Source organism: Spermophilus citellus (assembly GCF_964194105.1).
Source record: "Spermophilus citellus genome assembly, chromosome: 4".
In the NCBI taxonomy this organism is placed as follows: domain Eukaryota; kingdom Metazoa; phylum Chordata; class Mammalia; order Rodentia; family Sciuridae; genus Spermophilus; species Spermophilus citellus.
Genome location: NC_138185.1, coordinates 108490001 through 108778358, shown reverse-complemented (window position 1 = coordinate 108778358; position 288358 = coordinate 108490001). Strand labels below are relative to the sequence as shown.

At 36.4% G+C, this 288358-nt stretch overlaps 1 protein-coding gene across 8 annotated transcripts; it reads left to right on the top strand.

The window, feature by feature from the left end:
* Window positions 1-56487: 56487 nt before the first annotated feature.
* NEO1 (neogenin 1) lies at window positions 56488-285593 on the top strand. Of its 8 annotated transcripts, none has more exons than XM_081292167.1 (28): window positions 56496-57054; window positions 131365-131682; window positions 137108-137383; window positions 140535-140688; window positions 149144-149280; window positions 180363-180517; window positions 182616-182736; window positions 219641-219800; window positions 227502-227656; window positions 230926-231074; window positions 231447-231585; window positions 234480-234529; window positions 235706-235853; window positions 240041-240151; window positions 241316-241510; window positions 247002-247097; window positions 249677-249900; window positions 249981-250119; window positions 252364-252471; window positions 254087-254281; window positions 257822-257890; window positions 262316-262463; window positions 270573-270811; window positions 271244-271336; window positions 274877-275035; window positions 278829-279092; window positions 281685-281821; window positions 282880-285593. In XM_081292167.1, the coding sequence occupies exons 1-28, from the start codon at window positions 56919-56921 to the stop codon at window positions 282961-282963; spliced, it is 4359 nt and encodes a 1452-aa protein (XP_081148293.1). In that variant the 5' UTR covers window positions 56496-56918; the 3' UTR covers window positions 282964-285593. The 8 variants fall into 8 exon arrangements, with proteins under 8 accessions (XP_081148297.1, XP_081148293.1, XP_081148291.1 ...); XM_081292165.1 differs by having other exon boundaries at window positions 219581-219800; XM_081292168.1 differs by having other exon boundaries at window positions 56499-57054; window positions 249725-249900.
* Window positions 285594-288358: the final 2765 nt, after the last annotated feature.

Sequence of the window (288358 nt, the reverse complement as noted above, 5' to 3'; positions counted from 1 at the left end):
TCTTACTCTTCTGCCTTCCTCTTTCACATTTAGGGAATTTGTGATTATATTGTCCCTCCACCCCCAATAATCCAGAAGAATCCCCTTATCTTAAAGTCCATCTGAATTGCACTTGCTAATTTAATTCTGTTTGCTATGTAACCTCGCATCTCCATAAATCCCGGGTACATGGGAATCTTTGCAGAGCTGCTGTTCTGCATATCACAGAGGGAACTTCTTCAACCCCAGAAAGGGCAGCTACAAAACCCCCACAGCTAACATCATATTTAATGGTGAAAGGCCAAAGAATAAGAATGAGACAAGGATGTCCATTCTTAAGGACATTGTGCCAGAGCATGTGGAAAAAAAAAAAAAAAGAAAGAAAAAGCATCTGGATTTAAGAAGAAGAAATGTAACTATCTTCCATTTACAGACAACATAATCTTACTGATAGAAAACTCATAAAGAATCAACTAAAAACTACGAGAACTAATAAGTTTAGAAAAGCTAGAGAATGCCAGGTAAATATTTAAAAATCATTTATATTTCCATTCACTAGTAATGAAAAATCTTAAAATTAAGAAAACAACTTCATTTACAATAGCATTGAGAAGAATAAAATACCTAGGGAGGAATGTAATAAAAGGAGAACAAATTTATAATCTGAAGACGACAAAAGATTTAATGAAATTAAGAAAGATCTAAATAAATGTTTCAGATCACAGCGTGCTTCTAAGATCACAAGAATTAATGGCAATTAATTAGATGGCAATACACCATTGGTCTACAGATTCAATGCATTATTTATCAAAATGCCAGCTTGCTGTTCCTGCCCCCACCCCTGCCCCAAAATTGGCAAGTTGATCCTAAAACGTATGTGGAAATGCAAGAAACCCAGAGCGCCAAAACAATTCTGAGAAAAAATGAAGTTGGAAGACTTATATTTCCCCTTTTCAAACTGCAATTTTCAACACTATGTGCTGACATAGGATGAATTTCTAGATCAATCAAACAGAATGGAACATCCAAGAATACATTGTCACATATATGGCCAGTGATTTTCAGAAAGGGCATCAAGACAGCTAGGGGAAAGAATAGTCTTAAAGCAAACAGCCTTTGAATAGGGAAAAGAACAAATCTTCCTATATAAAACAATGAGGTTGGGCTGGGGATGTGGCTCAAGTGGTAGCGCGCTCGCCTGGTATGCGTGCGGCCCGGGTTCGATTCTCAGCCCCTCTCTCACTCTTAAAAAATAAATAAATAAATAAATAAATAAAACAATGAGGTTGGATTCCGACTTCACACCATATATACAAAATTAAGTCAAAATGAGTAACAGACCTAAATCAGACAGCTGACTGTACAACTCTCAGAAGAAACCACAGGAGCACAGTCTCTTGCCTTGAGTTTGTGTGCAGACAGCATCAGAGTTGCTGAGTGCAGAGTTGCTGAGTGCATCTGGCCTGGGTGATCACTGACGGGCAGCCCGCCATCTTCACTAACACATAGGTGTGTTGCTCTTCTTGTCACTCAGGGTTACCTTCTTGTCCCGTCAGGGTTACCTTACCCCAGGGTTCCAGGACATGGTCCCAGGTAAGATGGAGGGTAGGAGGGGCCCTGGCACTGCCCTTCATCCCTCTATCATCACAGCATGCCAACAATTACACCTGGATTTTTCCAGACAACTTGTATTTCCTCAAATTCTCTCTCGACCCTATGCAACAAGAAGCTGCCATTCAAGAGCTGCTTTCTTTTCTACTCCTTCTCTCCATCTAAAAATACAGATATAAAAAGATGAAAACAAGAGCAAACCTTTGTGATGTTGGGTTAGGCAAACCTTCTTAGTTGTGACACTAAAAGCTCAGATGACAAAAGAAAATCTAGATAAATTGGGCTTCAAAGTTGAAACTTTTATGCTATCAAAGGATACCATTAAGAAAGTGAGAAGACAGCTCCCACAGAATTGGAGAAAATATTTGCAACTCATATATCTGAGAAGGGTCTGGTATCCAGGCTGTATAAAGAACTCTTGACAGCTCAACAATAAAAAGGGGAACAACCCAATTAGAGTATGGGCAAAGGATCTGAATAGACATTTTTCCAAAGAAGATAGGCAAGAGGCCAATAAACACATGAAAAGATCCTGAGCATGACTAGCCATAAATGCAAGTCAAAACCACAGTGAGAGGGGCTGGGGGTGGAGTTCCATGATAGCACACTTGCCTAGCTTGGGAGGCCCTGGGTTCCTCAGCATCACAAGAAATTAAGAACATAGATACATGTATATATGTACAGATGTGTGTGTATACATAGGTAAGTGTGTGGATACAGATATAGATTCCTGGCCCCACCTGATCATTCTGATTCTGCAGGGGTAGGGCCCAGAGACTCTTTTTAATAAAGTGCTCTGGATGATTGGTGACTTTAATTCAGCTAGTCGGGCATTTGGAAACCACTTTTATAATTCACTAATTCCTCGTTCTATAATATCCAGTCTACTATTTACTGCTCTATTGAGCATTTTATTTTAACTCTGTTTTTCATCTTTTAAAAACTCTTCCTTGTCTCAAACTGCTCCTTTTTCATGACCGTTTTTTTTCTGTTTTTATCACTGCAATATCCTCTCATATCTCACCAAGAATACTAATTAGAGAATTTTGTTGTTGTTGTTTCTCTCTCTCTCTTTCTTTTGCCCTGTATTATTTTCTGTGTGTGTCCAGAGTGCTTGTGTTCTAAGAAGCGTTTCCTCTCCCTTGACTTGCAGTGTCAGGGTTAAGAATGCTCAGTGTGGCAGGGCCGCTGTGCCCAAAGAGGCAACCCTCGAGGATAAAGACTTGGGCTACAGTGACGATACCTCCTTGTCAGGGCTGGAAATTTCCCTCAGCAAGCATACAACAAGTGCCTTAACCAGATTCTTCTAAAGCAGTAGTTCTCCACCTTGGCTGCTTATTAGAATCGTCAGGGGACCTTTTAAAACTCCCAGTGCCCAGGCAACACCCAGAGCAATAAAATCAGGACTCTCTAGAGCTGGGTCCTAGGTATCTGTGCAGTCTAAAAGCTTCCCAGGTGATTCCAACTTGTATATAAGGTTGCAAATTGCTGTTATAATCTAAATCAACACATCTCAAAAAGTCATGTGATATAAAGCACTTGGGGATTGTTGTGTAAAGCAGATCCTGATTCATAAAGTGGCATGGAGCTTGATTTCTAACAAGCTTCTATGTGGTGCCCATGCTGCTGGTCTAGGATCCATACTTTGAATATTAAGACTCTAAAGCAATGGGTCTAAAAGTGAAGCAACCAGACCACTACCAGCTGCAGCAATCTGGGAGCTCCTCAGAAATTCAGGTTCTTCAGACAGAACCCAGACCTCCTGAATCAGAAACTCACAGGTGAGACCCGGTGTCTGTTTTCACAGCCTCTCTTTGTTATCTGGAAGCTTGCTTGTTTGAAAACCTACAGCAGAAGTAAGTACCTTCATCAGATTCACTCAGTTCTTCACCCAGCACATTCATGACCCCACCCCTGCCCGCCCCATCAGATGCTCAGAGAGGGAAACTGCAGATTCTACATGTTTAACAAGTTTCCCATGTGATACCAATGCACACTAACATTAAAGAACTACTGTCTTCTCATGCCTTTCCTTTGCTAGGCCTCTGAGAATATTTCAACGTCCCAACACTAAAGCAGTTTTGGTAATTTCGATGCCTTCGGCTATTTCTACCTGGTTAATTATCTGTGTAGAAGCTTAACATGATTAATTCAGGTGGATACCATCTTGGAAGTCCCATAGAACCCTATAATTATGTGTGAAATATACATTTAATTTAAGCACAGGGGTAAAGATACCCTGATGATGCTTAGGGCCCTAAGGGTATGCAGAGCAGATTTTTGAGCAGAACATAGAAGCTGTTCCCTCCTAGGCCTATGCCACAGCCATCTGGTGCTGGGAGAAGTCTCACTATTTAGGCTTTCCTGATTCCCAAGTCAGTCTTGATAGCATCCAATTAGTCTTAATGCTGTTGGTTTGCCTTAACTCAGGAAAAAAGTAGAGTCTCTGTAGATAATGCCTAGTAGAGATATAGGTGTAATGATTTGGATAATTTGACCATAAAATGTGCAAATGAAATGTAATTTTTCTCCTAAATGTTTTGGGGGTCTGATTTATCAAAATCTCATTGGTCTCTTGCTTTGGCTCTTACAGAAACTGGGTCTCTATGTATGTGTTTGCTTTTGCAAGTAGTACATTTTAATGTGCTATGCCATGATGTGTTAAACAAATGGAGAGACTTTGATTCCGAAATTCTTTTTTTCCTCTGTACTAGCCAAGCATTTCAAATGATTTGGCTTTGACTTCAGTGTTTCTTTGGAGAACTGACTTTTTTTTTTTTTTTTGGCCTAAGACATTACCAAAAAAAAAAAAAAAATCAACTCCAAAGCACCAATGGAACAGACAAAGCACCTCTAAAAGTGCCCACCCCACCCCTGGGCAGAGAAAGTAACATCAAAATAACTCAGAACAGCTCAATAGGCCATCCCTGGTGAGCTGAAAATAGTTCTTTAGGGGCACATTTCTTACCCGGGGCTTCCTTTCCACTGCTAGTCCCTGGGCTGGAACTGGAAAGGGGCCAGGCTTCAGCACCTCCTTGCTTTTGATTGCTGTTTATCCCCTGAAACATGATTGTCTATAATTATGTATAATCTCTCCCTTGTTTACTCTTCTCCACCGAAGCTTGAATGTGGTGCAATTGTGTCTCTCTCTGCTGTACCCAGGCATAGCAAGAAAATGTTTCCTGTATGTTCAGCTTTTTTTTTTTTCTTTTTGGTACTGGGGATTGAACCCAGGGGCATTTTAACACTGAGCTTCATTCCCAGTCCTTTTTATTTATTATTTTGAGATAGGGTCTCAATAAGTTGCTCAGAGCCTTGCTAATTTGCTGAGGCTGGCCTTGAACTTGTGGTCCTCCTGCCTCAACCTCCTGAACTTCTGGGATTACTACTAGTTCTACTGCTCCTGGCTGGATTTTCAACTGTTTAAGGAGCTAGGGATAGAGCTCAGTGGTAGAGCACTTGCCTAGCATTTGGGAGGACCTGGGTTGAATTCTCAGGAAGGCAGGAAGGCAAGAAGAAAGGAAGAAAGGAAGGATGGGAAGGAGGAAAGAAGGAAGAAAGAAAGGTATTCTCAGCTTGTCCATTCTCAGAAACCTGACATTCTGGCAATTCCTAAACTGATTCATCAATATCAGTTGGTGCCAATCACTGTGCTAAGTGCCTTGGAAGAGTTAAAAGCTAAATCCAAAAGGACCTGCTCTTGAACATTTCCCAGAATAAGTGTCTTTTTATGTGAAATGTGTGATAACTTATTGGAAAAGAGTGTAATTGAGAACACCATGGGGGGAAATAAAACTACTCATCTTTTCTTGATTAACAACATATCAGTCATCAATATTTTCCCTCTCTTAGTCACATGCTAGTTTTATTTCTGATAGTGCACTAATTATGAAGAGCAGAGTATATTTGAGGCAAGGGTCCAGAAGTATCCTATTTAGCATTTGGCACTAAAGACCATCTATATTTTCTTCTTTCAAAGAAAGTAAAATGGAGCTCCTTACATGCAAAGCAGACCTCTAACACCAGAACAGGCACATGAATACAAGAGTGCAAGGGTATGGACCATTCGTGAGGCTCCATGCACAGTTGCACACAATCCCATACTCTGAGGACCCTGGACTTGGTTTGATGCCCTCCCATCACCACCTTGATGCTCAATAATTTTTGAACAAATGATGCTAAATATTCATTTAGCTCTGGATCCCACAAATTATGTAGTTGTCCCTGCATATTGCATATACCCTAAAATGCATGTTCCCATGTCATTCTTACCACTGTGGAGCCTGAACATTCACCCAGAATCTGACAGCACAGAGGGAGAGAGGGGAGAAGGAAGAATTTGTGTGTGTGTGTGTGTGTGTGTGTGTGTGTGTTTTCATGTGCTAATGACTTTTGTGGCACTCCTCCAACCTGTGTTTAGATTTCTTTAACATGTTATTAATCTTGTCAAGTTTCAGCCTAGCTCCTCCAAACAGAACTGACCCCAGAAACATCCTGGAAGTGGGCTGTTCCCCTTTCTTGGGGCATTTCTGAGAGTGTACTAAGGGGATATGTGTCCCCCTCAGAGGGAAACTGCTAATTCCCAGGGATTGGGTTTAGAGAACTGATATAAATAGCATTTCCAAAAGAGACGTGTTTGATTAACATATCCCAAGGGAGGGGAGGTGAAGCCTGTTTGCCAAATCACCAGAGAAGTATACAAGGGGATCTGGTATCCGCTCCCTCAAACCTTAATTTTTAGGTTCCAAAAGGAGAGAGGAGAAAGTCACTTCCTGGGCTATGAAGAAATTTGGTCCCATTTCTTAAAAGGACCATGAGGGGAAAGAGGCCTTCCGGCCTGTCTACACAGCCCATGGTGACTGAGAAAAATGCATTTTCCTTTGATACACCCCTTTGAGTTGTCTTACAACATTTGCTTTGTATTTGGTGAGGCAAATATTGGCAGGGGAATTAATTTAAAGAAAAAAGGCACAAAATCTTAAAAGCCAGATCCTTAAAAAGCCTGGAAGAAAATACACCAAAATGTTATAGCACTTCAGTTTGGATGGTAGGATAATGACTGGGATTTTTCCCCTCTTCTTGTTACTTCTGGTTCTTCAAAAAAATTTACAGACATGACTTCTACTTTTCACACCATAAAAAATAAGCTTACTTAACATTTATTTGAGATGGAAGGCTTAGAATTTTAAAATATAGAGCTGTGGGCACACATTTAAGCATGTTTGGGTCATTGGCTTAGGCTGAGAGCTCTTCTGTCCGATTCTGGCACTGAGCCTTGGTGAAGAAGGTAGAAAATCATTTGACTTCCACTCCTCATTGCAGCATTTTTTAATCTTAGGAGATATTTGTATGCAAACAGAAATGTGAGTTCATGGCCTGTAGAGTTCATTTGTACCTACTGAACATTCCCACCTGAATCTCCTGTCATTCCTCTGCTGTTCCCAGGGTGGAGGGAATCAAAGCCATAAAAAGCTGGATGTGACATCAGACCCCGGAGAGACACAGATGTCCTCCCCAGAAACAGAGTCCTTGCTCTTACACAGGCAACAGAAACATGAGGACTGACGTTGTAAAATTACCTGGCATGTGTAAGTAACAATGTTTGTGAGAAAGCCTTTCAACCTTTTTTCCAAGAAGGGCTAGTGGCTCTTTCAAGTACCAATTATAAATTTCCAAACCCTAGACATTTGGGTGCCAGGCTAAAACAGGGCCTGTTCGTGCTAAGACTTGTAGTAAATTGCAACAGTGTGGAAAGTGGGTGGTTTGTTTCCCAGAGTTCAAGCAGGGACTGCAACTGCCAGTCACATATCTTCCAGAGGCTTCTTCTCCATGGCCCTCTCAGTGACTCCAAGACACGAAATAGCATTCATAGGCTCCTGGAAGGGGCCGGCCAGGGGAGTGACCAGCAGGAGACAGAACTCAGGCCTGCAGGCTCTCGGCTCATCAATAAAAAAGTAACTGCTTAATGCGGCTTCCAGCTATGAGGAGAATATAAATGAACACTCTGTTCTTCCAAAGGCCTCTAATCTGAGGCACCAGGGGATGATGCATATGTATGCGTTAAATTTATCTATAAAGAGTCAGGACTTGTGGATGTCCCTTTATGGCTTACAAGTCAAAATGTGTATAGCACTGGAAGTTAACTTCACAGATACGGCCTTGTTTCAAACAAAAGATCACTGGGCTGTCACAGAGAGACGTGTGAGGGAAAAAAAAATGGTATGAAACGCCTCGGGATGGCAGCATATGGGGTAATCATCAGCATTCAGTGTGTTTTACACATGCATGTACCTGTGTGTTTATGCCTCCGTCAGATGAATAGCACCACAAACTGATATTTAAGTGATTAGTGTATTCGAGATTTTACTGGCTCTGGCAGAGGTGGCATATGAAAGGAGGGTTGGGAAGGCTGAAAGGAGTCTGTAGGTTGCAAATAAGAGAAGGGTATGCTGTTTCTATAGGTAGCTGGGAGGTATTGGGTATGGAGGGGAATGCCTAAATTAGCCCCCATCATCTGGAGCCAGATCAAATCTGGCTGCAGGCTTATCTGAACCTGGTGACTACAAAGGTTGAGGGGCAGATTTAGCAAACAACCTGGCACTTCAAGGGTTGATATCAGAAAAAAAGAAATGAAGTTAGACAGACCCTTTACATACCCTGCACCTCCCACCCCCCCATCCCCCCACCCCATCAAATAAAGGCTTAAATCAAAGGGAAGGCATGGTCTTTTTCCTAGCACATTACTGCAGGAGTAAGCAAGAGACATGTTGGTGCTAGCACAAGTGGGGGTGCCTAGACTCTACCCAGAATGCTAGGCAGAGAAGGACAACCTGGATTTTTACATATGTTGGTACAATTGGAACTAGAAACTAATCTATCCCAGAACAGGGGAAAAAGCTCTAAAACAAAAGACTCTGAGTCTGATCATCTTTTCAAGAGGCATCCATAAGAATAGTGACACTGACTAGATGTGAGGCCCAGGCCAGGGCAAGGAGAGATCATGGACTATCAGAAAGAGAACTAGTGACACAGCAAGCTTGCAAGTCCAAGGGCTGATTTGGAATGCTTGAAGGTTTTCTCTGTTAGTGGCAGCCACAGTTGATACCAGTTAAAGCAAGGGCTATGTAGAGAAGCTGGGACAAGTTTTTGTTTGTTTGTTTGCATACAGGGGATTGAACCTAGGGCCTCATGCATGCTGGGCAAGCACTATACCACCGAACTACAGCTCCAGTAAAGGGGACAACTTCTGAAGAGCTGTTGCTAAATGAAAATTTGCAAATTACTGTACAAAAAGCAGAGACTGTAGCATCAGAGAAATCAAACTTGCTTACCACCTTTGTGAGCTTGGCTTAGATAACCCACTGGAGCCTCAGTTTCCTTGTCTTTTAAACTGTGTATAATAAAACCTACCTCACTGGGCTAGTAGGAATACTTAACAAAATGTTGACAAAGGGTAGGCATTCAAAAAATGTTAGTTCCCTCTCCTTCATTTTATATACTATTCAATCTTCTTGATTCAGATCATGTACTAATTTTATCCAGTAATGTTATTTCTTAATTTCAACTCCTTTTTGACTTTAAAAGTAATAGAGGGTAAAGGTGTGCACAGACCCCATCTCACCGCTGACCATGCCTCCTGTTCTGAGATCTCCTTCCTGCTGTGGTAAAACGGGTTAGGCATGCAGGGCTCTCCTCAATGCTGCAGAGCTGACAGGAGAGCCCCATATTTTGGTTTTGACATGAATCACTCTTTTAGAATAGTCTTGAGACCTGCATTTCTCTTCGGGAGAGCCAGTTATAACTTTTAGTTGGATTACTGTCATTCTTTGACCTAATAATACTCAGTAATAAGGCTCTTCTAAAATCTTTAAGAAGTTGTCCTGCACTGCCTACACTCTTGGACACACTACAACTGACTTTATTCTAATTTGCACAGCCAATAACTTTGGGATCAGTTCACTGTTTTGAAGATACACTGAAACTAGGTCAGCCTCTTATGCAAGGCTAAAATCAACACATGATATTGAAGAAAGCAGCTGACAAACATAAATATATAGCTAAGTTCTTTGAGTGATTTTATTTTTCTTAGCTAATATATTCTAATGGTTTAAAAAATCAAAACAATATAAAAAGTTTACAGTGAAAGATTTCTTGCCCATTCTTCTCCGTCTTGTTCTGCATTCCTGCCCCCAATACACCCCCCTCCCCAACCGGCCTGGAGACAATCATTTTTACTACTTTGCATTTCCTTCCAGTTTTCTTTACATCCACCACAAATGTATATTTGTGCCTTGTCCTTTTCTTGCCCATATACTTATTCTATATCTTGCTTTTTTCACTTGGTAATACAACCTGTGAATTTTAATACATCAATATTAGAGTCCTTATGTGTTTTTCCTGTTGTTTTACAAATACATAATATTCTATTGTTTGTTTTTACTTTAGTTCAATCAGATCTCAACTGATGGACACTTAGGTTGTTTTCAATCTTTGCAGAGACAAACAATGCTATAATAACTTAGGCATCTGTCATTTTGTACATGTGCAGGTGAATCTGTAGGATGAATTCCCAGAAGTAGTCTTGTTGGGTTAGAAGATCAATGCATTTATGTTTTAACAGATACTATCAACTTACTCTCCCCAGGGTTGGAGAAGTATGAATGTTCCCAACAGTGTATACAGGGAAATGCCTGTTTTCCCAGAGCCTCACTAACAGTATATGTTGTCAGATGTTTGGAATTTTGCCAATCAGATATATAAAAATTTATATTAACATTGTTTAAAATGGTATCTCGTTGCATTTCTCTCATGATGAGTTATAGGATGAGATCTTTTTGTCGGTTTAAGAACTGTTTGCATTTTTTTCTCTGTAATTCATATCCTTTCTTTCTATTGAGTCCTTGGTCTGTCTGTATGTATTTATTTATTTATTCAGTACTGAGGATTGAACCCAAGGAGGCTCAACTATTGAGCTACATTCCCATCCCTTTTTATTTTTTATTTTGAGATAGGGTCTCAATAAGTTGCTCAGGCTGGCCTTCAACTTGCAATCCTCCTGCCTCAGCCTCTGGAGTAGCTGGGATTACAGGTGTGGGCCTGGCTTTCTTGGTCTTTATCTTATCAATTTTTATTCCTCTTTAAATAAATACAAATTATCCTTTTTGATGATATGTGTTAATTTTTTTTCACTTTTGTCATTTTAAAAAACTTTTTATATAATTGAATTTATCATATTTTTTCTTTATGACTTTTGACTTTGAATCATTAGAAAGGCTTTTCCTGCTCTGATGTTATTTAAAAAATTGTCTATTCCATCTAAGATTTGCAAGATTTTATTTACATTAAAATGCCTGTTTGATCCATAGGAGCTTGTCCTAATGTACAGTGTGAGGTAGGGATCCAACTTTACCTTTCTGCAGATGACTACACACTTGTCCTAATACCATTAATTTATAAATCCAGATTTACCTGCATTGATTTAAAATATACCCTTTAAAATATCTGCAACATTTATATGTATTTCAGTCTATTTCTAAACTGTCTATTCTGTTTTCAAAGAACCCTGGAGAGGTATCAAGGGATGATGGGGTTTAGAATCAAACTGCCTAAGCTAAAGTCAGATATATCACAAGCTGTAAGCGTGACCCAAGGCAATGTACCAACTTTTTCAATTTGTAAAATGAAATTAAGTGGACTTGAACTATGCCTGGCACATGGATACATTCAATCAGTGTCAACATGAAGATCATAATGTAGTTCTCCATTACTGGGGACGGGGTGCCTCCTACTTGCCCCCATTGCCAGCACTTCTGTGAGAATGCTGTGTTTGTACCACAAGTCCTCTTTCCTGTGCCTCCAAGGTTGCTAAAGGATGTCACTGTGTGGAGATGCCCAGTGTTCTCCGGATATTCTAAGCCCCTGAGGAAATGCGTCACCTCCACAGGTCTCAGGTCCCAGTCCTTGAGGAGGGCCTGTGGAATAAGTTTCTAGGCTGATATTAGGCTCTAGCTCCAAAAAACTTCTTCCCTTTTCTTTCATAATAAACTTTCATATAAATCAATTCCTCATTGCTGATCTGTCCTTCATCACATTCCTGGATAGGTTTGAATCTCATCTCAGGCCCAGGACAGTGCTCTGTCACATGTGGGTACTCTCTCATAAACACACACTCAAATGCACAAATAAATAAATGCATATTATCAGAGACCTATGGATCTAAGAATGTGAAAGAATGAAAACTAAAGATTTGCAGAAAAACCCAAGCATAATGGTGCACACCTATAATCCCAGCAGCTCGGGAGGCTGAGGCAGGAGGATCAGCCAGTTTTAGTAACTTAGTGAGGCCCTACAACTCAGTGAGACCCTGTCTCTAATAAAATACAAAAAGGAGCTGGGGAGATTAAGTGCCCCTGGGTTCAATTCCAGGTACAAATATATATATATATATATGGCAGAAAGAGGCCATTTGTAACTCCAGAAAAGCAGTGAAATAGTAGAGTTCAGGCACTCAGTCACCTACATTCAAGATCTCTCATTGTGCCAAGCCCAAGTAGGTTTTGTGGAGAAGAGCAAAAGAAAGTGGTACCTTAGTTTTGAGTTCGTTTTTTGTTTGTTTGTTTGTTTTAATCTCAGAGAGTTTCTATTTTAACATATGTACAAAAACTACACAGTCAAACATCGAGTCAAAGAGAAGCCAGCCCAAGATGCCTTCAACACATGCTAAGCCACATTTCCTTCAGCAGTAGCCAATGGATTGGCAATCCATACGTAAATAGGGCTTGTTACTTTCAACTTAGAGAAACATTCAAAAACACTAAAGCAGTTTTTAAAAAATTTAAAAACTAAATCAACTTTATATGTAGTGCATAGCTAAAGTCTCCTGAAAATGACTGATCAGTTTAGGCCAAGTCAATGAAAACAGAGCTGTTTAACAGATCAAGCACATAAAACACTGGTAAACATTTACTTTGTTTCTTAATCCCTCAGACTCTGTCTCACGAATCTCTCCAGTTTTAGCTGCTCTGCAACTTCAAGGACACAACAGAGTCACTGAAAACTTAGAGCCACGTAAAGACTTTGAGGGCCGGGGAGCCAGTTCAGGGATTTTCCTCTTGTCAGGAATCTCTCATGGTACATGAGCTTTATTATGTAATTTGGGTGGAAGTGACAACCATCATGATGGCAGGGTCTAGTGCTAGCTGAGTCTTTGATATGAGCAAAGCACTGTGCAATGGGTTTGCCTTGAGTTTTCATTTAACCCTCCTAGCAGCTGTCTGAAGCAAGTACTATTATTCCTGCTGTTTTATGAGCGAGGAAACTAAAACCTCGTCAGGCTAAGTAGCTTTCCCAAAGTCCCAGAGCTACCAAGTGGCAGAGCTTGAACTCAGGTCTGCCAGTGTCCATGCTTAACTTCTACATTAGTTGGCTAATTACATTTGGCCTGCAATTATGAAGGCTAATTGGATCAAGACCATTCATTGGGCCTGGAGCTACCAATCACATTGCAGGAGCATGGACAAGTGGCTCAACCCTTTTCTGCTCCAGTTCATGGGGCTGAGTTCATTGCTGAGTATTCTCTTTCCCTAAAAATATCAGACAGTTCACACCCTGGAGCCTGGCTGCTGCTCATGGCAGATATCCTAGAACTAGAAAGTGTTTCCTGAAGCTTTCATAAAGGCTTTTTGACTATGGTGATGGTAGTAAGAGAAAAGAGGGGAAATGAAAGCAAGAAAGGCTGAGAAAGTCAACAAAGGAGGCATTATAAACAACTCAGGGAACCATGATGTCTTATCCCCCCTAACCTAGGGGCCTGCTAAGATCCTTCCTACAGGTGTCTATCTAGGCCAGCTATCCAACCACAAGTACCCCTCCTTTACCTTTACGGACCTTCCTGAAACAAATGTGAGTTTCAAGGGGTAGCTAAGGGTGGATAAGTAACTCACACAGTCATTCCATCCATTCTATTGTTCTAGATTCAGGGACTACAGCAATAAACAATCCTACTCCCCATATATTCCCTGGGTGGGACACAGAAAATTACATTCTAAGAGGAAGGAGGAACTTCAGGAATTGAACAAGCAATAATAATATTAATAATTATGAATAGTAAGTCAGATGGTGAGGACTATGTAGAAAAATGACAGGTTAAGGAGATTGGGATGTATAGGGAAAGAGAGTGAGCGAATGAATTGCTACTGGAGTAAGGGTGATCACTAAAGTCCTGCCTTGGTGTGAAGCTTCCTGGCAGAAACCTGAAGGAAGTGAGAGAGTGAGCCACGCTTCTCTCCAGGTAAGAATGTTCCAGCCCAAGGGAACAGCCCCGGCACAGGTCCAAAGCAGAGATATGCCATTCACGCAGAAGCATGGGGATTGGTATGTCTGGTACAAGTGAGATGGGAGAAAGTGAAGAGGGAAGTGAGGGACAGCATGGAAAGCCCCGCAGACCATGGTAAGGACTTCAGCTTTTGTTCTGAACAGATGGGAGGCTCTTGAAGGGCTTTGAGTAGCAAGGTGACACAATCTAAAGAGAACATTCTGGCATTCCTGGGTAGGAGGCTGGAGTATGGAGGGCAAGAAAGACCAACAGTATCCAGATAAAATACTTGACTTAGCCAAGAGATGAGCTGAAGTGACACAAAGTGACCATATTTAGGCTGTAGTTGGAAGGTAGAGTCTGCAGAATTTGATGACAGAGGCACATGAGATATGAAAAATGAAAGGAGTACAAAACACCACAGCTTTTGGTTTGAGCAATCTGGAGAATGGAATTACCAATTATTGAGAGTGCTCTAAAGAACAGTTGGAGGACAAATGAGGAATTTGGTTTTGAAAATCTAAGTGTGAGACATCTATTAGATATCTAATGAAGATGTTCAGTTGGCAGCCTGGCATTCAGTGGCCAGAGAAGTCTGGGTCTCATGACAGTTACCTCCATCTTCCAAACTTGGTTTAGGCAAGAGATTGAGGCTCAGAGTGTGAGCTACAGCAGATATGAGAAACATTGTGTACATAAAATAAAGAATCAGAAGAGGTGAATGAGGAAGAAAAAGATATTTGGGAAGGTGGGGCCTCTTGAGCTTTGCAGAAATTCTATCATAAAGCAGCGTATGAAAGCATTATTTCCAGAGGCTTTGATTTCTGTCGTGAATGTAGCAGGCTGTGCAAAGAAGAGAACCATTTTCAATAGTAAAAATGCAGATCAACAAACCAGCAACTCATTTTGAAATTAATTGATATGAAAATGCAATGTGAAAAAATTAAAAATCATTTTTATGTCTTTTTCAGTCTATAATTGATTCTCTTATTGAGTGTTTTATGTTAAGTGCTTTATGACATGGAGTTTTAAAGATATTGCATAAAAATAAAATGGACTATACACTCAGCTTCATACACATAACCCAACCCAACTCCATTTGCCATTGCCTTAAATTAACTTCAGCTATTACAATTTTTTTCCTCTGTCTTTTGCAGCTCTTCATTGATTTTTCCTTCCATCTCCTCTCAGTGACCTTTATTACAGTCCTTTCTAATGCTAGACCCTCCTACTCCATTTCATCTTTTCAATTTCTCCCTGATGAGATACCTTATCTCACTGGTCCTGTTTCAGACAAGACTGAATTGTATAGATTCCCCAGAGAGACTGCATCGAACCAAGGAAGTGACTGATATTTCTAAGGAAGTGACTGATATTTCTACAGTAATATATCTGAGTTTGTAAAATTATTCTCCTATCCTATTACTGAAAATTGACTATTAATTAATTTTAAAAACAATGATTTGGCACATTCTGTGTTCAAAGCAGCATCATAGGCACAAGGTCAGTGTCATAATTTGCTTATGATTGGCATCTGTAATAGGGTAATAGACATCATATTCCCAGATGTGTAAAGAGAACATTCCTTCTTAGATTGCACACAACAATCTAAGATCTTTATGAGACCCATACCTGCAGGAAAGTCAGGAAAAACTCCTAATTTTTAGCACACTCTTATAACATGATGTGGTGTAATAATTTAAACAGTATTGTTAAGAAAATGCTCAATCCCTTTACATAAAAAATGTTCTGCCTTTCTGGTATCCAGTTATCCTCCCTGCTCTTCTGCAAGATGGCTCCTGAGTACATGGAGAGGGGCAGTGCTAATGACCTTGGCTGCAGGGGGGAAGTTCTTCAATCTATATCTGTGTTTCTGTGTGGCTTTCTGAGTTCTCACTGGTGTCTGTGACAATGGTGTCTTTTGTCTGATGGATCTCCGCTGGCCCTGTAAGCCTTCTCTGCCACCGTGGTCAGGTCGTTCAGCCTCATCAAGCCACCGTGGTACTCCCTGACTGACTAGCCTTCAGCTCTTGGGCATCAAAGACCCCTCTGAAGCTCTGCCTTGATTTCTACCAACCCTGGATAAGTCGAGCTCTGCAGCTCACTACCACTTAACAACTGCAGGTCCATCAGCTCTCAGATATCTCCTGAACTCTCACCTGTTCAGGGGCATATGGGAACTTCTAGGTCCTACCCATGACATTTCAAAATCAGGAGCTCCCCAGGAAAAAACAAACTCCTTTTCTCCCTCTGTAAATCATTCTGCCCCATCAAGCTACTCTGCCGTGGCCCAACAGGCTGGAGAGTACAGCCTTTCTGATGAGCTTCCTCCAGATTCCCAGACATGGAGCAAAACAAAAACCTCCTTCCCTCTTCCTTCAGCTATTCTCTGTGTATTAGGCAGGGTTCTCCAGAGAGAAAGAGACAAAAAAGGATTTATTAAGGGAATCAGCTCACACAGCCATGAAGGCTAACTTCACAGGCAGGAATGTGGCTCAGTCTAAGTAGTAAGACCCAAGAACCAAGGAAGCTGATGATGTAACTCAGTCTGAGGCTAAAGGTCCAAGAGTCCCTGGAATCCACTGGTACAATTGCAGAGTCCAAAGGCCCAAGAATCCAGAGTTCCATTGTCCAAGGGAAGAAGGACATTTTTGCTCTGGAAAACAACAAGAGAATTCGCCTTTTCTCTATGTTTTTGCTCCACAAGGGCTCTTTGGCCAATTGGATGATGCCCACCCACATTGAGAGTGGATCTACCCACTTAGTCCACCAACTCACATGCCAGTCTCCTCTGGAAACCCTGACAGACACACCTAGAAACCACACTTCACTGGCCAGCTGGGCACACCTTACTCCAGTGAAGTTGGCATCTACAATTAACAAACACACTCTCTCCTCTTCTTTTTGGTCTCCTTGTCCAGAAGGTGAGGGAATATTTCTTTTACATTCCTTTCCTGTCTTCCCAGGACTCACTCTGAGTAGCCTGGGCCAGAAGAGGAGGGTGCTGAGCTGCTCTTCCTGGGCACATGTTCTCCTCCTTTACTCAGCTTATGGCCAAGTTTTAATAGCAAGTGAGGAGGGCAGGGTTTAACAATCAGTTAACCTCAGTTGAGAGGTATTTTGAAAACACTGTTATACATTGAAAAAGATCTATGATTATTTTATTAATTGTCAAATGTTTGGGTTGCAAAAATTTAGCTCTGAAACTCTGGAGCAAAGAATAAGCCTTTTTTGAGGAGATTCCCTTAAGATTCAGATCACTCCAAGATACCCATTTCCATAGCAGCAAGGTCTGATTGAACATAAAATGTATTTTACATATTTGAATATTGTAGTGCTTCAGTTACAAATCCCATACTTGAATAGAAAACTAAAACAGGAATCTTAGAAGGACTTAGGGGATCATCTAATTATTTTTTCCCTCCAAATAGAAATCCTGATTTGGGTCTTCCTTGTCCCTGACTTAACACATAAATGAAGTACTAAGGAAATGTGGCTCCGCAGGCATCCTCTCTCATAGCTAAACCTCCTCCATTGTGAGAAAATCCTGCCTTACAATGAGTCAAATTTTACACACCACCACCACCATTACCACTACCACCATCACCACACCATAAGTCAGAGAAGCAAAGATTAAGAAAGAAGCTGGAAATTTTGAAATTAGAACATTTTAAGTGGCACTGTAGAGAAAAGATTTATAATTCTCCTCTGTAGCTCCAGGGGGACAAGACCAGTAATAAAGCCTGGAAATCTCGTGTGTGTGTGTGTGTGTGTGTGTGTGTGTGTGTGTGTGTGTTCTTTCTTGTTAATTTCTGCCACCTGGCTTCTCCTCCCCAGGCACATTTCATTGTCTGAGTGTAGTGTCTCTCAAAATGAGGTGCCTGGATGTGAGCATGATGCCCCAGTTGTGTTCCCCTCTGAGTCTAGCAGGATCTGGATAACAGCTTTCTTATGTCAGAATCTATTAACAGAGATTAATAAATGTTTACTCCCCACTCTCTACCCTCAAGACCGTGTGGTTCACTGAAAATCCCAGTTTGAGTCTTAGCTACACCTGCCAAGGAATTCGCAGAGCTTGATGCTGTCATGCAACCCACTTTCTTTCCCCTATGCATCCCTGCCTCACTTTACAGCTGGTGGAACTCAGATGCAGGACTTGTCCAGGCTCGTACAGTTAGTAGAGACCGAGTTATAAAAACAAGTGCTAAAATAACAAAGCGTGGAACTTCTGCACTTCATAGCAAAGAAACAACAGTTTTTTTAAAAAAAAGTCTAAGAAAAATTAATATTTCATTTTTCTCATTTTTTTCCTCCTCCTTGTTGTCTCAGTAGTTTACCTTCTCTCCTAACCCCCATCCTAGCTTTTAAACATCTTTCAGATTTGCAAGCACTATTCAGGACTTCTTAAAAAAAAAAAAAGTAAAGTAAGTTACTGATGTCCCACCAGAAGAAGAGTGCCTCACTTCTTACTCATAATCAAACTCTTAACTTATTCATAATCAAACACCATTATGATTATCATGAATCATTTTGAAATGGATGGATTGACCCTTCCCCAACCAGTTCTCTATGAAGGTAGTCACCCTTAGTATGCACATGTGTAAATACTTAATTCAATTCTAATGAAATATTGACTTATGACTATTGCATTAATACATGGAAAGTAGGAAATATTTTAGAGTACTTAAGTGAAATACCTTAAGTGAATGCAAAGATGGTGATATAATATTCCCATAAGAACTGCAAATTTTGCATTTCCTGACTTGGGAAGGTTTTAAATTACATCATTTATTTTGGAAAAAAAAAAAGAAAGCTGCCTTCTTGCTTAGCATGGTCACAAAATGCTGTTCCTGATACAGTTTCTCCTGCCTTTCCATTAAAATACCACAAGAATAAACCTAAATACTAAACTGGCAACAGCATTAGAAACTGTAAGTAAAACAGTGTTGTAGGCCTGCAGTGGTAGAAGGGTCAGGAAGCATTTTACTTGATTTGCCTTCTTCATGTTCCACCCTTTGAAAGAACAGGGCAGATGGCCCTAGAGAAGGAAGGAATTGGATTCTTCCTTCAGTATCTATACATAATTCAAGTGAAGACCCAACAATCTATACAAACAAATTTCCATTTCCTAACTGTGAAGAAGTTCTGTTCTAAATGAGCTGGGCTTAGCCCCTATCACCCCAGCCACACATCTCCTCACATTTATTAGGAGAATGTCATACCCAGCATGCAATAGAACAGGAAGTGGCAGGACCAAGCGGGGAAGTGCCACATCCTAGACAGAGAGTCATTTCTACATTGTAAGCCAGGGTGGAAATAGGCAGAGTGGTGTGGGTAGCCTTCATATCTGACATTGAAGAAAAACTGCCAACTGCACCTGATTCTCTTTCTTAGAAAATTTATACGTTGATTGGAATGGAGCTCTGGGTCTTGCAGAAATACACCAAAAAAAAAAAAAAAAAATCTGCTGGGGCTCCTTTATTGGCCCAAGCTTTGGGTTTTTGAGTAGAAGGGAACAGGAAAACTCCACATACCTTATCTGTTGACAGACCCTGAGTCAGGAGCAATTTACTTCATCTATCAATGACAAAAACCAAAAACAACAATACAAGGTTTATGAAAGGGTTATGTTCTCACCGTTGAAAAAGAAATAAAGTTTTAAGGATTATTTTTCTAAGCCTCACAGAATAATTACAAACAGAAGTTCTGAATTCTAAAGTACCACAGAGAATATAAGCAAATAAAACATTCTCATTATTTTAACATGACACAGAATATAGAATAAAATATAGAAACGGAGAACACAAAAGACAGAAAACATAAAATAGGTTGATGAAAATAATTCTTTGCATAAAAAAAACAATTTATAATTTAATTTTTGTAAAGAAAACAACAAAAACTTTTCTTAGTGGGTGTGGGAAAACATTTGCCTAATTGAGAGACATATTAATTTGCTGATGAGAGAAACTAGGAGACATTAAAACAATTTTCAAAGCTACGGAAATTCAAACAGTATGGTTCTGGCATAAAGAAAGATGAATGGAATAGAATTCAAGTTAATGGAATCAGATGACACTCGATGATGTGAAGACAGCTTTCTGGGCATTTTGAAGGGAGAGAAAACTCATTGTACTCATTCATAGCAAAGAAAATTCTTGATTGCAAATTAAGAAGGCAAAAACTTCAACTATAATGATGGCTGAAGAAAACATGGAAGCTGGGCACAGTTGTGCATGCCTGTAATCCCATCAGTTTGGGAGGCTGAGGCAGGAGGATTATAAGTTCAAAGCCAGCCTCAGCAACTTAGTGAGGCCCTAAGTAATTCAGCAAGATCCTGCCTCAAAATTAAAAATAAATACATAAAAAGGACTGGGTATGTGGCCCAATGGTTAAGTGCTCCTGGGTTCAATCCCTGGTACAAAAAAAAACAAAAAAGAAAGAACGAAAGAAAAAAGAAAGAAAGAAAGAAAGAAAGAAAGAAAGAAAGAAAGAAAGAAAGAAAGAAAGAAGAAAGAAAGAAAATGTGGAGAAGTCCTTCCTGCAGATTGTCACCCAAAGCAAAAACCATAAGTAGAAAACTGCTAGAGTCAATATCTTAAAATTAAAATTTTCAAGAGAGGGGAAAACACTTTAAAATCAACATTTAAGGACAAATATGTGTTTGTAACATGTATGACTAGAAACTAACCTCGTAAATACGTAATGAATTCTTATGCGTTTAGTAGAAAAGATGAGCACCCCAATATAAATATTGCCTGGGACACTAACAGACAAGTCACAAAAATTGCAAATACAAAGAGATACTCAACTTTACCGGTAATCAGATATACAAACTAAATAATCAGTGAAGGAGTAATTTATCTATCATATTGGCAAAATCTAGAAAGGCTTCTCAATGTTTTTAAAGACGAGAGGAATGGGCTGGGGATGTGGCTCAAGCTGTAGAGCGCTCGCCTGGCATGCGTGCGGCCCGGGTTCGAGCCTCAGCACCACATACCAACAAAGATGTTGTGTCTGCCGAGAACTAAAAAACAAATATTAAAAATTCTCTCACTCTCTCTCCTCTCTCACTCTCTCTTTAAAAAAAAAAAAAACCTTTTAAAGATGAGAGGAAATTGAATATAGCTCTGCTACCATCTCTGCTGGACAAATCACCACACCACCTGTAACACCATATACCTCTTCTGACTCTAATGTCCCTGACGACTGAACATTGTTTCTGCTGAAAGGCTTATAAAAAAGAAGAGAGCATAAAGGTCACAATATAACTCTAATATAGACTCAATATTGTTGAAGAGTAGGTACAGTGGGAGCCAATTGAATGAACAGATAGGAAGGTATGGTTGGATGGCAGGATACTGAAATTAGTAGCATGGACATGGGTACAGTTTCCGAAAAATGATAGAATCCAGGTTGAGAGAGTAGGAGGAGATAGGCAGGAAAGAAGACTTTTGCAATGAGGGAGTCAAGAGGCTGAGATTTGCATGGCTGTTCTTGTGCACTTTGAAGTCCCCATGGGATGATGGCATGAATGGGGATATTAGGGATCCCATAAGTCAGGGGTAAATGTTGCCGGTGCATGTACAGGGCCTATAGGAGAGCTATAAAAGGTGGCCCTGAGATGAGGAGAGGGTGGTAGGGCTAGAAAGACAACAGAATAAGGTGGTAATGATCTAGCAGTGACATCTTGGAGCAAGGAGGACAAGAAGCCAATCTCAGAGCCTGAAATACGTGACAATGAGCAGCTTTGGTTTAAAATGGCAGCAGAGGAAATGACATCCCTGGGAGAAATCTTGGTACCGGTAAAGATTGAGGATGGAAGAAATGTTCAATGAAAATGTTGGAGATAGAAATGTGTTTGGTAATTAAGGAATAGGAACTTCTGAAGACAAGGAAGGGATTGAGAGAAAGAGGAGAAGTCAAGTTTGAGTAAGGAAGAGGATATACAGAGTCATGGGGATGGATGGTCAGGTAGAGAACTTATCCTAGGAAAGAACTCAAGCCTTCTTGGCCCAAAACCAAAGCTTGTAACGGAAATAAGGAAGAGGATACAGTCTCTCGCGTGGGTTTATCTTCCACCCTAATCTCTTATGGACTCAGGTATGAAGAAAGATGATGGTAAATACTGAAAGAGAGGTGTCACCACATGGTAGGTATACTTTTGTTTGCAAAGGACAGGAATCCAAACTAAATAAGCAAATTTAACTTATAACAGGAGCCAAAGGAAGGGCAGCGGTACAACTGGACCTGAAACCAGATCTCTACTTCTCTCTTCATGTATTTTCTTGTCTCAAAACAGTTCTACATATTTAGCCTTAGCAACTCCCAAATTCCTATCTCCTAGATTTAGAGACTAGAGTTCCCCAAGTTTAAAAATTTTAGGGAAGAGCCCTGATTGGGTCAGTTTAAGTCAATTGCCCACTCCTAGTCGGTAAGGAGGATTAAAACTCAGCAACCAAGGGAGATAGTTATTTCTCCCACTTTCTAACAGAAAGGGGACGGCGGTGCTCCAGCAGCAGCCAGCCAAAGGAAACAGCAACAGTGCCCATGAACATGAATATCCTCAGTGGAATGAGAGCTGACCAAAGGAGAAGAAAAGTCACAGAACTTCATAGAGTGAAGTATGTGACACACACTTCAGATAATCCCAGAAATGCTTTCTAACTGGGGAGTAACTTTGAGGTTGGGTCCTGAGATTGCAATGGGTGTAAATTAGCAAAGTCCAAGTTATCATCATCCAAGTGGCCTCAGAAAAAACAGCAAGCTGAAATAGCATCAGGGAACAAGGCTACAGAGGAAGCCACAAATGAACCCGAGAATGACTGTCACACTCTTTTTATAATGAAAAAGGCAATTGATAGGTAAATAAAGAACATTTTCACTTTTACTAAACTCTTGTTCTTTTCCAATGTTTATCAGGTCCAAGTCTGTCCTTTCATAGATGTAAAAGGGTACTTGAAAGTCAGAGAATTTAATTAACAGCAGGACATAACAGAGATATGAGTTGTATGTTCTGAATCTCTCATAAGATTTGTCCTTTCTCTTAAATAAGAATGCCGCCCCATATTTCATTGAACGCAAAATACCATTGCTTGTAAGAACTGTCATTATTTTATGTTCTGTTAACATATAATAAAGGCTACCAATTAAACTCTGTTAGCATTCTGTTTTATCACTTGAAATTTGTAATGCTAAAAGAACTCTTTAACTTATTTAGACATAGACTTTTCTCATAAATTAGTCTTGTGCATACATAAAAAAGGAAAATCTAAGCAAAATAAATTGGCTTAAGTATTCTCAAAAATTCTTCACATTTGAAGTTTGGATGGCTTATTTTTTATTGTTTTTTTGGTTTTTTGTACTAGGGATTAAACCCAGGGGTGCTAAACCACTGAGCCACATCCCCAGCCCTTTTTATGTTTTATTTTGAGTCAGGATCTCACTAAGTTGCTTAGGACCTTGCTAAGTTGCTGAGACTGGCTTTGAACTTGCAATCCTCCTGCCTCAGCCTCCCAAGACACTAGGATTACAGCCATATGCCACTGTGCCTAGTTCTCTTACATAATTTTTTAAATTAAAATTGTTAAAAACTGCTTTCCGTCTTGCACGCTATCATCCTTGGTGATGTGACATTTTTCAAAAAAGAATCCTTCATTAATATCTCTTGGATTTTTCTTCCCTAAAACTGACCCCTCTTCTACAAGTTTTGTTGCAGCTACATAAGCAATGACAGCCCTGTAACCAGCTGCAATTTAGCCAACAGAGATGTTAAGACACATCCTGACACAAAATGTGTTTTAAGGGCTGGGGCTGGGGCTTAGTGGTAGAGCACTTGCCTGGCATGTGTGAGGCACTGGGTTCAATCCTCAGCACCACGTAAAAATAAAATAAAGGTATTGTGTCTACCTACAACTAAAAAAAAATTAAAAGATAAATTTTTAAAAAGGTGTTTTAAAACCAGTTAAGTACAGTATTTATAACGTTATTGCAGTAGGTCATGAGTTACATGGGAAAGGACATGTTAGTGTCAAGGACAGAATTTCTATTGACATGTAAGATGCAAGACTATGCATTAATAACACTATTTTAGTAGGTCTGAGCTTCTCCAACATACTGTTGCCAAGTCTGACTTCTTTATATGGATTTTTGGGTAAGACCAAACCTAGCGATAATGTTATGTCAGTTACTTTTGAATGAGGCTTATGTGACCTAAATCAGAACGACAAATCATATTCTATATACCTTTCTGTTTTTCTCTTAATGATATATTTTGCAGACCTTGCCATGCAAGCGCTTGTAATGAATTCGTTCTTTGTAATGCCTGTGTAGCATCCCATCGTATGGATGAAACATAATTAATTTTACTAATTCATTACTGATGGACACTTTGCTGGCTTCTAACCCTTTTAACACTGCAAATACGTCTTCAGTGCACATTTTTTACTTTTGGAAACACAATAAATCATTAATGTATCTTTTCAAGAATGAACCCAGAGGTTTAGAATAATATTTCTGTTTCTGTTGGTGAGGATGTGGGGAAAAAAGTTGCCGGTAGCACTGCAAATTGGTGCAACCCTCTGGAAAGCAGTGTGGAAACTCCTTAGAAAACTTGGAATGGAACCATCATTTGACCCAGTTATCCCAGTGCTTGGCATATACGCCAAGGACTTAAAATCAGCATACTATAGTGAAGTGGCCACATCAAGGATTATAGCAGTTCAATTTACAATAGCTAAGCTATGGAACCAACCTAGGTGCCCTTCAAAAGATGAATGGATAAAGAATATGTGGTATATATACACAATGGAATATTTCTCAGCCATAAAGAAGAAGAAACTATGGCACTTGCTGATAAATAGATGGAACTGGAGATTATCACGTTAAATGAAATAAGCCAATCCCTAAAAACCAAAGACTGAATGTCCTCTCTGATATGTGGATACTAACTCACAATAGGTTGGGGGTGGGGGGTGGGGGATGGGGGTTCACCAAATTGGATAGAGGGAGTAGGGGGAACAGAGGGAGGATGGGAATGGGAAAGACAGTAGAATGAATCAGACATAGCTTTCCTATGTTCATATATGAATACACAACCTGTGTAATGTCACATCATGTACAACCACAAAAATGGGAAGTTATACTCCATGTATTTGCAATATGTCAAAATACATTCTACTGTCATTTAAACTAAAAAGAACAAATAAAAAATTTTAAAAATAAATATTAAGATACAAAGACATAAAGATTTCTGTTTCATTGTATATCTTTTCAACGATCTTAATTTTTGCCATATAATTTTATTATTTTAAGACTAAAAATTCATTTGTCTTTCTTTTTTGGTTTTGCTTATTTGTTTGTTGTTGTTGTTCTTGTCTTGGTTTTATAATGAATGTTGGGCTTAGGCTTTTCTTCTAATACTGCTCTGAACTTGGAAGCCTCTGGTTCCCTGTTGCTTGGTTCTTTGCCATGTTGGATTTTTTCCAAAAGACAACTGGCTCTGCAAACCCAGTCAAATTCTTTCTTCCAACCCCAAGCTAGAAAGAGGCACTTCAAGGAATCTTCTAGGCCATTGATCTTATCAAATGCTACCCTTTTTTCTGCTGTTCCAGACAGAATAGCAGGTATCCTTGGCTGCACTACCTTTTAGGTATCTGCCTTCTGTTTTGTGAAGGAATCTGTATCCTTTCCTCTCTTTTCTTTATAATCCTGGAAATTAATATTCACCCTCACAATGGACAATATCATTTTCCCCCTGAAAGTTTCTTTCTGTGGCTTTAATTCAGAAATAATCTTTAGTCCTTAGTAAAACCTGTTGTAAAGGTCATCTTGCAGTTTAAATTCCTTCCTAATCATGAAAATGTGTTACAAACTGATTAAATAATATGTTCTTCTGGAGAGCTAGTATTTCTTAAGGCTTTTTTAAAAAAAAAAATAAGGAACTCCATTATCAATTTTAAAATTCCATGATTCTAGAACATTTTATTTATATCAGCAATCTACTTTTTGGTTTGCTTTTTGATACCTTTGCTTGAGAGCATTTGACTTTCTTTCATCCTAGGAACATTGAACTTCCAGAATATTTACTGTGATTTTTAAAAATTCATATTTTATAAGCAAATGAAGGAGAAGGAATAAATCTCAAATAACATGTAGACATGTTCCCCTTTCCCATCTCACCACAAAGGACGAGCTGGACTAGGGACTCAATTCTAAGGAGTAGGTATGAAGCCAGGCAAGGTGGCGCAGGCATGTAATCCCAGTTGGGAGGCTGAGGCAGGAGGATCATGAATTCAAAGACAACCTCATAAAGATGAGATGCTAAGCAACTCAGTGAGATACTGTCTCTAAATAAAATACAAAATAGGACTGGGGATGTGGCTCAGTGGTCAAGGCCCCTGGGTTCAATCCTTGTACCCCACCACAAAAAGAATAAGTATGAAAAGGGAAACCTAGTAACTCTACAGTGGAGAAACCTGGCAATAACCACCTCAACCAAGTTATTAAGGTTAGCATTGGCATTGATATCTTGTGGCTATTAGGCACCTGGATGTAGTGTGATAAGAAGGGAGCATGACCTCAGTGGCATTCATTCCTGAAAACCTCATATTATTATCTAATCAATAGAAAATACACCAAATAAACCAAAATTGATAGTCTGCTAAATACCTGACCTGAATTTTTCAAAAACACTAAGGGCATGAAAGGCGGAGATAGACTAAAAAAGACACGGGAAATATGGCAACTAAATGCAATGTGGAGCAGAAAAAGGATATTAGAGGAAAAACTGCTGAAATCTGAATAAATTTAGAATGTAGTTAACAGTGAAGTACCCATGTTGGCTTTTTAATTTGACAAATGGACCTTAGTCATATGAGGACATCGAAGACACTAAAACTGGCTGAAGGGTTATATAGAACTCTATGTGCCATATACAATAAATCAAAATGCATTCTGCTATCATGTATAACTAATTAGAACAAGCTAAAAAAAAGAACTCTATGTGCCATCTTTGCAAATTTTCTATAAATCAAAAACTATTCCAAAAAAATTTTTTTAAAGTTTATCTAAAAATTTACATTCACACTTTTTCCTTTCAAGATTGTGAACCACATTGGATTAGACAAAGGGGAATAAAAGGAAAGGGGGAATAGGAATGAATTGGACATAACTTTCCTGTGTTCATATATGAGTACTTGACCAGTGAAACTCCACATCATGTATAACCACAGAATGCAAAATTATACTCCATGTATGTATAATATGTCAGAATACATTTTACAATCATGTATAACTAAAAAGAACAAATACAAATTTAAAAAAAAGATTGTGAACCAACGAAGTTAGAACTTTGGCCAGATTCTCTTTACCCAGGGCCTCATATGATGAAAAACCTGCTAGTGTTGTTGCAAACTAGAATTTTCATTTCTCCCCATGGTCTGACAACCAGAAAAATAAATAACAAAGGACATTCTCCCCAGCTAGAGCAAGAGAGCAGGAGTATGTTTCCAGAAGACTGCTGTAGCTGTCTTTCCTGGCTGCTGGATACCACCATAGCCACAACTGCTTTCCAAAGTGATGGTGAAGGGGGTTACTCAGATCTACACTGCTGCCATCTCTCTCAATGACCATGGACCGCTGGCAACTACACTGTGATAAGCAAGGTGGCAGAAGCATCTTCCCCAATTGCATTTTGAGATTCTTTTTCCCTCCTAGCCATGTCTTTTAGAACAATCATGCCAGTTGTCTGAACACTATTAAGATGATAAAGATGTTGTAAACCACAGAGAATCGATAACTGCTCGCAGAGAGTTTCAATCCACAATGAGGGAGGAAAACACAAACAGATTTTTATCACTGGGACAAATTTTCTGACCCACAGTTCAGCTAAGGCCACCGTCTCCAGCTAATGGAGAGTTTGCAGGTTTCTGAGCAGCAGGCAAGAATGTTTTGCTTCTCTTTCTTCCATCCTGCAGAAGAAAGTTGCTCACTATGGACTGAATTGTGTTCCCTCAAATTCATATGTCTAATGCCCCCATGTGACTGTATTGGATGGAGATGGGGCCTTTGAGGAGGTGATTAAGGTTAAATGAGGTCCTAAGAGTAGAGTCCTGATCCCATAGAACTGGTGCCCATCTAATATGAGGAAGAGACACCGGAGCTTTCTCTCTGCCACATGCAGACACTGCAAGAAGAAAACTCCAGTGCAAGACAGAAAAAAGAGGCCTCACCAGAAACCAATGCTGCCCGACCTTGATCTAGGACACTCAGTTTCCAGAACACTGAGAAATTAATCTCTGTCATTCAAGCTATCTTGTCTACGATATTTGGTTATGGCAGCCTGAACAGACTGAGTCAGAGATTTTTTTTTCCTCCCTAACACTTTTTCTTTTATCATAAAAAGGAAAGAATAATACAGGTAAAACTTCAGAAAAAGACTGTTAAAAACAAACAAAGAGACTCTGTCAATTTTAATCCCAATAGGGACATCGAGGGGGAAAAAATAAGGAAAATGACAGGGCAGAAGGAAGAAAGAGTACATCCCCCCCCCCCCGCCCCGGGTTCCATTCAAACTTCCAGCCACAAAGACAAAGTTTAGCTGGTTAGAACCCTTCAATGATGATGATGATGATGATGATGATGATGATGATGATGATTCACTAATGAAAAGATCGGTGTTTAGAATGTGTCTCCTTTAAAAAAAAAACCTTATTAATTAAATGACCTGGAGTTTCTTCTTGGGTCCTTTAAAAGCATCTGAGAGTGAACTGACAAAAACTCCCCATGCTTTTTTTTCCCACCAAAAAGGTCCCTCAAGGCTCTCATTGGGAATTGCATGAGGTAATGGATGCAAAAGTGTTTTGTAAAATACAAAGCATTTCATGCATGAAAGCTATTATTGGAAGGAAGCAGAAGGATGAATTTTAATTCTAAAATCCCCTGAAAAATGTGCAAAAGGTGCCCCCATTTGGATTGTCATCCTCACCAAGCATTTACAGACCATTTAGCAATTTCTCCAATGCTCACACCCGTTCCCTCGGTGACATCCTTGCCCTGTGCCGGGGAGGGCAAGGAGAGGCTGATTCTCCCAAGCCTGGCCCCGTGGACAGCAGCAGCGCCTGCAGAGGAAGGGGCTTGGTTGCTAGGAGACCAGCAAAAGTGGGCAGCTAGCTCCCAAGCAGGTTAGGATCCAGAGAGGAAGAATCTTAAAAGCCTATTTCCGTCTGCTTCTGCTAGAATTGAAATTCTCTTCAGGGTCCAGCCACCAGTGATACAATCTGCTTACATTACTGGTATTGAGAGGCCCTTGAAAGGATCTATTTGTCCATTTCTTGCATCTCCCTCCCACAGTGCCTAGAAAACGCAGGCACTTAAGGGGGGCGGCATTGATGGAGTCCGTAGTAGAAGCAGAGATGTGACAGTAAGAATTAACCCAAGCACAACTGATCACAACCCTTAGATCCCAAAGAGGAAATAATTGTGCTCAAGCTATGTTAAATGACAGTACACCTTCCGTAGCTTCTAAGTGCATCAGTGCAGAAGGCTGGCTACACAGAACTGAGAGTGTTTTCCAAGTCCATGAGTGGTATGTCAAGCTAGTCTTTTCCTCTGGAGTTTATCTTCACAGAAACAGCCTGACATGTGCTTTTGGGCTAATTGGGATGAGGTTGACACTGCATTTAAGTTTTCCCTTTGAGGATTATGAAAAGAATATGATTTTCAAATAAGAATTGTTTGGTTTTGTTTTTCCCAAAGCATGCAGTACATTCAAGAAATCAAAAGCTTTCAAACCCTGCAAGCGCCTCAGCAAGATATATGGATGCTTACAACTGCCTAGAACAGAGTATTAAACTCAGGAGGAATCGGCTGGAAAAACAGTGGAATAATAGGTGCATTTAGAGTCATTTATGGGCTGAGGCTTGACAGGCTTTGTGCCTTGTTACTGCTGGAGCGTTGCGAGCAAAGCAGGAGTGCTGATTCATCAGGAAGAAAGAAGCTCGCGGGTCGGAGGAAAATAAACCATCTCTGAAGAGGTTCCAATGCTCTCAGCAGACATACTTTATTTGGTTAAAGTATAATGCCTAATGACAAAATGGAAGAGCAATTTCAGTATTTACAGAGCCTCCCTGGCTTCCGGCCTGCTTTTATAGGTAGTTGGGTGGGGGGACTCTGAAGAGAGAACAGTAATTGGTGGAGAAAAGAATAATTCAAGAAAATAGAGGACACACACAGGACAGTGCCAGTTTCCTGGAGGTGAAGATGAGGGCAGACCTGAAATCTGAAAATAGTGTGCATGGAAGAGACAGAAAACTCTTCACTGGCTACGGTAGGATGTGTGAGGAACACAGTGATGAGCTGATGGAGGAGACTGCAGTACGGTGGGGGGATGGAATGCCAGGAGACTGTGTGGATAGATGGGAAATAACTTGACTCTCATCCATGCCTCTGCATCCAGCTCACTGAATGAGGTGGCCAAATGCCCTAGAGTTGTTTCCTCTTCTTTCTGAATTGTACCAAGTACTTTGGACATGGAGACCATTTTGATGAGTGAAATAATCATGGACTTTGAGGTTCCACTGATCTGCCATTCACATCCTGGCTCTTCCATTTACTAGTGGATCAGATATTTTATCCTCTGATTCTCAGTTTTCTCATATGTAATACAAGGGTGGTGACAATGGCCATACTGCCTTCCTCCAGTGCAACAGTTTTTCTGGAGAAAGTCCAGCTCCATCCACCTTCTTACCCTCTGTTCCCACTCCAGACTCTAGTATGTGGGAACAAGAGTGGTTTGAATGCAGGTTGAGTGAAGGGACAGGGTCCTTAGATTCCTAGCTTTCCCTGGAATCAGAGTATGAGGGAGAGATGTCTGGCAGACAAAAACACAATCCAAACAAGAAAGCATGAAAGGCATTTTTGAAAACATGAAATTGAGGGCCAGGTGAAATAACTCCTTCAGAAGTTTGTGATAAAGGGCTGGTAGCTTTGCAGTTCATCTGAGCACCAGGAGAGGAGAAACCTAAGAGGTCCCCCAGGACAGATGGCAGCTGCTGGCCCAGCTACAGGTTACCATGGCAGCAGTACAGGTCGTAAGCTAGACATAACCTAACTACCTGACCAGTGGCTAGAGGTACTTCTGCAAAGTCTATTTGAATCCCTCTCCTGCTCCAGCAAGGATCTCTCTAATCTTTGCCACGTGTATAGGAGCAGATTGCCAAACAAATTATCTAGGCCCACATGTCCACCTTCCCAGGCAAGTGGAAACCCAGGAAGGTCACTCTCCCATCATCCAGTGTGTGAATGTCAGAAGCTCTGCTGCTGCAGTCCCAGAAAGTCCAAACCTCTTCCCTATGTCAACTAAATTCATGGCATCTTTGTGCCCAAGGGTTGTGTGCAGATTTGTGTCTCTGTTTTAGACTGATCAAGCAGGGGGCTGCTCCAGGGAAGCAGATGGGCAGAGAGGTGCTGGGGTCAAGTTAAGTCATGGGGCTCACAGGCTGACAGGAGGAGCTCTGAAAGCAGCAGCGAGGGAGTTGGATTAAAGTCAGGAGCCAAGAGAATTAAATGTTTTACGAAGAAGATGAAGGGAGGGAGAAGGTAACAAAAAAGCTAGAAAGAGCTGTCTTTTTGCCAGGGCAGGAGTCAGTGTCTTTAGAAGGGTCAATCCAGGCGAGACTGGGATGCAAAAATAAGTCCCAGGTCTGGAGAGGGCTTAATGAGGTTGGGCAGAGAGGACACTGTCCTGCCTTCAGATCCCACCGGCTGAGACCTGGAGGGTAGGGAGGAAGGGAGTACCTGGGAGGCTGCCAGCTGCCAGCAGCCACAGGGGTTCTCAGCTTGTGTGGCAGGAAACTGGGAACACCTGCCACACCTGGGGTTACCTTTTAAGGAAAGTGGCCCAAACCGGTTCTTTCCCGTGTCAGTTGCTACTGCTTATGCATTTCTAGTGAAACCAATGCAGTACCCTTACCATAACTGGCCTCTCCAGACATTGATGCCAAGCCCAGACACCCATAAACTAGACAGGACATCTGTCTCTGAGGCTGAGAACTGGCCCTTCATATCAGAAGACAGTTAACCCACGGGTTCTGGGCTAAATTAAGTCCCTCTCCACAAATTCATATGTCAAGCCCTAAACCCTAGCACTTCAGAATGTGACTGTGTTGGGCAAAAGAGCCTTTAAAGTGGTGATTACAATAAAATGAGGTCATGAGGGTGGACCCTCGTTCAATCTAATTGGTGTCCTTATAAAATGAGGAAATTTAGACACACATATACACAGACACCAGGGGCACAGAGGAACTGTCACACGAGGATGGAGCAAGAAGGTGGCCACTTATAAACCAAGGGGAGAGGCTTCAAAAGAAAAGACCAGCAAACACCTCAGTCTTTGACTTTCAGCCTCCAGAACCATAAGAAAATGAATTTCTGTCATTTAAGCCAACCTATCTATGGTATTTTGTTATGACAGCCCCAGAGAACTAATATACACCCAGTTCAGTTTTTTTTTTTTTTTGCAGGGGGGAAGTAGGGAAGGGGTAGGGGAAGTAAGTGCATTGTTAGGATCACTTATCCTCTGGTTGAATTCTATATGAAGTTCAGCTAAGAAAATATTGTCCTGTACAATCCTTCATCCTTAGATTTGAATTTTAGGATTGAGTTTCCAACACAAACTTTTGGGGGCTCACATTCCAACATGGCAGGAGGCAGCCACAAAGGGTCAGGGAAGCTGATTGTCATGGACTGAGAGATTGCTAGTTCCAACAGGGCCCAACCGAGACACAGAACATGGCAACAGCTAAGTTTGTTTTTGTTCCACTCTCCCAGAAAATCAGGATTTTTTAGATATGGCCAATAGTCTTGTGGACAAGAGGCATCAAGTGGAACTCAGCCTGCACCATGGCAGGCGGGCAGGCGGGCACCTGAACACCCTTCAGGGTGAATCAAGTAGGGGAGTGGTATGGGGTTTCTTGACAAGTTTCCCAAGATCATATCCTAGAGCCTTCCCTAATAAGGAAAACAAATATGATCCTTCTTATTTGTGGAAATTTCCAAAAGGTTGTCTTGTGGTGATGAGAAAACAATTTCTGATGTGTAAGTCGGCTTCACCGCAGAAAAGAGATCTTCAATAAGGGAGCATTAACTCTCAATTCTGATTAGTTTAGACATTTCCTCTGCTTACAGATAGCTAGGTAGGTTGACAAGGATCTCCTGAGAATTCTCTCAGATCCATATTTTCTCTGGGTTGGGTAATATTCCAATTGTGCTACTTGAATTTATGATAAAGAAATGAGTGACAAGTATCTTTTTATTATGTGTTCTGCATAAATATGCCCACTATGTATGCAAGCTTGCCTACACATTTATTTTTCAATCCAGGGCCATACTGTGACCATGCATTTTGAATGACCTAAATAAAGATAGTTTTAGAAGACTTGCATGTATCTCTGTAGCGTTGGAAGAATGACCTCTTTAAACACACCAGTTCCTTGGACAATGATTCATCCGAGGGGCTCCCAATGGGCTACAACAGTTCTGTGTGCTACAAGGATATGTGAAAGGCTGGAGCTAGGGCTGTTTAAATCAGTGTGTTAGAGGAGTGTTGGGGAAGCTACAGCACTGTGGGAGCAGTAATCAAAATCCAGAAGGCAGCATGTCACACCCAGCCACCAGAAGCCAGGGAACTCGGATGCCACCACAGCTGCTCTATTCCCTATATGAGAACCAGATTTCACACTTGAAGGACATGGTTGAAAGGACCCTGTCTGTTTGTCTTAAATACCCAACAAGCATATCAAACACGCTGGCAACAGGCAAGAGGCAATGGGGGACAGCAGTGCAAGGAGCAGAAATAGCCAAGCAGAAGGCCTGGAGTAGGCAAAGGGAGTGAAGAGTTTGTGTTGCCAGGAGATCAAGTAAAAGGGTAAGGTGTTCACAAATCCAAAGGGTAGAGAAGAGGGGCAGGGGTTGTGGCTCAGTGGTAGAGCGCTCACCTAGCACTCATGAGGCACTGGGTTGGATCCTCAGCACCATATAAATAAATAAATAGATAGATAGATAGATAGATAGATAAAGGTATTGTGTCCATCTACAAATATATATATATATATATATATATATATATATTTTTTTTTTTAAAGGGTAGAGAAGAAAGAAAGTCATTGCAGGCAGGTTAGTCTAGTACAAAGAGTCCTGGAATTGCAGTAGAAAGGCTTGATTTCCATTAACCAATCACCAGCTGTTTTACCAGGGAGGGTTGCTTTGTCTCTTGTCGGCTTCAGATCCTTAGGTATAAAAATAGAGGGAAAGGATTTGTAATGTTTTGAATAACTAAAAATAAATAAATAAAGAAATAAATAAATAAATAACCCCCCACACACACACACAAAAAAAAAAAATAGAGGGAAAGGTAATAGCAACCAACTTGGAGCACCAGCCCCAAGCAAGCATATTACATAGGTGACCTCTCTTAATCCTTGTTCAACCACATGTGGGAGGTATTATTGTCTCCATTTTATAGATGAGGACTTGAAGGCCTAAAGAAAAGGTAACTTTAAGGAAACTTAAACGTATTAATTAAATGATCTACCAAAGTTCATGAAGCTTTTATATTGTAGAGCAGGAATTTGATTCCAGGCATGGTTTGGGTTCTAGTTTTTTCCACCATAAAAGGCACCCCTCCCTTTGTCACAGAAATGAGAGTTTAAAGGGCATAGTGTCTTTAGATGAAAGCATTTTTTGACAACTGTGAAAAACTAACTAGATGTAAAGAATTCTTAATATTAATGCCAAATCTCTCTAGACAAGCCCACAATGAGATAGTGAAAAAGTGTGGTTCTGAGAAATGCACTCACTTGCCAAGCCAGTGACACTACTTTCCAGATCACCAACAGTAATAAAGTGAGTTAATGACTGAATAAAGCTTTTAATGGTGGGTTGGGCTACATGACCCTTAAGGTCCTGCTAAGTCAGTATTTCTGAGAATCAGGAATTTTATCAAAGCAGTAAGAATGGAGCCCAGTTCTGGGTCTGACCTCAGAGAAAACTGTAAAGTCAGCAAAATATTCCCTTGTTTTGGTCTCTCGTTTCATTTCTCTGTTCTTTCCCCCTCCCTTTCAACCCTCTTGCTGGGCAGCGATCACTCTTGAGGCTATCCTTAGATTTTGTGTGCTATAGAGGAAAGAAATGAACTATTGGCTTCACCTCTGAAGGCTGTGTGATCTGGGGAGTTGGCTTTAACCTCTCTGAACTCCAGATTGCTTATTTATAAGATGAGAAAACCTCCTGTTAGAGCTCATTTCAGGATTTAACCAATACAACATGTAAAGTGCCAAGCATATAGTTTGAATTGTTAATTTCCTTCAATTTTCCAAAATTACACTGACTTTAGCAGAGTATGATAATTCTTCAAGAGTGTCTGCATATTTGAAAAATGATACCTAGAGAAGGCTATTCAGCACAGTACAAAGTAATAAACTGTCTGGCAATGGATCTTTTTATCTGCAATGAGGCATCTAAGTAGAAGAGATAAATTGGGAGTAGGGAGAAAGGAATTTGGATAGATGGGACTTCCCTGGGCTTCTCCCAGTATATTCCATCATCTGTGCTATTCCATAGCATTGTATTTATATGACCAATCCAGGTGCAACAGTGTGAGAATATTTCCTTACTGAACTTGAATAATATGCTAAAGCAGGGGCCAGGGTTGTGGCTCAGTGGTAGAGGGCTTGCCTAGGATGCATGAGGCACTGGGTTCGATCCTCAGCACCACATAAATATAAAATAAAGATATTGTGTCCACCTAAAACTAAAAAATAAATATTAAAAAAACAAATAAAATAAAGCTATTAAAAATACTAAAACAATTTTTCTGATAGCAGAGAAGTTTAAGAATGGTCATTGCATGTGAACAATCAGGTAAACCTGAAAAATGACTGCACATAAATATAAGGAAATTACTCCAGGGACCTAGAGGTTCTTTGTTCAGAATAGGATATCTATGGTTTAAAAAAAAAATCGATGGGTTTACCAAACTCAGTTCTGGGTAGAGGAGGAGTTAGGGGATGGATGCTCTTTGCCTTTGTTTCTAAGAGGGTAACATCTAGATAGATGTTTACAATCTGCCTGAAAGCCTGGATTCTTTTGGAGTCTAGTAATCATTTATATATTGTATATACTTCTAATATGCTGGAACTGCTAAGGAAACTGAGACTTTCTTCTCACAGCTGTAAAGTACAGGGATTTTTGTCTATTTTGTTTATTAATGCTTTTGGGTATCTGTAACAGTGCCAGGCAATAAACATGTGTGAAACAAATGAATTGTGAAGTTGATACTTACACAAACCATTCTTTAGATTCACTATAGAAAAACAGGAGTGCAAATTTGGTTAACAAATTCTTAGACACCAAGTGGATGTAGCATGATTCTTTTTTTCCCCTCCTTCTCCTCCTCCTCCTTCTTCTTTTCTTTTTCTCCCCCCATCCCCAGGCTTAGGGATCCTTAAATGTTACAGCCAAGAATTCATATGTGTGACACAGAGCTTTCTCTTACAGCCTTTGCCTTTTGCTAGTAAACAATAAATAATTCCTTGGAAACATCTGCCCTTTATGGGTAATTGGAGGAATGTTTACTTTGGTGATGGGATGAGAAAGATGTGACCTTTTAACTTTTATTCAATTGGTAAGTGAGTACAAAAAAGAAAAATTATAAACTAGAGAAGACAATACTCTGGCAAGCTTTCAAAAATGAAAAGCCAGTATATTTTAATACAATCTTAAAGCTTTGTAGGTTCCAGCTCTTTCTGGCAAAACTGCTTCCAAGTTCAAAACGGGAAATTGTTAAGAGAATTCATGAGGTTATTTTAGATATCAAGTAGCTCTTTTAAAATATATTATTAAGTGAAAAGGAATGAAGATCATGATTAAATGTCCTTTGAAACCCATCTGTATTTTTAAGATTAGGAAACAAATTCCAAGGAGAGCACATTTTGTATTCTGTTGTAAACTAAATGTTAGAAAATAGTCCTAAAGAGTTGGTTGAATATACAGTTCTGTTATTTTATATATATATATATATATATATATATATATATATCCCTAATCTATAGATTTTGCTTTGAAAAATTATATCAGTAGTTACTGTTCATCTTTAAAGTAAAAAGGGAGGGGGATCAGCATTCAATAATAACTTAGATTTCTAGGGTTTTTTCTACAAAAGTATCAAACTTGCATGGGAGTTGAGGGGTATATTTGAATGCTTTGTATTTATCATTTGTATGTGTGTATATATTACGTATATATTAAATAATTCCTTCACTTATTAATCACTATTCAAAAATATGTGCCTCGTTAAAAAAAGTTTTGTGTAGCTAAACAGGAAGTTAAAATGCCAGATTGTCTGGTTTAATACCAGACGTGTGTCAACCTACGCAAGTGCATATTGCTTTATCCTTTGGGACTTTTAATCTGTTTTGTGCCACCTTAGTGACTGGGTGGTCTAGGAGATGCTCACCAAGCAGTTCCCAGGCAGAGGCCTTCCCACAGCTGTGGTAAGACAAGGCCACCAATGTCAAAAGAGGAGAGTTAAGAGCAGCATCAAACCTGACTGCTAGGTTCAGAGGCTGGGCCCTTGTTTTAAAAGATGGCCTTCCAAGGGCAGAGTCAGGTCCAAAGGGCAGCTGTCAACCCAGCAAGGTGTTTCAAGTGGTAAATATAACAGGGAACAGGTGAGACATAGACAAAGAGGGCTTCTGGAACCAGGCTGTGATCTACCATCTCCTACTATGGCCAGTCTCTGTTCCTAGGGGTTCAAGGTATTGGTGGAGAATGAACACATTTGTAAATTCTTTAAATTCTGTATTCAGATCTCATTTAAGGATAGTGATTTGGTGCCCCCGACCCAACCTCCTCAGTCAGTGGTCCAGACAGGATGGAAACAGCAGGGGCTCACCCTTCGAAGAGGCAGTGGTGCCTGATTCCTTGTTCTTGGGAGATGGCTGAAGAAGGGCATCCAAACCAGGTCACCAAAGCAATGAAGGGCTAATGTCTTAAGAAGTGTTTCCATGATGTGTGGATGCTAACTCTCTTCTCCATTCCTTCCCTCCTCCCCAATGAAATCATTAGCAAAGTTGATCTTAATTCCTGATACTTTTGTGCCAGTCTATGAAAAAGTGGAACATTAAAAGGACCTGCATCAAGGTGGTATGTGGTAGAAACAGAGCACACCCATGGCAACAGCCAACAGATCAGATAGTTCCCTCTTAGGCCTTCAAGCCCCAGCTTTTTGGCGGGGTGTTTTACCAAGGATTGAACTCAGGGGTACTCAACCACTGAGCCACATCCCCAGCCCTATTTTGTGTTTTATTTAGGGACAGGATCTCACTGAGTTGCTTAGCACCTTGCTTTTGCTGAGGTTGGCTTTGAATTTGTAATCCTCCTGCCTCAGCTTCCCGAGCTGCTGGGATTATAGGTGTGAGCCACCATCCTCAACCTTCAAGCCCCTTTCATTGCATGGGATTGGACTGGGTTTACCACTTGCTTACCTGGTAGGAGGTCCCCATGTTTCCTAGCACAAAGTGGAAGGTGACATCCAACAACCCATTTTCTGCACTTCATTCCTCCTAGCAGTCCAGATAGATGCAGCTGGGGCATCATTGGAAAATTTCCAACTTTTCCACGAGAGTATGTAGGCTCTTGTCTTGGTTCTGCCTGGGGACATTTTGGAGCATGGAGTTGGGTGTTGGTGAGCTGAATAAAGAATTGAAAACAAGGTGAACATGCCTGGAGTGGGGCAACTAGTAATTTAAAAAATATGTGTTGGTTGACTTTCATCACTTCAAAGAACCCATAGTAGGCTTCTTCAATTATCAGCCTGGGCAAACAGTCCAAATGTGGGGAGGTTTTTTGTTGGGTGCGTGTGTCGGGGGTTGACGGGGAGGCTTTTTATTTTTATTCTTATTTTGCTATAATGAGAACTCCTTCTGGTTAAAGAGAAAAATATATAATAATAACTTGTAGCCTGAAGTGAAATAAGTGAAGCTCCAATCCTTTCTGAGGAGAAAGTGTGGGGCTGGGGACATAGTTCCGTGGTAGAGTGTGTATTTAACATGCATGAGGCCCTAGGTTCAACACCCCCTCTCCCCAGAAAACAAAACAACAACAAAAGGAAGTAGATGAACCAGTGTTAGTGAAATGACTTTCTTTTATGTGTGCCAATAAGTTGCATTTAGCAGTCAGGAACAGAACACATTATCCCTTCCCCCACAGCCTTTTCCTCAGTCCATGCAAAACAAATTGGAGTGAGACAACACCATCTGCTCATTTCACACTCAGTGAAGAAGCACGTCAACTCCTTCTCAAGGTTAGGAAGCCCAAACTCAAAAAGACACTCCTCTAGTTATGCAGTGAAATATGCCTCCTGAAAGCAGGAACCCAGAAGCTTAAGAGTTCCATATTTCCCAAAACACGACATTGTAAAGGCTCAGTTGACGAGGGCTTCCTTATAGGAGTGTCGTGTGCAGTTTCAATTGGTGGCAGAAAGTCCTATTTCACTAGCCAATTGTGTTTCCATGAATTTGTGTCTTTGATTTCAATGAGGAGAATGGCAGCAGAAAAAGACCATCATAATCACCACAGTTTTTGTATCCCGATGCTGAGGGGGAAAAAATGAGGTAGAAAAAGTCTGGCTCAATTTGAGAGCTCTATTTTGTTCTGATATTTTCCTTCTGGATAGCAACCACTTTTTTTTTTCCTTCTGCTTTTTGGCAATCACTTTAAAAAAGTCTAAATCCCTAAATTAAATACCATTATTCTATCCAGCAATGATGCTTTGAATTAGAGAGGAAACTCAGCCATTTTATTCTTCCTCCATATACTTTACTCATCTAAGTTGACTTCAGAGGTAAAGAAGAGGGAGAGTTCTTATTAAATATGAATATGAATGCCCTCAGAGATTAGAAGGGCAGTCCTTTGGTTTCTCCAACACATCTTCATCTCCACATGGTTATAAAAAGCCACCCATTAAATAATGCGGCTCCTAAGAGGACCCTGGATATAATAGGTGGCTGGACTTGTCTTGGAGACCAGACTCTTGCAACACAAAGTCTGAGAGAATCAAGTTTCATATTGAAAAGTCAAGGCTCGTCGTCGGAGATTAAAATGCACACACACAGATAGCAGTGACAAAGATGAAACACTTTATTGTAAGCTGCTGCCAGCTTATATAGGGAAATGAAAGTCAGTTATCCTAAAACAGGAACCCCCTGAGTAACGGTCAGGTCATCCCCTGCAGTGCATGGGATTCATGGAGGTCACGAGCTGTTCACAAGCCCAGATGGGTGAACCAACTGAGAAATTTTAAAAACAACCTGTTATCCGCCCATTGGCAATTTGCCCACCGCCATGTTACATTCATGGACCCATTATAAACCTAGGGAATCCTCAGGGAAACTCCCAACACATATTATCTGTAACATACCTCACTGGAGTACATTGGTAACTTATGATCCCCCTGGAGAGATGTGAGATTATTATGAAAGGATAAATTGTGGCATGCCTAGTACCAAATGAATGTCCACTATGTAAAATTATACTTATTTTTATTCATATAACTTTTGAGCCAGAGTTTTGAGATTTGGTAAGACCACATTAACACAAATTCATCCATCCATTCAACCATCTGTTGGTGTGCCCATCTGCCCTATAAATATTACCCCGGTTCCTACGGTGCCAGGCCTCAGAATTACTGAAACAAACAAAGCATGTTTTCTGCCCTAGTGGGAAGGCAGATCTGCAAATCATAAAGCAATAAGTGTAATCACAGAAGTGTGCTCAAGGTAGACAAATAATCAAAAAGGAGGAAGCAGTTAGCTATAAGAGGGTGGGGTTGTGGGGCAGGAAGAAACTTCCTGGAAGAGTTTAAATATGAAAGAGGGGTTGGGATTCACTAGGTGTGTGCATTTTAATCAGAAGGCACAGCTTGAGCAAAGGCACAGAGGCATGAAAAAGCATGTAGTCTCTAAGGAGCTAGAAGCTGTGTGATGTTGCTTCAGGGTTTTGTATAGCTGTGATGGCAGATGGGCTTAGAGAAGTAGGTGCAGGCTAGGGTAAGACAAAACTTATAGGCCATATTTAGATATTTCCTATAACCACAGTCATTACTGGTGGGAATTCAGAAGGCTATGTGTTTAGAATCATCTCTATGATGACTATGCAGAAAATGGATAGGAGGATAGTGAGAATAAGACAGGAAGCCCAATATGGGCAAGTTGTCACTGTGTCCACTCCAAGCTTTTTAAAGCTTTGATCCTCAGTCTTAGTATTTCCAGACTGAGAAAAGCCAATGTTGGATAAACCAGTGTTTTTAATATCATGAATTGCATAGAAACTGATAATACTTTTACAGCATACAGGGGCATACTATTGAATCTGTATGTGGCCAAGAGGCCTGGAGGATCTAATTGCCCCAACCTTCTCTCAGCCAGTGCAAGGATTAAGAGAATGAATGGCTTAGCTTCATCTGCAACCCCCTGAGCGACCCATTGTAACTCACCCCTACAAACTTAAATAGGGTAGAACTGGAAGCCAAGCCTTGGTCTCCTGGCTCCAATTACAGTGTCTTTACCCTCTAATCCAACTGTTCGTGCCTGTTGGAGCTATGCTGTAGGAGGATTACTCTCTCAGGGTATTGGAAAATGTGTAAATAGTCTATAATATCTAATCAAGGAAGCAGGGGATATTCAGGGATGACCAAGAAGATAATGTTCTCTCATAAAATACTTCTTGGTATCAAAGTCAGAAGAAAAATGAATTGTTTAGTTCACAGGTTACTTTCTGTGTTTAGCTCCACATTATTGTTCATATTTGATGGAGTATTTCTATAATCTGGCATGTGTAGACACAGGGGTTTTGGATAATCTATGAAAGTAAGCCAGTGAATGAGTGATATAACTAGGAACAAAAAAGTCCAATTTTTCTGAGTTATAGCTAAAGTATTCTACTTTCCATGGTTCATCTTTCTTTTAAGAGTTTCTGTGTTGGCGAAAAAGGATTGTGCAATAATGTTATTTTTAATTTGTCATGTGGTCCATGAATAATTCATTTAAAATAAAATCTCAATATCTTTTGAGCTTATTTTAGGGTCCTAGGCATTGATTAAAATATCTGCCTGTTTAGCATATCAGCATGGTGCTTGGCAGTGCAGTCTTCAGGAAAATGCCTTCCCTCTCTGTTATTAGAAGCTTCTGGTGGATTTGTCTGCACTATATCACATTGCATTACGTTACGAGATTTTCCTCTCACCATTTATTTTAATAATCCAACTATCAAAGGCATCTTCTGATTTTTCTCCTTAATATTTATTTCACTGTCACTGAAAGAGCTAGACTGAAAGTTTAGAAGTTATTCATCAAGTTGGTATAGGTAGTAAAAGTTATTTGTTCTCACCTCATTTCTGTCTTCAAAGTACCACATCTAGGACTAAAAAAGGAATGTATGCTGTTGTAACATTATACTTCTTGGTTGTCCTGCTGAGACTGCCAACATAGTAGCCAAACAACTGTAATAATTTCTGGAAGGCATTTGTGACATTGACACTTGGCCCATTATGAACTGCACCAAACCCCTCAAATCATTTCATACAGGTCTGAAAGCTGCTGTCAAGACAATAAAAGCTCTCAATTGTTATTGACTTGGGCTAGATTTGTGTTCTACTTACAAATTTTCATTTGGTATTTCTGTTTGTGTTTGAATCAGAGCAAAGTTACTTTTGGACTCTTACAATTCATTCCATATTTCTTTTAATCAATATAAATCAAAAGCGGTCTCAGAAATGCCTGGTTGTCAATATGTCTGGCCAAGTCGGAAGTAAATGTCATGTCTTTCAAGGGTTGCATTTTCTCTAGGAAGCACTATTCAGGCATATTTGTTACCTCAATTAGACTGATTTAGTGGCTTAGTCAGTAAGCATGGGTCCTCTAGCACTCGACAGAGTAATTTGATTTCTCAGATGCTAGTAAGAAACTAAAAACATCCCAAATGGTGAAATTCGCATCCTAAAGACAGATGTATAGATCTTGACATTCTTGGTGGCATAGCCATCAGGGAAATGTGCAGATTTTTGAACTGGTCTTTACCTGGGATCAGCGCTCCTCAGTGTCACATGTCTGGAGATTCTGACTCTGACCATCAGTTCCCTGAATGTGTGGGGAGGCAACAGGACAGATGTTCCTTTTGGAAAGTCAGTTCCCTGAAGTGATCCTTTTTCTTCTTTTACTGCCTTTGGCTGGCAAAAGGTACAGCTGACAGCTCTGAAGACAGCACTGGTTTAGAAAGGGAACATGTTTCTCTCAGAGGCTGTCAGTCTGGCTTCATTCAGAAGCCATGAAATTAATCTGCCGTTCAGATATGTACTTCAGAAAAGTGGTCACATTTTGACAAGGACTACTTAGGACCTCAGTCCAGGGGGAGAAGGCTGATTTGCACTATCTAGGTAAGAAATGAGGTGAATGGGACAAAGATAGCCTAAACCCATGTGTTATGTCCTTCTCTCTCATAATTCCCTGCAGACCTGATCTGACCAGTGTAATATAAAAAATTAATATTTATCACCCTATAAATTAGAAAGAAATCTCACTTGCATTCCTGTCTCAAGAGTAAATCTAAGCTCACTCCTCCCAAAAGAATGACTTATTGGACCAGATAGACATTTACAAAGCCCAAAGTATAGTTTAACAACCAGAGGGGCAGAGATGTAGCTGCACCTCAGGAATGCTAGACCCCGGGATGTGTATGACACTCAAATATTGTCTTCTTCATCATTGCTGAGATTCTGTGTCAGCTCCTCTATTAATGGATACTAGTATTCTCCACATGTTCCTCTATGAGGAACTCTATGACTTCATAGAGTCCCTGTTTTTTAAATTATAGACCTTAAACCACTGCTATTCAAGTCAGAGAGTCTCTTTATGGGTTCTACTTAGGTCAGGTGCCCATACACAAACCAACAAACAATAGACAGTGGATTACAGTACTTTGATTGATGGGTCAGGTATCCATACCAAGTCCAATCAACTGTGGCAGGAGAGAGGGGTCACACTGTAATAATATGTTAGCCTTGGAAGTAACCAAGTGCTTGGAAGAGGAGTGAATGACAAGCCTTCCTTACACATAGCTAAGCCCAAAAGAAAAAAGTTTAAAATTAAAGGAAAAAAAGATATATTAGGCATAAATAAAAATTAAAAAGTCAAATTCCAAGTCAAAGCTGTTCATCAAAAGAGAGTAATTTTATTCTGATAAGAAGAATATTTCAAAAAAGAGGCATATTTCAAAATAAAAACATAACAGCAATAAGCCCTAAAATATCAAGTAGCATATTACCAAAAACATAGAAAAACTATTAGAGAGGTAAGGGAAAATGAATTGTATGTCTATAAAACCAAAGAGATTCCATTAAAAACCTATTTGAATTGATAAAAAGGAGTTCAATAAAATGGTAGGATGAGATGAATATATAAAAATCAATAGCTAGCCTTATAACAGCAATAACATATCAAAAATGTGATAAAATGGAAATCTTACTCCTAATAGCATAAAAATATAATAATGGTGAGAAACATACTGGAATGAATATTTGATCAAATTGGTATAAAGCTTATTTTGAATAATAAGCCATAAAGAATAATGCACAGGTGCACAAATGCACACATGCTAAAGAAAACAATACCAAGGTGTAATTAGCCCTGCCAGATATTAGAAGGTCTTACACTGGAATGATTAAAACAGTGTGATATTGATGCAAAACTAGACAAATGAAAATCACCTTGAAACAGATGCTGATACTTCAAATGTTAATGTGTGATACCGGAAACTCCACAAACCATTGAGGAAAAGTTACATAGCAAAGTGTTAGTACAAATGGTGGTCATGTAAAGAGAAAAGTGTATTAACAAAGTTAAAAGTCATTGAAGGATCTAGTAGTTATTGCAACAAATATGATAAAAGCTTATGTCTTTGTTCTTTAAAAGCTCACTCAAATCAATAAGAAATTCAAATAAACAAAGCTTATAAAATAGTACAAATAGCGGGGCAGTGACAGAAGAATCATGAGTTCAAAGCCAGCTTCAGCAACAGTGAGGCACTAAGCAACTCAGTGAGACCATGTCTCTAAATAAAATGCAAAATAGGCCTGGGGATGTGGCTCAGTGGTCAAGTGCCCCTGAGTTCAATCCCTGGTCCTCACCCCCCAAAAATAGCACAAATAATCAATGATTTCACCTCAAAGGTGGTAATATTCTTTGGAATGAATAACTTTTTGGAGTATAATTAGCAATACATATTAAAAATATGAAAAATATTCACATTCCTTGACAATTTTTTTCCCTGGTAAACTATCTTGACAAAATAATATGAAAAACTGAAAAGCATAATGAGCCGATCTACTCCTTGCCACCTTATTGGTGTTAACCATAGTATACAATACAGCAACCCTGTTGTCCTCTAGCCTCTTTTTCCTGTTGTTGTTGATGTTTTTGAGTGGCATTTGTTATCACCAGACATTTGTTTATTATCAGTCCCTCTCATCACTCCTAGAATTGAAGACCCTGGTTAGTTTGCCTACTTTATTCACTACTTTACTTTCAGGTCCCAGAACCCTGCCTAAAACAGTAGGAAGTGGATAACTGTTGAATGAGGGAATAATTCCAAAAATTCAGCAATTAGGAAATTATTTTGACAATTATGATTTATCCACTTAATATAAGAGTGTAAAACTATTGGATACATTTGAAGAATAATAACGTAACACAGAGAAGCATTAATGATGAAATGATAAGTTTAAAACACAGAACTATTCATATGTATACACAGTCATGCAACAAATGACATTGTGATCAATGCCGGATGGCATATATGATGGTGGTCCCATAAGATTACAACAGAGCTGAAAAATGCCTATTACCTAGTGACATCACAATGCATTACTCATATGTCTGTGGTGATGCTGGCATAAACAAACCTACTGTCCTGCCAGTCTTATAAAAGCATAGCACATACAATTATGTTTAGTACATAATACTTGATAATAAGTGACTATTTTACTGGTTTATGTATTTACTATACACTTCATTATTTTAAAATGTATTTCTTCTACTTGTTAAAAAAAGTTTATTGTAAAAATTATGCTGTGTTGTGTTGCCAGCAGCCTCATACATTTCATGCTTACGGTGTCTCCTGATGGCATAATTTTCTCTTGTGCTTGATTTAATCACATGATGTTTTATTCATCATGGCCCTAAGTGGAGAGTAATAGGGCTGTGTGCGGGTGTGCGTGTATGTGGAGTGTAGGTGTGTGGTAGACTATATCATCTAAGTTTGTGTAAGTACACCCCATAATGTTCATGCAATGATGAGATAACTTAAAGAAACACTTCTCAGAATATGTCTCCCATGTTAGCAACATGCCACTGCATATTATGATTACAAGTATAGGAAAAAAAAACTGGGGCTGGGTGGTAGAGCACTTGCCTTGCGTATGTGAGGCACTGGGTTTGATTCTCAGCACCTCATATAAATGAATGAATAAAATAAAAGTCCATCAACAACTAAAAAATAAAAATAAACTTTAGGAAAAGAATTAAAAATTTAAAAAATCAAACATTAGGAATGTGTGGGAAGCCAGGTGGTGCATGTCTGTAATCCCAGTGGCTCAGGAGGCTGAGACAGGAGGATCACCAGTTCAAAGCCAGCCTCAACAAAGAGCGAGGCACTAAGCATCTCAGTGAGACCCTGTCTCTAAATAAAATACAAAATAGGGCTGGGGATGTGGCTCAGTGGTCAACTTCCCCTAACAGGAAAAAAAAAAAAGAATGCATGGGAAAAGGAAATGCAGATGATTTTCTTTTCTTCTTCTATCTACTTTTGGGCATTTCCCAGGTTTCCATAACATGCATTTTCTTTATATGTTGAAAGACCTTTATTTTATTCATTTATTTCTATGTGGTACTGAGAATTGAACCCAGTGCCTCACACATACAAAGCAAGTGCTCTACCACTGAGTCACAACTTAAGCCCCTTCTGTCTTTTTTGAGACAAGGTTTCACTAAGTTGCTGAGGCTGACCTTAAACTTGTGATCATCCTGCCTCAGCCCACTGAGTTGCTGGGATTATAGGCATGCAACACCATGCCAGTTTACCTTTTTTAATATTGGAAATTTTGATAAATGTAACTTCAAAGAAGGAGATTTTTAAAATTACCAATGATAAGTGATTATGATTCAAATTAAAATAATGGCCAAAAGAAGAAACAAAGTAGGAATAAAAAAGTGCTAACTATAGAGAAATATGTTAATTATAAGTTAATTTAATGTTTTATATTATTTTAGAATAAGTAGGTAAATTTGGGACTAAGCACATGAAAATCTTTGAAATTGATTATCCTTTGAGTCACTATACTTAAAAACCAACATATTTTTCTTATTTCTGTACCCAACTATGCAACCACTGTTAAGTTCCTTCTATATAGAAATTCTGCAGCTAATGGGTGACTTTCCCAAAATACAGATTCCTGGGTCTCATCCCTGGGAATTTCTAATTCATGAGGATTACTGTGACACATTGGCTTAGTGTCACCACCAAGTCAGAACCCCTCATCCTAGCGGTTATTGTCCAGTAGGCTTGTTTTATAATGTTCTATACTCAGTTTATGCAAACTCTTGGTGTTCAACCTTCTTCCCAATTATTTTCTGTTCCTCTGGAATTCTACTGGAACTACAACTCTAAGAGTTGTAAACAGATGCCTCCTTTTCTTTCTCCTCTATCTCCTACCTACCTTGAAATCTCATGGTCTCCAGAGGTCACTTCTCCTGCAATCTCATTTGTTCAAATTTCAAATGACCAATAGGTAGTGTTACTATTCACCCATGGACCCTGTCATTTCCCCACCATTTCACTTACATTTTTGGGCAAAAGAAACTAAAATAAACCCCACCAAACTAAGAATTCTGTTTGGTTTTGAGAATCATGGTGTCTTAGTCTGTTGAGGCTGCTACAACAAAATGCCATAAACTGGGTGACTTATAAAGATAGAAATATATTTCTTACAGTTTTGGAGGCTGGGAAGTCCAAGTGCACCTGAAGAATTGGTGTTTTATGAAGGCCTACCTTCTCATACATGGCACCTTCTTCTTGTGTCCTCAACATGGTAGAAGAGGCAAGGCAACCCTCTGGGACCTCTTTAATCCCATGATCTAGTTACCTCTCAAAGTTCTTATTCCTAATACTATTGCTTTTGGTGATTAGCTTTCAGCATATGAATGGGGAGGGGGGGGGACACAAACATTCAGAACCTACTATGGCATCCAGCTCAATGTCCTTTCTCTTTTTCTTTCTTTTCTCCCCCTGCCCCTTTGCTTTCTTTCTTTCTGTCATCTCCAGGCTGACTTCTAAGTCATTCCTCAGGTATCTTAAGTATAAAGTAGTTCACACTACTATTCTACTGCTTCATGTGTGTAACAAAATATCTGAGGCTAGATAATTCATAAAGAAGAAAAGTTTATTTAGCTCACAGTTTTGGAAAGTGAAAGTCCAAACAGTACAATGCTGAAGGTCCACCTGATTGCATCACATCATGGCAGATGGCATCGTGGCAGGAACGTACATAAGCGGGAGATACCACTTGGTGAAACAGGAACCCAAAGAGGCTGAGAGAGGATGTAGGCTTGTTCTTTTATAGTGACCCTCTCTAGCCTTGATCTCACAAGAACTACATCAATTTCTTCTGAGGACAGTGTCTTCAGTGATCTAATTACTTCTCACTAGGCCCCACATCCTAAAGGTTCCATATCACCTTTCAATACTGCCACATCAAGGTCCCAAAACATGAATTCCTGGGGGACACACTCAAACCATATCCAAACCGTTGCACTTGCTATCCTGGGTGATGACATTGGCCTATGAATGAATTACCTTTTAGCCAAATTGCCCCTGCTTTCTTCCCTCTCTGTTCCCACCACCTTCAACACTTGGGAGGAGATTGCATGGCAACACACATGGCAGAAGAAGACTAATATGGAATAGCATTCTTTTTTGGGGGGGAGGAGTGTTCTGGAAGTTGAAACAGTGGCACTCTCCTACTGAGCTACATCCCAAGCTCTATTTATTTATTTATTGATATGGGGTCTAAGTTGCTCAGGCTGGCCTTAAACTTGTTATCTTCCTGCCTCAGACTTCTGAGTAGCTGGGATTACAGGCATGTAGTATCATGCCTGGCTAGGATAGCTTTCTTACTGATTCCTTCTGCAGAAGAAACTAGAGACAACACTCTTATTTTTGTTGCCCAACTTGTGGTAAGGCTGAGGATGCCTTCTGCTTGGGAGTTTTTCAGTGCAGGATGGCCCAGAAGGGCCAAAAGAAAGGAACCAAAACAGAGCCTTTATATAAGACATAAGCTAGAGGAATACGAGATTCTTGAGGTTTTCATGTTGTGTAGTTCAGCTCTCTAGTGTTGGAGAAGCAGACTGTGGGGGGAGTGAGGAAGTCACAGCTTGAAATAATGAGGCTGGTTGTCCTCTGGTAATCTCTCTTTTTGGCAACCTTGAATCCTTCATGGAAGCATCTTGGTGGTGCTGGTGGTAACAGTGATGTGTGTGTGTGTGTGTGTGTGTGTGTGTGTGTGTCATATAAGCTCAGTGACAGGCAAATGAATAGAGACAAGTCAAGTCCAGAGTAGCAAGAAGGAAACCATTTACACTTCCAAAACATACAAGGAATTCAGGAATGCACCAAGGAATGATGCTTTAAACTAAGGCTTCCTTAGGCTGTTACCTAAAGCTTCCTTGACCCTTCTGAAAAAGGAAACTTCAAAATTCTGGTCTAAATACACAATTTTCTGGGTTGGGGATGTAGCTAAAATGCTTGTCTAGTGCACACAGACCCTGGGTTCCATCTCCAGCATTACACACACACACACACACACACACACACACACACACACAATACACAACCTTCTATCTTTATCATCCTATTTATCACAGATTCATCTACTCTTCAGTCTCTTTGAGTGCTCCAATTCCTAGACACTCTCATTTTCTCCTGGGCATGCTGCCTATTGTGGATTTTTTCCTCCTTATCTAATCTAAACCATGTGGATAGTTACTGGAATAATTCACTGTTCAGTCCCTCAATCCTTGTCTTTTGGCTTCTTTACCCAGACTCCTAGCAATCTTCAGCTCAGTGTCAATTCAGCCATTTACCTTCTCACCTCTTCCATGCATTGCCTCATGAGTATCACAAGGAGAAAAATCACAAATGTATCCTTACTAATTTCAGCTGGGCCCTTATATAGTTTCCTCTCTAATCCCCTCTGTGATTCTTCCAGACATTCACCACTCTGCTTAAACACTACCACACCCCTTCTCCTCTTCTTGTGGCAGATGAACTTCCAGCTTCCTTGAGCTTTATATTCTTTAGCTATAAAGCTTTCTGCATATACTCATCTCTCTCTTTCCTTTCTGGCTCTTCCCATGCAAACACATTCCTTGCTCTGACATCTAAATTTGTTTTCCACCATTAAGAAAAAAAAAATCAACACTAAATATTTATTTTTTAAACAAATGTTTCTTAAGTATCAGGAACCAGTTTGAGTGATTGGGATGATAAATAGAAACTTGTTTCAATGGGTGCCTTTGAATTGGTTGGCTGACACCTCGTTTCTATGAATAGCACTTTCCTCCTTTATTTGCTGGTTGGTGGCAGGTGGGAACTGCCATTTTACTAGTTTTCACTTGCTGGACTCCCGGAATGATTTGAGATGGGCCTCTAAGCCAATACTGGCAATCAATCTGTTCACTGAGAAATTTGCAATTGGGACTCAGATTAGACAACAGGAGGATAAGTTGGAAGTGGGTAGTAGACATTTACTGTCATGTGGACTAAGATACACAGAGAGACATTCTGCAGCAAGTGTAGAGCACACTCAGAGGGAGGTGCAGAGACAAGAGACTTCAGAAGAAGACTATCTGGGTTCTTTCTGTTCTTTCCAGAGAATTTTAGTCTCTAATTCCTCCCATTCTTGAGGCTCAGTTGCATCCTTGTCCAAAAATGCCAGGGTGCTTCCAATAACATTCTGCTTAAGATAGTATTTTTGTGTGTGTGTGTGTTTGTGTGTGTGTGTGTGTGTGTGTGTGTGTGTGTGTGTGTGTGTTGGGTTTCTGTTACTTGCAACCAAAAAGTTAAGTTTCTATCTTCCTTACAGAAAAACTAGGTTGCTTTGTTTTGTAATTGCTATTGGCTGGGACTCAACCATGTATCCCTTGAGTGTAGAATTTCAGGGGAGTAATGAACAAGTTTCAGGACATTACCTCTTATTTTCAGTCTTCATTAAGGTGCTACAGAACCTAACATGCTCAAATATGGCTGAAAACTGCCTGGAAACCACAAGGTCAGGGTGGAACACTGTTCTGTGAAGTTCTTTTGCCTATTGCCAGTTGCCTGAGACTATTGAGGTCAGATAATCATGGGTCTTGCTGAATTACAGTTGCCAAATTATCTACTGCACTGTTTCTAAAGCTATCAATTATCTCCTTTCTCTCTTGAATCTTCAACACTTCCCTCTCTTTCCTCCTTACATAGGCATTTAAATCCACTCCCTGCCTAACAAAATCCATCCAAGCATTACCATTTTTTTCTTTCTATTATAGGTAAACTTTTTGAAGAAGTTGTATATGCTCAGTGACAAACTGCAGCAATTAAGTAGCCTTACTCTGCTGCAAAGATTGCCTTTGACCCCTCACTTTATCACTAAGTCCAACAGATGGTTTTCAGGTCTTACCTTACTCCTTTCAGGAGCTTGTGAACTATTAACCACTTCTGCATTTTTGAAACAATTTATTTCCTAGGCTTCTGTGATACCACATGCCCCTGGGTTTCTTTTTACATGTCTGCTTCTTCTTTTTTCTTTTTAGTCTTTCATTGTGTTGATGTTCCTTTGGATGGTTCCTAGTTTTCAGTCCTCAGACCTAGTTTAGTCTTAGTTTTCAGTGCTCATTACGCCTAAACTCTGCTGGGGCAAAATCTCAAACACTTTCTTGTATTACCTTATCTACCCCAATAAAAGACAAACCCCCAATGACCTTAGAGAACAGAGGGAGATACTTCATTTTGATCTTTAAAAAGTCCTTCATATCACTGGATACTCTCAATTATTTTGGAAAAAAATGCTTTTGGGGGGAATATATATTAGCACAAAGTGATTCATTCAGTGCTCAAATACAAGCCATGTGACAGAATTGGTAAGAAAAGAAATAAATTTAACACAGATTTAGAAATTACTGCTAAGGAGATACCTTCTCACTTACAAGTGTTAGATGTCCTTGTCAACAAGCCTTTAAAAAATCACTACAAAAAGCAATATGATTACAGAATGAATAATGTAGTGTGATTAGAGATTTGTGGTTTAAAATAAAGTCCCCAGTGCCAGCATCATCTATAAAGTCAAAAACTTAGTTGGAAGTGAAGTTAATGTGTCCTGGAAAACTATATCAGAGATTCAAAATATGATTGTGGTAATGTCAGAGACACCTTGAGTTTCATTAAAATTGTTTTTGAAATTATATTTTCAGGGGCTGGGATTGTGGCTCAGTGGTAGCGCACTTGCCTAGCATGCGGGAGGCACTGGGTTTGATTCTCAGCACCACATACAAATAAATAAAATAAAGGTCTATCAACAACTAAAAAAATATTTAAAAAGAGAAATTATATTTTCATAATATATAAAATAAGTATAACTAAATTTATACATTAAATATTACAAGTAGTGTTCCAATTGTTTCATCTATATTTTTAAAAGTTTATATATTCAAGTTGGCTGCAAAGTTTTTTGGGGGGTGAGGGGAGAGATAGAGTTTAATTGGAAAAATAGATTTACCTTATATTCTGGTATATATGTTATATACTGATGAGTCATCTGTAGCCAATCTCCCACCTAAACTCCAGCCCTATATAACTAACAGTTCTCTAATAATTCTACAGGATGTCCAACAGGTACTTTAAATTCAACTTGTCCAAAGTTACACCCAACTTCCCATCTACCTACTCAACTCTTGTTGTTCCCCTTAGTGAAGGGCACCACCTTCATTCAGCTGCCTAAACTGAAACTTGAGTCACCCACATTTCCTTTGTTTCCCATAAAGCCCAGTTGTTTCTATCATCTATCTCCTAATCCCTCTTATCTGTTCATTTCCCTTAATACCCTCTGTTTTGCTCCAGGCCACTATCATTTCCTCGCCATTCTACTATAACAAAATCTGAACTGGGTTTCTTGGTTCCCTCTCCTACCAATCTGCCTTCCAAAAAGCAGCCTGAGTGATCCTTTGTAAATGCAAATTTGAGGTCAATCACCACTGCAGGCTTGGCTAACTCTGACAAGTCTTCAGGTGTCAGTTTAGAGACCAATACCTCTTTTCTAATTCCCCATTCTCCCGCTTTACAATTTAGCCAAGTTAGATGCTATTTCTGTTTCACCACATCCCTTGTCTTTCCTTAACACAACAGTCTTCACACTTCTTCATTGTAATTGTTTATCTTTTCTGATAGACTGGGAACTCATGTCAATAAGGGCTCATCATTATGTTCCCTTAACACAGGGCAAGCATTGAGATATTTTGAGTGCTTTATAAATATTAAACGAATGAATCAATAATTTTGTTATTTCAGCATCCAGTACAATACTTGGTAAAAACAGTTCCTCAATCACATTTGTTGAATTAATCGACTGCTGTTGGGCTAAAGATATATGATTAAATAACATGTAACACAATTAATTTTGTGCAGGCTTTGTCCTTAAGGAACATATATTCTTCTTAATTAGGTTTAATCAGAGATGGCTCCCTAGAACAGGTGGCTTTTGGAAGGGAAAGGGAGAGGAAAAAATTCTTACCTAGTGAAATGTAAAGGGCGAATGTAAAAGTATTAATATCTGTGCAAAAGAAACTTGTGTTCTTAAGATATGCGTAACTCCTAGTTGAAATCTGCTGTAACTAGGAAGTGTTCTGTCCTGGGATTTGCTAGTCAGGGGCTAGCTTTCTTCTCTACCTTGGATATTGGGATTCAGCCAGGGAATCAGCTGCAGAACCTCATTACTGGCAGCAATTAAACACTGAACTATATTGCTTCCTCAATGATTTTTTAAAAAAACCCAAAACCAAAAAAAACAAAACATCATTTTACTATAAAGAATAAGATTCCTACCAAGTTTTATATTCTTGGGATTTAATTTTTCATTTAATTTTTATATCAAAATATATTTAGAATATATTTCACAAGAATATTTAGTCTAGTTATTTTTGGCCTGCACTTTCATAACTTACACTAACATACAATGGACACTTTGTTTTCTTTGCTCTAAAGTTTCTTTGTGCACTATTCCTTGAACATGGGCCTCATGTTCCAACTTCACTTAGATGAAAAAAGTGTTAATTTCAGCAATGATATTAAATCTCTTTATAGATTCATAGTTTAGACTTACATAAAAATATGTTGCTTAGTCGGACATTTGTGGACCTAAGTATTTATTGAAATTCTTGTTCTGGAGAATGAGAATGAAGAATGATATACCTTGCTAAACAAAGGAGAGGTTAATGACTCCAAATGATTTTAAAATAGCATGTCAACAAGGACAGTAATATCAAAATGAAGTAAAGGATCTGATTTGAAGTATGTGCCGGAGTTAACTTTACAATCTTACTCTTGAACTGATCTGTAACTTTTTTTTTTTAAATCTGGGGTTCCATCTATTAGTGGTTTATTAGTAGAATGGCATTTGCGAAATTTGCAATTTAATCACAAATCAGTAATTTGATTTAGCCACCCTATTTTACAAAAAGTGCTTTAAACCTTTTAATACAAACAATATACTCAGTGGGCTAATAAATTAATTAGACAGCTCACAGAGGTCATACATGAAATTAGCCACATATATATTTTTCTAAATTTGGAGATAAATGTAAGCCTCATTTTGGAAGTCACAATACACACTGTAGAGTTTTAATATAATGAAAAAAATTTAGCCTTAAAAACTATAGCTGAAAATTAACATTTGCAACACCATTTATAGTTTCCAAAGAGCTTTTCTCATTAATTATCTCAGAAAACTGAATAATGATGTTATTATTAAAGGTTAATTAAGCAAATACTTGTGAAGTAATTGGGAGGTAATCTATTTCTAATTTAACAGGTCAATCAGGGGTATTTAGGAAATATTTTTTTCTGGTTAACTACGCTAACCAAAACAAAAAGATATTTAAATGGTTTCCCTTGTGGGTTATTCCCACAATAAGCATTTGTTTGTTCTTCTAAGCCAATTGTTTCAAAGAACTGAAATGAGGGTCTGTAATTTCACTGTTTTGGTCATTGAAAAGGTTTTATGAGCTCTTCCTCCCCAATGTTAATCCACACCTTATGTTGTTTATTTTGGCACTTCGGAATAAAATATAGAAAGTAACTGGAGAAGACACAGGTGATGCGTTAGAGATTAGCCATTTTCTCGTGGAAAGCAACGCATCTTGATTATGACTCTACCGAAAAGTGAATACAAATCCAACTCATCAACAACCAAATAGGACTGTCCAAGTGTATGACTACACAAAGAAACTGTCTTAAGTTTCCATAGGTGCAGTTTATTACATGAACAGTATTCTCCTCAGTAGAACTAAAAACTGCTTTCTCCTAACTTTGGGTAGCTTGGGTGCTGCCTCACGATTACCAAGTAATTTAAAAATCGTATATCCGGCTAGTTCCTGGTCTACCGGTTACAGACGGGTCCCAGGTAAGAAAAGGCGAAATGCTCCGCCAGGGTACAGGTAGATGAAAGGTTGCAGTTATGACCAGAGAATTAGCCAGGGGTCGCGGAGCTCGCTCTGGAGCTCGCAGGAGTTGGAAGGCTGGAAATCCAGCACCTTTGTCTGGGCCCTGGCTCCCTGGACCCCGGCCCCGTGGTGCGGGCGGGTCCCGGCACTACCCCTGGGTCCCGGCACTACCCCTGGAAATGGGCGGCTAGGGCGGTCCGGCCTGGAAGCGGGAGGTCAGCGCGGCGCGGACGGCCCCCTCCCACAGGAGCTGTGCCAGGTCCCAGCAAGGGCCGGGCGGCTCACTATTGTTTTTGGCGAGCACATAAATCCACGCGCCGACCCTCTGCGAACCCAGGTTTCCTCCCGGAGGCCATTCGGTTTCCTCCGAGGCCCTATATAGAGGCCCCGCGACCAGGCTAAGCAGAGGTGTGCGTCCGCTCCGGCCTCCCAGACCAGCCTGGGCTCCGAGCTCCTCTCGCCTGCAGGTCTCTGTACACCGAGGCGTCCCGGGAGGTGAGGGGGAATTACTCCCCCAAGCTAGGAGCCCGAGGCGGGAGCGCACGGGCGGGAGGAGGAGGAGGAGGATCGGCTTCTCCGGGGTTTCCCTGACGCCAGCAGCAGCGCCCGGCGCGCGCACCCCGTGCCCGTCCACGGCTCCGGGGAGAAGGGGGAGGGGAGCGGGCCCGCCGCCTGCCCTCGCGCCGCCGCCGCCACGGCCCGCGAAGCGGCAGCCGGGATTGGAGCTGGCGGGCCGCGCGCAGCGCCAGGCGGTGCAGGAGAGGGAGGAGCGCGTGCGCGTGTGCGCGCCCCGGGCCCCAGTCCCCCACCCCCGCCGCCCGCGGTCTCCGCCCCCCTCGCGCTGGTGTGTGGAGCCGGAGTCGGCGGCGGGTGGCGGCGCCTGGGACCCGGAGATCTAGCCACCCCCCCGGCCCCGGAATGTACTGACTCCCCTCTCTGCTCTCCTCCCCTCCCCGCCCCCCTGCAGGAGGGAGGCGCCCCCGAGTCTCCCCTCCCGCTAGAGGGGCCGCGCGGGCCGGGCCGGGCCGTGCTGGAGCAGCGGCGGCTGCGGCCGCGGGAGCCGAGCCTGCAGCGAGGGACCGGCTGAGGCGCGCGGGAGGAAAGGAGGCGAGCGCTCCGCGGCGCTGTCGCCGCCGCGGCGGCTGCTCACTCTCGGGGAAGAGATGGCGGCGGAGCGGGGAGCCCGGCGACTCTTCAGTACCTCCTCCCTCTGGCTCTACTGTCTGCTGCTGCTGCTGTTCGGGCGCCCGGCGCCCGGCTCTGCGGCCGCCAGGAGCGGCTCCCCGCCGCAGTCCGCAGGTAAGCGGAGGCGCGGGCCTGGGGCGCGAGGTGGGGGCAGGGGCGCGGCACCGGCTCCTGTGGTGGCGGCGGCTGCGGTGTTTTTTGTTTAGGATCCAGGAGGAAACGTGCAGGAACTTCTTTGCCTCGGCTCCAGTGGCCGAGAAGAAAGGGGATCTTGCGTGGCGAGAGTGGTCTAAGCGGGAGGGGCCGCCTCCGGGGCCAGGTCTGGGGCTCCGGGGGTCTAGTTCTGCGCTTTGTACGGGAGGCAGGTTCACCCCTCTCCTCTCACCCCTCCCCCAGGCTCATCCCACTTGTAAGAGTGGGACATTCTTGTGCTCGCACAGGCACCAGTAGAGGCCACTACACACCTCATTAAATAAACAATCGTACGGCCAATTCATTAATTTTCAGGAAAGGAAGAGGGAGGGGGCTTGAATCCCCCTGAATCCCTGGCCAGGGATTTCCCAGCTTCTGCAGCCCCAGAGAAGCGTGGGGCCAGACTCGGGAGACTCCTCGCGCAGGGATTGGAGACCGAGTCTGCGAAAGAGAGGGGGTGTCAGGGGCACACATGCATCCTCAATGACCAGTGGTGTTGACTTAACCATGAGGACGCCTTGGAGAGTGTCTCCAAGTGACTATCTTTTTCGTGTGTTTCCGTTATAAAATGCCTCTTTCCTGGGGATTACGACTGTATTGTGCAAGCATCGGATTTTAAATACTTGTACATTGTTTTCAAGTGACAATATATAAATATATTGAACCTCAAAAGTCATTTTCAGTTTCATTTTTGCATATCATGGATTACTGGAATCACCTGGATTCCTATTTATTTAAGGGTGGGCAGTTAATAAATGCAGCTTTTGGGTATAGCTGAGGGGTGGGATATACTCAGCAGTTGAAGGATAAAATAGCATGTAATCTGTTAAAATTGTTTGACCAGAGTGGTATATAGTATAAAACTTGACAAAACTTTCACTTACTTTCATGAGATATGAAAATTTTACATTCAGAAGTCATCTGATTAGGCACAATGGCAACTTAAAATTACTAAACCAGTACCTGTTTCTTGTTTCCACCTGATTTATATGAAATATATTTAAAGTCACTTCGCAATGAAACTTGACTGATTAACTTTTCATTTCCTTGCAAAGCGCATGTTGGTCTGTCTCTCTCTCTGACTTTGGCCAGCGTTAAAGAACAGCTTTTAGTCTTAAGTACCAGTAGGTATTATCTAAACAAGTACATAAACAAGTGCTAGTGTCACATTAGTATCATTGATGTCATCATGTGCACTTGTACATTCAGCCTGTACAAGTTTAGGTCACACTTTTAAGTCCTGAAATATAGGTAATTGATCCATACTTTCCTTTCCTGGGGATGGTCAAGAGAAATGCAGCTGCCTTGGAAAACAAGTTTCTCTTATTCTTGTTTAATTTTATATGTAATTTTGCATATAAATCATCGTGTGTGTTTGAGGTAATAGGTGGAGTCTGTTTAAAGTTTTGTTAGTAATTCTGTAAATAAATGAGTGCTGGTAAGTTTATTAGGTTAATAGAAATAATGTAAACAGCCTCTTTGGAAATGATCTTAACATCTGTTTTGACATTAATTCAATCAGTAGGTTTTTATTTTGCACTGATGAGGTGCAAGGCATGTGTTCTCTGTCTTCATGGAGCTTACAGCCTGATGTGTAATAGGAAAGATAGCCAATCAACTACTAATTATATAATTAAGCAATTGTGATAAGCACTACAAAGGAGAATAGGTTTTGAGAAAGTGGATGCTGGAGTGACTTACCTAGTTTGTGTCAGGATGTCTCAGAGGTGAGACTGAGAGGTAATGGGGTAGAGGTGGAGAGGCTCACAACTAATTAAATGTGAGGATGAGTTTACAACACAGGTCTTCTGATTCTCTGTCCAGAGTGTTTTCAGTATACCACTCTGCCTCATTTCAAAAGTCAAAGGAATAACTGCAATGATGGGGGATTGGTCAGCTTTGTCATGAGCTGTGGAAGAGATCAAGGGAATGGAGAACTGAGCAGCTGGAACAAGCTGTCAGTAAGTAGGATGTCGTTTGTCAGTGCTTTTATTTATTTATTATTTTTGTAGGGTGGTAGACTCAGAAGTCTTTTTGTAGGAGTGGTAGGAGAGTGGAAATATTCAGTTGTAAAAGGTGAGAAAAAACAGATTTGGGACCACTGGATAAACAATGTTTTTACATCTTTGGGTAAACATATGAACAGTAAAAAGCATATGAGCCACGAGGAGGTGGAAAAAGAAGTAAAGAATGGAAAAGCTGATGGTAGAAAATGGTCAGCAGTGATAGAGGTTGGAAATTAGAAGGCCTCACAAATGGGCTTTAGGAGGAAGGACCTACTGAAGAGATTTGTATGGATCTTGGGGAAGATGACTTGACAGAGCACTTTGTGAATTCCAGGTCTTCTCATTCTGAATGCACATCCTTCATTCAGGACCCTGTAGCTTCTGCTGAGCCATTTTTTTGATGATAAGATTCATTATCTCACAAGGTAGACCATTCCTATTTTGAAAAACTTCATTAGAAGATTTTGCTTTTTTGGACTGGGGTTGTGGCTCAGCGGTAGAGCACTTACCTAGCAAGTGTGAGGCCCTGGGTTTGATCCTCAGCATCACATAAAAATAAATAAAAATAAAAGTATATATAAAAAAAGATTTTGCTTTTTATTGTTCATTTAATATAGTGTTTTTTTCCCCTTCATTCTGCTTGAATTTTTTTCCTTTCCTCTGCCTTTATCAGAATCAGCCCATTACTTGGTTCATTTTTTCATTAATTCTTCATTTGTTTTTCAAGTTTTTCTTTCATCCACTTATTAACTATTGGTATCTAAAGTTTGTCTCATTCTGTCTATTCTCTCCATGTCTTCAGTTGCTACCTGTAACCTGGTGTCTCTCCTAGTCCACTTTTCACATGCTACTTGGCACTTTCATTGAATAGATAGGTACCTTGCATAATGCAGAAGTCCTGCTGGAATGAGCTTTCTGGAATATTTTTTAAACGTATCACTCTTCTTCTTAAAATCTCTTAGTGTTCCATAGCTTGAGTATTAGTCTAACCCCTTGGCATGGAGATTTTGAAGCCCTTTGTGTTCTCTACTACCACGCTTGCAGCCCTAATTTAAAGCCTCTTCTCTTGTCACCCATAATATGTACCTTGTGTTCCACCACTTCAGATTAATTGCAGAGCTTTATGTCTGCATGCCTTTGTACATGCTGTTCTTTCTTCCTGCTAAAGGCACTTCCCATCTTGTCCACTTCTGAAACCCATTTCATCAGTGACCTTTCTTTACCAACCCCTTCTCCCAGAGTTAATAGTTATCATTCTGAGTTCCCATAGCTTTCTGAGCCCTTTTTGTGTCGTGTTACTTATTTTCTTATCTCCTCTGCTAGCTGTAACCTCCTGAGGGTTGGCAGTTGTCTTATTCACCTTTGTATCCCCACCCCTAGCTGAAGCATTTGGCACAGAGTAGATAACCAATGAATGTTTGTTGAATGAATGTTGAATTGCCGTGTGTATGTCTGTATGTTTTGGGTACTGGGGATTGAACTGTGGGGCACTTGGCCACTGAACCACATCCCCAGCCCTGTTTTGTATTTTATTTAGAGACAGGATGTCACTGAGTTGCTTAGCTTCTTGCTTTTGCTGAGACTAGCTTTGAACTCTTGATCCTCCTGCCTCAGCTTCCCGAACTGCTGGAAATTGCCTTTGTTTTTAATCCCCAGGGCCATACAGCACAAATTTGATTCCTTTATATGATACCTTCAGTCTCTAATGATAGAATTCATATATTCTGTATGCATGTGTACCTATGTATTGTCCTGTCCCCTCCTCCTTTTTAAGTTGATCATCCTTAATTTCTTCAGCCACTCTTCACTGGGACCACTGGATAAACAATGTTTTTACATCTTTGGGTAAACATATGGCCTGTGGAGGTGGAAGAAAAAGTAAAGAGTGGAAAAGCTGATAGCCTTCTGACTCCAAGTGAGCTTGGTCATCCTCCTAGATATGCTGCCATTTTAGTACTATTCATTTTTGTCATCTTTGGAAAGATCATTGATTTTTGTTGCGTCCTCTGTTTGAAAAAAAAAGGACTAATGCCTTGTTCTGCCTGTTAGGATGAGGTAAAACAGGGATCAAAGATTTTTAGGATGCATGCTCAAAAGAGATAAGAAATATGACTGTTCTTAGTAAACTGTCATAAATTAATATGTGATATGGGATAGTGAATAAAGGACTTGTGTATGGAGGCAGAGGATTTGGGGGTATGACTCATAGTTCTTAACTTCACATATATATTTGTAAGTTGGGGGCTATAGGCAGGCTAGAATAATACCTACATAACTGGATTGTCAGAAAAATTAAGTGTAAAACATTATAAATAGTAAATTATGTAGAATGGTTTTAATGTTTTTGAACTTTAAAAATACGCTATAATTCTATTAAATTATTGAAAGTATAGCTTTTTTTTTCTCTGTTGTCTTAATTGATCATTGTTGTTTTCTGCCTTCTGAGTTTTCTCTATACCAGGAAAATTTTGGCAGTAACGTTAATAAATCTCATTATTGGGAACTTTTTCTTTTCTTTAATTATTTTATATATTTTATTTTTTTAGTTGTAGATGGCCGCAATATCTTTCTTTCTTTTCTTTTCTTTTCTTTCTTTTTTTTTTTTTTTTTTTTAATGTGGTACTGAGGATTGAACCCAGTGCCTCATGCATGCTAGGTGAGCTCTCTACCTCTGAGCCACAACCCCAGCCCCTATTGGGAGCTCTTTCTAATAATCTTTTTTCCAAATACTTTACTTGATTATTGACTTTCATGTGATTGGGAGGTATATACCATGACATTGGTAAGTGTTTTGGCTTTTGGGTATATTTTAATTTCTTGATATCCATAACAGGAGAACAGGTAGAGGACATGACTGTAGTAAGATCATATTAACCAGAGAGCTAAGTGAGGTGAAGATGAAAAGTTTTGTTTAAGCTTTAAAAAAATTAACTTTGTCAGGGAATGCAATCAAGAAAAAGATGATTTTAAAATAAGGCCAAATTTTGGATTCATTTACAGTGAAGAATTTTTTGATTTAAAAATTTTGGAACAGGAGACCAAAAAAATTATTCAGACCCATTGGCCCAGTTTTGGTGTCTTTCTTACCAATTGCTGTCTGTATGACTTACCTTTTTACATTGTAATCATGGTATATGCACAATTTTAGGTGTTTTCCCTTAACATTATAACATTTTTCTTTATTGCCATATTATCTTTAAATCATTTCATTTTAAAAACTTACTTTAAAAATACTTGTTTTCAAATGATATAAAGTAAAATTTATCACATCTACCAGCAGATTCCATTTTAACTCACAAATAACCACTCAATACTTTCCCCTTCTGCATTTCCATAGGTGTGTATAGTTTTTTTTTTAATACATAAGTAGAATCATACTCCCTATTGTTTTTTTCTCTCTCTCTCTCTTTTTTTTTTTTTTTTTTTTTGTTAATGAGGATTGAACCCAGGGGCCCTTTACCACTGAACTATATCCCCAGACCTTTTCTTTTTCTTTTTTTTATGTTGAGACAGTATTTTCCTAATTTGCTGAGGGTCTCACCAAGTTGCTGAGGCTGGCCTCAAACTGGTGAACTCTCTGCTTCAACCTCTGCTTCACTGGGATTACAGTCATGTGCCACTATACCCAGCTGACTATTGTTTATCAACTTTGCACTTAACAGTGTTTTGGAGATCTTTCTATACCACTACATATAGGTTTTTCTTAACCATTATTTAAAGTGTCAGTATAATATTCCAGGGACTAAATGTAATATTAATATTGGCTAATAAAAGGGGCACTCTGCCAAACTCTTTTACATTTATTTAATTTTTTATACAACCCTATGTAGAAGATGGTTATGACACCACCCCACCCCCATTCTGTAGATGAGAAAACTGATTTTCAAACTTTAATTGCCTTGCTGAAGGTCTCAAAGCTGTCATTGGAAAAGTTGGCGTTTGAATCCAGGTATTTCTAACTCAAAAACTTGTGTTCCAAATTTTTTCTTTTTTTATTTGTTCTAATTAGTTATACATGACAGCAGAATGCATTTCAATTCATAGTACACAAATAGAGCACAATTTTTTCATTTCTCTGGTTGTACATGAAGTAGAGTCACACCATTTGTGGCATCATACATGTACCTAGGGTAATGATGTCCATCTCATTCCATCATCTTTCCTACCCCCATTCTCCCTCCCTTCCCTTTGCCCTATCCAAAGTTCCTCCATTCATCCCATTGCCACCCCTCCCCCCAACTCGCCATTGTGGATCAACATTCACTTATCAGAGAAAACATTTGGCCTTTAGTTTTTTGGGATACAGAAAGCCTGTGTTCTTAGGTATTCTCTTCTTACAGGTATTGAAGATTTTCTCATGATTTTGCTGTGATAATTCTTTTCTGTATGTGGCCTTTTCCCTGTCTTTGGATTCTCACATACAAGATTATTGATGAAAAGATATTTTTTTTGTGTGTATATGGGTGGTCAAGGTTCCATTTATTGTGGAAGAGGAATGATAACATGAAGAATAAAACCATTAACTAATACTTTTACAATTTTTCCAATGTATTTTCACCTTGAATTATGAACTCTGAATACTTAAGGCCACTATTTTAAAATGCGGTCCCATAGCTTGTCTGTTTCATCTGTTAATGGAAGGATAGAGCTAATTAGTAGGTAATTCAAAGGTCCTTTCTTCACCTAAGTTTCTTTTACACTGAATCCTGCAAAATTAAGTAATATATTTATCTCAACTAAATTACTTCTGTTCAATTCTTGTGTTTGAACACTGGTAATTTCTGGTGTTGGATACAAGAATTAGCTTTTGTCATTCCCTGAAACTCGGGTTACTACACATCTTTCTCCCCCCACAGACCCTACCCCCTCCATAAAAGTAGAATATGATTGGGAAAATGTTTTACATTGCTTGTAAATTATTATATATGTCTTTATTTTATATATGTAAAAATAGCTTCAGAGCTGAATTCATGAAGTATAAGTTTAGCATTAATTGAGAAGTTCTTAAAAATTTTTTTTAGTTGTAGATGGACACAATACCTGTTTTTTAAATTTATTTATTTTTTAGTTGTAGATGGACACAATACCTTTATTTTGTTTATTTATTTTTATGTGGTGCTGAGGATTGAACCCAGTGCCTCATTTGTGTGAGGGAAGCGCTCTGCCACTGAGCCATAATCCCAGATCCCTTTATTTTATTTATATATTTTTATGTGGTACTGAGGATCGAACCTAGTGCCTCACACATGCTAGACAAGTGCTTTACCACTGAGCCACAACCCCAGCCCAATTGAGAAGTTTTAAATTACAGTATTACCAGAAATATTAGATGCTTACTCTCAGGCTTGGAAACAGTATAAAGTAAATTGGTTACAGAGCTTATTGAAATGAGCAGGTTTTGTTTCTCTTTTTGACTCTTATGTAAAAGAGGGCAGAGAGATACAGTGGTTTTATATATTTTATTTTATTGAAATCAGTACTCTAATTCTTCTTGATAAGGACTTTGCAGTTGGGTAGTCTGAAAATCAGATTGAGTTTGCTTTTCTTTTTTAAAAAGACCATTAGAAATGTTTTAAAAATGGTTTTGTAGCAAGAATTTTAAATGTAAAATTTCAGTTGGTTCTTCTATAGCCAAAGCTAAAGATTTAAGTAATTTTGACCAGGTGAAAACATATCTTTGCAAAAAAACATTTTGCACAAAGCTATGCACTGTGAATATAGATACCAAGATAATTGGATGTGTTTTCTGCCCTTAGAAAGCCTTTGCTTTAAAGGCAAGATAAGTTAGGTAATAGGTAACTTGATTTGGAGTGAAATGCCATTACTGTTATGGGCAGAAAGCATACTCTGTATTCATTGTATCACTGTTGATCAAGCATTAATACTGCTTTCTCTCATAATTCTGGTTCTGTATCTTTAGAGTAGTCCTAACTTGGTTTTATGAAACCAGTAGACTAGAGTTCTCAAGAGGGAGGTATTTTTCATTTCCTCTAAGTGATTACTAGAATGTTTGTCTATACAAGGATTCTCATAATGGAGCCACCTGGGTATAGCTACTCCCATATCTTCTAGAAATATGGAGATTGATTTGATTGTACTGATTTTCAGGATTTATTATTGGTCAGTAATAGCCAGTAAAATGTACTAAGAAGTCCTGACCAGAGTGTGACTTTTAAAAATGATACTACATAGAAATTGAATACAGAACTCTTTTTTTCCCCCCTGCTACAGAATAAGCGAGTTAAAAAAAAAAATGAACCAACTTGTACCTTTACATATGAGGTCTGGTTAAGATAATGACATTATAATGTACAAATTTGGGGTAGAATAACATTATAAATTTAATATATCATTTTTAGTTAATAAACATAGCTTTAAATGTAACAACTAAAATCTAAGGATCTTTCTGGTTAATTCTTGAAAGCTTTTGAAGTTTGAGGTGGGGCTATTTTAAATTTATATGGTGTTGCATATTCAAGAAATTGTGTGCAGGAATTCTTAGGGTAATAATTCCCTTTATTAATAGCACCTCACCTAGAACTCACATATTTACGTACTATATTTCCAACTACAGCTGAAGACTGGGGAATAAGAGAAATAATTTTCCATCTATGCATCAAAGCAAATAAATTTCTCAAGAGTCCCAAAGGTCCTGTTCTTAGCATATCTTTAATTCATATGCTGTTCTAACAAACAGGATAATCCAATTTCTAAGCCCATAGGTGATGAGAAGTGAGTAGAAGGACTGTCTTGGGAATGTCCCCCAACAACAGAGATTTTGACATTTGCAAGGAAGGAGACTTAAAATAAACCTAAGAACATAAGGATCGTCCTATAAACAGAAATAATTGTCTCACCTAGACTGAGGAAACTTCCTTTTCCTCTCCATTATTGTTAATGGATATTGCCCACATCTGGCCTTTCCTTTTACTCTCTTGTATTACACATACGCTTGCTGTCTGGTAGATACATCCTTCCTCAGAAATCTCTGGAGTCTTACCTCACTTCAAATTAGTTTAGGTCCAGGTTATTGCTTGAGGTGAGAGGAAAAGAAAAGTGAAAAAGAGGGGAGGGGAGGTGACTAGGCCTAGTTGCTTCTTTACTGGTGTCTAACCCTCTGGCCATGGCATTTATCTTCATTAACAGCATTGCTAAACCTGATTGCTAAAATATGTATGTGAATTTTTAAGTTTTGGGTAAAGTTAATTGTTAATATGACTCTTAAAACTTTAAAAAACATTCTAAATTTTCAAGTAATATATAAAATAAAACATATCATACACTCCAGCCCTGTCCCTAGAAGTAATCACTTTTAAATATTGTGGACTTCTATATGTATAACTAAATAATTAAACAGATACATATATCACACATATAAAAAATAACAGGTTTTATTATGCTGTGCGTATTGTTTTTCAGTTTGTTTTAGGACCTCTTTTCACGTGAGTATGTATAAGTTTATCATAGTTGTTTTGATATCCATAAGATATTTTATTTTATTCATTTATCATAAGCCATTTGACAAGTTCTCTTTGATGCTTCAAAATTTTGCAAACATGATGCAGTGAACTCACTTTTATAAATGTCTTCATATCCGTGTGCAAGTATGCCATCAAATAACTTTGCAAATGTGGAAATTGTAAATAAAGTAGCAGGGCACATATTAAAAAATCAGGTAGTTATTTACACATTATTTGCCAAAAAGCTGACTTATACCCATTATAACAGCAAATGAGGGAGTGCCGCTTTCCCCATACCCTTGCCAGCATATCAGTTATGTTCAGACTTTGAGTCTTTGCCAATTTGGTAGAAGAAAAAAGTACATCTCCTTAAATTTTATATTTTAAAATTATTGATGGAGTTGAGCATCTTTTCAGATTTTTATTGGTTTATATTATTTCTGAGACTTGCCTATGTCTTCTGTTCATATTTCTATATCTTCTCAAATAAATAGTTCATTTATAAACATAACTTGTAAAACTTCCATGGCTGTTTGTGGGTTTTTTCCTTTTTCTTTCTTTGTGTGTGTGTTGCTAGGGATTGGACCCAGAGACTTGCACATGCTAGGCAAGTGCTCTACCACTGAGATACATTCTCAGACGATTTAAAGTATTATTATTATTTTAAATTTTGAGTCAGGATCTAATGAAGTTCCCAACTTGCTATCCTCTTGTAGTTGGGAGTATAGTTGTGTGCCACCATGTCTGGTTGTGGTTTTTAACTTAATGATTAGCAAGCAGAGTAATTGAGTCAGTCTTTTTATCTGACTTTTGGTAACCACTCTTCTTTTCTTTTTTTTTTTAGTTGTAGTTGGATACAGTATCTTTATTTTATTTATTTATTTTTATATGGTGCTGAGGATTGAACCCAGTGCTCACGCATGTGAGGTAAACATTCTACCACTGAGCGATAACCCCAGCCCTAACCACTGTTCTTGTTTAGCTTTAATACTCTTCAAGTTGGAAGAAAAAAATTAAATATTTTATTCAGTAATTTGAATAACAAATAAGAATTGAAACATTACCTCTTTTAAGACTGGATGAACAATTTTGGTTTAGAGTAATGAAGTTCAGTTAATCAAACACCTAAATGCACTGCTTTCAGAAAAGAGTATCATAATTCTTTGGGACCCTAAGTTGGTTCTCCACAGAGTGAATTGTTATTAAAGAGTGAGCCTGACCCGTTCCTAGTCTCTGGCCTCCTGTCTTGTCCTGGGATCTCTTCCTCTCCTGCTTCCACAATGATTCCATCCACCATGATGTGATGCAGTAAGGAGGCCCTTGCCAAATCTGGCATCATGCTGTTTGGATTTTCAACCTCTAAAACTGTGAGCTAAATAAACCTTTTCTTTTTACATTATCCAGGCTGAAGTATTTTGTTATGGTAATAACAATAGACTACAACCAAGGGATAGAATATGATTTTCTGACAAGATATGGTGGCCTGTGATGCCAAAAGAACATTTCTGTAAAGGTAATAGAGAGATAAACATTTCTGTAAAGGCTCAGATGAGAGGTATAGACTAGAAATGTAGGTTCAGGAATTATCAAGTGGAGGTAGTAACAGTTCAAGTCATGAGAATAGATCATACCACTTAAAAAGGAAAAACCTGTGGCAAATCGACATACATCCAGTAGTTGGGTTCCAAAAGGAAGGAAATGTCCTATTTGCAGAAGATATCACTAGTAAAGCTAGGTAATTATCTAGAATAAGAAATTATATAAAATTATATAACAAGTTTATTTTATTTAAATTATATAAAGTGATATAAAATGATAAAGTTTGTTTTGCCTGTGGAGAGCTTATTGAGAAACTGTATGTAGGAATAAGTGGGAGAGTGTTGTTGGTTCTACAGTGCTTGGCATGGCCCTGGGGTAGAGTGCTAAGCAGGGAGAGTAAAGGCCTACAAAGACAATTCTAAATAGTTCTTACTTTAAATGACATTTATAATAGCATACTACCCACCCTATTGGGTTGAGATAAACAGTGAATGAGTTAATATGTGTTTATGCTTACAGCAGAGCCTATATTATCTTATTCATTTAACATAAACTGTTGTCATTCTTGTTGTTTTGTTATATACTAGACATGAAATTAGATAATGCTTATGTAATTTCACTTACGTTTTTATCTGATGGCTATGTATAATTAGGTCGCTAAATGAGTAAGATTATGGTAGAAGAATAGGATTTGTTTGGTTTGGGATATTCAACTAAATTTCTGATAATTCCATCAGGTTTTAGAGCTGTGAATAGATTTTTTTTTTTTAAAGATGGGCAAGTTTTTTTTTTTTTGATGTGTACATACATGTGTATTTGGTTAAAAGGATAAAATGAAAGAAAGATATGAGGCAGAGTAAAGGCAGAAGCAACAAAATGTTCTTGATCATTAAATCATTTCTTAAAAGGTTTGTTTTTATACTGAAGTTTTATCATTATGTAATGGAGAGGTGATTATTAGATGATGAAATCATAGCCAGATAATCTTTAAAAAATAATCTGATTATAGAAGTTGGAGGTAGTACTTGCTCCAATTTTTAATGCTGATAATTGACCTTACCATTATGAACTTGCTTTTTTAGGACTTCATTCATTTCCCATTAGATGTTGTGGTTATCTTTTATGAAACATTGATTTCACTGGAGTTTATTCAAAACCACAGAAGTAAGCTTTAGGAAGGTGTGTATTTGGGAAGTTCTGGGGAGTTAATGTTTACCTCTTTCTGAAGAAATCTTTGTTTAAAAAAATATTTGTGGAAGCTTTATGGAAAAGTGGACTTCTTTCTTCAGTGAAATTTTGGGATAAGAAGTATCATAGATAACATTGTGGTACTAACTTGGCAGTTAGTTCTACTTTGTTCAGGTTTTTAGATTTAAATTCATATGTAACATTTTTTTTCCCTTTTAGAACTTACTAATAGTACTACCCTTGCATTTGATGTTCATAATGTTAATGTCTGCTAGGTACTAGGTACCTGCATTTAAAAACAAAAAGCTGTATAATTGTTGATTGTGTGTGAGATTTGTGTGTACGTGTGTGTGAGATTTGAGATTTAGAAATTCCAGAAGGATATGAGTAGGTGGGAGTTTATTATTGATTTTGTTTTAACCTTTTATAGAGCAGTTGCATTTTAGTTGGGCATTATCTTTAAATTCAAGTAATTTGCAAATTGCATATTGTCATAATTCTCCTTTAATGTACCTTAGGAAAACCCCAACTCTGTGGGGGCAGGGGGGGGGGCTAGTATTTTATTTCTGAATAAGATAGGCAAAGATGGTTTTTCCTTTGGTGTTGGAATAGATAATTTCTTTTGCCGACTACCAAATGAAAACTTGCACATATATTCTATAAATTTTTTCTTTCTTTCTTTTTTCTTCCTTTTTTTTTTTTTTAGCACTAGGATTGCAGTGTGGTAAGATGCTCATACTAAAAGAGGCACATTGGAGCTGAGTTCAACTAGAATAACAAGTTATATCTGCTATTTCATGCTCATACTGAATGGCAGGAAATGGCTTGTTCTCTTTTGATCATTTCATTCTCTTGTATGGTGAATTATTTTCACATCAAATGTGGGTATGATGTGGCTTCTCTGAACTTGATGTACTTTTGATCTGAATACAAAAATCTATTTCAGGGTAGGAAAATTTTCTTTTATTTTCTTATTATATCTACTTTGTTATTTGTTTCTGGAATTGCAAAGGTAAGTATGTAGTCTTCATGGCATTTTATTTTTCCTTTTTTTTGTGTCAATTTTTGCTTTTTTATATTTTGGGACTATGTTACTAGATACATACAAATTTAGAATAGTCATCTTCCTAGTGAATGATTGGTTATTATTATTAGAAATTCTATTTACCTTGAAGTCTAATTTTTCTTATATTAATGCAATTCAACTGTATTTTGGTTAGTGTTTAAATATTAGGTTTTTTTCCCCCAGCCTTTTGATAGTCTTATATTTGAGCCTTTTTTTTTTAGCATGTAGTTAGGATTTTTCTTTTGAGTCTGAAAATTTTATCTTTTTACTAAAGCACATCTATTTAATGTCATAGCTGATATATTGGCTTTAACTATTTCATTTCTGTATTTACTGTTATTTGCCATGCCTATTCCGTGTTAACTTTTCTCACTTTTCTTACTTCTTGTGATTATTTTCAGTTATCCATTTTTTTGCTCTCTTTTAGCTTACCAGTTATAATTTCTTTCACTGTTCATTTAGTGGTTCTTAAATGCATCTTTGACTTACACTTGTATCATTTCTTGGACAATGCTAGACTTTTATAACTATTTGTCCTTTTCTTTCAATTTTTATATTACTATTGCATACTTTAGTTCTCTTTGTATTTAGGATCAGTGAGTCATTATTTTATAAGTTGTTATTTACTTAGATTTACCTGCATACTTTCTCAGCTGCTCTTCATTTCTTTCTCTGAGCTTCCATTTGAAACCATTTCCTTCTGCTTGGAGAATATCACTTAGTAATTAGATCTGCTTTTTGTCTGTCTCAAAACATCTATTTTTCACCTTCAGTTCTTAATTCTTTCCCCAGTGAGGGGTTGGCTATAGAATTCTAGGTAGGCAGGTTCCCCCCCCCCCCCCCCCACACCCCCAGCCCTTTAAGTATGTCGTTTCATTGTTTGCTGAACTTCATGTTTTCTGGGGACAGTCAGGCATAGGTCCTGTTTTTCCTCTTTTTGGGTAATGTGCTTATCCTCTCCCTTTAGCCACTTTTAAGATTTGCTTTCTTTGTTCTGATTGTCAGAAATTTAACTATGATATATCTAGTTGTGGTTTTCCTTGTGTTGATCTGCTTGTTGAGCTAGTTTCCGTACAATGATTACTTCTGTCAAATTTGAAATGTTTTTTGCCTTCTCATTGAATATTTCTCTGTCTCATTGGAATTCAGCTCACTTAGGTTTCTTTTTTAGGGGGGAGGAGAGGTATTGAACTCAGGGGCACATCCTCAGTGCTACTTGCATTTTATTTAGAGACAGGGTCTCACAGAGTTGCTTAGCACCTCACTTTTGCTGAGGCTGGCTTTGAATTCATGATCTTCCTGCCTCATCCTCCTGAGTAGCTGGGATTACAGGCATGTGCCATCCTGCCAGGCAACGGCAGTTTCTAATCAGAGGCAGCAGTCTGTTTATTGAGTTTAAAATTTCATTTGTGGTTTGGGATTATGGCTCAGTGATAGAGTGCTCGCCTTGCACATGCAAGCCCCTGGGTTCGATCCTCAGTACCACATAAAAATAAATAAAATAAAAAGTTATTAAAAATTAAAAAAATTCATTTGTTCAATTTTTAAGTTCCATAATTCCAGTCTTTTTTTTTTTTAATAGTTTCTAGGCTTCTCCTTAAGTTCTCTATCTTGTGTTTTTATTCTTCAGTTCACTCCATCATATGTTATGTCCCCCAATTTCTAGGGTGTTCTGTTTTTACATGTGCTTGTTTATTTGTGATTGAATGCCAGGTATTGTGAATGGAAAATTATAGAGATCATTTAGATAATGCTGTCTTCTCTCAGAAACAGTTTACCTTTGCTTCTGGTAGGTTGTTATGCTTGAGGTACTAATAATCTCAGATTATTCTAATCTATTCAGATTATTTAAAATTGGGACTTCCAACCTTGTGAGTTGATATACTTTAGGTTTACCTTTATTTCTTAGATGTAGTCCTTCCAGGTCCTAATCTTCAGTCTAAGGGGCTTATCTTCCTTTTTGGGAGGTCCTTACCCCAGTTTTTTTCCTCCTCAGGGTGTGGGTCTATCAGAAGCTAGGCTTATCTCAGCCTCTTTGGTAGCAACCTTTTGAGTCCACTGATCTTTTGAACAAAAAGGAGCCCCAACTATCAGATGTGGCTCTTTGGATTTTCTTACTTTCTGGATTTTGGTCTTTAAATTCTTCATTGTCTTTTGATTGCCTTCACATGGATATTTGGTATTTTGTCTAGTTGTTTCAGTTGTTCTCATTGGAAGAGTTGGTTGGAACCATCTGTTCTGTCATTCCTGGAAGCCAAATTCTTTCAGTTCCCCTTTCATCCTTTTTCTTATTTGTGTTATATAAAAAAATTTCTAGCTTGTTTTTATTTTTTGTGTGTTTTTGATGTGCTAAGGGATCAAACTCATTGCCTTGTGCATGCTGGGCAAGCACTTTACCGCTGGACTAGGGAATCTCTTTTTTTGTCATGTCTGTTTGCTCTTTATTGCCCCCATTGCATTTCTTTTTATTTTTTATTTATTTATTTTTTAGTTGTAGCTGGACACAATACCTTTATTTTATTTATTTATTTTTATGTGGTGCTGAGGATCGAACCCAGGTCTCACATGTGTGAGGTGAGTGCCGTACCACTGAGCCACAACCCCAGCCCCCATTGTATTTCTTTGAAAAATTTTTCAGTTGTCAAGTATGGCTGAAAGCAACCTTTACTGATTTGAGATTGTTCTCCTTTCACACACAGAGTATTTTCTTAAATTTCTTTGAAATTTATGCAGTTGAGTATTGTAATGATATTCTGAAATTTTTTTCTCTTTGTAATTTTTTTTTTTAACAGAGTACAAAATTTTGCTCCCAATCCCACACCTATAGCTTCTACATCTTTTCAGTTTTCTATTTGGAGGATGACCATGATGATAGGATGTTATTGGTGTGTGGCAGTATTGCTGGATGAGGTGGACTCTTGAAGCTTGTGTGGATTTCATTCTAATATTGCAGGTTTGGAGACCTGGGAATCTGTATTGTGAGAGTCACCAACTGATATTTTTATTCACAAAGTTTTAAGGAATATTTTCTGAAAATTATCTGGAAGAATAGAATAAAAGATAACCGTCATCCATCCAGCTCTGCAAATTTTCTAAATTTAAATGATTCTGAATTTAAAGTAGTGTTTTAGAATGGTCTCTCCATAAAGAAAAATATAATTTGTGTTTGGTGGGGTAGTTGCTGTTTGTATTGCTATTTTTATTCACTTTATAAAATGTTTTTTTTCATAACTATGAACATTAGGAATATTGAAGAGTTGTTATTTCTCTGGAAAACCTTTTAGTTGTTTAACCATGGGAATGATCAGTTTATATCTGAGTGGTTTTAATCATTTTTTGGAGGGGGTGTTCTGGGGATTGATCTCAGGGGGCTCAACCACCAAGCCACATCCCAGACCTATATTGTATTTTATTTAGAGACAGGGTCTGAACTGAGTTGCTTAGCACCTCACTTTTTGCTGAGGTTGGCTTTGAACTCAAGATCCTCCTGTCTCGGTCTCCCTAGTTGTGGGATTACAGGCGTGCATCACCACACTAGCCTCATTTTTCAACTATGATAAGTCATTACAGTGTGGGCCGTATTCCATTAATATCTGGAAAATTCAAAATTATACATTTTTAAAAGTTTTAGTTTTGCTTCAACTTTTGAAAGCAGGAAAATAGATGAAAAGTTAAGTCTTAAGTGTACTTTTTGTTTTTCCAAAACAAAGTGAATTTCAGATTAATTAATTCAGGAAACTTTTATTTTTATTACATGTTGCGTGCTTAAGCTGTTTTGGGGTCTTGAGAATGATGAAAACTTATATTGTATTCTGGTAAAGTTCATATTCATGAATGAGAAAGGAAAAGAGTATGTGTAAATATATGATTTGTTTTTTGCCCAACTGCAAAGAATTTGAAACTCCAGTTAAAAGACAGTTAACTTGACCATTATAATATCTGCAAGAAAAAAAGTGTATACACTTGTGTGGAGATGAAGTGATGGAGGTGATGAAGGTGATGTCGCACAGGCTATTGTAGTAGCCTAAACAGTCTACAGTGATAATTTGGATTGGGATTATGGAAGTGGAAAGAAGTTCATGGAATAGAAAGCTATTTAGGTGATAAAATAGAATTTGGTGATGAATTGGATATGATACAAGGGAAAGGAACATGTCAAAGATGATTCCTAGGGTTCTTTAGAATTTGCATAGCAGCATGGATGGTGGTGTGTTTTTCAGGGAAAGAACTAAGTTTGTGGGGGGGGGGTCAAGAAGAACAGGAGTTTAATTTTAGACTTAATGAATTTGATATGCCTTTTTATCCAAGAAGCAGTTGGTAGCAGTCTAGTGTAATGGCAGATGTGGGCTATAGGTTTGTGAGTCAGCTGCTTCTAGGATATAGTTGAGTTGAGGAGGATGCATTATTACACGACATAGAAGAAGTGGGCAAAGTAAGGGAAAACTTGGAGAGTGCTGTGTCATAGGAACCAAGAAGGGAGTATCAGATTCTGTTGGCAGATTAATTATGGTGAAAAGTGGAGAATATCTTTTGCATTTAGGCATGCATAAGTCATTACTGTCCTTATTGAAAGCTTTAGTATAATTTGTAAGCAGCTTAAGGAGTAAGTGGGAAAGGAGGAAATGAAGATTGAAAAGTTCCAGAAATTTATCTGTGAATGGCGATGACTGATTGTGGTGTTGAGATCTAATGAGTGGGATCTGTGTGCACATACCCAGGTATGAGTGGGTATATGCTTTTTAAAATTTTTTTTTAAGTTGTAGCTGGACACAATATCTTTATTTTTATTTCTTTATTTTTATGTGGTGCTGAGGATCAAACTCAGGGCCTCACGCATGCGAGGCTAGTGCTCTACCACTGAACCACAACCCCATCTCCCCCCTTCCCATATGCTTATTTGAAGAGACTCTTGAACATGTTTTTAAAATAGAAAACTCTGTTTGAGATAGTTAGCCTGATTATTTAAGGAAAAATGTAATAGTGTTAAGTTTTCTGGAAAGTTTGGGAGAGAACATAGAGTTCTGAACACAAGTAGATTTATAGTCAATTGGAAAAGAGATAACCAACCTTTAAGAAGAGGGAAAGAACATGAAAACAGGTAAAATATGTTTTTTTTTTTTTTTTTTTTTGTGATACTAGAGATTGAACCTAGGAGAACTTGACCTTGATCACTGAACTACATCCCCAACCCTTTTTATTTTATTTTTTATTTTGGGACATGGTCTTGCTAAATTGCTGAGGCTAATCTCGAAATTGAGATCTCCTGCCTCAACCTTCTGAGTTACTGGGATGACAGGCATGTACCACTGTTTCCGGCAAAATAGGTGAAAATTTTTAATAAGGAAATGGGACCTTTTGCTGTTTGCAAGCGAGAAATTGTTTTCAGGAGACTTAAGGAGTTAGATGGCCAAGAGGGTAGGATTACTAGTACCAGTACTAATATGAGAACATACTATCGTAGGAAATTAAACAAGATTGTATATTGTATGAATATAGCATGGTTTTCTATGCCTTTTCCCCTTTACTGGCCAGAGGTCGGTAAGCACATTGGAGATTGAAGGTTTCAAGTAAATATTTACCTAAACTAGAATCTTAAATGAAAAAGATTCTGTTTAGGGCTGGGGTTGTGGCTCAGTGGTAGAGTGTTTGCATAGCATACATAAGGCACTGGGTTCAATCCTCGGCATCATATAAAAATTAACAAATAAAATAAAGGTATTGTGTCCATCTACAACTAAAAAAATGAATATTAATATAAAAATGATTGTGTTTATGCATAAACAGTAACTACTGTTGACTGATATGATTTTTTCTAAAAAATTAATGATAGAAATAATAAACCAAATAAATATTTTCCTGTAACAGTGTTTAATTTACCATTTCAACAAATCTTACCCTGCAGCCTTCTAAGCTTTTTCATTAATTAAGTACCTGATTTACACAGAAGATTTTACTCATTTGAGGACTCAATATTTGTCTGAACAGATAAAGGTAACAACAACTCAGGTATGGTCAAGACACATTGTAATTGCAATCAGAATTTTACCTCAGGGCAATTCACTTTTAGATGTTCTTCTCTAAAAACCTGTGTCTAGGAGTGGGGACTTCAATTCCTTGTTATTCTGAGGCTAATTATCTAGTTTAATGTCAAGATTATGAAGTCCCCTTGTTTCTCACTTTCTTCTGATCGCCCCACTGTTTGACCATTTTGTTACCCTAAACTCCTGGTAAGGTAAGAATAAGAAAAGCAGAAAATAAAGATAAATTCATGGCTAAAGTGAAGTGCTCCTGGTTTCTTTTTCTTGTGCTTTATTTCTGTGGCACATTTGGAGTTGTCAGAGTGACTACTGTCTTATATTCAGTGTAACAACAACATAGGTTCTTGATGTGTGAAGATACCCTTAAGTTATTTAGATTATGGAGAAAATTAACAGCTTAAGGCAGATAGAATTCTATTCTCATGTTTGAAGTAGGGTAGGAATATGGCCCTTTGTGGGTAGGAATATCCCATCTCTCCTGTCCACCTTTACATCTCTTCTTTCTGTCAGTCTTACCTAAAGGTCCAGCATCCCTGGCCTCCTTTCCTCTCCTTGTCACTGCTCACACTGTTTGCTTTGTAATCATATGAAATGCTGATGACCATGCTGCTGTGGTTGTGTTTCTGTAACTTATATCTCTATATACCTTTCCTTAACTTTTATCTGTATCCTCAGGACCTAACACAGTACCTGATACATGTCTTCAGAAACATTTTGTTTTTGAATGAAAGATGATTTCAAAAATTACAGAGCCATAGGAGGAATCATTTATCTTTCTGCTTTGGTAGATGAGAAAAGCAAAACTTAGATTCAGTAGCAGCTGCTTAAAGTCCTGTTACTTGGCTAATTATGATTTAGACCATGCAAAGAGGTAAGTAAATATAATGTACAACCCCAGCCTTCTAGGAATCTTACGTTAAATAGAGAGTCAAGCAGCCATTTATCTAGCAGGGATTTTTGGGGTGGAGTGGGGTCAAGGAGAGAGTGTTATGGTAGTATATGTTTTGTGTTGTTTTTGGTGTCTTTTTGTGCTGAACACGGTGCCATATCAGGTACAGAGTCATATAAGACATAGCTTTTTCCCTTAAGGAACTTTTTTCTTTTCTTTTTTTTTTTTTTTGAGGAATGTGAACGAAAAATTTATTTGCTCATTTCTTGCATTTGAAGTACTCTTCGATGACATCCTTGGCCTGAGATTCTTTGCCATAATCCTTAACAACTACACAACTGCAACCAACCACTTTACGGGGCTTGCCCTCTCGGTCAATTTTACAGAGGCCTACCCATTCTCCTAGTTTCTTGTTGTCATCGACCTTAATTAGATTGATTTGATGTTCAGCACAAAGGGCCTCCACCAATTTGACATACATAGGCTCATTACAGTTGGATGCAAGTACACAGAGATGGGCCTGGCGTACAATTCCTCAAAGTCCAGATGCTTCTGCAACAAACATCAGCTTCATGTTTCATTCATTTAGCATAATGAATTTAGCAAATTCATTCATTTGCTAACTGCTATAAATGAGGCTCAGAATCCTCAAAACGAGAATAGAGCCACAACCTAGGAAGTTCTACTGTACAGCCTAGTGACTTTTCCTGATGTAATATGAGACAACATATAAGAATTAGTATGTCTTAGTAGTAGTATGTGATAAAAAGCCAAATGAATTGTTCAGCTTTATATATGCTATTCTTGTAAAATGAAGGAAAAAAGACTAATGGTTCATCATTGGAAAGGCATGTATTTTTAGTTGGTCTTCTAAAAGTAGGAACAGACTGGAGTTAGGGAAACTCTGGAAGTACACATTGATGATTATAGTTCATTTGATAGAAACGATGGCAGGGTGATAATTTGAGCCTGTTGATAATTTCTTTTGTTATGATATGATGCCATGTCACCAGCTAAGGAATTCCCTCCATCCATTATGTTGAATAGTGCTGGCTTATTATAAAATTATTTTATACACATGTGGACATGTTTGAGGATGTAGAATTCATGAGTCATAGATTTTTTTTTTAAACTGGTTGGGGGCCTCCAAGATCATCTGTTTCAGCCTCTTCTTTGCTGGTCCCTTGAGCTGTGACTGGCACTATGCCAGATTCTCTTGTAAGTTGTAGCTGTTTTTCTTTGTTGCATTTCCTCCCCCTCCCCACAAGTTCTAGCACAAAGTTCACCAGCTATAAAATGAATGTCTCATATTTGCACTAATATGCAAATAGAGTGTGAGATTGTAGAAATGTGGAGAGGGAAATGGTGAAATAGTATTTCCAGTGGGTTTTTGTTTTTTACACTAAAGCAGAAAATTTCTTTATTATAAATATATAAAGGATTGGGGGTATAGCTCAGGAGTAGAACATTTGCCTAGCATGGGTGAGGTCCTGGTTTTACTCCCCAGAACTACAAAAATATATACATGCACACATAAGAATTCTGAAAAAAAATCAAAATTTTAAAAGACATTCAAAATAAAAAAAAATGAGTTATAATATATTTGAGATCACTGGAGATAATTATAGAAAAGACATAAAATTGAACCACTTAAGCACATTTTACATGTATCAAAAAAATTAAGCAAGGCATGATGGTGCACATCTGCAATACCAGTATTTTAGGAGGCTAAGACAGGAGGATTACAATTTTAAGGCCAGCCTCAGCAACATAGTGACTCTCAGCAATCCAGTGGGTTTTTGAGAAGCACAAAGAAACAAGAATTTAGGTGCAGTTCTGGTCTGTCATTTGGCTGCTTTTGGTTTGTAATAGTGTACCATGAATCACAAAGAGTGAGATGAATATTTTTATTTTCATTAATAAAAATATGGGGTTATGAATAAATCCTATAACATATCTAGATACCAGAAGCTCTGAAGATGATGACATTTTGCATATAATTTTTTATCCTTGAGGGGTTTGTAGTCTAGTTAGAGGTATTGCTTTCAAAAGGTTTACAATCTGATTGAGGGTTAAAGGATCTAAAAAAGTTAAGTAAATCCTGTGTATCCTTGTGCTAAGTGAAGATGCCTCCTTATTTTCCAGTTTCTACAACAGTGCCAGGCACACAATTGATTGCCAATAAGTATTGGTTGGGTGGGTAAATAGAAGGTACTGACGTAAGCATGGAGGGCTTCTGAGGGCCATGGTGGTTGGAGAAGTTCTGGGATCTTATAAGCGCAAAGGATAAGTAACTTCATTCTGTCTGATTTTGTGTTTCCAGCTTCCTTATACAATATGTTTCCTACCATCTCTTCAAACCCCAGAGCAGTCCCTTCTTTTTGATAACTGATTTTTTTCCTTATAAGCAAGCCTGATCTCTCTTATACCACTGCTTTGTCTGCTGCCTCTTTATCTCCTTTCTTTCTCCCTTCATATAGCTTTACTGCTCATCTCCTAGGATTTAAAAAGATCATGCTTTGGATTATAAGACAACCATGTTTTCTTTGTTCCTTCTTCAGGGAATATTGTAGGATATGGAGCACTATCTGGGAAAGAATTGAGTTACAAGAAGTAGTCCTATAAAATGTTCTTAAAGCTTCAAAAATGTCTTATATGAGTATTAAAAATAAAACTGTAGGATCAGCACTATCACATTTTATAACAACATATCAATTTTTGAGCCACATTTTCAGACTATCTTAACTACATTTTAATTGGCTGCATTTTTTGAAAAACACAAATTAAACTACCAGTTGTGTTCTCCACCCTCCTCAGTCTACAGTATAAAGGCCTGCTTCACAGAGAAGAACACACAAACAAGTAAGTACAAGGACGCTTATGTGAATGAAGTTCTACTGTACAGCCCAGTGACTTTTCCTGATTTAAGTTGTAGCTCTTGGCAATTTCAAATAGTTTGTGTTCTCTAATCGAGAAGTCCAGTCTATTTAACCATGTTTAGTACAAACTAATCACGATGGGAAATAGACTCTCAGATTCATTTATTCATTTAGCAAGCATTTATTGATTATTTACCATGCATGAGGCACTGTGCTAGGTGATAGGAGATGGGAGAAATAAAAAGAGTTAATCTAAAAAAGGGCATATCATGTATAAAAGTAATTATAATGCTGTCCAGAAAATGATGTGTGCAGTAAAAGGGGTAAGAGTGCATTGGGAATTTTAAAAATAGAGAGGTTACTTTTAGATAGGGCAACTCATGGTGAACTTTCTTGGATGGTAGAATTTGAACTGGTCCTGAAGGCTGAGTACATGGTCTTTGCACAGGCTGTTGTGCAGGCTATTGTCCCTGATGGGTAGAGGTTATGGACTTGTGGAGATGAGAAGGGCGGGAGGAAGTATAATGAGCAACTGGTGAGAAGTAGGAAAACACTGATGATAATAAGGACAACAAAAAGTAATTTTGTTTGAGAATGAAGAAGGTAATATGAAATGGCATAAAAATAGGGATGGAAAAGAAGGGCACTTGATCTGACAAATGGGGTATACTCCGATCTGGATGGGTTAGATTTAGGATATTTACCAAGAAGGTGTTTCATGGACCACTCTTCTTCTAGTCTAGGGATTAATACTTTTATGGTGGGAGGAGAAAAGTGCTCTCTGCTTAAATAAGCTAGAGGAGAGAACCATACCTATCTTTAGAATGGTTTCTGTGAAACATGAATATCTGCTGTGTTGTTATACTTAAGGCAGTTGAGTATACTATAGATTTTTATCAGTTGAGATTTGTTACAGTTTTTCCTGCTGATATTCTCAGGAAGACTGAAAAGCAGCAGTTTAGTTGATTGGGCTAGTCTCACTGCTCACTCCTAAGTCTACAGAGGGCTCTATTTGACTTAGATAATGGCAGTACTTCCTATCTTCCTGCTAAATAAGCTGTCTAGGACACAGTGAAGGGTTTTACAAAGGTTTTAGGGACATTGAGGGGTGGTAGGGTGTGGCATAGGCAGCTATAGATTGCATAGGTATAGTAGATACCTTGTGTTTCTTTTGCATTAAGATATAGTTGGTTATATTTTTCTTGCATTTTTATACAAATCTCCTACTGACTAGCAGTACTGGGTGTTTCCAAGACTTGGGGGACCTTAGGCAAGTTGATGAACCTCTCTATGCCTTATTTTTCTCATGTGTAAGGCACTATGGGCCAGGCACTTTTTAAAAAAGTGTGCTACATGTAGTAAGTAATTTAATCTTTGGTTATAGGCTGGTAACAAGCAGGATTCTGAACCCATGCCAGGGTTATATAGGATACTAAACAGTGGTTTTCCCTCTTGGAATTCTTTCCCTCTCTAAAGTACATTAGCTCTTGTTCTTTTTATGTAGTCAAAGCTACTTCCCTGTTCCAAACAGAGTTGTTTGGACAAAGACAGTGTCCAAACAGATTTTGTTTTGGAATCTCATTGTTACTGATTATTTATTGCTCCAAATCATTTGCTTCAAAGAGCAGAAGTTTTACCATGAAGAGTTGGCATGTATTATATAGGCCATTATGCCATAAAGTAGGCCCAGTATTGTGACCCTAGGAATATAAATTATGTTTGTAATTAAGTCCTGGAGTTAAACATATAAGATAATTTCTATGAATCTTTTTCCCTGAAAAGAATACCAATAATTTTTCTTGTTAATGGGTAAAATTAACCAGCTTTACTCTTGGATTTTTAAACAATATTTTTTTTGGTGAAGTATATTTGAAGTGTAGGTACAGTTGAAATGTAGATTTAAAGTATACTGTTTGTTCATTATACCAGTGGTTTTTATTTATTTATTTTTGCATTTTATCATTATTATGGGAAAATATTCCTATTTTAACTGTCTCCCTTTGCCTTGTTTTCTTTGCATTTGTTTTAAAATACACGTGTATTTTCAACTCATACCTATGTACATAGTCAAACAACTTATTAGAGGAAGTAATCTTTTTTTTAATTTAATATTTTTTAGTTGTTGATGGACCTTTGAATCGAACCCAGTGCCTCACACATGCTAGGCAAGTATTCTTCCACTGAGCTATAACTCAGCCCCTAGTGGAGGTAATCTTTTAAATGAGCTTCTGCTCTGGTTGAATAGTTTCCCTTCAAAAGGGGACTGTTAGTGTTGGAGCTACATAGAGTGAATAAATTTCCTGGGAGGAAACGATAATAATATATTCAGGAAGTTATTAGGAAATGAGAACTTGTGTTCTTTTTCAGTCAGATAAGCTACTGAAACCTTTGTGTATATCAAAACAGTTTGTGTTAGAGGAAGGAATGAAAGATTTGGCAAGTTTCTTCTAATAGTGTTAGGGACTATAGAATGATGGGGTATGGGATATATGACACATAAGTGAAAGAAAAATTTCCCAAACTTGTTTGAAAATTGCCCCTCTCCTTTTTGTTTCTATGGGGCAAGAAAAGTGAGAGCTTTCTGAAGTCAAGTTATATAAATAACCCAATGAGGAAAACTTCTCCTGGAGGGTAACACCTCCTTCTCCTGGAGGTTGATGGCACTGTGCTTCAGGAACTTAAAAGCAGTGGAGAAGTATGCATGTCCCTCGTGGTTTCTACCAATATTTTTTCTTCTTTATGCTTTGTTTTTGGGTCACCATTAGTTTGGTGTAGTCCTTAATTTTAGCCACCCTATTCTAAAGTAACTGTGAGCACTGTAAATCGATACCCACTGTTTTTCATTTATTGATAGAAATCAATGTGCTAGTTGTTTAATTTTTAAAGAATATCTATCTATTTATTTATTTATTTTAGTTGTAGATGGACCTAATACCTTTACTTTATTTATTTATTTTTATGTGGTGCTGAGGGTCGAACCCAGGGTCTCGCACATGCTAGGCAAGCACTGTACTGCTGAACCACAACTCCAGCCCCATTTTGTTTCATTTTAACAAGTGGAGGAGTTTAGAGGCTTGCATTTTTCCTCAGCTTGTGTTCATAGCAGTTTAAGCTCTGATCTCATTTGGACAGGCCCTTTCTAGGACCTGGGAGGAGGCTCTAGCTCTGTGTTCAATAGTTATATATTTCTATAAAATTTGCAAAATTGAGATTTGAAAAACTTTTTCTCTGGACAGGCCCCCAAATTATGTATGCTTCAAACTCCACAAAACTCAGATCAGCCTTGGCTCATGGTGCTGGTTGGTGTAGATTTCTAATTGTGGCTGAGGTAAGTTTGGTGACTGAATTGAAGGCTGTTAGGAAACACTAGTGAGAAAGCTGAGTAATTGACTAGTGTATGTGGGCCCGGGTACTTTTCTTTGTCAGGGTCTACACCTGTTTCTCTTGCAAACATGGGCCAGAAAGAGGCAGAAGTGGGTAGGGCAGAAGGAAGGAGGGCAGAACGAAAGATGGTAGAAGGAAGGTGTATTGTTGTCAAGGTGGTAAACACATTAGTGTGCTCTTCTTGGATTTAAAGGATACTTATACAGATAGTGTTTCCAGTAGCATTTTAAAATAACTGAAGAGTCATCCCAAGATAATGTGTTTCATTTTGACATTTAGTAATACATTTTAAAAATTTGAGAATCATTTTATTAAAAATTCAGAAAGTCAGTGTCTTAACAAAGTGACTTCAGACTAAAGTCTTTTATTGATTGGAATATTTTGTTGAACACAAAAACAGAAATGTCAGTTGTCCTTTGGTTGCTATGAATTGGGTTTTGGCAGCTTCTTGGTTTAGGAGGTGATTGTTCTCTCCAACCCTACCTTCTCATCATGGTCTTGCTTTTGTCTTTGTCCATCCTTTCTTTTCATCTCTTGTTTCTTTATTTTTGGATTCAAAGCTCTTTTACACTTTGAGGATTTTGAATGGCTGGGTTGTGAATAACCACATTTTAAAATTGTATTTAAATGTTCTGTTTTCTTTAAAGATAATTGGGTACTCCACATGGCCTGGAAACAAATTTACAGTTAATAAAAGTGTAATGTTCTGATAGTCAATTGTATCTAGCCTGTGCTTAACTGGCTTAGGTTTAAAAAATGCTTAAAACTATTTAACTTTTCCTAAAACTCCCTTTAATTGGACTAACTTCTGAAGACTGATGAGAGTATTTTTCTAGAAAGTTGTATGGATCTGCCACCTGGTGGTGAAATATTGCAGCAAGTATTAAATGTTAAAGAAATAATAATGGATTCTTGACTTTACGGATATCATATTTAGATTTAGACTGTACTTCAGTTCTTTAGATATACAGCATTTTCCTTCCTTAAGTGTTTTTAGTTGGAAAAATATTACTTAAATGTAATAGAATAGGGAAAGTTTGACTAATGAATTTCTGTTTACTGCATCATAGAGGACTCTTCTTGGCTTTTGAAATTTGGATATTAACGGTTTGAATAAACTCTTGAGTACTTTGAGAACATAGTCCCCTTATGTTTAAAGACATGTGAGCCTTTTGGAAGAGAAGATAATTATTCTATTTTTTGTTTTGTTTGTTTGTTCTGGGATTGAACCCAGGGCTGCTTTACCACTGAGCTACATCCCCAACCCTTTTTATTTTTTATTGTGAGATAGAGTCTCACTAAGCTGCTCGGGGCCTCAGTAAGTTGCTAAGACTGGCCTGGAATTTGTGATCCTCCTGTCTCAGCCTCCTTAGTTGCTAGGATTGCAGGCATGCACCACTGTGCCCAGTTTATTCTAAAACTTCTAATACTGAATAGTCATCATCTCACAGAAAATAAAGTTGAGAGGACAAAGTATTTTTTTTGAAAAAGCATTTTTAAATTCACTTTAAAAAATAGCAACAGGCATATTAAAACTCTACCAAATAGAAAAATTCTCAGTATTTTATCACCCTCAAATAGATTATAATACAAATAAATATGTTAAGAATAGAGAATAAAATATTGAATAACATGGAAACATTTATTGTCTTCCTGGAATTTATAATCTAGCTAGATAAGCAGATAATAAATATTTATGGAAATAATCAATTACAATGTTAAGTACTGTAAAGGATGGATACGTAACAAAGAGAGCTAACCTGCTGTGTCAGGGAGAGATTTGATTTGACAGATACGCACCCTGCCTTGTAGGAGTTTGTATCCTCCAAAGTGGGAAGGAGGTTGGCAAGTATGAGGAATTAAAAGATTAGGGTGGCTGGAGTGAGAGAAGGGGGTTGTGGTATAAATGAAAACGGGAAAGATGGGTTAGGAATAAATAATTCAGTGCCTTGTAGGTGTGTCAAAGACTTTGGACTTCACTGTAAGAGTAATGAGAAGCCGTTGAAGTGTGTAGTCACATCAGAGTCAGATTAATGAAGAATGAATTGGAGCAGTGCCAGACGAGGGCAGTTACTTAGGAAGCCATTAAGGTAGCTGTGGCTTGGGATGGAGAACATATATAAGTGGACATGGTGAAGTTGCCATATTAAGAATATATTTGAGGTAAAATATATAAAACTTGGTGACTGCATATTGGAAGAAGGAGAGAAAGAAGAGAGTAAGGATAATTGTAAATTCTGCCATTCATTCATTTGTTCAATGAATATATAGAATTAGATACTATGTAATGTGATTCTTAAGCATAGAAAGTTGAGTAGCAGCATTCAGTTCATTGGATGTTACAAGGTGTCACTTTCACCTGCCATTTTCATTTCCATTGTCTTCTCTCCTTAGCCTCCTGTCCTAATATGTTATATATGTTCTTGAGTATGCATCAAAATATATAAAATATGAAATATTTTGTGTGTTTTTAACTCATGATACTGAGCTGTATATCTTATTTTGTTTCTTATTCTGTTAATTACTGGCTGTATCACCTTAGGCAAGTTGCATAACAATTTTTGTCTATTTCCTTATCTATTAAGTGGAGGGTACTAAATGGTACTTAGATTATAAGGTTGTTGGGAGGATTAAAAGAGTTAATTTCTGTAATGTGTCCTGTTTTTTTCCCTTGCATTTAACATGGTACTTGAAGAATGTATTCTTATTGTTATATGCATAACTGGTTAGTTGTCTCTGATTGCTGCTTAGTGTTTCATAGTATGTATCTACTATATTGTCTATCTCCCAAGTTGGATATACCTGCATTTGTTCTAGCTCCCACTACCACAGATACATCCATGATGATTCTTTTTTTTTTTTTTTTTTTTTTTTTTTTTGAGGAGAGAGAGAGAGAGAGAGAGAGAGAGAAAATGAATCTTTTTTTTTGGTAGATGGACACAACACAATGCCTTTACTTTTATGTGGTGCTGAGAATCGAATCCGAGAATTTTTTTTTCTTTTTTTGGCCATGAATTCTTACTGCCTTTATATATGTTTTTAAGATTCAAACCTAGGAGAAGGATTGTTAGATCATAGGGCACACATGTCATTTAATTTCAGTAAATGTGGCCTGATTATTTTCTAGAAAGTTTGTTCTAATGCTCCCACCAGTGATTTCATGTGTTATTATCTCCTTCTATCCTTGTTCATAGTTGCTAGGACTTATCTTTTGTAATTTTGCCTTTTTGACACTGTTATTTTTAAAGAGTTATTTCAATGTTGGTTTGAGTTTGCATTTTTCTGATTACTAATGAGTTTTGGAGTGATTGCAGCCATTCATTTGTCTGCTTCTGTGACATCCCATATTCATTTTTGTTTCAGGTTCTAGTCTGTCTTACTGATTTTTTATCGTGAAATATTTTAATTTCATTGTCAAATCTGAAGCTTAATTTTGCTACAGTATTCTTGGTTAGAGTCCATTGTTTTTCAGCGTTTGAAATACGTTGTTCCAGGATCTTCTCACTTTCAACATCTGTGATAAAAAATCAGCCGTTAATCTAATTGGTTTACCCCTGAATGTAATCTGCCTCCTTTCTCTCATAGCTTTTAATATTCTCTCCTTGTTCTGTATGTTGGATATCTTCATAATTATGTGTCTTGGAGTTGGTCTATTATGGTTTTGTATGTTTGGGGTCCTGTAGGCTTCCAGGATTTGGCAATCCATTCCATCTTTCATATCTGGGAAGTTTTCTAAGATTATTTCATTCAATAGATTGTTCATTCCTTTGGTTTGAACCTCTGTACCTTCTTCTATCCCAATGACTCTCAAGTTTGGTTTTTTTTATGACATCCCATATCTCTTGGATGGATTGCTTGTGATTTCTTAGCATCCTTTCTGTGTTGACTATATTCTTTTCAAGTTGATAAACTTTGTCTTCATTATCTGATGTTCTGACTTCTATTTCATCTAGTCTATTTGTAATATTCTCGTTTGAGTTTTTAATTTGGTTTATGGTTTCCTGCATTTCTAGGATTACTGTTTGATTTTTTTTTAAAATCTCTATCTACTAGTAGAGCTCATTCTTTGCCATTTGAATTATGTAATTCGTTTTCAAAGTATACTTTCATTGTTTGCACTTGCTGTCTAATGTCTTCTCTAAGATTCCGTTCCATCTGAGTTAGGTATGCCTTGAGTTCTTTCTCTGTCCATTTTTCTGATGCCTCTAGGTTCTCCTGTGAATTTAAGTTGTCCTGCATTGTTTGTAATCCCTTTTTCCCTTGTGTTTTCATGGTGCTCACGTTACTTTCCAACTCTGTTTGACTGCTGTGTTTCTGTTTTCTCCTTTAAATTTGTTTTGGTTTTTATACTTCCAATATCTCTCCTTTGTGTTGGGAGACAATGTTTAGAGATGTTGGATTTAATTGTGATTTAAGGTAAATTCATTAGTTTCATTAAAGGCCTACAGATTTTGATGGCATATAGAAAATTGAGGTTTGAATTTAGGATTTTATGTTAAGGTCGGGCGATTTGATGGTACGGAGGTTAGTATATGTTAGCTTCTTTGGGGGGTTGCTCAAATACAGGTGGATATTAACAAGAGAATAGACAGGAGTACTTGGGGGTAGTTAAAGGCTTAGGCAGACTATAGACCGACTTGTAGTATTCATCTATTTGCATTTAGTAAATTGTACATAATCTGGGTGGTCATGCTTAAGGGTAAAGATGGGGAAAAGGTAAGGAAGCAAACCAATAAAGAGAGAGGGAGAGAAGAAAGAGAAAAGAATAGAAAAGAAAAAGAAATGATAAAAAATAATAAAATGCAGTAAAATAAAAATTACAATTAAAAAAATTAAAATTAAAAAATTAAATTTTTTTTTTTTTTAAAAAAGGCATTGTTAGGCTTCTATTTTCTTTGCTTCCAGTAGGTGGTGCTGTGCCTTCTGGGCCAAGATTTTGCCCTCCGTCTGTAGGAAACAATCCGTGTGAGGCTGCCCCCCCCCTCAAAACCTGTTAGCTTAGGTTTATTCCTGGACTCTAGTCTCCTCGCTTCTCCTGCCAGACAGGCCTTCCCCAGTGTGATACCTCTCTACAGTTCAAGCTACACTCTGGGCCTGCAGTTTCCTGGATGTGGAGCGAGGCTATTGGGAAAGGCCCCTTATTGTTTTGATTCCCTCCGATAGCCACTCCTCCGAGAGCTGGCGAGACAGGTTTCAGTTTTAGTTGCTGGTGGGAGGGGGGAGTTGGAGGTCAGGTGCCTTTACCTTTCCCGCACGCCTCTATTCACGCTCACTCTGGTATTCACGCCCCGGAAAGCCAGGGAGAGATTTTATGCGATTTACCCACTGTATGTGAGAAGGGCTAAATGTCACACACCTGTTCTATCGCTGAACTTGCTGCGATCTTTCGGAAACTGGCGATGGTGACGTCAGCGCTCCAAGATGGTGGCCGCTGGCTTCCTCGGTGGGTTGTCCAGTGTGGAGGACAGACCTGGACTGTTTCTCTCCCCTTCTCAAACCCAGAACTTAGCCTGGAGCACAGTGAGGGCACAGTTGGCAGGACCTCACAGAATCCGCAGCACCGTTTCTCTGTGTTGCTGGCATGCCGTTTCTCGGTGTGCCACAGTTTCTGGCTGCAGGGGTGGGCCGCCAATCATTCAGCCTGAATCTCCAGGTGCACAGTTCACCCGTGATTGAGCCCCAGTAATTGATCCTCGGGTGATGGAAATCCTTCCTCTAGGTTTCAGTGCACCCCAATTTTGCTGGAAATTCCTAACAAGATAGCTTTTGGCTGTTCTAACTCATTGTTCACCTGTGCAGTGACGCGGTACACGGGGGTGATGCACTCTATTCGCTGCCATCTTCCTTCTCCTGTCTTACTGATTTGCAGTTCTTTGTACATTTCCTGATGTCATTCTTATTGGTTTAAGACTTGGCAAATCATCTTTCTTTGCTATCTGTTTACTTTGCCTATGGCATCCTTTGAAAAGAAAGTCTTAATTTTCTTGTATTTAGGCCCATTGATTTTGACTTTTTTCATTTTATAAAATTGATAAAATCTGTATATTGTGTACAGCACAGTGTTTTGAAGTGTGTATGCATTAGGGAATGGTTACATTGAACTAATACATGTATTACTTTACATACTTCTTTGACGTGAGACCACTATTTTTTTGGAAGTTTCAAAAATACAATACATTGGTATTAGCTATGTTCATCCTGTTGTACAATAGCTCTCTTGAACTTATTTTCCCTAATTGATAATTTATTGCCTTTGACCTTTATCACTTAACTTCCTGAATCCCTGGCAACTACCTCTCTGTTCTCTGCTTCTGTGAATTTTAGTTTTTCAGATTCCACATACAAATGAGATCATATGGTATTTGTCTTTTGTAACTAACTGGCTTATTTTACTTAAGACACTGTCTTCCAGGTCCATCCACCTTGCTACAAAGAACAGTATTTTTTAAATTTGGGGTATTAAGAATTGAACCCAGGGGTGCTTAACCACTGAGACACATCCCCAGCCCTTTTTGTTTTTTTCTTTTGAGATGGGGTCTCACTAAGTTACCTAGAACCTCACTAAATTGCTGAGGCTGGCTTTGAACTTATAATCCTGCTTCCTCAGCCTTCTGAGTTGCTGGATTACAGGTGTGCATCACTGTGCCCAATTTATTTCCTTCTTTTCTAAGAATAGTATTCCATTGTATATCAACACCACATTTTCTTTACCCATTCATCTGTTGTTAGACACTTAGGATGTTCTGTATTGGCTGTTGGGAATATTACTGTATTGAACATGAGAGTGCAGATATTTCTCTGACATACTGATTTCATTTCCTTTGGTCTATATCCAGTGGAATTCATGGATCATATGGTAATTTTACTTTTTATGTTTTGAGGAGTCTCCATGCTGTTTTCCATAAATATACTATTTATTCCTTTTTAAAATCTCACCTATTCTTTGTTATTATGCTTGGTGGCTCTAGGTCTTCTATCTTTTCTTTTAAAATAGTTTCAGATTTCACACTTAGGTAGTAAGTACTGAGAATCTACTGTATTCTAGGTATGGGAGCTAGAACTGTGAACCAGATATGCAGAGTCCTTAGATGATCTGTGGAGCAATAGAGCAACTGGATGAACATGGTACTGATTTAGGAAATAAGGATGATGAGGGAGTTTGGGGTAAAGAACATTAGTTCCATTTTTTAAAAATTTTGATTATGTTATAAAATTTTTATTTTTATAAAATTTTGTAGTATATTTATCATTCTATTAGTTTTAACTTGTATATGATAGATTCCTTTAGCCATCACCATAGCCAAAATACAGAACAGTTTCACTATTCCCCAGATTTTTCCATGATAGCCCTTTGTAGTCAAATGCTTCTTTCCCTCTTAACTCTTGACAACTACTGGTCTCTGCTATCCCTAAGTTTTACATTTTTTAGAATGTCATGTAGGTGGAATCATATAGAATGTAATTTTTGAAACTGCTGTCTTTCACTAAGCATAATGCCTTTGAAATCATTAATGTGTGTATTGGTAATTTATTCCTTTTCATTGCTGAGTAGTATTCCACAGTATAAATATACCACAGTTTATCCATTCACTTGGTAAAGGACAAGTGGGTTGTCATTGTTTGGCAGAAATTATGAATAAAGCTGCTGTGATCATGTGTTGTATAGGTTTTTGTGTCAACATGTTTTCATTTGTCAAGGGCAAATATCCCAAAGTGAGATTACTGGGTTGTATGGTCAGTGTTTAATTTTGTAGGAAACTGCCGGACTATTCTCCAGAGTGGCTGTATCTTTTTGAATTCTCACTAGCAATGCTTGGAAGTTCTAATTGCATGGTGGCCTCCCTAGTACTTGTATTGTCAACTTTGTTTTGTTTTAGCCATTTTAATAGGTATGTTGTAATGCCTTGTAGTTTCGAATTACATTTTTCTAATAACAGTGTTTAATTATTTTTTTCTGTGCTACTTGCCCTTTTTGGTGAAGTATCTATTTAAATCTTGCCCATTTAAAAAAAATGGATAGTTTGTTTTCTTATTGTTGGATTTTGAGTTCTTTGTGTTGTCTTGTTAAAATTTGCAAGTACTTTCACCAGTCTGTTGTTTATCTCTTCACACTCTAAATGTCTTCTGTAGAGCAAAAGTTTTAAATATTGGTGAGGTTCAGTTTATCAGCTCTTTAATGTTTTATGAATTATGCTTTTAGTGTCATGTTTAAGAACTCTGTCTAATCTAGGTTTATAAAGATATTTCTCCTCTGAGAGATTTCTAATAGGAATTTTATAGTTTTATGTTTTACATTTAGATTATGGTAATTTTGAGTTAATTTCTGATATAAAGTTAGGTTTATTTTTATATAGGGGTATCCAGTTTTTCCAACCCTATTTCTTGAAAAGGCTATTATTTCTCCATTGAATTGTATTTGCTCCTGTGTCAAAATCAGGTTATCATAATTGTGTGGGTTTATTTTTGGATTCTCTACTTGGTTCAATTGATCTGTGCTCTGCTATTTTACTAATTCCACATTATATTGGTTACTGAAGCTTTATAGTAAGTTTTAAATATGGGTTAGTTTGAATCCTCTAACTTTGTTCCTCTTTTTCAGTATTGTTCAGCTAATTCTACTTCATGTAACTCCATATAAATTTTAGTCAGCTTGTCTTTAACTGTAACAGTTATGATTATTTTAATTATGACTGGAATTGTTTTTTATTTTATTTTATTTTATTTTTGGAATTGTTTTTTAAATCCATACAAAATTTGGATTGTTTTCCAACAATCTTATATTTATTGAAAGAGTTATATTGACTCTTTCAATCCATGAACATAGTGTCTTTTCATTTATTTAGGTTGCTCTTGATTTTTTTAATGTAGCTTTTTTTTTTTAAAGAGAGAGAGAGAGAGAGAGAGAGAGAGAGAGAGAGAGAGAATTTTTAACATTTATTTTTTAGTTTTCCGCAGACACATCATCTTTGTTTGTATGTGGTGCTGAGGATCGAACCCGGGCTGCACGCATGCCAGGCGAGCGTGCTACCGCTTGAGCCACATCCCCAGCTCCAGCTCTTGATTTTATATATATATATATATATATATATATATATATATATGTTATAAGTATGTATATATATATATATGTTATAAGTATGTATATATATATATGTTATAAGTATGTATATATATATATATGTTATAAGTATGTATATATATATATATATATATGTTATAAGTATGTATATATATATATATATAAACATATAATATATATTCTGATTTGTTATACATGATGGCAGAATGCAGTTCATTTCATATTATATATCTAGAGCACAATTTTTTTTTAAAGAGAGAGAGAGAGAGAGAGAGAGAGAATTTTAATATTTATTTTTTAGTTTTTGGCGGACACAACATCTTTGTTTGTATGTGGTGCTGAGGATCGAACCCGGGCCGCACGCGTGGCAGGCGAGCGCACTACCACTTGAGCCACATCCCCAGCCCCTAGAGCACAATTTTTTAAAACACTGATTATACACAGAATAATTTCACACCATTAGTATCTTACTCATGTACTTAGGGTAATGATGTCTGACTCATTCCACCATTATTCCTACCCCTTTGCCCCTTCCTTTCCCCACCATCCCCTTTGCCCTAGCTAAAGTTCCTCCATTCCATCCATGCTCCCTTTCACATTCACTATTATGTGTCTGCGTCCTTATATCAAAGAAAACATTTGGCTTTTGGTTTTTGGGGATTGGCTGCTTCATTTAGCATTATATTCTCCAACTTCATCCATTTATCTGCAAATGCCGTGATTTTCTTCTTTTTTAAGGCTGAGTAATGTTCCATTGTGTATATATATATAAAAGTTTCCCTATCTGTTCATCTACTGAAGGGCATCTAAGTTGGTTCCATAATTTAGCTATTGTGAATTGTGCTGCTGTAAACATTGATATAGCTGTGTCCCTATAGTATGCTGTTTTTAAGTCCTTTGGGTATAGACCGAAGAGAAGGATAGCTGGGTCAAATGGTGGTTCTATTCCCGGTTTTCCAAGGAATCTCCAATCTGCCTTCCAGATTGGTTGTACCAATTTTCAGTCCCACCAGCAATGTATGAGTGTACTTTTTCCCCACATCTTCGCCAACACTTATTGTTGTTTGTATTCTTAATAGCTGCCATTCTGACTGGAGTGAGAAGAGTAGTTTTGATTTGCATTTCTCTAATTGCTAGAGATGTTGAACACTTTTTATATGTTTGTTGATTGATTGCATATCCTCTTCTGAGAAGTGTCTGTTCAGTTCCTTGGCCCATTTATTGATTAGGTTATTTATTTTTTTGGTGTTAAGTTTTTGAGTGCTTTATATATCCTAGAGATTAGTGTCTGATGTGCTTGTGGTAAAGATTTGCTCCTATTCTTTAGGTTCTCTATTCACCTCACTGATTGTTTCTTTTGCTGAGAAGAAGCTTTTTAGTTTGAATCCATCCCATTTATTGAATCTTGGTTTTAATTCTTATGCTACAGGAGTTTTATTAAGAAAGTTGGGGCCTGAACTGACATGATGGAGATTTGGGCCTACTTTTTCTTCCATTAAGTGCAAGGTCTCTGGTTTAATTCTTAGGTCCAATTTGAGTTGAGTTTTGTGGATGGTGAGAGATAGAGGTTTAATTTCATTTTGTTATGTGTGGATTTCCAGTTTTCCCAGCACCATTTGTTGAAGAGGCTATCTTTTCTCCAATGTACGTTTTTGGCACTTTTGTCTAATATAAGATAACTGAAGTTATGTGGGTTAGACTCTGTGTCCTCTATTCTGTACCATTGGTCTATAGGTCTGTTTTGGTGCCAATACCATTGCTGTTTTTGGTACTATTATTCTGTAGTTTGGTTTTAGGTCTGGAATAGTAATGCCACCAGCTTTCTTCTTTTTACTAAGGATTGCTTTGGCTATTCTGGGTTTCTTGTTTTTCCAGATGAATTTCATGATTGCTTTTTCTATTTCTATAAGGAATGCCATTGGGATTTTGATTGGGATTGCAGTGAATCTGTATAGTCCTTTTGGTAGGATGGTCATTTTGACAATATTAATTCTGCGTATCTAAGAACAAGGCAAATCTTTCCATCTTCTAAGGTCTTCTTTAATTTCTTTCTTTAGTGTGTTGTAGTTTTCATTGTAGAGGTTTTTCACCTTTTTTCATTAAATTTATTCCCAAGTATTTAATTTTTTTTTGAGGCTATTGTAAATGGGTTGGTTTTCCTAGTTTCACTTTCAGTGGATTTGTCACTGATGTACAGAAATGCCTTTGATTTATGGGTGTTGAGTTTTATATTTAACTACTTTGCTAAATTCATTTATTAGTTCTAGGAGATTTCTGGTGGAATGTTTTGGGTCTTCTAGGTATAGAATCATATCATCAGCAAATAGTGATAATTTGAGTTCTTCTTTTCCTTTCTGTGTCCCTTTAATTTTTTTCATCTGTCTAATTGTTCTGGCTAGACTTTCAAGAACTGTGTTAAATAGAAGTGGTGACAGCGGGCATCCCTGTCTTGTTCTAGTTTTTTTTAAAATTTTTTTTCTTTCAGTTGCCAATGGACCTTTATTTATTTATATGCAATGCTGAGGATTGAACCCATGCCTCACACATGCTAGGCAAGCACTCTACCACTGAGCCACAACCCCAGCCCTTGTTCCAGCTTTTAGAGGGAATGCTTTCAATTTTTCTCCGTTTAGAATGATGTTGGCCTAGGGCTTAGCATACATAGCCTTTACAATGTTGAGGTATGTTCCTGTTATCTCTAGTTTTTCAAGCGTTTTGAACATGAAGGAATTTTGTATTTTATCAGTGCTTTCTCAGCATCTATTGAGATGATAATATAATTTTTATCTTTTGAGTCCATTGATGTGACGAGTTACATTTGTTGATTTCTGTATGTTGAACCAACCTTGCATTCTGGGGATGAGCCCTACTTGATCATGATGCACTAATTTTTTGATATGTTTTGTATTCGATTTGCCAGAATTTTATTGAGAATTTTTGCATCCATATTCATTAGAGATATTGGTCTGAAGTTTTCTTTCTTTGAAGTGTCTTTCTCTGGTTTTGGAATCAGGGTGATATTGACCTCCTAGAATGTGTTTGGAAGTGTTCCCTCTTTTTCTATTTCATGAAATAGTTTGAGAAGTATTGGTGTTAGTTCTTTAAAGGTCTTATAGAACTCAGTTGTATATCCATTCAGTCCTGGGCTTTTCTTGGTTGGTAGACTTCTGATGGCGTCCTCTATTTCCTTGCTTGAAATTGATCTCTTTAAATTGTGTATATCATCCTGATTTTGTTTAGGCATATCATATGCCTCTAGAAATTTGTCGATGTCTTCAATATTTTCTATTTTATTGGAGTACAGGTTTTCAAAATAATTTCTAATTATCTTTCTGTAGTATCTGTTGTATAATATTTCCTTTTTCATCACGAATGTTAGTTATTTGAGTTTTCTCTCTCCTCTTTGTTAGCATGGCTAATGGTTTATAAATTTTATTTATTTTTTCAAAGAACCAAAACTTTTTGTTTTGTCAATTTTTTTCAGGTTTTTTTTTGTTTCAATTTCATTGATTTGAGCTCTAATTTTTATTATTTCCTGTCTCCTACTGCTTTGAGGGTTGATGTGTTCTTCTCTTTCTAGAGCTTTGAGATGTAATGTGAGGTCATTTATTTGTTGACTTTTTCTTCTTTGAAGGAATGAACTCCATGCAGTGAACTTTCCTCTTAGCACTGCCTTCATAGTGTCCCAGAGATTTTAATATGTTGTATTGGTGTTCTCATTTACTTCTAAGAATTTTTAAATCTCCTCCTTGACATCTTTTGCAACCCATTGTTCATTCAGTAGTGTATTATTTAGTCTCCAGGTATTGGAGTAGCTTTTATTTTTTATTTTATCATTGATTTCTAATTTCATTCTGTTGTGGTTTGATAGAATGCAGAGTAGTATCTCTACTTCTCTGTATTTACTAAGATTTGCTTTGTGGCATAACATATGGTGTATTTTAAGAAGGATCCATGTGCTGCTGAGAAGAAAGTTTATTTGCTCGTTAATGGATAATATACCCTATATATGTCAGTTAAGTCTAAGTTATTGATTATATTATTGAGATCTTTAGTTTCTTTGTTTATCTTTTGTTTGGTAGATCTATCTAGTGGTAAATGAGATGTGTTAAAGTCACCCAGACTTATTGTGTTGTGATCTATTTGACTCTTGAACTTAAGAATAGTTTAATTGATGAACATAGATGAGCCATTGTTTGGGGCATACATATTTGTAACTGTTTTGTCTTGTTGATGTATGGTTCTGTTAAGAAGTATGAAATGTCCGTATTTATCCCTTTTGATTAACTTTGGCTTGAAGTGTACTTTATTTGATAGGAGGATGGAAACCCCTGCTTGCTTACATAGGCTGTGTGAATGGTATATTTTATCCCAAACTTTCACCTTCAGTCTGTGGGCATCTTTTTGTATGAGATGAGTCTCTTGAAGGCAGCATATTGTTGGGCCTTTTTTTTTTTTTTAATCCAGTCTACCAGGGCCTGTGTCTTTTGATTGGTGAATTTAAGCCATTAACATTTAGGGTTATTATTGAGTTATGATTTGTATTACCGGTCATTTTTGGTATTTAGCTTGACTTGGTTTCTCCTTTGGTTGGCTTTTCTTTTATTGCAGTTCTTCCCTTTGCAGATTTTCATTGTTATTTTTCATTTTCTCTTAGTGGAATATTTTGCCAAGAATGTTCTGCAGTGCAGGATTTCTTGCTGTAAATTTTGGTTTGAATCTCTGAACCTTCCTCTATCCCAGTAAATCTTAATTTTTATTTGTTGACTTTTTCTTTTGATGGTATCCCATAATTCTTGGATGTTCGTGGTTTCTTACCATCTTCATTGTGAGGTCAACTTTATTTTCAAGATTATATATTTTGTCTTCGTTGTCTGAGGTTCTGTCTTCCAAGTGGTCTCTAATTTGTTGGTGATGTTAAGTTTTTTAGTTGAGTTATTGTTTCTTTCATTTCTAGGATTTCTGTTTGGGTTTTTTTTTTTTTCTTCACTATCTCTCTCTTTCTTGAAGTAATCTCTTGCAACCTGTATTTGCTCTCTTATCTCTTTGTTAGTGTGATCTATGGTCACCTGAATTTGTTCTCTTATCTCTTTGTTGGAATGATCAATTTTTGCCTGTATCTGCTCATTTAGGTTATTTTTTAATTCCCAAATCATTTTAGTTATGTATATTCTGATCTCCTCTGTCATTTCACCTACTTTGCTATCTATGGATTCTATTTTTGTAGTATCTTGGTTTGTTTGGGACATTTTCCTCCTTTGTTTTTTCATGATGTCTATGTGTCTTCCTGTCTTGTAGTGTAGATCTGAGGTATTACAGCTTCTGCCCAATTGTCTTATAGTGTGCCTACAGGTTATCGATACCTCACTTTTAAGGGAGAGATCAATATTACAGCACTCAATGTACCCAACGTGCAGGTAAATATCAGTTAGCTTCTATTTTTACATTTACAGTTTTGTCAATATAAACAGAAATGATAAGTTTGGTTATCTTCAACAATATAATCAACATATTTGCATAATAGTTTACAGTTTCTAATGGTGGAAGTGGGACTGGAAGGTTGATTGAGATGTTTATGAGGTAGGATGTGAAAATATGGATCCGTTGGATTATATGACTAGTGAGAGGGTAATCATAAGAAGTTGGCTGTTAGTGAGAGAAACAAGAGATAGGCAACCCCATGCAAGACTCCTTGTTACCTCAGTAACAGGATAACTATTAGCACCACCAGTAGAGAAACCTCTGGTGCAACCAGGCCATAGGGACCTTGGTGGTGTCTTACGAGGTCCTTATTATTGTCTCTTTTTTTAAAATTTTTTATTTTATTTTTAAATTTATTTTTCTTTATTATTAGTTGTTCAAAACATTACAAAGCTCTTGACATATCATATTTCATACATTTGATTCAAGCAGATTATGAACTCCCATTTTTACCCTGTATACATATTGCAGATTTGATAGAATTGGTGATATCTCATTTTGTAGTGGTGGCAGCCTCAAGTCTGTACGTTTCCTGATGTTGTGCTGTGGAGCCACACTTAGGTGAATAAGGAACCCCAGTGTGGGGTTGCTCTCCACATGGGTGCCAGGTGGCTTTGCCCCAGAACTCTGGGCCGCAGGTGCTGGGTGGGTAGGCAGGGTTGCTCTGCCCTTGATTTTATTCATCAGCATTTTGTATTTTTCATATAAGCATTCCATGCTTTGAAATTATTGTAAGTAGTTTTGTTTTTAAATTTTGGTTTCCAGTTGTTTGCCAATTCATAAATATGATTTTTTTTGTATGTTTACCTTGTAACTTACAAGCTTGCTTAACTCATTTATTAGTTGTAGAAGCTATTTTGTAGTTTCCTTATGATTTTCAAAGTAGATAGTCATATTGTCAGCAAAGGGATAGTTTTATTCCTTGCTTTCTGGTATGTAGGCCTTTAATTCATTTTCTTTGCTTTATTATACTGGGTAGAATTTCCAGTACAGTGCTGAATCAGAGTGGTGTGTGTAGACATCCTTGCCTTGTTCCTGCTCTCAGGGAGAAAGCATTCATTCTTAAACCGTCAAACAAGATATTAGATTTAGGTTTTATATAGGTGTCCTTTGTCAAGTTTAAAAAGTTCCTTTTTGGAGTTCCTTTCCTTTGTGGAGAGTTTTATCATGAAGGGAAGTTGAATTTTGTCAAATACTTTTTCACATCTATTAATAAGCACATGCAGATTTTCCTTTTAGTCATTATTATAGTGGATTTCAGTGGTTTCCACATATTAATTAATACTGAATCTCTGGAATAAACTCAAACTTGATTAACTTTGTATTCTTTTTTTTAATATTGCTAGATTTGATTTGCTGTTATGTTGAATGAATGTTGTGTTGAATAGCAGTCCATCTGTGTTCATGAGGAATACTGATCTATAGTTGTACTCTCTCTGGTTTATCAGGGTAATGCTAGCCTCATAAAATGAGTTGTAACATGTTCTTTCTCTTCTGTTTTCTGGAAGAGATCATGTAGAATGTTCTTTCTTTAAATGTATGGTAGAGGTTGAGACTACCTGAGTGGGTTTTTTTTTTTTTTTTTTTTTTTTTTTGATGGGAGAGGGTACTGGGGATTGAACTCAGGGGCACTTTACCTCCAAGCCACATATCCGGTCCTATCTATCTATCTATCTATCTGTCTATCTATCTATCTATCTATCTATTTATTTATTTTTAGTTGTTAATAGATATTTACTTTTATGTGGGCTGAGAATCAAACCCAGTGCCTCACACATGCTAGGCAAGTGCTCTACCACTGAACCACAACCCCAGTCCCGAGTCCTTTTTATTTTTGAGACAGGGTCTTGCTGAGTTTTTGAGGGTGTCACTAAGTTGCTCTGAGGCTGGCCTCAAACTTGCAATCTTCCTGCCTCAACCTTCCGAGTCACTGGGATTACAGGTGTGCACTACTGTGCCCAGCTTACATGAGTCTTTAAAAATATGTTTACTTTTATAATCAGAGTAGTGGTATATTTATTTCAGAAAAAACTTTATTATTTAAAAATGCAGAAACTAGATTGAATAATGAAAATCAGTATAACATCGCACAATTCATCTGATTACTGTTAACATTTTGGGCTGTTTTTCTTGTCTTTTTTTGTTTGAATATTAAGCATGGATGTGTGTGTATTTAAAACAAAATTGAGATCATGTTATGAGCGCCATTTTATTTCTGGACCCAGTATGGCTGCTTAATTTCATTGTATGACTGCTAGAATTTTATATAAGCATTCTTATAATGTTGAACATTTAAGTATGATATATTATCTTTTATGTTTTTTTCTAATAATTTACTTAATATTTATTTCCAGAAATTGAAAGAATTCAGTATTAAGTCTCTTCATATATTCCCAAGTTGCTTTCTAGAAGGCTACATAAGTTTTTTCTCCAAAAGTGAATATTTTTAAAAGTGTGTATGTTTTTATATCTTAAAACATATAAATATATATAATACATATGTATTAGTACATTTGTAATACATAATATATAGAATACATAATACATATAAGTACATATACTAATAGATATCTATGCATATATATTTTATTTTTTTAAATATTAACAGGTAATGAGTATCATTTTTAAAACTTTATTTTACCAAATGAGCATGAATATATTTTATGACATAAGTGTACATAGTAGAGATAATTTTGATATTGAAATTAAAGTTTTAAAATTTTGACTGTGTAAAAATGCCAATAAGAACTTATACTGATTATGATAATGTTGTGACCTGTGGTTTATAATTTCCATAATTTTATTCTCTGTTGATTTTTGTTTATTATGGAGTACAGTTTGCAAACATAACTTTAATGAAACTGTAATAAACATTTTGTCAGATTTGCAAAACAGAAGAGGAATTCAAATAAAAAGAATGATATATTTAAGGACAGTAAGAAATTAAATCCAATTTGCATAATATAAAATTATGAAATATTTAACAAATTTAGTTTATATGTACTATTATTTCAGGTACTGCTTTAGGCTGTAAAGATGAGTATTGAATAAGACAAATAGTTCTTGCTTTCATGGAACATACAGTTTAGTGGGGAAGACAAAATATTTAAACATAACAACTATAGTAAAATGTAGTAGGTTTCAATAGAATGATGGAAAAAGAATACTTCATCAAGTTAGAACCATAAATGCCCAAGCAGTACTCATATACTTTATTAAACTGAGGCAGTAAGTACCCAGAATTTAAAATAAAAGTTAAAATTTTAATACTCTGGTATGAAGTGTTAAATGTTTGCTCTTTCTATGCAGTCTATATGAACCTTCACAGAATAAATGTGCTTAAGTCTTGGAATTTAATCAAGCTTGGTGCATTTTTGCAGTTAGTCTTGATTACACATTTTTATCAGTTCTTATGTAGGCTTAAATTTAAACAAAAGGTCAGCAATATAGTAACAATCTATTTTGTCATGACAGATTTACAAAATAATCAATTATAAGTCCCTTATAATTATAAATCTTTAGTTTGAATCTGCATAAAAGTGAGTTAATCTAGATGCATAAAACAGTGCATTTCTCACTTCCAATGTGTGAATTAAAAAATATATATATATAAACACATTTGAATGTATACGCACAACTTATTTTAGTTTGGAGGTATACTGAAAATTAAATTGAATATTTAAGAATTCTTGAAGCTGTGTTATTTGGTACAGTAGTCACAATCTACTTATAGCTATGTAGCATACCTAGTTCAATTTTTGATTTTCTATGAGTGTAAAATACACACTGGATTTTGAAGACTTAGTATTAAAAATGTAAAATAGGGAATGGAACCACCATTTGACCCAGCTATTCCTCTTCTCAGACTATACCCAAAGGACCTAAAAATAGCATATTATAGGGACACAGCCACATCAATGTTTATAGCAGCACAGTTCACAATGGCTAAACTGTGGAGCCAACCTAGATGTCCTTCAGTGGATGAATGGATAAAAAAATGTGGCATTTATGCACAATGGAATATTACTCAGCCTAAAAAAGAATAAGATCATGGCATTTGCAGGGAAATGGATGGCATTAGATAACATTATGCTAAGTGAAGTTAGCCAACCCCCCAAAAACAAATGTCTTCTCTGGTATAAGGGGGGGTGACTCAAAATGGAGTTGGGAGGGAGAACAAGGGAGGAAGATTACCTCTAGATAGGGAATAGGGGTGGGAGGGAAAAGGGGAATAGCATGGATGGTGAAAGGAGACCCTCATCACTATACAAAATACATGTATGAAGATGTGAATTTGGTGTCAACATACCTTATCAGAGATCATGATAAATTATGATATAATGGTGTATTAAGGATCATAATGCAAAAATAAATAAGTAAATAAGTATTAAAATAATAAAATAATAAAAATGTAAAATATTTTTTATTGATCCTGTTTCAATAGTATTTTAGATACATTAGATTAAATATACTTAGTTTAATTGTACCTGTTTTTTTTTATGTGACTCCTAGAACATTTTAAAAGTACATATGTGATTTTTATTGTATTTCTCTTAAATAGCATTGACTAAAAAGTATCTCTTGGGGATCTCAGAATTCTTTAAACATGATACTTTGAGCACAGTTTATCTTATGAACTCTAAGGTCAGAAAGTTCAGTTGAATTTCACATAAAATTGAAACCAGAAATTTGATATCATAATAATTGTTATGGTTTGGCTATGAGGTGTCCTCCAAAAGCTCATGTGTGAGACGATGTAAGAACATTCAGAGGTGAAATGATTGGGTTGTAAGAGTCTTAACCCACAGTGACTTAATCCCCTGATGGGATTAACTGAGTGGCAACCAAAAGTAGGGAGGGTGTGACTGGAGGAGGAGGGGCATTGGGATGTGCCTTTGGGGTATATATTTTGTATTTGGCAAGTGGAATTTCACTCTGCCTTCTGATCATCATATGAGCTGCTTTCCTTTGTCATACTCTTCTGCCATGATGTTTTGCTTCCCCTCAAGCCTCAAGAAATGGAGCCAGAAGTCTAAATGAGACCTCTGAAACCATGAGTCCCCAAATCAACTTGTCCTCCTCTACAATTGTTCTTGTTGGGTCTTTTTGAAGTGGCAGTTCTTCTTTAAGATGTTTCTTTTTATCTCTGTTAATAACTGCAACCTGCTAGTTTCTGCTTCTGTAATCATGCTTGCTTTGTAGTTGTGGCAGGAACCAGAGCTGCCTGAAGAAAGGGGGAGAAGACAAGGTTACTTTCATGAGAAAGTCTTGAAACCGAGAAGTCTGTACTATATTAAAGATAACTGAGAAAAAAAGGGCAATGTTCAACCTTCGGAGAGGACTCTGCTGTGTACGGGTGCTGAGTAAACCTTCTTCTTCTACATCTCCAAATGCTGCTCTTTCTTTCTAGTGCCATAATTTTCCATAACATTTTAGTCACAGCAGTGAAAAAGCTGACTAAAACAATACCTCTGCAGTTTTGTTAACAATTTTAAAGTCAATTTGCATGTAATTCTATTGTTTGTAATCAGAAGTGCTCCCACAAAATTACATAAATGAGTCTTATTTTCCAAACCAGATTGTAAATTTAGGGAAAAAGATCACATTGTATTTCCTGCAAATAGCTTATTACATTGTGAATGCTGACGATGAGTACTTGTTGGGCTGAGCAAGTGCCAAAACACCACCCTCTACAGCTGTGATATTTCAGTCACTCGAAGAGAAAGAATATTTATGGCTTTGGTGATCTGTAAAAGTGTCAGGGAAAAGATAAAATATGAGCAGTGATCCATAACCAGTTGCTACCTGGCATTGTAACACTTGACTTTGAGAAGGCTAGAGTGGTGCCATCAGACTCCTGCCATTATCATGAAAATGAATAAAAACTGTCTAATTAAAGTCTTTTTTTTTTTTTAAATAAAAGTAATGCAAAAAGGACTGATTAGACCCTGACCTTTATAAAAACATGAAGGTCACTAGACTTGTGGTTTACCAGCGTTTATGGAGATAATTTTGTCTTAGAAAAACAGTTTCATATTGGATCTCCAGAGAAAAAGAATCTACAGCATATATATGCAGTGAGAGCTGGGAGGGAAGAGAAGAGCGTTTTTAGTGAGATTGGGTTATAGAGGCTGAGAAGTTCCATGATAGGTGTTCTGTAAGCTGGAGAACCAGGAAAGCTGGGAACATGACTCAGTCCAAGTTTGAAGGCCTCAGAAGCAGGGAAGCTGATGGTTAACTCTTACTCAAATGTTAAAGGCCCAAGGTAGGGAAGAGTGGGAGCTGTCCTAGAACCTAAAAGCTAAGAGTTACTGGTTTCCAGAAAGAACTTCTTAGCTCCAAATGAAGGAGCAAGGCTTTGCCTCTCTTTTGTTCTTTTGTGGATTCTGTAGTATTTCAGGGGAAATATTGGATGGTAAACCGTGTGATAAAGGAAGTTGTCTTAAATGGAAAGGACATCAGTTGAATCATGGAAGTTCTTTCAGCTTTTACGAAAATAAGGAATGTGAGAAACATTTGGGTGTGTGGTGATTTTAATATTAGACTTTTTTATGCGTGTAGTTTTTGTTTTGGCTAAACTCTCCTCAGATCTCTAAGGAAGACTTCACGGAAGAAAGTTAGGGAGAGAGACTTGGAAATAATTCACAGAAATGATCATGATAGATGACCAGAAAATATGCACAAATTACCAGTGGCAGGGGGATAAAAAGAATAGAGGAAACTAAGTACTGATACTTGTTAAATATTTGGAGAATGTTAGTAGAAGAAGGTATCAGGGAGTTAGAAATGGACGAAAGGAGGAGAGTTTTGAAAATGCAGCATGACAGAAGATACATGGTCAAGGGGGAGCTGGTTATCATGAAGCACCGAAGACTTCAGCAGTAAAGAGGATGAGGATTGAACAAAAAACAAGCCTTTGATTTTGGTAAAATGGAGATTGTTGCTAGCATTGGGGGAAAATCTTGCTAGAACTGAAAGAGTGGATAAGCCAGATTGCAAAATGTTAAGGAATGGAAAGTAAAGAAGATTAAGGCAGAGAGTATGGACTGCCATTTCAAGAAGTTTTACAGTGAAGGGGAAGGGAAGGATTAAAGAAAAAAGGTTTTCATCTGACAAATGAGGCACTTTTGAGGATCAGGACGAAGATTCAGTCGAAAGAAAAGTTTGAACAGCAGCAAGGGGGCAAGAGTGCTGTTTGAAATGATGAAATCATGTCAAGATATAAATGTAGGAAAAAATGTCAAGGAGAAAAAAGGAGAGAGCAAAGAAGCTGTGTTGTTTTTAGGTTAAGCCATATAAAATCACTCATATATGATCAGATTTTACCTAAAAAATGGCATTTTCAAGAAATTTAACCTGGTGCTTATGACAGAAAACAAAGAGGAAAAATGAAAAAGAAAATTTGAAGTGCAAAGAAGAGAGGAGTTTGTAGAAAAGGGATTGCATTTCCTCCATGAAATAGGAGGCAGGTCATCTTAAGAGAATGGAATGGGTCAGTGCAAAAGAGTGTCAAAGTTTGGGATACATCCTGTAGGGAATGTAAGGCTGGAAAATTGAAGATGAATTAAGAGGCAGTGGTCTCAACATTAAATGAAGACCACAGTTAAAGAAAGGTACAAGGAGTGGAGATGATAGGCTCATCCAAAATATTTCTTTACAGTTAATTTTGATAAATTAATGGTCCTGAAAAACAGAGTAGATGAGCTAGAAGATAATGAAGTCTTGAGACTCAAAGGAGGGAATAAACTTCTAAGAAGAAGGGTGATGCTTTCTAAGAAGATTTGGAAAGGGTAAGGAAGGAGGAAGGGGTAAATTTAACTCTGTGAGCTTGAGTTGTGAAGGAAGGGATTCAGATTTGTGAAACTTAATTATGGTTAATAATTGGCAGTCCCAAGAATGAGTGAACTCCTTGAGGGAACAAATCCATACAAAAGGCTATTTTATTTTTGGTAATTCAGCAGTGTCTGATATTTTCAAACCACTTTCCTTTTTTTTAAAAAAAAAAATTCTTTTTTAGTTGTAGTTGAGCACAACACCTTTGTTTTATTTATTTGTTGTTATGTGATGCTGAGGATTGAACCCAGGGCCTTGCACATGCTAGGTGAGCACTCTACCACTGAGCCACAACCCCGGCCCCCCTGTATTTTTTATTATAATGATGGGTAGACACTAGATTTTGTGTTTGATTAAAAGCAGTTTTGTACCCTCATCAGAAATAGGAAGTTTCACCTGCTTTTAAAGACTAGGAATTAATTATGTATAGTAAAAGAATAGGAGGGAGAAGACAGAATGAATTAGCCCCATGATTTATAAATACCTGATAAAGAGTTATAATTATTATTTTCGGTATTTTAGAAAATGTCTGCTAATCAAGACATTTTTTTTTCCTGGATGTAAATGAAAATTGTGAAATATGATCTAGAACTAACTAGCAGGTCATTTCTCTTCCTATACATTTGCCTCATATGTAGAAAATAGATTGAAGACTTTGGTAAGCAGTCCAAAAATATATATAATGTGTGGAAAAATAACAAGTTATGTTAAAAAGATTCAACAGCATTTTGCTGAGTTGTCCATGGTAAGCTAAATTACTATTTAATAATAAATTAAAACAATTTGATACCTTTTTTTTTCCCAAAACTTGGTAAACATTTCAAAGGTTAATGTGAATGAAGGAGAAAGGTCTCTTGCAATACTATTGAAAAGAATGTTACTTGATAAAGTTGTTTTGCAGGTATATTTGCCAAAACTTAAAATATGGATTATTTGTGATTTGACAGTTCTGCTCTTAGAAATCTATTCTACAGATACCTCTTAGGAGTACAAAAAGTCATAGGCTCACTAATGCACTATTTAAAGTAGCAAAAAGGGGCTGGGGCTGGGGCTCAGTGGCAGAACGCTTGCCTAGTGTGGGTGAGGCACTGGGTTTAATCCTTAACACTGAATATAAAAATAAGCAAAGAAAATAAAGGCATACTGTCCATTTACAACTACAAAATAACTAACTAACTAAATAAATAAAATAAAGTAGCAAAAAATTGGAAATGACTTAAATGCTAGCCATAGGTAAGGCCCTCTTATGGAAGGTGACCATATGTCTTAGTTTGCCTGGTGTGGGCCCAATTTACATCTGTACTGCCACCATAATTATTAAGAGCACTTTTATTTTCAGAAATGTCTTAGTTTGGATGATAATTTATATGTTTAATATATGTTTAATAGCATGGAGTGCTATAAAATTGTTAAAAATATGAGATGGACTCACTCCAGACAGAATGGAAATTATCAAGAATACAAGTAACAATAAATGTTGGTGAAGATGTGAGGAAAAAGGTTCACTCAGCATTGCTGGTGGGACTGAATATTAGTACACCCACTATAGAAAACAGTATGGAGCTGGATGTTGTGGCAGATACCTGTAATCCCAGTGGCTCAGCAGGCTGAGGTAGGAGGATGGAGAGTTTAAAGTCAGCCTCTGCAAAAAGTGAGGCGCTAAGCAACTCAGTGAGACCCTGTCTCTAAATAAAATACAAAATAGGACTAGGGATGTGGCTCCGTGGTTAGGTACCCTGAATTCAATCCCTGGCACCCCCCCCCCCCAAAAAAAAAAAGCAGTATGGAGATTCCTTAGAAAACGTGGAATGGAGCCATCCTCTGACCTAATTATCCCTTTCCTTGGTTTATACCCGAAAGACGTAAAATCAGCATACCACAGCAGTGCAGCCACATCAATGTTTATAGGAGCTTAATTCACAATAGCCAAGCTATGGAACCAAGCTCTTTAACAGATGAATGGATTAAAAATATGGAATATATACACTGGAATATTACTCAACCATAAAGAAGAATGAAATTAGGGCATTTGCCGTAAATGTATGAAACTGGAGGATATCATGTGAAGTGAAATAAGATAGTCCTAAAAAAACCAAAGGCGGAAGAATATCATATTTTTTCTGATATGTGGATGCTAACCCACAACAAGGGAGAACAGGGAGGGGAAGAATAGAAGTTCATTGGATAGATAGGAGAATGAAGGGGAGGGGGGAAAGACAGTAGAATGAATCAAGAGATAGCTTTCCTATGCTCATATATGAATACATGACCAGTGTAACTCCACATCATATACAACCACAAGAATGGATCCTAATTAGAATAAGTTATATTCTATGTATGCATATGTCAAAATATATTCAACTATCATGTATATCTAAAAAGAACCAGAAAAATGAGATGGAGCTATATGTATTGACGTGGAAAAAGTGTTACATGGAAAAACAAGTTGCAGAACAATGTTTATTACCCTACTTGGTTTGTTTAGTTGTATTTTTGGTGCTAGGGATAAACCCATGGTGACTCTGCCACTGAATTACATACCCAGACCCCTCTCCCCAGCCCTTTTTCTTTTTTACATTTTGAAACAGGATTTTGCTAAATTGTCCAGCCCGGACTTGAACTTGCAATTCTCCTGCCTCAACCTCTTGGGTTGCTGGGATTATAGGCAGCTGCAACTATGCATGACTACTTCATTCATTAAAAACATTCCTAAATTTTTGTTGGAGTGAAAGAGAATGAGTGTGTTAGTCAGCTTTTCGTTACTGTGACCAAAATACCTGATATGAACATCTTAAAGGAGGCAAGATTTATTTTGGTTCATTGTTTCAGGCCATGATTGGCTAGCTCCATTGCTCTGAGCCTGAGATGAGGCCTAAATCATGCTGGAAGCACGCTGTGGAGGAAGGCTGCTAGAAAGCAGAGAGGAGGAGGAAGGGGCCAGGGACAAGATATGGACCCCAAGAGCGTGCTGCCAAGGACCCACTCTTCAACTAAGTTCCACCTCCCATAAAACTCCAGTAGTCCATTCAGCTATCAGTATATTAACCCACTGATAAGGTCAGTGCCCTTGTGATCCAATCACTTCCCAAAAGCCCCACCTCTGAACATTGCTGCATTGGGAAACAAGCCTTCAACACCTTGGTGTTTGGGGACACTTCATATCTAAATCATAGAGAGGATCTGTTGAGGGAGGGAGTCCTATCAGTATTTTCTTATGATAATTTCTGAGTAAAGATGAAAACTCAGTGAGCATATTTTAAAAAAAAAGTGATGATAGCAGAAAAGAAACTTGATTGCCAGCCAATGGCTATATATGTTTTTAACGAGAAGGCATTAATTAATAAAAACTACTATTAATAAACTTATTTTAGTATAAAAATTATAACTTTAATGTGTTCTGTTTTAGGTAAATAATAACTTTATTAAAAAGAATTTACTAATGAAAATCACTATCATTCCACCATTACAAATGAACATTTTCATATTACTTCCTGTTTTTTGTATTTATATGATTCTTACATACCTACGATCAAAGTTCAGATAAAATGTCGAATACTTTAAATCATACCCCATAGCATTTTTTTCCCTATAGTTTAGGAGATAGCATTTTTTAATGGTTGTTATGTGCTGGGTAAACTGTTAAATGGTTTATTTATATTATATAATTTAATCCTCCTACCTATTTTCTGATGCAGTGACTACCCCCGTTTTACGGGTAAATTAAATGAGAATAGGTAATTTACTCAAGACTGTAACAGCAAATGGAAGAACTGGGATTTGAACTCAGGCAGCCTGATGCATGAACCCATGCTCTTATCCATAGCTGTTATTGCCTCCCTTCACAGTGTTTTAATGACTAGGTACCACAATTTACTTAGACTTTTTGTAGTTATATATCTAATTTATGGCTTTCAAATGTGAGTCTCAAAAGATTTATTAACAAACTGTTGCCTGCTATATGAAAGAATTTATTTTAGATACTGAGAGCATTGGTGCACATACATGAAATTATGATCTAGTTTTATTTGACTATATTGTATGTGTTCCTAAAATGTTGAGATGGAAATTTGTTAACATGATCATCCTTTTTTCCCTTTGGATTTTGCTATTTTAAATATGTATTCCTTGGGAAAACATGTTTTTATTTTAAAAAATCAGAAAATATTTAATAAGAATTAGCATGAATTTCAGCACTGTTTGGTGCTTTCAGGGATTTTGCTACTGTTCATAGTGAACCATGTTCTTTCATGTGAAACCTGCAAGGAAAATATTTAAATGAACATTTAATATGATTTGTGATTACCAAATAAAAGTGCATAAAATCGAACTTTTCAAATGAAGAAATTATGTGGATAATTGCTAAATCTTTCATGTACCTTTGGAGTATGCATAGTGCTTAGGGAAGATAAAATTGCAAATTCAGTGTTCATGTAGAGAAGTCACATTTGTAGTTCAGGAGAGTTTAATTAGCTTTCTACTTCTGTTCCCTGGAACATTGCTCTTTTATCTTTAGGAGATAGCATCAATATAATAGAGGAACTAAAGTGCTAAGATAAGTTTCAATGGTTTAGTTAGACTAAGGGAGTTAATATTAAGAGTATTTTAAAGCTCACTTGCTGGATTTCTGTGTACCTGTTAAAATAAGAGAAGAGCATATGCTTGTCTAACAAGTAACTTAGAGCCCTATTTGCTTAATTATGACATTAGTTTGTGATGATATTTTTGCTTTATCTTTCTTTAAAACTTCATACTGAATATGGCATTTAGTTGATGACAGTTTCATTAGAAATGTTTGTTGTTTCATTGATCTGAAATCCAGTTGGTATTTGATTACTTACTATGACTTCTGTAATGGGTCTTTTTTGGTGTTTGAATTGTCTTGTGTTTATATTTTAAGTCATAAAAATTTTCACACATAAAAAGTGAAAATAATTACTCTATCATAAAATACTCACTTGGTATTTATAGTTTCAATTGTTTTATAAATGCCATAAGTATTATCTTTTAATAACTTTTATGTTTTTAGTTCAGTTTTAGGTTTACAGAAAAGTTGTGTAGAGTTCTGTATATTCCATATCTAGCTTTTATGTATTTTTATTTTTTGCTTTTATGTATTTTTATTTTTTGAATTATAGTTGTACATAATGATGAGATTCATTATTACATATTTATTCATACATCCACACATAGCCATTTGTGTTTCTTCTTGTGAGAAGTGCCTTTTAGTTTATTTGCCCATAATTGAGTTATTTGGTTTTTTAGTACTAGGTTTTTTGAGTTCTTTATATATTCTGCATATCAATCCTTTGTTAAAAGAGTAAAGATTTTTTTCCCATTCTTTAGTTTCTCTCTTTACATTCTTAATTATCTCATTTGCTGGTCAGAAGCTTTTGAATTTTATGCCATTCCATTTATTAACTCTTGGTATTATTTCTTAAGCTTTAGGGGTCCTGTTGAGAATGTTCTTGCCTGTGCCTGTATATTGGAGTATTGACTCTGTTTTCTTCAAGGAGTTTTTATAGTTTTTGGTATAATTCTTTTGGTCTCTGATTCATTTTGTGTTGATTTTTGTGCAGGGTTAGAAATAAGGATCTTGTCTCATTCTTCTGCATGTGGATAACCAGTTTTTCTAGGACCATTTGTTAAAAAGGCTGTCTTTTCTCCAATTATGTTTTGGGTACCTTTGTCAAGTATCAGATGACTGTATCTGTGTGGGTTTGTCTATGTGTCTTCTGTATCATTGGTCTATGTGTCTTTTTTTATGCAGTGTTATGTCATTTTTTGTTACTATAAAGAATGTTATCGGTATGTTGATGAGGCTTATTTGAGTTTGTATATTGCTTTTGAGAGTATGGACAGTTTAACAATTTTAATTTTGCCTTTCCATGAACATAAGATGTCTTCCCATTTTCTTGTGTCATCTTCAGATGTCTTTCTTCAGTATTCTGTAGTTTTCATTGTAGAGGTCTTTCACCTCCTTAGTTAGATTTATTTATTTATTTTTGAAGCTATCAAGAATGGAATTGTTATCCTGATTTCTTTTTCAGCAGATTCATTGTTGGTGTGTAGGAAAGCTATTGATTTTTATGTATTGATATTGGAACCTGCTGCTTTGCTGAATTGTTTATTAGCTCTTGCAGTCTTCTAGTAGAGCTTTTTGGATCTTCCAAGTATAGGATCAGATCATCTGCAGTAATAAATTTGACTTCTTCCTTTTTTATTTTTATCCCTTTTCTTTTTTCTCTTATCTAATTGTTTTAGCTAGAATTTCTACCACAAAATTGAATAGGAGTGGTGAGAGTGGACATCCTTGTCTTGTTCTGGATTTTAAAGGAAATGTTTTCAGTTTTTCCTCATATATTATGATGTTGACTTTGGGTTTGTCATATATAGCCTTTATGATGTTGAGGTAGGTCCCATTCTATCCTTAATTTCTTCAATGTTTTTTTTTTTTTATCGTGAATGAATGCTGAAATTTGTTGAAGGCTTTCTCTGCATCTGTTGAGATGGCTATGTGATTTTAGTCTTCAATTCTATTTATGTGGTGAATTACATTTATTGTATATATATGGTGTATGTTAAATGATCCTTGTATCCTTGGGATAAAACCAACTTGGTCATGATGTACAGTCTTCTTAACATGTTGTTGAATACAATTTGCTAATATTTTATTAAGGATTTTTGCATCTAAGTTTATTAGGGATATTGATCTGTAGTTTTCTGTCCTTGATGTGCCGTTATCTGGTTTCAGTTTGAGTGTGATGCTGGCTTTATGGAAGGAATTTGAAAGTGTTCCATTCCTTTCTTTTTCATGGAATAATTCTATGAGCATTGACATTAGTTCTGGTAGAATTCATCTGAGACTCTGTCTGGTCCGGGGCTTTTCTTTGTTGGAAAATTTTTTGTTTGTTTTTTGGTACTGGGGATAGAACCCAGGGGCACTCAACCACTGAGCCACATCCCTATCCCTTTTTTTGTATATATAACAAAGTCACTGAGTTGCTTAGCATTTTGCTGTTTCTGAGGCTGGCTTTGAACTCAGGACACTCTTGCTTTAGCCTCCCAAATCCCTGGGATTATAGGCATGCACCAACTGCACCTGGCTGTTGGAAAACTTTTTATTACTGTTTTTATCTTATTGATAGTTATTGGCCTGTTTAGGTTTTCTCTGTCTTCTTGATTTGATTTTGACAGGTAATATGTGTCTAGAAATGTATACCTTTCCTCCATGTTTTCCAGTTTATTAAAGTGTAAATGTATAAAATAGTCCCTAATGAACCTCTGCATTTCTGTGATGTCTGTGGTGATTTCTCCTTTTTCATCTCTAATTTTATTAAATTGGGTCTTCTCCCTTTCATGTTAATTTGGCTAAGGGCTTATCAATTGTATTTATCTTTTCATAGAACCCACTTTTCATTTCATTGATCCTTTGTCTTTTTTATTTGCAATTTCATTGATTTCAGCTCTGATCTTAATTACTTCCTTCTGCTAGTTTTGGAATTTGTTCTTCTTTTTCAAGGAACTTGAGACACAATAGATGGTTTATATGCAGTCTTTTTGATTTTCTTATCTAGGAACTCATAGCTATAAACTTTCCTCTTATAATCACATTCATTGTGTCCCATAGGTTTTATTATGTTATATCACTATTCTCAATTTAATCTAAGAATTTTTAAATTTCTTCCTTGATTTTTTTATAACCCATTCATCATTTAAAAGTTTATTGTTCACACTGGATTGGACAGGGGGAATGGGACGTATGGAGGGAAGATGCAAATGGGAAAGACAGTAGAATAAATCAGACATAACTTTCGTATGTTCATATATGAATACATGACCAGTATAACTCAACATCATGTACAATCACAAGAATGGAAAGTTATAATACATATATGTATGTCAAAATACATTCTACTAAAAAGAACAAATAAAAAAAGTTTATTGTTCAATCTCTATGTATTTTTGTAGTTTCTGTAGGGATTTTTGGTATTGATTTCTAATTTCATTCCATTATGATCAGATAAGATGCAGGGAATTACAACAAGTTTTGTGAATCTGCTATGAGTTGTTTTGTGACCTAAAATATGGTCTGTTTTAGAGAAGGTTTCCTGACTGGCTGAGAAGAAAATGTATTTGGCCGTTGAATGACATGTTTTACAGATGTCTGTTAAGTCTTTTTAATTTACAATATTTTTTTGGATCTGAAAAGATTTTACTGAGTTTATATCTGGATGACCTATCTATTGGTGAGAAAGATTTATTGAAATCACCAGTATTATTATTACTGTTTTATATAATTATGTGCACTGATGCATGGGGTATTAATATTTACTCTCATATTTTCTTGTTGGATTTTTTTTTAACTTTACGAGTATGAAGTGACCTTCTTTATCTTTTCTGATTAATTTTGGCTTGTATTCTCCTTTGTCAGATATGAGTAGGTTCTTCTGTTTGTTTTTGGAATCCATTTGCATGGTATATCAACTTGTATCATTTCACTTTTAGCCTGTGACTGTCTTTGCCTTTAAAGTGAGTCTCTTGGGGCTGGGGTTGTGGCTCAGTGGTGGAGCACTTGCCTAGCATGTGTGAGGCACTGGGTTCAAGTCTCAGCACCACATATAAATAAATAAAGTCCATTGACAACTAAAAAAATTAAAAATAAAGGTATTGTGTCCACCTACAACTAAAAAATAGATTTAAAAAAAAATAAAGTGAGTCTCTTGCAAACAACATATACCTTGATCTTGTTTATAAATTCATTTTGCCAGCCTATGTCTTTTAATTAGAGAGTTGAGACCATTTACATTCAATATTATAGCAAGACATTTATTAATTTCTGTCATTTTGATTTCTTTCTAATGCTTAATATGGTCCTGTTTCTCATTTGCTTAGCTACTTACCAAATGATATTTGTTCACTTGTGAGCTTTTGGGTTTGTTTTTGATTTCTTCTGTGTGGAGTATTTCTTTAAGTTCTGGAGTGCTAGCTTAGTAGTCATAAGTTTTATTAGTTTCTGCTTATCTTGAAAGGTTTTCATTTCTCATTCAATTCTGGATTTTAGTTTGTTCTGAGAAATCAGAAGTGCTTCTAATCGGCTTTCCTCTAAACGTGACCTGATATTTTCATCTTGTAGCTTTAAAAATTCTATCCTTATTCTGTATATTAGGCATTTAAATTATAATGTGTAGTGGAAAAATAATTTTTTTATCTTGTTTCTTTGGGGTTTTGAATGTATCCTGTATCTGAATGTCCATTTCATTCTCAAGGCTTAGAAAATTTCTGTTATTATTTTTTGAAGTGGTTATTTATGCTGTTGTCCTGCATCTCACAATCCTCTTCTATTCCAGTGATTGTTAAATTTGATCTCTTAATGTTATTCCAGTGCTCTTGTATATTCTGTTCATGGTTACTTATTTTCTTTAATAATGTCTGAAAGTTCAAGGCTGGCCACTTTGTCTTCCAGCTCAGAGATTTTTGTCTTCAGCATGGTGTACTTTATTAAGAGACATTTCAACTGAATATTCTATTTGATTTATTGTATCTCTCATTTCCAGTATTTCTCTTGGTTCTTTTTGAAATATCTCTACTTTTTTAGTCAATTTCTCATTTTTATCTTCCTCTACTGACTTTCTTAATTCATTTAGTTGTTTTTCAATGTTCTCGTGGAATTCATTGATCATTTTTATAATTAGTCTTTTGAATTCTTATCCAATATTTCATCCATTTCAGTATCTTTGGAGTCAGTTGTTGGTGAATTATCAGCATTAGGAGATATCTTATTACCTTATTTTTTCATACTTATTGTATTCCTTAGTTGGGTTTTATACATCTGTTGGGATGAATTACTCTTTCACTCTTATGTGTGAGTCTTTTTAAGGCATGGCTTTTCTCTTGCCAGAGTATCCTAGAGTGACCTAGATTGAGACCTTTCAAAGGTGTGGTATCCACAGTTTTGTGTTAATTCTGGTTTTGCTGTAGGAGTAGATGTCTATGACTATGATAGGACTTGGGCTACCCTTAACCACCATTTCTACTTTGGGCCTGGTTGTTAATTTGTTTTTTGTTTGTTTTGGTCTCTTCTGTTCTTTGTATCAAAGTATTGTGGAAGTTTGAGTATGGTCAACTTGGGTGTGGAGCAAGGTGCAATCTCTTTTGTTTGGATTTAGTTGAGCAAGAGTCTCTACCCTGTGAACTTATAGTATCCCTGTAGATTTACAGCACCTCTCTGAGAAGCAGTACTCCAGTTGCTTGAGTTCCAAGCCACAGAGCAACAGTTGAATATTCTGATAATAAAGAAAGTAAGTGTATCTGTTGAGGTCTTCCCCCTAGAAGATTTTCAACTGTTTGACCCAGGGCCATGGAGGCCCGTATAGGAACAGAGACTGGACTTGCCTTAATTAAATAAAAACTCCAAATCCAGGGGCCTTGGCATGCACAAAGGCAGGCTGCTCTCTCCCCAGCCCACTGCTAGTGCTCTCAGCAGTGCCCTGCAGCCTGACTGCTCAATGGCGGCTTGAAGTGGCACAAGAGTCACTCCAGTGGCCAGCCAGCATCTTGTATGGCTCAGGGTAGTTCTCCCAAAGGACTTTTAAAAAGTTAAGAAGATAAATAAAGGAGAACATGTGACAGAAACTGTATGTAACCTACAAAACCTAATTTCTATCTGACCTTTTAACAAAAAGTTCTGCCAACTACCTGGGCCATTAATTTTATTGCCTATGAATTTTTTAATTCATTAGGATTGCAAAATGGTGATATCATTCTTTGATATATTTAGTGGAATACTTCTGTGTATGGAAACTTTCATCAACAATTTTACTACCACAAGGAATAGTTTGATTAGGAAAGATGCTTTTAATTCTTTAACTCTTCCTTGCCAATTTCAAACAGTAGTAGCATTTACCTGAAGTGACTAATTGGTTTTTATTTTAGTTTTGGGGAATCATTATAAAGTAGTAGAAATTGACACATTTGACTATTTGAATATATTGTGGCATTATTACCGAAGTTCAAATGTTCTATACTTGGCTAGTAAGAAACTCTTCTGCTACCTTTGGGATCATTCTGGTAATTATTGATAGTTTTTTTTGTTTTGTTTTCTGGTATGACAAGATATTCCAGGTTCATCTCATTTTCAGATCCTAGACCTGGAATTAATCATTTTTTAAGGTTCTTTTAAATGCAAAATGATATTTAGAGACCAAAATCTGGGTAAGGAAAATGCTAACTGCTATTTGGTTAGACATTTGTTAGTAGGCTGTTTGAATGAAGAGAGCTAAGAAATACACATTTTTTAAAAAATAGGAATTCATATTCATACTTAAAATTGAAGACTATATAGAGTTGCTTAATTTCATTGATTTTACAACTATATTGCTTTCCTTTCATGCTGAGAATCCTATCTTCCATATCAGTGAAATTGTTCATTTGCTTTATCCCACAGTGTACACACATCCCAGTCCCAGAATAATAGTACTAATAGTAACTGAAACAAAGTGATTATTAAAGCAGCTTAAAGGTTTTGGGCAGTTCTTTTGGCCCCTGTATAATTTGGTTACTGTGTTCTTCATTTCTTTTGGAATAGTAGTTCCTCCTGGTGTCCTTATAATGACAGCTAGAGAGTTAGATTTATCTGTTGCATTTCTGCTTTCAATTTTTAGAGTCTTTAAAAATTTAATTTTGTTTTTTAATTATGTAAAATATTTATATGGTCCAAAAGTCAAATGTATGAACAAGGTCTACTCAGAGACATCTACTTTCAGTCTCTGGCTCCTTTCATATTTTCTTTTGCTGTGTTAAAAATTAAATGTATATATATCAATATCCTATCTTTCTAGGTAACTACACCCACTTTTCTCCAACTTGCTTTATTCAACTCACTTAAGTTATTCTAGAGATCACTTCTTACAAAATATAAAGCTATTGTGTGGTCCTGATTACAACAGCATAGTATCTCATTGTGTCAGTGTACTGTAACTTATTCAACATGTCCCTATCTGATGGACATCAGGGTGTTTTCCAGGCTGTTACTATAAGTAGTGCTGCAGTAAAAGAGCTTTGCTTGTACTTATTTTTGTATTTTAGCCAGTGTACCATTGTATAAATTCAAAGATTGCCATCAGCAGCTTCACTAACAAATAATATTTATTATTATTTGGGATTGCTAAGTCAAGGGGTAAATGCATATAAGATTGTGCTAGATTTTGCAAATTTTCTTCTCTAATAACTAAGCCATTTTACATTTTCAAAATGCAAAATTTCCAAGCCTATTTTGCTACATTTTGCCTATAGAGTATGTTGTTATTTGGATTTTTGCCAGTATGATAGGTGAGAAATTGTACCTTAATATAGTTTTAATTTGCATTTCTTTTATGAGATTAAACATATTTTTAAATTATTAAGGGCCATTTGCATTTCATTTTAGTAACTAATGATACATCTTTGTGAAGATGACATGCAGCCATGTGGGAAGTCTTATTTTACTCCCAGAGTTGCATTTACAACAGCTTTTGGTTATTAGGTATATGACTTCATGTGAGTATACTGGAATCGGTGTCCTATCTTTTAGATACTGTTAACATCTTTCCAATATTTTAGAGGTTTTTCCTTCTCTTCTTTTTTCTTCCAAGGTCATTTTATATTGGAGATGTGTTAAGTGATTAAGAGCTCAGTGAATGAAAATTGTCTGTGATTTAATATCACTAATGCAAGATTGAGTTAGCCAGATTTTGAATTCAATTTATTTACATCAGTAAATAAATATACAGTTGAATAGAATTCTAGAACTCAAATACAGACTTTGTGAGATTATAACAGGATTGGTCCTGAAATGTCTTGTTTATTTTGCATTGAGAGCTTGTGCATGCACAGCATTGTTTGCTGAAAACAACTTTACTAGCATAAGATTCATTATTAAGGATTCTCAGTGTTGTGTTCTCTTTTGCATATATTTGTTATTAGGCTGTCCTATGGAATTTAATAAATATTATTTGGTAGTGAAGCTGATGATGGCAGAAACTTTCAATAAATTATTCATGTGCTGTTTGTGTTTGAAAATTAATGCATCTTTATTCAGATTTTCTTAGTTGAACTTGGTAACAATTTGTAGACATATGGTAGTGTACTTGAATAAGATCTGTAACACTTGTTTTCCACGAGGAAAATACTCTCAGAGATATTTAGAGCAGTATTAACTCTCTAGAAGATAGCTGATTGTTGAAGAATAATGGAAAAATAGCTTTAAAAAATGTGAACTAGTTACTCTCTTTAAAAATTATTGGTCTTCCAAGGTGCGGGACACTGAATTCTATTATTCTGTACTTCTCTTGTTCACTATTTATACTTACATTTCACTTTTATTCACTAAAAATTTTGGATCTTAATTAACAATCTTCCTTTCCATTCCAAGTCTGCCTTGTTCTGGATAATTTGAGTGTTTACTTGGCTTCCTTTTCCAATATCATTTTTTTTTTTTACTTATCTCCAGTGACTTCTCATTCATGCCAGTTCAAATATCAGCTTCTACAACTATTCCTTCATCATTTGGCATTGCTCAGTGAAGCTGAAATATTAAGTATTATACCGGTCTCACTATAGTCTTTAGTCGTTCCTGGTTTCTGGCATTGTACTTGTGCCATTTTTACCCATTTCAGTTTACTCCTGTTTATTTCTTCTCTTTTCTTTTGTAATTCCCATAGATCACTATTTACTCATGTCTTTAATCCTACTACTTCATTGTTACTTTCATCTCATCTGCCTAGAAATATTCCATTTTAAATGTCTCTTTTATTTCCCTTTCTACTTGATAAAACCACATTCTCATAATTGAACTTTAAATGCAGTGATAACCACCAGTGGGTTTTCAGTGCAGTGCAATGATCCAGTTTCCCCATTTTAGTGCTCTCTCCATTCTCACCCCATTCTACTCAAGCTGTTTTTGTGTAGACCATCAGTGATCTTCTCAGTATGTATCTGTTGAATGGAGGCCCAGTCATATTTACTCTCAGCACTTTATCCTCCTTGAAACATTTCCTTGGCTTTTGGGATGCCATGTTCCCATGTTCTCTGTCCTCTGTGACTTTTGCAGGTGTTTCTTTCTTTGTCTATCTCTTATATGCTGGTATTGTACAAAACTTGGTCTCATTTTTCCGTGCACTTCAGTTTTGACATGTGTCTTCATCCTGAATCTCTTCTGAGTTCCTGTCTATGCATGTCACTTGAAATCCCCATGTTTTAGCAACACAAGATTTCCCTCACTGTGTCCTCTTCCTCGTTGATTGGCATGACTATTTCAGCTACTGTAAAAGCCATAAACTTGTCTGTCATCTTTGACTCCTCCATTGCCCTCTCTCCACATTTATTCTCACCCTCATTTTTACCTTTATCTGGTCTCCAGTGCTTATTGATTCCACCCTAAAACTTTATCAGATCTGCCCATTTCTTAGTCTCTATTGCTACTTTGCCAAACAGGTCTTCATCAGAGTATTGCATGACATCCTAACCAGTTTTACTATTTCTAGTCTTGTCATTGTCAAACTAATTTTGCAGAAAGAATGATCCATTTAATAAATAGTAAATGTGATCTTCACTTTTCATCTTAAAGCCCTTCAAAGTCATAGCCAACCTCCTTAACTTCCAAACTTCTTAATTTCATGTGTAACTTCATGTGTACTTTGCACTTTAGCTTCTGTCAATTGTTTCTAGGCTTCTGTCTTTGCTCTTTTCTCTAAGAGGCTGTGTTCTGTTTCTTCACTGGCTTATTCCTACTTAATCCTCAGGTTTCCCATCAGTTTGTGGGCATGTCATCTTTCACTCTCTAGGCACTCTCTCCTCACCTTGTATATATCCTGTCATGGCTCCTACCACACTATTCTGTGGTTGTTTGCATTGTATCATTGTGTGTTTCTTCTACTTTAGGCATTCTGAGGGCAGGTACTAAGTGTCTTGTCTTAGCCTAAGTGTTTAACATATAGTACTCATATTATAGTATGAATCTGGAATATCTCCAAAAGGATCAGGTGTTAAAGGCTTGGTCCCTAGCTGGTGGTGCTATTGGGAGGTGATGGAAACTTCAGGAGGTGTAGCCTAGTTGGAGGAAGTACAACATTGGAGTCCTGTCTTTGAAGGACATATTTTTGTTTCCAGCCTCTCCCCAACCCCTTTTTCTTTTTCTCCCTCCCCCTTTCTCCCTCCCTCTCATCACCCCTTCCTGTCATGAAGTAAACAGCAATATTCCATCACATTGTCCTTGACCAATGTTCTGCCTTACCACAGACTCAAAAACAACAGTGCTTAACACTGTTAAGTTTCAGTGTACGCTTGACATACCATACACTGAAATTATGAGCCAAACTGCCTTCTTTATGTTGATTTTTTTCAGGTATTTTAAAGATCCCTTCAAGTCTAGAAATCTTAAAAGTCTATTCTCTAAAAATGTAATGTACCTTTTTGGACCTAGTGATCTTTGGTAATTAGATTATTGTTTAGAGCTTTTTTTTTTTGTTTTGTTTTTTCCTTATGGTGCTGGGGGTCAAGTCCAGGGTCTTAGACATGCTTTACCAGTGAGCCATATCCACAGCCCCTATTCAGAGCTTCTTAATCTACTTAATTCTTAGTTTATTTTATCTAGTTTCCCTGAGCTACAGATGTGGTAACTAGAGGTACACTTTTGAAATAGCAATGAGAAGTAATGGTTAATTTTTTTTTGAGTACTGGGGATTAAACTCAGGGCACTTGACTACTGAGCCACATTCACAGCCCCATTTTGTGTTTTATTTAGAGATAGGGTCTCACGGAGTTACTTAACACCTGGCTTTTGCTGAGGTTGGCTTTGAACTTGGGATCCTGAGCCGCTGGGATTACAGGTGTGTGCCACCATGCCCGGCAGTAATGGTTAATTTTGATATAGAAAAATAAAGTAATAGGTCTTATTTATAGCATGGTAGAATAAATTATGTTCTTAATAAAAAATAAAGATGTTACATTTATTGTCATATAAACAAAATATCTCTTCAAATATTTGGTAGTCAATAGATTGTTATTTGGAAATGGAAAATTTGGAATATTTTCCTTAAAATGTATCTTGTTATTAATTTGTAAATCTTTAATTATATGGAAATGTGGTATAAATTTACATAAAAATCAATTATACCCAGAGTATTAAGTTTATGAATTGTAACTTTTCTGGATGGAGGTAGAATTTTCTTGAGTCTTTATTCCTAAGAGAATATGCAGCATGTTGCAGTTTCTGGTATATTGCGATAGCTTAGAAAGTCAATAACCCAACAGTATTTTCTTTTAACATTTTAATATTACAGAAATATGTAGAAATAAGGGCATTTTCCTATAGGACAATACTATTATTAATCACATCTAGGAAATTAAAATTAATAATATTATATAATATACTCAAAATTTAAAATCACTGATATTCCCTCAATTTTTTTTGCACTCTAGAATCCAGTAATGGTTGGCTTATTGATTTGTTATGTTTCTGTGAGTCGATTTTCATGTAGTACAATCCTCTTGCTATTGTTTGTTTTTATGATACTGACTTTATTTTTTAAAGAGTTGAAAGGAGTTGTCTTGTAGAATGCCTCAATTTCAAATTTGTGTAATTATTTCTTCTTGCTTAGATTTAGGCTAGGCACTTAGCAAAAAATACCACATGCTTCTTATTACATCACACCAGTACATATGTGATGCCAGGTTGTTCCACTACTTGGTAATACTGAATTTGATCCCTTAGTTAAGATGATAATTTCCAGATCTGTCCATAGTAAAGGTACAGTTAGTTCCTCCCTTTGTATTAATAAGTAGTTTGTGGGTGACACTCAAATCATGTGACTACTCTTTTTCTTTATTACTAGTCAATTATTATGGCAACTTTTAACTAAAAGTTTCTAAAATGCTTTGTTTCTAAATAGATATTTTTGAGTAGGTATTAAAGATAGCATGCTGATAGTTGTTTAAAAATTACTTAATTTCTGTTTATTGTAGAAGACCAATTATTTACATATAACATCTAAGGAGAGAACTTTGTTTTGATCCCTTATATCTGCCATCAAAATTCTGTTAATTTTTACCATTTGCAGAATAGTGCAACTGTCTTTTTTAACAAATGTAGATGGGGTAGAGAGGGAAGATGGGAGGGGAGGGGAGGGGGGATAGTAGGGGATAGGAAAGGTAGCAGAATACAACAGTCACTAATATGGCATTATGTAAAAAGGTGGATGTGTAACCGATGTGATTCTGCAATTTGTATTTGGGGTAAAAATGGGAGTTCATAACCCACTTGAATCAAATGTATGAAAGATGATATGTCATGAGCCTTGTAATGTTTTGAACAACCAATTAAAAAAAAAGAATGTTAAAGTATGTTAATGGAGGATGACATGGTCTGGTCCTGTGCTGTCTAAACAGAAATATAGTACGAACCAAAAACATTCTAGAAGGGTAAAAAGAAACAGGTGGAGGGGCTGGAGTTGTAGTTCAGCGGTAGAGCACTTGCCTAGCAAGTGTGAGGAGGTACTGGGTTTGATTATCAAGCACCACATATAAATAAGTAAATAAAATAAAGGTCCATGAACAACTAAATATGTGGACTCTAAAACTGATTTCATATGTGGACTCTAAAACTAATTTCAGGGAAGTTGAGAGTAGAATGATGGTTTACCGGAGGCGGGAATGGTATTGAGGGGATGGGAAAATGTTGATCAATGGATACCAAGATAAGAGTAAGAAGTTCTGATGTGTTGTTGTACAGTACAGTAGGATGACTATACCTAGCAATAATGTACTAGAGGAAAGGATTTTGGAAGTTTTCACCACAAAGAAATTACAGATGTCTCGGGAGATAACTGTTTAACCTGATTTATACATTAAGCAATGTACATACATGTAAAACATAACATGGTATCCCAATAATATGTATAATTTTAATGTTTTAGTGTATCAATTGAAAGCAAAATTTTAAAACCACAATTTTATACGTAACAATTGTCACAATGGGGTTGAAAATGTAAAATAAGGTCCATATTATTTTATGCATGATAATTTCCAAAATATGATTGATTAAAACTAAGGTCCTAGATTGTTGGCAGTTTGGGGGAGATATTGTAGGCTTTTGTACTATGAGTAGTTACTGTTTGCTGAACACCTGCCAAACAGTGTCACAGGAGCTTTATACATATCCCCAGTCACCTTTACAGAAAATTTTTTGAAAGGTGGCATAATTATTCCTGTTTGATAGGGAAGAAAATTATAGACACAGAAATAAAATAGCTAGCATAGCAGAGCTAGGATTCAAAACCATGTCTGTCTGACTTCACTTTCTCATTTTTTCCCCATATCACTGTGTCTGTGTTTTTTTCTCTCTTCCTTTCTTCTTATTTTCTTCCTCCCTTTCCTTTTCTTTCCTTCTCATGGGGGTGAAGGAGAAGAGGAGAAAGACTAAATGTTAAAGAAAAGGAAAGCATTGTTATTTATAATGTTTGTTGAATAAATGAATTCAGATTTTTTTTTTAAATTTGGGGGAATGATTAGGAAGGTAGATGCTGTAAATGGAAACATATCAAAGTTTAAAATTGTCATCCTGCAGAAATTGAATTTCTCTAGAGGACATTATGATGCTGAGCAAGTATTTCAGATCCAGCTTTTATTCACTGTTTTTATGGTATACTTTGTAACCACAAAGTTTTTAAAAAACTATGTGTTTTGGGGCTGGGGCTGGGGATGTGGCTCAAGTGGTAGCGCGCTCACCTGGCATGCACAGGGCGCTGGGTTTGATCCTTAGCACCACATACAAATAAAATATAAAAAAAGATGTTATGTCCACCAAAAACTAAAAAATAAATATTAAAAAAATTCTCTCTCTCTCTCTCTCTCTCCCTCCCTCCCTCCCTCCCTCTCCCTCTCTCCCCCCCAAAAACAAGAGTATTATTAAAAAAAAACTATGCGTTTATTCAACACAGTGATCTAACAATATTAATGATTAATTATATATTTTCCCCCCAGGGGAGATGTTTTACAAGATTGGAAAATAGGGAAGATGAGGGTTGGAGGTAGATTCAGTCTTCAAAGGAATTAGTTGTAGAGAGCAGAGAGATGCTGAGCTCTGGAGCAAGGAACACTAATTTTTATATAGCAAAGTGGCAGATAATTTGTCAACTCTTCAGTGTTGTCTGCGAGTAATCGATAACATGAATGCATTTAGTTGAGCTCTATGAATGTTAAATTATTTTAATTTTTCCAGTTTTTCAACTTTAAGTATAAATTGAGAACTTGTGATAGTAGATACTAAAGGATTGGGACACATGAACTATAGCATTTAGAGACTGGATGGGATGGAATGGTCAGAAGAAATATGAAGACCTCTTAGTTATAATAAAGAGGTAATTTTCTTATACTGAAGAACATTAAACAGTGCTTTCATTTGTAGGTGTACAAAAATGCTTTTCTTTCTCTGCATTTTTGTTGTTAAATTTCAAACCTCTTTGGCTAATAGGACAGATATACTTTATTTCTGCTGGTATTCAAAACCATATGTTATATTTTTACTTGGTGTACAATAAATTTTAGAATTATTATTGGCCACATAATTAAGATATATAGTGAGTGATGGTGATTTGTTGATATTTGGAGGAAGGGGTTTACAACTGAAACAAGTTCCCTGTGGTTATTTTACTTTTAGAAGATGGAATTCTATCAAGAGGTGTGAAGTATTCTATCAAAAAGTGAGGACTAATCTATCAAGAAGTGAGCTACTCCATTAAGAAGTGAGAAATTTGCAGAGACTTGGGAATATAGAAGGTAGCAGACAAAGATCATTAAGCTTATTTCAGAATAATTTGTCCAGTGACTCTGGCCATAATAAACTAATATTAAGCAAACCTACATGGATGGGAAATCTGGACCCTGGTGAGAAACAAAGGACAATTTTTATATGAAGTCAGCTTGGGAGCATCTATAACCCTCCTACTATGACAAACAAAAAGTGGTTAAAAAATGGTAATAGATCTTTTAAAAAATAATCCTCTGTTCCCAAGAAAGGATTGTCTAACAAACTGATTTTTATCATGAGATTATTTTATATGCAAAAAAGGAGATTTTTTTTATCCCTTTCTATTCTTCCCCTTCCAATAATCTGTGTTGACAATCTGATATACACTTCCTACTTACCCCAATGCTCACATAATGATATGCATATGACATCATATAATTTATATTCATTGGCATTTTTTTGTTTATCACAAAATTCATTCCAGATCAACAGAAATACAGCTCATTTTTTGTTGCATAATATTCTAAGGCAGGTGGGATCATTGAACTATAGTTGATGGATCATATCCATCCTACCACATATATTTGTAAATAAAGACTTACTGAAATATAGTCTTAGCCATTTTTCTATTGAGTGGTTTAAACTTCTAAACTCCTTTTCTGTTGTAGGTGATACAGTTTTTTTTTTTCTCCAGTTCATTCTTTGACTGCTTTGTTTCTGTATTTTGCCATTAAAAAAGTGTATGCATTGTGTTTTAAATGCAGGAAAGTGAAGCTCATCTATTTTTTCTTTCCTAACTCTGAGCTGTTATGTTTTGATTTAAAAGGTTGTCTAATTTCAGGACTGTGCTTCTGTTTTCCTAAAATATCTTCAAAGATTCTTATTACCTATTTTTTATATGCCTGGAATGCATTTTTATTTTTTTATTCAGTGGCATTAAAGTATAGTGGTTAAGATCACAGACTCTGGTTCTGTTGTTACCCATGTGACCTTCGACAAGTTACTTAGCATTTTTGTGCTTTAATTTTCCTTTCCTGAATGGGAATGACAGTAAGACCTATCTCCTCAGGTCATAACGAAGCTGAAATGAATTTACAAGATTGGAAAATAGGGAAGATGAGTGTTTCGGATAGTATCTGGTACATGGAAACATAAATGTTGACTATTATCTGTTGTATGTATCTCATTTTTTTCCCCATATGACTAGGATAACAGTTGTCCTGATAACATTTATGGAATAGTTCATTCTTTTCTCTGGTTGATTTAAAATGTCATCTCTATTGCACAATGCATTTTAAGATATGTACTTCTCTGTTTTTAGGCTTTATAGCCGATTTCATGACTTTTTTTTTAATCCCCTGTTTAAGAACCATAATGGCTTAGTTACAAAATATTTATATTTTATAAATATTGTTAACTGATGAATGAAGTCCGTTACTTTGTTCTATAAAAGTATTTTGGCTTTTCTTGGCTTTCTTTTACTATGTGTGTGTATATGTGTGTTAACTCAGGAGTGCTGTACTACTGAGATACACTTCCAGCCTTTTTAAAATTTTTATTTTGAGTCAGGGTTTCTCTAAGTTGCCAAGGTTGGCCTTGAACTTGGAATCTTCCTGTCCTCCACTTCTGAGTTGCTGGGATTACAGACATGCACCATGGAGCCTAGCTCTTCCATATAATTTTTTAAAAACTCACCAGAATTTATAAAAACTCTGTTTGTTCTTAAATCTTAGCACAGGAGAGAGTGATACTAATTGGCTAGTGTTAGAATGGAACCTGTGATCTTACTAATACTTTGACTAGTGGAAGTTTTTAGAAATTATCTGGTTATATAATCTAGAGGTTGTTATCATCCACTGTGTTAGGTAGATACTGAAATATGGTTGAATAAAACAGTGCAAAAAGATAGACCTCTAGCCTGTAGTTCACACACTGTACCCTAAGATACCCTGGGGTACCTCAGAGAACTTCCAGGCATAACTCATACTTTCTATGGAAACAGCAACATGTGTTGAACACTGAAAGATGCTTTGAATATTCTGTTTTCCCACTTTCATTTCATTACTGTGATTCTTTGTGAAATTGGGCTTTTAGTTTTTGCTGTGATAAAAAGAAAGTGCCATGTAGAAATCATTGTGGAATAGGAAATGTATGTGGCAGTATCTAAAATAATTCCTAAATTTGAGAAGATGTGTAATGCCCAATAGGTGCATATATCCCATAATAACTGATTGTGGTTATTAAAAAATGAAATTAGAGTTTTTTTCAGTTAATGTGTATTATTTTTTCAGAAGGTTACTACTAACTTGTTAGGACAGAAATACTTATCATTTGTATGCCCTTAACTTTTTTTCATTTTTAAAATTCTTATTAATTATACATGACAACAGAATGTATTTTGTCATATTATACATATATGGAGTATAACTTCTCATTCTTTTGGTTGTACATGTTGTAGAATCACATTGGTCATGTAATCACATAGGAAAGTAGTGCCCAATTCATTCTACTCTCTTTCCTATTCCTATTGCCCCCCCCCATTCCCTTCATTCCCCTTTGTCTAATCCAAAGTACTTCTATTCTTCCCTATCTCTCCTCCCTCACCTCCTTATTGTGAGCTAGGATCCACATATTAGAACATTTGGCCTTTGGTTTTGGGGGATTAGCTTATTTAACTTGGCATGATAGTTTCCAGTTCCATCCATTTACTGGCAAATGCCATAATTTCATTTCTTTTTATGGATGAGTAGTATACCCTTGTGTATGTATATGTATATATATGTACACCATATTTTTTCCCCACTCATCTGTTGAAGCATACTTAGGCTGGTTCTATAGTTTAGTTATTGTGAATTGAGCTGCTATGAACACTGATGTGGCTGGGTCACTATAGTAACACCTAAATATTAAATAAATGGAACTGTTAGAGTTTCCTTTTGGCCTAGGGAATTTGTGAACAAATGTACTGAGAAAATAAGCACCAGGAGCTAAGAAAGTTTCAGAACCTCTCTGCCTTAACAAATATGTTGTTACCATTTAAAGATTAAGAACATTTGAGGTGCTGTGTGGATAAAGGATATGCTATGCTTGTGTGTAATAGGGTAAACCAATCTTTCTGGGCACTAGGGATAGACAGCACTTCAGGGAAAATTATGTTTAAGCTGAGCCCGAAGGAAGCCAAGGTGTTGACTGGAGAGAAAGGTAGTGGCAGGACTAGTTGGTGCAAAGGGGACAAAAGCTTGAGGAAGACCAGTAGGAGAGTGAGTGATGGCAAGGGGGCAGGAGATGGGCAGAGGCCAGGTCACATAGTGGAGGTCCACTTAAGGAGTTTCTTTAGACTTTCACATAAAAGGCAGTGGTAAACCTTTTGATAGGTTTTAAGCGAAGAGAGAGTATCTTAGATCACTGCCATCCTACTAGAGCAATAAAATACAAAAATGATATCCATAAATATTTAAGTAATGCTGTGTATTCTAAATAATATAGAATGAATTTTTTTGGTAAAAATTTGAAATGCCTTTCTTTCTAATATTTTTTTAGTTGTCAACAGGCAACTATTTATTTTTATGTGGAGCTGAGAATCAAACCCGGTGCTTCATACACACTAGGCAAGCGCTCCGCCACTGAGCCACAATCTCAGCCGGTGAAATGCCCTTATTTTCAAAGGCATTTTATAAGCTTCCCTATGAAAACAATTTTACCTTATTTTTTGACTATATGTAGTTTTTTGTTCAAGTTGCTTTTTAATGGATATGGATTTTTAAAATGAAAAAATCAAAGCAAGGCAGAATGTTAAACTATAATATGTTTAAATTGATATATATATATATATTGGTATTTTATATTTGGTATTTTAAGTGGCAAAAAGTTTGAATTTTAAAAAATGTTTGGGGTTTTGTTTATTAGTATCTGTAATAAAATATTTGAAATAGTTAATTTTGCATATTTGACTGCCAACCTAATACATTTATTTCTTTTAAGTTCCTGTATTTAAATTCAGGTGTCATTATAAAGATGTAATAGTTATACAGGAAAGAAAAAGAACCATAATTTAAGCTATGATATTGTACTTCCCTTTTGCTTACATTTTCATTTATTTTACTCTAGTATTGGTATATTAATGCAATATAAAACTTTTAATAGTAATAAGAAAGAAAATAATGCAGGTTACTTTTGAAAAAAATTCTTAAGCTCATTTTTCAAGAGTTTTGGACTTGAGAAATGTATTTCATAGTCATAAAATGGGGATGGAGATGTGAAATTCTTTTCTAACATCCCTTTGTAATGTTTGGAGGTGGAGTGCTAAGTGATTGGATTTGGAATTGATATTTGCTTATTGCTATAAGCAATTGAATATTAAATAATTGAATATCATTCCTTCTGCCACTGTATTTCATACTTTTTAGAACTAATCACTCATTTTATAGTTCAAAATCAGTGCCATTCTGAAATTCATAATGTAAATTATAAGTAAGGGATGTGTTTATGTATTTGAGAAACAGTCTTACTGTCATTTTTTTGGACTAGACTTCTCTGGTGAAGAAACCTGATTATGATTTGAGCTATTTATAGGCAAGGTAATCAGCAAGAGTTTTTTTTTTTTTTTTTTTTTGTGTGTGTGTGTGTGTGTGTTTTAAGGAAAGAGGTAAAGCTCTAAGTTGGAAAGCTTTCCCTGAGATAAAGTTTGTAATAAATGTTTTCTTTAAATTTTGTTCTTCCCATGTTTAAAGAATTGACCAGACACTTAGAAAAATTTCTGATTTCTCCTGTGTTCTTTACATCAAAGTGAATTCTAGATGAAAATTAAATGTAGAAAATGAAACAACAAAATTAAGAGAACAAAAACAAGACTAAAATTTTTTATAATCTTGGGATAAAGACCTTTGTAATTCTACCAGATTTAATTTTATGTAGTTTATAATTTTTTATTTTCTTATAAGAAAAGTTGGAAGGCCAAATAGAAAAAGGATATTCTCAAAACGTGATAGCCATGATCAAAGATTGCTTTTTAAATTTTTTTTTAAAGTTGTTGATGGACCTTTATTTTATTTATTTATATGTGGTGCTGAGAATCAAACCCAGTGCTTCACACATGCTAGTCAACTGCTCAACCACAGAGCTACAACTCCAGCCCCAAATTTTGCTTTTAATTCAATAGAATAAATAATCTATTAGAAAAATGCAGAAGAGCTATAAATAGTGAATTTGTGAACAGAATATAGGCAGTCAGTAAACATAAAAAGCTTAACAAAGAATTGTTTCAATTTTCTGCTTCATGTTCTATAGAAAATTTCACTTTGCATACAGCAATTTTAAATATTTATAAATCCATTGTGGAGTTTGAAATAAAACTTTTAATAGTTACATCATCTAAGAAGACTTATCTCAAATAGAAGGTTTTCTTTTTTGATGTTCTAAATGAGTCAAATTCGACTTTGCTAATAAGAAGTAAATTTTGCTTATTAGATATTCAGAGTAAAGTGATTATATTTATGTATCATACCTAAAGAACATAAGTGCTTAGAAATAATTTGTGAACATATTTTAGTTTCTTACAGAAGTGGTAGGAGGAAGTTTTGCCTAATTTGTTCTTTTTCTTTATTCTTGTAGGTGCCAGCATTCGAACATTCACTCCATTTTATTTTCTGGTGGAACCAGTGGATACACTCTCGGTTAGAGGCTCCTCTGTTATATTAAATTGTTCAGCATACTCTGAGCCTTCTCCAAAAATCGAATGGAAAAAAGATGGAACTTTTTTAAACTTAGTATCAGATGATCGACGCCAGCTTCTTCCAGATGGATCTTTATTTATCAGCAATGTGGTGCATTCCAAACACAATAAACCTGATGAAGGCTATTATCAGTGTGTGGCCACTGTTGATAGTCTTGGAACTATTGTCAGCAGAACAGCCAAGCTGACAGTAGCAGGTAAGTTTTATTAAGTGATTTGCTTGCAAATCATATTTTTATGCAGGATAAATCTAAATAAAAGCATTTTCTTGGAGTTTTCATGTAATTGATAAAAGAACATTTAACAAATATCAACTTTGCATTTATATACCAAGGGTATAGTACTATGTTAGGTTTTGTTCCGTTCTGTATGGAAGAAGCTAGTAGTTTTTGGTACTGGGGATTGAACCCAGGGGTGCTTAACCATTGAGCCACATCCCTAGCCCGTTTTTATTTTTTTATTTTTTTTATTTTTTGAGACAGGGTCTTGCTAAGTTGCTTAGGGCCTTGCTAAGTTGCTGAAGCTATCTTCCTGAGCCACTGGGTTTAGGCATATACCACAATGTCCAACTCAGCTTGTTTTATGGTATAGTTGGTGTCAGAGGTATGACAGTTTTTTTGTTGTTGTTGTTGTTTGTTTCTTTTGTTTTGTTTAATTTATAACTTGGAAATGACAGAAGCTATATAGAAAAACTGTATCACTTTGACAGCTGACTTTTATCCTACCGAGCATAATAATTTGGGATAGTTTTCTGAAACTTATAGTGAAGCCATAATCCTGGTGCCTTTATGCCTTAACTAAGGGATGGGCATATAATTAACTAATTGAAAATTTATAGCACGCGCACGTATATATATTAAGGTGAAGAGCAGAAACTTGTAAAGGGAAGAATATTCACTCCCTTTTGGAACATCCTTATTTGAATAATGATGAAAAGTGTTAAGAGAAATTAAGAATCTAGAGAAATAAGATATGGTTTCTAAATAAGTCATGTCTGCTTTGTAGTGAACACTAGTGTTTCTTAAGATACATATAGTGATCCTTTAGTTGAATTCCAAATGAAGTAGTTTTTCTTAAGGGTCATGTTGTAGAAAATGGAATTTTCTGTAAATCCTGTGTTTATTCTCACTTGATGAAATGCTGGCATGTGAGAATGGAATCTCACTGGATTGAGACAGTAGTCTCCTATCTCTTTCCCGCTTCCGAGTTATAGTTGATGATCTCCTACTCACTCCAGAGCGTATTGCTCATTCATTCAGAGGATGATAACTCTTTTTGTCTTAGGAGTTAAATACTCAAAAGTTGAATTTGGGTATGACAAAAAGACACTGTAATTATTCCATAATCACAGATTGAAGATGCAAAAATCAGAGGAGAAAAATAAACGGCCTCTTTGGCAATTTTCCATTTTTCATTTTCCTCCTTTCTCTCATTCTTCCTTTCTCTCACCCATCTGCCATGCTTTCTCCAATGTGTATGATAAATAAACTAGCATAATGACTTCTACAGTGTCATTATGGCTAGGCTTCTGGTTATCATTTATGTTCTTAAATATTTTTTATCTGAGTTTTACTCATGACTCCTTCCTCTCAACTGTCCCCTACATCTCATCACCAAATCCACTGAATTCTGCCTCCCAATTTTTCTGTATCATTATACTTTCTTCTTCTTGAGACAGCTCCTCAACTTCCCTTACCACAGCCTTGTATCTACTTGTCTGCCATCTCATTCTTTCTTCCTTCAATCTAGTCTCCACACTGGTCAGAGCACTTTCTCACCCTTCAGTGGTTCATTTAGATAATAACACTGTTATTATCTAAACCCTTTAACCCTTTTAAAGGCCTCATGGTTCTTTTTTCAAGCTGGTACCTATTTCTCCAGGCTAATTTCTTATCACTTTATCCCCCTTACCACTGGTACTACACATGACATTCAGCACAGTTTTAGCACTAGCAGTACTGAATATTTTGATCTTTATTTATTTTTTTCACTTATTCTCTGCCTTGGCCTTTGCTCCTGGTGGTTCTATCCTCTCTCCCTCCCTCTCCCCCCCCCCCTCTCTTTTGGTCTGTTTTCCACCAGATTTAGCTCTCATGTTCTTCAGGAAACATTTTTGACACAGTATCTTAGCAGACAGTTTTAATGTAATCCTTAGTACAGGGGAGGGAGGAGGACAGGGAGGGAAGGGCAGACTTCTGTGGTCACTATAGGGTTCTGTAGGAGAGTTACTTAACCCACTCTTGGCCTGGATATATCTAAAGGATGAATGGAAGTGCTTTTTAATAGTTGCATCGGATGTATTGTATTTGTGATTTATTCAGTTATTTTTTAATGAGTTGTATGTGTGTTAAAATTGTTGGATGGTATAGATAATACTGTAGTGAACTGCTTTCTGCTTTTTTTCAAATCTTCATTTCTGTAAACTAGATTACTAAAATTGGGATTGCTGGATCATAGGGCACCTTATTTGTGTGTGGATGTTTGTCATTTCATCAAAATGTTAACTATAGAGTTACCATAAGATCCAGCAGTTTTATTCGTAAGGTATCTGTTCAAGAGAAATAAAAAGTTACATCCACACAACAATTTGCACATGACTATTCATGGCAGCATTATTCATAGTAGCACAAAAGGGGAAATAATCTAAGTGTCCATCAAGTGGTGAATGAGTTATCAGAGTCTGGTTTGTTCATACAATGAAATATTCTTCAGCAGTAAGAAGAAACGAAGTCTTAATTCATATGACATCGTGGATGAACTAAAAATATTATGCTGGGTTAAAGAAGCAGGTCATAGGGCTGGGGATGTGGCTCAAGTGGTAGTGTGCTCGCCTGGCATGCGTGCAGCCCGGCTTCGATCCTCAGCACCACATACAGACAAAGATGTTGTGTCCGCCGAAAACTAAAAAGTAAATATTGAAGGATCTCTCTCTCTCTAAAAAAAAAAAAAGAGAAGCAGGTCATAAAGAATCACATTCATGTGATCTCATATACAGGAGTTGTCAAGAATTGGCAAATCTATACAGATTGAAGGTAGATTAAGTCATTTTCTCAGGCTGACCTAGGGATGGTCTAGTGGTGATGAGGGATAGGGAGGGGAATAATACACGGAATGGGGAGTGAGCAAGGTTTCTTTTGAGAATGATAAAAAGGTTCTGAAATTAGATGTGAATGGTTGCACACCTCTTCATGTATGAAAAATTCATTGAATTGTATACTTTAAATGTGAACTTTCTGGTATGTAAATTGTATATCAATAAGTTAATTTTTAAAAATGATACTGTCAAATTACCATTCTAAAAGACTCTTTTAGAGCTTTTTATATGCAAACACTCAAACTGATTCCAGCTAAGTTTAGCAAGCAGGGAAGTTTTTGAAAGAGCATTAAATAGATAGTTCATAGAATTAAACATAAGGCTGCTTTTTCTCTGTGCTATTTGATTTCTCCACAACAGAAATTTCTGCTTTCCTGCCTAGAGAATACCCTGGCTGTGGGTGATATTTTGTGCCCCATGGTGGGAGAAATGAGAATACAGTCGTTGTTAATCCCTTCTTGCCAATTCTGTGTCTTAACTTTCATTCTCTTTTTTCTTCTGCAATTTCTTCTCTTGAAAGGCAGTAGGACAACTGACTTCCCTCATGTGAGTACAGGAAGCAGCAGCATTCTCTGCCTTGATATGTCAGTTGCTGGTTGCCCCATCTGCTTTTCCTATTCAGAAACATTTTTTAAAATTTCTTGCCTGCCAGTTCCCCATATGTTGTTGTGGGTTTATACTTTTAAAAATTACTCATTTTTATAAGACCTCAAAAGTCCTTTTAACTTTAACAAAATAGAAGCTTTTTTTGGTTTTATTTAAGATTCCTTTTTCCCCTGACTTCATTAGACTTTGGATCTATCTTGGTCAGTCCCTTTTTTCCTGGTTTTCTTCTGGTTGCTTAAAAGTAGATATTAGGATAATTTTGCCTTTATTTCATTTCTTCAAAAATCACCTTGAAATTAAAAGAAAAAAAACAAGGAAAAATTGTGCCAGGGCTAGAAAACCCATACGTTGTTTATATTTGGAATGATTTACCATCATAAAACTAGAAAATCTGTAATTATTTTTCATAATTTGTTTTCTAGTCCTTAAACATTTTGCTGTGTTCAGAGCATAGGTTCATGAGTCACTTTTTAGATATTGTTAAAGCAGTAGTAGCTAGTGAGTATTTATGCAATAAGCAGTATATTATATGTAAGTTATTTACGTTAGATAATTTTAAAAATGTGACCCTCTGAAGCCTATTGTTTTTCTCATTTTACTGATGGCAAAATTGAGGCTGAGAGACAGGCGAAATAGCTTGCCAACTTTGTAACAGCCATGAAAGATGGTGTTGGAATTGTATTCAGGCACGTGACTCCAGAACTGACCCTGTCTGTCTCTGCATTCTGTGGCATCTATAGAGCTCTTATGACCACAGTTTTTGGTTAACATTTTATTTGAAGTAATTTTAAACTTAAGGAATAGTTTCAAGAATAGAACAAAAAGATCTCATGTAACTTCATCCAGATTGCCCAGTTGTTAACATTTTACCACATCTGTTGTGTCATTCCCCAAGTATGTATTTTTTTCTGAACCATTAATAGTTGTAAGTTGCAGACATGTTGCCCCTGTTACCCCTACCTGAATAACATCGGTGTATGTTTGCTAAAAACAGGAACATTTTCCTAAATAATTACAGGCATCCATCAAAATCAGAAAATTAATCTCAATACAATACTACCACTTAATTTAGATTTCACAGATTGTCTCAGTAGTGTTTATTATAGTAAAAAACAAAAGCTGAAACTTTGCCGTCTTCTTTCCTGTTGATCTAGGATTACATGTGTCATTTGTATCTCTTGGACTCTTTTGGTATTACATTATTCTAGATTTAGCCAGAAGAAACTCCCTTCAATCTTGATTTGTATGTGTCTTTTTATACATACCCATTGTTATTCGAGTAGTTCTTTACTGTATGTTATGAGTTTTTACCTTATATCATAAAGGAAGGAACCCAGTTGTTCTTGTACTTTGCCTGATCTGGTCCTAGAATCAGCCATTTCTCCAAGAAGCACTGATTCCTTGTAGTGGAGAATATTATTTGGAAATAAGGATAAAGTCACCATATGTACTTATTGCTACTGGAGTGACACTGATTCTGGATCCTCTGTATGGAATATAATAATATAAATACATATGTATAAGCTGTGTGTAAAATATATGCATATTTCACAAATAGTTTTATATCTGTATATTATATCTACATATAGTTCTGCATCTGTAGTTATATAAAGCTATGAGTTTATCTGATGTCTTTATTGTAGACCAATACCTTGGAATTTATTCTATCCTTGTCCTTTTCCATATTTGCAATATTTGCATCTTTTCCTACTGTGAGGAATCTTGACTACAATTATCCTTGGTACATTTAACTTATTTACTCTTTATTCCTGTATGTAGCCGGTTTCGCGATGCATGGACCTTCTTGATCCTGATGCTACCATATGTTGTGGCCACATGGCCTGACTTGCTCTTGGCTCCCTTGACTAAAGTTTTAAGTAATAGTTAATTACTTTTTCCCCCCCTTTTCCTTTATTGTCCAGGACTTCCAAGATTTACCAGTCAACCAGAACCTTCTTCAGTTTATGCTGGGAACAGTGCAATTCTGAATTGTGAAGTTAATGCAGATTTGGTTCCATTTGTGAGGTGGGAACAGAACAGACAGCCTCTTCTTCTGGATGATAGAGTTATCAAACTTCCAGGTGGAACACTGGTTATCAGTAATGTGACTGAAGGAGATGGGGGACTATATCGCTGCATAATTGAAAGTGGTGGGCCACCAAAGTACAGTGATGAAGCTGAATTGAAAGTTCTTCCAGGTATTAACTCATTATCAGAACTGATGGTTTTGTGTTTGTAAATGGATAAAAATTTTTCTATTTAAAAAAAATAAAAACTGTTAATATGTGGTGTAATGTATTAACTATCAGTAAAAGGAGTCTAAGTTTTTTATAGGAGTAAAAAAAAATAGGCCAGAACAATCCACTCTTTAGTGAATATATTATTAAAATTATCAAGTAATAAAGTATGTGCCGTATCTAATTGAATTCTTCTTGGTCAAAGATATTTAGCCCTATGTCTTTGGTCAAGCTGTTATTTCTCCCCACAACAGAGTATGGTTATAATTAGGTCATTTTTACTTGTAAGAATTTAAGACTAACTCAGGCTAATTCATATAAAGGATGGGTAAGGTGGTAACTTAATGTGGTAGCTTTGGAGACACTAGCAAATGAGAGCTCTTGCTTCTCTATTGTGCTGCTCCCCCTTATCATGTAAACTCAGCTCCTCTTTCAGTGTTGCCTGTTTTTTATGTGTCTTCTCATTCTTTCTGCTCCTACTGGCTTTGCTCATAATTGGTTTTGTATGTATTTTCTCAGCTGTCCAGCTTCTCCCTTACGCTTAACCTCCTCTCACTGTGGCTCATTATAGTCCCTCTACTTCCTTGATATTTCGTGACCTTTCAGTTTCTATTCTCATTGCTGGGTGCCTGATCCTTTCCATAGTTCTCATTTCAGATTAAAGTTTATGAATATAATTGGGCCATCCCTACATTGTTTGGGCAGAGATTTTGGTAATATAGGACTACTTTATAGGCTTATTTTTAACCAATGGACTGCCTTACAAAGTGAAACCTGTTTTATGGGATGTGACTTTTGATGGTGTTCCCAATGGACCTTGAACTAATGCTTTAAAATGCAGCTTGTTTCATTTTTGTTACCATCCCTGCCATTTAATTCCTGTCTCAGTGTTTCTTAATTTTTAATTATTATTTTTTGCCATTTGTGGGATTGAACCCATGGCCTCATGCATGCTAGGCAAGTACACCCTGTCTCTGTCTCAGTGTATTCTCAGCAACCCCAGTTATCTTTGCTCAAAACCAGTGGTTTCCATGTCAGTTAAAGTTCTTGGTCTGTTCAACTTTATGTAATCTTTTCACTTCCCTCCTTTGCCCCTCCCTTCCAATTCCTGATCTTCTCTCCCTCCCTCTGTCATTGTGACCACCTTATGCTTATAGAAAATTCCAAATGTTTTTACTTCAGAGGTTTTCTACTTGCCATTTTCTCTGCCTTGAATCCTTTTTACCTGGCTCACCCTCTTATCTCTGTCAGATATCAGTGAACCTTCCTTAAATATTCTGATTAAATTACAGCCTTCTGTTTCCACCTCCAGTGCTTCTCCTTCCTCCTCAATTTTACTTCAGAACATATCATCATCTGACATATGTGTTGTTTGTTGTCTCTCCCCCCGCCATTAGTATGTAAGGTCAACAAGAGTAGGGGATTTCATGTCATGTGAAGAATGGTTCCTGGCACATAGAAACCAATACATATTTGTTACAAATTTGTTTATTTGAGTCTATCAAAGTTCAGTTAAATATGTGTAAGTAATTAAATGTGGGGGAAAAATTATTGCCAAAAGAATGTCCTTCATTCTACTTCCTTTGAGCCCTGCTTTTTTTTGGTTGGCACTGGCAATTGAATCCAGGGCCTAGCACATGCTAGGCGAGTATTCTACCACTTAGCTATATCTCCAGCTCTTTTTTGTTTTGAGATGGGCTGGCCTCTAAATCCTCCTACCTCAGCCTCCTGACCATTCCGTTCCTGACTTGTTTATTTGACATAGTAGATTTCTTCTTTACACCTAGCATAGCATTCAAGCAAATTCTCAGAATTTGATTCAAGAAAACAAGGTTTTCAGTGTCAAAGGATGAGACCATTACTCAATATCTAAAGCAAAAACAGTGCTGGATATTTTGCTGACTGAAGTCTATGAGAGCTTTGCTTGTCAGACAGTCTTATCAAGAAAAGCTTGTTGCTGATCTTCTATAGTTTGTTTGTTTGTTTTGGTTTTTGGTTGTTGTTGAAGGCATTGTTTTGGTTTGTATATATATAAAGAGGCAGAGGCAGGTTACAGCAGTGAATGACTTTGCCCTTGATTGATTGACTTTTAAAGCTCAGGATTGTCGCTTATTGGTTGGCTTTCAAAGGCACATTCTCTGAAGTGAGGTGTCATTAATCTGTTAGGCAGTGGTTACTTGTTACCATGACTAAAGAACCATAATTAATGGACTGGACAAGTTTAAAACCATTTCTGGTAGTTGTTACCATGACCCATAGAATACCTTTTCCTAAGTGTGGTGACATGACTTATATCCCTCTGCCTCAGAATGGTCTTTTTTTCCACTCAAAATTAACATTAAGTTAATATCACCCTATTAAATAAAGAACTTTATCTTTTACCCACAGGAGTATAGCCTTTTCACATTTCCATAAGAGGTCAGCTCTATAAAATGAACACATTAATTCTTTATCTGAATAAAGGATACACAAATACAGTAGTAACTTTAGTTTGCTGCATTACAAAATCAAGGATTGACGGACTAAGTGAGCAAGTTAATGAGATGAAATACAGAAAGATTTTCAGAAATAATAAATTCAGGGAAGGACAGGAAACCTCTCATATCCCTATGAGTAGGAGAGAATTTCAAGAGTCCTGAACTTGTTCATTTTCTCTACTGTTTGAACCACTTGTGACATTAATGTTGTAAAATAAAGAGGATCCACGTCAAATCTCCCTTGTTTGACCAGTAAGTAAATTTAATCTAAAGGCAGGAACTACAACTTTTTTGCTTTAAGATCCCTAAACAGCCTATCACAATGCTTTGCATATAGAAATTATTTGATAAATGTTTGCTATTTTAAATGGATTTTTTTTCTTTTTTTCAGTTGTAGATAAATGCAATACTTTTTTAAAAATTTTATGTGATGCTGAGGATCGAGCCTAATGCCTCACATATGTGAGGCAAGTGCTACACCACTGAGTCACAACCCCAGCCCTAAATGTAATTTTCTTGTATCACTTTTGCTTAAAATATTTTGTCGTAAAAAGCCCCACAAGACTGAATAGGAGTTAGACATTCCTTATGACTAACTGATAAAGTGCTTTGTCTTTTATTTAAATTCTTTTTAGATCCCGAGGAAACACTCAACTTGGTATTTTTGAAACAACCTTCTTCCTTAGTCAGAGTCATTGGTCAGAGCACAGTGTTGCCATGTGTTGCTTCAGGACTTCCTGCACCGGCCATGAGATGGATGAAAAATGAGGAGACACTTGACACAGAAGGGTAAATGTTGTCTGCCTAAAAGCCTTTTTCTGTCTGAGCTTGAGACCATCTAATCCTTTTTGGAACTATTGTTAATAAAAAATGATTACTTTATTTAAACACATTATAATGCTCATATGTCATCCTTGAAATATGTTCATGTGCTGTATATTATTATGATATTTAAAGAAAAAACATGCATTCAAAATATTAAAGGATAATCATTCCATTTGTTCTTTCTGAAACTTTGATATACTTAACTTACAGCTTTGGGGTTTCCTTCCCTAAATTGTTGCAAGAACTTGTAGTCTCAACTAGCCTGAGTCTTCTCTTTCATTCTTATCATTTTTAAAAATCTTTTTTCCTTGCTCAAATAGTGTAAGCAAATGGATTCTTCATCCTTTGCTTTTGCCTTTTGAAATCATACTAGCTCTGCTCTATTCACAAATTCTGCATCTTCCACAAAAGCCTTCTCTCTTAACACGACCCATCCTATCCTCTGTCTCCTTTCCCGCCTCATTTTTTCCTTATGTAATGAGTACTTTACTCAATTGAATTCTCTCTCATATGAGAACTGGTGTGATAGTGATGATAGCAGTAGTCAGGCATGTTTTCAAAACAGAGCTGTCCTGTACATTATAGGATATATACTCACATCTCTGGTTTCTGCCCAATAGATGCTAAAAGCACTTCTAGTTGTGATGACTAAAAATGTCTCCAGTTTTTAGATGTCCTTTGCTTGAGGGTAGGGGACAAAATCACTCCCAGTTGAGGACCACTCTACTGTAGCAGTGCTGTTCAATGAAAATATAATATAAACCACATATGTAAATTAAAGTTTTCTGGTAGCCACACTAAAAAAGTAAGAAGTATGCGGGCTGGGGCTGTAGGTCAGTGGTAGAGTGTTTGCCTTGCATGTGTGAGGCACTGAGTTCGATCATCAGCACCACATAAAAATAAATAAATATATTGTGTCCATCTATGGCTAAAAAAGTATTTAAAAAAATAAGAATATGTGTGCACTACTAAATATACTAATATTTTATATGGTGTGCTGCTTAGAAAATAATTTATACCACTTTAGTTTGTACATTAAAATGAAATAAGATAAACTAGTTCTTCAATCATACTGCCCACATTTCAAGTCTTACAGGTTTCATGTGGTTAGTGGCCATAAATTTGAGTTTCCTACTTGAGTTATTCATAGTGAACTGACAATCTTAATTTGTGCATCTCAGTAGCCAAGACATGTTGCTGGGAATGAAGTTTCCACTGTTCAACTCCACTAAAATTTGGTAGACCAAGGCTGGTGAAGAAAAGCAGGTTTATTAAAATAGGCTTTGAGGAAGAGAGAGGAGATCTTTTTCTGTTGCAAATCTCTGTCTTCAAGGGCTCTGGGACCCTAAGAGAAGAGAAGGTTCAGTTGGACAAAAGGCAGGAAATTCTCTCTCTCTCTCTCTCTCTCTCTCTCTCTCTCTCTCTCTCTCTCACACACACACACACACACACACACACACACACTTGAGCTGTACTAGTCAGAAATATGTATCAGTTTCAGTTCCTTGATGCCTCCGTGGGCCAGGGGATAGCCTTTTAATTTTCATTCTGAAGTGGAGAAAAGTCCAGATGCAGAAAGTGGTCATCAGGAAGTTGTATTTAATTTTAAAGAGGCTCTGTTTCAAATATGGAAAGGAATATTTATTCAGTCAGCTAGGTAATCGGCCTTCAGTGATTACTGGGGATGATGAATCAGATTGTTCCTCACATATTCATTAGCAGAACTAATGGTATTATCCCCAATATTGCCTGATTTCTTCCTCATCATTCATCCATTCACCCACCACTTTGCCCATGTTTTGCTTTTTCCTTTCTTCCTGTTTTTCTTCCTATCTAAGGTGAAGAACTTATAAGACTTCAAAGAAATTTCTTTTAAACTTTTGCTAACTACAACATAGAGAATCTTGAAATAGAGGAGAAAAATATTTCAAGCTCTTAGAGCATGAGTTTTAATTGAAGGGCTGGGGTTGTAGCTCAGTGGTAGAGTGCTTGCCTAGCATGAGCGAGGTACTAGGTTGATCCTCCACACCATATAAAAAACAAATGCATAAAAAATGAAGGTTAAATTCTTAAAAAAAATTTAATTGACCACATGTTAAAATACCAGGGGTAAGAAACCGGAATAGATTTATTTTAAAACTTGTACATTTTATCATTATAGAAGGACATTCTGAAGATCTAAATGAATTTTTTCATATAAAAAGTGAGAATTTCAGGCTAGGGTTGTGGCTGAGTTGTAGAGTGCTTGCCTAGCATGTGTGAGGCACTGGGTTAGATTCTCGGCACCACATTAAATAAATAAATTAATTAAATAAAAATATTGTGTCCAACTACAACTAAAAAAAATTTTTAAAAAGTGAGAATTTCTATGATTATCATCGGTTCAGCATTATTCACAAATAATTATTAAATGCTGAATATATCAGGTACCATACTAGGTACTAAAAATAGAGTGGTGGACCAAACACATAATTGATAGTCCTGTAACTGTTAAGAAGATTGAATTTGTAATTTCAAAACTCCTGAAAAAGAAATCTCAAGACCCAGATGGTTTCACTCAAGAATCCTATCAATATTTTAAAAAGAATTAACTCCAATTCTATACAGTCTGTCCAGAAAATTGAAAAGAAAGAGTTGAAATTAATATTATCCTGATACCAAAATTAAAGACAATATCAAAAATAAACTTTAGACCTCCTAGGAATATAGACACAAAAATTCTTAACAAAATATTAGCAATAGAATTCATTGATACATAAAAGTAATTATATGCCATGACCAAATGGAGTTTATTCTAGGGATGAAAGGTTAAGTATTCTAAAATCAACCAATGTAATCCACCATACTATCAGGCTAAAGGAAAAACCAACCTTTCATGATAAAGCATTTGACAAAATTGAACATGTGTTCTTGTTTTTCAAGATCCCAGAAAAATAACTTAGTTGAAAAATCCTACATCAGACATTATACTTGATGATAAAAGCCTAGAACCTTCCCTCCTAAGAACAGGAACAAGTTAAAGAAATCCATTGTCATAGTGTTGGAAGTTCTAGCCAATTCAATAAGACAAGAAAAAGGAAAGGAATAGAGATCAGAGAGGGAAAAAAATAAAACAATTCTTGTTTGTAGATAGTGTGTTTGTCTGTATCCCGAGAAACCTACCAAAAACAAAACAAAACAAAAACAAAAACAAAATAAAAACCCCAAAACCCTTTAGAATTAATCGAGTTCACAGGATATAAAATAAATTTAAAAATTAATTGTTTTTCTATATATTAGGAGTGAACACCTGAACACCAAAATTGCAAATATAGTACCATTTGCATTCACCCACAAGAATTGAAATAGATGTAAATTTAACAGAACTTGTGTAGGAATTATTGCTAAAACCCACAAAATGTTATTGAAAGAAATCCAAGACCTAAATAAATGGAGAGACATACTGTGTCAAGGATTAGAAGACTCAACATAGTAAGGATGTCAGTTTTCTTCAAATTGAGCCAGGTGTAATGGCACACACCTGTAATCCCCATGACTTGGGAAATTGAGGTGGGATTACAAGTTTGAGGTCAATCTGGGCAACCTAGACTTTGTCTCAAAATAAAAAATAAAAAGGGCTGGGGATGTAGCTTGGTGCAAATTTTCTTCAAACCAAAATACAACTTAATTCAATTCTCATCAAAATCTTGGTAAGATTTTCTTATAAACAAGATTATTCTAAAATTTATATGGAAAGGGAAAGAACTAGAATAGTAAGAACAATTTTTAAAAAGTGAGGAAAATAAATCTGTTTGATTTCAAGACTGATTACACTGCTACAGTAATCAAGAGGTATGGAACTGTTGGAATATCAACACAAAGGTTAATGCAACAGAATAGAGAACCCAGGCATAAATCCACAGAGATATGCCCAACTGATTTGCAAGGTACAAACGTGATTCACTGAAGGAAAGATAGCCTTTTCAGCAAATATTCCTACATTTATACATAGATAAAAATATGAGTCTTAAGTCTCAGATTTCATATAGGAAGTAATTTAAAATGGATCACAGACCTGAGTATAAAACAAACAAAAATTTAGAAAACCCATACATAATTAGGATCTAGGGCTGGGCAAAAGGGTTTTAGGCCTCATGCCAAAAGCACCATCCATATGAGAAAAATTTGACGAATTGAATGTCATCAAAATTAAAAGTTTTTGCTCCATAAAAGACCCCATTAAGAGGATGAAAAGATAAGCTGCAAGGTAGAAGAAAATATTTAGAAACCACATACCCAACAAAGGACTAGTATCTAGAATATATATATAAAGATCTCTCAAAAACTCAAGAGTAAAAAGCATGTAATCCGGTTTGAACATGGGCAAAAGACATGGAGAGCTGTTTTGCAAACAGAATTACACTTGGCAAATTTAAGAAAAGTGTTTTGACATTATTAGCTATTAGGTAAATGCAAATTAAAACCACCATGAGATATCACTACATTCCTGCCAGAAGAGCTTAAAAAAAAAAAAGTGGCAATACTGAATTCTGGCAAGGATATAGAGAAATGGGATGGGTCATTCTGACATTGCTTGTTTGGAATGTAAAATGGTACAGGCACTGTGGAAAATGTTTGGCCATTTTTTATAAAACTTCCACATAACCTAGCAATTGCATTCTCAAGCTCTTGGGCATTTATCTCATAGAAATGAACTTACATTCACACAAAAACGTGCACAAGTGTTTTAATACCTGTCTTTCATTGAGTGAATAGTTAAACAAACCATAGTAAATCCATAGCATGTACTAAGCAATAAAAGGAACAAAATATTGATCAGTCTCCAGAGAATTATACTGAATAAAAAAAGAGTTTATAAAGATTACATACTATACAATCCTATTTATAAAGTTGGGGTTTTTTTTAGTGTGTGTGTGTGTGTGTGTGTGTGTGTGTGTGTGTTTGGCAGTACAAAGCTTGAACCTAGGGGGACTCTACCTGTGAACTATATCCCCACCCCTTTTTATTTTGAGACAGGGTCTTGGCTGGCCTGGGATTTGAGATCCTCAGGCCTCAGCCTCCTTGAGTAGCTAGCATTAGAAGTGTGTGCCTGTGCACCTGGATATGTACCGTTCTTAAGATGGCAAAACTACAAAACTGGAAATCATGATTAGCAGCTGCCAATGGCTGATCAGGAGATGAGAATGGGAGAGAAGTTATGTATGAGTTTTAAAAGGTATAATGGTTATGGAAATGTTCTGTGTCCTGACGGTATCCTGATAGTGATATTGTGCTCTGGTTTTACAAGATGCTACCATGGGTCTGGGATAAAGATAAAGCATATGTGAAACCTCTTTGTATTACTTATAAGAATTACATGTGAGATTGTATTTACTTCATAAGAAAAGTTTAATGAAAGTAAGCCAATGAGAGAGTAAATTTTGTGCCAGAGGAATATCTGTAAGCCTTAGTTTCTACCGTCCTTTCCTGCTGTAGTGTCTCAGAAGTCTTATTATGCCCTAGACCTTGCTACTTCCTATCTTCTCCAGTGCCTTCAAGAATCCCCCCACCCCTTTTTTTCTTTTGGACACCATACCTTTATTTTATTATTTTGTTTTTATGTGGTGCTGAGGATCGAACCCAATGCCTCACACATGCTAGGTAAGTGCTCTACCACTGAGCTGCAATCCCTTTTTTGACATTTTCCCCTCTCTGTTAGCTCCTTCTCTTTTGCCTATTAAACTTTCACTCAAATAACTATAACAAACAAAAAAACTAAATAAAGCAAGCACTATTTCTCTTTGCTTCTCTTTCACACTTTTGTAACCTTAGGAATCTTCTTTGGCATTTGTTTCTTCCTCAACTTCAATATCCAGTCCATTTGCAAGATTTGTCATTTTACTTCTTCGGTATCTCTGCAACACAACCATGCGGTTACTAGGTATTCTTAGCTATTGTTACTTCAGTCGCTGCAGTAGCCTCCTGTTCTTGCCACATATAATCTTGCCTCATTCCAAATATATCTTCACACTCCTGCCAGAGCAGTCTTTCAAAGTTCATCATATGACCACCAACCCCTAACCCACTTTTAAACATTTTTTAATGGATTTCTATTGTTAAAGATTAAGGACACAGATTCTTAAAACGGCTTTACTTCTGTCAAGCTAGCAATTATTTGTTAAATGAAACAGAATCTCTCTCCTTACCTTTATCATCATTCAAGAGTAAGTCAGTACTTTGGGCCTTCTTGTTACTGCTATAGTTAGTTGTTTGTTTTTCAGTTCTGAGTCATTGCAATAACTTCATGACCAAACTTCAGATTCTAGTCTTTTTCTATTCCCTCTGTTTATTCACAAAATCTGATGATGCCATTCATTTTCTTAAAAGCCTCCCTCCCCAGCTTCCACTTTGGTAGGGGAAAGTCTCCTTAGCATACCAAGCTCTTGCATATTGACCAAAAGCTGCTTAGGGACATACACAGCCCTCATTTTCAGCTACACTGAACATAACTTGGGTCCCTTTGCCACACATACTTTTTCACGTATTCTTCCTTTTGTCTGCATATTAGAATATTGGAGTTCAAAAGACTTGGTTGTTTACTCTGAGTCATCAACATGTTAAATGAATTCTACCACCCAAATGGATATTCTTCCCAGTCTTCTTTTAAAAAGAGTAAAATCGAGCTGGTGATGTGGCTCAAGCGGTAGCATGCTCACCTGGCATGCGTGTGGCCTGGGTTCGATCCTCAGCACCACATACGAACAAAGATGTTGTGTCCGCCGAAAACTAAAAAATAAATATTAAAAAAATTAAAAAAAAAATAAAAAGAGTAAAATCAATACCATTTAGAAAGATTGAATACTACTGTACTTGTACTCACCAATGCCAAGTATCCTGCATAGCAAATATCAGGAATAATTTTTAGTATAATTATTAGATAAACTGTCTTGCTTCTGAAAATGCTATATCAATTTGTGTTTCAAATTATCTGCATTTTAGATAGATATTATGTATATATTGCAGATTTCTCATTTGGGAACATTGAGTGTAAAATGCAGGATCTTAATTTTTGCAAAATTTTCTTATTTAATGAAGCACTAAATCCTGTCGTCTTTTTTTCTTGGACATTCTTGCTCTATTCCATTGTATCTTCTTTATTTCATCACATAAAGTTGGGTTTTATGGGTGTAATTAAGACCTTTCAGATAGGAATATCACTTGATAAAGTTTAATCATTGCCTTCTAGAGTAGTCTTTCTTGGAGAAGTCATCAAACCTGATTCTGGATTTCAGCTTTTCAGGTCCAGACACTCAATATCGTTTATCAGATTCAGAAAGACCAATTACCTATACTTAGAACATTCTGAGATTTAAGCCAGAATAGAACTTTCTTTACTTTAAACGAGAAGAATAAATGTAGTAAGGACTAAATAGTTATTTCCTCTGATTTTCCTCCATAAGAAATTTTGCATGAAAAGTCAAATAATAATAATATTTTTTTTCTTGGAAATACATACAGATAGAAGTATAACAATACTAAGATTTGGAAAGAATCTAGCCTATAAAATCATTTTAGACTGGTTTAAAATTAAAATATATTTATTATGTGTTTGATACTATATTTTGTATTTATGCCATCTATGAAAATAACAAAGTGGCAGCTTTTTTTATCCACTTGTAGAATTAATTACATTCCTTGCTTTATGTCAGGTGCCTTTGTAGGTTTGATTTAGTTTACAAATTTACTTTATAAATTTTTTTAAATTTTTATTCTTTTTAGTTACATACATGGACTTTATAAAAATTGATGGAACAATTGACTTGTAATTTCTTCCTTGATGTTACAGGATTTAGTTTTTCTTGGTCATTACCAACAAATATCCTTGTTGGTAATGGCGTGATGATGGCTGATTTGTAAACAATACCAGACCTACTCTCTGGCAGCTGTAATGTCTTTTTCTTCCCGCCTTCCCTCTCCTTTTCTATCCAAGCCACGGTAGGAAATTTTCAGTGGGTACTGTCATCCCAGTGTTTACTATTTCTGATCTGACATTATGTAGTCTTTTCTTTTCTTTATTCTTCTTATCTGCTAGCATGGCATAACTGGTGGTCAATCTCAGATTGATTCCAAACTTCAGAATTAAATAATTTCTAAAATACTGGCTGGAGTTGGGAGGCAGGATGGTGAAGTGGAATAAAAGTGATATTCCTTTGATACCTAGAAGTGTCAGAAATAATTCAATGTAACATTTGATTTGTATTTATGATGTTTATACATATAAAATTGTGAGCAAGACAAATTGGAATTAAATTCTAATAATTTTATGGTAGTTTAAATTTGTGACCATATTTATAATAATACTGTTTTCTCCTAAGTGTTTTTCCTATTTTATATGCAGAGTTTCCCTCATACTAAAATGTATCCTTGTTTTTTTATGCAGCTCTGAAAGATTGGTCTTGCTGGCAGGTGGTAGTCTGGAAATCAGTGATATCACTGAGGATGATGCTGGGACTTATTTTTGTATAGCTGATAATGGAAATGAAACAATTGAAGCTCAAGCAGAGCTTACAGTACAAGGTATGTAAATATTTACTGCATAAATAAAAATATCCTGTGTCTGCTAATTGTTTTAACATTAAAATAGTTGCGGAAGAAGCAATACAGCATCACAGTTAAAATTCCAACTTTTAGGGTTGGGGTTGTGGCTCAGCTGAAGAGCGCTCACCTAGCATGTGTAAGACCCTAGGTTTGATCCTTAGCACCACATAAAAATAAATAAATAAAGGTATTATGTCTAACTATCAGTCCATACTAATTTTTAAAAAATCCCAACTTTTAGACCTGTATCCTTGGGATCAAATTCTGGGTCTTGTATTTCCTAATAACTATATTAATAGATTTACCTAATCTATCTGAACTTCATTTCCCGCATCTGTAAAGTGGAGATAATAAGAATACCTACCTCATTGACGATTAAGAACTACTCCTTGAAAAATTCCCAAAATGGTGACTAGAATATAGGAGCTCAAAGCTAATTATTGATTTTTTTTTATTGTAATGGTAATAGTATAAGGAAGGACAGTGTGATCTGGGGCATCTGGAAGGTTTTGTTTGCTTTTCTTGTCTCAGTATACTTCTTCACAAGGTATCTGTTCTCTGATCCGGAACATGTCTCTCTTCAGCATTCCCACTCCCTTCCTTTGGGTGAATAGATTATATAGGAAAGAGCGTGTTATAGTTTGTACATGAGGTGTCCCCCAAAGCTCCTGTTAATGCAGGAATATTCAGGGGTAAAGTGATTGAATTATGAAAGCTATGACCTATCAGTCCATACTAATTTAAATGGATTGACTGGGTGGTAACTATAGACAGGTAGAGCATGGCTGGAGGAGATTGGTCACTGGGGGTGTATCTTAGAAGGTGCATCTTCCCTGTAGTCCCTTGTCTCTTCCCTTGACCTCTCTCTGATCTGCTTTCCTCCTTGGGGCCCTTCCCCCATAATGTGCTCCCTCATCTTGGGCCCAGAGCAGTGGAGTTGGCTGTCTTTGGCCTGAGACCTCTAAAACCATGAGCCCCAAATAAACTTTTTCTCCTCTAAATTGCTCTTGTTTGATGTTTTGGTCACAATGACAAAAAAGCTCACTAAAACAGAATGCAAAGTACTTTTCTGTGTAATTTGGTTTGATGATTTGATGTTTTATTTTGGTCTGTTCAGCTAATGCTGATCATTGCTGCAAGAATAGTTAGTAGTTCTTTTCTTTTTCTTATATACTTGTCTTCCCCCTTATATGTTCTTTGATTTAGCAGTCAGGGAAAATAATGGCACGTACTTATAGTTTCTTATTTTCATCTCTCCTGCCATTCCACCATGTGGAAATTACCCTTAAAAGAATATTTGCTCTCTCTCCTATGATTTGTCTGAGCATCATTTCAGAAATTCTTAGGATCTTCTTCATTAATTTTAGAGAAATCCAGCACTAATTGAATATATAAAGATACAGGCTATCTTGTGTTATCTTTTATCAACTTGTCCCAGATTATATTGCATTTGATAGAATACACTGCAATTTGTATTTTGGAGTTGTTAGCCAACCCTTAGTTCTATTTTACTTGAAAGTTTGTTTATCTTGGTACATTTTGTGGGTTTCAGACATGGATGTAGAGTACATACAATCCTCCTCCCAGTAGTCACTAGGAGATTCAAATATGTGGGAAAATAGAATAAAAGATAATGACAAGAGCAAAAGTTAATGAAATTAAAAAAGAATTAAAACAATGTCAGCAAAGCCAAAGTTGAGTCTATGTAAAGAATAGCAACATTGAATAACCTCCGGCAAGACTTACACAATTTGGCAAAGGTCTTTATCTGCGTCAGTGGTTGGCAACTTACAGTTTAATGGATCGTATCTTTCTGACTGCTTTTTTTTTGTGTAGACTATAAGCTAAAAGTAGTTCTTAAACATTTTTAAATGGTTGAAAAATACCAGAAGAATAACATATTGTGATACATGAACATATTGTGATACATGAAAATTTTATGAGACTCAGATTTTATTGTTCATAAATAAAGTTTTATTGAAGCACACTACAATCATTTATGTATTAGATAAGGACACTTTCATGTTGTAACACAGAGAATTGAATAGAGACCCTTTGGCTTACTAAGCCTTAAGTATTTACTCTCTGGTCCTTAACAGAAAGATTTGTAACTCCAGATATAATCTTGAACTTCTGCAGGCTAGTAAGGTAAACAAAGACTAATAAAAAGTGGACAAAAGACTGGGGTAGTTACCTCACAGAACATCTCAGGTAACTACTAAATATTTTAAAAAGTGGTTTTATCATCAGTCTTTAGAGAAATGCAAATAAAAACCACGCAATACCATTATTCTCCACTAAAAAGACCAATAATGTTAGATGTTAGTTAGGATGAGAAACATGGGGATCTCTAATGAATTGCTGAAAGTAGTATACACTGATATAATCACTTTAAATTACTGTTTTGTAGAATCTGTTAAAGTTGCATACAAAAATATCTCATGAAATGGGTATTTCTATATTTATCAGTATATACATTAAAAACACTAAATAAAGTCCTTAATCAGCTGTATTCACAGTAAATCAAAACCGGGACTAATTTAAATGTCCCCTCAAAATTCAAACATCAAATGAGCAAACAATATTCCAGTCATACAGTGGCATATTATTTGCAATGAAAGTTGACAGACAGCTACTACATTTGACAAGAGTAAGTCTCACAAACACCCTTGAAAGAAAGAAGCCAGATACAAGAATACATACTATATAAGTTTGTTTTATAAAGTTCAAAAACTTATGTATATTCTTAGAAGTCAGGACAGTGATTACTCTTGGAGAAGGACAGTTATGACTGAATGTACAGCCAGACTTCTGGTGTACTAATGTTTTCTTTCTATACTGTACTTTCTGAAGTGAAATCTGTACAGCTCAAGCTCTGCTCTTCATATATGCCATGTAAGGCCTTCTCTCCATTTTTTCAAAGAGAGAATTCATTATGTTAAAAACATATTTGGAAAATTTTGTTTTGAGCCCATCCCACAACTGAAAGGTCCCCCCCCCACTACCCCCAATAGGGAAAGTAGTTTATGAGAAATAATTGGAGATATATAAATATAGTCATACTGTCTGACTTCTATTATTTTTTTAAGAAGTTATAGTTCCAGGAAATGCCATAGTGAGTGTTAATGCAGAAAAGGTTATAAGTTCATTCTTCATCTGTTAAATATTTCAAATGTATTATCTTATCATTAACTCCTGGGATTTCTGCACATGCTGTGACGTGAATTAGCCTGTTGTGTATTTCCTGTCATCTCAGATTGTTGATAACAGTTAAAATGGGTGATGAATTGTTTCGTCTTTTTTTTTAAAGCAGGAATTTTTCCTTTTCTATTAATATAGTTGTATTAGTCTGTGATCTACATCTCCCATCCTCCATCCAAAAAGAAAAATTTCCATTCATGTTTTTATGGAAAAAATTGATAAATTCTAAATTGGCTGCCCTCTTGACATTGTCATTACTTCTAACTAATTTATAACATTTTAAACGCCATCGTCTTTTTTCTACTCTACTCATTTCTAGCCACATTAAGACATTGGTTTCCCTTTTTTTCTCCCAGTCTTCTTTATGATAATCAATCATAACATCCACCTGCCTTTCATTGAACTCTCCACACTTTTGGCTTCAGGATAAAAAGAAAATTCCTTATAACATATATACATTCAGAACCTCCATAGTCAATGTTGAAAAAGTTGTTTACTAGGGAGTCACCACAGAGTAGTGGTTAAGAGCAGTATCTACCCAGTGTGCCTGGAGGCCAATTTAAACTCTGGATACTGAGCTATATGAATTTGGCTAGATTATTTAACTTAACCTGTGTTTTAGTTTAGTTTTTTTTAAATCAGTTAAATGGGTTCTTAAAAGGATTAAGCAAATTCCTGACACTTTCCGTATAAATCTGGGATGAATAGCAGTTATCTTCACTAAACTGCATCTAGGTTTTCCAGTGTACTATACTGTTTGATAACAGTGTTCTCTCACCCTCATCTACATTTTCCCAATAGGCCTTCAAGGTCAGTTTACCTAACCGCTTCCCCACCCAAGATTTTGTTAACCAAAACAAAAGTTTCTTCATCCTCAGCCATAATTAGTATCTTAAAATGACTCTTTACCAGTAGTACCTTTTGCTTATTAGTTAGTGTGCATGTTCCTTCAACTAGACTGGGGTCTTTATCAATAGGGGCTGGTCTTAATCATTTTTATCATACACTAGTAACAAATAATTGTTGAATGAATGAGTAAAACTTTGTATTGAAATTGCTAAATATGGAAGCTGGAGTGATTTGTTTATGGTTATTTTTTTATTTATGTTTTACTTTGTACTTTGTTTTTCATTGACTTTCAGTGTATAAGTAACTGAGATTTTAAGAAAAAAAATAAGAAATTGGGATTTAAAAAAATCTTCTGAAAGGTTTTCCCAGAGGCAGTTGGAACATTACCCTTACTTATATAATTGAGGTCATAATCCTCATTTTCATGTCATAAATGTTCATAAACAGTGCTTGATCTATTTTATTCTAATTTTTTACTTTTTAAGGCCTTTCATAAGGCAACATGATTTTTTAATTTTTCCAAAAAATAATGAAGCCAAGGCCTGGGAGGTGTATTTCAGTGGTAGAGCACTTGTGTCACAATGCCAGGAAACCCGGAGTTCAATCCCCAATACTGCAAAAATAGAACCAAACCTGAAACTATTAAAAATGAACTTTCCTCCATCTCTGCTGCTTAAAACCCTCTTACCTTTATTTGCTATCCCAATTCAAGTCTCTGTGCATTGAATCCCTTCATCTTTAATTCCACCTCTATGAGATGCTCCACTGGTTTGAGTGGATAACATTGTTTGATGTTTTTCCTTTTATTTCTCTGTCCAGTTAATTTTTTCTTCATGGGAATCTTTTATTCTGCTTGCTCATTGAAATATTGGTGTTCTACAAAGGTCTGTCTTCATTCTAACAGTCTTCACACTATTAGATCATGATTTTGTGTATGACTCATGTAAAAATAACCCATAGGTTCCCAGACTATATTCTTTGCTGAGCTTCAGACATTCCTATTGACCATAGGTATCTCAAACTTCACATATCCAAAATTGAGTTTAACACTCTTCCTTCAGAATCTTTCTCTTCTGATTTTCTGTCTTTCAGTGGTGTCTTTTCTTATGTATTTACCTGTGCTAGAAACACTAGACTCATTCTCTTTTTCTAAAATTTTAACAATATATTCTATTTCATCCATTATATCTAAAATATTATTTCGGTTTGCAATCAATATAAAATTATTAAGATTTTTATTTCTATTTTATACTAAGTCTTGGAAACACAATGTGTATTTTACACAGAGTATAGCCAAATTTGGACTAGTCACATTTGAAGTCTTTTTTAAAAAATTTAATTGATTTTATTTTTTAAAATACACAACAGTGGAATGCATTACAATTCTTATTACATATAGAGCACAATTTTTCATATCCTTGTATATAAAGTATGTTCACACCAATTCGTGTCTTTATACATATACTTTTTTTTGCATTACAATTCTCATTACACCTATATACCACAATTTTTCATATCTCTGTTTGTATATAAGGTAGGTTGACACCCAATTCGTGTCTGCATTTCAAATCTTAATAGCCACCTATGACTTATAGTTAATGAATTGGCCAGCACAGGGTAGATGATTATCATCAATCAGTATACTGAGTGTTAGCTGTGAGGAAGATAGTAATTGTGAGAATAATAAAAGTTAGAATTAAATTATAGATTCTTTGACAAACTGTCCAATAATTACTGCTTCTTTTTAATGTTTTTAGTTAACATATAATATTGTACATTATTATGGGGGTCAGTGAAGGCTTTCAGTACATGTATGCAATGTGTACTGATCAAATCATGGATATCAGCATTTATATCACCTTAAGATTTATTTGTTTGAAGCCTTTGGACTTTTCTAAGTCTTCATCAAATATATATTACATGGTACTTATAAATTAATTAGAATTTTATGAATTCCTCATTTGAAAAAGGAAAAGAGATTAAATAATTCATGAAAATGATATAAAAATGTCCAAACGACCTGAAAAGAGTCACTTTCATTAACAGTACGAGAAATACCAATTAAAAAATATATTTTTTTTCTTTTTGCTTACTGGTTGTCATGAGTGAGCTACACCATTTACATTTACATGGTCTTGATATGCCTGTGCCTTTCCACAATATCAGAGTAAAAGAATGAATGAATGAATTTATTGTGGTGCTGGAGATTGAACTTACTCTACCACTGAGCTACATCCCCAGCCCTTTTATTTATTTTAAATTTTGAGTCAGGGTCTTGCTAAATTGCCAAGGCTGGCCTTGAACTTGTGATCCTCCTGCCTCAGCCTCCCAAGTTTCTGGGAGAATTCTTTGAATATCAGTAAATTCACAAACTACATCAGTTTCATTGAATTTACTTCACTGAGTATTCCTGAGATTGAATATAAATAAATTCACAAGCTACATCAGTGGCATTGGCTTTATTTCACAGAGTATTCTTGATTTCCCTTGGCAATTGTGATCATGGAAATTGCAAGTTCTTTATTTCATTCTAATCTTACTTACTAATTAATATGTGTAACACTCAAATCACACATGATACTTCCCTATTACATAGGTTACAGAATGGGTGAAGAAAGGGTTAAGAAAGCCACAGGATTTAAAGAGGCAGCAGAAAGAACAAAGGCAAAGAGTTGATACAAAGAGTTACTGTAGGTTCTTAGATAAGGGTTTAATAAAACAGTTCATACAGCTATAAAGCCTGACAGCCTAGGGAAGAAGCTGAAGTCCAGGAACAGTTAGAAGTTCTTCCTGCCTGGTCACAGAGTGGTCCAGAATAACGGGACAGGTTAGTTATGCTGTGTCATAGTTTTAGGTGCCCTTTTGTATGTTTCAGGTGAGGGAATTGCATCATTCTTTCATCTGGTGCTTCTGATAAGTTCCCGTGCTAGCTTTCTCTGTTTTGTTCTGGATAAATCCATGTGTCTGTGTGCCCCTGACATAATTTTTTTTTTTTTTAAAGAGAGAGTGAGAGAGGAGAGAGAGTGAGAGAGAGAGAGAGAGAGAGAGAGAGAGAGAGAGAGAGAATTTTTAATATTTATTTTTTAGTTCTCGGCGGACACAACATCTTTTGTTGGTATGTGGTGCTGAGGATCGAACCCGGGCCGCACACATGCCAGGCGAGCGCGCTACCGCTTGAGCCACATCCCCAGCCCCCCCTTGACATAATTTGATAAGTTCACAGGTGGTAATTTTTTTATTAACATGAATAAGTTTTCAGTCTATGCCTTATAACTGTGCTCTGCAGCTAGTGGTTGTTCTTCATAAAATTTTTGTGCCCAGCATCTGGTGATTATCTACTTGCACAGCCAAGATACCTGTTCATTCTGCCTTAGTCCTTGTACTCCAAATGGAGTAACTCAGGGCAGGGTACAGCCTGCTGTCTATATTGGGGCAGTTTAAAAATAATAAACCACTCTTAGTAAAATGGGGATTCTCATATACTGCTAGTGTTTGTTCAAATTGATTAGCCATTTTGAAGGACAATTTGATGATCTTATCAAAAGCCTTAAAACCTGCACATCCTTTGGCCAGTAATTCCATTTCTAATTATTTGTTTTAATGGAATAATGAGGTATCTGTGCAAAGACTTATGTATGAAAGTATTCATTACAATGATATATATTTAGTGGAGAAAAATGATAGATCACCCAAATAGCCAACAATAGGCAATTGGTTAAATAAATTATGGTCTATCTGTGTGTCAGAATATTATGCATCCCCACCTTTTTGTATATTTATAAAGCACCAGTTTAAAAAAAAAAAACAGTAAATGAATAGAAGGAGGACCAGTAGAGGATGAGGAATAGGGGGAGGGAAAGTGGAAGTATAGCAGATTGAAATGGAGTAAATTATATGCCATGCATGTATGAATGTGTCAAAATGAACCCATTACTGTTTGTAACTATAATGCACTAATTAAAACATTTTAAAATACTATTCATCCAACAAAAATCATGTCTTAGAAGACTATTAAATGGCAAGATAAAAAAACTTTGTGCATATTAAATGAGGAAAAATAGATCCCAAAGCAACATATAAGAAATCGGATTTGTTTCATAAGGTTATGGTGTAAATTGGATCATGTCCTTTGACTTTCTTCTCCAAATTACCTCAATTCAATTAGCAAGAAGTCTATTTTATTTTCCTCATGAGGCTTTCTCCCTGAAATTTTCACAATACTAGGTTTACTTACCTTCGTGGGGTCATTTTTTCTTCTAAGCTCCAAGCACAGAGAGAAGTCTTAAGTCTATAGTCTTTTTTGTTTTTTAAGAGAGAGAGAGAGAGAGAGAGAATTTTAATATTTATTTTTTAGTTTTCGGCAGACACAACATCTTTGTTTGTATGTGGTGCTGAGGATCGAACCCGGGCCGCACGCATGCTAGGCGAGCGCGATACCGCTTGAGCCACTATAATCTTAAGTTGGATGAGTCCATGGTTACCATTTGCTTTCAGGGTGATTTAATTTCAGAGGTAACAGCTAGCTGCTTATGAACACAATGCAGATCTCCCAAATAAATAAAAAGACTATGTCAATAGGAGGGTGAAATTATGCCCCTTCAAGCCTAGAAATAACTGAGAACATTTTGACTATCATCCTTGGAATTATTCTACTTCTTAGGTTATCTGTGTTGACCCCAGAATTACAAGCTTTCCTTCATTATCCCACTCTGGGTCTCTTATGCATTACTATTAACCATCTTTCTTGAATCTGTTGTATATTCCATCCTTATAAGAGAATGACTCCCATATAGTATTTACTATCTTAGTTTTATTGAACTGTATTTCTTTTACTTTGAAGGGTGTTTTCAAATTCACCAGCTTTGATTAAGAGAGCCATGCCAGGAGGAATTTTAGTAACTTTAATCATATTGTTGGTAAATTTCTCATACTAAATATACTGAATCTCTTAAACTTTCGATTCTCTTTAGTTTCTTCCTCTTTCCTTAATAAAGGGATGATAGAATTAGGAACAGCAAGAAAAGTGGAACAGTTTTATAAATTTAAAAATATCTTCTTTCTTACTAAAAATTACATTCAGAAGCTCCAAAATGGGCAATGGCAAGATTTTCTCCTATCGAAAAGATTATCTGGAAAAGGCATCTTACTGATTTTAGATTTCTTCCCCAGTTACCCACTGCCACCCTGTACTGTTGAGTGTTTAGTGATGACACTTTCAAGTAAGCTGAGTTTACACATAGTTATGGGATCAGCTCCATCTGGTCCTAACAGGAATATTTTATCTCAATACAAGCAGTTACCTCAATTTATCTGAAAGCTGAATGCATCAAACAATAATGTAAATTCCAAGAATTAGTGGGGAGAAAAAAAGCTAAATGAAATCTATATCTATTTTGTCTTTTCCCCAATCCCCATTGTAACAATAATCAAGATTTTATGTGTTGGTTTTTTTGTCCAGACAAATTCCTTAGGTTGAGATTTTATCAGTGGGTTTCAAACTTTTTTAGAGGGAGTGCAAGGGGGGAAGACAGGGAACTCAAGCAAAATCGTACTTGGAAGCCAGACATTTAAAATAGATAAACATAGAATTTCTCTGATGAAAGCTGGGCAGTATGAGAATAGAATCCCCATATACTCCCATTCCTTGTTTTGATTTTTTTCTTGTCAGTGATTACAAATATTGACTCTCTTAAAAATAATATCAGCTGGGTGTGGTGGCATACCCCTGCAATCCCTAGTGGCTTGGGAGGCTAAGATAGGAATCGCAGGTTCAAAGCTAGCTTCAGCATCTTAGTAAGGCCCTGAGCAACTTAGTGAGACCCTGTCTCAAAAAATAAAAAGGGCTGGGGATGTGGCTTAGTGACTGAGAGCTCCTGGATTCAATCCCTAGCACCAAATAAATAAAGAAATAAATATAATAATATCAAAGATTTTTTTTAAAGATAGAGAATTTTAATATTTATTTTTTAGTTTTTTTCGGTGGACACAACATCTTTGTTTATATGTAGTGCTGAGGATCGAACTCGGGCCGCACGCATGCCAGACGAGCGCGCTACCACTTGAGCCACATCCCCAGCCCCATATCAAAGATATTTTTCATGCATTTTTCTAGGGAAGTTATATTCAATTCATTCTACTATCTTTCCCATTCCCATTCCCTCTTCTTTCCCTCCACTCCCCTACACCCCACTGTCCAATCCAGTGAATGGATATTTGAATGGTAGTCAAGCAGCAGGTTCAGTAGACAAATGGCCAAAAAGACCTTCTGCAAAGCAGCTTACTAGACTTGGGGCTTTTTGGCTTGAAGCTGAGTTTTTATGGTTAGGCCTGGGCTGGTGCAGCATACAGATGGGTACAGACTGCAGAGGAGGGTGAGCACCAAGCAGCAGCACCACCAGGGCCCCAACTTCATCACCAGCCTCATAGGCACGGGGGGGGGGGGGGGGGGGTTCCACATTAAGAGCTCTGGCTCTCCGCAGGGCCCCATGGTGGTTGTGGTAGCTCCAGTGACTCTTAGACTTTGCAAGGGTCTCACTACGTGTTATCAGACCAAAGGATGGAGCTTGGGAGGCTGAGACAGGAGGATCATGAGTTCAAAGCCAGCCTCAGCAATAGTGAGGTACTAAGCAGCTCAGTGAGACCCTGTCTCTAAATAAAATACAAAATAGGGCTGGGGATGTGGCTCAGTGGCTGAGTGCCCCTGAGTTCAATCCCCAGTACCCACTATTCCCCACAAAAAAAGGACCAAAGGATGTGTATTTTAGCATTACAGGTCTTGCTGTCACTGTTGCAACTGTTCAGCTGTGTCATCGTAACAGAAAAACAGCTTAGACTATACTCAGACTAATTAGTGTGGCTACATTCCAGTAAAATTTTATTTACAAACATGGACTACAGTTTGGTACTCACTGCTATATAGTGTTCATTGATTTGTTTGTCTAGATCCCTAATTAATATTTAGTGGTTTCTGTGTTTCACTACTGTAAATAATACTGTTTTGTACATCCTGTACATATACATTTGTACACCTGTTGCTAAAGTATTATGTTTTAAGTATTGATACATCTTGCTAGATTTTCCTTCAGAAAGATGTTATCATTTTTTTTATCCACCAGTAGTGAAATAGTTTCCCAACACCCTCCCTGTAATGGTGACAACAAGCTTTATATTCTGTACAAATGGAATGGAAAAAAATATATACCTTATTTTGCTTTTTGACAAACACATCTTTTTCATATTTTTATTGACTTTTTTCTTTATTTAGTCTTATTCAACAGTTTTAGAGTTGTTTTTGATTGACTTGTGTAATTTTTATGTATTCTGAATATCAGTTCTTTGACATGAATTGCATGCAATCAAATATTTCACTTTTTAAACAGCTTTATTGAAATATAATGCACATACAATATACTGCATATATTTAAAGTGTACAGCTTGATATTTTATATGTAAGTATCCAAAAAATTATCACTATAATCAAGATAATTAACATTCATCACACCCAAAACTTTTGTAACTTTTGTAAAGCCTCTTATAATCCCCACCTTTCACACCCACTGTCTTCGAGTAACCACCAATCTGCTTTCTGTCATTATAGATAAGTTTGCATAGTCTAGTAGTTTATATGCATGAAATCACACAGTATGACCCCCCACTCCTCTTTTTTTGGTCTGGCTTCTCTTTATTCAACATATTGAGTTTGAGATTCAGCTGTATGGTTGTATATATCAATATTATTTCTCCCCTTTCTTTCTCAGAAGTATTCTGTAGTATGAATATATTACAGTTGTTTATCCATTCACCTATAGATAGATTTTGGGTTATTTCCAAATTTTGACAACCCAAACTAAATCTATCATGACATCCTTTTAGTCTTTTAATTTTAAGACATGTTTTACCATGCAGAATATGTTTATTTCAGTATAGTCAAATATCAGTTTCTTCCTTCTGGAATTGGATCTTAGACTGCATCCCTGGCCCCTCCTATTCTATGCCATGTTAATAAAATTGTCTCTCATTTTTTTCTAAGACTTTTCTAGTGTATTTTTACTTTTTGGTCTTTGAACCATTTGGATTTTACTTTTGTATGTGGTAATAGGTAGAAATCAAAGTTTATTTTTTCTCAAATGGATTGCCTCTTCTCCTGATACCACTTTTGTCTCTAGTTATTTGAAATATCATCTTTCTATATCCAGATTTCTTTGGTTCTGATGTCTAAATGCTGTTTTATTAAAAACTTTATTAACAACTTTGTTCCTACATAAGTGCTGTACTGTTTCAATTACTGATATTTTGTTTTGAGGATTCCTTTCATTCTTCTTTTAAAAGTTTTTTTTTTCACTTTTTTTTCTTCCAGATGACTTGTAGTTTCAGTTTGTCAATTTTTGTTAAAATTTATTTTGAGGTATTAAATAGAATTTTATTGAATTTATAGATTAATTGCAAAAGAATTATGATAGAAATTTTCCCTAGTCAAATGTAGGTATGTCTCCCCACTTTTTAAAAAATTTTTACTTAAATATTTTAAGAGGTAATTGCAGAAGACTTTTTAAAAAGGATATATATTGAAATATTGCTGCTGTGGTCCAAACCCCCTCCATGGAAATAATCATTACCATTAACTTTGTTTATATCCTGTCAGAGGTATTCTGTGTGTATTCCAGCAAACAAGTGTGCAAAACTAGCATGAAAAATATTACAAGCAATCTTGGAGATTATTGCCATCAGCGGCAGATCAACTTTTGTGGGATCTGGAGCAAAACTATTTTGAAGAACCTGTATAAGAAAACGAATATCAAAAGAGGTACCAAAATGAGTAGTTATTTAGAATGAGAAAAAAAAAACCCAACAAATTAGTTTTTTAAAAACTACAAACATTACAAAATCCAGAAAAAAAGGCACATTTAAAAAATGCCTTTAGATAATTATGCAATATTTGTTTTGGCTATATTTAATTTTGATTGTACAGTTATTTTTTGTGAGAATAGAAAGTTAATGTGGGGGCTGGGGATGTGGCTCAAGCGGTAGCGCGCTCGCCTGGCATGCGTGCGGCCCGGGGTTCGATCCTCAGCACCACATACCAACAAAGATGTTGTGTCCGCCGAGAACTAAAAAAAAAATAAATATTAAAAAAAAATTCTCTCTCTCTCTCTCTCTCTCTCTCTCTCTCCTCTCTCACTCTCTCTTTAAAAAAAAAAAAAAGAAAGTTAATGTGGTCTTTTCCTCCAGTGTTTAGAATATGGTCACATATCCTTTTTTGTTTCAGTGTTGGGTCATGTTAGTATAGTAGGCTAAAGAAGCATTCCTAGAACCCATCTGGTACTAGACAGCTTAAGTATACACTAAAGTCTTGTCAGATCACATAAATACATCCTACTAAACCCACTAACAGTGTGTGTAACTCAGTTTCCTCTTGACTTTCCATGATTATAAAAAATGTCTTCAGCCACTCTATGATCCCCTGACATAAGTGAGAAATCCAGGTTGAAGCAGCAGCAGTCTTAATGGGTTGTGTTTAAAATAACTTACTGTTGAGTGGTTCCCAGTCTTTTGCTACTTCAAACATAATACAGGGAGTATCTTCATGTCTTTATGTAAATCCATTTATCTGTTAAATGGATTTCTGGAGGTAACATTGCTGAATCAAAGAGTATATGCAACTTAGATTTTCATAACTATAGTTAAATTATCCTTTAAAATATTATGTCGATTTATGTCATCACTGAGATACATGACAATGTCTATTTCTCCCACATTTGTCAATTAAGTGAATAAAAAGTATCTTAAAGTTTTGGCTTGTACATTTTTTGCAAGTGAGGTTCAACTTATTTTTTATATATATTTAGAAGTTCTGTGTGTTTCCTTTTTGTGCACTGTCCATATGTTTTGCTTATTTTTATTGTTAAATCTTTTATTAACTTTTTAAGAACTTTTATTTATTAAGAAAATTATATATCAATCTGCTGCCCCTCTGTTATTTGTTATTTTATGATGATTTTTAGTTATATATGATTTTTCTTTTTTTGAGGAGAGAAAGGGGTGGTAGAGAGAGAGAATCTTTTTAAATATTTATTTTTTAGGTGTAGATAGACACAACACAATGCCTTTATTTTTATGTGGTGCTGAGAATCGAACCTGGGTCCCGCCCGTGCTAGGCGAGTGCTCTACCGCTGAGCCACAATCCCAGCCCAGATTTTTTATTTTTCTGTGTAGTTTTCTTGGATCTAAGGGAAAAAAATCAACAAGCCCAAATCACATATTTCCTATTCTCTACCCCTCTACTCAACACAGAACACCTCTGTGACCCTAGATGTATAGGGATTGTTTTCGCACACATCAAGGAAGCAATTCTGCAACGGATACCAGCTGGGTATTCTGTAATTTAGTTCAGTTCTGACACTGTACTATCTCACAGGTTGAAGGCTCAGTCCCACAAGACTATCCCCTACTTCAGATGTGAATTACCAATCAGGGCCTCCAGAATTTCTGACCAAGCAGGTATAAATCTGGATTCCCATCACCCGCCTTCCTGAGTTCAGTTAAAAATTTTTGAAGTGGCTCATAGAATTCAGAAAACACTAATTTACATTTATTTGAGAAAATTTCAAGGGTACATATTAATGGCCAGGTAAAAGAGATTCAATAGGGCAAGGTAAGTGTATAGGGTGGTGAAACTTCTGTGCTCTCTTTGTACATACCACCCTCCAGAACCTTCACACATTTAGCTATTCATACTTCTGGGACCCTGTCTTTGGGGTTTTTATGGAGACGTCATTACATAGGCATGATTAATTATATCAGTGATCATTGGTGATTAACTCAACTTTCCACTCCTCTTCCATCTGCAGGTTAGTGGGTGGGGCTGGAGGTTTCCCTCTATAATCACATGGTTGGTTCACTTGGCAACCAACTTCTATCCTGAGGCTACCCAAGAGGCCAAGAGTTGCCTCATTGTAGGTAGGAAAGATGGTGGAATGAGATGAACATCATTACCCCTAGGTACATGTATGACTGCATATGTGATGCAACTCTACATCGTGTACAACCAGAGAAATGAAAAGTTGTGCTCCACTCGTGTACAATGAATCAAAATGCATTCTGCTACCATGTATAGCTAGTTAGAACAAATTACAAAAAAAAAAAAATTAAAAAGAAGGTTTTATCACCCAGGGAATTCTCAGAAGTTTAGGAGTTCTATATCAGCAAAGTGAAATGAAGACCTGATACATATTTCACAGTATCACAGCTTTAACATATTTATATTTTCTTTTGTGGTTTCTCAGTTTGTGTCATATTTAGGTCTCTCTCCACATTTTTTTAAATTAAAAACTCATGTTTTCTTCTATTACTTTTATGGATTTTTTTTTTTTTTTTTTTTTTTTTTTTTGGTACTGGGAATTGAACTCTCAGGGACACTCAACCACTGAGCCACTTCCCCAGCCCTTTTCTGTATTTTTATTTAGAGACAGGGTCTCACTGAGTTGCTTAGCACCTAGCTTTTGCTGAGGCTGGCTTTGAACTTGCAATCCTCCTGTCTCAGCTTCTGCAGCTGGATCTATTTGTTTTTAAACATTCAATCTTTGCAATGCATACAGTTTATACTAATATAAGGAAAAAGGTATGAATCTAACATTTTTTCCAAGTGGTTACATAGTTTTTAGAATTGTTTATTAAGGTTATCCATTTTTTCCCTCTGACTTAAAGTGTTACATTAATCACATGCAATCTATATACTTGGGACTATATTTGTGCCTCCATTTTTTTTCAACATTTTTTATTGGTACATTGTAATTATACATAATAGTGGGATTATTATGCCATATTTTTACTTGCACATAATAACATAATTTTATCACTCTAATTCCCCTTTCTCTCCCCTACCCTACTCCTCCCCTTTCCCCATCCACTTGCTCCGTTTTACTGATCTTCCTTTTATTATCATTGTTATCATTATTATTTCAGTAAGTACATATAAAGGCAGGATTAACTGTGGTATATTGTACATGGACAAAGCATAATTAGATAGATTTTTTTCTACAGTACTTCCTCATTCCCTTCCTTCCCTCTTCATTCCCTTCTTCTACTCTCCCTTCTTTTTTTGTGAGATCCCTTCTTTTATTCCTTTAAAAAATTTTTTTCGCTCTCTCTAGCTTCCACATATGAGAGAAAACATTCAACCTTTGGCTTTCTGAATCTTGCTTTTTAAATTTAGCATTATGTTCTCTATTTCCATCCAGTTTAAACCAGCAGATGACATAATTTTATTCTTCTTTATAGCTGAATAAAATTCCATTGTGTATATATATCACATTTTCTTTATCCATTCATCTGTTGATGGACATTTAAGCTGATTCCATAATTTGACCATTGTGAATTGCACTGCTATAAATCTTGTGATATGCATATATTACTGTAATATGCTGATTTTAGTTCTTTTGGATAAATTCCAAGGTGTGTTATAGCTGGGTCATCTGGCGGTTCCATTCTTTTGAGGAATCTCCATACTGCTTTCTAAAGAGTGTCTGTATGAATTCTCAGTCCCACTCATAGTGTATAATTGTACATTCCCCGCCACATTCTCACTAGCAATTATTATTATTTATATTCTTGAAGATGCTATTCTAACTGAAATGAGATGAAATCTCAGTGTATTGGTTTGCATTTCCCTGATTGTTATGAATGTTGAACATTTTTTCATATATTTGTTGGCTGTTTGTATTTCTTCTTTTGAGAAATGTCTGTTTAAATCATTTGTCCATGTATTGTTTATTGATTTATTGATGTCTATTATTTCCTGCATTTTGGTTAGTTTATTTATTTTGGTTTTAATTCTCGTTAGCTTAAAATATTCTAGTGAGCTTCATTTATTCAGGAGCTCTGGGACTTGTTTTTAAAAACAAGTTTTGTGAGTAGTATTTCTTTATAAATTTTTTTTATTTTTTATTTTCAGATATATATGATAGTATTTTTTGACATATTGTACATACATGGAATATAACTTCCCATTTTGAGGTTGTACATGATGTGGAGTTTCACAGGTCATATATTCATATATGAACATAGAAAATTTATGTCTGATTCATTCTACTGTGTTTACTATTCCTACTCTCCCTCCCTTCCCTTCATTCTTCTTTGTTTAATCCAATGTCTTTCAGTATTTTCTATAGTGCTGGCTTAGTGATCATGAATTCATTTATCCTTATCTTAGGAAGTTTTTATTTCTCCTTTGATTTGAATATAGCAACCTAGGTTGGCAATTCTTTCTTTCAGAGCTTGGATTATCTCATTCTAAGCCCTCTTGGATTTCAGAGTCTAAGCTAAGAAGTCAGAAGTAATCCTTATTCAATAGGTTTGCCTCTAAATGTGACCTGATATTTTTCTCTTGAGATTTTTAATATTCTGTCTTTACTCTGCACATTAGGCATTTTGATTTTGATGTGTCTTGGAGAGCTTCTTCTTTAGTCTTATCTATTTGGAGTTTTGTATGCATCCTATATGTAGATGTCTGTCTCATTCCTAAGATTTGGAAAATTTCTGCTATTATTTTACTGAAAAGGTTCTTAATTCCACTAACATGTATCTCCATGCCCTGTTTAATCCCAATGACTCTTTTTTTAAAAAGAAAAATTATGTGGTGCTGAGGATTGAACCCAGGACCTCGTGTGTGCAAGGCAAGGGCTCTATTATTGAGCTACAACCCGAGCCCTAATCCCAATGACTCTTAAGTTTGACCTCTTAATATTGTCCCAGAGTTCTTGTATATTCTAGTCATGATTTTTGTATTGTTCTTTGCCACTTACTGAGTGTTGAAATTCATATATTCTGTCTTTGAGGCCTGAATTTCTGTTTTCTACATAGTCTAATCTATTGGATACTTCCAACTGAATTTTTTATTTGATTTACTGTATCTTTCATTACCAGGAGTTCTGATTGCTTCCCCCCACCCCCGAATCTCTCTCTCTATTGAAATGGCCTTTCACTTTCTGTATTTGCTCTTAATTCATTCTTTAGATATTCTTTTAGCTGATTAATCGTTTTATTGATAACCTTATAGCTTTGGGAATTTCATTCCTTTCAGTGTCTGTGGATTTTGGGGTGAGTTATAAATTTTGCCTGTTTTCTCATTTTCATAGGTCCTAGATTTGTACATCTACTAACATTAATTCCTTTTCTTCTTTAATGTGGGAATCCTTTATTTAATGAGTGGTTATTACTTTGTAAGAAGTTCTGTGCTGGCAGTATATCTAGGATTCAATATATAAGTTCAGCATGTTAATTTCAGCCTCCAGTCCCTCTTTGAAAGGAGAGAGTACCTCAAGTTAATAGTGGTAGCTTAAAAGTAAATCACATATCAACATATTATGTAAATACATTACCGATAAGCTCTACAGGTCTCTTAACTCAAGAAGAACATGGTGAGAAAGAATATAAAATAAGCTGAAAGGGTTACACGTAAGTAAGAGTACACTAAATTGAATTTGAAGATGGGATAAAAATAAAGAGAAAAGAGAAAAAGGAGAGATGGAAGGAAGAGGTGGGGGATGAAGGGGAGATAGGTTAAAATGGAAAGAATAAAGTAGGTGCAGAAGAGGAAACTGAAGTTGAATAGTTATTAATATCAATCATTTAATGCATTAATTATCATACAAGGGTTCAGATGACTTGTTGCTAAAGTTTATGAAATAGTCTTTTGTACCTGGTGTTTCAAATTTTAGGAACTGTAAGATTTCATACTTTCCTTGATAGGTACATGTATAACTATTGCTTTTATAGTGATTGCAAATTAGATTTTAAAATTTACATTTTCTAAGGTGTTTTTTTTTGGTTGTGTAAATATTAGAGACAGCAGAAAAAAACACAAGATGATCATTTTTTTCTGCTATTTTATCAAAAATTTGTATTTAGTTCTAATAGCATTTCAATTTGTTCTTTTGGCTTTTTCTCTTAAAAATGATAAAATTAATAATATCATTATTAAATACCATATCAACAGAGTAAATCTCCTTTATTGCCCCTTCCCCATTCCCACCCTTTTCCTCAGAGGATACCTGCTGTCATCAATTTAGTGTATATTCTTATCGGTGTCTTAAAAATTATTTGTGTGTATTTACATATAAAATATAGTTTTTCATTCAAAATAGAGTTGTATCATCCAATTTGCTCTGAAAAATTCCTTGTAACTTTTTAACTTTAGAATTTTTCCATGTTTGTACATTTAGGACTACAGTCAGCATTTAAATAACCAGTAGCATTGCTTATCAAAATTTAAAATACATATGGGCCACATTGAAGTCTTGTCATGTGGTTTGAGGCTTGTTTAAATCTTACAGAATGAATATTGCTCAACATTTTAAATTTGAAAATGCTGAAAAGGAAAGTAAAGAGATGGAGAAGAGAAAGAAAGCAAAAGTTACTCTCAGTCAACAAACCTAACCAACAGAAAGAAAATTAGGGAGAAGCAGAGAGTGGACAAACCCAAACCATCCAGTAATGAATAAAATTTTCTTAAATAGGCAATGCACAAATATAGTAAAAAATCAAATGGTACATGGGGCTGAGGTTGTGGCTCAGTGATAAAGTGCTTGCCTAGCATGTGTGAGGCACTGGGTTCAATTCTCAGCACCACATATAAATTAATAAAGGTCCATCAACAACTAAAACTTAAAAAAAATCAAGTAATACAGTAATGAAAAACTTACACCCGTCTGGATGTCCTGTTTCAAAAAACAAAAAAGAGCCAGTGTTGAAAAGAATATGAAGACATTAGAAAATTTTTGTACTTAGGGTTGACCCTAAGCCAGAAGTATAGCTGCTGTTGACAATATTGTGGTGTTTTCTCAGAAAATAAAATATACATATATAATTACCATTTGATCCAACAATTCAAAAGCATTGGAAGCAAGGTCTTAAAGAGATATTTTATACTTCACAGTAATGTTATTCACAATAGCCAAAATGTAGGAGCAACCAGTGATATGTGAATGTATAAACAAAATGTAGTATATATAATTCAACACTGGGACATCAAGCAAAGACTAACTATATGTTATCTTGTTATGGAAGGGAAAACTATATTTAATGAAGGTTTGGGGGAACTTTTAAAATTAAAAATAATGTGTAGTTTTTCAAATGTAAGAGCTATAGACCCTGAGACCTCAAATTTGAAAAATATTGTATTGTAATTCTGTGATCACAAATCCAGCTTGTAAACATGAGCGTAAATATGGGTGCTAAAGTTACATGGCAATTAAAATTTTACAGTATTTTACACATTTAAAACTTATGCAGAAAACTCAGATTCCCAAGAAGTAGATTTATAGAAAACTAATAGTATAAAATATTGAATTCTTGAGAAACTTGAGAATTTTTGAAAAAATTTCTTATCCTTAATGTCTATTTCTTTTTTTTGTTGTTGTTTTAATCTTTATTTTCTTTTTATGTAGTGCTGAGGATCGGACCTCGTGCCTCACATGTGCTAGGCGAGCACTCTATCACTTGAGACACAGCCCCAGCTCCTTAATATTTTAACTCTTGATAGTGCTGATTAATGAAAATGTTGGAATTTGTCCCACTTATATTCAACTAAAGTCTTGAGCAATGATTATGGTTTAAGCCACTGTTGCTTCAGTGATAAACAGGGCATGCTTTCAGGGACTAGAAATAGAGAGAAATGGGGCCTATGGATCCTGCAAACATTCTTTAAGAAAGTGCTTTTTTTTTTTTTTAGTGAAGTTGCATATTTTTTTAAAAAAATATTTTCTTAGTTGTCAATGGACTTTATTTATTTATATAAAATAAACTCAGTGCCTCACACATGCTAGGCAAGTGCTCTACCACTGAGTCCCAGCCCCAGCCCTTGAAGTTGCATATTTTGTTTGTTATTGTGCAGCAGAGCTGTTGCTTAGGTGTATAAAAATAGCACCAGCAAATGCAGTATATTATAATTCACAGTTCCCATGTCACTGTGAGGCCTATGGGATCAAGGAATATTCCTAGAGATTACTGAAGAAACTGTTCATCTCCATTGGGAAGCTTTCTCTCAATGTTAGAGGGTTCTAGTGTATTTTTGTGTGCTATAGGAACCAGTACCTATAGCAAACTTGTGATTAAACTGTTAAAATCCCTGAGGGAATTTTGGCCTGTTAAATATGAAATTTTTATTTGTTTTTGTTTTTTAAAAATTTTCAAGAACTAAGATGTCAGTTTGTGAATTACAGAAAAAAAGCTTAAGAACATCAAATGTGCATTTAAGCCCAAATGGCCAGAATTGCTTTATTTCTCTACTTAAAGTGCGTAATAAGAATTTCAATGCTTATGAACTTAAAATCAAACAATAGAAACTCCAACATTTCAGAGATAATATAAACAAAATTATTATCTTCAAAATCACAACATAGTAAAGTAACCTTGAAACATTGGTGTTGGGCCTATATTATTTTCTGTTTGAGTGGCAATTTCCAGCATTATATAACAATGACGGAAATTAAGTGATGTTTCTAGTAAAAGAATTTTGCAAGTATAATTTGTTTTAGTATCAAATTCTACTTGCATATTTAGCAATTAAAATTACTCTTGTAATAATGATGGCATTAAAAGAGATAGGAAGCTGTCAAAGAGAATTTGAAGCTTAATTATCTCTTCAGTAATGAAATGCATAATCTTCCATTACAACATTTATTTTCTTATGGTAATTGACTCATTTGTTCTCTGGTTATCCATTTAACTTTCCAACCACAAACATCTGCTCTTACATTGTGTTTAATTGGTGTGAATACTATCTTCAGAGTAGTTAAAATCCAGAGAACATTTTAAAGGCATTATTTTACAATTTATGAAAGAGAAAAGTAAATGATAAACATTGTTTATGATTTTCCTAATAGCCTTTGAAAGACTGTTTACTAAAAGAGCATGCTAAAATTATATTAATTTGACTTTAAAAAAGAGGATTTTGTTCTTTTCCAGAATTATTTACTCAGCCTCAGCAGGAGGAGCCCAGTCCCAGGGGCTCAGGAATTTGTCAGTTCTTTAATAAAGGGACCTATCTTAGTTATTGGCATAGGCTTTGGTGGTAGGAAAAAATTAGCATGCTGCTATTTATAATTTAAAGAGAGATGAAGATAAATTGTGTGATTGTGTGTGTGTATGTTGGTTATAATTTTAAAAATGATAAGATAAACTATAAAAATTAAATGGTTCCTTATACGGAAATAGGACAGGAAAAACAGGATTAGAAGTTAGCCTTATTTGAATATATCTTGTTTTTCGTAGATTTAAAAATTTGCCAAGTATTTCCTGAGAATGGGAAATAAAAATGAAACAAAGTACTCTAGGTGTATATCTAGTTTGCAGTTTAGCCACTTGGAAAGTTAAAATTTGAATTGAAAGTTAGTATTCAAAATAAAATAGTAATTGGTTTGCATATACCTAAAGAGAGGTACTCTCAGGATAAAAAGAACTGCAAAAGTCTTCAATTGTTTTCTGTTATGTTCTAGATGGAAATGTTTATTCTGAGACTAAGAAGGTGTAAGATAGGGCTGGGGTTGTGGCTCAGCGGTAGAGCACTCGCCTAGCATGTGTGAGGCCCTGCGTTCGATCCTCAGCACCACATAAAAATAAATAAATAAAATAAAGGTATTGCGTCCAACTATGATAAATAAAGAAAGAAAGAAAGAAAGAAAGAAAGGTGTAAGATAAAACAAATGAGTAAGTGTCATTGAGAGCAGAAATTTCTGTCAGGAAAGAAAGGAGATAAAATTGTAAATTTAAGACTCAGTTAAAAATTGTAGTCTTGAATTTAATTAGTAAGTCATGTTGAAGCTTATATTTTAAAAATACAGAATTGCTGCCTTTGTCCATGAAAAGGGCCTTAAAACAGTGAACAGAAAATACTGAAGATCATTAGAGTCATATAAGACAGCACTGATATGACCTGCTTCCAGCAAGCTCAGCCTTCCCTTCATTGATCAAAGATGGGATGATTTTGTAATTAAAATAATAATAACTTGAGTGAATTGAAACAAACCAAATATATTTTAAACCCGGAACACATAATGATGCTTAAAAAAAAAAAAAGAAAGAAAGAAAGAGGGGCTGGGGTAGGGCTTAGTGACAGAGCACTTGCCTGACATGTGTGAGGCACTGAGTTGGATCCTCTGCACCATATATAAATAAGTAAATAAGAAATAAAGATACATCAACAACTAAAAAAATTGAGGATAACCACCCCATTCACAATATCCTCAAAAAAAAAAAAAAAACTTGGGAATCAACCTAACAAAAGAGGTGAAAGACTTATACAGTGAAAACTACAGAATCCTAAAGAGAGAAATAGAAGAAGACCTTAGAAGATGGAAAGATATATCCGGTTCATGGATAGGCAGAACTAACATCATTAAAATGGTGATATTACCAAAAGTACTCTATAGCTTTAATGCAATACCAATCAAAATCCCAATGGCATTTCTCGAAGAAATAGAAAAAGCAATTTTGAAATTCATATGGAAAAATAAAAGACCCAGAATAGAAAAAGCAATTCTAAGCAGGAAGAGTGAAACAGGCGGTATAGCGAGATCAGACTTTAAACTATACTACAGAGCAATAGTAACAAAAACAGCATGGTACTAGTACCAAACAGGTGGGTAGACCAATGGTACAGAATAGAAGACACAGAGACCAATCCACAAAATTACAACTACCTTAGACAAAGGTGCTAAAAGCATGCAATGGAGAAAGGATAGCATCTTTAACAAATGGTGCTGGGAGAACTGGAAATCCATATGCAACAAAATGAAACTGAATCCCTTTCTCTCGCCATGCACAAAAGTTAACTCAAAATGGATCAAGGAGCTAGGGATCAAACCAGAAACTCTGCGTCTAATAGAAGAAAAAGTTGGGTCTAATCTCCTTCTCGTGGGGTTGGGCTCCAAATTCCTTAATAGGACATCCATAGCACAAGAGTTAAAATCAAGAATCAACAAATGGGACAGTCTCAAACTAAAAAGTTTTTTCTCAGCAAGAGAAACAATAAGAGAGATAAACAGGGAGCCTACATCCTGGGAACAAATTTTTACCCCTCACACTTCAGATAGAGCCCTAATATCCATAGTATACAAAGAACTCAAAAAATTAGACAATAAGAAAACAAATAACCCAATCAACAAATGGGCCAAGGATTTAAACAGACACTTCTCAGACAAGGATATACAATCAATCAACAAATATATGAAAAAATGCTCACCATCTCTAGCAATCAGAGAAATGCAAATTAAAACCACTCTAAGATACCATCTCACTCCAGTAAGAATTGCAGCCATTATGAAGTCAAACAACAAGTGCTGGCGAGGATGTGGGGAAAAGGGTACACTTGTATGTTGCTGGTGGGACTGCAAATTGGTGCGGCCAATTTGGAAAGCAGTATGGAGATTCCCTGGAAAGCTGGGAATGGAACCACCATTCGACCCAGCTATTGCCCTTCTCGGACTATTCCCCAAAGACCTAAAAAGACCTACAGGGATACAGCTACATCAATGTTCATAGCAGCATAATTCACAATAGTTAGACTGTGGAACCAACCCAGATGCCCATTAATAGTTGAATGGATAAAAAAAATGTGGCATTTATACATAATGGAATATTACTCAGCACTAAAAAATAACAAAATCATGGCATTTGCAGGGAAATGGATGGCATTAGAGCAGATTATGCTAAATTAGCCAATCCCTAAAAAACAAATGCTGAATGTCTTCCTTGATGTAAGGAGGGCGACTCAAAACAGAGCAGGGAGGAAGAGCATGAGAAGAAGATTACCATTAAGCAGGGACGAGAGGTGGGAGGAATGGGAGAGAGAAGGGGAATTGCACAGAAGATGGAAGGAGACCCTCATTGTCATACAAAATTACATATAAGAGGATGTGATGGGAAAGGGGGGAAAAAGAAAAATGAGTTACAGTAGATGGGGTAGAGAGAGATGATGGGAGGGGGGGAGAGGGGATAGGAAGGGGATAGGAAAGGCAGTAGAATACAACAGGCACTAGAATGGCAGTATGTATAAATGTGGAAGTATAACCAATGTGATCCTGCAATTTGTATATGTGGTAAAAATAAGAATTCATACCCCATTTGAATCAAATGTATGATATATGATATGTCAAGATCATTGTAATGTTTTGAGCAACCAATTAAAAAAAAAAGAAATCCTTAGTGATCAACTTAGGGTGAGGATATTAGAAAACCAAATCATAGAAAACTATGGAGAAAGAATCAAGCATTTATCCTGCCCTTTTATAATAACTGTACTTTAGGATAACCGGATAATCAGAAGGTTATCCTATTAATTAATTGAGGAAATATAATAAATAATTGAGGGGATGTTTCTCTTTATAGAAAGAATAGTGGAATATTAGTATTTTGTAAAAGAGTAATTATCTAAGGCTGTTAACATTACAAAAAGGAGACACTCAGTTATGAACATCCAGATGGAAGCATGTGGAACTGCCTATGAAGAGGTCTTGGTGGGCACAGGGGAATGAGCTGACTCGCAAGTGTCTACATTTAGTACAGTGAGCATGTTAAATACCACCATGGCTATGAAGTCAGCAGAAGATGGACTCCACCAAACTCCACAGGACAAATGACTTGGTTTCTGAACAAACAAATTACAAAGAAAAGTAAGAGATAAAGAAGGAACCCATGAATTAAAAGAAACTTTAACAAATTAATATGTGAATATACCTTCTTTGCCCAATTCAAATAAAATAAATCAGTTTTTAAAACATAGGCAAATTAGGGGCTGCAGTTGTGGCTCAGCGATAGAGTGCTCGCCTAGCATGTGTGAGGCCCTGAGATTGATCCTCAGCACCACATAAAAAAATAAAAAAGATATTGTGTCCAACTATAACTAAAAAATAAATATTTTTTTAAAAAACATAGGCAAATTAGTAAAATATGAACTTGGACTGAATAATTGGTGATATTAAGAAATTATTTTGGATACTAGCCTGATGATGATATTACAAGTATGTTTAAAAATGGAGTCCTTGTCTTATAGAGGCTCTTGAATATTTATATATGAAATGATATATAGTACCTGAATTTTGCTTTCAAAAGAATCTGGGAGGGATAGCAGCAAGGAATGAGATGGATTTTGGATATAGATAAATCAGTATTGATGCTGTGTTGATAATTGTTGAAGCAACCTAACAAATACATGGGAAATTATTATTTTATACTCTTGTATGAAATAAAACATTGTTTGTTTGTTGTTTTAAAAAACAGATTTTTGGAATTAGCCTTCCTAGGTTCAAAATCCAGATCTGTCAAAAAGCTGTATAACACTACAGTTACTTAGTCTCTCAGTGTATTAGTGCCTTTGTAAAGTGGAAATAATATAATAATACCTAAATAATAGGGTTTTTTAGGGGGAAATGAATGTTAATAAGTAGAAAGCAATCATAGATGTTAGCTGTTATAAATATACAAACTGAAATGATAAAATCACAATGGTTAAAGTTTTAGTGTACTTAGGAATAGCATAGAGAAGCTTATTGTACTTACTTAGTACAAGAGCAAACTGAAACCCATGGTCTTTAAATCTCTGTGTAGTACAATCCCTGTTTAGAGGCAGAATTCAATTCTAGGTTTCCTGACTACTAGTCATTAGAAATGTCTTACAGTAAATTTTTACTGAAAAATAAATATGTAAGAGTCAAAAGACAAAATTTAAATAAATTTAGTTAAATGATCCCATTACCTTTTATTAATGATTTATGAATCAGGCAGCATCTCATTTAAAGAATAGATAAATGCTACACTGGGCATGGTAGAAAAATCGATTTTTATAAAGTAGCTTGAGCAGAAACAAGGAAAAAGCATAATACAAAGAGCATATTGTTTAACACCAAGTTACTACATGTTACTTTTCTTGTAAGGGTTAAAGCAGAGGAGGTTTCCTTATCATGCAAGCTAAAATTGGCACATGTGAGTATTTGGCTATTATCTGTCTCTTCTAATTTCTCAAAAAGTCAGATAGACAAACTAGTGTCAGTTTGATGTTATAGAACCTTAGCATGAGTGAATCCATTTTGGTTTGTGCCGCAGTCTGGCTGGGCACAATTCAGGTGCCACTTGTCAAAAGAAATGAACTTTATTTTTAGAACCACACAAGCCAAACAAAACAGCTCCTCATGAAAACCTTCAGAGCCCAACTGCCACCACCGGCTTCCCACAAGCCTCTCAACCTCCCCCACTCCTCCTGCTCTTGAGGCTGATTGGCTGGGTTGTGTGGGCGGAGCCAAAAAAAGTCCCCCAATGAGCAGCTCCGTAGTCTGAAAGGGTGGGGAAACAGCCCAATGAGCTTCACAGAAGAGGAGCCAATCAGCTAGAAGTTGCTGGGGCCGCTGTGAGCCAATCATCAGCTGGCAGTCTGAAAGTTTGCTGGGGCCCCTTGGGCTATGGCTCTCAACAGGTTTGGTCTGTTGGGTCCTAATGCAGTAGCTCAGGACAAATCAGTGGCCTCTATGAAGTTTCTTTAACACAAGTTTATTTAACATAACTTTAATTATTAAAGAGGAAGACTCAGGATTGCAAATATTTATTTTTCTTACAATTTATTGCCATTTGAATGAAAACTGCAGATTATTCTTTTTTATCTGTTTGCTTTGAGAAGGAACAGTGAAAACCTAAGCTGCGTCTGAATTTATTGGAAGGGGGCTAAATAAGCATGTTAGGGAATTTTTGAGCAAGTAAAGGAATAAAAGTAGAGTACTTGTTCTACCAAATAGTAAAACATTTTGCATAGTTACAATAACTTTATGGTTCTAGTATAAGAATAGACAGATCAGTGAAACCAACTAGTATCCGGAAATAAACCCCTTCAGCACATAGGCTTTTATTATTAACTTTCAAATCATTTGCTCTTAGTGGGGCCTACTAAGCTTTCCATTTAGAAAAACACAGGTGGATTAGATTATTTCATAGAAATACTGAAAGAAAATGTTATATAGAAGCAATGAAATCTTTTTGGAGTTAAAAAAGAATAATGAAATATGGATACCAAAATGAAAAAATATTATAAATTTTACTACATAAAATTTTAAAACTTTGGTAGAGTAATGTATGCCTTAAGTTATAGATAAAAGAGAAAACTGAGAAGAAATATTGATGGCATATAGACAAGGGGTTCTAGTAGTTCACCTTATTAGTCAGGATCCAGTCAAGGGCCAGAAATCACATCAGGCATTTTAAAAGGGAAAATTTAATACAAAAGAATTATTTATTTTTTTGTGTATATTTTTTTAAGTTGTAAATAGACACGCTACCTTTATTTTATTTATTTTATCTTTATGTGGTGCTGAGGATCAAACCCAGGGCTGGACACGTGCTAAACAAGCACTTTGCCACTGCCCTACAACCCCAGCCCTACAAAGAATTATTAATGAGCAAAATGTTTACTAAAATGAATAAAACTCTGAAGAATAAAAACATAGTAAATGTAAACATTAGCTACTGCTATCTCTTGAGCTGAGGGAGAGAATCCAAAAAGAAACAAAATGGATGGGGCTTGGGTTGTAGCTCAGTGGTTGAGCCCTTGCCTAGGGTGCAGGAGGTACCTGCACCTCAGCACCACATTAATAAACAAACAAACAATAAATAAATAAGATAAATTAAAAATATATACATTAAAAATATATTTAAACATTTTATATATAGTGTACATATTAAAAAAAAGGAAAGAAACAAAATGGATGATAGCTCTCCTCCAGGCCTGCCATTCAGACCTTGTTGGGGAGAGAATAACTGCTGCCCAAAGACATATCAGTGGGCCAAAGCTGATCCACAGCTGGAATGCCACAGGTCCAGGTTGGTTTGTAGAAAGCCACTTGCTGGGATGCTAATGGGCTCCTGATGATGAACAGAAAGTTGACTGCTAGAGTGTTATGAGCCAGAGCAGGTGTGATAGACACTAGTTATAGGAATGTTGTGGTTCAGAGATGATACTCAGAAAGGCTCCTGGTAAAGTAAACTGGAGAAACTTTTGAATGGTGATCAACAATGGATCTTCTGCAGAACTTCTAGAAGCCATGCCAGACACAAAAGAAAAAAAAAGTCACACCCCAACCTGAAAGATAAGCCCTTTTTTATGCCATGTCATTCAGTGCCCCTCCAGTAAATTAACAAAGAACCAGCTGGCAAAGTTCCACATCTAGTTTTGCAAAGACTGGTGGATTTGGATTTGGTAGGCTATTAATCTAAAACTGGCATTTTATGAAAAGTTCTTATATATACATATAAGAAAATTGTGAACACTCTAATTAAAAAACGGCAGAGTACTTGTATAGAAAATTCACAGAAAAATAAATGTCTAGCCAATGTTAGAAGCATAGTCAAATTCAATATCAGTATATTTTACATTTTCTGGATTGAAATTATTGTGAATGTATGTTGTTTCTTAAGGTCTACTTGCCTGGGGTTGTGTGTGCTCTCAGTACTCTTATTCTTCATTTACTTAAGTTATATTACTGTTTGGACTTCTTTCTAGGGCCTGCCCTTCTCTAGGGAGTGCAAAAGGGAAAAGCAGATTGGAAATGAAGAAATAAAGCGATCAGCATTCCTAGGCAAAATGATTCTTTATGCAGATAATTCCAATTTGTCTATACAAAAGCTAATAGAAATAATAAGTGAGTTTACTGTGGCCACAGAATAAAAAAGGCCAGTAAACACAAGTCCTTTACACCTCTACATACTAGCAGTGAGCAATTGGAAATTAGGAATGTCTTAGAGCTAGTGTTGTAGCTTAGTGGTAGAGAGCTTGCCTAGCATGTATGAGATCCTGAATTTAATCCCTTGCACACCCCCCTCAGATTAAGGTACCACTTCCAGTAGCATCCCCCACAATTTTTTTAAATACATAGGGACATAACTAGCAAAGTTTTAACAAGGTTTATTGAAATATAAAATATTGAAAGAAATCAAAGTGTTAAATAATTGGAGATAGAAACCATGTACATGGAAAGGAAGACTTAGTATTGTTAAAAAAAAAAAAATGTCAAGTTGCCACAAATTCAACACAGTCTCAATCAAAATCCCAGCAGGTTGGGCACATTTTAGCTCACTGGTAAATACAGCTGCTGCTGTTATCATTGTTATTTACTAGAATTAGCCTATAGTGGAGCTTGCTGCATTTGATACAGTGGGTTGCTTGTCATTTGAAATGTTCAAATAGAGATCAGTAAGACCTTATGCTAAGGGTACTATATAGGAAATTACAGCATTAGATAGGAAATTGGATTAGATGATCTATTTCAACTTTTCTAATGAAAAATCATATGAATGTATTATTTATAGGTCAGTGATTTACATCTTTGGGGAAAGAGAGATACTATCATTCAGGGTTTTACAAGTACATATATGTTTTCTATAATAATCCTAAAACATTTCATGTAATAAAGGATGTTACTAATATGAATGTGTTACATGAGTGATCTAAGGCCTCTAATGACATTTGTTATACTTTTTGTTGTTGTTGTAGTTCATCAAGCTGACTAAAAAGGAAGATTATGTCAATCTTTTAAATTCTGAATTTTAATTATGGCTCTTCCAAAGTAGTATAAATCTCAGAGAAATATACTTTAATATTCATTTTAAGACAGCTTATAATATTCATATTTTCAGTTGCCTAGCATGTATGAGATCCTGAATTTAGTCAACCTAGTAAATATTTCTCAGTATATATCTCAGAAATTATCATTATAAGTTAATTATTTTACCAGAAAGTTAATTTTTAAAGATATTGTATTCTTAACATGTATTTTAAATATATATTGGTTAAATGCTTTTATAACAATATAAGAGAACTTCAAATAATAAGTAAATAACCCGTGGATTCTGGGATTTAAAAAATTGGCTGAAATATGACTAGCTACCTATTTTTACTTTCTTAATTTCAATAATACCTTGATTGAAATATGAATAACTTTTATTTTCATTAATTTCTTAATTTCCTTTCTATTTTAAAGCCCAACCTGAGTTCCTGAAACAGCCTGCTAATATATATGCTCATGAATCCATGGATATTGTATTTGAATGTGAAGTGACTGGGAAACCAACTCCAACTGTGAAGTGGGTCAAGAATGGGGATATGGTTATCCCAAGTGATTACTTTAAAATTGTAGTAAGTATTTTTTCAAAGAAGTACATTTATTTCTGAAAACACTATTTTTAAATTTAATCACAAGAAATGTTATATATACCAGTGTATATATTGCAAACGAAGAAAAAATGGAAAAATCATAGCAAAATTTGCATAGAATGTAATTTCTTCATTGGCTGATGAGAAAGCTTATCCTGATGTATTTTCATAGCTTACATGAGGTCAAATCAGCAAATCAGTGAGTGAACTAAAAACTTTTAAGAGTCTACCAACAGTCTGGTGTTCTTACATAGCTGCCACCATTTTCTGGAGAATAATTTGTGTGTGTGTGTGTGTGTTGTGTTGTGTTCCCAGTTGTCTTGACAACTTTTTATACACAGAGTGGAAATCTGTCCCTTAAAGTGTGGAAAGATGATTCCTTTGAAATAATATCAGTTAATTATATATAGACTACAAAAACTTAACCAAAAGTCATATACTATGCCAAACCCTTCAAAATTAAGATGATCTATTGTCAGATAATTATGTGACAGTAGGAAAGATTCTTTAATAAAGTAAGTATATTATCACATGATACCCCATAAATATGCACATTTTTATGTGTCAGTTAAAAATTTTAAATGCTAAATATATTAAGAATCTTAAGCCATAATTGCTTTTTACTTTATATACGTATATATATGAACTGCTTAGTAGATATTATCTAGTAATAATACATCATCATTAGCTAGCATTCTAATAAAAGAATTATCCAAGTTTAAGTAATAATAAATATTAATGTTATACCTTAAGATTTATACATGACATTCATAAGAAATATCAGAAGTAATTATAGTTGTTAAAGATTTAATAGCTTGTTATAAATTTGTCATAGAAGTAATTCATTCTTTTTGCGGGGGTTACCAGGGATTAAACTCAGAGGCACTCGACCACTGAGCCCTATTCTGTATTTTATTTAGACACAGAGTCTCACTGAGTTCCTAGCACCTTGCTTTTGCTGAGGCTGGCTTTGAACTGATGATCCTCTTGCCTCAGTCTCCTGAGCCACTGGGATTATAGACATGTGCCACTGCGCCAAGCAGTAATTCATTCTTTTTTTTTTTTAATATTTTTTAGCTACACATAGACCCAGTATCTTTATTTATTTTTATATGATGCTGAGGATCGAACCCAGTGCCTCACATGTGCAAGGCAAGCACTCTACCCGTGAGCCACAACCCCAGCCACAGTAATTCATTCTTAAAGAGAAGTATTTTCTACTTTTGAAATTCATGTCATGTTACAAAAAGTAATTCATAAGTATAACATTAAAATACAACGTGAATTAGCATTTTTTATTTTATCAGTATTTGCACATTGTTGTAGACATTTTAATACCATTTTTATAGGGCTGGGGTTGTGGCTCAGTGGTAGAGTACTCGCCTAGCACATGTGAAGCACTGAGTTTGATCCTCAGCACCACATAAAAATAAATAAATAAAATAAATAAATAATAAATTAAAATACAATAAATAATAAATATATAATATAAATAATAAAAAGATAATAAATAATAAATAAATTTAAGGTAGTGTGTGTGTGTGTATATATATATATATATACACACACACACACACACGTACATACACCCATACACATACCACATTTAGTATACAAGTAGCAATACATGCAGTACTTTGTAGTTTAAGGAAAGCTCATATGTTTACGGTTTCATTTAATTTATGGTAGTCTAATCTGTTAAACTATTGAAATTACAGATAATTTTAGAAAAATAATACCTTAAATTCACTAATTGAGACTTTATCCATAGTCACATTGTATTGTTTGCCAGGTATTTTTCCAAAGAAAGATGTAAGTTTGCAAACAATGAGGATAAAACTTTCTGTAGGTGTTAGGTTCTTCACTGTAAATGACAGTATGTACTGCTGTAGTCAGTTAAGTCAGTACCTTGCTAATACTTTAATATAAAATCAAGTTAACACATAATTAGGTAGGTAATATTAAATAATTGAATCATAACATTTTATTTGTCTTTCTTCCTGAAAAGAATATATCCTTCAAATTTTGAACTCATTTTTCAATTAAATTATAAAATTTTACATGTGTTTTTCTTTCTTAGAAGGAACATAATCTTCAAGTTTTGGGTCTGGTGAAATCAGATGAAGGGTTCTATCAATGCATTGCTGAGAATGATGTTGGAAATGCACAAGCTGGAGCTCAACTGATAATCCTTGAACATGGTAAGAGGGGCTGAAATAGACAAAGGAGGCTAACTATGTGATGGAAGAACCACATTTCAGGATACCACATTGTCAGCCTATTTGTAAAGGTCAATATATGGCATAACTAAGAGAAAAACAATGGCAATTTAAATAATTTCTATCATTTAAAATTACATAGAAACACAATTTCAGATAATGTTGAAAAGAAACTGGTATTAAGAAAAACTGAACCAGTTGTAGTTTTATATAAATTAATATTTTTTTAGAATTCTATCATTTTAATCTTGCAAATATATTTCTGCCCTGTAAAGATTAAAAACTTCTTATACTGTTTATTTTGCATTGAAATTTTCTTCACTTTTTGCAAAATAAAATTAGCATGCCTTTTTTATTATTACCAAAAGCACATATGGGTGTTATACAACATTCAGTCAACACTGAAAAGTATAAAGAATCCCCCCTTCCCCCTTCCTAGTCAATGTAAAATCAGAGAGAACACTATAATTAGAGCAGGGAAAGCTTAATGTAAAGAATTATTAGTTAGCTGGGTAGTGCATGCCTGTAATCCCAGGGTTAGGGGGGCTGAGGCAGGAAGATTGTGTGTGAGTTCAAAGCCAGCCTTAGCAATTTAGCAAGGCTCTTAGCAATTTAGCGAGGCTCTAGCGATGCTCTAAGCATCTGTCTCTAAATACAATATAAAAAAGGGTTGGGGATATTGCTCAATGGTTAAGGGCCCCTGAGTTCAATCCCTGGTACCAAAAAAAAATTATTATAATAGATACCAGTTAATAAAAAGTACCAGTTAATTATATATAGACTACAAAAAACTTAACCAAAAGTCATATTCTGTTATATGATTATTTTTTCATATTAAATTACTGAAAGTTAAATTATTGGATTAAAACAGTTCTGCATCAGATTGGTAAAGAAGACCATCAGGTACATTATTTATTTATCTATCTTTAACAACTAAATTATTTTTCCTTTTGAGCATTTCTCAAGAATTAATGAAAAAGATACCACTTTTAAATGTCTTTTATCCAAGTCAAATATGGTCAGGTACTAATGTGGTTCCAGGAAGAATTTCTGTGACAACTGTAGCCTGATGAGGGAAGCTAATTGGCAAAAATGACACCTACTCTGACATCTCTTTAAAATAGCATATAGGATTTTTATGTGCTTACTTTTTTTTTTTTTTAAGAAAGAGTGAGAGAGAGGGAGAGAGAGAGAGAATTTTTAATATTTATTTTTTAGTATTTGGCGGACACAACATCTTTGTTTGTATGTGGTGCTGAGGATCGAACCCGGGCCGCACACATGCCAGGCGAGTGCGCTACCGCTTGAGCCACATCCCCAGCCCCTTATGTGCTTACTTTTGAAAATACAGGTGGAGTACTGTTATAAAGACAAAACATTAGAATTGCTTTTTTCTTTCTATGTTTGTTTGTGATCATACTCTTCCTCATTCATTGGAAATGGTTTAAGAACCATGTCACTTTCCCATCTTAGCAGAATGCCTGAGAACAATTACCAAATAAGATACTAGCAGAATCCGTGAGGTAGATGGGCTTATTTCTTTTTACTAATGGCAGTGACTTTTTTCTTTGTAAACTTTCTGGCTATCTTGATTGATGATGCTAGGAAGTCCCTAAATTAATCCTAATTGGGTTCTTCTCATCTTGGATGGTATAATAATTATAGTTATAGTGTGTGTGCTTTTTTTTCTTTTTGAGAACAATGTTTTATGGACTGCTGAAAATTTTTAGTGACCTTATCAGGAACTCAGGGATGTATTCATGATACATAGATAAGAAAGAAGATAAGGATCATGTTATTAGTTTTGTTTTTTATTTTGCTGTTTTGTGTGTGGGGGGGGTTACTTATTTATTTTTGAGGCAGGGTCTCACTTATAGTTCTGGAACTATAGGCACACATTACTGTGCCTGTCCTTTTTACTGCTTTGTTTTAATTTGCAAGATAAATGTTTATATGGGAAGGCTAAAAGAGGGACTGTAACAACTTATAAGATCTGATCTCTGCCTTTCTGGAATTTATATTATAGTGAAGAATGTAAAGAGATATATTACAACTTTAATACCAGTCCAGATTAGGTTTATTTTAAGTTTTATGGTACAAATAAAGCCACTACAATTCAGAAGAGAAGAATTCTGTGTGATCAGGGAATTTTTTTCATGTTAGATGTCCCCTTTGTAATAGGACTTGAATGTTCAGATTTTCAATTGTTGATTTAAAAGATGATCTGAATCAGCATGGAACTAGAACAGAGTACCTGTTTTTGAAAAAAGGTGGCCTATAAAGGCAGAAGAGGATCACAATGCTGTCGTAAGTTAGGTTTAATTAGAATGCAGGCTGGTTCAAAGAATGTTGTTATGAGACAATAGTGAGATGATAATAAGTACATGTACTAAACAAATGAATAAAGAGGGTTCTAATAAACACACACTAATGGTTTCTCTGAGTCAGATTATCAACTGATAGGATATTAAACACTGTTGTAGAGAAGTCAGAGATACTTCCAAGGTTTTATCTGGATGAGTGGAAGAATGATGATGCCTTTCAAATATAGAAAAGGAAGGTGAACTGAAGTGGAAGGGGCTCTCTACTTCTACTCAGGATGTAGAATATACAGAGAACTTTCCCTTTTCACCACAAGAAAAACTTAATAAGCTACAAAATCATAACTTCTCTCTTTTCAGAGAGGTGAGCTTGCAAAGCAACCTAGTAACAAATTCTAAAAAAAGGAAAAATGAAAAGGAATGTAGTTATTTGAATTATTTTACCTTTGGCATAGCACAAAATAAAGAAATGGCTACCAGGAAAGTTGGCAAGAAGAAAACATAAAAAAATTTAACTAATTTTTCAAGGCCAGTTATGGGCTAGTTCTAAGGATTCCACATTACAAAAGGGGTTCACATTTGCTTGCAGGTAGTTTTCCCTTGGGCTCCACAGAGTACTCCCAATTAAGAGAAGGGGCAAAGCAGGAAACTTCAGAAAATTATCTCTGTGGTCTAGGAATGAAGGAGGTGTTTGCCTGTTGGAAGACAGACACAGAGATCCTCCCATGTAAAACCTCTTTATTTCATAAGTTTCTGGAGAGAGAGTAGAAGTCAAACCTCTCTGCTCTTGTGGGGAGAAACTCTGGATATACAGGATAAAGGCAAAAGCTCATTGCTGCTAGGAAAAGAAGAGAAAACACTTTACCTCTGAAAGAGGTACAGAAAATCACTTTAGGCCTCAGCATCCTGTGCCTATATAAAAAAGAAGAGGTCTTCTACTACTGGGGGAAGAGTCAGAAACTCCCACCTAGGATCAACATAAATGCAAAGCAGACTTGGGCTGGCATAGGAAAAAGAACCCTAAGACCTACCTGAGATGGAGGCTGAACCCAACAGTAAGCATAGCAGTCTACCAGTAGAAGAATTTGAAATCTTTACTATAGGTAACTGTAATAACAGTAAAATCTCACACCAAGATCAGTTCCTGACTAGATTGTCTAAACTCTACCACACTAATAGTTTAACAAAAGAATAAGTCTGCCAGTATCTAAGTAAATAATACTTGCTGCTGTTCTGCACACCATATACTTCATTCAGTCAAAAATTAGTCTCAAAAAAAAAAAAAAAAAAAAAAGCAAAGGCTCATTAGAGATATTGGTCTGAAATTTTCTTTTTTTGATGTGTTTTTGCCTGGTTTTGGAATCAGGGTGGTATTGGCCTCATAGAATGAGTTTGGAAGAGCTGCCTTTTTTTTTTTTCTATTTCCTGAAATAAATTGAGGAGTATTGGTATTAGTTCTTCTTTAAAGGTTTTGTAGAACTCGGCTATATATCCATCCGGTCCTGGGCTTTTCTTGGTTCGTAGGCTTCTGATGGTATCTTCTATTTCATTGCTTGAAATTGATCCGTTTAAATTGTGTATCTCATCCTGATTCGATTTGGGCAAATCATATGACTCTAGAAATTTGTTGATGCTTTCGATATTTTCTATTTTATTGGAGTACAAATTTTCAAAACAATTTCTAATTTCTTCTGTATTTCTGCAGTGTCTGTTGTGATATTTCCTTTTCCATCATGTACGTTAGTAATTTGAGTTTTCTCTCTCTTCGTTAGCATGGCTAAGGGTCTGTCAACTTTATTTTTTCAAAGAACCAACTTTTTGTTCTGTCAGTTTTTTCAATTGTTTTTTGTTTGTTTGTTTCAATTTCATTGATTTCAGCTCTGATTTTAATTACTTCCTGTCTTCTGCTTTTGGTGTATATTTGTTCTTTTTCTAGGGCTTTGAGATGTAATGTTAAGTCATTTATTTATTGACTTTTTCTTGTTTTAATTCATGGCATGGATGCAATGAACTTTCCTCTTAGAACTGCCTTCATAGTGTCCCAGAGATTTCAATATGTTGTACTTGTGTTCTCATTCACCTCTAAAAAATTTTTAATCTCCTCCTTGATGTCTTCTGCAACCCATTGTTCATTCAGTAGCATAGTATTTAGTCTCCAGGTAGCTTTATTTCTTATTTTATCATTGATGTAAAAAAAGGCAAAGGTAAAAAGCTTACTCGTTATTGAGAAATAAAGCAATTAACAGAATCAAACTCAGATTTTGTGTCATCTGTATATAAAGGCAATAGAAAGATATTCATAGAAAATATACTATGCACATGATATTTCTTACATACCTTTCTTTTAAAAATTACTCATAGCGGGCTGGGGTTGTAGCTCAGTGGTAGAGCTCTTGTCTCACATGCATGAGGCACTGGGTTTGATCCTCAGCACCATATAAAAATAAGGGTATTGTGTCCATCTACAACTAAAAAAAATATTTTAAAAAAGTTACTCAGAGATGTGCTTTGACAGATTGTACAATGAATCAAGCCAGGCTCTGGTGGTGCTAGCAGCTCGGGAGGTGAGACAGGAGGATCTCAAGTTCAAAGCCAGCCTCAGCAATTTTGCAAGACTCTGTCTCTAAATAAAAAATGAAAAGGACTGGGATATGGCTCAGTGGTTAAGTACCTCTGGGTTCAATTCCTGGTACCTAAAATGAATCAAAACAAAGTAAAAAATAAAACAATACTGTTAACATCATGTAACAATTGCACTCCTTGTACTTACCTGAATGAGTTGAAAAGTTAGGTCCATATAAAATCTGCACACAAATGTTTTATAGGAGTTCTATTCTTAATTGCCAGAACTTGGAGCAACTAAGGCCTCCAGGCTGAAAATGGATAAACAAATGTAGGTACATTTATGAAATTGAATATTATTCATTGAATAGAGCATCTAAGATGGGACAAGTGTAATGTAACATTAGTAAATTTGAATCTTAAAGGAAAAGAGAATACAAACAGGACAAAGCAAATATTTTAATACATAATAGCTATGAGTTTAAAAACTTGAGATCAAATCACAGATCTAAAAAGAAAATCAGACAACCCTAGATGTACTAAAGACCAAAGTAGTATACTACTAGTAGTAGTGGTGGTGGTAGTGTAATAATAATAACAATGAAACAAAATACTCCTACATATCATAGACAAACTACTGGAAACTGAACATGATAAAGTCTTAAAAGTAGCCAGAAACTGACTACATACAGAGAAACAAAGATAAGCATTATAGCAGACTTTTTGCCAGAAATAAAATCCTTAAAGGAAAAAAAACAAACCTCATATACCCAGCAAAAGCATCTTGCAAAAATTAATGTGAAATAAAGACCTTTTTAGAACAGAAGCTGAGAAAATTCATTGCTAACAGGCTTGTACTAGAGGAAATGTTGAAGTTCTTCAGGCAGGAGTAGTGTGATACCTGATATATCGATTACTTGGAAGATCTTCACAAAGAAATAAAGCAAGTAAGAGTGGTGGTATTTTTTTTAAGTCAATATGATTTTTTTCCCTGACTTTTAGTTGTTTTAAGAAATAATTGACTGTTTACACAGGAGACTTTTTTCTGTAAAGAGCCAGATAATAAATAATTCAGACTTTATGGGCAAAACAGTCTGTGTCACTCCTTTTTAACTCAACTTTTGTAACATGAAGACATTCATATATTTCAAACCAGTTTGACTGTTCTGGTGAATCTTTATTTACAAAAACAAGTGTCAGGGATGAATTTTCAGATCTGAAATATAAGCAAAAATAGTTTATTATATATAAATTGTATGATAAAATTAGTATGTATCATATGACATAAAGAATTGAAAACTTGTGATTTGTAATATTCTTATACAACACATTATATAATATTATTTGAAGTAAACTGTGATAAGTTAAAGATGCATATTATGAACCTTAACAAAACTACTAAAAAATAGAACAAATAATAAAAGTACAGTGGAATCTTAAAAAATAATCGGAAAAAAGTTGGAAAAGATAAAAAGAAAAAAGAATTTATAAAAATGCAGTAGAATGAATTGGACATAACTTTTGTATGTTCATATATGAATACATGACTAGTGTAACTCTATATCATGTACAACCACAAGAATGGGAAGTTATACCCCATGGATGTATAATATGTCAAAATGCATTCTACTGCCGTGTATTACTTTAACACAAAAGAATAAATGAGGCCAAAAAAACCTCCCCAAAACTAACAGAGGATGGTAGATTATTTGAATCCCTCTGTATCACTTATTACATTAAAGGTAAATTTCTTTTTAAGGTAAATGGTTCTGTGCTGTAGAATAAATCTTAATAAATTTTGCCAGGATTTAAATCATAGAAAATGTCTTTAAAAACTAGAAACCAATAACATGTATCTGGGAAATTATACACTCTTCTAAATAATCTGTGTATCCAAGAAGAAATCATACAGGAAATTAGAAAATATTTAAAACTAAATGAAAATGAAAATGCAGCCCATCAAAATTTGTGGGATGCACTTCAAAGTATAGCTTTGAGAGAAGCTTTTGAAACCTAAGTTAAAAAGAAAAAATTAAATCTAAAGCAAACAGAAGAAGGAAATTATAAAGAACAGAAATAAGGAAATGTAAAACAAACACAATGAGAACATAAATTAAAACAAGAGCCTTTTTGTTTGGAAAAGACCAATTTAAATACATTTAACCAGACTGATGAAAAAAATAGAAGAACCCAGTTACCAATATCATTAGTGGAAGGGAAGATGTCACTGTGAATCCTATAGAATTTAAAAGGATATAAAGAGATATTATGAATAACTTTATGCAAGTAAATTCAAAAAGGAAGATAGTGGAACTGATTTGTTTAAGGAAACAAAATATCTATTAAGATGTATTGAGTTTGGGTTTCAGTAGAAAACAAGATGAAAATGTCTAGAACCACATAGCAGTCCATGCAAGAAACTCAAGAGATTGAAGAAGGAAATAAGTTTTGGTTTTGACAGACTTCAAACTTTTAAAGCAAACTTTTCTTTTCCCACAAATTCAGGTAGTTGAATATTATTTTATTTTCTTTTTTGTTTGTTTGTTTCTTTTTTAAAAAAAAATTTAATTTAATTTATTTATTTTAGTCACACATTATTTTCTTATAGCTAGAGAATATGGTGTCCTCATTAGTATTGTGGCATCTTTTATGCTATTAAAAATTGAAATCCCTTAACCTTATTCTTAGTAAATAGAGTCTATGATAGTATCTAGTCCTATTTCTCTGCTTTCAGAGGAATATTGGTTATCCAGAGTTCATATCCAAATACTTTCGTGAAAATCTTCATAGACACCATGTAATCTTGTGATCAGCTATTTGCCCTGTTTGTTTTTTCCCCCTTAAAAGTCAAGAAATTCCTTCTTTTATTATTATTCACAGTAGCTTTTGGCTAAAGATAATTGCTTTATGTTCAATTGAAGCTTTTCTTTTTTCTCTTTAGTACATTTTTAATTTTATTTTTTAGTTGTACTTGGACACAATACCTTTATATTTTATTTATTTTTATGAGGTGCTGAAGATCATACCCAGGGCCTTGCATGTGCTAGGCGAGCGCTCTACCACTGAGCCACAACCCCAGCCCTTTTTAGTACATTTTTTAAAAAAAAATTTAATTGCAGATGGACATTATACCTTTATTTATTTATCTTTATATGGTGCTGAAGATCGAACCCAGTGCCTCACCCATGCTAGGCAAGTGCTCTACCATTGAGCCACACCCTAGCCCCATCTTTAGTACATTTTTTAAAAAATTTTTTTTAATATTTACTTTTTTAGTTTTTGGCGGACACAACATCTTTGTTTGTATGTGGTGCTGAGGATCGAACCCGGGCCGTACGCATGCCAGGCGAGCACGCTACCGCTTGAGCCACATCCCCAGCCCTTTAGTACATTTTTAATGACTGTGAAATGGTCCATTAAGTAAAAGGTTCAAGTTTATTTAATCAGTCTATATTTAAATTGTTTCTAAGTTACATTATGATGATTACTTATTTGTAGAGCTCCCTTACATTTTGCAATTATTTTTCTTTGCTTAGGTTCTGTGAAGTGGGAAACATTGGGTTGAAGAATAGAATTAGACAGGATATCAAACCCAGGGCCTTGTGCCCACTAGGGCAAGCACTCTACTAAAGAGCCACACCCCAGCCTTTTATTTTTTATTTTATTTTGAGGCAGGATTTCTCTAAGTTGCTCTGGCTCGCTTTGAATTTGGCAGTCCTTCTGCCTCAGCTCTGTAGTACTTGAGATTACAGGTGTGTGCCACCATGCCCAGCATAAAAATCCTTACTCTTAACTATCATTCAGCACAGGTGGTTTTCCTTGAACCACTAATATTTTCTGTAGACTTATATCTCAACATCTTATTTTGTCTACGTAAAGATAGTGTGTGTTTTCTATTTTTTTTCTTTCACCACTTCTAGTTATTTCAATCATTTCTAATAGAACCTATTCTGTCATACAGGTTTGTATGTCTTATCTATAGTCACTGTTTTATGCATATTATAAGTAGCACTTCATTGTTTTTGAATGTATGATTGTGAATTGAAATTGCAAATTAATATGGATAGAAATAGGTATACATTACATGCATACATTACATAGCACATTGTATACATACAATACAAAGTACATGGACAATTGGTGATCTGGAAAAAATTATATAAAAATTTATATATTTACCTTATAAAAATAAAATATAATAGAGAGTTAAATGTAAACTTTTAATCAGAAATGATTAAAAGAGGATAGGGCTGGGGCGATAGCTCAGTTGGTAGAGCACTTATCTCACATACACAAGGCCTTGGGTTCTATCCCCAGCACCACAAAAAAAAAAAAAACAGAAAAGTGTGGCCATCTGCTTTTACTAAATATAAAAGGAAATAAGAAAAATTTGTCATTTTAGGATAATAAAGATGAAAATCTATATATCAAAAATAGCTAAATTAAAAAGGAGACAAACTAGGGAAAAATATACCAATAATTATTCTAAATATCACAAGAATTATTGTGAATGAAACAAGAATTTAGATAAATGGATATAAAAAATAGCGTAAGTATGCAACTCACAATAGAGTAAAAATAGACTATTTCTAGATATATAACAAACATTCCCCCTTTCAAAGATATAAAATTCAATGAAAATGTCATTCTTGCCCAATAATAAGGATTTTTTGTTTTTAAATGAACATGACTTTATAGGGGCTGCCTAGGGCGTGATTAGGTTTGTATCTTCACTCTTACTGAAAGTGTAATTTTTTATGTTCTTTATCAAAACCATTTAACAATTAGATCTTAAAAATTAATTTAGACTCAGCCCATTAATTGTTCTTTTTAGGAGTTTTTCCTAAGGAAGGAATCAATGATGTGGATAAAGACTATTAATATCAGTATTAGCAATTTTAAAAGAAAAGAAGAAAAACGATAAAGAGGATAAAAAGGGGAAAGAATACGAAATGACTTTAATGTCCCCAAACACAGGAAGTTATTAAAATAATTATAGTACAACCTTGTGATGGAAAACTTATTAGGCCATTAAAAATCATGTGTTTGAATACTTTTAATGATACCAGAAAAATCTTAGGATATAATTTCAAGTAGAAAAGTAAGATACGGGGCTGGAGATGTGGCTCAAGTGGTAGCGCGCTCGCCTGGCATGCGTGCGGCCCGGGTTCGATCCTCAGCACCACATACCAACAAAGATGTTGTGTCCGCCGAGAACTAAAAAATAAATATTAAAAATTCTCTCTCTCTCTCTCTCCTCTCTCACTCTCTCTTTAAAAAAAAAAAAGAAAAGTAAGATACAAAATTATATATATCAAATAATCTGAATTTAGGGGCCAGGGTTGTGGCTCAGTGGTAGAGCGCTTGTCAAACATGCTTGAGGCACTGGGTTTGATCCCGGTACCACATAAAAATAAACAAAGGTATTGTGTCCATCTACAACTAAAAAAATATTTTAAAAAAATAATCTGAATTTAGTTTTTTAAAATAATATTTATTTTTTAGGTGTAAGTTGCACACAATGCCTTTATTTTATTTACTTATTTTTATGTGGTGCTGAGGATCAAACCCAGGGCCTCGCACATGCTAGTCGAGTGCTCTACCACTGAGCCACAGCCCCAGCCCCTGAATTTAATTTTTTAAAAATTACCTGTGCACATTTGGAGATTCTCATACCAAAATGCCAACATCAGTTAGTTTTCTTTGGGTATTCATATTTTCTCAGTGTTCTAAAATACCATATATTATGTATATATAAACTGGTTTATATATATATTCAGTCTATTCATTCAGTAGAAGTTTTTCTTCTTTTAAATACTAAACTCACCTTTCAATCAATACTGAAATGTAGAAAAGCCACTCAGACACATGTGGATTTCTTTCTTCCAGTAACATCATAGGAAAGAGTTTGTGAACAACTTCTTTCACAGGAGAGTTGTGTTGTATTGCAGAAAGTAAGTAGAGCCATGTGCAATCTGAAAAAGGAATGATGAAAATTGGGCTGCTTTGAGCCTTTTTCCCTCTGTATTTATTGGCATTGTAAATCCCCAAGACAGGAATATAATGTGTACATGTGAATTTCCCAAATCTTTTTGACCATGGAAAGTCCCTGGTTGTTGTTTAGCAGATCTATTAATATTTTAAATATTTCAACATTGTTTAATGTTGAAAGTATCTGAACAACTTTGACGGTTTCACTTCTGTAGGAGTTGTCTGATTCCTACCTGAAGAGTGGCTGTATGTATCAGCCTGCTGGAACATTATTTGAACTTTCATAATAATAGATAAAATATATAAAACATTTGTATCACATTACCAGAAAACTGAATTTCTAACCAAATGGGTAAATAGAATTTGAGAAGTTTTGTTTCAAACATACTTTCTTAAATCAAAACACTGTTGATGTAATTAACAGTAACTGTTGATTTTAGATCTTGTGTCTTTTAAAATATTCATAAATAAACATAAACAGTATTTTTGTTTGCCATTTTAAATTAATATTGCCTGTTTTTAATAATTATCTATTGAGTAATATTTTCAAAACATATACATTTAAGTTGTTGCAGCTATGTTAAGAGTAGTAAAAATTAAGCGGAAATACTGTATTTTTTGTCCATTAATTTTATTTGTCTTTCTTCCTGTCAGGGTAAATTTAAAAATAGACTCATAAATAATTGTTTTAAGACTGGAAAAAAAAACCACAGAAATAGTTTTTTTATGTATGTTCTTTCAAACCAAGTCTAATGATTTTCAGTTTTTTTAGTTCCAATAGTGGAAGAAGAGTTGATTAAAAGGGAGTAATGTGAACTTGTTTTTAGTGAAGGAAATCCACACTTCACCAGTAGATTAAATGACTTCTAGGATATTATGGCCATGGTTGATAAGAAAACATATTGGGCATCACTTTTTTTTTAGACAGATAACATTTGTAAAAAATTCCATATAGTATCTGAGGTTAACATTGAATAATAGATTTTCTGGAATAAGTGACTAATGGCCTGGCATGAGTAAAAGTTGGCTAGATAGCAGGAAATTATTAGTCATTAGTGGAATATTTTAAATCTGAAGCACTAGGATATGTAATAGTGTTGGTGTTAATGAAAGGATAAATTCTAATTGGTTATTTTGGTTTTTTGTGACAGTAATTATAACTTTAGGCAAAATTTTACTCAAGATAACTGGTAAATTTGACTTCTTAGTCAGAAATTTCATGTCTAAAAACTTTCTAAAATTGAAAATGCATCTAATGCTAATGCCTGGGTTCTAGTTCTTGTCTACTATTAACTTACTGAGTGATTGGATCAGATATTGAAATTTTGTGATTTTTTTTTTATGAAATTAGTGAATTAAATTATCTTTTAGGTTCTTCTCACTTCAAATACTGTGTTAATTTTAGTTAATTTATAAACAAGCATTTATATTATAGAAAATGTTTCAAAACATTTTTAATGTAAGATATTGAAATAAAATATATTATTTACAGTCAGAATGAAACATTTCCAGTTAATAATTTTATGATATCCTATTGTAACATGTGTAATGAAACAAACCTTATGCTTTAAGTCTGCCATATTAGATTCATGTCCTATCCCCACTGTAGGTGAGGTGATTAATCTGAGCATCCATTTTCTTATCTATAAACGCTAATCTCTGCACAGCACACCTCTGAGAGGCAAATAAAATAATAGTATGTAAAGTGTTCTGTTAATTTTAAGTACTCTGTAACTTTAATATAATACTAATTTGGGGCTGCAGTTGTAGTTCAGTGGTAGAGTGCTTGCCTAGCAAGTCTGAGGTATTGGACTTGATCCTCAGGACCATATTTAAAAAAACAAATACAAGTAATAAAATACAATAACAAAAAAAAATTTAAAAAAGATAATAGTAATTTGAAATTGCAAGCCAAAACACTTAAGAGAATCCAGTACTCTGCATTACAGTAAATAAAAATGAAGGTAAAAGGCTAACTTCTTAAAACAAAGCTTGAAGTTTTTTTTAAATTAAATTACAAAAATTCGCTTGATATTCATTTAGATAATTTAAATTTGCAAAACAAGAAGATAATCGTATATGACCAGATTGTAAGGCATCTGAAATGGACTGGTAAAACTAAACTTGCACTGAAATATTTTAAAATAAACACAATACATGTTCATTTCAAAAATAACAATGTATAATTGACTGATGTAAAAGTAAATTGACTGAGGTAAAAGTAAATTTACTTTTTAACTCTTTTTCAATCTCTCTTTTTACATGTAGCTCTTGTTGAACATTTTCTATGAATTTATTTATTTAGTAATAATTTTGTCTGCTCTACAAAATTATTCATTTGTTGGGCTGAGTGTAGTGTTGAAATAACTAACAAGCAGAGATGATTCTCTGCCCTCATGAAACTTATATTCTATTAGGGTAGACAGACAATAAACAAGTAAATGTGTAAGCAAAATATTGTGGGTTTTATATCTACTTCAAAGAAATATAAAAAGAAGAAAGCTCTGATGAAGAATCATCAAGGATAGAGCAGGAGTTATTTTAAATAGGGTAAACAGAGAGGGCCTTGTCAGAGTGGTGTTATTTGAGGATCTTCCTGAAGGAATAGCAGGAATTTGAAAATGTGTTTTATACATTCACATACATATACACATTCATATATAACTTAGCAGAAGTTAGCTATTTTTCTGACTTCATGATTAACCAGTATTTGTGGGCACAACAGTACTTAGAGGTGTAACTCTTTTTTTTTTTAAATTTCTCTAGTGGGCACAACAGTACTTAGAGGTGTAACTCTTTTTTTTTTTTAATTGCTCTATAACTCATCAGATTAGACCATGAAGAGACTTGCTTTTGAATTCCTTAAAGAAGTGTAATTTTTTGAAATGCAATTAAAAATAATTTAACATTCATGTACCCTTTTATCAAACAGTTTTATTCATAATCAGTTATCTTGAAGATATAGTTAGCAAGTAACTAAAGATTCACATGCTAGACTAGCATAAATCAGGAAACAACCAATAAGGGGTACTAGTTACATGCATGAAAACAATGAAATACTAAGTAAGTGTTAAAAATAAAAAGGTAGATACATGTATGGAAAAATTTGCAGGTTATTAAAGCAACTTGCAAAATAGTGTTCTGATTTCCTTTTTGAAAAAGATGAGAGGAAAGGATATAGATGGCTTTACAAGTCTCACAAGGCTACACTGCACAATAATCTCTTAATGATGATTGTGTCTGAGAAATGGGGTTAGAAAAATCTGAAGAGTGGGAAGAAAGGACAAGAAATAAATGTAAAATAAAACTATTAGAAATTAAACTTGAAATATGTGAATGTGTACATTGATTTCTACGTTTTTTCAAGGCAGTTTAAAGTCTCGTGGGTTTTTTTCTCAAAACAAAATGCTGTGGAAGAAGAAAAAACAGGGTAAGAATATTTGGTAACTATTTCCAAATGTTCTTTGTTACAGAATTTTTTTTTCCTGAAAGATGAATCATGTGATTCAAATGCTAAGGTGGTTAAATATAATTTATTAAAATATTTAAAACATTTTTTAAACCAAGTATTTTATTGGGTCATATGCTATGTAACAGTTATGTGGCAGAGACTGTGCTATATATAGGCTCTTAGGGGAGATGACATAAAATCATAAACTCTAGTTAGGATAGACCTTAGAAATCTGATTACTTAGTTTAGCTGATCTGGAGACTCAGGAAAGTGACTTGCCTTAAAACTAGTTAGCATGAAAGTCAGGACTTAGGTTTTCAATTTCAAAACTTACTGTACTGAGCAAGTTTGATATTTCCAAGAGAAAAATAACTTATGTTCTCTTTTTTCCTTTTATGTTCTTTTAATTTCAAATTCATTCTCTCAAGTCAGTATTATAGTCATACTTATTGACAAGGTGGGTCAGATATCTCATTTTGCAAGTGTACACATGCATGTATCGAACCAAAGACAATCCTAGTTAACACCTGCCATCCCAGCATAATTACCCAAAGTACCTTCTTTCAATCTCAGAAGTATTGGGGTATGGATAGTATTGCATAGTCACCCCAGCTATTGCCAATTTATTGAATCTGAAAGGTTATACAGCCAAGTTAGAGATTTTAGACTATGAATCTAAATCACTATAATGCAAGCTGTGCTGAATGCCAAAGTGCCACCTTAATTCTCAATGGGAAAAAAATAATTTCTGTCAGATTTGACAGACAAGAAAGATTTTTTGAACTATGTAGCATTAGAGCCAAGTCCAGAAAGTTGTGTAGATTCTAAACTAGTTAGGTTACATCAAGATGGAAAAAGGATTTGTCTCAGATGTGATAAGTAGAAAGGCCCAAAGTCCATTTGGAGAATAGCAGACAGATGCTGAGAGCCACAGCCAGTCGGAATGTACCCTGGCATTTTGCCAGAAGTAATGGTTGAGAGGCAGCCATTAAGATGATGATAATTAAGTTAAGCTGTCTATAATTGCTGTGACTGGATGATGCTGGATTGAAACAGGCTGTGTATTCAATTGTATATAGACCCCTGCTGTCCACCTCCAGTGCCCGATACTTTGGAGTTCTCCAGCGGGGATTCCTGGGGAGTTCCAGTGGAGGGAGTTCCGGTTGGTGTGTGGTGTCCCTGGAAGGGCCGTGTGGGTGGCGTTGGGTGGGGGGTTCAGAAATGAAGTTTGTTCCTGCTTGAGTGGCTCCTGATTTGTGCCCAGCCAGACTGCGGCAGGCAGCTCAGTTTACTAGTATTCAGAGAAGTATGAGTACCGTAATATACAGCAGGAAGGTGTGTATAGGCCACTTTATTTAATACCAGATCAGAGTGTTGGGATTTGTCAAGTAGTTAGGACCTCAGCAGATTTCATGTATGTGAGGAAAAAAGTAGCACTTTAAGAGGATTAATGTAGTGGAGGTGTGCTGAGTGGTTACAAAGAGGAAAATTAGGACTTTGTGATACCTGATTTGGTACAAAATTCAGATTGGTGTGATGTTGAAAACCCTCAACTAAGTTGTAGCACTGGAGAGACATTTTATCCTTTAAAGGCTTATAAATGGAAAATATTTAGTAAGTGTTGGATAAATGGTCTATGAGAGAAAGTAGGACCAGGGCTAGTGCTTGCCTAGCATGTGTGAAGCACTGGGTTGGATTCTCAGCACCGCATATAAATAAATTAAATAAAGGCCCACTTACAACTAAAAAATATAAGTTAAAAAAAAAAAGAAGGACCAGATTTGTGGTTAATTGAATGTTTAGTGTAAGAGAGAAGAAAAGTTTAGAGTTGTATGCTAAGTAGAAATAGACTCTAGGGGCTGGGGTTGTGGCTCAGCAGTAGAGCACTCGCCTAGCATGTTTGAGGGCTGGGTTCTATCCTCAACACCACATAAAAACAAATAAATAAAATGAAGGTATTGTGTCTGACTACAACTAAAATACACACACACATATATGTATGTATATAAAAGAAATAGACTCTATAAAAATCTAAGGTTATAATCTTTAATCTTTTTAGGTTAAGAAAGTTTGTCTCCATTACCCTTGAGCTATATTACAATGAATACTTGTTTTTAGATAGCTTTGGTGAGCTAGATAGAAAGTCTTAATCTGTTTAATCTTAAACATTAATTTTATTTTTGCCAAAAGTCATGGATTTTTAAGACCCAGAACTTTTGAAGTCCAAATAATAATTTAGTCCTCAATGATAATTTTTAGTGTTCGGCTGTTAAATAGAAGTCCCACAGATGCCCTTTTCTGGACACAAATATAGATTTAGAACTTATCAGAGAGCAAGCTTGAATTTGAATTTGATAGTATTATTTCAATATAAAGAAAGACTACATTATGCAGTGCCAAAACACCAGAAGGAGAATAGTATGTCTGAATATCTTTTGATTGGTAACTATATTTAAAAGATGCTAAATTATACAATAATGTCATAGTTGGCACAATATCATTTGGACCTGAAAGACATCACTGACAATCTGTCTGCTTACAAACTTGATTTCAGATAGTTTTGATGCTGGATCAGTATGTTTTTCATTTTAGATTATAGTGATGTTAGCACTGAGAATATATACCAATTTATATAGGCTTATGAGACCATCAGAGATAAAAAGTATAATATATAGTATTTGATATGCATATTGAGAAATGTTTTTCTTTAGCATTACATTTTAAATACTACTCTGCTTCATAAGTACTGTAATATTGTCCTAATATTTTGGCTGCATGCATATTTTGGGGGGCAAGGGATTCCTGGGATTGAACTCGGGCACACTTAACCACTGAGCCACATTCCCAGCCCTATTTTGTATTTGTATTTTATTTAGAGACAGGGTCTCTCTGAGTTGCTTAGCACTTCGCTGTTGGCTGAGGACAACTTTGAACTCCCAGTCCTCCTGCCTCAGCTTGGCTTACAGGCATCTACCACTACACCCAGCTGCATGCATATTTTTAAACAACCTTTATTTGGTACCAGAATTATTTTCTGAATTTCCCCCTTATGTTTTTTAGCATTGTAGAACCCAATTGGTTAAATGAATGTGAGACACGTTTTAGCTGGATCCCAGATTAGTGATGGTTTTCTCTTAATTTTTAGAGTTTCTTTTTATTTCATTCTTATAAATGTGAGTAGTTGTTGTTTCCTTTAAAGTAGTTTGTTAAAGAACTTGATTGGGACTATTTGAATTTCATTGCATTTTGTATAATCTGAAGAAATAAAAGCTGCTAGAATTTGGGTTTCTGGATCAGAATCTCAAAAATGTTACTGCTCTTTCTCAACTACATCATAGAAAGTTGGCTGTGGTTAAAGTTAATGAAAATTATTAAACATTGAAGCAAAATTAGTTTTTCCTTTTTATTGGTCTAAATGAGAAATGATCAGAATTACCTTTATAAATTTTGTCTTCCAACTTTTCTCTGGGGTGTTGGGATCTTACTGGGAAGACAGCAGTTTGGTTGAGGATGAAAGGGGAGGAGGCCCTCTTTATTTTGCACTCACTGCTATGGTAGGTGCGTCATTAACATCTGGCACACCTTTTTTAATGAGTGCTTTTGATGTCAGGAAAAAGTCAGATGATTTCCTTAAAATTGAAACATCCTTCCTGCACACAAGAATGGGAGGAGTATTTTGTGTTCATTTTATTTTATAACTTCCTTCAATTGTTTATATAAGTCATTTGTTTAAACCAGTAGTTCACTGCAAGGGCTGCTTATCACAATGCACACGTTCTAAGAACTCCCCGATAAACTGTATTCCTATGTTAGTTTTTTTTTTTTCTCTACCTTTGAGAGCTGTTTCCTAAGCGAAGGAGCTCTGAAGTCTGTAGGATCATCATTTGCAACTGTTAATTCCTTCCATTGAAATTATTTGAATACTCAAAATAGCCTTGGCTATTATGAGTTTATGTCCCATTGCATTCTGTCCCTAACAAGTTTTCTAGATAGTTATTCAGCAACTGTGCTGATGGACATTTCAGGTATTGGGGTACTTTTGAATTGCTTTATTTTGGAAGTAAATATGCTATGTTCTAAAAACCAAGGAGAATGGGTACCAAATTCATAAGCACCAACTTCAATTGGGACTTTGATTGCTAAGAAATGCCATTATATTTTTGAGGTCTACTCCCTGTTGCCCTACCTTCATGCCCCTCAAACCTATAATTCCCTTACTTCAGCAGGTGACCCTGCATTTCTTAATTCATTGAAAATTGATATTTTTGATCTAACACATGGTCAGTTTTTGGTGGTGGTTTTCTTGGTGGTGTTTTCCACACATTACAGCTTATCAGTATCAGATCAAACTTGTTAATTGTCTTATTAAAATTCTATAGAGCTTTGCCTTATTTTTATCTATCTAATCTGTCAGCTTTTAAGAAAATATTACTAATAAGGTATTATGCAGATTTTTTTGATTCTAGAATTTCTATTATTGCTTTAAATATTCAGAAGCCATGTTGTTATTGCTTTAGGAGTTATGACTTATCTTCCTGTTGGATTATTATGATTCACCAAATCAAAAACACCATGAATTACAAGAAGCAACCTGATTTCAGAGATGTTAAAAATGTGAAAAAGTACATACCAGAATCAAGAAAACAAAATATGGTATTTGCTTTAGCAGCAAGAAACATTTTTTTTTGTTTTGTTATAAACACAATAAATTTTATGTATTTTTATGTGGTGCTGAGGCTCGAACCTAGTGCCTCATACATGTTAGGCTCTACCACTGAGCCACGACCCCAGCCCAAAGCACTCATTTTTGTCTTGGTTAATTGTTGTTACCTTCAACCCTTTTTTTATCCATTGGCATTTCTATACTTTTTATTTGGGTTAGGGATATAGCTTGATGGTATGCCATTTGCCTAGTCTGTGTAACACCTTGTCATCCTGGTTATCCTAGCAACTTGAGAGACTGAGACAGGAGGATTACAAGTTCAAGGCTAGCTGAACAACTTATAAGACCTGTCTCAAAACAAAATTTTAGAAAGGACTGGGAATGGAGCTCAGTGGTAGAACACTTGCCTAGTTTATGTAAATGTCTGGGTTCAGCCCCCAGTACTGAAAAAAAGAAAATTTTTTAAATGCAAATTTAGCCTTATTTTATTTCTAGCAGCTCTTCAAGTTAATCCTGATCTCTTTCCCCTCACCAGACAATGCAAAAACTTCAAGTTTTTGCGGCCTTCTTGGTCATATGCAATGTTTCCCTGCAAACTATATTCTCTACTTTCTTGGATTCATTGTTTTTCATTTACTTTTCTTGATTAACTCTTGTAGTAATCACAGCCCCTCAGAAAGGGGTGAGAAGTAAATTTCCATGACTTTGCTTGTCTGAAAATACTTTCATAGTATTTTCGTATTTACTTCACATACTTTCAAAGTATGTGATGGCTTTGCTTGCCATCACATACTTTCATTATCTTTCGGCATGTTAAGAGTCAGTGTTTGTTTGTTTTAGGTTGACTTCTTTGGTTTCTGAAAGCTTTCAAAACTTTTATTTCCTTTAGAACTCTGAAATTCCACAGCATGGATTTCTTTTCTCCATCCCCACCTGATATTATCCAGTATTGAGTGGTCCCTTTAAATTTAAAGACTTACGTCTGTTTAAGTCCAAAAAAATTTTTATGATGTTTTCTGTAGTTTCAGTGTTATTCTTAAATGTAGATTTAAAAAATATTTATCATACTTGGTCTTCTCTGAGCTTCCTGGATCTGTGGTTAGATTCTTAGTCATTATTATTTTAAATATTTCTTCTGCTATATTCTTTGTTCTCCTGCTGATGTTTCACTTAGTATATATCTGACCCTTTGATATTGTCCCACAGTTTTGGGGTGTACTATTTTTTAAAATCTTTTTTCTCTTTTCACTTCAGGAAGTTCTGTTCACCTGTCTTCAAGTTGACCATGTCTTCCCTCAACCATATTGAACCTACTAATGAGTCTATCTAGAGGCATTCTTCATTTCTGTTACTAGGTTTGGTCTGTAGCATTTGCTTCTTTCTCCTTATTAACCTACTTATTTCTTTAGAGCCTTTAGCATATTAGTCATTTTGTTTCAAAATCCCTGTCATATAATTTCAACATCTGTGTCATAGCTCCATTTTGTTCTGGTTGTTTCGTCTTGACTGGGTGGTGGTGGTGGTTGTTCCTCACCTTTTAATGTGCCTTGTAATTTCTTGTTGAAAGTTGACCATCTTGTATTGGGTAATAGGAATTGAGATCAATGGACTTTTAGTGTTAAGACTCATCTTTATCTAGTTGGAAGTTGGGTTGTGGTTAGTTTTTGTTATGGTTGTAGATGCCAGAGGCTTCAGGTTTCTCCACTGTACTTGGCCTTTTGTCTCTGCTTTTTACTTTGGCACTTTTCGGGTGTGCTGATCTTTAGAAAGAAGGAACCTTTCTCCTGCAGCTCTTTCAGCTGTTATTCACTATTATAGTTGAGCCCTCTTTGTTCCTCTCTCCCACAAACGAACTCCACTGTGGAGAGCTTGAATCATGGCTTCTGATTCCCTCATGGCTTTGTTTGTGCTGGGAACAAAGGTGCAGGTCAAGATGGCCCAGTTGCTATGGTGACACCTGGCCAGAGGAGGCTACTTGTGAAGGCGAACAGCTGTATCAGTCGAAACCTTGAGTTCAGGCACCAACTCCCAGAGATGGAGAATTCTAGGCATAACAAGATGACCTCAGTGTCTCACAAGTTTCACTGTGACCTTCAAATTGCCTGCTTTGCTGAAGCTTTTCCACAAATAACCTTTGGATGACAAAACCTATATAATACCATGCTGAGTCATACTCCATCAGAGTTTGGCTGCCCACCCGCCACAGCTTTTTTTCTCTAAACGTGTCTATTTTTCTTTTTCTTCATTCCCCTCTGGTTTCTGAATTAACAACCAAGCAGGTTGTGGCACTCCACACCTTCTATAATCTTTTTAAGTCTCAGGTGTCTGGTGGGCCTGTGTCTCATTGCTGTGGTCTTCACAAGTGTTTCTCCAGTAGAATAATATTTTCCTCCACCTCCTACTCCCTTCCCTACCTATACTGTTCCCAGCCCCATTTCTTTCTTTTTTTTTTTTTCCCTTGAAGTTGTGTTTTCTTCTGTGGGATGTTGGTATTTCTTTCCCATCACTCCTATGTGAAACAGAAAAGCTGAAGGAAGTTGGAGGGGCAGAGAATTCCTGTCCTCCCATCAAGAAAGATTTCAAGAGTTGGGCTCTGGGAAAGGCTCTGGGCATGTTTCTTAGTGGTTCTTCTTTCCTTCCCCTGCCAAACATAGGAGGGATTCTTATCTTTTTGTGTGTGTGTGTGTGTGTGTGTGTGTGTGTGTGCGCGCCAAGGATTAAACCTAGGGGTGCTTTACCACTGAGCCATATCCCCAGCCCTTTTTTATATTTTATTTAGAGACATGGTCTTGCTGACTTGCTGAGGTTGGCTTTGAATTGCAATCCTCCTACCTCTGCCTCCCTACACTCTGAGATTACAGGCATGCACCACTGTGCCCAGCAGGAGGGAATCTTTTGGATCCTCATGATGAAAATGTGGTGGAGTTCCTGGAAGGAAGACACTTTAGAAATATAGGGTCACCCCTAAGATGAGGCCCCCAGGATTTCTCATTCTCACACGAGACACATTCAATCTCCAACAATCCATCAAAATTACCAATTAAGTGTCCATGTCAGTTTATGACTCCAGTGGCTTCTGCTTTCACATAGCAGATCTGTTGTGATATGTCACATGTGCCTGTCTCCAGATTTCAGAGTAACAGTTTGCTGTGTAATTTCAGTTCTCTAATGTGTCCAATAAAAGTCATTCATTTTCAGATTGTGCAGTTGTTTGTTTTGTTTGTTTTCTTTGCCATAAGAATGAAAATGATGACTTTAAATCTTTTACATGTCAAGATTGAAACCAGACATCTTTCACTGATATTTTTAATTTCCAAGTTCTCTACAATTTTTTTTTAGCGGTTTATTCTAGTTTTATGGCATTTTAGTCTTTGATGTCAAAGTTCACCTGTTTGCTTATTTACTCTTGTTTCCTTGATTTTTATTTCTCCTGTTGTCTTTTGCAAAAATAATAATTCCATTATGTGAATTTGGATGGTTCTGCTTTCTATACAATTTATCTTTGCTTATCCCTGTTTACCTGTTCTTGACCAATAAAAAATGTGTTTATGGAAATTTGCTGCAAATTCTCTTTTTGAGGAAAGAGAAAGGTTTTAGCCCAAGAGTAAAACAAAGGTGTCTTGGAGCCCATATGATCTTATATGAGCAGAAGAGGAAATGTCCTCAGCTCAGATATGATAAAATAGTTTTTTACTTAATTAACCATGTATTGAGTAACCTGCCCAAGGTCACAAATTAATATATCTGTTGAAGCCAGGCATGGTGGGTGCATGCCTATAATCCTAGTGGCTCAGGAGCCTGAGGCAGGAGGATCACAAGTTCAAAGCCAGTCTCCGCAACTTAGTGAGACCCTAAACAACTTAACGTCTCAAAATAAAAAGGGCTGGGGATGTAGGTCAGTGGGTGAGTGTCTCTTGATTCAATCCTCAAATCGCTGGTACCCCCATACACACATACACACACACACACACTATATAAAACCATGTGTGGTTATTTATAATATATAGTTTATATATGTATATCATATATAATACACACACACACACATATATATATATATATATATATAAGCTGGGATATATATGAGCCTCTTCTGTCTGACTTACAGGAAAACAGGTGCTTTAAACACTGTAATATTATGGATGTAAAGCCTCTAACCTACCAAGCTCAATCCACTTCAATTCCTCGCTCTTTTTACACTTTAAGTTGTTTTGGTTCTATCAGTACCAAAACCTGTGTGTTTCAAGGCATAGTTTTCAATGCCACGTAAGCACTTTCTACTTGATGTAAACATTATATGATGCATACAATTCTTCCTTATTAAACTGTAAGATCACTGTAAAAAGAGTGTGTTCATCATTTTGTCATTTGTATCATTTATCTTTAGAATTGCTAGCATAGCTAAACATGTACCATCTTAATAAATAGTAATAAACAATAAGTATATTAGTATAATATCTGTCTTTAAAAATGCGTTCTCTTAAATCAGTTTTTAATATTTGTGTGAATTTTATTTAAATATGAGCAAGGAATCCTGAGCATATCTCTTTTGATTTTGCTTTGGGAACTAATAATTATGATTATCAAGGAAACAGCAAATGGTTTTAGAATTCATTAGATAGGGATTTCTTATTATACTTGCATTAATAAAGGTATCTGAATATGCATGAAAATTTCAAGGAGATTTGGGAGTAATTTGCATGCTAACTAAACATTTTGATTTCTCCTTCTAGAAGTTAAATAATATTGATTATAATATGGAAGGTGATTCCCAAATCAAAAGTAGGCATCATATTATTGTTTCTGTCACATAAAACTTGAAGGAAAATAGCAAATATGTCAAGTCTTGAAACTCATGTCAAAATTTCAAAAGCAATTTGATTATAATGTATTTTTCTTTTAAATAATATACAACAAAGAAATTTCTGTCATTTCAAATAAGTGCTATGTTAAACATGGGATCTCTGAAATTTATTAGCAAGACTTTTTTTCAGAAAATCAGAATCTTAGAATTATAAGTTTCTCTAATTATTATCTTTATGATAACCTTTACTATTTTTCAGTGATAGGCAATTATTTTTTATAGGATTTCCCATTCTATTTACAGAACTTTACATTTGAGAATTGCTCTTTATTTTAAATTAAAATCTGCCTCTGTTTTCTAAAGCTTTTTTCCTGTTATACTTTAAACTTGCAGAACTCCTAAAGTCTTAAGATTTTCACACCAACACCCATGACAGCTATTATAGCTTATCCAAGAGGATGGGATAGAGTATACAAATTGGGGCCATAGCTATTTCTTTGTATGAGTCTCATGAAAGCAGATGTTTAGAAATTAGATTGTGACAATGTAAGAAGATGCCAATTCTCAATCATCACCAATGTGTATCATTACTCCTCTGCTTTAGTTTTCTTTAATTCAGAATCATATTTTAAATTTGGGACTAGTGATGAATTTTATTAGTTTGCAAAGGAGGAAGAAATCTGTCTTAGCTTCTACCTTATGAACTTCAGTGAACTATGATTAGTCTGTTGAAAGACAACATTTGGAACCACTAGTGTATAGCCTGAACTCATTGTAACTGCCATGTATGTTCAGTGGCTCCCTTACATGATTGATTACTCTCAGGAGCAAATTATATGTAGCTCTCTTCACATTCTGTAATTTTTTTACTTTTAATAAAGTGCTGTTATTAATAGTCAAGTATAACTGTTGTTTCCCCATTGAGTTTAAATGCTTCATTTGAATCTCTTTAATCTTGTTTTATTGAACTCTCCTTGTTTTGCTGTGCCTCTCAGAAAATTTTTTATTGCTTTCTTTGAACTTTTTGCAGTGGGGAAAAATGGGAATTGCTCTATTAGAGTTGTGGAGTAGGACCCAGTAGAGAAATTTTGAGGATGAATACTGAATACTTGAATGTTCATACATACATTTTAATGATAACTTTAGAATGGGACAAGAATCTATAGCAATTTTGATTGATTGTACAATGGTAATTATAGAATAGTTTATCTCTGCTTCTCATATTGTGAAGACATTGACTGATAGATGCAATCTGAAATGCCAGGATGCTTTAATACTTAGTTTTTTATTGTTGATGTTTGTTTTTTGTTTTCCCAAATCAGACTTAAGGTAAGAATGGAGGTAGACAAGAAAGAACTACTGAAATGCAGAGAAATTATTGAGCTTTTTCAGTTTATGATACTTCACTTACCAATGGGACAGCTCTTTGTTTTTATTCTTGCAGTGGTGATGGTCTTTAGCCTGGCCATTTCTACATTCATTCCTGGCATCCAGGATAGGATTAGAAGTGTTACCTGTAGCCACAGAGCAATTTTTTCTTTTGTTAAAAAATCCAGAGTGCAAGTTGGTCCTTATTAGCGCCAATCATTGAGTGCTTCATTAATTTTAACCAGGAGCCAATTAGATTGTCAATAGTATAATTGAGTTGGGAATGAAGAACCAACTTGTTTGAATTCTAGACTGTTAATAAGATTGAAAACTTGCCTTGCAAAAGCTCAGTGGTGAATTCATATAACTTTTATTTGAAATAAAATAACTTGGATGAAATTTTCACAAATTATACAAAATAATTCAGGATTTGTTTGGAAGTTTAATAGCCTCTTTGTAGAATAATATATACATTTGTATTTATACAAATACAAACATCTTTTCTGATCTCTTTTGGTTAATGAGAGTATTACCTTTACTTTATCTCAGAATGTCATGCAGGAACTAGAGCTGTCCCATTTTTATAGTTAAGACTTCATTTTTTTGAAAACTAATAAATATATCCTTTAATAATTCAGCCTCAGAAGTTCTCTTTACATATAAGTTCATCTTTCAAAGTCCTGTATATCCCCAAATTAACATATTTGTATTCATAAGTATTTTTGTAGTTTTTATTTAATTATGAATTCATGATGTGTAGTTGTATTAGTTTCGCAAAGGAAACACATGACTATAACAAAAATACATAAATAATTCCTATAATGATTAGAGCCTAGAAGTATTTTTAGCATAGCATTTTTGATTATCTCTTCTCTGAAGAGATTATCTAATAATTATTGTAATATCTTAAAAGCATTTGTAACTTAGATTTCTGACCAGAATGGAATAATTTGTACTAGATAGCTTCCTGCTATGACTAGCTAGAAAATTGGACAAATTATATGAAAGAAATAATTTTAGACATTTGAAATCTTACAGAACCATGGTCACTAAGACTAGGGAAATGAATGAGGTGAGCCCCATAATTATCCCCAGCATTCTGCCTGGAGGCACTTTCCTGAAAGGGGGGGGGGCGGGGGCGCTTACCAACAAGGAGCTAGGGGCACATAGCTCAGCAGCTAACTCAGTGAGATCGAGATCAGTTTAGGGATAGAAAGATAATTGGAATTTGTAGAGCAGGCTATTGGAGAGAAGAGATGTGCAGGGTGGGGTGAGGAGCTGACAGAGTTGTATCAGATTCCCCTGGAGTCTTTGGATCCCATGTTGCATCTAGTTGTCATGTCTTCTTTGTCTCTTGCTGGTTTATGACAGTTCTTCTCTTATCTGTCATACCTTTGACACTTTTGATCAAGTATTTTGTGTAGTGTTCTCAAGGTGCGTTGATCTGATGTTTTCTTATGATTACACTGAGGTTATGGATTTCATTTTTCATTTTTTAGAAATATCACTGAAATGATGTGCCCTTTTCAATACATATCAAGGTACATGATATCTGTATGTCTTATTATTTGGTGGTGTTAAACTTGTTCATGTGGCTAGGTGGCATATGCCAGTGTTAATCCCCTTGTGGTCATCTCTGAACCCAGACTTTCTGAGCATAAATCTCCTGTCTCCAGGGGCAAGGGATCTGAAAGGTTAATACTCCTTTTACATGCTTTCAAATAATCCCACTGTCTCAGTTTTGTAAGTCCTGTCAGTTTCTTTAAGTCTGTTGGCTTGAGTCTTTGTCAGTTTGACCCTTTTGAGGCAGAATGACTATTTATTTATTACATACATGACAATAGTGGAATGCATTACATTCATAATTATCCATTCACAGCAGCTTTTCGTAACTCTGTATATAAAGTATGTTCATGCCAAATTATGCCATTATACATGAGCTCTCTGTTTTTTTTTGCATTACAATTCTTAGTATACCTTTAAACCACAATTTTATCATATCTCTGTATATAAGGTATGTTGACACCAAATTCACATTTTCATACATGTATTTTGTATAATGATGACGGTCTCCTTTCACCATCCTTGCTATTCCCCTTCTCCCTCCCTTTCCCTCTCACCCCTATTCCCTATCTAGAGGTAATCTTTCTCCCATGCTCTCCCTCCCTACCCCACTTTGAGTCACTCGCCTTATATCAGAGAAAACATCCGGCATTTGTTTTTTGGGGATTGGCTAACTTCACTTAGCATAATCTTCTCTAATGCTATCCATTTCCTTAAAAAAGAATAAGATCATGCAAATGTCATGATCTTATTCTTTTTTAGGGCTGAGTAATATTCCATTGTGTATAAATGCCACATTTTTTTTTACCCATTCATCCACTGAAGGACATCTAGGTTGGCTCCACAGTTTAGCTATTGTGAATTGTGCTCCTATACATTGATATGGCTGTGTCCCTGTAGTATGCTGTTTTTAGGTCCTTTGGGTATAGTCCGAGAAGAGGAGTAGCTGGGTCAAATGGTGGTTCCATTCCCAGCTTTCCAAGGAATCTCCATACTGCTTCCCAAATTGGCTGCACTAATTTGTAGTCCCACCAGCAGTGTATGAGTATACATTTTTCCCACATCCTTGCCAACACTTGTTGTTTGTCTTCATAATGGCTTCCATTCTTACTGAAGTGAGATGGTATCTTAGAGTAGAATGACTCTTTATTAATTTACTTTTCCTCTATCTTATTTTTCATAATTTTGATTTGCCCCAAATAACTCTGTTGCATCCAGCATGGATTTTGTGTTGTCCTGTTTGTTGTGTGGGAATATCTGTTAAATAGTAGACCCAGAAATGTATCTGGCTTTTATCCTAAAACTGAAACCAAAATAGCCTTTTAGAAGACTGCTTGCCATTATTTTTCAGACTTGCAAATGCACAACCTTTGGCTCAGCATTTCCACTTCTACAAATAAATCTTGTAGAAATATTTATTCATGTACACAAAGATACATGTATAGGAAAATTTACAGAAGCATTGCTTCTGTAATAGCCAAAAAACTAAATAATGGAAACAGACTAACATAAGGAATGATAGGACAGTTATTAAATTTTGGTATATCTACACTAGGGAATACTTTGTAGTAATTAGGACTGTTGAGGCTTGTTTTTATGTAGTGATGTGGCAACCTCTTAAAGATATATTACATCCTAAAGCAGTTTGCAAAGCAATATGTTTAGTATCATTCCATTTCCATATTTATGGGTAAGTGCATAGTTTTCCGTCACTGTGACAAAATACCTGAAATAAACAACTTATAAAGAGAAAATATTTATTTTGGCTCATGGCTTCAGAGGTTTTGGTCCATGGTCAGTTGGCCCTGTGGGATCCCATGTTAGCAGAAGAGGCCTTTTCACCTCAGAACAGCCAGGAACCAGAGAGTGAAGAGGGGCCAGTGTCAAGGGCACACCTCCTGTGACCTTACTTACTTCCACTAGATTCCACCTCCTAAAGATTCCTTTTATGCACCCCACCCCCCAATATTGCCACAGGCTGGTGACCAAGTCTTTAACACATGGGCCTATGTGGGACATTAAAGATCCAACTATAACAGTGTCATGGAAAAGAAATATATTTCAAGGAATGTATACCAGTCTATGTACTACTAGCAGTAGTATTTTGAAGTGATAAAAGGAGGATCTTAATCTTTTTTTATATACTTCTGTGTTATATACATTATTTTTATAACAAGCTTATTACATTTTTTTTAAATTAAAAAATGTGAAATAAACTGTTGCAGTAGTTGAATAGCCACAGGTGGTTTTCAGGCAGAGCCTCTTTTCATTGGGCTCTCTGTTATATAGTACCTCAGGTAGCATTTAATTTGGGATTCCCCAACAGATTACTGCTTGAAGAACAAGAGATTTCATTATCACATAAGAATGAGAAATGGTAAGTTAACAATGAGGTTCATCTTCCATAGAATTGCTAGAGGTCTTGAATATATGGCAAATCTTCACATTCTCCCACATTTAATTGTTTCCCTTTTTATGGTATACATACTTATATTTCCCCAAAGTAATGCTCTGTGTAACTGTACCTTTGTTCACATTACAGTTGTGTTTAGAGTAATATTTACCATGCAAATCTGACTTAACTCCAAATAATTTCTACCATGAACATTCCTGGAACTATCCATTTAATAGATTCTTTTAAATAAGGAAATGGAGGGCTAGAGAGAAGGAACACTTTCCAAGATACTGTTTTACCTTTTGAAGGAGTTCGTAAATTTTGGGGGAAAAAAAGTCAGAACTTACCTGTTTCCAAAGAGTTATAAAAAGAAACAAAATTGGAGTTAAAAAAAATAAATAAACTCATTTCACTGGTGTTAGTGGGAGTCAAATTAGGATAATTGTATCTGCTCAACCAAGGCAACATGCCCAGCATGGTGTTTAATGATCTCCACCTTCAGAAATGGTTTCAGATGTGGTTAATAATTTAACAAAAAGTACTTTGCAGTAATAGCTTATTGTGGCTTTAATTGGCATTTCTCTAATGTCTAATGATATCAAACACATTTTCATGTGCTTATGGCCACTTGTATAATTTCTTTGGTGAAATAACTTTAGAATTTTGCCCATTTTTAAATTGGGGTTATTTGAGTTGTAAAAGTTCATTATATGAATATAAGTTCTTTATCAGTTACATGACTTGGAAATATTTTTTTGCCAATCTGTGGCTTTTCATTTACTTAGTTGTGGTTTCTAAGTGCCTTAATTTTTATTTTTTTCTTGTTTTTTAAATTTAACAATTAATTAATTAATTAATTATATGTGGTGCTGGGGATCAAACCCAGGACCTCACCCATACTAGGAAAGTGCTCTACCACTGAGCTACAACTCCACCCCCCGAATTTTTATTTTCCATAGAATGATATTTATCAGGGTTTTTTAAAAAAAAAAATGTTTTGTACTTTCAGTATGATGTCTCAGAACTCCTAGCTAACCCATAGCATAAAGATTTTCTCCTGGGCTGGGGATGTGGCTCAAGTGGTAGCGTGCTTGCCTGGCATGCGTGCGGCCCGGGTTCCATCCTCAGCACCACATACAAACAAAGATGTTGTGTCCGTCGAAAACTAAAAAATAAATATTAAAAAATGTTTTCTCTCTCGCTCTCGCTCTCTCTTTTAAAAAAAAAAAGATTTTCTCATATTTTCTTCTAGAGTTTTTAGTTCTTACACTAAGTGCACCATTTTGTTAATTTTTGTATATGATATAAGGTAAGAGCCTAAGTTAATTACTTTGCATAGGATATATAATTATCCCAGGTTGAGTTATAGAAAAGACTGTCTTGCTTTTTGTATCCTCTGACCTTGCTAAACTTACCAGTTTTAGTAGGTTTGTAGGGGGATTTGGAAACCTTGACTAGGGCCTTATTTATTTATTTATTTATTTATTTATTTATTTATTTATTTATTTATTTATTTATGCTGAGGATTGAGCCCAGTGCCTCACACATGCTAGGTAAGAAATCTACCACTGAGCCACAACCACAGCCCTCAGTAGGGCTTTCTGCACAGTTAGGTCATCCACAAATGAAAATAATGTTACTTCTTTTCCCATCTAATTCCCTTTCCCTGGCTAGGACTTCTAGAACTAAGAAATGAGTGCTAAATCCTTGTCTTGTTTCCATTTTTAGGGGAAAACATTTAACATTTCAAAATTTTATTATATATATATATATATATATATATATATATATATATATATATAAAATTATGTTTTTGAGATTGAGAAAGTGTACATCTATTCCTAGTTGAGAATTTTTACCATGAATGGGCATTTGATTTTGTCAGATGATTCTTCTATGTTTATTGAGATGATTAGTGGTTGTTCTTTTTTCTCTTAAATACGGTGTATTGCATTCATTTGGGGATGTTAAACTAGTGTTGAAGTCCTATATTAAGTCCTGCACAGCCATGGAGTATAACTCTTTTAATGTATTATCAAATATAGTTTACTAAAATTTTTGTGAAGGTTTTCTTTTTATTTATGACCATGAGGCTTGTAGTTTTCTTTTCATATGATATCTTTGTCTGGCTTTGATATCAGATTAATACTAAATTCACAGAATGAATTAGGAAGTATTTCTCCTCTATTTTCTGAGAGTTTATATGAAGAGTTAGTATTATTTCTTCTTTTAAATATTGATAGAATCCAGTGGTAAAGCCAGCTGAGTTTGAACTTTCTTTCTTTTTTTTTTTTTTTTTTTTTTTGGTGGGAAGACTTTTATTTACAATTCAACTTCTCTATTTGTTGTAGGTCCTTCAGGTTTTATATTTCTTCTTGAGGAATCTGGTGATTTATGTTCTTCTAGGAATTTTACCATTTCCACTAAATTGTCTTATTTGTCAGTATAAATTTGTTCATAATAATCCCTTCTATCTTTTTAATATTTGTAGGGTTGTTAATGTTATAATTTTATTCCCTCTTTCATTCTTGATTTGTACAACTTGTAAATGCTATAGTTTTCTAGTCAATCCTAATCTCTTAAGATAGATGCATAGATAAGTCATTTGTGGCTTCTCTTCTGCATATTTAAAACTGCAAATTTCCCTACAAGCACTGTATTAGCTATATCCCTTAATTTTTAAAGTATTGTGTTTTCATTTTTATTCAGTTAAAGGTATTTTTAATGTTTTTTCTTGTGATTTCTTCTTTGACCCTAGGATTACTTAGGAGTGCATTGTTTAATATCCAAGTACTTGGGGTTTTCCTAGGCCTCCTTTAATTTTGTCAGTTTTTGCTTATTATATTTCGGAGTCCTTTTGTTAGATGCATCTGCATTCATAATTGTTTTATTCAAAGAAATACACAATCCAATAATAATTGGAGATTTCAATATCCTGCCTTCAAAAACTGATAAAAATGATTAGACAAAGTTGGAAAGGATATTCAAATCTTCGGTATCCTTATCAACCTACTTGATCTAACGGACATTAAAGACTCTTCAGATAAAGACTCTCCACATTAAAGACAGCTGCAGATAAAGATTTTTTTTTCAAGCACATGTGGAACAATCTCCAGGATGGGACTATATGCTAGATCACAAAACAAAGCTCAATATATTAAAAAAGACTGAAACATATAAAATATGTTCTCTGACCACAGCAGAATTAAATTAAATGTCCAGAGCAAGCATGCTCTTTGTCTAGGGATTGCTTCCCCTTGCTACAAAAGTGACAGATATCTCAAGCTCAGGGTTCCTCTCTAGTAGCAACATACCGCATGTGCAGGAATCCCTCCTGGGCTTTTTGCATTTCTCTGGAGATTTGAAGATGGGATGCAGAACTGATACTAACAAATAAGCTGTAGCTTCTGCCATTGCCCTTAGTTTTTTGTCTCTGATGTAGAACTTGAGACTTTTGCCAGCACCCACAAAATGATAAAAGGTTAGTCTATTAGCTTATAAACAAGGTAAACTCTCAGGCCCTGCATAGTTCTTTACAGTTTCCTTAGTTTGTAAAACTTTTTTTTTTTTTTTTTTGTTACTGGGGATTGAACCCAGGAGTGCTTAATCACTGGACCACATCCCCAGATCTTTTTATTTTTTATTTTGAGGCAGGATCTTGCAAGGTTGCTTACGGTGTGGCTAAGTTGCTGAGACTGGTCTTGAATTTGCTATCCTCCTGCCTCAGCCTCCTGAGTTACTATAATTACAGGCAAGCACCACCATGTCTAACCTTGTAGAACATTCTTTAATAGCTGCTTTGAGGTCTATTAAATCTATAATCCAAATATCTTCCGAGACATTGATTGCCGTTTTACTTCCTGAGTTTTATTTTGTTGAATGTCTCATTTATGTTAAATATTAAATGTTTTGGATAATATATTGTAGCAGCTGTGGATTCTGACTCTTCTCCCAATACCCCAGAAGTAGTTCTTGTTATGTTGTTTGTCTGATAACTTGCTTGGACTGAATAAGTCTCACCCAGCATGTGCAACTACTCATGTTTCTACTTAACTTTCATTGTTGATTTTCTTGTTTTTGTTTTCTAGGGCTAACCCTTATATCTCTATAAATTAGCGTGCAGCCAGAGATTGGTCAGAAATTGTCCTCAAATACCATAGGCCAATAAACCTTCCTCTCTGAACTAGGAAATCTTTGTGTAGTTTTGGAAGTACATTCAAACCAAGTTATTTTTGTTGTGCTTGGTTTTGCTTTCTGCCAGCTTCTCTCACTTGTCTTCTAAACACATTCACAGGTTTCATCAGCCAAAGATACACAGGTACTTTGGATATGCTCCAGTCTCTGAGGCACACACATGGACTCCAGGCAACCTAGGATATATGGAGAGTTTACTAAGCCTTCTTATTGATTTCTCACCTCATGGAACACCTTCTGTGGCTAGTCAACTATTCATTGCTTATCCCTAAAAAGATCACCACCCCAGGCTTAGGGAAGCATTGGTTTGCCCTTTTCACATGCCACCACAGTTGCCTCCATAGGTGCAATGCTCCATCCATCTCAACTGAGCCTCATTTGGCAACAGAAGCAAAGCCACTGGTTTTCAGGGTCTACTGTAGCCTGGTTAACCAATCACTCCAAAAAAGCTGGGCAATGCCACAGACACTGATTATACCTGAAGTGTCTAGTAGTTTTCATGAATAAAAGCTTCTCAACGTGCTGTATGCCTTTAGTCAGTTTCTTTTTTTTTTTTTTTAATTTTTTATTGGTTGTTCACAACATTACAAAGCTCTTGACATATCATATTTCATACATTAGATTGAAGTGGGTTATGAACCCCCAATTTTACCCCAAATGCAGATTGCAGAATCACATCGGTTACTTTAGTCAGTTTCTAGTCTTTGACCATTTTGTCCAGCTTTGTAGTTGCTTTTGGGAATGAGAATTTGTCAGCCTCCTCAAACTATCATGCCAAAAGTCCAGAGTCTGAATCTACACTATCTTGCCATGGATTCTGGGGTAACTTAACTGCCTGTTCAATTCTCTGTAGTCATACAAGTCTCTTTCTGTTATCTACTAATTAGGACTTGGAATAGCAGCAATAGAACCCACCTGGGGAAAGAACTAGGGCGACAGTAGACATGAATAATTAGGAATTATTTTCAAAAATCTGTCTATACTTTTATTTTCTGTGGAAAGGCAAAATACATTTGCTTTGCAAAATGTATACCTAAGAATCATGTATATTTTTTGGCTAAAAACATTAAAATATTACCTTGTATAATGAGAGCTATTGAAACATTGGTCTCTATTGATGGAAGTTCTCCCTGAATTTTCTTCCATTTATTAATTCAGTAAATAAACATTTATTGGTTATCTAAAGTAGACAAAGGCATAGTGAGTGATTCTAAAATGAAGCAGATATAGATCTTGTCCTTAAGGAGTTTATAGGTTAGTGTGATAGTATAAACACAAACAATGTGAATGGAAAGTACTAGATTTCATTAACAAATGACAGATCTGTGCTTTAGAAGTTTAGTAAAACAACTGAAATTCCCTAAATGATTTCAGCATTACCCATTACTTTCTTTACCTAGTTATCCCTGCTTATATTCCCTCCTAACTGCTTTTATGCTTGAGCTTGTTACCCTTTCAAGTCATGGTAATAACTAACCTATATAGTGATTTCACACGCAGTTTTTTATTTGCTATTCTGGTTCATATCAGCCTGGGACACAGGTAAGGAATATTACTGTTAGAGTTCACAGACAAGGAAATTGACATCAGACAGGCTGACTTGCTCACCCTCACATTATTAGAAAATGACAGGTCAAGTTTTAAGCCTGGGTCTTTATACTTGAAATCCTGGGATCTTTGTAGCATATTCTACTTTTTCTCACGTAATAGACTGACATCAGTCAATAGTAGATGTTGGGGGAAATTAGGCTTGGCCAGTCAGGTCAGACTTGGAGGCAGCTTCGTATGGTTCTAAACAGGTATAGAAATGAGTCAGCAAAGCACTTCAGTGGGGTGAGGATATAACTTAGTAGTAGAGCACTTGCTGGGTTTGATTTCCCAGCACCACGAAACAGACAAATAAAAGACTCACTTCTGTAGGGCTAGAGGAAAAGGAGAGAGCAAGAAAAAAGTGATTTGCTCATGGTGACACACAGATGGTGTCAAATCCAGACTGTCACATTCCAAGCTATATCCAAGGGCCTCTTAAACTAAAAACAAAAGTTGGATTTTCTGTTTCCCACTTGCCTAGGGTGAGTAATTTAGTCCTTTTAAACACCAGTTCCTACGTAAAAGACAAAGATGCAATGATAGTACTGATTTCATAGAGATGTCATGAGGATCCAATGATTGTGTAAGGAGCCATAGTGCTCAATCAGTGTAGCTATTGGATTACACTCTCGCTTCCATCCCAACTATGTAAAGCTCAGGTTGGCCCTCTGCTGACATTTCCCTTAGAAAATGGAATTCATCTGACATATTAATTTATATTGTGTCACTTTAGACTCTCTTATATTCCACAGTTGTTTCCAGGAGGTTGTTTCCCTACCACTTCATTCAAATCTAGGTCTGTAAATTCCATGTTCTCTTCCCCCACTAAGTATTTGATAAAATTCTTTCCTTTTTTTGTGTGTGGTACTAGGGATCAAACCCAGAACCTCAGGCCCACATATGCTAGGCAATTACTGAGCCATTTCTTCAATGCTTTGACACAATTCTAATTGATGAACTCTTTTAATTAAAAATTGTGAGATTAATTTTGTACTATCTGCTTCAAAGTGAATAAAATTTTAGGTTCTGTATTAGGAATAAATTTTTTAAATCAGAACTGTCCCAACAGTAAAACAGGCTGTCTTAGGAGATAAATTTATCCATGGTTGCAGGTATACAGACAGAGACTTTAAACTAGTGCCACTGCCTCATCTCTCCCATCCAGTCCACACGTTGGTTTAATGTGCTTTGCATTCAGAATCATAACAAACAGATGAGCTGCTTATTTTTGTGGCTTTGGAATTTTTGACTTAGGATTTTATACTGTTGTAGTCAAATGATAGCAAATGAAGTGTAATTTAGCAAAAATTGTCACTTCCCTGAGTATTGCCAATACAGACAACAGAGTTTAATATTCAACCAAAGCTGAAGATAATGGCTTTCGAATCTCCTGTAGGGCTGAAGAGACATAACTCTGCAATGAGATCATGATAGAGAGGAGCCTATGTTGAGTGTACCTAGGCTTGTTCATACTATCTACATTGTACACAGTATGGAAGATCCTAGTTACATTCTGTATTTTGAGAAAATATTGAGGTCTATCTTTATGAAAGTTTTATATGCAAAGTTTGACACATGTTGCATGCTACTTTCAGGATTAAGAAAATTATCTGGGCACTCTGTGTCCTGTGAAATGTGTTATTTTCAGCTGTCACTCTCCTTGTCCCTTACCCACAATCATAATGACCAGAAAGTCTGCTTGCTCTACAGTGATGTGTCTTGAACAGTGCCCATTAGTTTTCAGTAGTTACCCCTGGCCTGCATGTTAGCCTTCAGTTTAATGGCCTTTTTTATGTTCATTCATTTTATTTTATTTCCCATCGTGGTTTTGTTTATTTCTTTTTTGTTTTTTGTTTTTTCTGTTCTCTTTTTAAAAACCGTCGTGGTTTGCCCTTCATATTCCCCAATGTTTGCACATGACAAGATGTTGCCATCCCAACATTACCTCCCACTTCACTGACCAGTGCCACTACTGACCATCTAGCACCAGCCACAACGGGACCACTGCCTTCAGCTCCTCGGGATGTCGTGGCCTCCCTGGTCTCTACCCGCTTCATCAAATTAACATGGCGAACACCTGCATCAGATCCTCATGGAGATAATCTCACCTATTCTGTATTCTACACCAAGGAAGGAATTGCTAGGTAAGTGCCTATATGCCTTGAGTCAGTGGACTGCCCCTTGGTTCATACCCATCCAGTCATACTTAATCTGGCTCTCCATTGTATAGGATCTGCATCAATTTTCAGTCCAGGAAATGTGATCACTGAATGCAAGTTTCCTAATTTTAGGTCATTAAATAAATTCCCGAACAGACTGAAGTCCTTGGTATTTTTTCCTCCCTTTCTGGGTTAACTTGGTGAGAGGGTAGATAGACCTCCTTAGGTTGGAAGTATTTAAACATAACCAAGGCTACCCTTTTTCCATAAGATTCCGTCAGCATAGATTCTAGAGATTAAAGTAGACAATTTATTAAAGTTATCTTGAATGTAAGCCTGTGCCAGTATGTGATGTGGCCTATTGAGCTACAGGGTCTCCTTGATAATGCAAGAGTAGTAGTGACTAGTTTTAATGTTAAATCCCTTTCCATCTCCACCTTTCAGGAGCTCACATTGTTTCTCCATTGCTTATAGAAGAATATCCAAAATCTTTGGACTGATTTACTCTACAGTCTGACTTAATTTTATCTGTCCACCTTCATTTTCCTTTTCTCCTCAAGTTTAATTAATGTTCTAATGAAATTAATTTTTATGGCTATAGCCCTCTTTTCTAGTTTCCTTAGTGGCTCACCCCTCCCTCAGTTAAAATAAAATTCAGTTAATCCTCCTATTCCTAAATTAAGAGCTTTTTGTACTTTGAGCACATTAACATTTGTCTCATATATGTAGTGCAACTACTAACAGTAACTCTTCATTATGGTAACATGAGACTACCTTAAGTTAATCTTTGATTACCTTATGAGTATTTGAATTGTTTTCCCAAACAGATTATCAACTCTTTGTCAGAAGCCATGGCACATGCTAAAGTGTGTTCTCAACATTGCTTGAGTAGATACCTTCATTGAACTCTTACTTCACACCAAAATAAGAAACCTAAAATAATGTATTAGGGTCCTACTATACAGCTTGTATTTATATTAGGGTGCTTACAGTTGATTCACGTATAATTACATTTAATGCAGCCTAGCATGCTCAGCAAATAATTTAATACTCTTAAAAGGTCGAGTGACATCATTTGATCCTCATAGATGGAGCTACTTTTGGGGTATTGTTTACCTGAATGCTGTACTGGATGTTTTAGGTTTTACAAAGATCATTACACAAAACAAGACATGACCAAACAGCAAATGTCAGTATCAGTGTTAACATATCTCCAATAGACTTTGTAATCTCATTGCAGATCTCATAGGAGTTCACAAAATTAAGAAAACATTTAGTAAGTCCTCTGCATAACAAACTCTATTTCCAAAATGGGACTTTTGTCCTTGTTCAATCTATCAGAAGTACATTTCCCTCAAAAATAACTATGTCTGGCTTCTTGTTTATCATCTGAGGACACCTTTTCAGGCCTTTCCTGAATACCCACCCAAACTTAGCCCCTTCTGTCACTATTACAATGTGATATATTAGAACCAGCTTATTCCCATATCAATTGTTAATTTTCAGGAAATTTTCCAAACTTCAGGACATGATATGGCAGCTGGAAATGGGGTTTTGTGGGGGTCTTTATAGTGACAGTGCTATAATCCAGAGCCAGTTATTAAGAAAACTGCTGCCATCGTGTCATCCTATTCTGTTGGTTTTGCCTTTTTGTTGTTGTTATTTTGAGGGGTTCTTTTTGGGGTGGGGGGTCAATCTCTGAAATGTTTCTTTTATCAACTTATTTATTCTGTCTGTCTTGTTCAGTAGTGTTCCCAGCACCTGGAACAGAACCTGGCATATAGTAGCACTAAATAAATATTTATTAATTGGACAAATTAGTTTTAATAAATGGAGAAAAAATACATTATTCATGAAATCATGTTGAGGTATTTGACCATTTGGTAAGAAAATAAGCTCTATTCCCATTTTACATTGTTATTGTGTATAATAACATTATAGGTGGATTAGAGATCATTTTTAAACCAAATATAAATATATTAGACAAATATATTAATACATTAACATAATATAAATATTTTAGACAAAAATATTGAAACTATTCTTATCATTTGGGGAGTGGGAAGGGCCTTTTAAAAGATAGAAAACTCAGAAATAACATGAAAGACATTTTATTTTATATAACTGTAAAATTCCATGCAATAAAACATAAACAAGATCAACATCAGGTGACAAGTTAGAAAAAGTGTTTGTAGGAATGGGGTAATAGCTCAGCTGGTAGAGTGCTTGCCTTGCATGCACAAAGCCCTGGGTTCAATCCCTAGCATCACACAAAAAAATAAGGAGAAAAAAAAGAAAAGTGTTTGTAACATTTATAAAAGCTTGTATTGATATCCAATCTATATGAAGAGTTCCTATAAATCATAAAAGATATTCCAAAAGACAAATGATACAGTCGGGCAATTCACATAAGTTAGTGGATAGCCCTTAAACTTTAAGTTTTTCACCAACTCTAGAAATCTTGGAAATTCATAACAATTATCTTTATTTATCTAGAGGGCTGACAAAAATTTTAAATTGACAAGTATCCAGTATTAAATGAATTGAAGGCTGAAAAAAATTCACTCTAGGCCATTGAGTATTAAAATAATTTTTAGGGAAAATGATTTGACAGAACTTTCAAATCTTTTTAATGCACAAAGCCTCGAATCCAATAATTACACTTGGGAATATTTTTTCTATAGAGATATACATGTGCTTAGGACACTCGTGCAAAAGTTTTTATTATAGTAATTTATTATTCATAAGATTAAAACGGGAAACAGTGTAAGCTAGAATCCATTGGTAGAGGTATGGGCATATAATATATGTAAACCCATATGAAGTATGATTCAGGAGTTTTTTAAATGATGAATTATATATTTCAATGTGTATATGCAATTTCAGTAGACTTTGTAATCTCATTGCAGATCTCATAGGAGTTCACAAAATGAAGAAAACATGTAGTAAGTCCTCTGCATAACAAGCTCTATTTCCAAAATGGGACTTTTGTCCTTGTTCAATCTACCAGAAGTACATTTCCCTCAAAAATAACTGTCTGGCTTTTAAAAGATAGAATCACCAGAATGGTGATTCTCAGCCAGGAGCAGTTTTGCCCCCATTCATCAGAGAACATTTAGCAACATTTTTTTATTTTACAACTGGAGTTAAGGAGGTACTTACTGGCATGTAGTGGGTAGGGACCAGAGGTCCTGTATATCCTACAATGTCCAGGACAGCCACATAACAAACAATTAAATTGTCCCATATCTCAGTACTGCAAAGGTTGAGAAACCCTGGCCCAGAGGGATCTAATAAGATAGGACAAAATGTATATGTCACAGTTAGGTTTCAGGGTAGTTCAGATTTTGAGGAAGAGAACTAGTATTTTTTTAAATTGTGTGTTTGTGTATGTGTGTGTATGTATACACACATATATACATATATAAACATATATACTTTTGTATTCATATATTTTAATGATTATCCTTATGTTTATTTTTTTTAATTAGTAGATCATGGGTTGGAGTTAAGCAGAGGTGATTAATAAGTGAAGTTGGAGTTGAGAGAAATATAGAAGTTAAGTTGGCAGGAGCAGGCAACTTATGTGTAAAGGAATGGATAATGCAAGGTAAGGGTCTCGTTGCATCTGAATTTCTGGTATAAGAAAAACAGGGCAGTCATAAAGCTAGTTTGACCAGAGATTTATCAAGAGGTTAAAATAAAGTGGAAGTATATGTCAAAATACACCCTACTGTCATGTATATCTAAAAAGAACAAATAAAAAAATAAAATGGAAGTTTGAAGCCAGACATTGGAATGCCAGTAAAAATTTGGATATAAGCAGATGGGAAGGGGCCATTTTAGACTCTCAAGCAAGTGTGCAGTGTGATTGTATTGAACATTTTGTATTAGCAGCACTTCTGTACAAGATAAAAAAGGGAAAAAATAGAGCCAGGAAGACAAATTAGGTAATACTTATGTTAATGTAGACATGTGGTGGTTGATGAGAGCAGTGATGTGGAGTGGATAGGGGAAATTTTAAAAAGAAGATCCTTTGAGACTGTGATAGTGTTACTTCATTATTTGAAGTTTGTAATTTCTGAATAGAGGCAGTGTACAAGTAGTAAAGAACTCTGTGAGTCAGACTATATCCTGGATTATTGTTTTATGAACAGAATTTATTTAATTTTTCTAAAATTGAATTTTCTCATCTAAAAAACAAGGGTAATAAGTTACTTCACAGACATAAAAAGAATTAATTGTAAGGTTGTACGCCACTACCTTCATTTGCAAATTGCACACTTCCTGCATTTGACAGTTCAACCGCTAGATGGCAGTACATGCCTTGATCATCAGCCATAGTTCTTTAGGAATCTGAGTTGTCTGAGCCTGATATTGATATCATGTTAGACATGGATGAAACCTTAGAGATCTGTTAGTGTAATCCAGGGTTTGTCAATCTATGGACCCGAAGCCAAACCAGAGCTTTTCTTTTTATGTCCCAAGAACTAAGCATAGTTTTTATATTTTCAAATGGTTACATTTTGAAAAGTTACATAAGTAAGTACCCAGTATCCTCCATTTTGTCTTTTGATCTGTAATTATTTACTGTTGGGCTCTTTAAGAAAACGTTTATCCACCCATCTCATTCCTTCATTCAATTCATAAAGGAAAGTGGAGCTCAGAAATACCTAGTGACTCCCATAGTCTCTTGTAAGCTAGTAGCATTGCTCAACTGGAAGTAGATCTTCAAATTTCTGGCCCAGCATTGCCTTAATATAAAGTGTACCTTTTCCTTTCAACTCTTAGCTATCACACCCTTCCTTAAACTTCACTGTAATCCCACATATTTGAGAATTGCCCTTTTAACACTACCCGGATATTAGACTGAAGTCAAGGTTTTGGGGTTTTGTTTTTTGTTTTATCCTGAACAGAGACTTGGTTCTGGGACATCAGACCAATCTAGTGTCAGAGCCTTCTCAGATGCTGTGTTCTTCATCTTAGGGAATTATACCTATGACTGATTATATATTTTTATAGTGATGCTTCTGTAGAATCTTTTTTCAGGTGTTAGTAACTTCACTCATTTCTCACACATTCCCCCTTTCATGTAGGGACAAACAAAAGATAATATGATGTTATTACTCTCTAAGATTTATACATCAGAAGACAAATTTTCATTCATTCTATAAACATGTATAAGACTGCTTCCCCATTTGAGCATCCTGCCTAGTGCTTCTTAAGTATGTGAATATGAATGAGAGTCTTTCACTTCAATTTAAAATAAAAGAGCACCCCCTGCCAAGTTATCTTTCTGGGAAAGAACCTATTTTAAAATTTTATATAGAAGGTGAGCAAAAGAGACCTACTATGTGCTCTCTCATGGAGCTTTTAGTTTTAAGTATAAAATATGATACTTCCTCTTAAACAGCAATCATTTGTAATCAGATCAAGTGTTAGAAACTTCAAAGTGTAAGAAATCAGTTGATACCCTCCTTCTAAATCGTGTGATTTAGAAGTTTAAGAACTTAATATTTATAAATACCTCAAGTATCTCTGAACAATAATTTTTATTACCATAATACTCTTTTCTAGTGGACCTGATTATAGTGGGTACTGGTTTTGTGTGTTTTATTTTGTTACAATGCTAGGAATCAAACTGAGGGCCTTGTGCGGTTAGGCAGGTACTGTACCACTGAGCTACATCCCTTTCTCTAGTATTATTGTAACTTTTTTAAAGAATGGTTGAAAATACTTAAATCTCAAATGCAAATGTTCATATATAATCAATAAATTGTCATATATCTACATAAATCTAAACAAATTTTAATCAACAATTTTAAAGACAAATTAGCAATATTTTTTAAATATTTATTTTTTAGTTGTAGTTGGACACAATACCTTTATTTTATTTATTATTATGTGGTGCTGAAGATTGAACCCATGGCCTTACACATGCTAGACAAGTACTCTTCTGCTAAGCCACAACCCCAGCCCAAATAAGCAATATTTTGAAATAAGAATTTTAATTCAGCAGATTTGGTAATTCAGAATAATTTTCTCTGCAGCATAGCTTTGGATTCTTTTCATTTTCAAGATAGGTTCATATCTTTTCTGACATGAATGACAATTCTTTTTTAGGCTTCAATAGTGCTTTATAGTTATCATACTTAGGTTCATTTTGACATAATCATCCATAAAATCATACATGAAATTTTAGTTACTCCATTTCAGTCCCCAGTACCTTCTCTTTCTCTCTTCCTCTCCCTCCCTCAGGTCCATTTCCCTATTCTATTGGTCTTCCTTCTGTGAATGACAACTATCTAAAACAAATTTCTTCACAATATTTGTTGAAAACTCTTTTATAATCTTATTTTCATTATGGCAAATATAATATTGTCTGAGTATAATTATGAAGCTACACTGGACACATAAACCCAACCCCCAAAACAGAACATAGAAGCTACCTTTTTATAAAGAATCTAAACAACCACTTTTATACTTTCGGTCCTATAACACTGGATCAACTGGATTAATTTGTTGTTTTTGTGGTAAGACTTGTCAAACCTTTCAAATCATTTTGAAGATCATTCAAAAAGTGTATTAATTTAATAATTACATTATAGCCAGGCATGGTGGTACATGCCTGTAATCCCAGCTACTTGGGAAGCTGAGACAGGAGGATTTCAAGTTCAAAACCAGCCTTGACAACTTAGTGAGACCCTGTCTCAGTAAAATAAAAAGTCTAGGGATGTCCCTTAGTTGTATAGTGCTCCTGGGTTCAATCCCCATTTTGGGAGGGAGGTGGAATTATAAAAGTTAGTGCCATGAATTATCTTTTTTTATAGATTGAGTTACATGTAAATTTTAATGTTTTTGTTCTCAATTTAAAAGTCAATACACTACAGCTTTGGATTTTTTTGTTTTTGTTTTTGTTTGTTTGCTTGTTTGTTTAGTATTTATTTTTTAGGTGTAGATGGACACAACACAATGCCTTTATTTTTATGTGGTGTTGAGGATCGAACCTGGGTCCCGCTTGTGCTAGGCGAGCCCTGTATCGCTGAGCCACAATCCCAGCCATACATCTTTGTTTTTATTGAGAATCTCTTACTCAAACAGCATTCCTTGATATTTTCTGTGAAAATCAGATGATGCCTACAGCCACCTTCTGTCCATTTCCCTGGAATTAACTCCTTAAAATTCAATGATTTCTAAGCTGGGCTTGGTGGTACCTGCCTATAGTCCCAGCAACTCAGGAGACTGAGGCAAGAGGATCACAAGTTCACAAGATCCTGTCTCAGAAGGATTTTGGATAGATCAGTGGTAAAGTGCCCTTAGGTACAATCCTCTGTACCAAAACAAAACAAAAAACCCTTAATGATTTCTAAAGCCTACAAAGTTGATGACTAGCTGCCCCATTTGAAATGGTGCTGAGAGCCCTGGGCCACATCTGAAAAGAAGCATTGATTGTAATCAGTGATCCCAGTAACAAGCAAGAACATCAGTGACTTGTCAGATATGACCTGCTCTTTCGCTGGTCTCCTTATTCTATTGTGCATTGCTATACCGTCCCACTCAGAGTTTCATTTGTTTGAGATTTACTTTTACTTAAGTTATTAAATTTTGATGTGAAATTGAAATTGTACATTCTTAAAATGTTTCTAATCGATAACTATTTTTTTTCAAACCCTTCTTTGTCCAAAGGGAACGTGTTGAGAATACCAGTCGCCCAGGAGAGATGCAGGTAACCATTCAAAATCTAATGCCAGCGACTGTGTACATCTTTAGAGTTGTGGCTCAAAATAAACATGGCTTCGGAGAGAGTTCAGCTCCACTGCGAGTAGAAACACAGCCTGAAGGTAATTCTTCCACCTATCTGTCAGCCCTTTGCAGAGGGAGACCTAGGAAGGTCTCTCTTATATTAAGCCTTGCATACCATAGGAAAGCAGAAGCTGATAGCTCCTCATCTTCAGGTCCTTAAGAACTAGGGAAGACAAAATGAATTTTCATCAAACAGCAGCAAATAGTATGAGATGGTATAATTCTGCAGATACTTTTCTACATATTCATATTGTACTGATCCTTTAAGACAGCTCAGATGCCTTCTGTAATCTTTCTTTTGATCCTGTCTACTCTGAGACAAATTATCACTTTCTTCCTTCAGTTGTGATTATATCTTGCTTATGGATATTTCATATAACGTAGTGCCTTGCACATAAAGTGGATATTTATTATTGTTGTCAGCCAGATTTCCCTGTCCAAATGCATATCTCACTCATTAAAAGATCTTGGACCCTTTATTTTGGACCTTTGGTCTTTTGTACTAACAGTGGTACTTCTAACTACATTTTTAAGATTTTTTGTGAGACAAGTATCAAGTTGGTTTATATTATAAATGTCCTGTATACCTTAAGTTTTGGTTGTAAACTATAGGCCTGAAATTATAAGAAACAATCAAGTCATAATTAATGCTTTCCCCAGTTGGCACTTTTTCTACACTTCTGTCATTTTTTAAAACCAGCCACTGGTTTTCCTTTACCTTTAACTTTAGCCACTGTTTTTCTTCAGAACATTCTCAAGTTTACTTTTACTATTAATTGCACAAGATTTTTTGTTGTTGTTCACAAACCTCTGGTAATAAAGATTTTGCTTTGAAAGCATGTGAAATAGATTTATGAAAACGAATGACCTAGGAACTAAACAGAATGAATGAATGTACTAGTGCAACTATAGAAATAATTCAAAGACTTTCCCTGATGGTTAGAATAAATGAAGTCAAGAAGCTGTAGAGCTTTACAATGCTCTAGCAAATCACTCATTGATCAAAATTTGAGTTTATCATAACCCAGGTACTCTGCAGGGTATTAGAGATACAGGGATAAAGAAGATAAGATTTCTCCTCTTATAGAAGAAGCAATGAAAATAGAAGGCCATTGTTCATTTCAGTGATAAGAAGCAAGAACACAAGGACATCAGAATCCACCAGTTAATTTAAGGGAAAAAATGTGTTCTTCTTACAGAGAAAGGATGTTGAATTTCACAGTTACCCACGTTCAGACAAGTGCAGAAATACTCCACTAAATTTTAAGCTCAATTATCCTTCATAAGCTTTTTTGTGCAGGCATCATACATGAGAGAGATGGAAATTTACTTCAAAAGGTAGTAAGGTAAGGCAGAATTCTTGGAAAAGATGAGACCTGAGATTGACCTTGAAGCATTTGAACTTAGCATTCTTGAAAAAAAGAAGCTGTATGACCCAAATCCCAGAAATAGGATCAAACAGTATACATGCTCATGCAAGGTGAGTCATGATGAAAGTGAAGGAAAGACCACAGGATTTGATCCACTGCAAGGTTTTATCCTGGAACTGTGGAATCTTCTGAGTACTACACAAAAGTATTTGTGTGCCTGTACATTCACATTTCCCTTAGAAAGAATCTGCAGCTTTCATTATCATTTCAGATCTTGTGTGTGAAATTGTTGAGAACCCCTGGACTATAGGGTTGTTGATAGATTGAGAAATGAAAGAAAAGATTAAGGAAAAGTAACTATTGGGTGCCTAATATGTGCCAGTCACTGTATTAGGCAATCAAGATGGAAAGAAGAGTAAGACTTGACTTTTGTCCAAAAGAGCTTCAGTCTGACACCAGAGACAGACAAGTAAATACATAGTACTGTCAAATATGGCTAGTACAAGAAAAATAGGCATCACAATCATTTGTTCAGGGAGTTTGGTTAAAGAGAAAGTAATTAAGAATACGGGTAGATGGGGCAACAGGTTCTGGTGAGGATATTTTCAGGTTGAAGAAAGACTATAACATGTTTTAGCAAATGAGTAGCAGGGAATGAAGAGAGATTTGCATTTCATCTGGAGGTATTCAGCTTATGTGAGGGAGGTATAAATGTTGGAGTCAGCCCTTCGAAAATATTTTGCATATTTAGCTTCACAAACCAACTTAAAATTTCTTCCATTTATTATGTCACTGTACAGCTGAAATGAAAGAATTCATTAGCACCTTTTTTAGGATTGTATTTACTTGCACTTAGCCAATGAATATATTGAAAGTGATTTCAAGGGAATTTAGGAGCTGTTGTGTTTTCTTTCCCCTTTAGTAAGTTACAGGAAAGTTTTCCATTGCTGCAGAAGTGTGACAAATGCCGCCTGTCAGGCTGAACAAAATATGCTCTTGACATTAAGTGAATAACATGACTTATAACTAAATAAAGCAAACAACTGTTTAAGTAACTATATTCAGGTTCCTCTAGTTCCGTAGAAAAACAAATCTTAAATTGCAGTGCTGTTATTCAAGAAAGCCAGTTTTACATTTTGTTAGGGTTTTTTCCCCCCTTCCAAGCTTTTATCTTATGGATGCCTGTTACAGAGACACTAGTGCCAAAGAAATTGTTTTCAAATATGGGATGTCTACTGAAATGTAGACATGGGCAACTATGCAGGATTTGTGTATAAATAGGAACTAGAGTCTGTCAGTCAGAAAAAAAGAATACAGTGAAATGGTCAGTATGTGAGCCATTGTACAAATAAGATTCAGGTACACCATCCATCATTTGACAGCAGTTGCTCAATCAGTCAACTGCCAATTCAGTTTTTCAATCATGTGCATCCTACTAACAGTATTGCAACAATCTCCTTATTGATGTCTTTGAGCTCTTATTTTAGAATTGGGAAGTGCCTGGCTTTTGGTTCCACCACTGTAACTTTCCCATCACTTAGTAAAGGTTCTTAACTACAAAACCTCAAATGTAAATGGGGATGCTAATAATATTCATCTTATGAGTTAGCAAAAAAATAAATGACAAAAAAAAGCATGTAAAGAACTGAATTCTTTACTGGTAAGCATTTAGTAAATAATAACTGTTTTTAAAATATTTTTTTATCTAATCTTGTTCCTTTACTGTTCACATGTGCTTCCTAAACACAGATCTGATCATGTCATGCTCCTACTCTACTATATATGTATTAGCCTAATACCACATCAATCAAGTCAGTTGTTTTCTTAGTTCCAATTGTTTCCAAAACATGGCCAGTATGATAGTATTGATGAGGATGGTTATTAAGGAGTGCAATAAATCTCATTTGTGTCTTGCTGTCTTGAAATCTTCTTTCCAGTCCAGCTCCCTGGCCCAGCACCTAACATCCGAGCTTATGCAACATCTCCTACTTCCATCACTGTCACATGGGAAACCCCGTTGTCTGGCAATGGGGAAATTCAAAATTACAAATTGTACTACATGGAAAAAGGAACTGATAAAGAACAGGTATAAAATGAAGCCATTTATAAACCATTGGTTTAAATAAAGAGTTGGAATATATTTCCCAAACTCCATAGTTATTTGACTGGGAAGTGAAAGTGGGGGGAAAGATGTGTAGGAAACACAAAGTTGACAGGGTCTATTTCTTTGTAACATGATTTACTCTGTAGTTTTTACCAGCAAGAGTCACTAAACAACAGGTGATATTTCTAAGTAAAGTGCCAGTATTAATTATTTTAATCTGCTTTAACCATTAAATAGCATTTATAAAAGTGATAAAACTATATTGCAAAGAATATAGAATTTGTATAATCATTATTTTATAGCATTTCTTTTGGCTAGAGTTGTGTATAAAAACAGTGTTTTATTTTATTCAAGGATGTTGATATTTCAAGTCACTCCTACACTCTTAATGGATTGAAAAAATATACAGAGTATAGTTTCCGAGTAGTGGCCTACAATAAACATGGTCCTGGAGTCTCCACACAGGATGTTGCTGTTCGAACATTGTCAGATGGTAAGTCTTTCTTCTTTTGGAACAAAGTACCATGCTTTATGCCCCTAGCAATATTGTAGTAAGATTATGTAAAGAAGATTCAGCTAAAATTCTATTTCTAACCTTTACTGGTAGTGTGACTTTGGTCAAGCTGCTTAACTTTTCTGAGCACGTTCCCACACATGTAAAATGCAGATAACACTGTCTTCATTGGTTGCTCTAAAGATGCACCAAGAAAGCATAGAACGTACAGTGTCTGGTACTAAATAGGTTCTTGGTGCTTATATTTTTAGCAAAGTCTTCTGTGTAAATAAGTACTATTGTTTGTTCCACAGACCATTTCAGGGCTGTTGGAAGGCTGCCCTCATTCAACTTAGCAATCATATTTACTTACTAAATCTTTTTGTATCCTCAGTATTTTCTGAGTTTCATTCTCACCTGTGACTGAATTCTAACCTAAGTTATATATATATATACATATGATCTAGAGCTATATTTTTCAAACTGCAGCTTGCCAAAAAGATCAAGTAGGTCAAGACCAGCATTTTTAAAAAACATTTTTAGAATAAAATAGAAAATATCACAGTTCAGAGTTCATTGCCCCTAGTAAAAGTGTCTATTGTTGGATGAAACTAAGCTAAGTCCAGATATATATATATGCTTTAGAAGCTATAGTTTGACTCCCTTGAGCATATGATCTAACTTGATATCCCCAGTAAAGGAACAGGCTGACATCTTGTGCCTCTGATGTGATGCACAAAGAAAGACACAGCCTCACTTCTGTTGTGTCCCTGCCCAAAATATTAAACACATATCTGAACACAATTGAAACAATCAGATATATCCAAATAGAAGGATGTTCTGGGGAAAAAAATATTCTTTACTTTTAAAAGCTGACCTAGATTCTTAAAATATATTTGTCTTAGGAAAGAGAAAGGTGGGGGTGGGATGGAGAATCATTCTAGAATCTATATTAAAGAAGAGTAAAGACATATGAAATAAGTATGATGTTTGACTGAATCTGGAGACAAAGCAGCCATACTGAATACAGTTGTCATAATTAATGTTAGCTATGCACAGTATTAGGCAATATTAAATATTAGAAGTGTTATTAGCTAATATTTTGTGTCAAGATTACATTTCCTGAATTTAATCATTGTATTGTAGTTTTATTGGAGCCTGTCCTAATTCTTTAGAGATTCATGGAGATACATTCTGAAGTGTTTAGGAGGGAAGTATCGTAGTGACTGCAGCCACCTCTCAGATGATTCAGAAATAATATGTGGATAGGTAAATCTGTGTGTATATATATTTATAGTGAAAAAAGTAAAGCAGATGTCACAGAATATTAATAATTGGTGAACCAGGAACAGAATATATAGTGTTCATTATACTATTCTAAAGAAGCCACTCCTCTGTGGGCTTGACTTTTTTAGGATACAAAGTTGGGCAAAAAGAAATAAAAAACTATAGTTTGGCTAGCCAACTGCATGAACCAGTTGGTCAAAATTTTTGTAAAAAGTTGAGGGGAAAATGCTTATTATAGGCTTTTTAAACTGCACATGAGCCAATTTTTAACAATGTTGAGTGGGTTGTCATGTCAACCAAGAACCTACAGGAACTGAATGAAACTGAGTATGTCTTAGCATGGTGATTTAGGGCAGCACTTTGGAGTAAGGCAAATCTTAGTTTTTATGCCAGCTGAAACTAATGCCTTGGGCAAGTTCACTTATCTGAACCTCGTCTATAATTTTTTAATCTATAAGATGGAAATAGTAATAGAAACCCCTTTGTGAAATTGTTGTTAAGTACCTGCACTATAGTGAGCATGTAGCAAATCTTAGCTCTAAGGATGCTGACAAAGACAGCAGTCACAAACAACTCTGTTAGGTGCCTCTGCAGCTGAGTCAGTGGATGAATGGATCATGAATGTACTGTTTGTAAAGCATAGGTGCCTGGCTCCTACTCCAGACCCTCTCCAGCCATCTTTGGGTTGAGGCCTGAGGCACAAGCTACAATAAGCAAGGCTCATTCTCTGCCTTCCAGAAGCTTTAGCACAATGGGCACATAAATACCTAATCACTTAATGTCAGAGAAAGGAAGAGAAAAGTTCCCTTGGATGGATCAGAAAAGAAATGTGGTAGAGAAAAGTCTACTTAAGCTGTTTATTGTTGCTTTAGCTTACTGTAATCATTGTGAAGAAAGATACTGGAGAGTACATAGTCCATAAACTTTGAGATACCCCCATGTTATATTCTAATATGTGAGGGACTAAAGTTATACAGCTGTTTAATCAATAGTCCCAAACTTCTTACATCTAAATGCATGCTCCCTGATACATAATTGCCTTAGGAAGCCAGATGGCTCACTTTACTAAAGCTGTCATTGCTTAAATATCTTCCTCTCTTGGGAATTGCCTTCAAAACCAGTTTAGGAATCCCACAAGAAAGCCAAGCTCACTGATTTATGTACATCTCATTTTGATCCATATTGTCATTACCCAATTCAGTCACTTGCTACGTTCATTAGACTTGGTTCCAGAGAATGTGTGGCTCTTTCCCAAGACAAATATTCAGAAGAATATACTTAAGATTCAGAATACATCTGGAGTCTAGAAAAATTCAGAGTCTAGAATTCTAAAGTGTAGAGCCAGTGTACATTCTGTAATATACAGTGCATGCTCATATGAAAGTGTCTTATTTTTAAAAATTAAGCAAACACAGCCACACCTCATCCCCCTGTGATTGTCAGCATGACAGCATTATTGGCAACTAGGTTGAAACCCTCTGGTCACATAGTCAATGTTTGAGATACATAATGGTTGTGTGAAGTCTAGCTAAGAACAATCCCATGATGGGTGATGTGTGTGTAATTAACGTTTGATTTTATTTTATTTTATTGTTTTTCTTGTTCAGTTCCCAGTGCTGCTCCTCAGAATCTATCCTTAGAAGTTAGAAATTCAAAGGTAAAACTTTGTAATTCTGCCATTCACTTTACTGGTATACTACTGAGCCTCAGGTGCTTACAGAGGGGGAGGTTACATGGGAAATCACCAGAACAATAAATGCCAATGCTATGATAATCATTTTGCTTTTTAAAAAATACTAACCAATTAAATTAGAACATAATTGAAAATACTCATAATCAAGCAAAGAAACGAAGTAACATAAATATTATATTTGCCAGTAAAGTTGTTCATAGGACCCAACTCATTTATTCCATTTAACTTTTACTTTCTTTCTCTAATGCCAATGCATTTTTAGTCTTCCTGCAAATAAATTGGTATTTTTATGTAAGCTTAACATTTTCAATATTAACCAACTAAAACCTTAGTAATGTGGCAGAAGGAAATAAATTGTTTATGATGACATGGTTCTGTAGTCCTGTGAGACAAGCCCAGTGTGAACTATAGGCAGACACATAGGTTTGATTGTGTCTGCCCATACTGTCCCTGGTCAGTTCACTACATGTAAAGCTATGCATGCCTCTCAGAGGCCCACAGCCCCTTCTAGGATCCATAGACAAATGAAATGGTCCTTTCATAAAGTACCATAGAACTCTTTCCTTCTTGAAGAAACAATCAACTAGCCCCTTTTTGAAGAGTTTTAGATAGAAATTGTTTAACTTCAGCAATTTTGCAATGGAGACACAAAAAAAAAAATCTTATACAGCCAGGGGTGGTGGCGCATGCCTGTAATTCCAGCAGCTTGGGAGACTGAGACAGGAGGATGCTAGTTTAAAGCCAGCCTCAGCAACTTAGTAAGGGCCTAAGCAACTTAGCAAAAGCCTGTCCCAAAATAAAAAGGGGCTGAGGATGTGGTCCAGTAATTAAGTGCCTCTTCAATTTCTAGTACAAAAAAAAAAATTATATCTAACAACAGTTTACTTCCTAATCAATGTGCTTCTAACCTCTTATACTTTCCCTCTGAAATTTTTTCTGGAATTTTTGACCAACATATTCATTCTGACAAAATGCCCAGAGATCACTGGTCCAGAGTGCACTACTTGAAATTATATTCTCCCCATTTTGCCACTGGAAGTTTTAAAATAAGAAGTGTTTTTGAGTGGTTAATAATAAAACAGTTAGGACCAACCTTTCAATATGTTCAGTCTTTTCCCTATATAATCTTATCTTTCCCAGAGTATTATGATTCACTGGCAGCCACCTTCTCCAGCCACACAGAATGGGCAGATTACTGGCTACAAGATTCGCTACCGAAAGGCCTCCCGAAAAAGTGATGTCACTGAGACCTTGGTTACTGGGTCACAACTGTCTCAGCTGATCGAAGGTAAGCTGTTTTGCATATAGACAGAAGCTAAGAAGTTATGTCATTTTCAGACATTGAATTATATTAGTCTAAGAAGTGCTCTGAGCTGTTGGCTTACATAAATAAAAAATGGTTCCCCCCAATTTTAATAGTCACTTGATTTAATTTAATGAAAAATAGACTTGATATAATTTAATGAAAACACCTTATAGATTCCACCATTTCTTAATGGTAAGATTGTGTTTGATTTTTGTTTTTTTCCTTGTATTTTCCACATTTCTTTTTTGAGTGCATATGTTGCTATTTTGTAATCTGAAAAAGTAAAACAGCAATATATAAGAATAGAAATTATTCCACTTAATCTAATTGTAACAAAGGTTTACAAAACAATTTTTATAATAACATTGACAGCACTTATGTTTTAGTGGTCTGCAAGAATGTTTATGAATAGCTGCAGCAATACAATAATCATATTTGCTACCATAGAATTTTTTTAAAGTTTTTTTTTTTTAAGAGAGAGGAGAGAGAGAGAAAGAGAATTTTTTTAATATTTATTTTTTAGTTTTCGGCGGACACAACATCTTTGTTTGTATGTGGTGCTGAGGATTGAACTCGGGCCGCACACGTGCCCGGCGAGCGCGCTACCACTTGAGCCATACCCCCAGCCCCACTACCATAGAATTTTTAGAAAATTCTATCATGGGTAATTTCTTTAGTATAGTTTGCCTTTTATATACAGCAGAACAAGTTACATATCTGGTAAAATGGCACCAAATACAGATTCATCCTGTAGACTACAGAAAATTCTCCTCTTTCTTCCCCAAATAGGGGAGATACAGTTAGCTTAGGGGGAAAAAAAAAAGTAAGGTTTCTCTGTAGGAGAATCTTGAGAAAAAAGAAGGTGACTCTGTCTGAGCCACGTGTAGTTGAGGAGGACAGAATCTAGGCATTACTAAACTAATGAAGGAGAGGGTAGGGTGGAATCTGCTCAGACCATACTCAAGTCTACAACCATATTAAGCATCTCTAAAATTCCCTATCGAATAAAAACAGCTATTCTTTTTTTTTTCTTTTTTTTTATTGGTTGTTCATAACATTACAAAGCTCTTGACATATCATATTTCATACATTAGATTGAAGTGGGTTATAAACCCCCAATTTTACCCCAAATGCAGATTGCAGAATCACGTCAGTTACACATCCACAATTTTACATAATGCCCTATTAGTAATTGTTGTATTCTGCTACCTTTCCTATCCCCTACTATCCCCCCTCCCCTCCCCTCCCATCTTCTCTCTCTACCCCATCTACTGCAATTCATTTCTCTCCTTGTTTATTTTCCCATTCCCCTCACAACCTCTTATATGTAATTTTGTATAGCAATGAGGGTCTCCCTTCATTTCCATGCAATTTCCCTTTTCTCTCCCTTTCCCTCCCATCTCATGTCTCTGTTTAATATTAATCTTTTCTTCCTGCTCTTCCTCCCTGCTCTGTTCATAGTTGCTCTCATTATATCAAAGAAGACATTTGGTATTTGTTTTTTAGGGATTGGCTAGCTTCACTAAGCATAATCTGCTCTAGTGCCATCCATTTCCCTGCAAATTCTATGATTTTGTCATTTTTTATTGCTGCATAGTACTCCATTGTGTATAGATGCCACATTTTTTTTTATCCATTCATCTATTGAAGGGCATCTGGGTTGGTTCCACAGTCTTGCTATTGTGAATTGTGCTGCTATGAACATCGATGTGGCAGTATCCCTGTAGCATGCTCTTTTAAGGTCTTCAGGGAATAGTCCGAGAAGGGCAATAGCAGGGTCAAATGGTGGTTCCATTCCCAGCTTTCCCAGGAATCTCCAAACTGCTTTCCAAATTGGCCGCACCAATTTGCAGTCCCACCAGCAATGTACAAGTGTACCCTTTTCTCCACATCCTCGCCAGCACTTGTTGTTGTTTGACTTCATAGTGGCTGCCAATCTTACTGGAGTGAGATGGTATCTTAGGGTGGTTTTGATTTGCATTTCTCTGACTGCTAGAGATGGTGAGCATTTTTTCATGTACTTGTTGATTGATTGTATATCCTCCTCTGAGAAGTGTCTGTTCAGGTCCTTGGCCCATTTGTTGATTGGGTTATTTGTTATCTTATTGTCTAATTTTTTGAGTTCTTTAAAACAGCTATTCTTTTTAAGCATGGTCCAAATATTCACAAGATGAACAGCATTTAATCTTCATGATCTGGTACTGGATATTTAATGGTGAACAAAAACAGGGATATTGAAATGTAACTTAAAGCTTGAAGTACTAAGGAACAATATGGATTACCAAGATCCTGTGTACTAAGATTTTTTTTTTAATATTTTAGTTGCAGTTGGACCCAATACCTTCATTTTACTTATTTATTTTATGTGGTGCTGAAGACTGAACTCAAGGCCTCACCCATGCTAGGCGAGCACTCTACCGCTGAAACACAACCCCAGCCCCCTAAGTAATAAGTTTTATGATTATGTTTTAGCCAGAAGTAATTGTTGTGATAGTACTTAACACATTTTGTCATATCTTTAAACATGTATGATACACTTTAGTTTTGTTCTGTCAGTTACTTAGGGGGAGAGGAACTCTTGGCCTTTTTTTTTTTTTTTTTTAGAGTTCCAAGGACACCAAAAGCTGTCCCCACAACCTTTATTATTAACCTGACTGCTTGAAGGAGCCAAAGCTCTTGGGCTTGTGGTGATGGTTCTTGAGCTTCTTGGTCAGTGAGTGCAGGTGCTTCTATGGTACAGCAGAGCATTTGGTTATGGATGCTTCTGATCCCCCAGGGAGGCTCCATACCACCCTGGCCCCCACTAGCCTGAGCAGCCAGCCTTTCTGCCTTGGTTGCCCTATACTGATGGTCAGGCAGCACTGCATGGAGCCGGGGAAAGGGCAGCACATGCATTTTTATGTGGTGCTGAGGATCGGACCCCAGGCCTCATACATACTAGGCAAGTGCTCTACCACTGAGCCACAATCCTAACCCATCTTGCCCTCTTTACATATACCTTTCTCTCTCATGCTATCTCTCATGTATTCTAATTCTCAAAAAGGCAGAAAATAATAATATGACTACTTCAGTTCTTTCAGGGTCTTAACTGAGCCATGTCTGCTAGTAATCCAGGCAGTTATCTCATGTGTAGCCAGCTCTAGCACTTTCTGGTTCATTGTGTACAGAGATAAAGGCAGGGAAGAAAATTGACTTGGACCTAGCCATTTTATTCCTCTTTCTGTCTCTGCTGTCTTGTGGGCAAACAGATTCAAAATGGATAAAACCTTCTGTTTCTCCTTCCAAACCATGTGCCAAGATTGGTTAACTGAGCCAGGGCATATCTTGCATCCAGGCCAAGTTACATTCTCAATGTGTCTTTGAAACTTCTGAACTATGCTGTTTTCCAAGATCCCAATATTTGAATATGGAGAAGCACAGTAATTTTTATATCTTTATAAGGCCTATCACAATATCAAATTTAAGTCCTCTAAAAATGTATGCATAAATGTATGAAAAATTATATTATTAACTATTGTCCTGTTTTGAAGGGTAGACGTTTATATATGGATCTTTGTTGTATTTAGTGCATTAGTAAATCTTGTACTTTATTAACTGGTAGTAAATTAAAAGTTTTATAATAGGTTTATTTTTTTTCCTTCTTTTGCCTAATAAAAATACATATGGACAGTTATTTGTTGAGAAACAGATTTCTAGGCCATATTTGATGTTTAAAATTTTTCTGCTATGGTTATAGGAGTGTTACAAGACCAAAGGTAACCTGATAGGAGTTATATCTTAACATTCTTTTCTGAGTTTTGGTTATCTTCTGAACCAGCTGACTTTGTTTTTTTGTAATAACTCTGATTATCTTTGGCCTTACATTTCTTTCTAAGAAAATTAAGGGATTCCAGTTAATGATCTCTAAGGTGCCTTCAAGATCCTAAACAAAAATCTCTTATCTTCTAGGATCTTTAGTCATTTTTGTTTTTTTCTCATGGGTGTGCAAACTTCATTCAGCCTTTACTGTGAAGATGTGCACTACTGTTCTGTGTTAAACTTTATCAAGCTATGAACTGAGTTAATGGGTGAGATATTTGCTTTACTGAAAGATTATTGATCTTTTGTTCTCCAGGGCTCTTGTTTCAGCCTGTTTGTTGTTTGTTTATTTTTTGTCGTTTGGGTCTCAGGTCTTGATCGGGGGACTGAATACAATTTCCGAATAGCTGCTTTAACAGTCAATGGTACAGGCCCGGCAACTGACTGGCTGTCTACTGAAACATTTGAAAGTGACTTAGATGGTAAGATCAAATAATTGTCAGTACCAACACTTGCTAGGTATTAAATGTAGTCAGTGAGTCAGATTGGAAAGCCACTTTGACTTAATCTCTGAACTTGAATGTATTATACTATTGTCATTCCTATAAAGCAGCAAGATTCCTGGAATTGATTCCCTACCCACCCCACCCCCCACCCCCTGCCCTAGCAGCTTTTAGAGAACTATTCCTTTAAGCTCTCTTCATGTCCGCCTGCTAGTCAGGAGTATTGAGCATCGAGCATCATCATAGTAAGCTGGACTCCTCCAGCAGAAGAGAGCAAATAAAAGCATACAGATGCTTTATCTGGGTGTGTTTGTTTGTTTGTTTTTTACCACTGCCATTAAATAGTAGATGAATAATCTAAAATTTAAGGCTGAGCCACATCAATTGTACCTTTATCTGAATTGTGGTTTCCCATTTTCCTAGTTCTGGACAACTTGTCCTTTTTCTTACCTGTTTATTCAATAAATTATTTCATGTGGCTGTGTGTAGTTATGGCAGGTGTCAAACTTGGGAGACAAAAGACCTTCATTTTCTTTCCAAGTCTCAATTTACTAGTTTTTAAGTTAAGGTGGTAATTTATGCCTTGAAGTAATACATGTGAAAGATATTATGAATTGCTACTCTTTAAAAGCCTGTAAGTCTCCTAGCAACTGAGTCAATTTTGAATCTCAAATTCCATTTTTACTGACCTATAGATTATTTAGGAAAGTAAATAATTGGTACCATTGCCATTATGGGTTGCTTAATCACCTAATCACAGCAGGCTTTTAATTGCTTGATGTTTTCTTTCTCTTTATACCTGGTAAAGTTTGGCAGTGGGATGTAGAGCAAAGGATGGGAAAATATTGAAAGGCAACTTATTTTTCTCTACCAGGAAGACGTTCTGAATCTTTGTCTTCCTTCCATAATAATATTACAGTATTTTGTATTTAGGGCTATTAAAGTTTTGTTTTGGATGCATTTAAAACCATAAGCCACATTTCACTATACGTTGCAGGTTCTCTTTGAACTCTTGACCCCAAATAGGGGAACACTTATCCCCAAATAGTTTAGCAGGAGGCTGAACATCATTCATTCCCCAAAGATGGTAAAATATTCTACAGTAAAGTGGATCTCATCTTGTTTTTCTACTTTCCTTCCCAGAAACTCGTGTTCCTGAAGTGCCTAGCTCTCTTCATGTCCGCCCGCTTGTCACGAGCATTGTAGTAAGCTGGACTCCTCCAGAGAATCAGAACATCGTGGTCAGAGGTTATGCCATTGGTTATGGCATTGGCAGCCCTCATGCCCAGACTATCAAAGTGGACTATAAACAGCGCTATTACACCATTGAAAATCTGGGTATGTTTGCTGAGTAAAGGACATAATTGTGCACATTGTGTTGTTCTATTTAACTTTTTATTGCATAATAATTTTAGTTTTATAGAAAAATTACAAAACAGTACAAAGAATTCCTATATATGCTTCACACAGATTCACCAATGTTTAACATTTAGCCACCTTTGCTTTATCCTTCTGTCTTCCTGTGTATACATATTTTTCCCCTGAACCATTTGAAAGTAAGTTGTAAACCTGAAAACTCTCCCATTAATAGTTTTGACATGCAGCTCCTAAAAATGACATTATTCTAACATAAACCCAGTTATCAAAATCAGAAAATTAACATTGAGACAAAGTCTAGAGACTTTATTCATATTTGGAATTTTTCTCACTATGCCCCTTACAACAAAAGAAAAATATCATTTTCTGGTCCGTGATCGCATCTGTTGCACTGTAGTACCAATTATTACTCTGGTGTTTCCATAGTGGTGATTTTCTGATTCCATAGTTCTTCCGTGTTTGTTCCTTAGTTTATAACAAGGAAGATCTTTCTTTTGCCTCCATGGAGAATGAAGAGCCAATGGTTCCAATGTCCATTTCACACCTCCCTTCTTTCTTTAAGCACTTTCTTTTTTTTAATATTTATTCTTAAGTTTTAGGTGGACACAATATCTTTATTTTACATTTATATGGTGCTGAGGATTGAACCCAGTGCCTCGTGCACGCTGGGCTAGCGCTCTACCACTTAGCCATGACCCCAGCCCCTAAGCACTTTCTTTTTGACACAGAAAGATGCTCCAAACTCATCTGATATTTTCCCAGCCTCAGCCCCAGATCAGCCATTTCTCCAAGGATCACTTTTTTCTTTTATGGAAAAATAATATTTAGAAACAAATATCTGAGCATTCTACATACTCACTAAAGTAGAAAATCCTTAAGAATATACAAAAAGTCTACTAAGATTATAAGTGAACTAATCAAGGTCACAAGATACAAAGTCAATGTATAAATATAGTTATAGTCCCATATACCATTAATAAACAATTAGAAATTGGAATTTAGATAATCATTCCTTTACATAGCATAAAAATATGAAGCAGGAATAAATTTACAAAATATGTGAATGATTTCTATACTGAAAATTAGAAAGACATTGCTGGGAGAAATTAAAATGCCAATGAAGATGTTCATTGATGAAAAGATAGTATTACTAAGATGGATTTCTTTCCAGTGCAATCCTAAGGAAACTTCCAGTATTTTTTTTATGGAAATTGATAAGTTGATTCAGAAACTTACATGAAAAAGCAAAGAAACAAGAATAGCTAAAATTTTTGGAAAAAACAAAAAGAGGAACCATACTACTTGATGATTTCATGATGACTTTTTGAGTCACAGTAATGGGTACAGTGTGGTATTAGTGTAAAGATAAATACTATAGATCAGTGGAACAGTGTAGAGTCCAGAAATGGATCCCTATGTATGTGGTCAGATGATTTTTTACAAAGGTACTGAGATGTTCAGTGAGAAAAGGATAGTCTTTTTTGTTTGTTTAATCTTTTTAAATATACCTTTATTTTATTTATTTATCTTTATGTGGTGCTGAGATCAAACCCAGGGCCTCACACATGCCAGGCAAGCACTCTACCACTGAGCTACAACCCCAGCCCCAAGAAAAGGATAGTCTTTTTAACAAAAGGTGTGGGATAATTGGATATCAGTATAAGAAGGAAAAGGAACTTTGACCCTTGTCTTATACCAGTCACAAAAACAGACCTAAACGTAACAGTTAAAATTATAAACCTTCTAGCTGAAAACATAGGAAAAGACTTTAATGATCTTGGGGTGGGCAAGGACCTCTTATGATGCAAAAAAGTAAATACAAGTCTAAAAATTTAATTTACTAAAAGTAAAAAAAAATTAATAAAATTAAATAATTTTTTTAAAGTAAATGATATCTAAAAATTAATAAAATAGACTTCATCAAAATTTTAAACTTCTACTTTTGGAAAGATAAAATGAAAAGATGAGCCACAGACTTGGAGAAAATACCTGCCATTCAAATATCTGACAAAGAATTTGAGTTTACAATATATAAAAATTCTTAGAACTCTGTAAGAAAACCCAATTTAAAAAAAAAGTGGATAGAAGATTTGGACTGATACTATGCCAGTGGACAGTAAGTACATGAATGCTCAGCATCATTAATCATCAAAGAAATACACCATGATGCAATATCACTACACATTCACTAAAGTTGACCAACAACACCAAATATCAGCAGGGATGCAGAGCTGCTTCCATGCTTGCTATTAGAGATGTCTGATAGTATAACTGCTTCATAAAATAGTTGGAGTTCTCTAATGAATTTAAGTATACAAACTAGCAATCTTATTATAGATATTTCATTTAAGAAATAAAAACTCCTGTCTATATAAAAGCAAACAAAACTGTTTATGGTGGCTTTACTTATAATAGCTCAAAAGGAGAAATGGTACAAATTTCCACCAATTAGTAAATGATAAATTGCACTATATCCAAGTGATGGAATACTACTCAGTAACTAAAAGAAATTGTCAATACACATGAACAACAGAAATGAGTCTCATAACTCTAATATGCCAATAAAAAATATGGAAAAAATGAGCCTTACAAAGATTTGCTGAGCAAAAGGTCAAACTGAAGACAGTACATCCTATGTTATTACATTTTTATAAAATTACAAAATAAGCAAAACTGATATTGCTACAAAGCAATATCAGTGATTTTTGTGAAACTGGGAGGGGTAGCAGTTAACTACAAGGACACAACTACTTGGAGTGATTTCACAGGTATGTAAATTTATCAAAACTTAATGTACAGTGAAATTGGTATATATTTTATTGTTACTCAGACCTCATGGTTGATTTTAAAGCAAGAGAATTTCAGAAATATTAATATTTCATAATAAAATTGAATTGATCTGGCTAAGTATAATTTTCCAAATTGGATTATCATTATCTTCTTTTGAAAGACTTGTCTTTTAACTCAGAATCTTCCCTGATGAAATTTTTTTTCAAATCATTGCTTTGTAAACATGTTTCCTAAGAACAACTTCAAATGGATGATAACTACTTACCTTCATCTTTTCTGTTAGAAAATAAGCAACAACTTAATCTACTAAAAAATAAGCCCCCCCTCCATCTTTTCTGTTAGAAAATAAGCAGCAACTTAATCTACTCCAAAAAAGCCCCCCCCAAAAAAGCTTTGCTGTGCAACAAAAAAAATCCCTGTGATGACCAGTCTCCTACTATTTCCTTTATAAAACTGCTAAAATGAAAATCCTTTGCAATGCACTCACAGGACATGGTCCTTGACCTTTATGTGCTTTCAGTCTAAAAAGAGAACAAAAGTAAACACAAGAAACTATGAGTTTAAATTGAAACATATTGAGGGAAGGGAGAGTTAGCAAGGCACAATAGAGCAGGGCTTGAAAGACTGATCCAGGGTAGTGTTTAAAACATAAATAGGAAATTAAGTAAACAAGTAGACTCCAATTGAAAAGAGAATATATAGAGAAGTACCAAAAACAAAATTAACTTGGCATAAAGTAAAATAAGTTTGAACTATTTTTGTTAGATATAAGATGAATATAATGTTGAATAAGAGGAGCAAGTCAGAAGAGGTTTACATCTTCTATCAGACTAGAACCCTCCCCTGAGATCCACATCCATACCTGCACCTAGCCAAAATTTACATTTAGTATCTTTTCCCCAAAACCTGTCAATCAATCAGCAAATTTTTAATGAGCACCAACTATTCCAGACACTGGCTAGAGACAGAGCCAAGAACCAGGCAGACGTTATAGTTTAGAAATAAAATGATTTAAAAAAACTAAAAGTGTTCATAATACTGAGGAAGAGAAATGGAGTGTTGCAAGCTATGTAGCTAGAGAAACTAACCACTATATGAATAGGCTTTTCTGGGTATAGAGAAAGGATGAGATGGGATCATCCAGCATTGAAACAGTGGTGGAAGAGAGCTCTCAGAATGAAAAGGTGACCAGGAAAGATGGAGCACTGAGAAAGAGGGAAGAATAGTGAGAGACAGGTAGAATCAAAAAGACATGATTATTTGCTGAGAGAGGGGAAGGTGTTAATGACTGCCAGATTCCTGACTTGAATTTCAGGGTTGGTAGTATTGCCATTTGCTTAACTAGGGAACACTGAAGCAAGTCTCAGGTGAGGAGAGAAAGGGAAAAAGGAAGAGAGTAAGACTTGAGACATCTAAGAGAAGATGCCAAACAGTCCAAGATAGAGGTCTGATAATCACAAAGGTCGCGAGTAGAGATATGTATTTGCAGTTAATCAAAACAGTTAGTTAGCACAAGCTAATCAAAACTAATGAAACAAATGAAAATACATAGAAAGTGGAAAGTAGATGTAGATTAAGCCTTGGAATTGTGTATTATGTTTGTTTTGCCCCTGTCCCAGTCTCAGTGAATGACATCCCTCCCTGTTTACTGTGTTGTCCAAACCACTTTTTCCTTGCCAGTAAGTAACAAGTCTTATTGATTCCATTTGTTGTCATTTCTGTGTGACATGTAAATTTTAGTCTTTAATTCCTCCACATATTGCCCATTATCTGGAGAGTAGGTGGGTGGGTCCCAAAACAAATTAGCTATTTTAAGCTTTTGGAATAACACAGGCCATGTGAGGTGTGGTCACTTTAGAACATTGCCAAACTCTGCCAGAACTGAGTGGAATAGGTCAGTTTCTCTGTCTGGAACACTTCAATGAAATCCAGTTCTTCATTTTTGAAAGTGGGCTTTTGAAATACCCATACTAAACCTTGCCTGGATCAGGAATGTGATGAATTAGAATCTCCCTGATTTCCAACCAGTAAGAGTGAATGCCATTCCACCTATTTAATGCCCCCTCTTTTCTAAGTCTAATTAGTAGTATTTTGCATGATCCTCTAGAGAGAGTGTTGCATGCAAAATCACTTCCAAACACACAAAATCCTGAGCCATATTTTGTCCAACCTAGAAGTCTGCATGATGACTATACGAGGTTTTGACCCTCCTGGATTTGGAAGTCCCCTAGAGTGTTGAGGACATTCAGAAGTTTATCTCCTGCTTCTCTACCTTTACTGTTCCATTCAGTGTCCTTCAGGGAAGGGAAAGGGTTTGATTTTAAGCTCCACCTGTATGCTTCCAACACATGAAAATCCTATTTACTCATTCTCATTTAAGCCCTCCACCATACAATGAATATTACTAAAACATATAAGAGGCCAAGAGGATTCAAGTACAGATTTTACTCTTGAAATTAAATCCAAGACGTTGACTTGGTTAGTTTCAATGTACTCTGTATGCTTCCATCTGTATATCTCCTAACATCCCAAAATAATCCCCTATAAAAAATTTTAGTCTTTAATTCCTCCACAGTTAAAATTGTGCATAATCATCTTTGAATTTTTTAAATTCATTAGTGGGGATTTTTAAAACTGATTTTGGCTTGTTTGTTTCTCTCAGATCCAAGCTCTCACTATGTGATTACCCTGAAAGCGTTTAACAACGTGGGTGAAGGCATCCCCTTGTACGAAAGTGCTGTGACCAGGCCTCACACAGGTAGGATATCCTCTCTGTCTCTGTCAGCACTTTTTACCAGTAGCTTTTGTAGAATATTGGCATGAAGCCTACTGATAAGTATTTGTAGAAGGAACATGGCAGCTTAGGTGCAGACTTCAAATGGGAAGGTAAGCTTTTAACATAGAAAGTTCTATTGGTTCTTGTTTTCTTTGTTGGAAAATATTAAATTTGTTGTGTAAGTCATTCTTTGTAGATATGTGCACATCTTTAATGTGTCAGGATCTATAAATCACAGGCATAGTTTTGAGAGAATTAAAAGTGAATTTTCATTTTTCAGGCATGTTGGTTATAGCTAAAATGAATCAAAAAAAAAAAAAAGAAAGGACCTCTATCTCTAGGGGAGTTATATAGATTACTAATAGTTGCAGTAAATGTATGTGATTGGTGAAGCCAACATTTGCTTTACTCGTTATCCTAGTTCACTGGGAAAATATTTTTATGGGCCTTTCATATGTTTAATATTTATGTAAAAGGTATAAAGTCAGAGGCACTATCCATTTGATCAGTTATACATTTATTATAAGGAATCAAATATTCATTGTTTTAATTTGAATTACCCATTTATAAATAATGTACTTACTATAGCTATATAAAACATCTAATTTAGATTCTGAATGAGAAAGTTTATTGAAGTAAATATATTAGAATCATTCATTTTTTTAAAAGTATTGAAAACCAAAGAATTTCTTTCTAGAAATGCTTTTTTCAAACATTTGTTGCCCACATGTTTGACTCAGTATTGTCTGCTGTGTCTTTCAGATGCTCTGCATAATAACACAGACTTGGCAATATTCTTTTAAAAGATCATCTCTATAACCCCAACTCCTGTTTGTTTTTTTGTTTGTTTTTCAAGCTTCTGCTTCAGACCAACATTATTACTACTTGTTTGGTAGCACTGTCCTGTCTTCTGTGTGCCTACAAGTTCTTCTACAAATAGTTTTAGTATTCAAGAAAAGAAAAAAATAAGGACAAAAGAGAATATTTAAATAAGTAGTCTTCTTTCTTAAATGAAATTATTTTCTTTTATCTGGCTTAAAAATAGTCTGCTGGCTAGAAACATACAAGGAAATGTTCCTAAGTCATTGAACCCACTGACCTTTTTCAAGAGTTATTACATATAAGAAGAAAATTTCTCTAAGAATTCTAATGATTTCTGCACCTGAAAGTGCATTTTCTGTAATTAATTATTATGTGTCCTGACAGCCTTTGAACGAAGCCCTTGACTATAATGTCTTCTGCTCCTCTGTTATTTTTAGTCTTCATTATACAGGAAATACACACATGGAGACTATTACTTTAATATGACAATTATTCATAAGCCCTGTGTTGTTTCAGATTTTGGGTTATAGGAAGGACTAGACACCATAACTATATGGGAAACCCATTTTAAAATCTGAACTTAAAATAGTATGTATATACTTGACAAACCTAACAAAAAGTTGAGAAAGGGAGCTTCTTGTATTGCCCTCTCTCGTGGTCCTTGGTGCTTTTCTGCTCATTCTGGCCTGGTTTGCAGCAACACTTAGAGAATATGTGCATTACATTGACACAGCACATGAGAATAGACTTTACTTTTCTTCAGAATATTCTAATTTCTAAAGTTCATGAAAGCTGTGTAACTTGAACCCATAATAACCATAACATTTCCCTTAACTGATGGAGCTTCATCACTGAATTGTTCTCTGGCTTTGCCGTAGAATGTGTAGGCAATAGTCTGGCTTACCTTTACTCAGAGAAGAGGAATAGCCACAAGTTCCTTTTGCTTTATTCAGCTGTGAGCCATTATTGCCATTTAGCCTCTAGACTCAAGATATCAGCAGGTCTGAAACTGACCCATTGGCTGACTGACATTCAGGACTCAGATTTGAGAGTAGGACCTTTACATATCGAGTGATTAGCACTGATAACTCATGTCCTCAAATTCAGCCATATTTATTGAAATCTCAAAACATACCATGAGCTGTGTGCTGTTTGTTCAGAAATTATACCCTTAATTTTAAAACCAATTTTTGTCTTTTCGTGTTCTTTTTTGAACAGGAGGTAGAATTTTCAAGTAATCTTAAGAAAATTCAAGCATGTTAATATAATCACATTTTAATATGCCTATAGAATGCTGTAGTGAACATGATTAATTACTGCTTCTCTCAACATTTTTCTACAAATTTTTCTTGAAAGAATACAGGGAACCCAGTGTGGTGGTGCATGCCTACAATCTCCGTTACTCAGAAGGCTGAGGAAGGAGAATGGAAAGTTAGAGACCAGCCTCAGCAACTTAGCAAGACTCTGTCTTAAAATAAAATTAAAAGGGCTGGAGGTGTATCTCCATGATTGAGAACCCCTGGATCAGTCCCCAATATTACAAAAAAAATTTTTTAAATTAAAAACACAAGTGAAAATATTCTTTTGAATGAATAATGGTTATCTATTAACTCTGGATTTTCTTTCTTTTTTTCCATTTCTCATCTTTCATTCCATTAAACTTCCCTGCATTTCCCTTCTCTCTTATTTTTGTTTATGTTAAAAATGCCACTTCCCTTTTTTAATTACTTTTTACCCAGACACTTCTGAAGTTGATTTATTTGTTATTAATGCTCCATACACTCCAGTGCCAGATCCCACTCCCATGATGCCACCAGTGGGAGTTCAGGCTTCCATTCTGAGTCATGACACCATAAGGATTACATGGGCGGACAACTCACTGCCCAAACATCAGAAGATTACAGACTCCCGGTACTACACAGTTCGATGGAAAACCAACATCCCTGCAAACACCAAGTACAAGGTACTGACATATTTGCTCTGGGTGAAAAAAGATAATAATTGATATTTCTAATTTTTAAGTTCCTAATTCATATTTTCCAGAATGCAAATGCAACGACTTTAAGTTACTTGGTGACTGGTTTAAAACCAAATACACTCTATGAATTCTCTGTGATGGTGACCAAAGGTCGAAGATCAAGCACATGGAGTATGACAGCACATGGGACCACCTTTGAATTAGGTATGTGTTGTCAGGACCCACATCACATGGCATTTCTTCTCCTTGCAAAATATAGAAGCTAATGGAAGTTCATGTTGTGCAACATTCCAATTCATGATACTTTTCATCACCTGCTTTTATTCCCCAAGGAAAGAACTAAGTATATGAAATGATATATTTACAGAACACAGTGACCAGCCAGCTACCTTTGGAATAGGATTTGCTATTTCAACAGATGATTTTTTTTTGTCACTGCAAGAATATTAGCCAAAAGCAAGATAATATAATGCAAAATTTGCTAGATTTTAGGAATTAAGACTTGCATTGCATCCCAGGTCAACCATCTGCTGACTGTGTGATCATTAGCAAGTCATCCCATCTCTCTGAATCTCAGTTTCTTCCATTCCAAATGAGGAATTATTCTGCCTTTCCTACTTTATAGGGTAATTGTAGGGTAAAATGAGGAACAGATGGGAAAGCACGTAGTGAATCATAAAGCCTGGGGTAGATACAAGAGCTTATTGTCATTAATGTTGCTTTACTGGTAAATTAAAGTTGAAAAAATAAAGTGACATGTCCTTGACCAAACAAGTTGCAAAGCCATGCTTGTTAGAACCCAAACACTTCACTGGATGACCCAAAGCTTTCTTGAACAATTAGTGTCTTTGTAAAATGTTTTCACTGAAATATCCTTTGGGTTTTTGTTTGTAAGTCCACATGACAGAGAAGAGATAACTAAGCAAATTAGGAGAGAGCAGATTTTCCAGGTTTGAGATTCTGTTTGCTTTTTTCTTCTTTTAGGCCTACCTTTCTACTTCCCTTTGGGCATTCCTAGCATGGAATGCCTTTCTGTCCTATATAAGAATAATAAAAACTGGCATTATAATTTCTCTACAGACTGGGTTTGGTCCTTTTGCATTGTTTCTACAGAAAAAGGAGTTGGATTTGGAGAGCTGGAAATGTAGTACATACAAGTTTAAGTAGGCCTTCAGTTTGTTTTCTTCATTAATGTTTTAAGAATTTCATTTTAGTTTAATTTCAACTCATTAGCTAATAAATGAAATTTGTATTTTCCCTTAGAATATTTGCATTTCATCAGACTTCCTTCCATCTTGTACTAGAATTCCAGTATTTGAAGAAGAGAAGAATAAATTTCAGATGTATTTAATTTTTTCATTTCCCTACTAGTACATTGAGTTTTCAGCTTTAACATGGAAGCATAAGAGATGCAGTTTTTATTTTGTTAGTTTTTCTTTTGCATAAAAATCTTTTCATTAGAGCTATAATCTCAATAATTGGCAGTATGCTTTTAAATGAAAAATGTCGGTTATTAAATCATTTATTCTTTGAGGAAATATAGCTCTAAAAGTCATATTTGTGAGAGAGAAGATTATCTTACACTTAAAAATATTCTAACAAAAGTAATACAAATCTAGGGGAAGAAAGTTATCTTGAGTAAATTATACAGCTTCTCTCATTTGGTGTCCTGACCTTTAAAATAGAAATAGAGCCACCTGTCAAGGTTGTTGTAAATATTAAGTCGTATACTGTTTATACAATACCTGGCACATAATGGGTACTTGGTACAAACATCATTTGCTTTCTCTAATTATCTTATATATCCCTGACCCCAGCCAAGATACCAGTTGTATATCCTCACAGTGTAGTGTTTCTCTTTGGTACTTTGCATATTCGCGCGCGCGCGCGCGTGTGTGTGTGTGTGTGTGTGTGTAGTTGTCAGTGGACCTTTATTTTATTTATATATGGTGCTGAGAATTCAACCCAGTGCCTCACACATACTAGGCAACCTCTCTATCACTGAGCTACATCCCCAGCCCCCTGCATATTCTTTTTTTTTAATGAATTTCTTTTAGTTGTTGATGGAACTTTATTTTTATTTATTTATATGTGGTGCTGAGAATCAAACCCAGTGCCTCACACATGCCAGGCAAGCACTCTACCATTGAGCTACAACCCCAGTCCTTGCATATCCTTTTTCTTTTTAACCTTTATTTTATTTGTTCTTATTTTTATGTGAGTCAGGAATCGAACCCAGTGCCTCATGCATGCTAGGCAAACACTCTACCACTGAGCCACAACCCCGGCCCTTTGCATATTCTTTTTGGTGGAACTGTTTCACAGTGAATTCTCTGAAGCCCTCAGACTTTATCTTTTTTGTCTTATACCTTTATTGTGCTTTATAAAGGAGAAATGTGAATTATATTGAAATGCATAGGAATTATTGTAAGTATTATTATTTTGTAGTTCCTACTTCTCCACCTAAAGATGTAACAGTTGTGAGTAAAGAGGGAAAACCTAGGACCATAATTGTGAACTGGCAGCCTCCTTCAGAAGCCAATGGCAAAATTACAGGTAAGATTGCCTTACAGTGTGTTCGCTATGCCCTTTTCTGGGCAAGTACTATGTTTTCAAGAGAAATGGGAATATGAAGTCTGGCTTGTGTGATGTGAGTCATGATGGGCCTTGAAACTAGAGAAAGGGTTTGCTGTTTTCCCCCAGTGGCACAGAAATGAGTTGCCAACTGGTAGTTCTGCCTCACACCACCTGCAAGTCTGATGGGGGTGTGTGCAATAGACAGCCTTTGGGCATACCATTACTTTATGGATGTATTTATTTTCCTTGAGAAAGCTCTTCACTACCTGGATGACCACCTTTGATATTGTATACTCCTACCTAATACCATCGAGTAATATTCAATAAATTTAGATTCTTTTTTTTTACCTGGAAATCCATAAAAGCCTATTAGGCTTCTCTGCCCACCCCAATTCTGGGGATTGAACCCTAGGGGCTCTACCACTGAAGTACATCCCCAGCCTTTTTGATTTTTTGACCCAGGGTCTCATGAAATTGCCAGCTAAGACTGGCCTTGAATTTGCAATCTTCCTGTCTCAGCCTCCCACATTCCTGGAATTACAAATATACACCACCAGCCCCACTAGGCTTTAAATTCTTTTTTCCCACAAGCCTGCTCTTTCAGGTTTCCATGCTCATACAATTAGAGTTAAAAGCTTGAATTAACATAGGCCTTTAAAGGGACCTGGAATAATTCTTTGGACCTCCAGAGGGAAACCTTCCACAGTAGAGAGGACACTATGACCTTTCCAGCTTTATCAAGGAGTGAAGCCTGATGGGACTGGGCTGCTGATCCTTCCCTTTGGAGACTCTAATCTATGTGAATGTATGCTGAGGAACCAGAGTTTGCCTTCTGAAGTATGAGTAAGGTCACTTAAGGAAATAGAAAGCATTGCTTAGCACTGACCCCTTTTAACTTTCAGGAGGATATCTTCCCATAAATCCTGATCTTCACATCATTCCTTTTTTAGGTTTTGACTTTGCTGTAAAACACGCCTGTAGTCCCACCACTCAGGAGGCTGAGGCAGGAGGATCTCAAGTTCAAAGCCAGCCTCCACAACTTAGCAAGGCCCTAAGTCATAGCAAAACCCTGTCTCAGAACATAAAAAAGGGTTGGGGACATGGCTCAGTGGTTAAGCACCCCTGGGTTTAATCCCCAGTACAGAAGAAAAAATTAAGCATAACTAATTACATTTTACTTTGTCTTATAAAACCTGTACCACCACCTTGCATTTTTGTACTGTGTGGAAATGTGTGTTTGTGAGGCTTTCTGTCTTATCCATGGGGATTGCATGCCCCCTGGTGGAAGTATCCAATTACAGTTCATTTTGGCTTCATTCAGTCAAAATTCTGGGAGGAATTAAGAAGAGGTTGCTGCCCATCTGCCTGGAGTTTTTCTACAAGAAGATCACTTTGATGTGAGACAAAATAGCATGTCAACCCATCATTGTTTGCAAAACTACATTATTTTTATTGTTAGGCACTTGAGGAGGGTGAACTATTCAGATACTATAGTATAATTTGCATATGATATAATAGACTTTTTTTTAAATTTCCTGATTATGAAAAGAAAAACAGAAATGAGACTTTTTTCCCCATTAACTTCTTTGGACAGGTTATATCATATATTACAGTACAGATGTGAATGCAGAGATACATGACTGGGTTATTGAGCCTGTTGTGGGAAACAGGCTGACTCACCAGATTCAAGAGTTAACACTTGACACACCATACTACTTCAAAATCCAGGCTCGGAATTCAAAGGGCATGGGGCCCATGTCTGAAGCTGTCCAGTTCAGAACACCTAAAGGTAAACCTCCTTGATCTGAGGGTTTTGTTATGTCTGTTTATTGGGGCTATGCTTACATATAACACTTCAGCATATAGAGACTATGAGTAATATGAGAAGTTCTAATAATGAGCTTATCAGCCACAGTGTGGAAATTTATCCCAAAAGATCCCTTACCCACCCACTAACCACCAAATCAGTTCTCCCCAGGGATACTGACCTAACTGTTTCATATACAGGGTAACTTTGGCTCCAGGATATTTGGGAAAGATGAATTTCAGTGATTTAAAAGTTTTTCCCAGTTAAATCAGATGTGATTCTTTTGGTTCCCATATAACATGTTATTCTGATGAATGGTTCTTAAAAGGCTTATTTGTGTACCTTTGTAGAGAACAAGAGACTAAAAGTGACCTTAAGATAAGAAAACGAAGATACAGTATTGGAACTGAGTAAGCTTAGGCTAATAAAATTTGGTTGGGGACTGAAAAAATGGAAATAACAAAAATATGGATATCTTTTCTGTTAGCAGTAAAAACAAGAATGTTTGGAAGCTTGTGGAAATTTTATTTTTTTCCTTTAAAACTTTGTCTGTCCCATCTTCAAAGCTTTTGATCCTTGCTCTTGTTTTTTCTTCCCCTGTGCTTGGCCTGTTAGCGGACTCCTCTGATAAAATGCCTAATGATCAAGGTAAATGAGTAGATGGCCTCTTCTTTGCTTTTCTCTTTCATTACATATTATGAGCTTTTGTTATTCTTCTTTTTTCTTTAAAATAAATACCATGTGTTAAAAACCACATGTTTATTGGCCAAGTGGAGTTGAGTCCAGGTTTGTGGTACTTGGGGTATTTGAAAAGCTGGGGAATTTACTTAACAGTTAAATAGACTGCCAGAAAAAAATATTGAGTTAAAAAACTGAGTCCTTCAACTGTATGAGATTGGCCTTTGGTGTAGGTCAGATTTTCCTCCTTGAATACTGAGATATTGAAGTTGTGTAACAATCAGATACCGCTTTTTCCAGTTTGCATCATCTAGAATTATTAGTGTCTCTAAATAAAAAGTTGTTGTCAAAGTAATACCCTGGGTCCTCCCACTAAAAAACAACAAATTTATCCTACTAATATCGTATAATTAGTTACCCATGACCTAGAGTGTTTTATTGTGTTAAAATGAGTTAATTCAGAGCTATTTTCCATTTCTTCTCAGTATATCTGATAATTTTAAAAGAGGATTAAAAACTATTTAACATGGAAATTTAGGAAGCATGGGCTTCAATGTCACCTTTTATCAGCACTCTTCACTATAATTGCCATTTTAGAAGGACAGCTGTTCTTTGTGATTTTTTTTTCTCTAAGAAGTCAACTAAAGCTATGTTTCCATACTGAGAAAGAGCACTGAAAGTAAAGTTAATAATCTACTCCTGTGGTTTAAGAATAGTTATTATAAATAGAGGTCTTTGGATCTTGGTTAATGCATGAAGAATCAGAACTTGAGGTATTGAGTTTCATGGCTTTGGACTTGTGTTTGTGTTTAGTGCGTCTTTTGCTGTTTATTAGGGAAATTGGAAACATACTTTTTGGGGAGACTGCAAATATACTTTTTTGTGTGTGTAAGCACAGAATATAAAAATAATTATATATGCACAGAATATAAATATGTATTCTTTGTTCTCTCACTCACTTGATAGCCAGAGTACAATTCTTATCTGTACCTCACTTCTGCTAGTTAAAATTCTTTACCTTTTGGAATTTTTGGTGCTAGGTTCATCCTTGAAATTTTTTGTTCATAATTTAAAAGAAAAGATTGGATAATAGGAGAATATAAACCAACTAATTTATTGGCAAAAGGTATTCTTTAGTAATTATTTACATGATACAGTGCTGTGGATAATTAGGCTTAAACATAGCCTTCCTGATGACCCAATACACTGAAAAGTGCTAAGCCATCTCTGCCAACTAGGCTTTATCAGAGTGAAAAGCACTGAATTTTTGTCATACATTGTGTTCCATTTGGGAGAAATTATGGCATCAACAGTAAAGTAGTTAAGTATAGGCAATGGAAAGAGGATCAGGGACTGAGTTAGACTCTAGAATACACCATTTTGGATATCCAAGAAGTTCTGTCACTTTCTTTTGGGGATTTTCAGCTTCTGGAATCATAGTAAATATTGTTTTAGTCTCTAGGTTTATTCTGTTAAATTAACTACTTATAGACAACTTTAGATTTGTATTTCTTTTGTTTCCTTAAAGTCTGATAATTTATAGAAGGACTTTATATTAGCTCTAATCTATTGCAGAAACACCTAGTTTACTCACTTCTGGTCAAGCTTTATTTATAGAAATAACTCTGATTTGTGTGTTTGCTAAAATTCTTTGCTCTCTGCCTCTGTAAAGGGAAAGATCATATTCTGTGTATTCTTCCATGAAATTTCATTATGCTTGTAATAATAATGGTTAACATTTATTGAACAGTTATATTACTAAATATCAGGCAATTTTAAGTATATTTTATGGTATTAAATTTCTTTTTAATCCTCACAAGAGTTTTGTAAAGTGTAGATACCATTATTATCCCTGTTTACAATTAAGGAAACTGAGGCACATAGAGAATACTTAAGTCATTTGCCCAAAAAGTTATATATGATGGAGCCAGTGTTCAAGTGCAGTTGCTTAAGCACTAGGCTGTATTAACTACAAGGAGCAGAATTTTGCCTTGTAGTTCTTTCAGTCCTCTTTTCAAGAGGAGCATGATAACTGCTTTCTGGGCATAACTTTGGATTGAGGGATATCTTTGCCTTATTGGAGACAGGCTCCTTGGCATTTGCTTTACCCAAGCAGCTTTTACAAATGTGAAAAACAAGGTTCAAGACCAAGACTAAGCATTAAAAATAAAATAAAATTTTAAAAAAATGGATATTTGCATTTTCTGAGTCTTCCTGCTGGGATGGCCCCAATCCTGAAGTCAGCAGCATCACTTACTATGCCCAAAGATGATTGATTAGGAGCTAATATGAACAGAGAGAAAACTGTTTTTGCTATCTTTGGATATTTACGTAAGAACAGAAACTAAGGACCTAGTTTAAACCTCCGCCTATCTTCTGCCCTGCTTAGGCCAACTTTACACATGGAAAGGCAACTTTGGAATTTGAAAAAAGAATCAGAACAATATTGATACCTGCTAGACCAGGTCAACATAACTGGGTCCCTTGGAAAAACACAGTTCTTTGTTATAGGCATCAACCTAATTAATCCCTTTTGTTCCTTTCCCCCAAAGACACTACTTCTGCCATAAGTCTTCTAAGTAGCCCTTCAGAAGCTGTTTTCTGTCCTCACTTCCTGAACATCAGAGTGACAGTCTGTTCACAGCCCTGGAACTGTTTTCATTGCATAGAAAGCTACGCTATACCTAAGCACACAAAGACAGCATTTTTCCCTTATTTATGTGCTTCTTCATTTTCTCACAGGGTATACTGAAAACAGTTTTTTAAAAATATATTCACTGGCTATGAAGTGGACTATCACACCAATGTGTTGAGTCATTATTGACATGATTTCTTCTGCTTTAGCCTCAGGGTCTTCAGGAAAAGGAAGCCGGCTGCCAGACCTGGGATCTGACTACAAACCTCCAATGAGTGGTAAAGCTCTTCCTATGGCTTTCTGAGCCTCCGATGGACATTTAAGTAGTTTGCCTAAAATCTCAAAATATCTTTGGTAGCTTGAGTGGTAGATTGTAACATAGTCACCTATTTCCTTTTATTTAGCAGATCTAGCATTAGGCATTTTATGGCAAATGTTTGCCAAATTACTGAAAGCCCATTTGTTACAGGATCTGTAAATAAAATTGTTTCCTAGCATAGTCAAGATGGATTCCTGAGTAGTGTTTCTTTGTGTTGCCCACTGCCTCTAGAAAAATTAAACTTTAAAAAATATATCTAGTAATAGGATTAGCAATCACCCAAACAAGTCAGAGAAATGCTTCAGAATCATAAGTTCTCCCAGTACTACTTATTGCACTGTTTTCAGTTTGGGAGTTTAGAAAGTTCTTCCCACTCTTTTTACCATCCTAAGAGCTGTTGATGTCTTCTAATTTAATAATGCCTCCTTTTCTTCAGAACTTTATTCTCCATCTCTAAGTTACTTTCCCACATGGAATCATATTTGATCCTCACAACACAGGGATCTAGAGAGAACAGATACCATTATTATCCTTAAATACATTAATGTAGAGACAGACAGTGGAGAAATAGTGTACCTGGAACCACCACTAAGGCTTCCATCTTCTGATGGAGGTTTCTTCACTATCACATGCAACCTACAAAGCTAGATATGAGAATCCAAAGTTGCAAAATGTTCGTGAAATTAGTTACTAGAACTGACGCGTATGTCTCGTCACCTCTGCCCAGTAATCACATGAAAGAGAAAGGCTTGTCTAGAGATACTGGTCAAATTGTGGGACTACAAAGGTCTCTTAATCTTCAGCTGTCTTTTTAAGTTAAAAAAAAAAAAATGGACACTGCCCGTACTTCAATAAAATCAGCTTTTTTTTTTTTTTTTAATTTTTTTTGGTACTGGGCACTCAACCACGGAGCCATATCCCCAAGTCTGTTTTGTATTTTATTTAGAGACAGGGTCCTACTGAGTTGCTTAGTGCCTCCTTTTTGCTGAGGCTGGCTTTGAACATGTGATCCTCCAGTCTCAGCCTCCCGAGTTGCTGGAATTACAGGCATGTACCACCGCATCTGGCATTTCAAAAACTTTTTATGCTTAAGTTCTAATACTTTGTTTATTAAGTCTCTTCTCCTTAGTGTATTTGTTACATGTTGTGCTGTTCACAGTATAATATCAAGGCTATGAGAAAATAATTACTTCTTTGTAGACATTCATATTTTTAAAGGTTTAGATTCTATGTGGCAGGTTGTTGAAGGAGGTAGAGTAACAATCTACCCAATGAGGAAAAGGAAAACTTTGTAAAAGAGGTGATACCTCACCCAGGTCTTAAAGGATACACAGATTGCTAAATGTCAAAGAAGGGGTTGGACATTCCAGGAAGCACTAAGTGTATGCAAAGATGTGGAAGTGTAAAGCCACCTCCTCTCCAGGGATCCTACTGTCTAAACGCAGGACAGAAAATGAGTTGAAAAGTTCGATTAGAACCAGCCCAGCAAGAGCTCAAATAATAATGTTAAGAAATTTGAGCTTTCTCCTATGAGTAACATGTAAAATGACACCTGTGGAACACTGAAACTTCCACTTATGCAGTATCTATTATTCTTTCTCTTATAAAAGTTAAGAATGAGTTGGGGGCTAAATGTATGAAGTTAGGCCAGGTGCTGTGGCACACACCTGTAATCCCAGCAGTTTGGAATGCTGAGGCAGAAGGATCCCAAGTTCAGAGGCAGCCTCAGCAACTTAAGTGAGGCCCTAAGCAACTTAAACTCTGTCTCAACATGAGAAACAAAAAGGGCTGGGGATGTGGCTTAGCGGTTAAGTGCCACTGGGTTCAATCCCTTGGACAAAAAAAAAAGAAGAAGAATATGAACTTATGAACTCAGGAATACAGTGGTTAGGAAACCATTACAGTAGTCCAGATGAGGCATAAATAAATAGCATGTTATATTATCTCAGGGAGAAATATTGATACCCCTGTGGCATGTCACTCTTGCACTTGGATGGAAGCTTTTGTCCATCTTGTATATTAGCTCAGCACTGCTGTTAATAACAGTGTTATGTAAAGCCCTACTCTTACATGAACAGGAAGGTTAATTTTATTGGCCCCAGTACTCTCATCTTCCTTAAATATAAAAGGTTATTTTATTGAAGGTCAGCGTGTACAATTTAAGTTGTCTGTGTGCTTACCTTTTTCTCAGAAATGAAGGATAAAAATGATTGAACCACATATAAAAGAATAAGCTCTTAAGCCCTTCTAAATCAGCCCCAGATTTACTACTGTGCTTACATGTTATCTCTAAAATCATAGATTCAAAGTTGGAAGGGCAGCTAATCCAGTGTTATGGAAGGGATTCCCACATGAGTATAAATTTGGATTAGATCATAAATTTATAAGCCAGGTGGTACATGAGAATCACTTCAGGAAATTTTTTTAAAACGCAGATTTCCAGACCATACTTTTCATGGTAGGAATTTCTTCTACAAGATTCCACACTGGTGGGATCCCTCTTCTTAAGTACTTCTAATAACCGAAGACTTTTTACTAAGCAAGGAGCTCATCCCTTGTTATTTAGCTCTGATTGTTGGAAAGATTAAAGAGAGTAACTAGGAGGAAATACCATGGATGTCCATGGTGGTTAGATCTTTATGGTGAGATTTGCCTCATTTTATAATGTGAGCATATATAACTTAAATAATGAGGTGGGAAGCAAAGAAATATGTTTTGAGAACTGGAAGACAGCAAGACTTAGAGCTACATTACCAAAGTCCCTGATAAAAGCCTGGACCTCATTCTATAAGCAATGAGGAAATAGTAATAGGAAGAAGAAAAAAATAATTTATTTCTTTAAGGTCCTAAATGATCTGGCCTCTGCCCACATGCCCAGCCTCATCTCCATCTCTTTTCTCCTCACTTTCTTCCCTCTAACTTTTTTTTAATTTTTTAATATTTATTTAGTTATTGGCGGACACGACATCTTTGTTTTTGTATGTGGTGCTGAGGATCGAACCCGGGTCACAGGCGAGCGCGCTACCGCTAGAGCCACATCCCCAGCCCCTCTTCCCTCTAACTTGCATCTCTCTGTGCTTAAGCATTGCTGGCTGCCTTTCCCTGACTCAGGGTCCTTCCATTAGCTCTTCTCTCCCTCTGAAGTGTTCTCCAATTAGGTCTTTGTATGATGGGATCTTCCTTGTCATTCAAATATTAGCTCAAATGCCATCTTCTGGAGAAGCTTTTCCTGAAAGCAAAGTGAACTTAGAATCCAGGTTGAGGAGTCTAGGGGACTGTTTCCTACCTAGTTTGTCTCCTCATCCCTGTCCACAGGACTCTTGAGAGGTTGTAGGAATGTTTCAGTGCAGTCTCCAGGCCCAGCATCTCTATCATGGAAAGTGATTGTGAATACCATGGGATGGAGCCCCATGCTGCCCTGTGCCACTTGGACAAAGCCAGGGGAAGTTACCTCCTGGGGATATCTACTTTGGATTCAGAGAAACTTTCTAACTAGTTAGCCTTAATTAGCCACCCAGTCACTGTCATATCTTCTAATTTTACTTAATTTTTTTCCCAGCACTGATTATTAACCAGGAATTTCTTATTTATTTATTTGTTTGTTTGTTTGTTTAACCCAGTCCCACCCCCATCATTCACATCTTTGTTGTTCACCATTGCATAATTAATATTTAAAATAACGACTGGGACATGGGAATATTTGAATATTTGTCAAATTAATTTATATGTGCAGATCTACTTTTCCTCAAGTTGAGTAGGAAAACTGACTGCATAGGCTGTATGTAAAATGAGTGGATATAGCTCAGTGGTGGAGCACTTGCCTAGAATGTGTAAAGTCCTAGGTTTGCTTCCCAGTACCAAAAAAAAAAAAAAAAAAAAAAAAAAGAGGAAGAAATATAAAAACGGATGATTTTATTTGGGTATTTTTTATAATCTCATATACCTATATAATAAATATATGAGATGTGCTTTTTCAATATGTTAGGAAAAACTTTTGCTTTGTATGAATATACATTTTTAAAATGGTTTTGAAAGCCAATAAAACAAATGATTTAGAAATGGTGCTTTTCAAAATGAATTTGTATATTCTATAAGACACCAGAGAATCCTTTCTCTGAGTATACCTGAAAGCTTTTGAATGTTTAGCACAATTCAAGAAACTTATTGGAAACAACCTTTGAGCAAGGCTTTGTGCTGAGCACTATACATAAGTTGGATTTAAGCTTATAATATAGACAGACATATTCATGTGGCACTTTATATTGCATGGTGCTGATATCATGAAGAAGCTTACCCAAAGTATCTTGGAATGTTTCTATGCCTGATTGAATACACTTTTAAAAGTATCTACCAAACTAACATATGTGTCATTTTTGCTCTGCAGGAAGCAACAGCCCTCATGGGAGCCCCACCTCTCCTCTGGACAGTAACATGCTGCTGGTCATCATCGTTTCTGTTGGTGTCATCACCATTGTGGTGGTCGTGATCATTGCTGTCTTTTGCACAAGGCGTACCACATCTCACCAGAAAAAGTAAGGGGCCCCAAATGTAGCCCATAGATATTGTGGTATCTTTTTTTTTCTTCTATGTGACTTCTGCATTTAGAGTGGTACAAAGAATTAAAACATAAAATACATGACAAGCAGTTTTGAATATAGTTTTGAATATAACAATGTTTTGGTCAACAAGGGACTACTTACATGAGGACAGTCCCATATGATAATAAAAAGTGTCTTTCATCTAATAAAAAAGTAGTGAAAGAAGAGGCAAGATAAAAAGAAACTTTAGGAGAAGAAAAAGAACCCCTCAAGAAAATACAGTGAAGCATTTAGCCAAAGCTTTTGTAGACCTCAACAAGGTCCTTTAAAAAGTTAGAAAACATGGACCCCAACACAGAAAGGTTTTTATTAACAGGAATGTTCATGGTGTAAATCTATAATAAAAAATCTTTTAAGCAAATCTATAATTAAAAAAAAAAATAGAAACAAACCAAGCAGTCCACCATGGAAGAGTGCCACCTCCTCAAGAAGAGCCTCAGGCAGTCCCATCAGGAGGTAGGTGATGTTATCCTAGGGGACAAAGTTCCATACACATTAATGCCCCTGAAGATCTTCCAGCGGGAACAAGATGTAGAGGTGGATGACAAGAGATAATGATGACCCTGTGTAGGCCCAGGCTAGCATGAGCTTGTACCTTAGTTTTTTTTAATGTTGTTGTTGCGGTTTTTTTGTTTGTTCATTTGTTTTAATTAGTTATACATGACAGTAGAATGCACTTTGATACATCATATATAATGGAGTATGATTTCTCATTCTTCTGGTTGTACATGATGTAGAATCCCACTGGTCATATAGTTATATATGTACGTAGGGTAATAATGTTTGATTCATTCTACTATCCTTCCTACCACCATTCCCTCTTCCCTTCCTTCATTCCCCTCTACCTAATCTAAAGTAACTATTTTTCCCTAGCTCCCCACCCCTTATTGTGAATTAGCATCCACATATCAGAGACAACATTCAGCCTTTGGGTTTGGGGGATTAGTTTATTTCACTTAGCGTGATATTCTCCAGCTCCATCCATTTACCAGAAAATATCATAATTTCATCCCTTTTTAAGGCTGAGTAATATTCCATCATACACACACACACACACACACACACACACACACACAAGGCATACCACTGTACCACATTTCACCAGAAAAAGTAAGGAGTCCCAAATGTAGCCCACACAAACACACACACACACACACACACATACATATATGCTACTTTTTTTTTTTATTCATCTGTTGAAGGGCACCTCTGTTGGTTCCATAGTTTAGCTGTGAGTTGAGTTGCTATAAACATTGTTTAGCTGTGAGTTGAGCTGCTATAAACATTGATGTGGCTATGTCACTATAATATGCTAATTTTAAGTCCTTTGGGTATACACCAAGGAGTGGGATAGCTGGGTCAAATGATGGTTCCATTCCAAGTTTTCTGAGGAATTTCCATACTGCTTTCCATAATGGTTGCATCAATTTACACTCCTCCCAACAATATATGCATGTACCTTTTCCCCCACATCCTCACTAACATTTATTGTTGTTTGTATTCTTGATAATTGTCATTCTGACTGGGGTGACATGAAATCTATGCCTTAGTTTTTAACAAAAAGGTTAAAAAATAAAAATTAAAAATCTTTTAAATGGAAAAAACATGTAGAATAAAGATGTGCAGAAGGACCAGGGTTGTGGCTCAGTGGTAGAGCACTTGCCTAGCACACATGAAGCACCGGGTTCAATCCCAGCACCACATAAAAATAAACAAATAAAATAAAGGTATTGTGTCCATCTACAGCTAAAAAAAATATTTTTAAAAAGATGTGCAGAAAGGAGCTGGGGTTGTGGCTCAGTGGTAGAATGCTCGCCTAGCATGCATGAGGCACTGGGTTCGATCCTCAGCACCACATAAATATAAAATAAAGATATTGTGTCTACCTAAAACCAAAAACAAATAATATTTGAAAAAAAATGTGCAGAAAAATTTTTGTACAAATATACATTTGTATATTTGTATATTAAAACACAATATATTGTGTTTTAAGCTAAGTGTTGTGAAATAATCAGTTTTTTAAAACTTCGACATTTATAAAATAAAAAAGTTACAATAAGCTAAGATTAATTTATTGAAGAAAGAAAAATATCTTTTATAAATTTAGTGTAATCTAAGCATACAATGTTCATTGAGCCTGTATTAGTGGACAACCTTCACAGTCATTCACTACTCACTCACCAGCTCACTCAGAGCATGCTCCATTCATGATCCTAAGTGCCCTATACTAATGTACCATTTTTTCTCTTTTAAATCATATTTTTACTATACCTTTTCTGATTCAATATTTACCATTGTGTTACATGCTTTAAGTATTTAGTACCATAACATGCTGTACGGTTTTTATAGCCTTAGACAGAATGCTATACCATATAGCTTAGGTGTGTAGTAGGCCATCCCATCCAGGTTTGAGTAAGTACACTCTATGATATTTGCGTGAGGACAGAATCACCTTAGTTTCTCAGAAGGTCCCATGTTGTACAAATACAAATTAAGTGTGACTATATTTTAAAAGGAAGTAGAAATCGGTTCATCTTATAAATGTATGTCAGTCGGGGTCCTTGCAGGAAGAACTAACACTTTCAAAAGGGACCATTTATAAGTCATAGGTGGGGTTAGGGGAAACTGGGCAGAGACATTCAACAGTGATAGGATACAGTCATCCATAGTCCTAAAAAGGCAAGAAGAGGATAAAGCTATTTCAGAGTGGAAGCAGCCTTCCTGTCAGGAACATGGTAGAGCTAAAGGAATATTGCCCAGCAGGGAGGGGCGAGAGTACAATACCTTCTACCTCCAGTGTCTTGCCAGGAGTAGAATTGCCAAGTTGATTTAGCTTCACTTCCCAGGCTTCAAAGCTAAGCAGGGAAATGATGTGAAGTGTGGGAGATTTCCAGCATGGATGGTTGCCCTCCAAACATTGTTTTTATAGGTGTACAACAAGCCAGATGCTCTGCGGTTTGTGGGCGGGCCTACAGCAGGCTATGTCACACAGAACAAGTGCCAGCCAAGGTAGAAGAAAGCCATAGGCCTCTTAATAAAAGTCCAAGATTAGGAATATTTTTAAAGAAATGTACCAAATGTAAGGTTGATGAGCCAAGTAAGGGGGGTGCTTTAATGAGTAATAAGAAGTTGTTGATAATCAAGACATCAGTTTCACATAGAGAGCAAATGGCTGGTAGCCCTGAAATCTTTGACTCTGTATTACATACAACTCATGTATCTGGCAGCAAGAGACATCATTCCTGAGTTACCCCCTAATAATAAAAACACGGTAGAATAAAATTACATTAGTTACAGTGTCCTGAAAGATCATAAGATGGGACTTTGCCCCCTAAAAGAGAAAGACATTCATGACTGTGCCTGTGATTAACTATCAGACGTGGTGTACCCAAGGCAAGAATGCATGTATTTAATAATGATAAATTTGTTTTCAGTGTACAGGGCAGTACAAGATACCCTATAACTGTGGCTAGTAATTTTTTGTCATTTTCTGTAAGTTATGTGATATTTTAAATCTCTCTCTCTTCTGCCCAAACAAAGAAGCTTCCCATTGCTTACATGTCATCACTTTCCCAAGAGAATGAGGGCTCCTTTTATATGATTCCTGACCACTGCCTCTTAGAGCTTTCCCTGTCTGCTTTTGGTGATAGAAAAGTGTTTCTCTTAAAAGCCTCAAAGACAACATTTTTTTTCTACTCTAGAAATTTTCTGCAAGCTTCTTGGCATTTCACATTTATCTATCTTTATAAACTCGCTTTTTTGTCTAGTTTTATCTTTATATAGTAGAATCTAAAAACCAAAATGACAGAGTGATTTGGAATATTTAAAATTTATAATAAATAAAAATAAGATACTCAGTCTTCAGATTGAGACTAGGAAAATTAGTTGGTAATAGACTGTGCACTCTGTATTCAAAACCTGCAAATCCTACAGATTTGGATCCCTTATGTTTAAAATAATTATATCAAATCTTCAAAAGACTTTTCCCTTCCTCTTCTCCAGTGATCTTCTTTCCAAGTGTTCTTTCTTTTTTTTTTTTAATATTTATTTATTTATTAGTTATTGGCGGACACAACATCTTTGTTTGTATGTGTATGTGGTGCTGGAGGATCGAACCCGGGCCGCACGCATGCCAGGCGAGCGAGCTACCGCTTGAGCCACATCCCCAGCCCCCAAGTGTTCTTTCAACTATCAAAACCCATAAACTTTCCTTGTTGCTTTTCTTCCTCTTCAGTACCTAAAGTATTTAAATAATAATTGTTTATAGCATTTTAAACCTCAAAATTGATAGGAAATTTAGAGTCTAACCCCTCATTGTTTTTTAGCACATTCCCTTTTACCCGCTAACTCTCAAAAGATAACTTGGGTATCTCCTGCCCAAAGAAAGTAAAAGTCATCAAATGATATACTAGTCAGTTTTGTGTTAGTATATCTGAATACCCAAGGCTGGGTACTTTATAAAGAAAGGAAGTTTATTTGGCTCATAATTCTTATGGCTGGAGCATCCAAAAGAGGCATGGCACTGGTGCTCTGGGGAAGGCCTGTGTCACAACATGGCAGAGAAACAGAAAGGGAACTGGTCTTGTGTAGAAGGGAGACTCAGTAGGAGGTGCCAAGGTCTACTACAACAATTTGCTATCTTGGGAACTAGTCTGGTCCTGTGAGAACTACCTTAACCTCTTCCAAGGATGATGCTCTCGGTGACCTAATTACTTTCCATTAGGCCCTCCTCTTATGGGATTCACCATCTCTTATCCCTGTTAATGGGGATCAGGCTTCTAACATATGAATTTTGGGGGGGATAACCCATAGCAGATGAGAATTGATACAGTGTAGATTAGATGGTGATCAAATCTAAAACCTTTCTGCCTTGGTAATAGTGTTTCCTCCCCTCCTAAGTGTACTCCTTGCTGTTTGAAGCCAGCTCTTCCCTTTATGCCCTTGATCTCATTCTCCTGTATTTCTAAGACCTAGTACTTGCTCTTATCCCTTTCTCCAGGATAGATGATCTCTCATTCTCTATTGCCTTTGTCCCTTCAGCATTAAAATATATACACACTTCTTCTATCTTAAGAAATACTTATCCCCTTTTTTAATATTCATTTTTTAGTTGGACACAATACTTTTATTTATTCATATGTGGTGCTGAGGATCAAACCCAGGGCCTCACACGTGCTAGATAAGCACTTTACCGCTGAGCCACAATCCCAGCCCCATATAATTATCCTCTTGCTGCTTGGTTGTCACTACTGTTTGCTTACAAACCTTTTTCCTTTGACACCGAAATTCCTGAATTCAGTCATCTCTTAGTATCCATAGGGGTTTGGTTTCATGACACACACACCCCAAAAAGATACCAAAAGTCAAGGATGCTCAAGTTCCTTATATGAAATGGCTTAGTATTTACATACAACCTACACATTCTCCAGTATACTTTAAGTCATCTAAAGATTATTTATACAGATGGAGAATCCCTTATCTTACCTAATCACTTGGGACTGGAAGTGTTTTAGATTTCAGAATTTTTCAGATTTTAGAGCATTTCAAATTTTTAGATTAGGGATGCTCAACCTGTAATACCTAATGCTGCATATGATGGTGGTCATAAGATCATATCATCTAGAGGCATCATAGCCATCTTAATTTGTGTGAATGTACTATGTGATACACAACAAAATTGCCTTAGGGAACTGCGGTTGTAACTCATAGGTATATGAGTGCCTGCCTAGCACGTGTGAAGCACTGGGTTCAATCCTCAGCACCACATAAAAAATAAATAAAAGTGTTGTGTCCATCTACAACTAAAAATATTTTTTAATTGCCTTAGGATGCATTTCTTAGAACAAATCCCCATCATTAATCAACATGTGACTACAATATGAATGCTATGTAATTAGTTGTTATACTGTATTGTTTATAGAATATTAACAAGAAAAAGTCACATATTGAATGCAATATTAATACATATTTTCAGTCTGCATTTGGTTGAATATAGAACCAACAGTTATTAGAGGGCCAGCTGTATTTGTTTATTCTCACTTGTCTGTTCCTTCACTGCCTACTCATGCTTAAGTGCTTTCTAATCTGTGTTCTGCTCCTACCATTTCACCAAAATTAGTTTTGATGGGTCACCAGTGACTTCCATATCATCCAAACCAAAGAACACTATTCAGTTCTTATTTTAGTCTCTAGTATTTAACATAATCAACTACTTCTTTCTTCTAGAAGCTTTCTCTTTTCTTGTATTCCATGACAACGTATTCTTTTTCGTAGCCCCTTCTACCTACCCAGCCATTACTTATTCCTCTGGGCCTGGGCTTACTTCATCTATGTTCTCCCATTTCATCTCATCTTCTCCTGTGATCTGATTTACTGTGTATATCCCAGCCCCCACTGTGTTTCTGTCTCTAGCCAAGGCCTCTGTCTTAGCATCAGACTTAACACACCCAGTTGCCTCTTTATATTTCCTATTGAATATCTCCAAAGTACTTCATACTCATGTCAAAACAGTTCATAATCTTTTCAGTCAAACCTCTTCTACTCCATTATTCCCAGTGAGTTGAGTACCTTAAGCCAGAAACCTCAGCCTCATCCTTTACTCCTTTTTTTTTTCTTTACCCTCACCCTACCTATGCCCATTTACTTACCAAGTCCTATCATTTCTGCCTCCTAAATACTTTTCAAGTCGGCTTCTTCCATTCCCCACTTTCTAGGCCACTGTCAATCACAGCTGAGGTTATTGCAGTAGCATCCTAGTTGATCCTCTTCTGTCCCTCATCTCAAAAATCCGTTCTTCCCAACACAGATGTCTAAAGTTTTAAATCAGAGTTCATCTCTTTATTCTCTTGCTTAAAAGCATTTAATGATTTCTCATTACTCCTAGGGAGCAGTTCACACTCAGCTTTGCTCTAAACACCCTTTATGAGCTGGGCACAGTGGCACATGCTTATATTCCTAGCTAGATAGGAGACTGAGGCAGGAGGATCAGAAGTTCAAGGCCAGTGAGACCCTGTCTCAAAATAAAACATAAAAAAGGCTAGGGATGCAGATCTGTGGTAGAATGTCCCTGGGTATCACCAAAAATAAATAAATAAAAGCCCTTTATGATCTGGTTCCTGACTACCTTCCCATATCATTCTCTTATTATGCAAGGCCGCTGCTCTGGGCTTCAGAGCTTGGATATAAGCTGATTTCACCACGTGTAATGTACTTTCTGACCCCTTTAGGTCTCAGCATAAATATCACTTCTTCTTGCATGTCTTTCCTATCTACCATAGATCCAACTATTAAGATGGCATGGCATTTCACTAAGCTCAGAGTATTTAAAAATAATAGTTCAGTGTCCACCTTCCTCATTTGACCAGAAGTACTGAGGCACAACGGTCTAGCCCAGGATCTGATGTATATAGTAGGTACCTAATATATGCAATTACTGGGTGGGCAAGTGAGAGAGTGAGTGAAGGGAGAAACTAAAGAACGGTGAAGGAGACACTATAGTCCTGGTTTTTGACTCCACTCAGCTGGATTACCTAAAACATGGTTTCCTCCTTTCTTTATAAGCCATATGCTCCACCTCCATTCCGTTGTTACATTTCTGCTTACTGTTGTCCTTTCTCTATCATTTGGAATCTTATAAAGGAGCCTCTGCTTTAGAGATTGATTTTAAAAGTGCTATCTTAATCTCTAGGGGCTGGGGTTGTGGCTCAGTGGTAGACCTCAGTACCACATAAAAATAAATAAAATAAAGATATTGTGTCCAACTACAACTAAAAAATAAATATTTTTTTGAAAATGCTATCTTAATCTCGTAACACTCAAAAACATAGTCACAAGGCAATATTCAAAAATCTCCCAGTAGAATCTCTAATTTTGTGTGAACAAGGTGGCAACACATTTACTCTTTCCATAATTCTTATCTGTTTGGGTTGTTTTTTTTTTTCTTTTCTGCCTTGAAGCATTCTTCAGAAAGGCAGTTTTAATCAAGCCTTATGACTAATGTGTCAAAAGAATTACTTTTTAAAACCTTTTTAATTTTGTGCCTAGGAAACGAGCTGCATGCAAATCAGTGAATGGCTCCCACAAGTACAAAGGGAACTCCAAAGATGTCAAACCTCCAGACCTGTGGATCCACCATGAGAGACTGGAGCTGAAACCCATCGATAAGTCTCCAGACCCAAATCCCATCATGACCGATACGCCAATTCCTCGAAATTCTCAAGATATCACACCTGTTGACAATTCCATGGACAGTAATATCCATCAAAGGAGGAACTCATACAGAGGTACCATGATCAGTGCAGGTTTTTTTCCAAATGATGGGAGACTATTTTTAATGATTTTCAGCTTTGTAAGATTACCTTAATTTGATGATTCTTAGAGGTTAGGTTAAAAATGTATGTTATAGTGTTCAGTAAACATTTGATGAAGAATAGCTAATTGGTTATGGGGGACAACAGCTTAGATCTTTTAGGTCTGTCATCAGAGTTCACTCAAGCATTTGAGTCACCTAGCCCATGTTACTGGTGCATAGTGGGCAGCACTGTATTATCTGTTCTTATCTCATCAGGGACCCCCATGATGTTCTAATCAGAAATACCTTATCCCTGTTGCATTGTTATTTGAGTCATAAATCTGCCACTAGAAATGTTTTACAGCCAAGTTGCTCAGTGACCTAGGTTGTACACTTGCAACTAATCCCCATATTTGATTTCTAGGGCATGAATCAGAGGACAGTATGTCTACACTAGCTGGAAGGCGGGGAATGAGACCAAAAATGATGATGCCCTTTGACTCTCAACCACCCCAGCGTAAGTAAAAACTTCTCTTTTCCCCAGTGATGCCTATCCTATCCCTTCATGATAGGGAACATCTATGAATGTTATCTTTGACTTCATTTGATCTTAATACAAAAGATAACCTACCAAAACTTTTGACACCCTTAAGAAAGAAATATCAAACAATTGCCACATTTGCAATAAATATTATTATTGAACTAGCATCTTTAAGTTATGGGTAAACTTAAAAGCCAATTTCTACAGTCTCCCAGGAATAGTAAAGTATCCATTCTCCATAAACGTGCACAACATCTCCACAGAAGAGATGAGATTTAGGGCCAAGCTTTGCCAGATATCACACCTTTTCCATGGGCTTCCTAATATTGAGTCAGTCAGTGTTGATGAGCACCTATGGGATTTTTATTTTTTAAGTTAGTAGACTTTATAGTGTAGAGTTGCTTTAGGGTTATAGCATAGAACTTAACGAAGCAACATTTTTTAATCTCATTTGACCCGTGCCTCATTTTGATAAGCATTAAGGTGGTAAGCCTCTTTTAATAACAGTTGAAATTAAAAATAAGTTAAATACCATGGTTAAAAATCAAAAAGAAGTGGGTGCAGATTTTTTGTTGTTTGTTTGTTTGTTTGTTTTATGAACTCCTGTGTCCTTTCCCTGGTCTCTGTTTTCAAGATAGAAACTTTTCAGACTAGCCAGTGCTGCAGGACTTCCAATTGATGGAATGCTCAGCCATTTCTCTGCCAGCAAATGACAAGATTTAAATAGCCATGATGTCCTAAACATAAAGAGGTGCACCATGGCATCCTCTCCTTAGAAAAGTTCTCTCATCCTCCACCCTTCTGGTGGAACCTTTGAATATACAGATGTGTATGCAGATGCTCTACCAGTAAACTACATCCCCACCCATTTTTGTTTTTATTTTGAGACAGGGTCTAAGTTGCTCAGATTGTCTTCAAATTTGATCCTCCTGCCTCAGTCTCCCAAGTAGCTGGGATTATAGGTGTGCACCTCCACAACCCAGCTTAAAACTCAGCTTTGAAAGAGTAAGGCCCTTTAAGTTAATAGAAATTTTTTATACAAAGTACTTTATACTTAGGGTTTGTGATAGAAGAGCCTGGACTTGGAAACATGAGGAGGAAAAAAACCCAGTTTCCCTTTTATTAGAGGTATCCTGCATGGGCCCCCTATGTTTAAAGACACAAATGCCTAAAAAGAGTAAATGAATCCATTCTAATTGTTCTTGATTTATAAAAAGGTGGTAGCCTGCCTGCTTATTTGTTTATTTTGTATAAGAATTCAGTTCCTACCTGAACTGGCTTTTTTTTTAAGTTGTAGGTGAACACAATACCTTTATTTGTTTATTCATTTTTCATGTGGTGCTGAGGATCGAACCCAGGGCCTCACACGTTTGAGGCAAGTTCTCTACTACAGAACCACAGCCCCAGCCCCGAACTGGCTTATTTTTAAAAATTAAATTTGATTATATTTTTAGATTTATTACTTTTAAATATGTTAAGGGAAAAAAAGTTATCCCAGTTAACATCTTTCTTTTTTTCTTATTCTTTTTTTTATGGTAGGGAAGGAGTTTGCATGATTATACAATATCATATAGTTTGGGTCTCAAAAAATTGAATGGTAGGTAGGCTCTTTAAATCAAGATCTAAAATCAGGTGCCTGGATGCACTTGTGGACTTCATATTTTAAGAGATACTTTTCAAAACCCACATGGATGCAGTCTTTTTTCACAAGCTGGAATTCCCTGAGCTCTGGATCCTAGGATAAGGGTGGAGCCATATGTACCCATCATATGATCCACCTACCCTGATCTAAAAAGGCTGAGCAGTGCTGGGTAGGGCCTGCTGGAATCCAGATGAGGCCCAGTTCAAGGCCATGCATAGAAGCAACAAGTTCAGATTCAGCTACCAACTCGTGAAAACTGACACACTCTATGCAGGCACTTTCATGTTTTGTTTTGTTTTTTCTTATTTAGAAACACTAAAAAATGCCATTTTAAAAAATTCCACTGTTTTTTATTTGTGAGAGTCTTCTGTACCTAGAACACTTTCAGAATGCACTTCCTAAGTCAAAATCAGATTTATTCTCTCCCTGCAGCCTTAGTTTTTAAAAATACTGATTCTAAGGTATCTCCCTTCCAAAAGCTACCTGTCTTCCACCAGAGGACATGCTGACTTCCAGACTGCCCTGAGAACCCTCATCAGTCAGTTTTTCAGTGTTGTGTTTTATTCCCATGAGCCTCCTGGAGCCTTCTGGTCTTGAGTGGGAGAGGGGCAGTGATGATAAAGGGTCCCAGATTGGCTGTGCACCTGCTTGCTTTTGCACAACCAGGACAGGAGATTGCTGGAGAATAAAGATGTCCATTTCATTGCCTGAGATTTCTCTTAACCAAAGTAATGTTGATTGACTCCACAAAGATCTGGGGAGATCCCTGGCAACAAGACATTGTAATAGGCTCCAAAGGGCTAGTTAAGTTTTACCATAAAGTTCATGAAGCCCTTGCTTAGAGAAAAAAAAAAAAAAAGATGTCCTGTATCCTTCGTCTACCCTGCCTGTTTGCCTACATGGGGGATTTAGAAGTGATTATCTTGATTTTAAATATTCTGTTTCTACAACTGTTTTAAGAAAATTTTATTTCCAAAGTCTGGGCTTCTGATTTTCATTGTTTACATCTCTGAAATTGAACATGAAACGTCATTAAAAAGGCTTCATAGAAAATTGTATGTGGAATCTCTGTGAAATTCTGGATTCTTTAATCAAATGCAATAAATTGAGTCCTTAGCCATTGTGGGAAGGAAAGAAGAAATTAGGAAAGATTATTTATATTTTAACATGGGTGTGACTGAACCCCCAGACTTGGAAGCAGTAAAAGAAGTAGGCCTATAGTTCATACACTTGGTACTAGATTAAAACATCAGAGGAAACTTTCATATTCATTAAGATATAACAACTGATTAAACAGCTACCCATTTATTAATGCCCATTACATACCTCTTTTTGGCAAATAAAAAAAGAATGAATTAGGACTATAATCAAAATAAATAGGACTGCTATTCCTTTAATAGGACAAAAAAATTACAGAAGCCTAAGCCATTATTTATGTGCTTATGGATTATATTTTGTGACATATTCAAATAGATATTTTAACAACTCATGTAATCCATGTTTATAATAGAATTGAGAAATGTAGATAAGCCAAAAGAGAAACATTCTTTTAATCCTGACCACTCTTCCCTACAAAATAATCACTGTTAACATTTTAGTAATATTCCTCAGACTTCTTTTCTATATATATATATATATATATATATATATATATATATATATATATAGACATATGCATAAGTATGTGTTCCTTTGTTAAATCAAAAGTAAAATCAATGGCTGATTGCCCAAATCCAGCCTGCTGCCACCAGAAAGCAAAGGGAGTGATTGGATCATATGGGAGGTGGGAAGGGGGTGGCTTTGCTCTTAAACTGTGATTTGTGTGTGTCTGTGCAAGCATGTTAAGCATTTCTTTGTCTTGTGTTCATTCACAGCTGTGATTAGTGCCCATCCCATCCATTCCCTCGATAACCCTCACCATCATTTCCACTCCAGCAGCCTCGCTTCTCCAGCTCGCAGTCATCTCTACCACCCGGGCAGCCCATGGCCCGTTGGCACATCCATGTCCCTTTCAGACAGGGCCAATTCCACAGGTGAGAGATGAGGATCAAGTCCAGATGAAAAGCATTCCAAAAGATGGCAAGCAGAAATGGGGAAGGACTTGCCCTACTTAGAAATTTTCAATATTATTTTATTTATCATAAAATAAATATTTTTCTGTAACTGACTTGAATTTGTTTCTGTAAAATTCACCCCATATTTCTCCCTAAGTTTTAAGTATTCAGTGCAAGGTGCCATTTTAGCAAAAACTCAAATCACATAAGCATCTCTTATTCCTTAAAACTTGCATCAATTCATTTTTTTACAACTTGTTTAATTTTTTTTTAATCCTCCAATTTGAAAGGAAAATTCATTCTAGGTGGTTTTTATATGCCAAAAGTTACCTTTGCCTCATAGTCACCTTAACTTTGGGAAAGTCCATAAGGCAGCTGTCAGATACTTCATAGACCAAAATAAGATAAGTTTTGGGGGATGGAGGGTACCAGCCACATTAAGTTTGTATTTACTGTAAATCTCAAGTTGCCTAATGGATTATGAAAATTGGCATGGATGCATATCTCTAAACCATAGATAAAAAATTAGCATAATGATGTGGGTTGTCTCTAATAAAGTACATTGCTAGACAAGCATGTCCAGTTTGGAAATCTTAAGAAATAGCATTATCAGTTTTAAGAAGGAAATAATGAAGGTGAGGGGACAGAAAAATGGAATAAACATTTTTATTCCTCATTAATTGCAAATTAATTTCCCCTTTCAGTTTTAAACTGCAAATATATACTATCCCCATCTTTTGAAACTTACCTATTAATAGTTATTATATTAGTTGTAGAGCTGAGTTTTAGTGGTTCTGGGAAATAAGGAAATTTCAAGTGAGTGTCATTTTAAAAGAGCCTCAAAACTTCGTGCTTAGAAGTTTTGGTTGCCACTGACATCCTCCTCTTCCTAAATTTTGATCAATCTTAAATATACCTAGAGCATCAAATAAAGGAAAGGACTTTATTAAGAGATGTCTGATAACTTCTAATATTATCTAATCCCAGAACTGTTACCGGGTTTAAAGAATACTGCTTGAACATGCATCTAAATTTGACCTTTCTAGAATTTCCCTACAAATCCAGGTTTCGGGTTCTGCCTTTAGGGAAAGATGGTCCCCAGGATAGATAATTATTCCATTCAGCTGGATGGAGAATCAAGGTCTCCCTCATAGCCACAGTCTCAAATAGAACAAAGAACCAGAAAGCAGTCCTCCAAACCTGCTCTTAGGAAGGTTTTTATGCCCAACTCTGCTTCTTTACTTTGAAGGCTGAGGAATCGCATTCTAGGATACCGGGCTGAGTAGCTGGCAGGCTCTCCCAGTGAGGTGAGCCACCTCCTACCTCGTCCTGGACTAGGAAGGAATTGGGAGCCCAAGAGATGGCTCCCACCAGGCCCTCATTTAAGTGGTAAAAGTTCCCTTCTGTGTGGACCAAAATAGAAAGTGAAGAGGGGGTGGGGAAAGCAGTGATTTGCATTACTAAAGGATTCCTTACTTAAATGACAGAAAGAATAAAAGAAAGTAAAACTAAAGAGATAGACTCACTGAAGATCAATTTGAAAAATAGTGCCAGTATCTAGAAATGGTCCAAGCTTTCTTGCTGTGGTTTTTCCACACACCTTTATGTCTCTAGAGCTCCAAGTATTACCACAGCCCTGGACATGGGGCCTGGCCAGACAGTCCTGCTCCAAAAGTATTTACCATGTCATTGCCACTTGACATAGGAAGATCACTTCCTACTTGATTAAGCACTAGATCACTGGGAACTTTATGTGCCTGAAACAACTCTGAGAGATAATTAAGGAACTAGGCCTCTCACCAAAGCAAATATTTCAGTCATAGCCTAGTGTCTGAGTAAGCCAGTGATGTTGGACAATATCCAGGAGCCACCCTCACAGAGAATACTTGGTGCCCCCTAGAGTTGGACAAGGTAGCCCTGGTCTGTGGCAGTGGCCAGGGAGCTAATTCATATAGACAACTCTATTTTCCTTTCTCACTTCTCTTTATCATTTCTTCCAGTACTTGCTGACATGGTCAGGACTTAAACCCACTATCCTCTCTCCTCCTCCCTATTTCTCTTCTTAACCAATTCCCACCTGGGCCAGGATCACACAGTGATTAGCAGTTCTCTAGCTATGGTGATGGCTGGCTTGAGCAAATTGAACAGTAACATCCTCAACACGGCCCTTACAAAGCTGAGAAGGGACCTGGAACTAGAGGGATTATCATAGACAGGCATACGTAGGAGGGCATGTTTGTCCTTCATCCCTGGGACCCAAGGCCTTTAGGTTGTAGCCTGTCTTCTCATAGCCCATAAACAGATTCATTACTGCCTCACAAAGGCAGAGAAGTATATTGGATTTCTACAGGTTGCTGATTGCATTTCTTTTAAGATTGAGGACTTTAGTGTCTTATGACTGATGCAGCCTGTTGCCCAGACTGGTGTCCTTCATATCTCTTCCAGATGCAGCAGTAGTCCATCCTACTCACACTGTGTGAAAGTCTTCCTCAGATAGTCCTCCTGGCCTTGGTGCTGCTTCTGCCCCACCCCCAGGGCAGGGACATGTGGCATCAGGCAGGAAAGATAGTAATTGCATGTGGTTCTTCAGAGCCTGGGCATGGGAGTCAGGGTGCAGGGATTCAGATTCTGCCATGCTGGTTCTATGTCTGTGGCAACTGCTTATTTACTTCCATGTCACATGGTGCCTGGCCTGGAGTAAACACTCAGTGATCTACAAAGAAAAAAACACTCTCAGTTATTCAGGTACTGCGTTCAGCACTTTTCATACATCTCAATTACTCCTCAGTGAATTATAAGTTATTCTACCTGTTTTGTAGATGGAGAAACTAAGACAGATTTGACAACTTTGCCAAATCTAGAGTGCAAGCCTGTCAGACTCCACTGTGCTGCCTTCAGGAGAATTCTGTGTCTACTTCACATGCTTAAAGATTGTTACCATTTTCTTCCTGAGTCTCCTCTTTTCCAGGCTAATCTACCCCTATTTCTTTCTCTGGACCAAATCACCCTTCATTTGGCACAATTTTTTTTCTCTCCTGTACTAGGGATTGAACCTAGGTCCTCAAGCATGCTAGGCAAGTGCTTTACCACTGAGCCACATCCCCAGCCAGGACATGATCTTAAAGCTGTGTGTAGATCTCTGAACTGTTTAGTTGTCCATTCCTCTCTTGAACTATGGGATTTTTGCCCTAGTGAGGCCAAAGCCATTTGTGGTCCCCAGTGACCATGTAAGGCCTGTGGCATTGGCCTTTCCTTCAGTAACCACCAGGCCTTGCCAGCAGAGCTGACTCCTGTCAAGTACCTGACCAGCCTTGGTGACCTGCCCCGAGCACTGACACCAGGCCAGCCTCTTTATCTCAGACATACTATACTGATCATCAAGGTCCTTAAGACATGCTCATCTACAGAAAGCCAGTCTGTAAGCCTTATCAATGAGTGAAATTTAAAATTTTCTTTTATACCAATATAGACAATGGTTTCAGGAACCTTTTTTTGTGTTCCATAATAAGTACTGAGGAGAACTTTAAATCTTTAAGATTGTGACCACTTAGCTGTGCAGGTGAAAAAAAAAATTGGAACAATTGGTTGAGGATAGGAGTTTGGGACTTTTGGTCTGTTCTAGCCTTGGCTGTGGTGCTAATCTATGTTCCCTGGGTCTAGCACTGGTCCCAAGTGCTTACTGAGCTAGTTTAAGGGACTTCTAGAAGTAGCCAAAACCCTACACATTTAATGGTTAAAAAAAAATGCTAACATTTAGGCTTTCCTGCTGTAGAATCTGTTCGAAATACTCCCAGCACTGACACCATGCCAGCCTCCTCATCTCAGACATGCTGTACTGATCATCAGGATCCTGAAGGTGCTACCAGCTCCTCTTACTTGGCCAGCTCCCAGGAGGAAGATTCAGGGCAGAGTCTTCCCACAGCCCATGTTCGTCCTTCCCACCCATTAAAGAGCTTCGCTGTGCCAGCAATCCCACCCCCAGGACCTCCCACCTATGATCCTGCATTGCCAAGCACACCATTATTATCCCAGCAAGGTGAGTGAGACTAGCAGCACCACTGGAGGGACCCTTTGACTCAGGCTTGGGACAGAAGTAACCACTTATATGGAGAACAACAAAGCAAATCCTCAGACTTTTCCCAGCAATTTATAGTGTGGTATTGTCCCATTCAGGGAGCAATGGGCTCCCCTCCTTTGGGAATGCTTACAAATCAGAATAATGTTTTGTGCAACAAAGACTGACTTTTTGAATTGTGTTTTATGTTGGTAAAACCCAGTGACTTGGGTCTGAGAAACAGATCCAATCTCCCCAGCCCCCTGGAATTCCTCACTTCATAAGGTGCATATGAGCTGGACCAGTGCCAGGGAGGCCAGGCACTGAAACAAGAAGGAGCCTTAGGACAAGGAGAGGAACTTTGTAGAAGGGAGGTCATTTGCCCAAGTTCACAGAGCTCAACCGCAGAACCTTGCCCCTTTTTTTCTACTCTTCCATATCATTATCATTCTTTTTTTTTTTTTTTTTTTTTTGTACCAGGGATTGAACCCAGGAGTGTAAGGGGTACGTAAACACTAAGCCACATCCCCAGCCCTTTTTATTTTTAAATATTTTTTTAGTTATCAATAGACCTCTATTTTATTTCTTTATATGCAGTGCTGAGAATTGAATCCAGTGCCTCATACATGCTAGGCAAGCACTTATCACTGAACCACAAACCCAGCCCCCACTCCGGTCCTTTTTAAAATTTAAAAAAAAAAATACCTTTATTTTATTTATTTATTTTTATGTGGTGCTAAGGATCAAACCCAGGGCCCTCACACGTGCTAGGCCAGTGCTCTACCACTGAGCCAGAACCCCAGTCCCCCTTTTTCAAATATTTTATTTAGACACGGGGTCTCACTGAGTTGCTGAGGCTGGCTTTCAACTCACAGTCCTCCTGCCTCAGCCTCCTGAGCCTCTGGGATTACAGGCGTGTACCATCATGCCTGACTTATTGTCTGTCTTGATGGTTTATGTCAGAGTAGGTCTATGATTCTCAAACTTCTCTGGTCTCAGGACCTCTTTATATCTTAAAAGCCATCAAGAATGCAGAAAACTTTTTTCACAAAGGTTATATCTACTAATATTTACCATATTAGAAATTAAAACCAAGTTATTTTAAATATTCATGTAAAAATAGCAGTCATGTTAAGATAAATAGCACATTTTAATGAAAAATAACTTTTTCTAAAAAATAGTGAGAAAAATTTCATTGTCCTGTATTTTTTTTCAAATCTCTTTTATGTCTGGTGTTAGATTCTTTTGTCTGCTTCTGTATTCAGTCTGTTGCATATGTCATTTGGTTGAAATATAAGAAGAAAATCTCAGGCTGGGATTGTGGCTCAGCGGTAGAGTGCTCACCTAGCACGTGCGAGGCCCTGGGTTCAATCCTCAGCAACACATAAAATAATTAAATAAAATAAAGGTATTGTGTCCAAGTACAACTAAAAAATAAATATTTTTTTACAAAAAAAAAAAAAGAAGAAAATTTGGCCTTACAGGTAGAAAGTAGTCTTCTCTCAGCCAACTACATTATCTTTATAGATAATTGTGGGTATTCTTTTTGATACTATAGCAAAACTCAAGTTGTAGTTTCTTAAAGACTGGCTTGTAATGTGGAATCTGAAACCACATCCATGAAGTTTTCATACTCTGTTCCATTAGAATCCACTAGCCTGTTTGCATTTTGAATGCATAATACTGAAACATCACACATGGGTCATTTGGAGAATAGTGGTTCATTAGCATACACAAATCCTCCAAACATTGATATACTTCATTCATCAGTATCTGAAAACATTCATTAATATCACCAGGTTTGTAACCATTAAAGAAGCTATCAGATTCGATGGCAGATAAACATTTTTCAAAATTGTAATTTTCATCTAAAACTTGAATTTATCATTGACAGTAAACACATTACTTTGTTCAATTTCTAGAAAATATCTTAATGACCAACCCATTTGTCAGTCCATCTTTGAACAAATGGTGTACCATGATGAGACCAGCAGTTTAGCTCACAGCTCAGTCTGTCACTTTCTTTAAGATCACATCATACTTGATATACAACAGAAGTACTTTCTCCATTTTTTCCATTTTGTCACAAAACATTTAAAAGCCGTGTAATCAAGGGTCAAGATTTAATAAGATAAATAATTTAAGTGCATGTCCATGAATGACTTTACTGTTTGATGCCACTGTCTGAATTAGTGCTAAGACTCCAGTAGTGTTTGCTTTCATATCCTCAGTGCAAAAGCAGCATAGGAAAAAGGAAAATGATATCTTTGTGGTATTATGAAAAGTTTGGCCTCCCAGACATTCTGCAAGAAGTCTGTGGACCTCTACACTTTGAGACTAAGATATTAATTTTCTGAAGCTAATGGAATATTTTCTCTCAACTCTTAAATTTCTGCTGCCTCTCTCCTTCCCTCTTGTTCCAGTAACTTTTCAGAGCAGGATTCCTGCACTGAGCCTATGTATGTACATCCCTCACCCTAAAGCAGTGTCTGAATCTGGATTTTAGGTGGTGCCTTCCTGAGGTCTGGGGATGCAGCCTTTGCTACAACCTGACAGTGCCTTTTTCCCCCTCAGCTCTGAACCATCACATCCACTCAGTGAAGACAGCTTCCATTGGAACTTTAGGAAGGAGCCGGCCTCCTATGCCAGTGGTTGTTCCAAGTGCCCCTGAAGTACAGGAGACCACAAGGATGCTGGAAGACTCTGAGAGTGTAAGTTTACACAGCAGTCAGCCCAGCCAGGATGTCTAGGCACGCACCCAAAGGCCTTCAAGCATGGTGTTCAAGCTGATACTGTATGTAGACCTAGACCTCACTGCCCAGTGGCAGGAAGAAGAGTTAGTCATTTGTTCATTTGTATTTTGAGCATCTCCTCCAAGCTAGGAATGTGCTGAAGGTTTGGTCTGCTTTCTGTCTCATGCCCATTCTGGTGTGTCTTAAATTAGCTTATCATACCCCTCAGCTAGTCATACACACCTGCCATCCTCTCAATTTGTCCCTCCTGCCTGGCCCTTTCTTCTTGCTTTAAATGCAGCATGAGTTCTTTCACCCCTCAATTCTGCTCTGTAACCTTTCTAAGGATACTGGAGAAGGTGCTTGAGAGGTTGCTCTCGAAACAAACTGATCTGGTCTTTCCTAGATCTTTCACTCTCAAATCCCAATAAATAGTTGGTGCAATGGCATACTCCTGTAATCCATCCACTTGGGAGGCTGATATAGGAGGATCACAAGTATTAGGAGAATAGTGGTTCACTAGCATACACAAATCCTCCAAACATTGATATACTTAGTGAGTCCTTGTCTCAAAAACAAAAAGAGCTAGAATGTAGTTCAGTAGAAGAGCAACCCTTGGTTCAAGCCCTAGTACCAGAAAAAAAAAATCCAATAAATATGTCTACCTCTGCATTTCCGGGTACAGGATTCTTTAGAGGAAAAGTTGGGCCCAGAGAACAAGGGACATACTAACTGTCCTGACTGTGGCAAAGACCTAGAAGGGGCAAGTAGTGGGGCCTTTGGCTCATGAGGTCATTGTGAACTGGGGAACGTGTGCTGAGAAAAGGGACATTGTACAGTGTCAAGAAATGACATCTTAGTGGCTTTGGATACAACCTGCTACCTCTGATTCTTCTGAGCCAGCTTGAGTTTCAGTGTGCCAGTCCAATAGGATAATTTTACCACTCACCACTTGATTATCTGACCCCTCTCTCTGGGCTCTCCTTCTTGGACAGTTCCTCAGATAATGCCCAGTGACAGTGTTCTCCTTTCCATAGAGCTATGAACCAGATGAGCTGACCAAAGAGATGGCCCACCTGGAAGGACTAATGAAGGACCTAAATGCCATCACGACAGCATGACAACCTTCGCCAGGCCAGGACTCCATGCTTGAGTCTAGAAGTCTTGGAACTTAGCCTTGAAAACAAGGAATTGTACAGAGTACGAGAGGACAGCACTTGAGAACAGAGTGAGACAGCAGACCAGCCACCACCCCCGCATGGAACTAGCTCCAGGCACGGCCACCTGCCTTCTTCTGGCCAGCCTGGAAGATGCCTGCATTGGGGCAGCTTCCCTTTGCCTGCTGATACCATGCAGGACTGGGCACCATGGGCCAAAATTTTGTGTCCAGGGAAGAGGCGAGGAGTACAACCTGCATTTCACTTTGTGATCAGGCTGTGTCTTCGTGCTGCAACTGCATCAACTTGATGGAGTGTAGACATTGGCATTATGTACAATTTTATTTGAGTCTATTTTATTTTACCTTAAAAAAATATGATCCAAAACCAAGGAAGTCCATGGTGTTTTCCACAAGTGGTTGACATTTGACTGCTTATTCCAATTACTTACGGAAAGTCATTGACAGTGTGGGTTGTTGCAGGGGTTGGCTTGTTTTTGGTTTGGTTTTTATTTTTTAATTCTGAGACATCGCATCCTCTACCAGCTGTTAATCCATCACTTTGAGGGGGAGGAAATGTTGCATTGCTGTTTGTAAGCTTTTTTATTATTTTTTTATTATAATTATTAAAGGCCTGACTTTCTCCTCTCATCACTGTGAGATTACAGATCTATTTGAATGAAATGTAACATGAAAAGACTTGTTTGTTGTTTTCTGTGCAGATTCAGTATTGGGGTGGGGGCTGGGGGTTGGGAATAGGAAATGGAAGGGCTGCTGTGGTCCTGTGAATGTTCCAGTCATTGTACTTTCTTCCAGAAGCCTGCAGAGAATGGAAGCATCTTCTTTTTTGTCCTTTTCTGGTATATCCGTCTTATTGTCCCTACATTGCAACTGCAGTTTTGTTTGGATGTAGTTAAAAATTCTGTGCAATAGGTGGGTGTGGGGATTTTGCTGCCCTGTGTCTTGATCATGTCCTGGTGGGAATGTCCATGCTGAGGTCCCTGGTGCTGTTCCTCATGGAGTGATGCCAAGTATAGCAAGAGCCTGGCCCTGTTCCTGGATGTCAGAGAGCACAGGATAGAGACCCTTTGCTGCTGCTGACGGTGGTTCCCTTGAGGAGGCTGGAGGTTAAGAAAGGAGCTTTGTTTCCACATGGGACTCCTGCTTCTTGGTGCCTGTCATCAGCTAGGCCAGCTCTCACTTCTACACTGCAGGGCCCCTTCTGAAAAAGCATCATCAAGGCCGAGGCAAGGCAGGTCTGTCAACATAATTCTGCAAGTAGGAAACGAAGAAAGACAGTGGAGAGAACATCAGCAGAGGCAGCTGTCCCCTCCATCCCAGCAGCATATGTCCAGGTCTCAGCCATACACAGAAGCCTTTGCGTTTGCAAAAAGTTGTTGTCTTTCCTTAAAAAGGTAGGGGCTGAGGTGTATACTCATTTCTTTAAGATTAAGAATATGTAATGAAAAGTACAGGACTGAGCCTTGGGCATCTTCTCCCCAACAAATCCCCAGGACACCACATGGAAGGCAGTGAAAGAAGGCAGCTGGGGCTTGGGTGCTGTAGCCAACAAAACTGCTCAGAGCCAGGCGCAGTGGTGCACACCTGTCATCCTAGGCTAAAGCAGAAGGATCACAAATTTGAGGCCAGCCTCGGTAACTTAGCAGGACCCTGTCTCAATAAATAGGGCTGGGGATGTGGCAGTGCTAAAGCACTCCTGGGTTCACTCCCCAGTAACCCCCCCCCAAAAAAAACCCTGCTGACCACCAGTGGGGCTCCAGCCCCCTATTCCAGGTCCCTGAGCCCTGCCCAGGCCTCATGAGTGCCCCCACAGGTTACAGGTGTGCCACCGACCTTTGATCATGGGTTATTTTACCCTTTTTAGAGCTTATTACACATTTGCTTTTCTACAACGTAAACTCCGTATTTATGATTTAGGGGGCAATGAGAAGTGCAGTGCTGGAACTCCTGCTGCCACAGAGCTGTCACGGCACGGTGCCTGGCAGGACTCAGGAAACCAGTGCATTTCAGCTGGTCCTGAAGAGAGCAGTGAGAGCTTTCTGGCCCCCAGTAGGGCTAGATTCCCCCAAAACTGTCTTACCTTTTGCCCAAAAAACATGCTCAGTATTGAGGGCATTCCCTCCCATGAACCCTGACACTTCTGTTACCTCAGGGCCTTGGTACCTGGATACTGCCACAGAATTGGGGTGGGGTGGGGGAGGGACCTATTTTTAAATGAAATAACTGTTCAAAGTTGGGGGATTTTTTAAAGTTAAGAAAAAGGAAAGCTATTCTGTATTGCACCTTTCACAATTGAATACATTTTCTTACATTTTCCTGTGGTTTTTGAAACTAAACCATTGTGTGTCTTGTGTCCTAGTTGAGCTGCGGCTCAGCAGCTTCCTTCAGGAGGATGTGGAGCAAATGTGTCTGTTGCCTTGCAGCCTGCTGGAGGGTCCTGGAGGACTGCTGGACTGGGTTCTGTATACATTTGTTTGGCCTTTTCTGTAGTTGATGCTGTAAACTCTATGGCTTTTTAAAAACAATTTCATGTTTTTATTTAGTATTGGAAACCCAATACACTTTTTTAATCCAATCAAACTCTGGTCTGGTCAAATAGTTATTTTCCCAATTCAGGGGCCCCCTGTACCCCAACTTCCGATAGGCCTCCCTGTTCCCCTTGCAACTATAAAGCCAGAAGTTCCCAGGGGGACCCAAGGAGGGGTGGCATATAATCCAGGAGATGTCTGACCATCCACCAGCCCCAAAGATGAGTTTTGTCCCTGTCCTTGCCCTTTCCCCAGCTATTGCTGTTCTACAAGGACCAAGGCCTCAGGAATGGCAAATGACACCTAAGCAGCAACCCTAAGTGGCATACATGCCAGGTGACTACCACACAGCTCATTCTGTGCCACAGTGGGCTGCCCTTCCCACTCCCGACTCACCATTCTTGGATGCCTGACACCAGGGGCAGAGGTCTGTAGGGAGGCTGCCTTTGCCAGGCTACCTTACCTTCTCGCTGCATTCACTCCAAGACTCCTTGTGTTGGCCTAAATTCTGGGCTACAAATAGTGGAGCCCACAATCGCCACAGGCTCACTGCCATCCATGAGGTTGCAGCAGAGTGCAGGCTGTCTGGAGCACAGCGTGCCTCTGCCCCCGTGTCCACCTGCCCTGCTGCCAGCCTGTACTTACGGAAACCCAGGTCCCACCATCCCTATAAGCTGTGTCCAAGTCTGATCTCCCCGAGCTCCGCATCTGCTTGTCTGCCACAGCCTCCAGGTCTAGAGCCCTGCCTCCTGGTACACCTACTGCTCTAGCACTCAAGGATGCTCCTGAGACCATTCATCTTGCACATGGATGCCCTCTTCACTGCCACTCCAGTGCAACCACCGCAGCGCCTGTCTGCGCTGCCACCTCTGCATCCCTAGGTGGCGCTCTTGGCACATTTTACAGTGATGGCTCTGTCGGAGAGCCTGTGGGCTTTGGGGACAAGAGAGTTTCTCATTCCTTTTGGAACACCTAATGCTGAAGCAGTTTCTGACAATGGCTGACACTCATCTCTTGGATGAGTCCCAAGGACTCCTGGCTGGAGTGTGTTGGAAGTCTTCCAGCCGGTCCCCCTCCCCGCCCTTCCAGGGATTTCTATCAGTCCCTAGTGTTCTGATGCCAGGACCCTCCCATGTCAGCAACAGGGACCCTCTGACAAGCTGGGGTGAACTCAAAGATAACAATGACCTACCTGCCTGGTAATGACCTTTCTTGGAGTCCTAAGAATGTTGATGCCAAGACTACCTTGATGCTGGGAACTAAGACAAGGATGTCCTGCAGCTTGGTTCTCAGATGAGCGACATGGGCAAGGCTGGATACAAAGAAGAAACACCTCCCTCCACCCCTGTTTTCAGCCCTTCCCAATTTTAGTCACCTTCCTGCCAGGTAGGAAGAGCACTATCAGTAGAAACAAGGGCAGCAATAAACAAGCCACCGGTAGATGGCCTGTGGGGGCATGGGCAGGACACAGACAAGCAGGGAGCCGAGAGGGACCACCCCTGACCACACAGACAAAAGGAGCCCAGACAGCAGGTCCCAGATTCTTGGTCTTGGGGTTCCAGCTATCAAAGCAGGGAGCACCAGGGTGCTGGGGGAGAGGTGGGAGATAGTAGTTGAGGAAGATAATACTTGAAATTTTTCATATGCAGTGTTAAGTGTTATTAAGACACAGTTACCCTTCAGCCTGATGGCCTCATCCATGTCAGGATACCCTTCTACTCAACTAGGAGCTTCATGGAGCTGGGAAATGAAAAGGGGCCGAGTTCAGAGAAGTTTAGCAGGATCATTTGCTGCATTTGAGAAGAAAGGTTAAGAATTTCCCAAAACAGTTGGAGGGTGGGCAGCTGGTACCTTCCCCAAGGTGGCAAGAGGATTTGGGGCCACATGGGAAAGTGCCTCCAGAAGGAAATGGCTGGCCTTGAGGCTTTCCAAAGATCTGTTAAATGGGATGATCTGAAAGATGACTTAATGCTGTTGGCACTTCTATGAGGTAGACTCCCTTCAACTCCCCAAGTCTTGTTTAACACCTGCCTCATGCACAGGCTTTTCATGAGCTGTAGGTCACTACCCCAGATGGAGAAAAGAGCCCCTGGCCCACGCGGCAGAGGGACCATGAGTCTGGCATGTGCAAACAAGCCATAAACAGAATTGGTTGATTGGAAGCAGGAGCTCAGAGCCCAAAGTGACCAGACCCAGCTAAGCTGAGAATCCACAGAAATTTAGGGGGCAGAGGAGAGGGCACAAGACCTGTCATGGGCTCCAGTCAACCTCATCCAGATTTAACAAGGCATCTACTATCTGGGTTGTCATCATATTACACTGTCACATCCTCCCTCCCAGGTCCTGGAGCAGAGCCCCATTGCCTAGTTGCTAGGTACCTGTACTCACTGACAACTCTACTGTCTCCCAAAGTGGAGATCTGGGAGCTGTTCTAAGCTCTTCCCTTAACACCACAAAACATTGCTCAGCAAATCCTGCCAGTTCTTGCTCTCAAGGGTCCCCTAGAGCACCTCCTCGTCTTTTAGGCAAGCCCTTGATGGACCCCCTGCCTCAGTCTCATTGGCGACTTCCACACAATTGCCCAGGTGCCTTTTCTAACTTAAATTAGCTATATCTCCCCTGCCCAATACCATGCATGAGGAGCCTGGATCTATTCTTGAACACAAAATGATGGATCGGGCACCCATAAGCAAAGTTGCCTAGAAATGGCGGAAGAACCCACTGATAGACATTCTAGATTACCACACAGAGGGGACACTGGCCAGGCACTGTGGCACAGGACTGTAACTCAGAAACTTTGCAAAACACCAA

Excerpts from the sequence above, each read along its gene's own strand:
- NEO1 (XM_081292165.1), top strand. The coding sequence starts at position 56,919 with ATGGCGGCGGAGCGGGGAGCCCGGCGACTCTTCAGTACCTCCTCCCTC. Across the intron at positions 180,518-182,615 it reads GTGATTACTTTAAAATTGTA|AAGGAACATAATCTTCAAGT; the intron begins GTAAGTATTTTT and ends TTTCTTTCTTAG. Across the intron at positions 257,891-262,315 it reads CTACAAACCTCCAATGAGTG|GAAGCAACAGCCCTCATGGG; the intron begins GTAAAGCTCTTC and ends TTTGCTCTGCAG.